General features: G+C 48.8%; 1 protein-coding gene across 1 annotated transcript; it reads right to left on the reverse strand.

Moving 5' to 3' along the window:
• Positions 1 to 20,499: 20,499 nt before the first annotated feature.
• LOC144770517 (GTPase KRas-like) lies at positions 20,500 to 234,653 on the reverse strand. The gene is made up of 5 exons (XM_078655099.1): positions 234,467 to 234,653; positions 183,746 to 183,879; positions 108,170 to 108,348; positions 96,369 to 96,528; positions 20,500 to 21,286 (listed from the first exon to the last, which is right to left on the reverse strand). Exons 2-5 carry the CDS (start codon positions 183,854 to 183,856, stop codon positions 21,173 to 21,175), a joined length of 564 nt encoding a protein of 187 aa, XP_078511225.1. The 5' UTR covers positions 183,857 to 183,879; positions 234,467 to 234,653; the 3' UTR covers positions 20,500 to 21,172.
• Between the last annotated feature and the right edge of the window lie 53,705 nt (positions 234,654 to 288,358).

The raw sequence follows: 288,358 nt of genomic DNA on the forward strand, positions 1-288,358 counted from the left end.
TCCGGACATGTCTCACACAGCAGGGCATGTCCTACCTTTCACATACACTGCACCCTGCCCACAGGTGTACCTTGGGCCTACCTGAGAGGTGACTGACATTTAAGAAAAGGGAAGGTTAGGGCCTGGGAAGTGGGTGCACTTGCCAAGTCGACATGGCAGTACCAGACTGCACACGGGATCTGCAATTGCAGGCCAGTTACCTTTTACAGGCTGTTTGTGTGGGTGGCACAATCTAGTGCTGCAGCCCACCAACAGCATTTGATTTACATGCCATGGCACACGCAGTGCACTTCACTAGAGACTGACACATAAATCAAACAGGCCAATCATGGAAACACCAATCCATAACACATTTTCCAGAGAGCATATGCACTTTAGCACTGATTAGCAGTGGTAAAGTGCCCAGAGTCCTAAAACCAACAGAAACAGGTCAGGAAAAAATAGGAGGAAGAAGCAAAAAGTTTGGGGATAACTGCAAAAAGGCCCATTTCCAACATGCACCTTATTGCTTTTCCTGCTGATCTGATTTCCCCGATCTCATACTTGAACACAAAGCCTGCAAGACTTGCTTCATCTGCAGCAAAATTACATTTATAAGTCTATTGCTTTTCAACTGCACCTCGGTGTGTCTGAAAAAAGTGGTTATTTAATGTGTGTCTATTGAAGACTTTCATAATAAATGCACTGACTGCAGTGATAGCAAATATGTAGTTTAGGTCTGAGAAAGGAGTCTGTGTGAAAGAGCACCTTAAATCAAGGGGGTCAGTATTTTAAGTGGTCAGTGTAGTGGCCAGGGTTACACATACATACTCTCCATCGAGAGTGTCTTTGGAAATGCTGAGATGTAAGACCATGCCTGATTCTGCAACCACGGCCTGTAATCTCCTCCCTGTGGTATTTCAGTGCCAGTGTATGTGAAGTAATATAAACACACAATATTGATTTCTCCATCAACATTTCCAGATGTACTCCGAGAATATCATTGGTTGCGGATACCTTGCCATGCCCCTAACCCCACCCAAAGTCCCGCCCATGTCCACAGCTCAATTTGATGAGTACCTGCTCTTATTTTTTCCCATTTAAAGCACTGGTTAAAGGGAATTATTTGGCTGATGAAGCCGCAAAGAGGGCAGTATGAACTGTGTCTGTAGCTGCAATCACTCGTTCGAAAAAGAGTATAGACGGACAGAAAATGGTAGCGGTCATTGCCTCATACAAAGACAACAAGGCACTGCCAAAAGGTTTGCCCCTCAAGTACTCCTAAAACGTTCCATTTGCTCTGATTCCAGGAGTGGGGGATAGAGTAATACCAAATATTGATTGCAAATTAGGCTTAATTTTAGCTGCACCCGGGGGGCTCGGTGCTGCACACGCAGGAGTAATGGAAACAGTTTCTTTACTGAAACAACGCTATAGTAACCAGGGTTAACAAAGTAGACCAAAGATTATGTCTTAAAGTATATCTCTCAACAGATGAAGGGGTCCACCATAACACGTCCAGCGCAGACACCTTTATTAATATCAGACAGACCACTTACGTGTCTATTTATTTGGACCACTGCTGCCCCTTACAATGTGCCCGTGCTTACAAGTACATCATGGTTGTAGTGGATTCCTGCTTGAGATTCCTATGGGTATGGCCTCAGCGCTCGGCTGACGCTCGAACTGTTATCAAAGATTTGCAAGTTTTTATAGGGACATACGCAGTTGGCACATTACATACGGACCATGGCACAGAGTTTAGTTCTAGGGCTTAAAAGGAAGCCATGGGAAGGGTGGGTGTTGCACTGCGATACCCCTCTCCGTACCATGCCGAGGGAAATTTGGTTCTGGAGAGGAAAAACCGGCACTTGAAGCAATCTTTAACAGCTAGAGAATTAGGTTGGGGTGGAAGTTGAGTCAATCACTTATATGGGGTACAGCAGGCCCTCAATATTATGCCAAGAAGTTCTCTTGCGGGTGTTGCTCCTTATGAGGTCCTATTTGGGACGAGAATGTGGGTACCTGATCTTGCTTGTGAAGGCACAGTGGCAGATGAGAAACCTTTTGACATCAATAAACGTTTGGCTGTTTTACAGGATCTGAATGAGCACTACAGAGCATTGTGCGGGTAAAACGGACCGCCACTGGGAAAGTCAAGTCAGTCACGGCAAAACCTGTCTGGGTTCCTAAAGTTGGGGATCTGGTCAGAGAAAAGATAACGGACAAAATGAAAATTGAACAATCATACAGAAAGCTCGTACCAGCCCTGGATGTTAAAGGAACAAGAACTGTACTTCTGCCACCTCTTGCCGGAAAAAAGGAGAAAAGATTTGTCCCCATTGATTTGATCAAATCACACTATGTGGCTGATACTGAATACTAGGCCTAGTGGACTCCTGAATAGCCAACACCCTCCTCTCGCTGCCATAGAGGAAGTTCAGATGGAAAGGCTCATCATGTTTGAAGAGTCTCCTGTACGGAATGATGGACTATGCAACAATGCCATGGAACTCGTTCCTCTGAAACAGAAATTCAAAATCAAAATGAAAGACAAATTTCAATTCGACCTAAGAGTGATGTCTACAAAAATACGCCTCAACACAAGTCATCTAAAAGTTCAACAAAACCTGCTGAGCAATCTAAAATAGATCGAACTGCATCTGGCTAGTTCATCAACTTTGGTACCTTTTCATTGGATCCAAGTTAACCTGAAACGTATCCATTCCCAAAATCTCGTCAACAAGTCAAAGACTTATTCATTTTTCTTAAAAAGACTTACCTGGTGTCGCTTTGGATAATCACCATATACAGTTCTTTCTTTTCTGGATAGGCTAAGTGACTGTTTTCTGCTTACTTATTTATGGAACTTATCTGCACCAAAGCTCTGCAGTATCAAAAGTGAATTTGATCCTGAAACCTCATGTTTTAACACATCGTGAACAAATAGACTTGTCTTCAGTGAACATTAGAGCAGTTCCTATACCTGAATGTATAGTATGGGACAAGGGTAAATATGATATATTTGGCTCGACCAAACTTTTAAAAATACCACATTCATGTAAAATTTGCTTGAATTATATGATTACCTCCAGTACATTTTCCGATGATTGGGATTTTAAAACTGTAAAAAATATGTTGTCGGATTCAGATTTCAACCATTTATTGTTATCAACATTATGGTCATCATTTTCTAAACAAATCCAGTACCCCTGGTAATGTTTTCACATATCACCAACTGGAACATTGCCCCACAGCATTGAAAAGTAGTTTGAAAACGTTTCTACAGAAATTTTCATATTTTTGAGGGTTTAACATTTCAGACCCGACCTCCTATTACTATAAGGTTGCACTGACATCAGCACGGAAAAATATGCTAACTAACACCAAACAGATTTACTCCGCTTCCTTTATTACCCAATTGTCTGAACAGGGTTTCGACTTATCGAAAGACACTATAGACTTAAAATCAGTCTGGGTTCTAGAGGTTAGCAAGTCCAGGGAACAGAAGCACTATTTAGAGGATGCCTCATCACTCAGCAGATGATATTTCTACATGACATCGTGCAACAGACTTCCTGCCTTGGAATAGCCAAGTACAAGGATTTGAACACACCTCGGATTCCAACACCATCACACACCGAGAAAGGTTTTACATCAGAAGGATGGGCTACAGGAGATGATATTTTACAATACAATAGATCGGACCCCAATTGGAAGGGATGGTTGGTTTGGCCCACAGACACTAACCAATGTCAGGAAAGATTCAGGGGTGCTACAGAAGGGTTCAGTATCCATAGGGCAAACCCACCCTATGTACAAAGAGAACATCCAGGGATAGTGACATCATACAGCGTTGGGAAGTTATGCCTCCATTGGCTAAAAACCTCAAGACTACCACAGGTGAGACAATACTTATCCTTACTTATAGAGGATGTGGACCTACGGGACTTTTGATTAGGTCTCAGAAAGCCACGTTAAAAACGTTTCTTATATGCTGTCTATAATGAAATTTGGAATATCTCCTAACAAGAAGCAGCGGAGAGACTACCAGAAATAGATAGAATTAACTTAGAAAAGGCGTTAGCCGTAGTTTACAGTGGTAGGACTACGTTAACATCCAGGATTGATTCACTGGGCAACATTGTATCTTCTGATATACTGGAACAAGATTCGTCCATACTCCAGCACGGGCAATCACAACTAGGTTCTAATATGTAATTAAGCTGGACGCTACAAACATTGCCGTGGCGTTTTATCAACAGTATGTTGTTTTCTGCATACAATCTAACAGAAAAACAGATGAAAATGGCACAGTGCAAAGTATACAATGCTGCGTATTGCAAAACTGGACAGATTACCTTTCAATGTGGCAGAATCACCGTCCAGAGTGATTAATCCATGGCCATATAACTTTACCGGTCACAACTATCCAGTTTCAGCATTGCCTAGAACAACAGGCAGGCAGATATGAACAGAAGGGTAGGGAATTCATCAAGGAATCTTGGAAAATCTCCTCTCCCCCTCGACCCCACCTCTACTGGTGCAGCCCTCGGCCACAAACCACACTGTAATTTTGGTCCTCAAAAGTTTGTGAGTACCCATGCTCTAGACAGTTCATTGTACAGAGTGATGCCTCTCAGCAAGGGGATTGGACCGGTCCAATCCCAAACCAACGATGATGGCTATGCCCAGCCTGTTCGTTTTATAAGCAGGAGGTTACTCCCCAAGGAACAGCACTGGATTGCCATTGAGAGGAAAGCATTTGTTGAGGTTTAGCTCCTGAAGAAGCCGTGACCTTCCCGGTTAGGGACTCCCTTCCTTACTCAAACCGACCACAGACTTCTCAGATGGCTTATGCAGATTAAAGGCGAAAACCAAAAACACGTGAGCTGGTCCATCTCGTTACTGGGAATGGGCTTTAAAGTGGATCGCCGTACTGGGACAGACCATGCATGCAACGCAGATGGCCTTTCCAGCTTCTTCCACTTCCACAATAAAGAATCTTGGGAAAGGTTAGTCGGGGGGAGGGTGGGGGGAGGTGAGGGGGTTGGAAAATGCTACTCTTTTACATGGTGAACCCCCTCTTTTTGCCTGGTATCTAGACACTTTATCAGTTGCACCAGAGTTCCTGATATCCAGTTCCCTAGCACCAGTGTTCTTTCCATATACTGTATGATTGTTCCACAGATGGCATCCCCTTGTAAGTGGTAACCCTGGTACCTAGGGCATAGGACCTAAAGCAGGTCCCTAAGGGCTGCATCATGAATTGTGCCACCCTATAGGACCCATCACCAAGCTCATGCAAACTGCCATTGTAGCCTGCTTCTCTTGGTGCAGAGAAAACTGAAGAGTCGACATGGCACACATCCCTGTGTGCCATGCCTCTCAGCACTACATGTGACTTAGGTAAGTCACCCCCTACAGCAGGCCTTACAGCCCTAAGACAGGGTGCACTATACTCATGCAAAGTCATATCTGTGAGTGACTACGTCCTGGTGATATCCAAGTTCACCCATCGATATTACCAGTGCACATGGAAGCCATAACAACTACATGAGCTAGGCACTGGTTAATTTGTTTTCCCCAGCTACATGATGGCTTCACTGTATCCCAAGGTGTTTGGTACCAAACACCTCTTCTTCATAAACTCACACTGATGCCAGTGCTGGATATATTCATAAAAGAACAAATAAACAACAGAAGAGTGAAGCTAGAAAGACAAAGGAGCTTTCAACTGGGATCACTCATGTTTGTTAGAAGGGCCCTCACTCACCAATCTAGTTGGTAACATGCTTCATCATTGAGCCCCCACCAGAGAGGCAGAGTGCCTCTCCGGTGTGCTACGATGCCTGATTACAGCAGAGCGGGTTTTTTTTTTGTCATGGGGTCTCATACTCCCTATGAGTTAATAGCTGGGAGTGGGATGGGAGTATGAAACCCCACGACAGTTCATCATCGAATGCGCCACTTTAGCTCTTAAAAATATTTCTTTTTAGTATGAGGGCAAACTGTTCCTACAAACCACGGGCACTTTGATGGGCAGTACTCTTGCCCCAAGCGTGGCAGGCTTGTACTTGTACGACTTTGAACAGAAACATATCTTGGATGGAGGCAACCCTTTCAGGTCTTGTATTTTGTGCTGGAAGAGATATATGGACGATGTCCTTGTCATTTGGCAAGGACCAGAGGACATCCTGAGAAAATTGTTTGAATGGATCAACACATGTGATCAGAACCTTAAATTCATGCATGTCCATGATACAAAGGAGATGGTCTTCCTGGATGTTACCATCAAAAGGGAGGGAGGCAGACTAACAACTAAAACTTACTATAAGCCCACAGCTAAAAACAATCTCTTATCCTTAACCAGTTTATTACCCGAGATCTCTCCGTGAGAACCTCCCCTATGGGCAATACTTGAGGATAAGTAGGAACTGTAGTAGCACTCACGACTACCGCTCCCAAGCTATTGACCTATCTAGGAAACTGCGTAATCGTGGCTACCCAGAACACATCCTCAACAAAAGTTACAAACTGGCCAGAAACCAGTCCGTGAAGCACTTTTGGAAGACAACACAAGGACTTAAGAAAGAACACCTCTGACATGCGTGACTACATATAGCACTGTCTCAAATGCAATCATGATGTCTATCAATAGAAACAGGAAGATCCTTGAAACTGGAAATGGGAGCAACCACTCTTTTCCTTCAAGAGAGCAAGAAGCATTGGAGATTGTCTGGTACACACTCGCCCAAAGAGACCCGAGGCTAATAGCAGCCCCACAGTACTGAAAAACTGGGGGCTACATAACTTAGTGGCCCATTTTCCGTTTGGCAATTGTAGTGTCTGCCACCTTACCTCTGCCTCAAAAACACTTGCACTCAAACCTAATAAGATCTGACGCAGAGAGCCCACTCGAACTGTAAGTCAAGCAACGTGATATATCTGATCACATGCCCATGTCGCTTAAGGTATCTTGGTATGACCACCAGGAAGATCAAGCAACGGATGTGTGAACATCGTAGCAACATCCACATCCACTGCAAAAGAAACACGACTAAGATGACAGACCACTTTATCCAGTTGAACCATACCACTAATAACATCTACTGGACAGTGATTGAACAATTGAAACAAGGCAAAAAAAAACACAAAGTGCCCTTTCTGAAGAACAGCGCTGGGTGTATCGTCTTGGTACCCACAAACAGAGTCTGAACGACATTCCATGGGGCAGAGTACTGAAGAGATAAAGCAGACAGTCACAACCTGCACAGGCACCCACTGTATGGTTGTGCCTACCGCCATGAGTAGAGTGGACCTAAGGCTATTTGGCCTCATACATAAGGGGCTCCTGAGCATAGTATGGGCACAGTTACACAGCGCACCAGTTTATAGGACGCACACTGAACCCTATGTCCCTTTACTAATTACCGTGCCTGGTAAAGTTAACTGGCTTACCACGCGACTACAAGCATCACATCAGAGCCTGCTGTAACAACAACCCTTGTTGAAGCAATGTATTGGCTCAGAGTAAATACCGGCAGACACACAAATTGTCACATTATCTGTTGCTTCTTTTATCTGTTTTGCTAGGCCCACAACAACATACTTTATATTCAGCCTTTATGTTAGTCGAGGGTTGTGTAGGAACACGTGCACTTTTCATCTTGTGGCACACCTACTCTTTCTTGAAGTTAGCCGTGCACTCACGATTACTCACATGTAGACGTGGTCAGGCGACAGCGTCATTACAACTGACGGTGCTCTGAGCGCATGCGGAGCCTTGTCTTCCGCATACCTAAACGCTCTTGAAGTTAGCGGTGTACTCACGTAGTTGCACACGTAGGACTCATCACGTTGTCACGTGATAACGTCAGCCCCACTACCGGCGCCAGTTACTTAAGAGCATCCACAAAGGTGAGGTGTGGAGCCACGGCCAGGACGACTGACGCTGGACATCACAGTTCGAACCCCTGCTCCAACGACAGGGGTCTGCCCAGCATCATGCAACTCTGGGCAATAGCTTGCTTAATCTTCCCAACGGCCCCCAGCGCCGAGATACCCCTTCGGGGGTGATTCATGCCTATCCAAGTTCTGGATTTACATTTTTTATGGATAAGTCTTATCTCGATCTTGGTAGCCGCAGTAGGCACAACACGCGTTATTGCCATGATATGGCCACAGGCACTGATTCGCATTTGGTTGTATTTAAATAAATAAAAAAAACCACCATGACCTACTGAAGGCATGATTTGGATTGCTCTACTTGAGGGCAGATAACCAGACAAAATGGTTTGTGTACTGTCACGTCTTATGTCTGTGTTTTTTCTCCGTTTCCCTCCCCCTTTTCTCTCCTTACAGGTTCGTAAGAGGCGTTCAATACTCTGGATGGTAATACACGTGGAACCGTGAGCAATTCGGTCCCATTTCAAGACCATAGGTTAGGGTGCATCTTAGCGGTACACACCGCCATGGTCTCCGGACCGGACGAAAGCCTGGAAAATAGCATCCAAAGGCTGAAATACGTAAACCTGACTTCTTAATCTTAGATGCACTTGACCAATCTCAACCACAGCATCCATCACATCTTTTAAACCTGGCCTTACTCTCCACCTGATTAAAATTTTCTTTGGGCAGTAGTAAGTCCATTTTAATCTCACCTTATGCACTAGCACTTGTCACCCAAATAAAACGCTCACCTGTAATCAGGCGTTGTAGCCCATCGGAGAGGCACTCGGCCTCTCTGGTGGGGGCCCAATGATGAAGCATGTCACCAACTAGGTTGGTGAGTGAGGGCCCGTCTAACAAACATGATTGATCCCAGTTGAAAGCTCCTTTGTCTTTCTATCTTCACTCTTCCGTTGTTTATTTGTTATTTCACTGGGGAATAAGAGTGGAAGCAGCGACTTCCCTTTCTCCTTTTTTGTTTATACATATATTAATAAAAGCACACAGAAAAAACCTACTGACTACTAGTATGTTGACTCACTGGTCTTGACCAGCCAGCCACCCTAGACAGTTTTCTGACGACCTGAGAGCCTTTGCTCTCAGAGGACAGGAACAAAGCCTGCTTTGGGCAGAGGTGTTCAAACCTCCTCCAAGCAGGATTGGCTTTCCAGGACTGAAAGCTTTACAGGCCTTCTGCCTTTGTTATGTTACCCCGAGCCTCTACAGATAGTAGAGTTGTGATCCCCCTGTCCTGTCCCCACTGTTTGGCGGCAAAACAGCCAGGACAATTTGCTAGATTAGGTGTGCCCACATTCAGCCAGCACTAACCCTAGGGCAGGCCGGTTGACGTGGACTCCACTTTTCAGATTCCTCCTTGTTTTGGATGGAATTAGCATTATAGGGTAAGGGCTCTGCCCACTTCCTACCGGAAGGTAGGTAGCCAATGGCTACCACTTGTCACTCCCTATAATGCTCCTAAACTGAGAATTTAGGTGGCACCCCTGAACTCAAAAATTGAGATTCGATGGATCAACATACGGACGAAGAGAGTCAATGCCTGGCGAGAACTGGAGCAGAACTTTGGTACGAAAACATGTGGTCCTCAGCCAGCTCTTGACAATCGCATCAGAGTGACACGGCCTATGAGCTGTAGAACTACCAAAACCGTAGGTAGCTTACCAGCACTTCGATGTCACAGAAATACTCCCTTGGTGTAGAGAAGCTACTCCCCTGCAGTCCGCAGGCACCGACATGCAGAGTCTGGTCCACTGCCTAGCAGCTCCCCGGCATGACAGACGCTGCATACAACCAGGAGAAGGTACGTATGCTCTGGAAGAGCAGATCTGCCTCCCCACCAAGTGTGAAGACAACAGGACTAATCAGAGCCGTTCAGCACAAACCCCCTGCACCAAACACCAACAGCGAGAGTGGAGTATGGATTCTCACTGCACCTGGACCAAGCAGCTGTTGAGGGACTTCAGCATCTCGGAGACCCACTTCAAGAGTGGCCCAGCTGCTTTGATATTCAGTTTCAGGCCTATCCTCCAGAGCGGGGAGTCCAGGATATTCAGGCTATGATACCCATGTTTCCGCCTCTATCCTGGATTTTGGTGAGAAAAACTGAGCCAGTTGAGCCTCAGGGCCTCCTGGTAGTAACATTCCAGGTGATGTATATGCAGGCTCAGCAGTGGGACTTGAAGTATTAATTTGCACAGCATCAAGGGAATCTCTCCAACATGGTTCAGATCTCGGAGAGATATGCGCGAGACCTGTGGTCACTAACAAACCGTGGTGGGTCAGAGGCAAACCCCTCCCCCTTCCCTAACACTACCCATAGTAGTAACAGATGTGTCACTCCTGGGATGGTGTGGCCATCTGGGAGAGGTGGAGATCAGAGGACTCTGATCTTTGGCGGAATACGGACTCCACATCCACACCCACATGCTGGAACACCGAGTGACACGATTGGCATTGAAATCCTTTCTTCCCTCCATCCATGGAAGGGTAGTTCAAGTGTTCATGGACAACATCACCGGCAAGTACTACTGCAACAAACAGGGCAGAGTGGCACTCGGGCACTGAGGCCAAACATAAGGACTGCATACCGTCCACAAGTACATGAGGTTTATTAACCTGGCAGGGAATGTTGTGGACTAACTATGAGTAATCTCTACACGGCTACTGGTGGCAGAAGATGAACATTACTTGGCAGAACCCGGCCATCTCAGTCCACCTGGAGTGTGTTTGGGCCACTGGCGAAACCCCGCGAGGAAGCATCCCAGATGAGTCCAGCCCAGTCTTGTCCAATTAATCGTATGACGTGGTCTAATGTCCGTTTAAGTAGGAATGGCTTTGGCTAGTTGTGGTTGCTGAAGTGAGGGGGGGGGTGATGTGGGGATGTTTTAGCACAGCTTACGTACACATGGAAGACACCTTCCCTAGGTTGTACACCTTTACCGCTATACAGCGCATGTCAAAGCACCACAGCATTGAAAAGTTAATGTGGCATCTGTGGGGGGATAATATACATTTCTTTACATAAACTATACGTGGGTTAAATAACCAAGTCAGAATGGTAGTCTAGTTCCTAGACAGACACAACATTCACTTGACCCTTTTACAAGAGACGCACAGGACTAAGCGTCAAGAGTGCAGAGTGGGGTGCCTGCTGGGCAACATATCGTATAACCTCCTCTAACTCTACATAGTTGTGTAGTGTGTTACTATTAATTAAACGAGGGACTCGCTTTGAATCCATAACTTGCCACAATGATGATCAGGGCAGAATGGTGCTGGTATGAGGGAAGTTGACAGGTCAAGATATTACACTGGTAAACACATACAAGCCAAATGTTGAGGACCCAGAATATTTTTTTAAGGTGTGTGGAGACACATACGCAATACTGCGCAAACATGTTGTTTGTGGCGGAGATCTGAATACCTATTTATACCCAGGGGTGGATCGATCGGCAGACACCCACTGGCAGGGCAAACATGCAGCTAAGGGCGGGATGGAAGATTATGGCCTGGTGGATGTCTGGAGATTGAGAAACCCCACAGAACGGGAGGGCACATTCATTTAATCTGTACACGGTACATGGTCTAGATTGGACTCTTGGGTCATTTCTTCAGAGGTGTGCCAATGGATAGACGATGTGCACCATCTTCCTAAGACACTATCTCATCATGCTTCAGTCCTGTTGAGGCTGAAGGTTCCAGATGTCGCCCGAGGCAATTTACATGGCGCTTCTGTCCGGCAGCTCTGCTGAATGTGGTCTTTTAGGAGGAATTGCGAGGTGCAATTGTGGAATACTTTAAGGTCAACAAGGGGTCAGTGGCTAGCAGGGGTTCCCTATGGAAGGCCGTTAAGGCAACACTTAGGGGAAAATGTTCAGGCGCCCAAGCTGAAGTACTAAAAAGTAATTACCTAAAACTGAGGATACCTTACACTCAGTGTCGTAACGAAACTTGAGTGGGCCCCCCTGCAAAGTACATGGAGGGGCCCCCAAGCTCTGAACCTTTCAGAAGCACTCAGGTCAGGGGCCAGCCACTCATGCACAATGCTGGAGTGGGCCCTCTGGAGCTTGCACCCCCGCACCACTGGGTGTGCGGGGGCTATTATGTTACTGGTGAGAGGATAAGTAAATGAGTGGGTCTGGTAGCTCAGTGGACTAATGCATCAAATGTAGGGGCTTGTGTTTGACCTCAGTCACATATTCAACTTCCGGCGGGTCCAGCCAGACTTTCATCCTTCTGGGGTCGATATAATGAATACCATTGAGTTGGGTAACAATAAACATCTGTTATTCATGCCAAGATACCCTTCTGCATGAACATGTGCTTTACAAATACATCTTTTATGTGAGAGGATAAGTAAGTGAGAGGATAGATACATGGGTGGATGACAGAGTAAAGGGAAATTTTAGAGGATGGATGGATGGCAGAGTAAATGGAAATCTGAGAAAGGGTGAAAATATGGTAGAGTAAATGAAAATCTTAGAGGATAAGTAAAATGGCCAATGGATGGAATGGTGAACGATTGAAAGTTGGATGAATTAATGAATAGATGACAGAATGTAAAGGTGAATTGATTGATAGCAGAAGGTGGGTGGGAGGGTGAAAGGATGAATGAATAGATGCTTGGATGAAAGAGTCAGAGGAGCACTTTTAGGGTGTTTTGGACTCACTTGTTGCGCTTGCTTGGTGCCATCAGAGCTTTGGTTAGAAGTGGTAGGATATTTAAATTTTCTGGTTACTCCGTTACACACAGGCATGCCTCTTACTCTGCATTCACCCAGCCCCTCCTCTTTCCATGCATTCAGACAGACGTGCCTCTCACCCTGCACTCACACAGTCACACGGAGGGCGCATGTCGTCACCTAGCGCTCGGAGTCCAGCACAGCTCGTGAGCCACATGCAGGCACGTTACAACTCACTCTGTTCGCTCACTCCCCCCACCCCGCCACCACCATCCATTGTCCATTGGTAGCGCCCGCAGTACCAGTAACGGTGCTGCACCTTTTCTGGGTGTTGAAAGAGCATCAGGAGCTGAACCCACCGAGCGGTGTTTACCGCTACTCCATCCTAGAGGAATACCCCTCCTTGTGCACTTACATGGGAACATCCTCCCCGTGCACTCACCAAGGTTTATCTCTCATTGTGCATTTACAAGGGCTCAAATATCCCCCTTCATTCTCCTTGGCTCCCATGCAGTTACAAGAGCTCAGATCTCACCATGCGCTCACATAGGTTCACCTCTCACCATGCACTGTGCACACTCACCTCTGACCCTGCACTCACAGTCACATCTCTCCGAGCGCTCACAGGCACACATGCCTCCACAGACGCTCTTTGGCGAAGGTTTGACCTTCCACGAGGAGCCGAGGCTTGGAGCAGCTGGTTTTGGTGGAAGGGAAGTATACTCGGGACATTATATCCATCGCGCTATATAAAACTGTATAAATACTTTAGCAGGATTCATAGCCTGGGATTTCTTCAGACAGCGCCGCCTTTGAGGCAGCAGCTGCCCAGATTGCTGCTCAGAAGAAAGCATTCCTGGGACTGGCTGGCACTTTCATTCTCTATCACTCTGCACATTCGGCACATAGAAAACAAAGGGCACGTCTGCAAAGAGGGCAAACAGTTTCCTTGGAGGGTGACAACGTAACGAGGGAGTCTACCTTATTAGAGGGACCCACGAGGAACCAGTTCTGCCACTGAAATTGAATTGCTCATCTAAGTGGCGAGGCGGACGTGTAGAGGAAATGTTTAAACCAAGCCTGTGATGACATATTTAAAATATTCAGGCCCCAGCCAGAGGCGTAACAAAACGTGAGAGGGCCCCCATGCACGATGTGCTGAAGGGGCTCCTCACACTCACATCAGTAGGGGCTCAGGACGGGGCCCCCTCCAGTATGGGTAAGTGTGTGGGCTCCCCGCACCGCGGGGGAGTTTGTTTTGCCCCTGCTTACACTCCCTTGAGAGGGAATATAAACAAAAGCCAACAGGGGCTACGTTGGCATCCATTAGAGAACACATGACAAATAGGGCTGAGTGAGGTTGTGGACCCTGTAAAGATGCCCCACATCTCTGCACATGGCTCGAACAGCAGCGCATTTCCTTCTGTACTCCCCTGGTGTTTTCTATTGCCCAGAGTAGCTACCAGAGGAGGGTGAGGAGGACTGGGAGGGGTCTGTGGACCCTGTCAGACCAGTTGAAAACACCGGACTGGAGAAGAGTTGGGTGAGGCCATTGGTCTGGACCACTTCTACAGACCTTGGCATGCTTTCGTCCCCTACGTGGCTACAGAGGAGGGTGCGTCCTATGCAGTGGTGTTGAGTAGGGCGGATGAGGCCCTAAACCTGAAACTTCCTACGGTGGCGGTCAGGACTATTCTCCTGACAGAGGTTCTTCAACCGGCAGCGGACTCTTTGGAACCCTGCTGCGGTTCAATGAGGCCCTCACCGACATCCTTTTGGGTACTTGGTCCAAGCCCAACACCGGGGTTCCTGTGGATAGGATTATTGCCCGACGCCATTACCCGGCCACTGGCGACCCCATTTTCCTCTCCCAACACCTCACCCCTGAGAGCTTGGTGGGCCAAGCCTCCACTTCTAAAGGCACAGTCCCTACCACGCCGCCTGATAGGGAATCCAAGAAGCTGGACCATGCTTTCTTCCTCCAGCTTAGGACAGCGGTCGGTGAACACCGCATGTCTTTTGGGCTGTTACTCCCATTCTGTGTGGGACTCGGTCACGCAGGTGCTGCCTCAGTGCCCGGAGGAGGCCCGGGCCGTGCTCTCCCGTGCAGGTACTGAAGGAAGAGACAGAGCAAAGTTCGCCATACGGTGTGGGCTGGACAACGCCAACTCGCTAGGCAGGACGATTTCAACGTCAGTAGCCCTACGACGATACGCCTGGTTGAGGTCCACTGGCTTTTCAGACAATGTCCAGGATACACTTTTGGACATGCCCTTTGATGGCCGTCGCTTGTTTGGCGATATAGCAGACCACGCGCTTGATCATTTTAAAGACTCCAGGGCTAAAGCCAGGTCCTTGGGCCTCGCTTCCACCTCTCGCCCCGCGCAGTCTGCTTTTCGCCCCTTTCGTGGCTATGGAAGGGGTGCCCCGCCACGTTCCGTCCAAAGCCACAGGCCTGCGCAAGCTGTCCAACCTCTGCGCGGCTGGGGACATGGGCCCCACTGTCGTGGGTCTGGGGCCAGCGGGCAGGCCAGTCCAACAGCGCCCCAGCTACAGCAGCCTCCAAGCCCTCCTAGTCTGACCTTTCAGGGCCACCATTCGCCAGTGGGCAGGATTTGCTATCACCTCCATCACAAGCTCACCATCACGTCGGACAGGTGGGTTTTGCAGATAGTCAGAAGGGGCTACTCCCTCCCCTTCGAGACTACCCCTCCATTCATGCCACCTTAATTTAATCGCATGTAGGATGATCACTTGGCCCTTCTCCAACAGGAAGTTATGGCTCTCTTGGCCAAGACAGCCATTGAGCGAGTTCCTGTACCAGAAGTAGGGCGTGGTTGCTATTCCCACTACTGTCTGGTGCCCAAGATGGACAAGGGCCTACGTCTTATCTAGGATCTCAGCAACATCAACATCTTCCTCTGGACGGAGAAGTTCAAAATGTCCTGCCGGCCCGCGACCCTGGGGACTGGATGGTAGCGTTGGACTTGCAGGACGCTTATTTTCATATCCTCGTCCTGCCAGCCCATCTGTTGTTACCAGCGGTTCACTGTAGGCCATGAGCACTTTCAGTTTACCGTGCTCCCATTTGGCCTTACCAGCGCCCCTCGGGTATTCACGAAAATGATGGCGTGGTCGCAGCTCATCTGCGCATATCAGAAGTTCGTCTTCCCCTATCTCGACTAACTGTTGAAGGTGTGCTCACCCCAGGCTGTCGTCTCCCACCTCCAGACTACGGCAGACTTCCTGCATTCGCTGGGGTTCACCATCAACGTGCCAATGTCACACCTGATCCCCTCTAAGAAGCTCCTTTTCATTAGAGCGGTTCTGTACACAGGGAAGTTTGGGCTTATCCTCTCAAGCAGAGAGTCTGGGATATGCGGGCTATGATTCCGATCTTTCAGCATCTATCCCAGGTTTTGGTCAGAATGACCCTGCGGCTACTGGGCCTCATGCATCCTGCTGGCGGACTATGCCAGGTGGCATATGCAGGCTCTGCAGTGGGACCTGAAGTTCCAGTGGGCACTGCATCAGGGGAATCTTTCTGATTGCCTCCCGATCTCAGAGGGAACTGCACACCAATTGCAGTGGTGGCTAACGAACCAGGATTGGGCCAATGGCAGATCCCTCTCCCTTACCCAACCAGAGTTCACAGTAGTGACAAATGCATCAATTCTGGGTTGAGGCGGCCACATGGGAGAGGCGGGGGATCAGAGGCCTCTGGTCTCCAGCAGAGTTCAGGCTCCACATCAACCTTGTGGAGCTTCAGGCAATCAGTTTTGCACTGAAGGCGTTCCTTCCTCTGTCAAAGGGAGAATGGTTCAGGTAATCACAGACAACACCACCGCCATGTGGTACTGCAACAAACAGGGCAGAGTAGGGTGGGGTGGGGTCATGGATCCCATGTCAGGATGAACTTCGTCTCTGGAAGTGACTGGAACATCAGGGCAGGTCCCTAGTGGTTCAACACCTAGCAGGTTCTCTGAACGCCAGGGCAGACAAACTCAGCCGCTGGTGCATGATGGATCACGAATGGCGTCTTCACTCTGAGGTGATGCAAGGTATCTTTCAGTGGTGTGGAGAGCCTTGGTTAGATCCATTTGCCACCGAAGAGAACACGCAATGTCAGCAGTTCTGCGCGTTGGAATTTCCAAGGCAGCACTCGATGTGTGACGCTTTCCCCGAGAGTGGAGTTGCCGTCTTCTATACGCCTTTCTGCCTATACCCAGAGTGCTGAAGAGCAAGCTCGACCGGGCCCACGCCGTTCATATGGCCCCGGACTGGGCACGAAGAGTAGGTTATCCCAAGCTCTTGAACATGGCCATTGACCATCCGATCAGACTGCCCTTTCTGGAGGATCTTGTGCCGCAGTAGCAGGGAACGGTCCTCCCCCCAAAACAGTCTAGTCTCCACCTTCTTGCGTAGAGATTGAGCGGCGACAGTTGACAGCTTTTGACCTTCCTCCCGAAGTCTGTAACGTTATCCTGGCAGCCAGGCGTTCCTCCACCAAAATGGTATATGCCTGTAGATGGAACAAGTTTGTGGCATGGTGCACATCGTAAGGCTGTGTATCCCCTTTCTGCTCCCCTTTCAGAGGTTCTCCTCTTTATTCTTTCTTTCTTTCTTTGGCCCAGCAGGACTCTGCTCTGGGCACTCTAAAAGGCCATTTCGGCCTTTGTTAGACTTCCTGACCAGCCTTCTCTTTTCAAGTCCCCTACTGTAAATCCCTTCCTTAAGGCCATTACTCACTTTTATCCTCCAATTCCCTTAGTAATGCCTCAGTGGGACTTGAACATGGCTCTGACCTATCTTATGTGCACTCTTTTCAAGCCACTACATAACTGTCCTCTCAGACTTCTGACAGTTAAAACTGCCTTCCTGGTCGCCATCACCTCTGCTCACAGGGTGAGTGAGCTTTAGGCCCTTTCCTCAAAACCTCCTTTCCTGGCTGTTCATCCGGACAAAGTTGTCCTTCATCCTAGGCCTTCTTTTATTCCCAAAGTGGTTATCTCTGTCCATATAGGAAAGACCATAACTATGCCCACCTTCTTCCGGCCCCCACATCCTTCTGAAGAGGAAGACAGGCTCCATCGTTTGGATCCAAAACACGCTTTCCTTCCATCTGGATCGCACAAAACAATTCCAGGTGGATGACCACCTCTTTATTGGGTATGTGGGCACCAAGAAAGGTCGGGCCATGCACAATCGAACTATCACTCGATGGGTCATTCTTTGCATCCAAATCTGCTATTTCTTAGTGATAAAGTAACCTCCAGTGGGGTTGCGAGCCGATTCCACCAGAGCAACGGCAGCCACTACTGCTTTGGGACGTCGGGTCCCCCTTCATGACACCTGCCAGACAGTTACATGGGCTTCTTTGCAAATGTTTACTAAACACTACTGCCTGGACATCCAAGTCCAGAGAGATGGCTTCTTTGGCCATACAGTTCTCCAGGACTTCCTGGTGTGAACTTGGTTCGCAGACCCACCTCCGGGGTCGGTATTGCTGGGGTATCTATTCCAAGTTGAGGAATCCATAACTAATTGTCTCTTTCAGATGAACAAGTTCCTTCAGTAACGATATATCGGTAAGACATATAGATTAGTTATGTATTCCTCACCGCCCCACTCATCCTCCCCGTTCTGCGAACTGACTTCTAGGGTAAGGGATTTCTCTTCAGGGCCCTAGTTTTGTGCAACAGGGGTCAGTGTCTTGCATGGCTCTGTGCTTCTGGTGTGGAATGCCGACGCCAACAACGAACACGGAGCCGACCGACGCCACCTACGGATGCGCAGGGGTACGGCTGAAGAAAAATTCTTTGGATCCAGTTGATGCCTGGGGTTAATTCTAAGGTGAGGAATCCTTAACTAAACTAGGTCTCTTACAGATATATCGTTACCAAAGGTAAGTAACTTGTTCTTCTAGAAATCCTCTGATCAGGCTGCACCTTCTGGAGGATCTTCTGTCGCAGTAGCAGGGGATTGTCCTCCACCCGAACCGGTCAACTTTACGCCTTCTTGAGTGGCGATTGAGCAGCAGCAGTTGATCACTTTCGACCTTCCACTGGAAGCTAGGCGGCCTTCTATCAAACCTGTATACACCTGCTGATGGATGGTATTTATAATCTATTGTACAGAAAAGTCTATTGACCATCATTCTTCTTCCTTTTCTGATGTTTTTATTTTGACCCTTTCCTAGCATGGCTCTGGGCACCCTGAAAGGGTATTTTTCTGCTTTGCTGAGGCTGCCAGACCACACCTCTTTATGTCACTCATTGCACATAGATTCGTGAAAGGCCTTGTACATATGTTTCAACCTTCCCCTTTCATTATGCCTCAGTTTGACCTTAATTTAGTTCTCACCCAGGAGGGTTGAGTGAGCAGCAGGCTATATAGTCCAAGCCTACTTTCTTGACAATATTCCCTGACAAGTTGGTGCTTTGCACTAGGATCTCTTTCCTCCTGAAAGTGGTAGCACTCTTCGATGTGGACAATCTGTCACATTGGCCACTTTCTATGCTCCCCCACATCCCTCTCAACAAGAGGAGCGACTCCATCGTATGGACCCAAAAAGAGTACTGTTGTTCTACCTGGACTGTATAAACGAGTTCCGGGCGGAAGACCAACTCTTCGTGAGGTTTCCTGGTGCGAAGAAATGTTGGGTGGTGCAGAAAAGGACCATCTAAGAAAGGGTTGTTCTCTGCATCAAGATTTGCAACGCTCTAGCAAAGAAGCAGACTTAAGGACTCATTCCAACAGAGCTAAAGCTGCTACCATTGTGTTAGCACGTGGACACAGAGTCCTGGATATCTGTCAAGTAGCAATGTGCGCATCCCTGCACATATTTACCAAGCATTACTGCCTGGACAGTCAAGTCTGTAGGTATAGCCATTTTGCTCATTCGGTCCCGCAGAACTTTTTAGTCTGAAATTTGTCCGTAGTCCCTTTTCCAGGAATGGTATAGGTTGGGTAACTATTCAAAGGTAAGGAACCTGTGGCTAGATGTCTATCAGATGAACAAGTTACTTACCTTTGGTAACACTGTATCTGGTAGCAACCATATCAAGCTGCAGACCCCTTACTGACCCACCTAGCCTCACCACACTGGGACAGGTTTCTAGAGTCAGGGCGGATCCCCTTTCAGGGCCCTGGTCTTCAAACACACAAATGTCAGTACATTTCATGGCTCTGCGCTTCTGGCATGTAAAGCCATGAAAAGTAACTGACATCAGCGCACCACGGTGGGGCCTATATAGGTGACGTGGACATCACTTCTGGTACGGACAACGCTACGTGGAGTCAACCAATGCCACCTACCGGCGTGCATGGGTACTGGTAAAAATAATCTGCCGGATCCAGTCTAACACCTGGGGAATTCAAACCTAAGGAATCTGCAGCTAAATATTTTCCCTACCAGATAAGATGCTAACGAAGGTAAGTCACTTGTTCTTTTAAATTAAGTAACTTCACTAAGCAGACACCTTTTGTCGGGCATTGGCAGCTGCCTTGGGCTTAGCTGGACTTTCTACAGTCTGAACATACCCTTTTCTAATCTTTAAAATGCTATGCTAACTCTCAACCAGACTGGATTATCAGTTTCACGAAATTGCTAGAGTTATTACGTCAAGGCTGAAACAAGCACATTTCCTCCTTAGAGGCATCATCACCTTTTCTAAATGACTTTTAAATGGGAGGGTTATAGCAGCAACGTAGACACCTGAAAACAAAAATCTTTTTTTAAATCCCCATGGTCCCTTACCAAACACAAAAAGAAAAGAAACTTCATGCATGGACTTAAAAATATAGTGACGTCTACCCTTTCGTCTTTCACTTGCACTGTAAATATAACTGCAGGAAGAAAAAACACAAATTGAGAGGTTTCGGGTTTATTTTCCTTTTAAAAGCAGGAAGGATTTTCAGTCATTTTTAGCCCATTTTGAGTTCTGGTTATTTAGTACAACCTTCACCACATTAACCATCTCCAGAACAAGCAACACTAGTTTAGGTTGAACTAGAAGGGATTGAGGGCAGAGCAAATTCATCTGGAAGCCTTAGTAAAATTCATCTTTGTTGCATTTTCATAACGGCAGTGTATAGAGAATAGGACAAGATAGAAGTTCTCATTTTATTCTGGATATAACGGGGCCTTGGGTGTATCCAGCAGACCTGTAAACATTTTCCCTTCCACCTGCTACGAAGGAGAACAAAGCAACAGTTCAAAGAAAAAAGAGCAGGAAAGAAGATAAAAATCGAGGTTTCAAAATTTCCAAGAAGCATCTTCAGGTTATTAAAATCTTTCTAGGCTTCTTATTACAACATACGTGGCAAGTTTATTTTAGGCTATGTGTGTAGTCTCTTTTGGCTTTGAGGTTTTTCCCCGGTTCATTCAATTACTCAGTTTCAGAGAACAAAAAGGAAAAGTCTCTGTGAGAATCGATTTGCATGCGTTTTAGAATTCCACATTTGCTGTTCGGACGAATGCCAGGAAAAACAGGCTCTCGGTGATTAGGGTTTAGGGGTCTGTATGACCAGCTCCACGTGTCTCATAGTAGGATACACTTCCTCTTGGAGGATTTCTTCTTCTTTTTTCCATTGCTGGCCTTTTCTTTGTGTTTATGGATCTCTCGGACCAGTGTATAAAAAGCATCTTCAACTCCCTTAGGGCAATCCACGAAGCAGCAGATAAAAGAGAAAGAAAAAAGAAATTAGTATTTCCAGTACTGGATTGTGACACTTATCTATCTAATGTGCTGTGCAATTTCAGGTACCTATCTCAAATATTAAAATCACGTACCTGTAACAACGTTCTCAACTGTGAGCATTGTGTATTTCATTAAGTTTTGATTTATTTCCCAACCCCTCTTATGGTCTGGGGAAAATCTTGCAATACTAAGGAACCGACACAAAAGTGCCAACTTCATCAAGATGCCAAGGTGTATTGGTTCCTGCATTCCGCACCAAATATGTAAACTAAATTTGTACACATTAATACAGGGCCGGCGCTAGGCATGGGCAGTGTGGGCAGCCGCCCAGGGCCTCGCGCTCAGGGGGCCTCGCGCCCCCGTGAAAGGTCACACGTTCACAGCTACAGGGCCCCCTGCCTCACCTGATCGCGCCCCCGTGAAAGACACACATTCACAGCTCACTACAGGGCCCCCTGCCTCGCCTGATCGCGCCCCCGTGAAAGGCACACATTCACAGCTCACTACAGGGCCCCCTGCCTCGCCTGATCGCGCCCCCGTGAAAGGCACACATTCACAGCTCACTACAGGGCCCCCTGCCTCGCCTGATCGCGCCCCCGTGAAAGGCACACATTCACAGCTCACTACAGGGCCCCCTGCCTCACCTGATCACATCACATTGCAGGTGGGGGAAGGTGCAAACGGATTGGGGGCGGCATAACAGCTGGGCCAGCAATTATGTTGGCTCACAATGTCAGGGGTGGGGCAGCGCCTCGGATAAGTACCGGCCATTCTAGGCTCTGTTTCTGCATTTTGTTTCCAGGCAACGGAGGCCCCTTTGTTTCTTGGCAGCACCAGCCGGACACAGGTAAGAGGAGGTGGGTGAAGGGAGGAGGGAGCAGCCAGATCAACTGGCGTTAAGTCATTTGTTATCCTTGACAGCAGGCATGGCTGTAATTTCCTTTTGTACAACAGGAAGAAAGGTCTCATCTTGCAGTTTGTTTCCGCGCATGTGGAATAAATGCCTGACATATTTAACAAGTCAAGAAGGTGGCACCCTGTTTACCCAGTAGCCCCACCATAAAAACGTTTATGTTGTAGATATCAACGTTTGCATTCTGAAACGTGTGTTTTGTTTTTGTATGTGTGCCAACAAATTCTGGCAAGCAAAAAGCTTTAATTTATAGAGAAATGTCTGGTTTAAGGAGTCCATACGGGTCGGGCAAAGCGCTTACGTTTCATAGGGCGAGACTTAAACCTCTTTCTACCCCATGAATTTGAAAAAAAATGTTACTTTATTTGTGAGGGCTTCACTTCAGAATGTGGAGATGGTCTCTGAATAGTTGCCACTCCCCCCTCCCAAAGTTCATACACACTCCTGCTCGCATCTGCTCGCTGTCCCACGGTTTTCCGCAAAGCCCTCAAGTTTCCCTAGTCAATGCGTTAAGTATCCCATCCACTCCAGATTTGTGCTCGGTATTACCGATTTAATGGCAAAGCCAACAGGTCTTGCATTTTGTGACTTATTTGTTATTGCCAATGGCTTTTAACCCGGCTCTACAGTGCAGCATAGCTAAAGAATATTAATAATAAAATTCCTATGACGGCTCCGTCATTTTGAATGTAGGTGCACCATGCTTTTGCACACCTACAAAATGACTCAGGAACATTTTTTTAATACTTTTATTTTGCAATCCGAGTTGGAACAGGGAGGGCATGGGTAATGGAAGGAGGAAAGCAAACATGCGAGAGAGAGAGGAACAGCGAGATGGGGAGAGAAGCACACGGCTGAAAAGCAACAAGGGAGGAGAAGAGCACAATTGTGAGTGCATCACAAAAGGATGAGGGAGAGAAGCAATTGGGATTGAAAGAGCAACATCGAGCATGACAGGGGAAGAGAAGCACACTAGGGAGACAGCTTGAAAACACATGCATTCTTTTGGAGGGCTTGAGAAAAAAGAAGAAAGAAATTCCTTAAAAGTAGAAGTGGAAGGGTAAAAGTAAATTGCATATGTTCCAGGGGAGTGATAGACATAAGATGGGCAAGGCAAGCCATTCAAACGGAAGCAGGTAAACAAGAGTGACAGTAAAGCTGGCCAATGGAAATAAATGGGTGGGCTGCAAGTCCTTCTATGCTCCTTGTAATCTCACAATAAGTCTTTCACAACCAGAGAGGAATCGCCCTAAAATGTGGATCAGGAATAGCTGCTTATTGCAAATCAGGCAGTTCTTACAATACATCACAAGATTGAGCAAAAAAAAGCCCCAATAGTGACAAGTGCCATAACTATTGATGTTGACCTCTTAAAGGTAAAGCTAGCATGGCTATGCTATATAACTAAAAAAGGAGTGGTAAGGACTGGTTTTGTGGAAGTAGGAGACTGTAAGATACTTTGTGTAGATTGGAGAAAGGTACCGAGCATGCCTCTGGAACACATTCACCTCTGCCAAGTGTTTGTCATAGCAAGCTCTGTTTTTTTACCCTCGCCCTGCCTTTCCTGGCCCATTGTTCATTGGAAGGGCTGAAACTCACAGGATAACTAGGGAGTACAGAGTGACTAGGGAGTGCTAGGGAGTGCAGAGTGACTGCAGAGTGCTAGGGGGAGCTAGGGAGTGCTAGGGAGTGCAGAGTGTCTAGGGAGTGCAGAGTGACTAGGGAGTACTAGGGAGTGCAGAGTGACTAGGGAGTGCTAGGGAGTGCAGAGTGACTAGGGAGTGCTAGGGAGGGCAGAGTGACTGCAGAGTGACTAGGGAGTGCAGAGTGGCTAGGGAGTGCTAGGGAGTGCAGAGGGACTAGGGAGTGCTAGGGAGTGCAGAGTGCAAGGGAGTGCAGAGTGCAAGGGAGGGCTAGGGAGTGCAGAGTGACTAGGGAGTGCAGAGTGACTAGGGAGTGCTATGGAGTGCTAGGGACTGCAGAGTGACTACAGATATTAAGCTAATGGCAATGTAAATGACGATGCCACTTTTTGTCAATGTTACTGATATCCACATTAGTTAGCTTCCGTGATGCCAAATAAGATCAATAGTACTACGATGTCGCTTTCTGTGATGTCACTTCTTGTGACGCAATATGCAATTAGGGGGGCCTCGCATCTTCCCTTTCGCCCGGGGCCTCAGAAGGCCTAGGACCGGCCCTGCATTAATAGATATACTTTCGCAGAAAGACTTCTAGCTTCTTTTCACTCTACAGTAAAAGTTACTCACCGTAACTGGTATCGTATTTCCTTGTTCTCACCCTATTTCCCTTTTCTCTTTCACATGTTCTGTCCTCCCCAATACAGGAGGTGGTCATTGCAATGCCACAAATCTTTTGGGTTCCTCCCAGACTTCTCCTTTCCTCTCTGGCTATCCAGATGTTATCAAAGTATATAAACGAGTCAACCTGCACTCAACGGATTGCATAACTTTGCATACTATTGACAATTTATTCATATAAATCAACAAACTCTACAATAATTCGTTGCATTTTTTTCACAATGTTCATGGTGCTTTCAACAGAAAAATGATTATGATCATCTATGTTAATGAACAATTTCCCATTACATAGATCAATGATGTAACTCCAAAATATAATCAAAGATATAATCAACAATTCCTTACTTTATCTTTGTGTGATAGCTCTGCCCAATGCATTTCGGGATTTTGACATCCCTTCTTCAGGGGCCTCGCGAAAACAACAAACCATCTCTTTGTAAGATATAGTATTCATAACCTGTACTTTAAAATCAGTGCGCAGGGACAAACACCCTTCTACCCATGGAACCAATTATGGCAAAAAGAGCTCAAAGTGAAGACAATTCTGTAAACTCCTGCCTGAAACCAAAAATTCAAGATGCTCACTCTAATACCAACCAAACTCACATCGTGAGTCAAGGTGTACGCAAGCCTCGTTGTGAAGTTGCTCCATGAAATATCCAGATGTTATGCCATATACACCTGAGAATTATGATAGAAGGTGGATTGTGTAGAAGGATACTTCTACACTCAAGTCCTGGAGTTCATTCTCAGCTGCTCTAAATTTTAAAAAATCCAATGCTTAGCCCACATAACTATATCCAGAGCAATACGCTATTGAAAAACTGCATATCATAGGGGGCATAAAAATCCTAGCATTAGCATTTCAGTCTAGAAGAAACCAGAAATAGAAGCTTCGACACCTCTTGGCCAGTGTTGAAGCCGCTATCTGAAAGAAAGTTAGTTATAGATTCCTTGCCTCAGAATTACCCCAGGCGTCAGAATGGATCCGGGAAGTTTTTCGCCCGTAGTACCTTAGCGCGTCGGAAGGTGGCGTCGGTCGGCTCTGCATCAGTCGTTGGCATCGTGGTCGCCGGGATGACGTCAGGGTAGCTAATTAGACGCCGCCCTAGCGTGCTGACATCAGTTCTTTCTTTTTCCTCGCCAGCCAGCGCAGATCAGACGAGAGCAGTACCTCCAGTCACTTTTTGACTGAACTTTTTGAGCGACTTTAGTTGACATCTTTTGGAGTCCCGACTCCTGGTGCATGTAGGGATGCCCGGATTCAACCTCCAAACCTTCCTAGTCTGACATTTCAGGCCCATTAATCACAATTGGGCAGCAGGATCCACCATCACCTCCCCCAATGGGTACACCATCACGTCAGACAGGTGGGTTTTGCAGACAGTCCAAAGGGGGTACTCCTACCCCTTCGAGGCTACCCCTTCAGCCATGCCACCCCAGTACCATCGTATGTCGGAGGATCAACTGGGCCTTCTCCAACAAGAAGTCACAGCTCTCCTGGCAAAGGGTGCCATTGAGCGCGTTCCTGCCTCAGAAGTAGGCCGTTATCTGCAGTTCACGGTATGCCACGAGCACTTTATTTACTGTGCTACCCTTTCGCCTAACCAGCACCCCTCGGTGGTTCATAAAAGTGATGGCACTTGTTGCAGCTCATCTGCGCAGATCAGGGGTTCCTGTCTTCCCGCATCTCAACAACTGCCTGTTGAAGGCAGGCTCGCCCCAGGCGGTCGTCTCCCACCTCCAGACTACGGCCGACCTCCAGCATTAGCTGGGGCTCTCCATCAATGTGCGGAAGTCACACCTGACCCCCTCTCAGAAGCTCCTCTTCATAGGAGCAGTTCTGGAGACGACACCGTTTCAGGTTTATCCTCCCGAGCAGAGAGTCTGGGATATTCGGGCTATGATTCCGATCTTTCAGCCTCTATCCCGGGTTTCATCTGGATGACCCTGAGGCTGCTGGGCCTCATGGCCTCCTGCTGGTCGATCGTGCCAGGTGGCATATGCAGGCTCTGCAGTGGGACCTGAAGTTCCAGTGAACGCAGTATCAGGGGATTCTGTCGATTATGTACAGATCTCAGAGGGCACTGCACGACAATTGCAGTGGTGGCTCATGAACCAGGATTAGGTCAACGGCAGATCCCTCTCCCTTCCCTATCCAGATCACACAGTGGTGACAGACGCAAACCTTCTGGGATGGAGCGGCCACATGGGAGAGGCGGAGATCAAAGACCTCTGGTCTCCGGCAGAGTTGGGGCTCCATATCAACCTTCTGGAGCTTCTAGCGATCAGTCTTGCATTCAAACCTTCCTTCCCACTGTTTGGGGGAAGGGTAGTGCAGGTGTTCATGGACAACACCACCACCATGTGGTACTGCAACAAACTGGGTGGGGTCGTGGACCCTATGTCAGGAGGCCCTCTGCCTCTGGACATGGCTGGAACATCAGGGCATATCCCTGGTGGTTCAACACCCGGCAGGTTCTCTGAAAGCCAGGGCAGACGAACTCAGCCGCAGGTGCATGATGGATCACGAATGGCGTTTTCACTCGGAGGTGGTGCAAGGTCTCTTTCAGCAGTGGGGAAGAGCCTTGGTAAGATTTATTCGCCACTGAAGAGAACGCGCAATGTCAGCAAATCTGCGCGTTAGAATTTCAAAAGGCGGCACTCGCTAGGCGACGCTTTTCGCCGCGAGTGGAGTTGTGGTCTTCTATACGCCTTTCCGCCTATACCACTTTTGCCCAGAGTGATGAAGATCAAGCGCGACCGGGCCCAAGTCATTCTTGTGGCTCCGGATAGAGCACGAAGAGTCTGGTATCCTGAGCTGCTCAACATGGCCATCGAACCTCCGATCAGGCTGCCTCTTCAGGAGGATTTCCTGTCACTGCAGCAGGGGAAGGTCCTCCACCTAGTCTGTCCAGTCTCCACCTCATTTGACTTGCCTCCTGAAGTCTGTGATGTACTCTTGGCAGTCAGGCGTCCCTCCACTAAGATGGTATACGCCTGCCGATGGAACAAATTTGTGGCATTATGCACAGCAAAGGCTGTGGATCCCCTTTGAGGTTCTCTTGTTCCTCCTTTCTTTGGCCCAGCAGGGCTCTTTTCTGGGCAGTATCAAGGGCTACCTTTCGACCATTTATGCCTTTCTAAGGCTTCCTGATTAGCCTTCTCTCATCAAGTCCCCGGTTGTAAATAGTTTCCTAAAAGGCATTACTCATCTCTTTCCTCCTATCCCCTTCGTAATGCCTCAGTGGGACTTGAATATGGTCTTGACAGATTTGATGTGCGCTCCCTTTGAGCCGCTTCACAACTGTCCTCTACAACTCTAACTCTTAAGACTGCATTTCTGGTAGCCATCACTTCTGCCAGAAGAGTGAGCGAGTTACAGGCTCTTACATCCAAGCCTCCTCTTGTGGCTGTATATCCGGCAAGGTTGTCCTAAGAACTTGTCCATCCTTTCGTTCCAAGGTGGTCACCTCCTTTTACATAGGGCAAACCATCACTTTGTCCACCTTTTTTCCGCCTCCTTCTAAAGAGGAAGATAGGTTCCGTCGTCTGAACCCAAAACTTGCACTTTCCTTCTATCTGGATCGCACCAAACAGTTCAGGGTGGATGACCACCTCTTTTTTGGCGGTGTGGGCACCAAGAAAGGTCAGGCCGTACACAAGTGGGCCATCGCTAGATGGGTCATTTTGTGTATTAAAGCCTGCTATTCGCTAGCAAAAAAGGAGCCTCCAGTGCGGCTAGGCACCCATTCCACCAGGGCGACGTCAGCCACTACTGCTTAGGAACGGGGAGTGCCTCTGAATAACATCTGTCAGGCAGCTACGTGGGCATCCCTGCACACGTTTACCAAACACAACTGCCTGGACAGCCAAGTCCGGAGAGACGGCTTCTTTGGCCGTTCTGTTATCCAGGACTTTCTGGTGTGAACTTGGTTGGCAGACCCACCTCCAGGGTTGGTATTGCTGGGGTATGAATTCTAAGTTAAGGAATCTATAACGAATAGTTTCTTACCTGTCGGTGCAGTTTTGCAGCATGATGATCTTTCTGGATTCACTATGCTGTGCATTATTAAGCTGTCTTGTGGTTGGGTCCGGATTCGTAGTCTTTTTTTTTTTGTAGCCCTGGTGGGCGTCGACGTCCCACCTTTTGGTGTATTTCCGGTGACGTCGGCACGCTTCCTGCGGAAGCTCCCACTCTTGGGCGCCATCTTCGGATTCTTTTTTCTTGTGTTTGTTTTGTTACCGAAGTTATGGCAATGTTCAACTAAAGTTTTTTAACCGCTTTAACCTTTAAGGCTTCTTTTCAAAGTATTTGTCCTTGTTTCAACCACCTTTTCTCTCCAGCCTCATCTTTCTGGCGGAGGTCGGTTGGGATTGCTAGTGAATCCAGAAAGATCATCAAGCTGCAAAACTACACCGACAGGTAAGAAACTATTCGTTTTGCAGCGTGAATCTTTCTGGATTCACTATGCTGTGCATAGACTTTGTAGCGGTTTTTCATGTTTGTGGCGGCTGGGTGGAAGATGAGCGTTGGTTATTGAATATGTGTTGAAGCACCTTTTGTCCGACTTGTGCTTCCTTGTTCATCTGTATATCTACACAGTAGTGCTTCGTGAACGTGTGCACTGAAGCCCATGTTGCCACCAGGCAGGTCCTGAATTGGTGTGGTAGCTAGGAAAGCTATTGTAGCTCCCTTTTTCCTGGTAGAGTGGGCACATGTCCCCTCTGCTAGTTCCTGTCCTGCTCGCTTGTGGCAGAACTGTATTGTTTGGGCGATCCATCGCACAATTGTTCCTTTAGTTACTGGTTTCCCCATGAAACGGTTAGCGAACGACACAAAGATCTGCTTTGTTTTTCTGTGTTCCTTCGTTCTCTCAATGTAGTGCATGAATGCCCTTCTGGCGTTCAGAGTGTGCAGCGCTCTTTCAGCTTTTGTTGCCGTTTTTTGGAAGAAACTCGGTATCTGTATAGTCTGGTTCATGTGGAACCTTGACACCACCTTTGGCATGAAGTGTGGGTCCGTTCTCATCACCACCCTATCGTTGTGTATCTGTATGTAGGGTTCTTGTAGCGTTAGTGCCTGCAGTTCGCTCACTATGCGCAGTGAAGTGATTGCTACCAGGAAGGCTGTTTTCATGGTCAGCGTTTCTAGGGAGGCCTTGTGAATTGGTTCGAAGGTTCCTTCACGAGTTCTGTTCCGTAAGGTTCCATGTAGGTGGTGGCACCCTCTTTGGTGGTGCGATCCTCTTTGCTCCCTCCAGGAATCTCTTAACAACTTGTGATGTGAAGAAACTCTTGCACGTTTCTCCTCTCGTGTAAGCGACTATCGCTACCAAGTGAACCCTCAGTGAGGATGAGCTTAGATTTTTGTCGAGCAGGTGCGTGAGGTACTTTACCACTGTCGAGTCCTTCTACATCTTGTTGTGTAGCTTTTCCCTCCTGCAAGACAGTGTAAATCTTTTCCATTTCGCTACGTAGCACTTCCATGTGCTGGGTCTTCGTGCCTCCCGAAGTACCCTTAGGGTGCTTTCTGGCAGTTTCAGATGCGCAAACTCTATGTCCTCAGGAGCCACGCTACGAGGCTCAGGCTCTCTGGCTCCGGGTGCAGCACTTCTCCGTTTTGCATGGAGAGTAGGTCTTTTCTTCTCCCGAATCTGGTAGATGTATGGCTAGCAGGTCTCTCTTGAGTGGGATGGCCCACCTCCATATCTCCTGCGCTAGCTTCGAAAACGGGGCTGATTGTGTCCCACCCTGCTTGTTGATGTAAAACATCGCTGTTGTGTTGTCTGTCTGGATCAACACCCTCTGGTTGTACAGTCTTGTTTGGAAGGCCTTTATGGCTAGGAAAACTGTCTTCAACTCCAGGTAATTGATGTGTCTGACCGCATCTGCTGGTGTCCACAGGCCTCTTACATTGAGTTCCTCCATGTGAGCGCCCCATCCCTTCTGGGATGCGTCTGTGGTGATGGTCACTGTTGGCGTTGGTGGCGTCAGAGGCTTCCCCCTTGTTATGTTCCCCATGTTCCACCATGCCATCTCTTTCTGCACGGAGTGTGTTACAACCACTAGATCATACCCAACGACCTGTAGCTTGTGACCATTGCTCCTGTAGCTATTCCTGTAAAGGTCTCATGTGGAGCCGTACATTTGGCATTAGGTGTATGCATGATGCCATCATGCCCATGATTTTGCTCGCTGTCCTCACTGTCCGAGCTTGCCCCTTCTAGTAGAGCTGTGTCTCCCTCGCGAGCGCTATTGTTCTCTTCTTGCTGGGGAACACCTTGCTCTGTAAGGTGTCGATCTGTGCTCCCAGGAAGATTTTTATTTGTTCTGGTTCTATGGATGATTTTCCCCAGTGGATGGAGAATCCTAGGTTCATCAGTGTGTTGATCACTCTCTGTGCGTGCTGCTTGCACGTTCTGTATGAGCTTGCTTTGATCAGCCAGTCGTTCAGTTAAGGGTATACATGTATCCCTTCTCTTCGTAGGTGTGCTGCGACTGTTGCGAGGCACTTTGTGAAAACCCTTGGTGCCGATTTGAGTCCGAACGCCAGAGTTGTGACCTGGTTGTGGTCTTCTCCGATGATGAACCTGAGGAGGTGCTTGTGCCCCCTGTTCAATGGGATGTGCAGGTAGGCATCCTTTAAGTCTATGGTGACCATGAAGTCCCCGCCTTGCAATTGAGGAAGCACCTCTTGCAGGGAGGTCATCTTGAACTTCTGCGTTCTTACGAACTGGTTTAAGAATCTTAGGTCCAGGATGGGTCTCATAGTTTCGTCCACCTTTGGTACCAGGAAGTATGTGGAGTATACGCCCTTGTTCCTTTCCCTGTAAGGTACTGGCTCTATGGCCTGCTTTTGCAGGAGCTATTTTGCTTCCTCCCGGAGGAGCTCTAGCTCTTTCCTTGCTAGTGGCCTTCTTTTTGGATTTCTGTCCGTTGGCTTTCCTTCCAACTCTATGCAGTACCCGAACTGTATGATGTGGAGTACCCATTTGTCTGATGTTATACTCTTCCACTCCCTGAAGAAGTGTTTCAGCCTTCCTCCCACTGGTCTTACATGGTCGCAGGTGTTTAATTCACGTAACTCCTGTCTGATGTGTTTGTGCTCCACCCTGGGAGTTTTTGCTCGGGTGGGCACATGTAGTTTTATTGAGTCACTTTGAGGCGGGTTGTTGTCCCCCTCTCTTCTGTCCACGTCCATTCCCTCTCCAGCGAAAGGACTGGCCTTTTGGTTGGTACTGCCAGGACTGTATTTGCTGCCCCTGCTGTGTCTGGGTGTCTGCTTGGTGGGCTTGTTGGAACGCCTGGTGTGATGTTCCTGGCTGGTTTCCACCCCTCCCGTTAGGTCTTCATGACGGGGTGCCCCTCTTAGTACCTCTGAACTGCAATGCCCCCATGGATCTTGCCGTTTCGTTATCCTTCTTCAGTTGGCGGAGTTTCTCGTCAACTGGGGCCCGAACAATGTTTCTCCGTTGAACAGTGTGTTGAGGATGCGGTGTTGCACTTCCGGCTTGAAGCCCGAAATTCTGAGCCAGGCTTCTTTCCGTGATGCCCATCATCATGAGCCTGCTGGAGGTGTCTGCTCCGTCCAGGGCAGTCTTGAGGCAAGAATTAGCCTCATTCTTCCCCTCCTCGACAAGGTTTTCAGCTCTTTGCTTGAATTCCTGTGGCATGTTCTTTAATAAATGGCCCAGCTCTTCCAGGATCTGGTATTGGTGCCTGGTGAGCAGTGCACTGGAATTCGCCATGCGCCAGTGCATTGCGGCATTCCGTTCAATTCTTCTCCCCCCAGGTCCATCCTTTTGCTTTCTTTGTCTGGGGGTGGCCCAGAAGTAGTAGGCACATTGGCCCTCTTCCTTGCCGTGGCTGCGATGATGGAGTCTGCTGAGACCGAGCCCTGAATGTAGAGTGGGTCCTTCGAGGCATGTTTATACTTCTTTTCCGTCCTGGGAGTGACGGCTTTGCATGTAGCTGGCTCTTTGAAAGCCTCTTTCCCCTGTGCCATGACACTGTCGAGCATGGGCAGGAACTGGCTCCTTGTTTGTGTGGGGAGCAGTGTCTCGAGAAGGAAGTCTGCCTTCTGGTTCTCTTCGTCGAGTTTTACTTTGAAAACTTCCGCTGCATTCCTGATGACTGTGTTGTAGACGCCGATGTCATCAGGCGGCGAGGGCCTCGAGGGATACGTGTCGACTGCTTCTTCTGGGCTCTCGGTGTTGAAGTCCTGCCAATCTATTTCCCCGAGTGTCCGAGGATGCAGACCTCGAGGAGTGTCCTGCGGTCGTCGTCTCCTTCATCCTCGTAGTAGGAGGCCTCCTCCTCTTCTTGGTCGTCGAAGGTCTCGACGCCCACCGACTGTCCTTCGACGTCGTAGTCCTCCTCCTCCATTGTCTCGACCACCTGTAGCCTAGGTTTCATCGGGATTATGTATTCCTTCATCCTGGCGTCGAAATGTTTTTTCCGCTGCAGGATGTTTTCCATCTCGGCCTCAAGCCGTCTTTTCTTTTTCTCCATTTCGGCCGCGTGGTCTGCGTCGAAAGGTTCGGCCGCTCTCTTCGGCGGCTAGGTCGGCCCGAGCCGACTTTCGGCGTCGAAGGTTTCGGTGCCGAGCTGGCTCTCGGGTCCTTCGTTGGCGCCGAAGTGCTCTTCGGGTCTTTTTCCCTCGGCGTCGAACGCTGCTTTTCAGGGGCGATTTTCGACGTCTTCTGCTGTTCTCCAGCTCTCGGCGCCTGAGAGTCCTCTGAGGATCCACTGTGCCTTGGTGTAGCCGTGGACGCCGACATTTTCGGCGTCTGCGCTTTCGAGGTTTTGCCCTCAATTTTTCGAGACTCGGGGTCTCTAGGTGCCTTAGGGGCCGTAGAGTCTCCTACCTTCTTTGGAGTCTTTGTAATATCGGTCTCTACGACCGTGTAGCCGTTGTGTTCTGCGGTGGCGTTGTCCCCCTCGTCTGATGATAGCCCCAGGTCTCGGAGGGACGGTGGCTGTCCCTTGCCCTGCATGTTGGCATTGGCTATCCTCTGTCTCTCTCTCACTCACTCGAAGAGTCTTCGGCGTGAAGGCGGAGCAGGCGTTGCAGTCCTCGCTCTCGTGGTCGACCGGTAGGCAAAGATTGCAGACCGGGTGCTGGTTCTTCTGCGCGTACTTGTGGTGGCAGTTACGGCAGAATTTGAATGGAGTGTTGTCCATCTCATGCGTTCAGGGGGCCCCCTGAGCTTGCATTCTTCGATGGACGTCGAAGTTCTTCTTCTCCTTAGTCGTCCTCTTCGATAATGTAGTCTCCTGTAGTCTTCTCAATCTCCTTTCTTGCAAAAATGCGTATTTTTCTTCTTCTTTCTCCAAAAATGTCTGGAGCACTTTCGGGAACTATCCAGACCCAACCGCGGAAAAACGAATCTGAAGATGGGGACCAAGAGTGGGAGCTTCCGCAGGAAGCGTACCGACGTCACCGGAAATACACCAAAAGGTGAGACGTCGAAGCCCACCTGTGCTACAAAAAAAAGTAAGAAAAGCCTACGAATCTGGACCCAACCACAAGACCGCAGAATAATGCACAGCATAGTGAATCCAGAAAGATTCACGCTGCAAAACTAACAGTTTCTTTCAGATGAATAAGTTACTTACCTTCGGTACGGATATATCTGTAAGAAACATAGGTTATGGATTCCTTACAGCTCCACCCATCCGCCCCGTACTGCAAACTGACTTGTAGAGTCGACTTCAGCACGCGAGGGCGGCGTCTAAGTAGCTACCGCGATGTCATCCCGCCAACAACGACTGACGCAGAGCAGACCGATGCCACCTTTCGACGAGCAGAGCTACTGCTGGCGAAAATCTTTCCGGATCCAGTTTGATGCCTGGGGGTATTTCTAAGGTAAGGAACCTATAACTAACCTGTTTCTTACAGCTATATCGTTACCGAATGTAAGTAACTTGTTCATCTGGCACAAATGACCAAGATGAGAGTAATTCAGTCCAATGAACTCAAAAACGCAGGCAACTTAATGTCAATGTTTTGAAAAGTTGTGGCAGAGTGTAGGTGTACCAGTGGAAGGTAGGTAAGAAGAGCTTGAGTGCCGTGTGAGTGGTGATAACGTCTAGATTGAAAAAAGCCACCTCTTATGTATCATAACAGGCCATTCTGAGCATACAGAAAAAAGCGGACTGTACAAGGATGGATGAATCACCACGTTCATTTCTTTTCACATTTTTGCAGTCACAATGATGGAGCACCTCACATAAAATGAGTCCCTAGCGGAAATTCATTTGATTACAGCAACCCAACATATGTTTCATACTTTTGTTCAATGACCAATAATGACTGTGACCCATCACCAATGGTTTTAGAAAAAAAGGTTTAAATGCATACATAAAAAATGTTATAAGAACACTAGTACATTAATGACAGTAGTATTTTTTTTGTGTCGTAATGGCAAATCAAGAGCATCTGTCTGCTGTTTTATTGATTTCAGAGTGAGAGCATCAATAAACATCTTCCAAAGCATATCATAACTCTACTATTGTAATGGTCAGTGCCACGGGTAAAGGTTTGAAAGTTGGTTCAAGTCCATTTCTCCAAGTCCACAGCAAGTTTTAGCTCACCACCACCAATTAGGGAAATTTGTTCTGAAGCCAACTTGGCTTCAAGGCTTCATTATTCTTTTGACCTACTCTAGCAAAAGCATGTTACACTTTATGGGGTTGAAGGCCCATAACTTGAACTCTCAAACCCAGAATCTTGAGTTACAATTTTGATGAGGTCATGTGATTCGTAAGCTTTTGCTGCTGCCCACTTACTCTTTACCATTGTATCTGTGTGGGGGTTTGGGTTCACCTCTGCGTTTTGCAGGGTGTACCTTAAAGGTTTTTTTTTAATGTATTTTTTTCATGGTTTTCTGTGGTCACCACTGTGTGTTGCTGGGTGTCTGTCTAGCTTCCTATGTGTGCCTACAGCTCTCTACGCTTACATTCGAAGTCTCTACCTGCTTATTTGTCTACAGTACCACTCCTGACTCTGGGAGAGTGCGAGTCTTCACGCTTGCCTTTTTCCTCAGCGGCAGAAAGGAGCCATTTTTCCTTCCCCTCTGGGATTCCCGCAAGATGTCATCTTGGGTGGGTTAGCAGTCTTGGTGTCTGCTTACCCCCACAGCGCCTACATCATGCACACTGCTTCGCGGACGAACGCAGTGGGCGTGCCAAAGGCAAGCCTGTTTGTGCCCGGATCGTGCAGAGCGACACCAGTTTCCCCTGCAAGCAACCCTGCCAGTTTCATCCCAGAAACCTCAAACCTAATCATCTTCTCAGGTAAGTAACTTACAGCTTTTAACAAGGGGAGTAAAACATTGTAACCACTTTAACATGACTTCGCTATGTCTAGATAACAGCTAAGGTTGTAAGAACTGTGGATTCCAGCTCACAGGAACTTTCTCTCAGTCTAGCTTCATGATCAGGGCCTTGGCGTCTTTTTCAAAAATCTTCCTACGACATTCACCTGCATCCTCGTGATCTCTCACTCCTTAGTAAAACACACCATAGAGATGGCAGAATTGACTGACTCCCATAATTCGGATATTACATTCATTACTGAAACCCGGGCTAATAATACATCAATGCCTGAACTTCTAACTGCGGCCCATGGAGGATATTGGTTGCACAGACAAGACCGCCCGCTAAAAGGAGGAGGAGGAGGAGGAGGAGGTCTGTGCATTTTATATCGGGACAATCTCAGTCAAATCTTCGACCAAACTGACCGAAGACTGTGAAGCTCTATTATTTAAAAGATTTTTTGGGTCATTTCAAAGTTAGAGGATCCCTTGTTTACCATCCCCTGGGGCCCAGAGACATATTTTAAATTCAATCAGCTCCCTCCTGGAGGACAACATCTGTAATACAGATTTTACGGTCCTCAGAGATTTTAATTTTCCCCTTGGAAACTCTGGTGGACAAAGACACCACCTTTCTACTCGAAATCATGAATGCTTTGGATCTTCCTCAAGTAATACAAGTACCTACCCACAGTGCTGGCCATACCTTGGACACTCTGTTCTCTGATAAAGCCAATTCCTTCCTCAAAGTGCTTCCATTATCCTGATCGGGTCATTCAGCCATTTAAGGATGTTGAAGTTAGCCAAGCTCCAAATAACAGACATAATTCATCCCAGTATAGGGCTTGGTCCAACATAGATTACAAAAAAAAACTGCAAGAAGTACTGATAAATTTATTCCCACCACTGGTGAGCAATCTGGAGTTAGCCGCTCAGGAGTACTCAGTTTGGCTAAACACAGCCTTCTTGCAGACTGTTCCTTTTAAGAAGGTTAATTGTAGTAGGAATAAACCATTTGCTCCTTGGTTTTCTGAAGCCCTTTGAATACGTTCTAGACGTATTCAAAGGGCTTTCTTGACGTTGTAGACGTCAAGAAAGGAAATGGAGAGCCCAATAGGACTCACACGAGAGAGGAATTTACAAACTATCCCTATCTAAATACAAAACCCTTCTAATTTAGGAAAACACAGCATAATACATGGCACAAATCGAATCCTCTAAAAACTCTACGAAAGAACTTTATCAGGTAAGAAACTAACCAGAGAAGGAGACTGGATTAGCCAGTCCTTTAGCTTTCTTATCACCCTGCACTTCAGAAACAAAATAGATCAAATTTTAAAGTGGTTTGCTCACTCCTGTAACAATAATCTGCCTGCTTTCAGTAGTGGCTTAGATGGCTACTCGGATAGCAATTCTTCACTGGCCATCTTCAATACCTTTTCCCCAGTCACAATAGTGCAAATGGTGGATCTTGTACATACCATCAAATCCAGTTCACCGGATGATCCATGCACTCCTTCAGTGCTTAAGTGTATCCCAATTACCATAGCCTTGAAACTAAAGAGGTCAGTGAGTTTAATGTTTATCTCCGGTAATTTCCCGGCTTCTTGAAAAAAGACATCCATTCTCCCACTCCTAAAAATCCTAAACTCCATCTGGGAGATCCAGTTAACTATCGGCCAATTTCCAGATTCCCCTTTCCCTCAAATAATCGTAAAGATTATGGACACCCAGCTGAATCAGTTAATCGAAGAAAATAACAGTCTCGATCCCACTCAATTTGGGTTCCGATCGGAGCACAGCACCGAGACTGAACTCATTAAGACCACTGATAAACTAAAGTTTACCCTGGATGAGGGCGGATCGGCAGCACTGATCCGGTTAGATCTATCGGCGGCCTTAGACACAGTGGACTATTCTATCTTGATCCACCGTCTGGAATAGGCATAAATAAGATAACCTTAAAACAACTTACATCCTTTCTCTCCGACAGGGAAAACACTGTCAAAGTGGACACATTCTTCTCCAAATCTTTTTCGTTGCCTTGTGGAGTTCCACAGGGTTCATCACTCAGTCCTACTCTTTTTAATATCTACGTAGCAGAACCTCCCCCTCTCATTCAATTCTTCTGCTTCTCGATTACCTCCTATGCGGGGACACACAAATCGTGCTTTCCACTGCTAATAAATCCAATAATACTAGCCAACGATTCCAGAATTATTGAGTCAAATCAATTCTTGGATGAGCAGGCATTGCTTAAGCTCAACTCTGAGAAGACTGAGGTGATCCTTCTTGGAAACAATCTTCTGGTCAGCATATTGTTAGCCAGCAGAAATGGGGTCACACCAACAAAGCCAAGAGTCTCGGGGTCATCTTGGATGATAAATCTATGAAAACAAATTAATGCAGTTATTTCATCCTCTTACTACACCCTTAGAAAAATATTACATTTCCTCCCAGTCAGTGACAGGAAGACTTCTCTCTACCTCAATACTGTCTAAAATGGACTACTGGGGGGCGTGTCCAAGATGGCAGCGTAGTAGGACGCTTTTCTCCGAGCTCCTGCCCGCTGTCCACCGAAATTAGCACCAAATAGTATTCCTGGGACAGTGGCCGCGCTGAGCTCTCTAGTGGAGTCCCGAACTGCCTTATCCTGCCGCCAGGAGCACTGTTGCCGTGTCTGGAATCCCGGACCCCACGGAATACAGAGCGCGGAGGCGGCCCGCGTTGGGACGGCTGAGGCCTAGACATCAGGGGAGGCGCCTTCGACGGACCTCCGAGGCCTGCTCCCAATTCCGTGGCCTCAGCTGTCCCTGCACCTCAGGCAGCGTGTGGGCTGCCGCCCTAGAGGAAGATTGACCCGGTGTTGCCTGGCAGATGAAAATCCCCCTGTGTGGAGCGGCCGAGAGTGCGGAGCCGGCGCAGAGGTACTGGTGAGGCCTGCGACAACTGTCGGGAGTGTCGGGGAGCTCCTTCCTGCGGCGGCCGGGACCTTGCACACGAGGCCTGACCGGCTCGCGTCCACATTCGCGCTACTCCCGCTGGGCCTGCGAGGTCATCAGGCAGCCCCCCCGGCCTGAGTCAGTTTCCGCCGCGGCAGCTGTCCGGCCTGCGAGGAGAGGCTCTGCCCAGGTGCCCGTGAGAGCAGGGGTTAGCCCAGACTGCGCCGGCTGGACGCCGCGGCGCTGCAGCAGCATGCCGGGGGGGGGTTCGAAGCCTGAGCAGCTACAACGGTGCTAGAAGGGCGCGAAGGGCGCGAAGAGAGCGATGGCCTGGTCGGAGCTGGATAGGACTGGCAGGTCACCCTTGGTGCGACGGTGCATACACTTGGGGCCAGAGACACTGCACAGCCAGAGGCGCCGTCGGGGAAGGTGAGTGGCGACATCTCCCGACCGCGCCCAGGGACAGCCTTCTCACCCCGAGGGCAGCGCCAGCAGAACCCCCACTGCACTGAAGCTGACCCCCCCCGGTCCCCGGAGAGGCTGTCTACTCGCACTGCATGGGGCCCGTGATCACCAGGGGCCTATTCCTAGGGACCGCACCATCTCTAACCCCTGCCACAGCAACGGCCCCGGGGCCCCACACCACGTATAGCCTTCAGTAGCCCGAGCACCCAGAGCGCAGCCATAAGGGGAGTGAGATAGGCCCTGACTATGTAACGCCGGCAGCACTACCTGGCCTCACGGACATGCGAAGAGAGGAGCAAGGAGACGTGTCCCTACCTAGTGCCCGTCTATAGTGATCCTTGGCGCCTGGGAGGTCCCCGGGTGTGGCCGTGCGGCGATCCTGGCCCAGTGAAGGGGGTCCTTTGCTCTGACTCATTGACGGCCCAGCCTTTTCTACAGTGTCAGTGTATCCTCCTAGAGCTTGCACCAGAACGGCTAACCCCACCTCGTTGCCACCTGCGGAGGTCTAGTGGCATGTCCAAGACAAGGAATAACAGATATCTTCGTACGGTCCCCATCAAACCCTGACATGGCAACTGCGGCCCGGAATATAGCGAAGGAGCGGAACGCCCCAACCTCTGGAGAAGAACAGATTACGAAGCCTTCCTGGAGTCTCTGATACTCACCCTCAGGGAAGACATCCAGTCGGTCAAGACAGAATTTGCCGCGGAGGTGAAGGAGTTGCGGTGAGACGTGGACAGACTTGGGGATAGAGTGGCCTCTAGAGGAGAGACACGATGCCCCGGTGTCGGATCAAACTACGCTGCAGCAAGAGGTGCTCAGACTTCAGGATCAAAATGTCGATCTCCAAACTCAACTGGAAGATCTAGAGAACTGCTCCCGGCGGCATAACATTCGGATCCGTGGGGTCAAGCTGGCTTAGAACACACGCGACGTCTTCGTGTTTTCACAGGGCCTTTTCCGTTCTATACTGGGAGAGTCGCAGGTGTCCGAAGTTGTCCTGGACAGGGCGCACAGAGTGGGTCCGCCCCGGGGTCCCCACGCCCCACCGGCGGACATACTGGTTTGTGTACAGGACTTCAGGACCAAAGAGTCCATACTTGCCAAAGCGAGGTCTCTCCATCCTATATCTTATCAAGGGCACTCCCCAGTGCTGTTCCAGGACCTAGCTCTGATCACATTACAGAGACATCGATAGTTTCGACCAGTTACGGAGCATCTGCGACAACTGGGAATGGCGTACTCCTGGGGTCGCCCCATTCACTTAATCTTTCAACACAATGGGAGACTCCATCAGATCCGCTCCTTCATAGAGGCTTGCCGCATACTGGGGTTGAGTGAAACCCCGGAGGAGGAGCAAGATCACTTCTCTACCCCAAAGCCGGAGACCTCCCCCATCAGGTTGGCAGCGCCAGACCAGGCGGCGACGCGCGCGGCGCCCACCTAAATCCGTGATCACCAAGAGCCAGCAGGAGGCCCTGTCCGTAGCCGCCCTGACAGGAGAGGACTCTACTGCCAAATGAACACTTGTAAACACCGGAACATTCCAATGCCCATCTCTGCAGTTCGGGGACGGCGGGTGGGGCGGACACCTTTGCTGGATTAATGGTCTTCACCCCAACACTACTTGACCAGCTACCCATGGGTGGCGGACAATTTTCTCTTAAACTTGTTATGCTGTTCCTTATTCTAGCTATTCTTTTGGGGTCTGCCCCACTTTGGATTCTATGGGTTCTTTTTCACCCCCTCTTGTGTTTTTTGTTGTTGGGTGGGTTCCCCTTGTCCACAGTTCTCCCCCTTTATTTATATGCCTCGCCACTGGGGTGATGTCTGGCCCACACCTCCGCAGAGCTCGTTTGCCTTCCCTGCCCAACTTCTGCTTGGATTCACATACGCCCATCCTTTAGATGGCGGGTAGCTCTCAAGGTTTTGACCCTGAATGTTCGGGCCTGAATAACCCTATCAAACGACATACAGTCCTTAATTACTTGGAGCACTCCACAGCTGACATTTGCCTTTTGGAGGAGACCCACCTCCTACACAAAGACCAGCACAGGATGAAATCCCGAGCATTCCCCACACAACGTTTTTCCTCACACTCTTCCAAAACAGTGGGGGTGGCCATACTTGTCTCTCGCTCCATTCCAGGTAGGGTGCTCCAGAGGGTGGCAGAGATCAAGGGTCGCATGCTCACATACCACTTCCAGGTTGCGGGGATATCCCTCATAATTGGCTCGTTCTACGCTCCCAACGAGAGCCAAGATAGATTCCTACACGAGGCACTCACTGAAGCGACAGCAAACACTGAACAGCACTTGCTCCTGGGGGTGGGGGGGGGGGACGGGACCTGAACCTAGTCTTTAACAACCTCGTCGACCGCTCATGCCAACGCACTAGCCAGGTGGGGGCCCTTCCTCAATCCGGCTTGACGCGACTCCGAGAGCTGGGTCTCATAGACCTAAGGCGTTCCCCCTATTACTCAGGATCCCATAAGACCTATGCCAGGCTTGACTATTTCCTGTGCTCCACCTCTCTGGAGGCCCAGGCTACCGAGACAGACATCCTCACGGCGTCGCTCTCTGACCACTTGCCGGTCTTAGCCTCCTTCCTCCTCCCAACTGCCACAGCGACACTGGCGCTTACGCGACTCCCTCTTACACCAGAAGGCGATCAGTGACAGGATTAAGGAAGCTATCTCTCAATATCTGTCTCTCAATGCTAACCAAGACACGCCTCTGTCGACACAGTGGTTGGCGCTCAAAGCGGTACTGAGAAGGGAATTTATAGCGATCTCTTCGGCCATTAATAAAGAGCAGAGCCATAAATGGGCGGAGCTCACAAAACGCGTGGCAGAGTTGGAGCAAATGCACCAACGCACTGGCACTGCCAGGGCCTGGCGCCAGCTCTGTACGGAGCGGAAGCAGCTAGCGGCTCGTGACCAGGACAGGGCAGAGTACGCAGCGCTCCGCCTACGACACTCCTACTACACAGGAGTGGAAAGATGTGGCCGCCTTCTGACTCACAACCTTCGAGAGGTGAGACAGCGGCAAGGGGTGCATTCCATCCGAGCATCCGGAGGAGACCTCACCTCCGATGTGGCCATAGCGGAGGCCTTCAGGTACTTCTACGCATCACTTTACTCGAGTGACTCCCTCAACATACAGCATGGCCACGACTACATAGCAGTGGCACACCTCCCGTCTCTGAACACCGCGCAGGCCACTTACCTTGATTGGGACATCGGCCTGGAGGAGGTTATTGCGCCTATTTCCCCGTCTTCGGCTTGTGAAGTCTCCTGATCCTGATGGGTATTCAGCAGCTTTTTATAAGACCTTTTGCAACCAAGTAACCCCACTGCTACGGGACCTGTCAACTCATTTGCTCAACCAGGCGCCATACCCGCAGAGATGCTGGAGGCATCGATCACTGTTATCCCGAAGCCTGGCAAAGAGGCCACTACCTGTGGCACGTATAGGCCAATTTCTCTCCTAAATATTGACTTCAAGCTCTACACTAGCCTCCTCGCGACGCAACTCGGCCCCTATATGCTCTAGTTAGTAGAGCCGGACCAAGCAGGTTACATCTCCAAGCGCCAGACGAGTGACAACACGAAACGGGTCCTGCACCTCATAGAGGTGGCGTCTCGTGTTAGGGGGGACTGCATGTTGTTAACGATTGATGCCGAGAAGGCCTTTGATAGAGTCCACTGGCCCTATCTAGAACAAGTCCAACAAGGGTTTGGCTTCGGGGATGTACTCTGCACCCGCATCTTGAATTGCTCCCGCTCACCGCAGGCTACTGTGCCAGTTAATGGCCAGACGTCGTCCCGCTTCCATATAGGGAGAGGCACTTGGCAGGGGTGTCCTCTCTACAATCCTTTTCGCACTCTACATGGAACCCCTCGCTCAGAGGGTCCGAACTCACCCGCTCATCACCGGGATCAAGTTTGGGGCGGACAAGGACAAGGTGAGCCTCTATGCTGATGACATATTGGTGTCCCTCTCGGACCCAATCCAATCTATGAGGGCGCTTTTCGTAGAGTTACACACCTTCGCGCTGGCCTCGGGCTTTAAGATAAACACGGATAAATCGATCGCCCTCAACGTCTCTCTGCCTGCACCAACAATAGCCCACCTGTAGGAAGAGCATCCAGTCCAGTGGTTCACCACAACGGTACCATATCTGGGAGTTCTCCTAGCCCCCACCCTACCGGACACTCCCGATGCAAACTATGGTCAACTACGGACCTCGATTCGCAGAGAGTTGGGCAGGTGGAAACACTACCCTCGCGAACACTTTACTACATTGACCAGAGTCCTTAGGGGCGACACCGCCGGTGTGTGAGTAGTGTGCGACCCCACCCCCATTTGTAACTTTAAAGCTCCCTTGAGCAGCGGGCTGACGAGCCTGGGATCCCGCACCTACGCGCCTGAGTGGTACCATACCTGGCAGATATTGGCAGCCATCGGCAACCCCAGTACACGGCCTATCCCTGCTGATGAGGGGTAATACCCTGAAACACGTGTCATGGGATGGCGAAGACAGCGAAGATAGCAGAAGATCGAAAGATGATGCATCGCGAACACTTTACTACATTGACCAGAGTCCTTAGGGGCGACACCGTACATAACATAACATGTGCATAAGCTGTTCTTTGAACTCATTCTGCTCAATATGTACGTGCAGAAGAACGAAGCACTCCCTCCATCAGATATGTACTCACTAACTATGGGTTCTATCTGAAGACCATCATTTAGCTTCCATTGTTAACAGCATAGACTGTACTATCCCACTTAAGCACAATATATGTAATCTGAGTGTAGTTCAGTAAAAACGCAATATTATGCTGAGCCTTACCCAGCATGATCTCGACTTTTATCTATGAAAATGTGATCAGTTCTAGTGCTTTATTTACAGAAGATTGAAAAACAGGCGTACTCTATTTCCACTGGGTGGGTGGCCCTCCACGAGCCCACCAGTGCCATGTCATCCAGTCACTGTGTTCTTGCCAACATAGGCAATACCCATATACATTCAATATTTTTGGCTTGAATGATCCTTGTTACTGATTTGGACCACAATCCCATCCTCTCCCAATACTGGGCCTGTGGGAAGTGTCTTCTGTAGGGTGAATTGGATTAGGATTTCCTGGCCCCAAGTTGTTTTTTTTATCAAGACTCAAGACCTTCCTCCTTAATTTACCAAGGAGAACCAGGCAACAATCCTTGTTCTCCGACAAGGATCCCCGTATCAAGAACCCCATATCCTTATTACTGTAGATGTGGACTTAGCAAATGGGGAAGTGCAGCCCAGACAACAAATTCAAAACCTATTTATGCTGAAGATGTGCGCCTTGAAGAAAGTAAATATTTGCTCCTAATCTGCACATTGATAACAAGAAATGAACCCTGGTGGCTGAGGCATTCAGGCTTCCGATGTTAAAAAATACTTGGAGTATACATGCCTTTGTGGACAGATCACCAAATTCCAACGCCATGTCTTTAGCTATTAAAGATGCCATGATAACCACTGATCACAGAAAGCAAATATGATGTGGCGTGCATCTCCTATGTCTTTGAAATGACTTGCCACCCAAGCAATTGTTAACTTGTGCACTAATGTAGCCTCGTGTACACATTAATACATCTTGAGCAAACACAGCCCCATCATTTCAAACAGTATAAAAAAATACCTTCACTTCTAATTTGAAAGGACATGAAGACCAAATCCTTCACTGAGCTAGTCATGTACAAGGTAATGTTTTGAGAACCTAGCCACTAGCTCACTTTTCATCTGAGCACAGTGACCCTACCCAACCTAGCCATCAAACCAGACACCATGTAGCCATCTCCACTCAGGTTCAGCCTTTATCCTCAGATGCACCTTGGACTGCATCAACACAGCTCTTTCTCCTTGCAACTAAATCATAGTTCACGTAGCTCTACCTTTCCTTCTTCCATCATTGTAGAGTTGGGTGTGGTCCTGCTGTGCTTTAGTGGCCTTTCTGCACAGTACTGCTGGAGCCACAACAGAGAATGCCTCAGATTCTTGTTAGTCGACATTTCACCTACATCATTCCTATGTAGGATCTTTCTTTCCTCGGTTATCATTTCAATTGTGATTGCTGGTCTATGCCACTGGAAAAAAAGCTTGTTTTCCTTCATTATAGTGGAGTGGTGTGGCTCACTGGTTAGAGGCGGCAGACCCGGAAGCAGAGGACGGCCCGGGAACAGGGTTCTATCCCCGACGCGGCAGGGTTGTGGACCAGGGTCAGCGGACTCGATAATTCTCGGCGCCTACTCTAACCAGGGATCACACTCTGCAACTCTGGGCATTAGCTTGCCTCATCCCCACAACAGCCCCCCACATACACCGGGGATGCCTGGTTTCACCTTAGAGATACCCAGTGGGGACCATCTCACAGGGAAAGCCAGAACGGGTTCCCCAGCGGTCTACAGCGCAGAGATACTCCTTCGGGAGTCGATTCTAGCGCTTTAGAAACCCACAATTAATTAATTAATTATGCCAGTCAGCTCTGTAAAGGTAACGACTCGGTTGTATCATCCATTGTCTTTTCCACAGTCTTTTTGACTGAAGGTCCCTCCAGAAAGTCCTCTCCTTGAGGCTGGGCTAATAGACCTTAGATGTTCTTTACTTCCCTTGCCTCACACCCTGTTATTATACCAGCTCTGCTCCGATAAATTAGATGATATGGAGTCAAAACAGCTCCAGGCAAGCAGATACTCTACTCACTTGTGCTGTTCTTTGCCTCCTAAGCCATGCCTTTACTAATATCCACACTCACTGGGACATAGGATAGACTGCAACCACAAATTACACACAATTGAGCATTTCCAAAGTGAGTAGGCCCTGGTTGTGGTAGATGTCCGCCTTAGGACTAGCATGGTAGATACCCAGTGATATGTGCCACATCAAGAATGAAGCCACTGCCTTCCCCTGTCCGTTACTCAGCAGAGGCAACCGGGCCCTTGCAAGCACAGGATAACACAAGGCAATGAATATGCTACTTACCAGTATGCATCTGTTCTTGGCATGTAGGGCTGCTAACATTCATATCTTAGCATTAGATCGCCGCCTAGTGTTGGGTCCGGATGATCGCACATTGTTGTCCTGGAAGAGTCTTCGAAGTATCCTGAGATAGGTGGCTCCTCCCCTGGACTACAGTGCGCATGGGCATCGGCTCCATCCCCAGATTGTTTTTCGCCATTGTGGCAGGAGATGGAGTGAAAAGTGTAAAGGATGTCCATGCTAATGAATAAATACAATAGTATATCTGCAGCTGCGACAGGCACCGGGGAGGAGGGCGGGCGATATGAATGTTAGCAGCCCTACATGCCAAGAACAGATGCATACTGGTAAGTAGCATATTCAGTTCGAGGCATGTGGGCTGCTAAATTCATATCTTAGCATAGAATACATAGCAGTCCCTCCATCAGCGGCGGTTGCCCGTGCCAGCTGCAGAAACCTGAAAAAGTGTTTTGAGAACAGCCTGTCCTACAGCAGCTTGCTGCTTGGAATGCACATCAACACAGTAGTGTTTTGTAAAGGTGTGTGGTGTAACCCACGTGGCTGCTCTGCAAATATCCTCTAAAGGAATGTTCCCTAGGAAAGCCATGGATGCCCCCAGTTTGCGTGTGGAGTGCGCCCTTGGGGGTATTGTTAAAGTGCGCTTGGCCTTTTGATAACATATCTGGATGCACTTAACAATCCATCTGGCTATCCCTGCTTTGGAAATAGGGTTGCCTTTGTGTTGTGGTGCGAAGGCAACAAAAAGTTGTTTTATCTTTCTAAAGGGTTGTGTTCTGTCTATGTAGTACATCAACGCCCTCCGTACATCTAAGGTATGGAGCATTCTTTCTGCCACCGTCTGCGGGTTTTGAAAGAATGCTGGCAAGTCAATAGTTTGGTTGAGATGAAACTGACACCACCTTCGGAAGGAATTTGGGGTTAGTGCGTAGCACTACCCTATTTGGATGAATTTGAATGAATGGCTCTTGGATTGTGAGCGCTTGCAGCTCACTGACACGCCTCAGAGACGTAATAGCTACCAGGAAAGCTACTTTCCACGTAAGGAACTGGAGTTCACACGAGTGCAGTGGCTCAAATGGCGGTCCCATCAGTCTGGTGAGAACGACATTGAGGTTCCACACCGGAGCTGGCGGTGTTCTTGGGGGAATGACTCGTTTCAGACCTTCAAGGAAGGCTTTAATGGCGGGCACTCTGAAGACAGAGAGATGCTGCCTGTTTTGAAGATAAGCCGCTATGGCGGATAGATGTATCCGAATGGAAGTGTACGCTAGATTGCACTTGTAAAGATGCAACAGATAGCAAATGATTTTGGGGATAGATGCATCTAGCGGGTTGATGTCATTGGCCGTACAGTAAATGACAAAACGCTTCCATTTTGCAGCATAGCATGCTCTGGTAGTTGGCTTCCTTGCCTCCTTGATGATGTTCATGCATTCTGGAGGTAGGTTAAGGTATCCAAACTCTAGGACTTCAGGAGCCAGATCGCCAGGTTGAGCTGTTGCGGATCTGGATGCTGAATTTCTCCATGGTTCTGCGTCAAAAGACTGGGCGTGAGGCGCAGTCTTTGATGCGGCACCACTGAGAGTTCGAGGAACGTGGTGTACCAAGCCTGGCGCGCCCACGTTGGAGCAACTAGGATGAGAGTCATCGCGTGCTGCCTTAGCTTTCTTGCGACCAGCGGTATCAGAGGGGCTGGCGGAAAAGCGTACGCAAATTTGCCTGACCAGTTCATCCATATCGCATTCCCCTGCGACTGTGGGTGAGGGAACCTGGCGGCAAAGTGTTGGCATTTTGCGTTTTCTTTTGTGGCAAACAGGTCTATCTCCGGATGACCCCACTGTTGGAAGTACGGGTGGAGGACAGATGGGTGTATCTCCCACTCGTGCATTTGATGGCTGTACCTGCTGAGCAGATCCGCCATCTGGTTGTCCTTCCCTGGGAGGCGTTCTGCCATGAGGAAAATGTTCCTCTGAATGGGCCACTTCCACATGCTCTGAGCCAGATGAGACAGCTGTGGCGAGTGGGTGCCTCCCTGCTTTTGAATTTAGTACATCGCAGTCATGTTGTCCGTCCGGACTAACACTACCTTGTTGCACAGATGTACAATGAAGGACTTGATCGCCATGAAGATTGCCATCAGTTCTAGATAGTTGATGTGCATCTTTTGCTGCTGCGTCGTCCATAGTCCCTGCACTGTGTAAGTGAGCAGATGAGCTCCCCATCCCTGGAGAGATGCGTCCGTCGTCAGGATAATCTGCGGCACAGGCTCTTGGAACAGTCGGCCTTTGCAAAGGTTGTGTGGAGTCCACCAATGCAGAGAGTCGTATGCCCGACTGGTAACCAACACTAGGTCTGTCAATTGCCCCTGAGCCTGTGTCCACTGATTCGCTAAGCACTCCTGGAGCGGGCGCATATGTAACCGTGCGTGAGGGACTATGAAGATGCAGGAGGCCATCATGCCTATCAACTGCATGAATACTCTCGCCGGAAGCGAGTGTTGTGGTCTGAACTTTTGGATCAGAGACTGCATGCTGTCTATCCTGACCTGGTTTGGCTGAGCCATGGCCGTCAGGGTGTTGATCGTCGCACCTAGGAACTGCCGGACATGTGCTGGTTGTAGATGCGACTTTGGGTAGTTCAGCGAGAAACCCAGATTGTGAAGAAGGTGAATTGTAGTCGACATGTCCGCGGCGCACTGTCGTTCCGACTTGGCTTGCACGAGCCAGTCGTCGAGGTAGGGGTAGACATGGATGTTCTGCCTCCTGAGGTGCGCTGCTACTGTCGCCAGACACTTGGTAAACACCCTTGGGGCTGTGGTGACTCCAAAGGGTAAGACCTTGAACTGGTAATGCTTGCCTTGAATAGTGAACCTGAGGTATTTCCTGTGGGACGGGTGTAGTGGAATGTGGAAATAAGCATCCTTGAGATCTAAGGTTGCCAAGAAGTCCCCTTGGTTTAGCAAGGGAAGAATCTGCTGCAGTGTAAGCATGTGGAAATGTTCTGACAGTATGTACAGGTTGAGGGGGCGTAGATCTAGAATGGGTCTGAGAGATCCGTCCTTCTTTGGAATAAGGAAGTACAGGGAATACACCCCTGTGCCTTCCTCTCTCACCGGCACGAGCTAGATTGCTCCTTTTTGCAGCATCACCACTACTTCCTGCTGCAATAAGAGCAAGTGCTCTGCGGACATAGGCCTTTGCCTTGGCGGGATGTTGGGTGGAGTGGATTTCAACTCTAGGCAATAACCATACTGGACTAGTTGTCGCACCCACCTGTCTGTGGTGATGTTTCTCCAGACGGGCAGGAACTGCTGCAGTCTCCCCCCGACAGGTGTTAAGTGGTCGGGGGGCAGTGACGGAGAGTCACTGTTTGCTTGGGGTAGAGGAGCGGGAGCTGTTGTTTCCTCTGCCGCGACCTCTGTTGCTGTTATTTCTGTAACCTCCCTTGTTCTGCTTTTGGAACGAGGATTGTGCTCCACCTTTTGAGAACTGAGATTGTTGACCCATTTGTCCTCTGGTGACTCCACGTGCACCTGAGCGACGAAAATTGTTGCCACGAAACTGTTGCGACTGGAGGGCCCCCATGGACTTAGCAGTTTCTGTGTCTTTTTTTATTTTTTCTAGGGTGGTGTCAACATCTGGACCAAACAGACTATCAGGATTGACTGGCTGATTAAGAATGGTTGTCTGAATATCTGGTTTAAACCCCGAGATGCGGAGCCACGCCTGTCGTCTCAGCATAACGCTAGTGTTGATAGCTCTAGCAGCTGTGTCTGTGGCGTCAAGTGCACACTTGATGGCTGCGTTTGAGATTAGCTTCCCCTCCTCAATAAGCAGTTTGGTGCCTTCTTGGAACTTTGGAGGCAGGTGTTGTATAACCTGTTCTAGGGTGTCGTAATGCGCCCTATCGTAACGTGCTAAGAGTGCCTGTGTATTGGCAATGCGCCAAAAGTTTGCGGCCTGCGCAGCTACTCTTTTGCCCCCTGCCTCTAGCACTTTGGACTCCTTATCCGGGGGAGGAGCTTCACCCGTTGTCTGGGAGTTGGCACGTTTCCTGGCATTGGCGACCACAAGAGAGTCCAGTGGCAACTGTCCCCGAATGTATGCGGGGTCCGCAGGTGCAGGTCTGTACTTTTTTTCAATGCGTGGATTGACCACTCGTGCCCTGGTAGGCTCCTTAAAGATATCCCCCGCATGCTTGAGGACTCCCTTAAGCATAGGCAGCGTTTTTACTGTCCTTTCAGAGACTGAGAATGTGTCGAAAAGGAAGTCTTCTTCTATCGGGTCAGCATGCATGTCCACATCATGATTGGCCGCTGCCCTCTCAAGTAGCGCATGAAAACCCGCTGAATCCTCAGTTGGGGATGCACGTGCATTAAAAAGCTGCGGGTCCTGCCCCACATTTTGGGTGCCCTGGTCACCAGTGTCATCATATGAATCCGGTTGTGCATCTGGTTCATTGATAGGGAAATTGTATTGCTCATCCTCATCATACCCCTCACCCGCAGAGTGTTCTGGTGAGGGAGTAGGGCTCCGTCTTGGAGGAGGCAGGATTGGTTCCGTGAGGCCTGAAGCATCAAGGGGCACCCGTTTCTTTTTCAGTGGGATGACATATGAGTCCACTGACTCTGAAGTTATTTTCCTCTTATAGAGGGTCAATTTGCCGGTGTCTGCGTCGATGAACTGCTCTGAATCATCCTCTGATTCGAGTACCCGACGTGGAAGTGGGCCAGCCGTTGAAGAAACCGTCTTTTTCGGTGCCGATTTGGTGGAAAAGGCTTTCGGCGCCTCCTTTGGCGGCAAAACAAAGAGAAGTTTGCCAGAAGGCTTCGCTGGATTGTCCGTTTGTGCCTTCGGCGACGAAATCGGAGCCGACGGAGCAGAGGCCTTCTCCCTAATTCGCTGTAGTGATGCGGCGACGAGGGACGCCTCACTCTCAGTTGGTTTTGGAGCCGACGAGGATGTTTTGACCTTTCCTTCGGATCCGACGTCTTTGTGGGCCTTGTGGGCTTTCGACGCGGAACCCGCTGTCACCGACCCAGAGTCCTGGGACCGGTGCGCAGACGTGCCAGTCTTCGATCCGTGCGCCTGCGTAGACTCCGTGGAGCCGGCCTTTGCGGGCTTGGACGGCGGCGCCGATGTTGATCCGTGCCGACCATCTTTTTTTAGAGGACCCCTCCTCCGGCGTCGATTTCGAATGAGCAGCAGCGGAATCGACGGACTTCTTCGACTTCTGCGGACCGGAGGTCGACGGAGTCGATGGATTAGCGGGTACAGTCGTTTTCGCTGGCACGGCAGCCATCTTAGGGACGCTCGAGTCCTTAAGTTTCGGTTTCGTTTTCGGGTCGGCCATTTTAGATGGAGTCGATCCCGATGCTTTCGGTTTCGGTTTCGATACAGGCTGCTCAGCAAGTAAGTCCGTGGCCGGGCCAGAAGGCGGGGCTGTGGCTTGCGGCATGGGGTCGTGGGTAAGGCCTACAGGCGATCCCGTGACCCGGTCGGTATCCTCGAAACCTTCGGGGCAGAGCTCGTCCCCTGAGCTATCTGCCGCGGCCCCATAAATCTCTTCGTCGTCTCCTACCTCGTCGACGTATTCAAGGCCTTGACCCACGACTCCGTCGTCGTCTACCGGATCCGCCTCGACCTCCGTCTCGGGTGGGGAGATCTGAAGATGATGACCCTGGTCCTCTTCATCTTGGTCGCCGAAGATGTTTTCCGGATCCGGGGCCGCTTGTCTAGCTTCCATGCGCACCGAAGCTTGAGAGTCTTCTTAGAGCGGAACTGTGCACAGGCCTTGCACTTGCCGTCGTCGTGGTCAGGCGAAAGGCATTTGTTACAAACGGGGTGTAGATCGATGTGTGGGTACTTGGACCCACAAAGCGGGCAGTATTTAAACGGGCTCCGCTCCATGTCTGAAAAGTTTTGCAGTCGAGTCGCGATGAGAAGGCCTCAAAGTTCGAAAAGCGAAACAAGACTGAGCTTATTCCGGCTCCAAGAGACGGAAGACTCGAGACCGTGCGCAGACAATACCGACGCAAAAAACGAGGCCTTTTGGCCGCTAAAAGTTAGGTTTTTCTCAGTTTCGACAGAGACGTCGAGACCACATCCGAACCCAATGGCGGAAAAAAACAATCTGGGGATGGAGCCGATGCCCATGCGCACTGTAGTCCAGGGGAGGAGCCACCTATCTCAGGATACTTCGAAGACTCTTCCAGGACAACAATGTGCGATCATCCGGACCCAACACTAGGCGGCGATCTAATGCTAAGATATGAATTTAGCAGCCCACATGCCTCGAACTTAAGCACACATGACACCCAAAGTCCATAGTCTGCCTTTTGGCCATTGAAGCACAGCACCTTCTCCCTGTGAGAAAGCTTCCTGCTTTCACCATTACAGTACGTCAACTAAGCAGTCTTCCCTTCTCGTTATGTATACTGCACCTGGTGAGGCTACTGTGCTCTGGGACGAGTCTTCACCCATAGCAGTCATGGCTCTTCTTGATGTTTAATGAGCTCGTATACCTAGACCTGCCCCCACCCCCACTTCCTCTGTAACCCACCTACAGACCCTAAAGGGAGTCAAAGACACATTTTGCCCATGCAAAGGACTGCCAGCCACCTACAGAAGGAATGGTCTTCAGTGGGCTCAGCCAGCAGACCAATCATATGGATATTCATCCACTCCATTAACTCTAGCTAACCAGCAGCACACCCTGGTCAGCTATGGTTTGGTCTTTTCTGGCGCCCAATCCATACTGGCACCGCAAGTCGAATCCTTCACCCTGAAAGGTCCCTATGGAGTAGCAGGCTTTCACAAATCAATCAGCCTTTCCCCACACCCTCCCTTCAGTGCACAGTATCACCTCAAATCCCAGCCCATCACTACCTCAAATCTCAGCCCATCCCCCAACCTCAGAGGCATCAAGTCTATGCTAGTGTCTGATGAGACCCAGTACAGACACCACCAGGCACTACATCATCCACCGTGGTTGGTAACCTTGTGCAGCGGAACCCTACTGCAGCACACACTAAAATAGCCAGTCTTTTGCCCTGCATTCCACATAGGTCTTTGCATTGCTCATGTCCAAGCCCTGCTGGAGTTTTGCTCAGTCTTGAACAGAGCCTCAATATATACTACTCATTCCAGCTGGGTCCTTTCATCAAAAAACTGCAGCCACTTTTCTTACAAGCTGAATACATACAGCACTCCATCACTGCAGTTAGTCATCTGAGAATGTCCGCACAGTGGAAGACTGCACTTTGTCCCCTGTAGCTCATTCACCAGCGATGGGATAGGCATAAGAAATCTGTTCTTCTGCATATTCGCTGTGTCTCTCATACTAAGCGTTGTCCTTTATTCCACATATGTGAGTGGTAAGATTTCGAGGACCAAACTGTCGTTATCATTTTGCCCTTTTACGTGCTGGCAAAGGCTTTTTTTTTTTTTAAAGTTATAGTAACAAGTCTAAGAATCACAATGAGACTGGTACTGTGGATTTTGAGATCAGGTTCTGTGTATTTATTAAGGGTATCCTGCTCTGCCAAATTATAAAGGAGCGCTTATGTCTAGTACTCTGGCTATATTGTATCCAAGTATTCCAGCGAATCACAACACAGCTGCAGTGGAAGTCCTTCCAACCTACCTGTTGGTGGCAACTGCTAAAAACCAGTGGCCTCCTATTTATCTACAGTGTGGAGATCAGGAAGGCAGGGCCACTGCCTCTGATCCCCTGCCCACCGAGGTCGGCGCAGACCGTGTCAAATGCAAAGACAGACCTCCTTGAACTTGATAAACCTGCGCATTAGGGAAAGTAAGGATTGCCAGCGTGAACTCTTGTTTAAAAGATGCAGTGAACTTACTCGTGGGTTATTGAACTTGATAGATACTCGTAGTCTAAAACAATAATTCTTACATTTGCCTGTTTGTCACCAACGACTTATTGCTGCTAGAACAGAACTGAGGTGGACACTATGGTAGGTGTAGGAATTGATGAATTTGGCTAGTGCCCCGTCATTGTGCTGTGAAACCGTGTTGCTGAAATCCATTATTGTGAATATGTAATTTTGTATTAGTGGTAAAGTACTCTTCTTTTTTTTTTTTAAATACTAGGGTGGACAGAAATGTACTGTTGAGTAAAGGAGCCTGGTCACCCCTCTTACTCTCCAACACTACCTCCCTAAAGCAGTCCTCGAGTGGTTTCCTTGCAACTCTTAGATTCAAATATAGAATTGGTGACTCCGTTTGCATAGCCATAGTAGGACAGTCATCCCCGGGACACTAAAAGAAAACATCCTCAGCTACCAGGGTGGGGTGCCCAGCAGCCATTACCTGCGCTTTGTCCTCCTGCCCCCACGGGATCTGACAAAAGATAATATATTAATAACTAGTAAGAGAATGGACTGACAGCTTCATGTATCAATATATTACCATTGTTCACAAGAGCCTTCGCTGCTATGGACTTCAAGCTAGATACATTAAGGATTATTTTGAGGACGCCAATATAGCAAGCATCAACAAATACTTTGGAAAGAGCTGCTTTCACTTTCGCATCATTTCGATTGGCCAAAGAGATCATAACCAGAAAGAGTTCTCCCAAAGCTGCAGCAGTCTCCCTGATCGAGAGGTAGGATTGGTTAAGAGCAAATGCTATTATACTGTCTAATTTAAGTGCATATCGGACATAAGCAATTCAGAATGATTGGGTTTGTACAGAGAAACTCAGCATGTATTTTACTCACCCTTGTAGCGGTTGTTTTGGCCCTAAAACAGGCAGGGCCGGCGCTAGGCATGGGCAGCATGGGCAGCTGCCCTGGGCCCCGAGCTCAGCCCACCAACATGGGGCCTCGCAAAATGTTTCTCCGTCTTAGGCCTCGCACATACGGTGCAGCACTGCGAGGCCCAGGGAAGGGATGTCTCTCTTCAGGGCCTTGCAGGCATGTGTAGCGCTGCGAGTAACAGGGGAAGATGCCCCCTTCCACTGTGGCTGCTAAACCCTGGGGAGGAGCCCCTTCTCCCCTGAACCTTGCAGCTACAGACGTAGCTGTGAGACCCGTCTGCATTTGGTGAGTTTGGCATGTGAATGCAGATCCAGGTCACTTTCTACTGAAAGGCAAACCGTGATGCCCATTAGCAAGCATTTTGGAGCCTGGCAGTTTTAACCTTTTAAAAAGACAAGCAACTCTCTTTCAGCCGCTGATGAGCTGTGAAAGAGATGCTTGTCAGTGGCAGATAGGAAAGCGTTGCAGCACAGGAGGGGGGTCATGCTCCTTGTGGGGTCAGGAGCACCTTCTGTTATTTAGATGCAAATAGCCTTGAACGAGTAAATGAAACCCATTTTTCCCCTGAAATTTTTATATAGATCAAACTCAACTCAAAAGTACTGGAGTGCTTTACATGAGCACTAATTACATTTCATAAGGACATATTCCTTATTTAGATAGGTAAAGATTAAGGGCCTTATTTATGAGGCATTGCGACAGTGAGACTTTGCAACAGTTTTGCGCTTTCGTTGCGTCACTTTTTGTGACGCATCGGTGGCGTAAAACATGCCTTCTGTTGCACCCTATTTACAAATTGACGCATCTAAGCAGATGCGTCACTTTGTAAACCCCTGCGCTACATTATACCTGCGTCAGGTATAATGTATGCGGGGGGAGGGGGGGGGGTTGCCACGTAAGTAAGCCTCGTAGAAATGATGCACTGAAACATACCAGATTTCACTGCGCCACTTTTAGGGTGCAAATGTGTCAATATCTTACACCTGCCTCACAGAAGGCGTAAGACTGATGCAAGCCCTTTCACATCGGGCTTGCCCCATGTGAAAGGACACATTGCTGGAGTTGCGTCACTTTTGCCACACACTACAGCAGGGCGTCACTTTTGCGCCATACAGATACGTCAGAAATACTGATGTATCTAACTCCTTGCGACATGATGCGTCATACAGTAAATAGGACGTATCAATAATGTCACAAGGAGGGCTCACTGCGAAGTGACACATCGCTGCTTTGACGCTGCAATGCGTCACTTCTCATAAATGAGGCCCTAAGTGATTTGCCCAGGATCACAGGATGTTCAGCCAAGACCAGACTCAAGTCCGATTCCTCAGTTCCAAAGTCGGCAGCTCTGACCTAAACCTCCATTTTCTACCCTCCTCTACCCATGCTCAGGACCGGTCCTGGGCTTACGCTCTTAATAACCATTTCATACATGAAGCCTGTTTCAAAGTGCTGCCATATTGTCACATCAGTGGATGAGGCACAGGGAAATAATTATTTGCAGAGGATAAAACAGTTGGTTACATTAGTAGACCCAGGACTGCATTGCACTCCAACTTGGGAAAAGACAATATATTTACCACTGTATTGCATTTACATGGACTATACCATGCGACTGGACACCCTCTATTGTCCTGTGAAGTGATAATGGAAAATTGGTCACCCTACTTAGCCTTCACAGCAATGTCTGGAGACCAAGGCTGCGGGTCCTAGGGAAGGGGACCCTCCTCTTCTGGGCCTTGAAGCACCAGACCATGGATTTAATACCCAGGGCAGTAGGCCACATCCAACAGGCCTTGCAGCACTAGGCCACAGCTGTTAAGCCAAGGGGTTGGGACCAACCTTCACTGCACTCTGCCACTCTGCATCATAGTGTAGTAGTTCAGAGGAGGGAACACCCATTCTCTGGGCTTACAGTGCTACACTATTGCTGCTAGGCACATGGAAGAGGACTCACCTATTTTGGTCTCATCCCCTTGATCTTGCCTCACTAGACTATGGTTGCGAGGCCTAAGGGATTGGAGGCCCCTACTACACATCTCATAGCTATGGTGGAGCAATGAAAGACCTTGCGGAGGGCCCCTTTTCCCTGGGCCAGACAGCCATGGCTCAGTGCTGCCAGACCCATAGGTAGTGGGCTCCCTCTCCTAATTCTCTCAATGCTACAGCATGACTGATAGGCCCAGGAAAGGGGGGTGGCTCATGTGGGACCCCACCTGTGTCAGTCAGTCAAACACAACTTTATTTGGTTGGTTACAACCATAAAAGTACATTTACCTCTTATCATGACATTAAAAGACAAATACAGCGGTCTCGTAAAAAGATATTGCACACCAAAACACATAGTTTAGCTTTCTCTTTAAAATCGGAGTGTTATAACATTCTAAATTATTACAATCAATTAATTCATACATATACATCAAATCCTTCATATATATGGCAGGTAATACTGTAATCCCTTGATAGTTCCACCTCGTGTAATCCTAAGGGGAGAACTTTTAGTGCTTACTCTGTGCACTTGAGGAACACCTTAACTTTATTCATATATTTCCCCATAGCACAGGCTATATCTAAAATCCCCATTTCCACCAAAAGGTTAACAGCTTGCATCCTATTCCTGATCTTATCATTTTTAAAAATTGGACATCAAATCTCCCTTTGTATGTCTAAAAACCTCATACAATCTAATAAAATATGTAAAATATCACAGGTGGTACCTAATATACAAGTGCATCTACCCTTGCAATCTATCATAAGGTTTCGAACCCCGTTATTCGCAGAACATGGGTTTTTCCCAATTCGCATTTTTAAAACTTCCCGCCTTAAACTGTAGCTAGGTAGCCGGTCCACATAGGGGAAATGTTGATCAATCTCCCAAGCCAATGTCATGTGGGCCACCGAGGTTTTTTGTGAGAGGTACTCCCGATCATATATACGGGACATATCAAATCCCTAAAACCTTAATTCTTTCTTGCCTATTGTCACGTGGTCTTGCGGCGAACATACCTTCAAATCAAGCACCCCATATGCATCGCTTATTGATGCTCTAGTCTCTTTCACCCAGGGCAGCTCGCTAGTGGCAATTTCCTCTTTGGCCCATTGGGAAACTTTAAGAGAATCCCCTGCTCCTAATTGCTGCCAGAAACGTACTAGGGCCATACAGGCAGTTATAGCACAGGAGGTAATTCCCAGCTCAAGTCTTGCTGCCTGTACCATTGATTATTTAGGCAGCAAGAACAAGCTTTTTAGTATATTTCCCTCCTCTTTATCCCAGGAGTTCTTACCACTTTTCTTACCACCTGTGGGCCCAATTGTATTTGTCTCACAGCATTTTACCCTGGCCCTGTGCATGGGTCTATGTGAGGGGTACAGAAATCAGTTGTGCAGTAGGTGCAGTGGCACCATGCGCAGGGATAGAAAAAGTCCAAATCTTCCCAAATTATGGCTTTACTGTACTGGGCAGTCAGTGGACGAGGGTGAAGGGACACTTACTTTTACTTTGCACCATGGCACCATTGTTGTGGTTCTTCCCTCTCTTTCATAGGCTTCACAGCCATGTTCCAGAGCTGTGAGACCTGGAAAAGACCCTCCATTCCCTAGTCCTCACAGCTATGGCTGTAAACTCAGGGGAGAGGAGGTACACACCCATGAGCTTAGCAGCAGTGGACACCATGGTTGTGAGGTCCATGGGTCCTCTATCAGCAGGTGTAGTTAACAATAGTGCAGCAGGTGCGGTTGCACCAGGGCTCACGGATGTTAGGGACATAATGCACACAAATTATGGCTTTGTTTTACTGCCTGGAATCATTTTCTTGCAGCAGGACTGATGGCTACATGACTACTATGCCACTGGTTCCTTCTTCCATGCACTGCACAGCCATGATCCAGAGCTGTGGAGTTCTGACAAGGCTGATCTCCCCTAGGTCTCACAACCATAGTCCAGTGCCTGGAGGCCCAAGTGAGGGAGTTTGCTGCCCAGGGCTTTGTAGCACAGTTTCTGGATTCCATGCCAAGGGCAAGAGGAGCCCTCTGAAGGGCGTCCCTAGCACAAGTGTATGATGTGCAATGGGACCATGGTCTAGAAGAGTTATGGGCCCACACAACATATGGCTGTATTTTACTGTCCAGTCAGTAACCAGAGGGTAGTGGAAAGATACAATTTACCTTGCTTGCCCAATGGTGCATGGCATTGCTACACCACTGTTCCAGCTCTCATGCGCCACGCAGCATGATGCAGTTCTGCAAGGCCCAAAAGAGTCCTCTCGCCTGGACATCACAGCCATGGTCCATTGCTCTGAGGCCTACCAAAGTAGAGTGGCACAGTGCAGGATTGTTCTTCTTCTTAGATATTTGTCCTGGATCCTACTGCAAGGTCTTGTGGATGCCAAATTTCCAACTTTTTTTGCTTGCCAAGGGATTGATGTAGGCAAGCAGGATAATCAATAGGTGGTGCAAAACAAATAGATTAGCTGGTAAGCATGGGGCAGCCCATCCCAGTGGTATGCCACAGCAATGACTCTGGAAACAACCACTATGCAGAGATGGCCAGCATTTGCCAACATGATAACTGGGAGGCAGGACTTGCACCACAGGACTAATAGAATGTATTTCCATGTATAGAACTTAAAAATATATGTATACTTGTTTTATTAGTTTTAATATTTATATCTTTTATTTTTTACTGTAATGCGCACTGTAATGCGCACCAAGAGCGACCGCTGAGCCTGGTTCAGGTGAGGTCGCCCCCACACCACTGCTACTGCCCGCTGCCTGCCTGCCAGCACCTGCACCCTGCGGCTGCCTTCCTCTGCCCGCAGCCCGCCGTCCGCCTGCCGTCGCTGTTTGTTGCTCTGTGTCCTTCTCCCCCCTGCTCCGCCGTTAGTGTGCCCCCCCCTCCCCCAGCCGCCGGACAACCCAGCCACCGCTGAGCCTCCCTCGGCCCTTTCCCGCCACTGCCCATTCTCATCACCGCCCCCCCACTGCCCATTGGCCCCGAGCTGACCCGCCCTCCCGGCTCCTCATTTAAGGGGGACCCTCGCAGGGCTAGGGAGCGACCGCTGAGCCTGGTTCAGGTGAGGTCGCCCCCACACCACTGCTACTGCCCGCTGCCTGCCTGCCAGCACCTGCACCCTGCGACTGCCTTCCTCTGCCCGCAGCCCGCCTGCCGTCGCTGTTTGTTGCTCTGTGTCCTTCTCCCCCCTGCTCCGCCGTTAGTGTGCCCCCCCCTCCCCCAGCCGCCGGACGACCCAGCCACCGCTGAGCCGCCCTCGGCCCTTTCCCGCCACTGCCCATTCTCGTCACCGCCCCCCCCCCCCCCACTGCCCATTGGCCCCGATCCCGCCACCCAGCTGACCCGCCCTCCCGGCTCCTCATTTAAGGGGGACCCTCGCAGGGCTAGGGAGCGACCGCTGAGCCTGGTTCAGGTGAGGTCGCCCCCACACCACTGCTACTGCCCGCTACCTGCCTGCCAGCACCTGCACCCTGCGACTGCCTTCCTCTGCCCGCAGCCCGCCTGCCGTCGCTGTTTGTTGCTCTGTGTCCTTCTCCCCCCTGCTCCGCCGTTAGTGTGCCCCCCCCTCCCCCAGCCGCCGGACGACCCAGCCACCGCTGAGCCGCCCTCGGCCCTTTCCCGCCACTGCCCATTCTCGTCACCGCCCCCCCACTGCCCATTGGCCCCGATCCCGCCACCCAGCTGACCCGCCCTCCCGGCTCCTCATTTATGACGCCCCCGGAGCGACCGCGCAGCAGACACGCGCAGCGGGAGCACCGATTGAGCGCCGAAGGTGCGCCAAAGGTAAGCCCGTCTGCGCCCGTCCGCGCCTGGACCGTGCCCGGACCCCTGGCCCTCGCAGACCCCAGCCCACCCGCCGGACCTACGACGCCGCCACCCTCAACGCACTCAACTCCGGCCGAATCCCGGGATGTTACCGAGCAACTCCGAGACGCACCCACGGACCCTTCAGCTGCCACGCCTGCAAGTTCACCTGCATCCGGACCTGCACTACACCAGCACCCGCCAAGCCGAACACCAGCAGCAACCACCTCAAGTGCATCCTGCTCAACACCCGCTCCGTCCACAGACACGCCGTTCAACTCTGGAACCTCCTCGACACCACAGCTCCTGACGTTGCCTTCCTCACGGAAACCTGGATGAACGACTCCTCAGCGCCCGACATCGCCATCGCCATCCCAAAGGGCTACAAGATCACCCGAAGAGACCGTGACAACCAGACGGGAGGAGGCATCGCCATCATCCACAGAGACACCATCCGCATCACGACCAACACCGACGACACCCTGACAACCGCCGAACACCTGCACTTCCAGATACACACCGACCCCAAGACCACCCTCAGAGGCACCCTGATCTACCGACCCCCGGGACCACGCACCCAATTCAGCGAAGACATCGCCGACTTAATCAGCCCGCACGCCCTCCCCTCTGCCGACTACATCCTCCTCAGGGACCTCAACTTCCACCTGGAGAACAACAACGACCGCAACACCACCTCCCTGCTTGACAACCTCGGACTCAAGCAGCTGGTGACCACCCCCACCCACCTCGCCGGACACACACTCGACGCCGTCTTCTCATCCAGCAAGGACATCGTCTTCAGCCACGCCACCGGACTCCACTGGACGGACCACAGCTGCATCCACTTCAGCTTCAGAAGGACCACAATCCACCACCACCACCAACAGGTTGCACGAAGAAGCTGGAACAAGATCACGGCCGACCAACTCGCCGCATCCCTGAGCCAGCACCCTCCTGCCAGCTCAGCGAGCCCCAGCCAGGCCGCCGACAACCTCACGAAGTGGATCAGCAGCTGCGCAGACGACCTCGCCCCACTGAGGACCCCGCCCAGCAGACCCGGCAGCAAGAAGGCCCCTTGGTTCACCGACGAACTCAAGAGCTCCAAGAAGAACTGCCGAGCCCTCGAGAAAGCCTGGAGAAAAGACCCAACACCGGACAACATGACCACCCTCAAGCTCGCCACCCGAAAGCACCATCAACTGATTCACGCCACCAAGAAAACAGCATTCAAGGAACGACTGGACAACAACGCACACAACAGCAAGGAACTCTTCAACATCGTGAAAGAGCTCTCCAACCCCAACGCCGGAAACAACAACATCACCCCATCGCAAGACCTCTGCAACTCCCTTGCCTCCTACTTCCACAACAAGATCGCTGACATACACAACAGCTTCAGCACACAACCAACGCTCCCCACGACCGCACCAACGCCCCCCACCACCACCCTCAGCACCTGGTCTCCAATCAACACCGAAGACACCATCCGCATGATGAACTCCATCCACTCCGGATCTCCAACCGACCCCTGCCCTCACCACGTCTTCAACAAGGCCGACTCAGTCATCGCACCCCACCTGCGGGACATCATCAACGCCTCCTTCGACACCACTACCTTCCCGGAGAGCTGGAAGCACGCCGAACTCAGCGCTCTACTAAAGAAACCAACAGCGGACCCCACCGTACTCAAGAACTACCGCCCCATCTCGCTCCTCCCGTTTCCAGCCAAAGTCATCGAGAAGACAGTCAACAAGCAACTGGCTGCCTTCCTCGAGACGAACGGATCCCTCGACCCCTCTCAGTCGGGCTTCAGGGCCAACCACAGCACCAAGACCGCCCTCATCGCGGCCACCGATGACATCCGGGCCCTGCTGGACAACGGAGAGACAGCAGCCCTCATCCTCCTGGACCTCTCCGCGGCATTCAACACCGTCTGCCACCGCACCCTAGTGCAGCGCCTTAGCAACGCCGGAATCCAGGAGAAGGCACTGGAATGGATCGTCTCCTTCCTCGCTGGAAGGACTCAGAGAGTCCGCCTACCACCGTTCAGTTCAGAGGCCACGGAAGTCATCTGCGGCGTTCCTCAGGGCTCCTCGCTCAGCCCCACCCTCTTCAATGTCTACATGAGCCCCCTGGCGGCCATCGCACGCCAACACAACCTCAACATCATCTCCTACGCCGACGACACAGCTGATCCTCTCCCTGACCAACGACCCCGCCACCGCCAGAGCCGACCTACACGAAGGGATGAAACACGTAGCCGAATGGATGATGACCAGCCGCCTGAAACTGAACTCAGAGAAGACGGAAGTTCTCATCCTGGGCCCTTCGCCCTTCGCCCTCCGCCTAGGACGACTCCTGGTGGCCACCCGCCCTGGGCACCGCACCCAAACCAACAGACCACGCACGCAACCTGGGCTTCATCCTGGACTCCTCCCTCTCCATGACCAGACAAGTCAACGCCGTCTCCTCGTCCTGTTTCAACATCCTGCGCATGCTACGCAAGATCTTCCGGTGGATCCCCACCGAGACCAGGAAGACGGTCACCCAGGCCCTCGTCACCAGCCGCCTGGACTACGGCAACGCCCTCTACGCCGGAACCACCGCCAAGCTCCAGAAGAGACTCCAGCGGATCCAGAACGCCTCAGCCAGACTCATCCTCGACCTCCCCCGACGCAGCCACATCTCCGGACATCTGAGAGACCTGCACTGGCTCCCCATCAACAAGAGAATCACCTTCCGTCTCCTCACCCACGCACACAAAGCCCTACACGACCAAGGCCCGAGCTACCTCAACAGCCGCCTCAACTTCTACGCTCCCACACGCCACCTCCCATCGACCAACCAGGCGCTCGCCACCGTCCCCCGCATCCGAAGAGCCACAACAGGAGGAAGATCCTTCCCCCACCTGGCCGCCAAGACTTGGAACTCCCTCCCGACCCACCTCCGCCTGACCCAAGACCACCTCGCCTTCAGGAAGCAGCTCAAGACCTGGCTGTTCGAGCAGTAGCGGACCCCCCTCCCGAAGCGCCTCGAGACCCTCCGGGTGAGTAGTGCGCGACATAAATGCAATGATTGATTGATTGATAATTGCTTCTTGCAAAGCCGCTGAGCGATCGATGGGACTTCCTGTAATGTCATTTCCAGTGATTTCACACAGTATGCAAATTAGAAGGGCCCCACACATTCCCTTTCTGCCCAGGGCCCCAAAATTCCTAGGACCAGCCCTGAAAACAGGCCCTCCCCTGGCATGCAAGGGCTCTAAAGTAGGCATCATAAAATGATAGGATTATGCTCACTTGCAAAGGAGAGGCGTGATTCTAATTGGTAGAGGTATAAGAACAAGCATTGGCAATGCCAATTGGTCTCGGCATACTAATGTAACGATATACTACTCTTAAACATGAGTGTCTTATTTATACATTTAGAACCAAAGAGTTTATCCATTCAAAAATGTGTTTGAGGTGAAAACGTAATAAGCCATCATTGAATAAAGCCATCTGATGGAGAGCACAGGGCAAATTCTTGTGGTCAGCCAAAAAGCACACGTTCTTTGTTTGCAGCAAGCGTATAAGATGGCTTTTTCTATTTTAAGGTTATGAACTGGAAAATTGCAAATTAGAGTTCTTAGATGAGCCCTATTCGTATTGATAGTCTACTGATCAGTGGTAAGTTTGAGCTCTCTGTGAAGAAGCAATGCTACAGCAACTGCAATAAGGTATGGCACCTTTTTCTCACTATGATATTAAGACCTCTGCTTGGGATTCTATTAGCCTGAATGCGTGGGATTAAAACAGTTTTACTTTTTAGGTCTGTCTTGACAGCGTCGCTATCTACATACCTAGAGGCAGATTTACAAGCCACATGCGCCATTTTGCGCCACTTTTAACATGGCAAAAGTGACGCAAAAGTGCCTCAATGGGCTTGTAAATATGCCCCCTATTGTTTTGTCAGGACTCAAAACGCAAGCCAGGCCTATTGGCGTTTTCAGTGCTTGTTTAATATATAGTCTTACAATTAAATGTAACTCATGTTAAACAGATGAAGTCAGTCGGAAGGCTAGGAGACATGAATAGAACATGTAACTGTCTATTTTCTTGTCGCAATGTATGCACGTAAAAGCAACTAAAAATCGCCAGTTATAGTAAATCGGCCTCCAAATGGACAGTTTGTGTGCTTCATAAATAATCGTTCCTTTTCTTTCGTTTAACTTGCAGAGGCCTAACGAATTGCATCAATTGCATACATTTATTGTAAAACAACATTCTAAACATTTAAGCAAAACCACTGTATGAAGCCTGAGTAGTTTTTGATAAGAATAAGAAAGACTAATGATTAAAGGACATTTCAAAACGGACTCCCTGGGATGACAAGACGTCGAACCACCCTCATGAAAACCCTTAGCTTTTAACAACGGAAGAAATGTTTGCAGTAAAAGAAGCATCCATCTTTAATGCGGCTCGAGCCATCCTGGTGAGCCGTATTATATGTAATCTCAACGCAAGACTAATTTTCTTTAATAGAGCTCTCTGCGCAGCGCTGTTCTTTGGCCCGTCTGAATCTCCTTCCCGGTTCCATATTATATATGTCCTCAGTGAGCATTATTGTTCGCAGGGCCTGTCATTTCTTAGCAGAATGAGAAAGGCTAAAGAGATAATATTTCAATACCATACTGGCCTGATCATAAAATAACTCAATGCAAATGTGCATCTGCCTGGGGCAGCGCAGCAGGATAGTCCGCAGTCAGACTATTTCGCTCCAGTTCCTGTATATCAGACATCCCCTCCGGTCTTAGTTATGCTTTTATTCTAAGACCAGAGCCACGGCACAAAGACCCACGGAACTTGTTATGATAGGTTACCGCAGGGGAGATAAAAAGTAGGTGCCACAGCAGCAATATTGAGGAGGACAGGCTCTACACATCCATTGACCTTTCGCCATCTCCTCTCGCGCGTTCGGGTTGCTAGGCAACCGGGTTACCACTCTTGAGGTCTTAAATGCGGAACCGAATAAATTGATGATGGGTGATATTATAAAGTAAAGCAGATGTTTGACAGTAGAAAATATTTATTAATAATCCACATAACTATTAGGCACCGGCGTTACCTTTATTTCTTTGCGTTGTGTTCCTGTGCGGCCGCGGCAATTCTCGATAACTTCTCAGTGATGTGAGGTTCGGCTGTAACTAAATTAGGCGCTGCACCGGTCGCATTAGATTTTTGATTTTCACATGGCAGCCCAGGCCCATTCGAGAAGTAGGCGGAGACAGCGCTGCAAGTGCTCAGCGCCATGATTAAAGAGCCACCCGCTTTCTGATTTTCCCATAACAAACTCCCAGTCTTCACCAGCAGGATGCGACGTCTTCCCCCACACGCGCGCAAAACATTTTAAGATAACAACTTAACCGGTCCCGCCCCCGCTGTGACGATAGTATCCATTGGGCCTGACAATGTAGTCTGCACCACGTGAAATAATGACTTACAATGCAGCAGGGAGCTGCATGCCAGCACCAGCCTTACCTCAGCTGCAACACTTCCGGAGCAAGCAACGTTTTCTTTCCCAGTGCCGTGGCCTGCCTCTAAATGACTGCGCACTACTTTCAGACAATTTCGCGGTACATATTGCATTACAAATAGGAATGCAGTACTTAAAAAAGGCACTAATGCAAGTGGGGGGGTTGAGGGTGTGGCGAAAAGTGATGAATTGTGCGAGGGTGCAGTGGGGAGGAAAAAGGACAGAAAATAGTGTTTGTGTAATGGGGCCAATAGCCTCGGAAGGAGCGAAATGACAAAGTAGGCGTCAGGAGGCGAGACTTCAAAGCCAAACACCAATCAGAGTGCAGATCTTATGAATAAAGCCAACCAAAAAGATGGGCAGAAAGTGGGTGTAGCTTCCCCCACAATAGTGTATACAGCATCTCTCTGACGAGACAGCGCATGCGCTGCCTAGTCCGAGACCTAAAGAGGACTCAGCAGTACATTGTTGCTAAGATTTCTGTGTAGATGTGTGACTAGTCCAGTTCTGTTTTTTCTTAAAATTCTGGGACTTGCAGTGCTGGTTATACACTGGTTTGAGTAAGAATCCAAGTCCCATAATTCTAAGAAAAAAACAGCACTGGTCTGACTGGTCACGCAAGGACCTGTGTAATTTAGCACATTGGGGATCTCGAGTGGTCAAAGGTTTAAGTCTACAGTGAAATATTTCCAAATCCTCATTATGTCCAAGAAAGAAAAAAACATGATTCGTGTTTTGATCCAGTTGATTCAAACGTAGTAATGTTTACCCCATATATATGGTAATGACAATGAATGAAGGGTCACGGTGTCTGATTCTTCAGCATCTTACCATTCCAAGGTGGCCACCCCTTTCTCACCCATCTGACTGACTATAGAACAACTGGCATCTCTTCCTTTCATTGAAAAGCATGTATTCCACTGTCTACCATCTTCTCCCTAAAATATACATACTCTTCTCAGACTACTCCAATAAAATTTGTAATCACCATATTTGTGCTATGAATCCGGTGTTATATTTTGTATATATACCACTTTTACATAAATGTGAAAGCCCGAAGTGCATGTTATAAATAAAATCGATAGTGACATGCAATTAGAAAACTTATTTTACACGGATAGTACTATTTCTGCATTGAACGCGGGGATCAAAGATGACCGCTGTGTATTCATCCTCTTGCCCATGCTATGAAGCCTGTCATTCAATGTGGTATTTCATTTATGCTTTATGGTGCTTCAACGTAAGTGACGCTGTAGGACAGCTCTAAAGGGAACTGTAATTAGCGGGCTACATAATTCCTTCCAAAGGGAGGAAAGTGGTTAAGCTGTGCGCTGCACGTCGCCCTTTGCCAATCAACACATGCTTACTGTGACTGTACCTAACAGGAAGAATGTGTTCTGCTGCCGCATATATGGTAAGGCGATGATGCTTTGAAGCCAGACGGCTGGTGATTTTAAAGATATGTATTTATTTATTTAATGCAGTGTTATATAGCGCGGACTTTACTCAAAGGTCAAGAGCGCTTTATTTGGAAGTCAGTTTGAGAAATCGACTCACCTGTTGAGTAGTTCTGAAGCGGAACCTCCATATTCTAGCACTACCTGAAGCTCTGTTGTGTCCAAAGTACTATCTGGCAGCATAAAGCTCCTTCACCACAGGGTGGCCTCATCAGCCCGTATAACAAGGAGAAAGTTACTCTGCACATACAGAAGTTCTGCTGGACTGGGATAGGATGTCATATTTTCCACATTTAATCTGGATTGTGCATGTAATTTGCCAGTTTTACAGATGTTGCTAGTATTTTATCAGTTTTACGTTTTGAACATTCTTAAAAATCATTTTAACCATTGCCACCCTATTGTTCTGTTATGGGTATTCAGATAGTGATTTCCGTACCAAGCATTGGCGGCCGCGAAATAAGGGAAAAAAACCCCACGTGTAACGCCCACACGCGTAAAAAAAAAAACGCGAATGTGACACGCATGGTGTGCACGCGCGTCACTGCAAGTGCTACCTTGTCGGCAATCAGCATGCTATGCGCGCTCTTGTGTGCGTTCTAGCAAGCTGATCACCGGCAAAGTAGCATTTTTCAGAGCCCTGCTAAATGTCTTGGCCGAGATCAGCACATGCCCTGGATCAGGCCGAGACCTAAAAATGGAGCATTTTCTGTGACTTGCTGGTTGTCAGACCCTGTTGAGTAGGGCAAAGGGGCAGACAAGGGATACTGGACCAAAGGGGCAGACAAGGGATACTGGACCACATCAGTGGTCTCTGAGGAGGTTTGCCTCCGATTTACCTGGCGTCTGCCCTACCATGGCTCTGCAAAATGGGCAAGCACTACCTTTCTGTACTGGACTCTCAATTTTGTGCCCTGCTGAACAAGGGACACCCAAAATAGATCCCATTGGCTTCAAGTCCTAGTCTTGCACGCTCTCGGCAAGTATGCAATGTCAGCACGAGGACTGACATTTCACAACAGAGGACCTTTACAGGTTTCAAGGATAGGGCCAAGCTTCTGAACACACCGTAGATTAGTGTGACGCGAGATCGAAAATATTTCAGAAACTACTTTCACATGCATTCAGCCACTCAGGAGGGGATGGCCATATACCGTGAAGGGGACATTCACATCCCAACAAAGTGTGTAGTGTAGACATGAGGACTGTTTGAAAATGTATATTTTTGTAAGTGTGATTGTAACACTTTGCTAAGCTTACCAGAATCATAATGTTTGAAATAATGTGTGAAGTTATTAAGATGGAATGGTATTTTACATTGTAGACATTTACCTCCTGTGAAAACTTGAGTAAACCATAACAAACATTTGATAAATAAGCAAAAGCTACTTTTGCTCTCTTTGAAAAAAACACCAAGGTTCAAATATAAATAGGATTTATACAGCGTGGCTAATCACCCACAAGGGTATCCAGGCGTTTGCAGGTCTCCGGGCTCATTCGCAAAGCTGGGTCTTGAGGACTCTACGGAATTCTGGAGTGAGGTGATGGTCCGAATATTCGTGAGGAGGATGTTCCAGGGTTTTACTGCTCTGTGTGATAAGGTTCATCCAAAGTTAAAGTAAGTGGTGGTTGACTGGGCTGTCAATGGTGGTTACAACCCAAATCATTAAAATGAATATGCTACTTACCAGTATGCATCTGTTCTTGGCATGTAGGGCTGCTGACATTCATATCTATAGCATAGATCGCCGCCTAGTGCTGGGACCGGATGATTGCACATTGTTGTCCTGGAAGAGTCTTCGAAGTATCACAAGATAGGTGGCTCCTCCCCTGGACTACAGTGCGCATGGGCATCGACTCTATCCCCAGATTGTTTTTAGCCATTGTGGCGAAGATGGAGTGTAACAGTGTGAGCGATGGCCATGCTAAGAGTAAGTTTAAATTCTGCAGCCGCTACAGGCGCCGGGGAGGAGGGCAGGCGATATGAATGTCAGCAGCCCTACATGCCAAGAACAGATGCATACTCGTAAGTAGCATATTCAGTTTGAGGCATGTGGGCTGCTGAATTCATATCTGTAGCATAGAATATATAGCAGTCCCTCCATTAGCGGCGGCCGCCTGTGCCAGCTGCAGACGTTTGAAAAAGTGTTTTTAGAACAGCCTGCCCTAAAGCTGCTTGCTGCTTTGAGTGCACATCTACACAGTAGTGTTTAGTAAATGTGTGTGGGGTAGACCATGTGGCTGCTCTACAAATGTCTTCCAAAGGGATATTACCAAGGAAAGCCATGGAGGCCCCCAACTTGCGGGTGGAGTGGGCTCTGGGGGGGACCGTTAAAGTGCGCTTAGCCTTGAGATAGCAAATTTGAATACACTTAACGATCCACCTGGCTATACCTGCTTTGGAAATGGGGTTGCCTGTGTGTTGGGCAGAAAAGGCAACAAAGAGTTGTTTCGTCTTCCTAAAATCTTTGGTCCTATCGATGTAGTACATCAAAGCTCGTTTGACGTCAAGAGTGTGGAGCATTCTTTCAGCCACTGTCTCTGGATTTTGAAAGAACACAGGCAGTTCAATAGTCTGATTGACATGGAACTGTGAAACCACCTTAGGAAGAAATTTAGGGTTAGTGCGCAGCACCACCCTGTTTGAGTGAATCTGTATGAATGGCTCTTGTACAGTGAGCGCCTGGTGCTCACTAACACGTCGCAGTGACGTTATGGCTATTAGGAAAGCCACTTTCCATGTTAAGAACTGAATCTCGCATGAATGCAGAGGCTCAAAAGGTGGGCCCATCAGTCTGGTGAGGACCACATTAAGGTTCCATACAGGAACCTTAATGTGGTGGGGTTCTGGGAGGAATGACCCGTTTCAGTTCTTCTAGAAAGGCTTTAATGGCAGGCACTCTGAAAACTGAGAGATGCTGCCTGTTTTGGAGATAAGCAGCTATGGCGGATAAGTGTATCCGAATAGAAGCATACGCTAGATTGCATTTGTAAAGATGTAACAAATAACAAATTATGTTGTGAGTAGATGCATCAAGCGGGTTGATGTTGTGTTCTGCACAGTAAATGACAAACCGCTTCCATTTGGCTGCATAGCATGCTCTGGTGGTGGGCTTTCTTGCCTCCCGTATGATATCCATGCAGTCGGGAGGTAAGTTAAGGTAGCCAAATTCTAAGACCTCAGAAGCCAGATCGCCAGGTTGAGCTGTTGCGGAACTGGGTGCTGAATGTCGCCATGGCTCTGCGTCAAAAGACTGGGTGTGAGGTGCAGCCTTTGATGCGGTACCACGGAGAGTTCTAGAAACGTGGTGTACCATGGTTTGCGTGCTCACGTTGGAGCAACCAGGATGAGTGTCATCGAGTGTTGCTTTAGCTTTCGTGCCACCAGCGGTATGAGAGGTGCTGGGGGAAAAGCGTACGCAAATCTGCCTGACCAGTTCATCCATATCGCATTGCCCTGCAACTGTGGGTGCGGGAACCTGGCGGCAAAGCTTTGGCATTTTGCGTTTTCCCTTGTGGCGAACAGGTCTATCTCTGGATGACCCCACTGCTGGAAGTACGGGTGGAGTACTGATGGATGCATCTCCCATTCGTGCATTTGGTGGCTGTACCTGCTGAGCAGATCCACCATCTGATTGTCCTTGCCCGGGAGGTGTTCCGCCATGAGGAAGATGTTCCTCTGAATGGCCCACTTCCACATGCTCTGAGCCAGATGAGACAACTGTGGAGAGTGTGTACCGCCCTGCTTTTGAATATAGTACATGGCTGTCATGTTGTCCGTCCGGATCAACACGACCTTGTTGCACAGATGTACCTTGAATGCCTTCATCGCCATGAAGATTGCCATCAGTTCTAGGTAGTGGATGTGCATCTTCTGTTGCTGCGTTGTCCATAGTCCCTGCACCGTGTAGTGGAGTACATGAGCTCCCCATCCCTGGAGAGATGCGTCCGTCAGGATAATCTGTGGCACAGGCTCCTGGAACGGTCGGCCCTTGCAAAGGTTGTGTGGATTCCACCAATGCAGAGAGTTGTATGCCCGACCGGTCACCAACACTAGGTCTTTCAACTGTCCATGAGCCTGAGTCCACTGGTGCGCCAAGCACTCTTGAAGCGGACGCATATGTAGTCTCGCGTGCGGGACTATGAAAATGCAGGAGGCCATCATGCCTATCAACTGCATGAACACTCGTGCCGGAAGCGAGTGTTGTGGCCTGAACTTCTGGATCAGCGACTGAATGCTGTCGATCCTCACAGAATTTGGCTGAGCCATGGCTGCCAGAGTATTTATCGTCGCGCCCAGACACTGCCGCACATGGGCTGGCTGAAGGTGCGACTTTGGATAATTTAGTGAGAATCCCAGATTGTGAAGAAGGTGAATGGTGTGGGACATGTTGGCGGCGCACTGCTGGGCTGACTTTGCTTGGACAAGCCAGTTGTCCAGATAAGGGTAGACGTGAACGTTTTGTCTCCTGAGGTGCGCAGCCACTGTCGCCAGGCATTTCGTGAACACCCTGGGCGCCGTGGTCACTCTGAAATGGAGGACCTTGAATTGATAATGCTGATTCTGAATGGTGAATCTGAGGTATTTTCTGTGTGATGGATGTAGTGGAATGTGAAAATATGCATCCTTGAGATCTAATGTTGCGAGGAAGTCTCCCTGATTGAGCAACGGAAGAACCTGCTGCAGCGTGAGCATGTGAAAGTGTTCTGAGAGAATGTACTGGTTGAGGGGCCTGAGATCCAGTATGGGTCTGAGGGACCCGTCCTTTTTCGGGATTAGGAAGTACAAGGAGTACACCCCTGAGCCTCTGTCCCCCACCGTCACGAGCTCTATTGCCCCTTTTTGCAGCATGACGAGCACCTCTTGCTGCAATAAGTGCAAATGCTCTGTTGACCTAGGACGGTGCCTTGGTGGGATGTCGGGTGGAGTGGATGTTAACTCCAGACAATAACCGTACTGTATAAGCTTTCTGACCCACCTGTCTGTGGTGATGGATTTCCAGACTGGCAGGAACTGCTGGAGTCTCCCCCCGACAGGTGTTGTATGGTCGGGGGCAGTGACAAGGCGTCACTGTTTGTTGGTGGCGGAGGATCGGGAGTTGTTGTTTCCACGACCTCTGCCCTTGGTGCTGTTGCCACGATAGCCGCCTCTACTCTGCTTGTTGTAAGAGGTCTGCGCCCCACTTTTAGTGTACTGTGTTTGCTGGGACATCTGGCCTCTGGAAACACCTCTATTGCCTCAGCGACGAAAAGTACTACCCCTGAACTGTTGGGACTGGAGAGCCCCCATGGACTTTGCAGTCTCGGTGTCTTTCTTTATTTTTTCCAGGGTGGTATCCACCTCAGGTCCAAATAAGTGATCAGGGTTTACAAGCTGATTGAGTATGGTGGTTTGTATCTCTGGTTTGAACCCAGAGATTCTGAGCCAGGCCTGATGCCGCAGCATCACACTTGTGTTAATTGCCCTGGCCGCGGTGTCTGCTGCGTCCAGTGCACATTTAATAGAAACATTTGAGATGAGCTTCCCCTCTTGAATGAGCATCTCCGCTGCCTCTCTATACTCATCGGGCAAGTGTTGTAACAGGGTTTCAAGTGTATCATAGTGTGCCCTGTCATATCTGGCCAGGAGTGCCTGAGTGTTTGAAATACGCCAGATATTGGCCGCTTGAGCTGCCACCCTCTTCCCTGATGCTTCTAGCACTTTCGATTCCTTGTCAGGGGGAGGAGCATCACCAGTGGTTTGAGAATTTGCCCTCTTCCGGGCATTAGAAACAACCAAAGAGTCCAACGGCAACTGGCCCTTGATGTAGGTAGGGTCGCCAGGTGCCGGCTTATACTTCTTCTCAATCCTGGGGTTTATAACCCTGGCACGTGTGGGTTCCTTAAAAATGTCTGCCAATGCTAAAGGGGGTTCTGAAACATGCTGCAGAGTCTTGACAGTCTTTTCAGAGGTGGAAAAGGTATCAAACAGGAAGTCCACGTCAAAAGGGTCAGCATGCAGCTGGACGTCGTGATTTTTAGCTGCCCTCTCAATGAGAGCATTGAATGCCGCAGAATCCTCAGTAGGGGAGGTTTTGACATTATACACTTGAGTGTCCTGGGCAGTGTGCGGATCCTCAGGGTCCCCTGCATCTGCCCATCAGTCCTGGTGATCCTCAGGATCAGTGTTGGCAGGGAAGTTGTACTCCTCATCATCCCCCTCCCCAGCCTCCACATCTGAATAGGTGGGTGAGGATGGAGCAACGGTCCGAGGCCGTGGATTAATCGGCTCAACCAGAACTGGGGAATCCGTAGAAGGCCTTTTGCATTTCAAGGGAATTGTGTAGGACTCCATGGGCTGTGCCGATGATCTTTCTCTTGTAGAGTGAAAGTTTACCGGTGTTGGCGTCGATAAATTGTTCCGACTGCTCCTTCATTAGGGGTTGTCGAGGCTTCGAGCTCACAACTGGCTGTGGAGGCTTCGACCCCGTGGACACCTTCATGGGCGCGTCGTCGACCGTCCTGGGTGCGAACGCCTTCGGCGCCACTTTCGGCGGCAGCGTGAACTGGATTGGCGCCGAGGATTTTGGCGTCTTGGCAGCGGGCTTCGGGGTGGAAGTATCCTGCGGATTGACCGCGGAAGCCTTGTTCCTGATGCGTTGCAATGAGTCCGACACCTGCTTTGTGAAGGAGGCGGACGGTTTCGTCAACCCGACTGGCGTTCTCGGTCTACCAGCATGTGCAGACTCGAGCGCAGAACTTTTGGCCTTCTCCGGCCGATGTGCAGGAACTGGCGCTCTTGGATCACAGTGTCCTCCGTCCGTGACGACGGCCTTCGGCGCCGACAGCCTTGACAATTGGTCTTGGTGCCCCAGTCTTCGGCTCAACGCCCTTGAGCGATTTGGGCTCGACGCCCTTGAGCGACGTAACCGGATCGACAACCTTCTTCGGCTTCGGCTGCCCGACAGGTCGGAAGACGAGGAGGCGGCCAGAGCTACAGACGTCTTCTGTTTCGACGGCGTCTCTATCACTTTCGGTTTCGCCGAGACCGAAGCTTTCACTTTCGGTTTCGATTTTACCAATGGCGGTCCGCAGAAGTGTTCGTAGTCGGGCCCGTAGGCGAGACCGTGGATCGAGGTGTAAGGTCTTGGGTAAGGCCATGTGGCGATCCCTCGACCTGAGCCTTAGTGATTGTTCGATCGGGGCATAGCTCTTCACCTGAGCTATCTTCCGTGGCCCCATAGGCCTCATTGTCGTCTCCTACCTCGTTGACGACTTCTTCTGCATCGAGCACTTCTACATCTGCGTCGTAGTTGTAGTCGATCTCCTCCGTCGGAGTAGAAAGCGGCTCTCGAACTTCTTGCTCGTCCGCCTCGAAAATGTCCACCGGTGCCGGGGCCGTCTGCCGGGCCTCCTGGCGCGCCACGTGCCGAAGTCGAATCGTCTTCTTTGAGCGAAAACGGGAACAAGCCATACATTTGACTTCATCGTGATCCGGCGAGAGGCACTTGTTGCACACCGGGTGGACGTCGATGTGGGGATACTTCGATCCGCACACGGGACATTTCTTGAACGGGCTCCGTTCCATGATGTGTCGTCGAACGTCTGGTTGCGTTGATTGGGCCTCGAGTACCGAAGAGCCGCGCGACTCCTCAGGATGTCCGACTCGGGAACAGAGCCGGAACAGAGCTGGGCACCGAACGCAAAACAATACCGACGCTATATGAAAGGCCTTCGGGCCTAAGGAAAGTCTCTATCGATTCCGATCTTGAGTGATCAAATATGCATCCGAACCCAATGGCGGAAAAAAACAATCTGGGGATGGAGTCGATGCCCATGCGCACTGTAGTCCAGGGGAGGAGCCACCTATCTCGTGATACTTCGAAGACTCTTCCAGGACAACAATGTGCAATCATCCGGACCCAACACTAGGCGGCGATCTATGCTATAGATATGAATTCAGCAGCCCACTAGCTTATAACCCAGTCACGGAATACATTTATTCGGCTCCCCCTCAGACGTGGAATAACAGAAAGACACATTGTGAAGATGCTTGAAGCAGATCTTATTCTGAAGGCAAACATCTCGAGATGGCTATGCTTTAAGCTAGTTTGTGAGCTTCTAAAGTATGAATATTTTTATGTATACGTACTTTGGTTCTGTTGTACTTCGGACCTTACTTTTGCCTTATTACTTGTATGATGTTCTACAAAGTAAGCATTCTGGATTTCTGCTTGGACATCCACTTGCCTGGTAGTCTCAATTCTAATAGTGTGCCATTCTACTTTCTAAAAAATGAATAGGGTAGCGTACACTTCAATTTCTCAGTCATACGAGTACTATTTTTAAGCCCACTATTTCTTGCTTTTCTTACGTCTATTTTCTCAAGAGAAAATATATATATATATATATCAAGCAAAAAAGATGTTAATAATGAATTATGGGACATGTAGTATTGTGTAACAAAGGGTAGGGGAGGACAAGGATCAACTGTGATCCAGTAGGGCGTTGATTACCATTCAGAGAGAAGAGAATGGAAGGTCCGGCCGCAGTCGTAGCCCCATATATCAAGACAACAAGAGAGATGACTGGGCTGTTCCTAGGGGGAGAAAGAAAGAAGGAGAAGGTCACTAAGGTATAAGGGCTAGTGCTCAATGGAGGACCACCCCTGGGTATCAAATTTGTTGGATATAATGGCCTCACACACCCTTGAGAGTGTCATGCTTCATCATAGGCAATGCTCCTCGTCGGGCAGGCGGTGCAATGCCCGACGGGCTCACCTCAAAGAGGGGCTCTTTATCGGAGATCTTTTATCCAACTGCCTATGGGTGAAGTGGGGGTGAGGGGCCAGGACAGAGTAGATAGTGCGGGTGAGGATAAAATGTGGTACAAGGTACCCGAAAACAATTTTATTCTGGTGGTCCTCTACCACAATTAAAATCAAGGGCAGCCTGTGTTCATGGGAACTTTGGTTTCCCAGATTGGACCGGGGCTAAAGTGCAAGTGGTGTGGTCAACATGTTTCTCGCTTCTAGTACATTGACTGCGATTCTTCAGGACCTAGTAAAAAACTACAATCTACAAAACATGACCTAATGATTAGTATCAGTGTTAAATACAGCACATAAGTTGTACTACCTGTTTGATCCTGCTCTTGCCTAAAGAGGGGGAGACAAAGGAGAACATTACCACAGGTAAGTAACAACATGTGACCCTGTAGTGACCGTGAACACACTGTGAAAAAGTGACATACTAGTGGAGATAGTGACTAGTATGTGGTTAAAAACAAGTTAAAAAACTGGTAGCAGCAGTATCCATTAAAACTTAATCGCAGACCCAGGGGATCGGAAATACTGTTACTCACCTAAAGGTTAGAGTTATGGGGTGTCAACAGTACCCGGTGGGTCTGACATCAAGGGAGAAGCCATAGGGGTTGAGGCTGAGGAGGGATGGATAAGGGTGGGCTGGTATTAAAGTAAGTAGTAACCCTAGATACATGTTTTTCCAGTAGTTAGAGCCCCACCGTTGGCGTTGTATAGATGGTACACTTACTTTCTACTGCTTGTGTCAGGGCCAGTAATGCCTACCCATCTCACCGGGTCCGGATAGTGGAGAGCCGGTCGTGTATCTCCTCATTAAGTAGCAACCCGGGTGTGGTCTAAGAATCCCAAACAGGAAGTAGAACTCCCCGGTAGGTCATGTGCTTAAGGTGGTTGATCGGGCGGCCATGGAGTGGAGGGTAGTGTATAAAAAGTAAGTAAATATAGCCTGGGTTTTATCGCTATGTGGCAACGTTGTTTAGTGGTAAGCGAATTAGCCATATTCTGTCTGGTTTCTTAATCTGGCATTTGTTCAGTGTTGTTAGACAGATATTGTCACAGGAATTAACCATAGTCTCAAATATTGGGGCAAACCAGAGGAAGTACATTGAACTAGGCATAGGTCGCTAGGCAGATAAGGGATGTATATGTAGAGATGTGTTCACAGAGCGCTCCATGGAATATCCTCATTCAATCCCCGGCTATCTGTGGATAATCGGTGTATCCACCTCTGTTCCTTCAGGAAAAGATTGTGCTTGGATCTGTCTGGGGAGGTTTCAAGAACTAGCCAGGACAATGAGTCAGCCGTGTGGTTCTGTTCTAAGTAGTGTCTGCACATCTTAGTGTTTGTTTTCTTGCAACGGAAGTTGCTTCTATATTCAGAGATTCGGATTTTCACGGGGAGGGAGGTCATGCCCACGTATTGGAGACCGCATGGGCATCTCAATAAGTAGATGCAGTTGGGAGTGTTGCACTTCGTGTGACCCCGTAATTCCCAGCGGAAGGTGTCCGTCAGGAGGATAGTTTTGTATGTGCTGGTGAAGGGGCACACACTGCAGGAGCCGCACTGGTAGTGTCCCCGTACAGGCGGTAGTTGCCACAGAGTGGTTTGTTTAGGTGGCTCAGCCTTCTTTGGTCTAGTATGCACCAGAATATCCTTAATATTCCTTGACCTTTTAAAGGCAAATCTGGGTGTGGTAAGATTAAGGTCGCCCGTGTTCAGAATTTGCCAGTGTCGTTTGATTATCTTTTTGATTTCGTTTGAGGCAGGCGAAAAGGTGGTGACACAAGTAAGGAAATCTGCCTCCTCTGTCGTCCGGGTATTGTAGTCAAGGAGGGCACCCCTATGGTTGTTTTGTGCACGTTTGCGTGCCCCAGATATCTCTCTGGTGGGGTACCCTCTATCCCTCAGGTTTCTGGATAGTAGGGTGGACTCAGTTTTGTAATCTGGCAGGTTGGAACAGTTGCGCCTGACCCGCAGGAATTGTCCGAAAGGCAGGTTCAGTCTCAGGGCCTTAGGGTGGTGGCTGGTAAAATGGAGCAAACTGTTGCGGTCTGTTGGTTTGCGATACATGGTGGTATTGATTTTACCCCCCTCCAGTCTGACAGTGAGATCCAAGAAGGCAATTTTAGGTGCAGACGCCGTTATGGTGAAGTGGAGGTATTCGTTCAGCGTGTTTAGCCAACTGAAGAACTCTTTGTATAGATGTTCAGTGCCTGTCCAAAGTACCAGGATATCATCAATGAACCTCCTCCATAGTTTGATGTTAAGATGGTAGGGGTTCGCTGGCCCATTGATGTGTCTTTCTTCGTAGTCTGCCATGTAGAGGCAGGCTACCGAGGGGGCAAAAGTGCTGCCCATGGAAGTCCCCTGGGTCTGATGGTAATGCTGCCCTTTAAACTCGAAGTAGTTCTCCGTAAGGGCAAGGGTAGCACATTCCATAATGAAGGAAGGTGGCGTAGGAGAGCTCCAGTCTTCAGCACTGAGGATTCTCTCTATCACCCCTAGTGAGGCCCTCTGAGGGATGTTGGTATAGAGGGCCTCCACGTCTAGGGTGATGAGAAAATCAACCTGGATATCCCCCTGTAGATTATCCAGCAGGCGTAGGACATCAGTGGTGTCCTGGACGTAGGAAGGTATTCGTTTTACCAGCGGCTGTAGAAAGTGGTCACAAAACTGTGATAAAGGCTCTAGGACAGAGTCAATGCCTGATACAATCGGGCGTCCTGGTACAGGGGTGGTCCCCTTATGTATTTTAGGGAGGATGAGAAATAGGGGACCTTGGGTTCTTTTTTGGATAGAAAGTCAGCCTCCTTTTTAGAGATCCACTCCTGACATTCAGCAGACTCAACCAGCCCAGTGATAGCAGTTTTCAGGCGCTCAGTGGGGTTGATGGGATGGGGGTATAGTATCGCCTATCCCCTAGTTGTCTAAGACATTCAGTGTCATAGTCAGTGGTATCCATTAGGACTGTAGCCCCACCCTTGTCTGCCTGTTTAATAGTGATGGTCTGATCGTTGGCTAAGGAATCTAGCATCTGTCTTTCAGAATTAGAGAGGTTGTGGTGTTTCTTGCTCGGTCTCATAGACCCAATGTCTTTGAGCACAGCCTGCTCATACGTGAGGATTTCATTTGGGACCATCCCACTATGTGGGGTGAAGTTCGAAGGGTTATGGAGACCTGAGTCAGTTGGAATCTCTTGTGGTCTCCCATCAAAGAAAGCTCTTAACCTTGGATCTCACTGTCAGACTGGAGGGGGTAAAATCGATACCACCATGTATCGCAAACCAACAGACCGCAACAGTTTGCTCCATTTTACCAGCCACCACCCTAAGGCCCTGAGACTGAACCTGCCTTTCGGACAATTCCTGCGGGTCAGGCGCAACTGTTCCAACCTGCCAGATTACAAAACTGAGTCCTCCCTACTATCCAGAAACCTGAGGGATAGAGGGTACCCCACCAGAGAGATATCTAGGGCATGCAAATGTGCACAAAACAACCATAGGGGTGCCCTCCTTGAATACAATACCCGGATGACAGAGGAGGCAGATTTCCTTACTTGTGTCACCACCTTTTCGCCTGCCTCAAACGAAATCAAAAAGATAATCAAACGACACTGGCAAATTCTGAACACGGGCGACCTTAATCTTACCACACCCAGATTTGCCTTTAAAATGTCAAGGAATATTAAGGATATTCTGGTGCATACTAGACCAAAGAAGGCTGAGCCACCTAAACAAACCACTCTGTGGCAACTACCGCCTGTACAGGGACACTTCCAGTGCGGCTCCTGCAGTGTGTGCCCCATCACCAGCACATACAAAACTATCCTCCTGACGGACACCTTCCGCTGGGAATTACAGGGTCACACGAAGTGCAACACTCCCAACCGCATCTACTTAGAGATGCCCATGCGGTCTCCAATACGTGGGCATGACCTTCCGCCCCGTGAAAATCCGAATCTCTGAACATAGAAGCAACTTCCGTTGCAAGAAAACAAACACTAAGATGTGCAGACACTACTAAGAACAGAACCACACGGCGGACTCATTGTCCTGGCTAGTTCTTGAAACCTCCCCAGACAGATCCAAGCACAATCTTTTCCTGAAGGAACAGAGGTGGATACACCGATTATCCACAGATAGCCAGGGATTGAATGAGGATATTCCATGGAGCGCTCTGTGAACACGTCTCTGCATATACATCTGCCTAGCGACCTATGCCTAGTTCAATGTACTTCCTCTGGTTTGCCCCAATATTTGAGACTATGGTTAATTCCTGTGACGATATCTGTCTAACAACACTGAACAAATGCCAGATTAAGAGACCAATATGGCTAATTCGCTTACCACTGAACAACGTTGCCACATAGCGATAAAACCCAGGCTATATTTACTTACTTTTTATACACTACCCTCCACTCCATCATGGCCGTCCGATCAACCACCTTAGGCACATGACCTACCGGGGAGTTCTACTTCCTGTTTGGGAATCTTAGACCACACCCGGGTTGCTACTTAATGAGGAGAAACACGACCGGCTCTCCACTATCTGGACCCGGTGAGATGGGTAGGCATTACTGGCCCTGACACAAGCAGTAGAAAGTAAGTGTCCCATCTATACAACGCCAACGGTGGGGCTCTAACTGCTGGACAAACATGTATCTAGGGTTACTACTTACCTTAATACCAGCCCACCCTTATCCTTCCCTCCTCAGCCTCAACCCCTATGGCTTCTCCCTTGATGTCAGACCCACCGGGTACTGTTGACCCCCCATAACTCTAACCTTTAGGTGAGTAACAGTATTTCCGATCCCCTGGGTCTGCGATTAAGTTTTAATGGATACTGCTGCTACCAGTTTTTTAACTTGTTTTTAACCACATACTAGTCACTATCTCCACTAGTATGTCACTTTTTCACAGTGTGTTCACGGTCACTACAGGATCACATGTTACTTACCTGTGGTAATGTTCTCCTTTGTCTCCCCTCTTTAGGCAAGAGCAGGGTCAAACAGGTAGTACAACTTATGTGCTGTATTTAACACTGATACTAATCATTAGGTCATGTTTTGTAGATTGTAGTTTTTTACTAGGTCCTGAAGAATCGCAGTCAATGTACTAGAAGCGAGAAACATGTTGACCACACCACTTGCACTTTAGCCCCGGTCCAATCTGGGAAACCAAAGTTCCCATGAACATCGGCTGCCCTGGATTTTAATTGTGGTAGAGGACCACCAGAATAAAATTGTTTTCCGGTACCTTGTACCACATTTTATCCTCACCCATATTATCTACTCTGTCCTGGCCCCTCACCCCCACTTCACCCATAGGCAGTTGGATAAAAGATCTCCGATAAAGAGCCCCTCTTTGAGATGAGCCCGTCGGGCATTGCACCGCCTGCCCGACGAGGAGCATTGCCTATGATGAAGCATGACACTCGAAAGGGTGTGTGAGGCCATTATATCCAACAAATTAGATACCCCGGGGTGGTCCTCCATTGAGCACCAGTCCTTATACCTTAGTGACCTTCTCCTTCGTTCTTTCTCCCCCTATGAACAGCCCAGTCATCTCTTGTTGTCTTGACATGTAGTATTGTACCATATAGTCATGTGACAATGAAGTTATAAGCACCAGCACCTTGTAAAGTGAATATTCACCTGTGATCAAGGCAATGTCGCCGAAACGCGCCAGGATTGAAAGATACTGGTGTGCAGCCACTGCTGAATTAAATGCTCGTTGTATCCAGAACTGGGTTTTGGCACTTCTTTTTTGCTGGATTAAATAACAGCATTCTCAGTCCCGGTCAAGCCAAGGCCATTCCTGCAGGGTCAGGGCCCCACCACCCAAATGATGGAGGTTGTTGTATGGTTATATGTATACACATTATATACATGCATATTAAAATAATTGTGTTTTTTTAATCCGTTTCCCCAAACAGATTTATTCCCAATGACATGAGTGGAACATTAGGTCCAACAGGGGTGCCAGCATTAGGGAAAAGGTTTAGCACGGATTGATGTAACTTCCCATCAAAATATGAAAACATTCTTACTTCGAACATACACTTCACTTAGCTCCCCTAAAGAAGAGATGTCTGGTTCACAGCTGCAATGGTAGGGAATGTAAAGCAACAAATGTGTCATATTATGGTAATGTGCTTCATGTAATCTTTTAAAGCCTTTACATTAATAGACTGACCATAGGTGAATTATTGATCCAGTTGATTTGCTACATTATTTTGATGAAACAACTGCAACTCTTTATACCAAAAACTGTGCATCATGAATTCCGCAATAGGCATTTGTTAGACCAGTCATACTTAAGGTGGTATCCCCCAAACTTATCACCTGCATTAGGACTGTGTACTTCACCACTGCAAACCAGTGCAATAGTGCTTGTGGGCTCTCCTATAAATATCGTAAAATTGGTTACACCCAATTGGCACATTTAATTTACTTTTATGCCCCTAGTAAATTGTTCCTACATGTACCCAGGGCTGTAAATTAAATTGTACTAGTGGGCCTGCAGCACTTATTGTGCCACTCACTTAATTAGCCTTGCCAAACTGGTCTCAGGCCTGCCATTGTCAGCCGGTGTGCACAGTTTCAAACAACCACTTCCACCCGACATAATAAACCTTTTGACAGTATAAACCTTCCTTTTTAATACATATCAGCCACCGTAGGGCAGCGTACAGTGTATTTAAAAGTTGGACATGTACTGTTAAGTTTTATATATCTTGGTAGTGAAAAGCCCTTCAATTTGCTTTTTGCTACAGCAAGGCCTGCTTCCCTAATAGAACAACCGTTGGTTACTTTATCACATTTCAATTGGGAGCAGGTAAAAATGGCAACTTGAGTGTCTAAAGAACTTTATTTTAAAACCTTCTTTAATGGTAAAGGTAAATTTTAAGTCACAATTCTGAAAATGCCAGTGGTCTAAAGTTGAAATGTTCCTGTCCTTGTGCCTGCATCACACTACTAGCTGGAGCTGGCAGTCTGTGTCAACGTCTGGGAGTAATATACAAAGACCAAGAGGGAATAGGTGTTGGCAGGATGGGCCATCTGGCTTTATAGGGGGCAGTGTTGTCACCTACCACACTTTCAGATCACAAAGGCTCTGCATCAGCACAATCAAATGTACCACCAAACAAGCTGGGGCTAGGGCAGGGAGGCACGAAGTTACAGATACCTCGGTAGGGAAGGACTCTAGAAGTTTCTCCCACTTCAAAGTGGCACCAGGTATAAAAAGTGGACACTCAGACCAAACTCTTCAGTACCTACCTGGACCGGTTTAAGACTCTGAAGGATTGCTGTGCTGGAAGATGGGTTGCTACTCTGCTGCCTCAGTGAGAAGGACTGGACCTATATCTTGAACCAGGACCACCAGAGAGAGGGACTGGCCTCCTGGGCAGGGCCTCTGGTACAGTAAAGGCTCCAACGACCTTAAACCTAGATGCTACCAGCTGAGTCTTACCCCCTCGCCAGCCCACCCTAAAGTGGTAGCACCCCAGTTCTGGCCCCTTGAAAATGGGCCTGAAGGTGCACTGCCAGCCTAGCACAGGTCTTTTGGGCAGAACCAAAGCAACTCATCCCAGCTTCACATCAGAACAACAACTGTGCTACACATCCTCAGCGCAGGACCCATGCTGCTATTCTGAATCGCCAAAGCGTTACTCATCTTCAACACAGGACCTCGCTTTGCAGCCCCTAGTAACTTCTGCTGCATGACAGTCCACGGAGGACCTCACATCGCAACCCCACAGCTCATAGGAACAATCACTGTGCGATGCATACTCATTGTATGATTTTGCTCCACAACCAGGATTTACGGTACTTTGTCAGCAGGCCTAACTTGGTCACTGGTCGACTCCATCACAGTGGACTGAAGATGTGACTTTGTCCAGGTCCAGTGCTACCAGATAACCAGTTGGCATTTTGGGCTTTTATTTTTACTTAAACCTTTAAAATTGTATATCTCCGGTTTTAGTCACTGGATCGTTGTGGTTTTGGTGTCAATTAATCTATTAGAAAAAAAACCAATGTTTAAACAATTTTTTCGAAACTGGTTTTTTTTTGCCGCTTTATTACTGTTTGCATGCTGCATTCATATTTTACATATTGCCTTTGAGGTAAGCTTCTGTGGCAGGGTATCACAGGGTTAGATTGGGGTTTGTGTTTCACCCTGACAGGATTTGCTGTTGGAGTAAAGTTTCACCTCCGTCCATCAGTAACCCAATTTCTCGCTGTATTACTTAAATTTTTTTTTTTTTTTAACAGCAACCAGAAATGATTTGCCAAAAAGCAAATAAAGGTAGCAGGGTAAAAGCAAAGTAGCTGCTGGTAGTTTCGAGCGAGTTGGCATTTCAGAGCAGCCAAAATGCTTGTTCGGCATGGTAAACAGAGGGAGTGCGGTTTAATAAAGGTAAAGTAAAAATAGATCATTCCAAATGTAAAGCCTGCAACACACCGTATGGCAGTTCTTTGACAAAGTTCACTAATGTCCAGAAATACATGCAGTGTTTTTGTTTGAGGGTTCATTCGGACCCAGCATGAATAACGTCAAATGTGTACCATGATAAAAGAGAGTTATATCAAAATTGCGTATTAAAATTCATGCATAAAACCATAGAGCGCTTGCACCATCAGGATTCAAGCAAGCCGGGCCGACGACGCCTGAAATGGCAGAAACCGGTCCCCGGAAGCTTGTTTCCTTCCCAGTACAAGAATTGGCTTGGTAGTTTGGTTTGCCCTGTTCCCATCATGCACTGGGACAGTGTGAGAAGTTGGCCTGATGTGCAGTGCTCACTGTTCTAGTGATCACTATATATCAGTCCAAACAACCCTTATTGATGATTGGTTGTAAGTCAACCTTATAGACCAGCTATCCTAGTAGCATGGATACGAGCAGTCTAAGGCTAAGACTCTAGAGGGCGTGTTAAGCCAGCTGTTTTACCATCACATTACCCCTTGAACACCCAGTGAAAGGACACCACACAAGTTGTTATGAAAATAAACAGTGTATTTATTTATAACAAGACTACCCTGGCTCTTTATGAGACAGGGAGCTAAGCACACAACAAAACTCTTATAAAAATACTTAAGTTAGCACAGTATACACAAATGCCCGAGGGGCACGAAAAACCATATACTCTGAAAGTGGAATGCGAAATTACTAGCAGGTAAGTACAGTACTAATAGGCTTTGGAATCGCTAGGACTTGACTATGGAATCGTTAGATTACTTCTAGGAGGCCCAGGGGACTCGGGTGCAGTGTGTGCACTCTCACGCGGGATGCGGGACAAAGTCTATGATAGCTAGTAAAGTTAAAGTTAGTGTTCACGGGCGAACCCGACCTGGTAGGGAGAAAACGACAGTGGATCCTGACCCTTGGATAGTGAGGCTATGCTGGGGCACCGAAATGCCGAAGTTACCTAGCCCAGGGGCTGCAGCTGCATAGGTCTCAAAAGACGTCGGGAATCCTCGTAGACGAACCAGGAGCCTGGAAGAAAGATGCTGGCAGGCGACCAGTGAAGAGAGTTCGAAGTGATCCAAGCCTGGATCTCAAAGATGGATGATACCTGAAAACAGAGGGGACCAAGTTCGTGACTACTAGCCAGTAGTCAGGTGGCACCAGGAGGGCACCGGATGGTAGTCACCTCGGCTAGGTGAGTGGGCGACGCTGTGCTCTGCAGATCTCACGGACCAGGAGGCGTTGTCGGCGACCAGGATGGAGGGGCGAGCTGTCCCACGATGGATGAAGCTGTCGGCGTCGAAGGACCCAGGATTGGGCAACAAAGCCTTGGCTAATTCAAGCCCACGCGGTGGACTCAAAATGGCGTCTTGAGTGGACCAGGAGGGTCCGGGGTGCTCCTCTTCTGGAAGGGAGCAAGAGCCAGTCTGGAGCAACCAGACCAGCAGCAGTGATGTCGTCGGGCGTCGTTCGGAAAGGCCACAAGCCAGCGGGCTAATAGCCAAACAACGCGGTGAGCAGCAAAAAGCAGAAGGGCCCCACGCCGATCGTGGAGATGCTGGGGGGCTGCTCTTCGGTGCTGGAGCTGCTCAGGGTTGGGGCTTCTCGGACCGCAAAGCACTCGCCAGGAGATTACTCGGCGGGCTTGCTGTGAAGAAGTCGTGCAGTCTTGGCAATAGTCGGTCCCTTGAGGTCTCGTCGCACTCACAGTTCTCAGCTTGGCTGTAGAGGTGAGTAGAGGTCGGAGATGCCAGGGAAGCCGGGTCTTGTCGAGCTGGGCAGTCGGATTCCGGAGGAAGGACTTACAGCAGACCGCAGTGTTCTTAGGATGGTGCCTGCGGATGCAGGGTGACTACTCCTTAGTCACAAGGGAGAATCTTGAAGAAGAAATCTTGAAGTCCTTTCGCAGAAAGTCGTGTCTTGATTCCAAAGATGATCTAATTTGGAAGGGGGCCTGCTCCTACCTTTATCTGGGAAAAGGGGGCTGGCACGCGACTAAGTCCTGCCCTATGGGTGGGACCAGGAGGGGGTGGTCACACCCCTCTCCTTTGGCGGGCTTTCCCCAGGCCAGGGGCTGGAGTGCCCCTGGAACTGGTTTCAGCCGGCCTATGCACAGTGAGCACCGGGGTGCCACTTGCAGTCACCTTCCTCTGTAGCCCTGCCTACCTGGAATACACAAAACCCTGTCTGGGACGGTGCTGGCACCGCCCCTGGCAGGAAACCCTTTGTCCTTGCCTCCTGCTCTGGGAGGACTCCCAGCAGCAGGAGGGCAGACTTGTGTCTCGGTGGCAGCATCCATTTTGTGGATGCTAAGGCTCTGTCTGACTTTAACCGGGGTTACAGGTTACATACATGTCGTGTCCCTCTAGAAGGGTGGAATGCTAACCCCGTCGCCAGAATTGGCGAGGGGTTAGTATTCCAATTCGTATGACACCTTACTCGACATGTTTTGATAAAGCGATACCAGAGTTGGCATATAACCGCGAGGATTATAATGCACTTAAGAGTATATGGTATGCGATATCATGGAAACGGCTAAGGGATGGATCCCGAAAGCCGCAGACAGGCTCAGCTCATGCCAGAGCACCATCTCACACGATTCCAAGCACTCTGCCTTCAGGATTGTTAAGGCCTGCCATAGGAGTGACTGATAGGAGATCTGTGTGTCCATTTTAGGGTTAGATATAGGTATACTATATCTAAAGCAAAGGGTGATTACACCACCTTGCCCCAGCTGTCGTGCAGCCAGTTGTGTCAGTTTAGTTAGTCAGTCCAGGGGTGGCATAATACATGCTTCAGCCCCTGGGAGACTTCTGGGTGCACCTCAGCCCTGGGTACAGGGACTTAGAGAGGGCCCAGTGCCAATTCAGTACCTGAGTACAATTTGGATAGAGAGAACAGCTAGGCTGTGGGTCTGATTAGCAGGCCCACAGCCAGGGAAAGTCGTAAACCAGTGCAGCAAAAAGCAAAAATCTGGGTGATCATAGGATTGCAGACCCTACTCTCCTACATGACCCCCCCCAAACTTTGGGACAATAAACTAACCTTGACCAGGTGAGTCTTCTTGCTCTAAGTGGAAATACCTGGAGAGCCCATCAGCATTGCTGTGATCAGTACCAGGTCTATGCTCCACTGTAAAATCCATCCCCTGTAGGGAAATGGACCACCTAAGCAGTTTGGGGTTTTCACCCTTCATCTGATTTAGCCACAAGAGGGGCTTATGGTCGGTCTGAATGGTGAAGTGAGTGCCAAACAAGTAGGCCCTCAGCTTCTTCAGGGCCCAAACCACAGCAAAGGCCTCCCTCTCAATAGCTGACCAATTTTTCTCTCTGGGGGTCAGCCTCCTACTAATGAAAGCAATAGGCTGATCATTACCATCAAAATTCAGTTGAGACAGAACAGCTCCCACACCCAACTCAGAAGCATCTGTTTGGACAATGAATGGCTTGGAGTAATCTGGACTCTTAAGGATAGGTGCTGTGCACATGGCCTGCTTTAGGTCATTGAATGCTTTCTGACAGCTTGCTGTCCACTGAACTTTCTTTGGCATCTTTTTGCTTGTCAGGTCATTAAGAGGGGTCACTATGGACCCATAATTTCTGACAAACTTCCTATAGTACCCAGTCAGGCCCAAGAAAGCTCGAACCCGAGTCTGGGTGATTGGAGGAGCCCAGTCCTGCATGGCCTGTATTTTACTCTCCAATGGCTGAACCTGGCCTCCACCTACAAGGTGGCCCAGGTATACAACCTGTGTCTGCCCTATCTGGCACTTAGTGGCCTTGATAGTGAGGCCTGCCTTTTGCAGAGCCTCTAACACTTTCCTCAGGTGGACCAGGTGATCCTCCCAGGTGGAGCTAAAGACAGCAATATCGTCAAGATATGCTGCACAGAAGTCATCCAGCCCAGTGAGGACTTGATTCACCAACCTTTGGAAGGTGGGAGGTGCATTTTTCAAACCAAAGGGCATTACCACAAACTGATAATGCCCACCAGGGGTAGAAAATGCTGTCTTGGGTTTGGCCTCCTCAGCTAACCTGATTTGCCAATACCCAGCTGTCAAATCAAATGTACTTAAGAATTTGGCAGAAGCCAATTTATCTATAAGTTCATCTGCTCTTGGTTTTGGGTGGGCATCAGTCTTAGTGACTGCATTGAGGCCTCTGTAGTCTACGCAAAACCTCATCTCTTTCTTACCACCCTGGGTGTGAGGCTTTGGCACTAGAACTACTGGGCTAGCCCAAGGGCTATCTGAGGGCTCAATGACTCCCAGTTCCAACATGTTCTGCACTTCAGTTTTGATGCGGTCTCTAACATGATCAGGCTGTCTGTAGATTTTACTCTTGACAGGCAGACTGTCCCCAGTGTCAACATCATGGGTACACCAATCAGTTTGGCTGGGTGTTAGAGAGAACATATGTCTGAAGGATTGCAGAACTTGCCTGCAATCCTGTTGCTGATGCTCAGTGAGGCTGCCACAAAAGACAACACCATCTACTGACCCATCATCAGGATTCTGAGTGAGCAGGTCTGGGAGAGGGTCACTCTCTTCCTCCTGTCCCTCATCTGTGGCCATGAGCAAGCTCATGTCCTTCCTGTCAACATATGCCTTGAGCCTGTTTACATGGAGCACTCTGAGAGGGCTCCTGGGAGTTCCAAGGTCCACCAAGTAGGTAACCTCTCCCTTTTGCTCAATGATGGTGTGGGGCCCAGACCATTTGTCTTTCAGAGCTGCTGGGGCCACTGGCTCCAGCACCCACACCTTCTGTCCTGGCTGGTACACAGTCAGAACAGCCTTTTGGTCATGCCAAGCTTTTTGGAGTTCTTGGCTGGCCTCAAGGTTTTTAGATGCCTTTTCCATATACTCAGCCATCCTGGAGCGGAGACCAAGTACATAGTCCACTATGTTGGTTGCAGGCTTTTTGAGAGGTCTCTCCCATCCTTCCTTCACCAAACACAGGGGTTCTCTTACAGGATGCCCATACAGAAGCTCAAAAGGGCTGTAGCCAACCCCCTTCTGTGGGACCTCTCTGTAAGCAAACAAGAGGCAGGGGATCAGGACATCCCATCTTCTCCTAAGAGTTTCAGGTAGCCCATGAATCATTCCTTTGAGGGTCCTGTTGAATCTCTCAACAAGCCCATTGCATTGTGGGTGGTAGGGTGTGGTGAACTTGTAGTTCACACCACACTCCTTCCACATTGCAGTCAGATATCCTGACATGAAGTTTGTACCTCTGTCAGAAACAACCTCCTTAGGGAAGCCCACTCTGGAGAACACTCCAACTAGGGCCCTTGCCACTACAGGTGCTGTAGTGGTCGTAAGTGGAATAGCTTCAGGATACCTGGTGGCATGATCCACCACCACCAGTATAAACTTGTGCCCTGATGCTGTCTGGGGTTCCATTGGACCAACAATGTCAATCCCCACTCTTTCAAAGGGGACCCCCACCACAGGTAGTGGTATGAGGGGGGCCTTTGTTGTGCCACCTGACTTACCACTGGCTTGGCAAGTGACACAGGAGCGACAAAACTCCTTGGTATTCTCATTCATGTGGGGCCAGTGAAAGTGTGAGACAAGTCTGTCCCAAGTCTTTGTCTGACCTAAATGACCTGCAAGGGGAATCTCATGGGCCAAGGTGAGAAGGAAACCTCTCAGAGACAAGGGGATGACCAGCCTCCTGGTTGCACCAGGCTTGGGGTCTCTTGACTCAGAGTACAGGAGTCCATCTTCCCAGTATACCCTGTGGGCACCTGTGGCATTCCCTGCAGCCTCAGCAGCAGCCTGCTGTCTGAGGGGTTCAAGGGAAGGGCAGTCTAACTGTGCCTTCCCCAGGTCTGCTCTGGAGGGTCCCCCTGAGCCCAGAAACTCAACTTGATCAAGTTCAAGCTCTTTAGGCTCAGTTTCCCTCAGCTCTCTCAGATCAGCCTCCTCAGAGACTTGATCCTCAACCTGGGGCAAGGGGGAAGGCAAAGCCTTAACCCTACTGCTCTTCTTGGAAGGTGTCTGGTCCATACTTTCAGGATCCAGCACCTGTTCAGTGGGGCATCTTCTGGCCTGTGACCTAGTCACAGCAAGCACATGTGCTGGCAAGCCTAACATCTCCATGTGAGTCCTCTGCTCCACTTCTGACCATAAGGATGACTCCAAATCATTGCCCAACAAACAATGAACTGGGAGGTCTGAACTGACTACAACTTTCTTTTGACCCTTCACTCCACCCCAGGAGAAAGCCACAATCGCCATACTATGACTGGTAGTGACGTTGCTGGCATTGGTCACCAGGAAATCTGTACCTGGCATGATCTGTCCAGGGTCCACAAAGTTAGGTGTCACCATGGTGACACTGGCACAAGTGTCCCTATAGGCCTGAGCCATCTTGCCATTAATCAAAGGTGTCTGCCTGTATTTGCCCAAAGTATTGGGACTTAGATCAGGGGACATATCCCCTGTACAGACAAGGACAGCCTGAGTGAGTGTGCCAACTAAGTTGTCAGACCCCTCAGTTCCCAAGGTTAACCCAACTAATGCCTTGGGAGGTACACTACCACTACTGACTGTACTAGGGGGTGCAGTTGCCTTAGGGGCTGTAGTGGCAGGAGTTTGTCCTCCTCTTTTGGTGCACTCACTAAACCAGTGAGACTTACTTTTGCAGTACTGGCACCACCTCTTTGACTGGCCTTCTTGAGTCTTCTTCTTCTGGGAAGCCTGACCCCCACCCTCTTTGGTTTGTTGGGGACCTGGTGAAGACTTCTGGTCATTTTGTTCACTCTTAACATTACCCTTCTGGTCTGCTTTCTTCTGACCACCCTGGTTCTGGTTCTGGTTCTGCTTGATCCTTGTCCTGACCCATTTGTCTGCCTTCTTTCCCAATTCTTGGGGAGAGGTCAGATCTGAATCAACAAGGTGCTGGTGCAACAACTGGTTCTGACAATTATTTAAAATGTGTTCTCTCATCATCAGATTATACAATCCTGTGTAATCAGTAACCTTGCTACCCAGCAACCAGCCCTCCAAAGCCTTAGTGGCACAATCCACAAAGTCAGACCAGTCCTGAGACTGAGTTTTCTGGGTGTCTCTGAACAGCAACCTGTACTGCTCAGTGGTTAAACCAAACCCATCAACCAGTGCATTTTTCAGGACCTAGTAATCATTAGCATCCTCCACTCTTGTAGTGAGGAGCTTATCTCTACCTTTACCATCAAAGGAGAGCCACAGTATAGCTGCCCACTGACTTCGGGGAATGCACTGCACAGTGCAGGCCCTCTCCAAAGCAGCCATCCATTTCTGGATGTCATCCCCTTGCTTAAAGGGGGGGCACTATCTTAGTCAGGTGTTTAGTATCTAAACCCTTCTCTCCATCTCTTGGGAGATTGCTGCCACCAGTGGGAGCTAACCCACTCATCTGCTGCTCTCTAGCCAAGGCAAGCTTCTCTTTGGCCAGGGCAATTTCTTCCCTTTCAATCCTCAGAGTAGCCTGTCTCATCCTAGCTTCATGCTCCATTCTCTGAGGGGAAGTCAATCTCCTCTGGGGAGAGTTCCTTCTCCTCTGAGAAGAGGCATTAGAGTGCAGAGATCTATTGGAGTCCCTAGAAAGAGATCCATCTCTCCTAACTCCAAGGTTAGGCCTACTTAGGGTCAGTACTGGGGGTCCCCCAGATCCTAGCCCAAGCAAGTCTAAGTTGGCCCTAGTTAGCCTTCTGACTACCTCAAGACCTTTGTCTACCTCGTCCCCAGAGAGTTCCTCTTGATCCTCCTCCTCAACTGCATTGGCAATGTTGGGGAGGTCTGGATCCCCAGAGGTACCCTCTAAGGCTGGCATATTCCCATCTAGCTGAGAAAGCTTTCTCGCATCATAAGTCTCTAAGAGACCTATTAAAAAGGGAATGGTGGGGTTAGACCCCTGTTTCAGTTTCCTGGAGGTACACACTTGTCTCATCTCCTGAAAACTGAGAGCTGCATATCTTGATTTGACCTGTGGAGGGTCAACATCCACAAGGGGAGTCTCAGTAGATTCTCCTTGGGTAGACATGCTTTTTCTAGTGAGGTGTAAGTGGTGCACTTACCTACACTATATGTTTGCCTACTGATCCCTTGCTAGAGTTGTAGTTTAGGGTGTGCTAGGCCCTAGGAGCTACAACAGCTGGTTCAGTAGAACTCAGAGTATTCTAAGCTAAGTTATATGTACCTTTAGTACCTATGTGATCTTTCACAAGATATTCTTAGGATATGTGTGGTAAAACAACAGCAAGCTCAAATCCCAACCGCTGCTCACCAATGTGAGAAGTTGGCCTGATGTGCAGTGCTCACTGTTCTAGTGATCACTATATATCAGTCCAAACAACCCTTATTGATGATTGGTTGTAAGTCAACCTTATAGACCAGCTATCCTAGCAGCATGGATACGAGCAGTCTAAGGCTAAGACTCTAGAGGGCGTGTTAAGCCAGCTGTTTTACCATCACATTACCCCTTGAACACCCAGTGAAAGGACACCACACAAGTTGTTATGAAAATAAACAGTGTATTTATTTATAACAAGACTACCCTGGCTCTTTATGAGACAGGGAGCTAAGCACACAACAAAACTCTTATAAAAATACTTAAGTTAGCACAGTATACACAAATGCCCGAGGGGCACGAAAAACCATATACTCTGAAAGTGGAATGCGAAATTACTAGCAGGTAAGTACAGTACTAATAGGCTTTGGAATCGCTAGGACTTGACTATGGAATCGTTAGATTACTTCTAGGAGGCCCAGGGGACTCGGGTGCAGAGTGTGCACTCTCACGCGGGATGCGGGACAAAGTCTATGATAGCTAGTAAAGTTAAAGTTAGTGTTCACGGGCGAACCCGACCTGGTAGGGAGAAAGCGACAGTGGATCCTGACCCTTGGATAGTGAGGCTATGCTGGGGCACCGAAATGCCGAAGTTACCTAGCCCAGGGGCTGCAGCTGCATAGGTCTCAAAAGACGTCGGGAATCCTCGTAGACGAACCAGGAGCCTGGAAGAAAGATGCTGGCAGGCGACCAGTGAAGAGAGTTCGAAGTGATCCAAGCCTGGATCTCGAAGATGGATGATACCTGAAAGCAGAGGGGACCAAGTTTGTGACTACTAGCCAGTAGTCAGGTGGCACCGGGAGGGCACCGGATGGTAGTCACCTCGGCTAGGTGAGTGGGCGACGCTGTGCTCTGCAGATCTCACGGACCAGGAGGCGTTGTCGGCGACCAGGATGGAGGGGCGAGCTGTCCCACGATGGATGAAGCCGTCGGCGTCGAAGGACCCAGGATTGGGCAACAAAGCCTTGGCTAATTCAAGCCCACGCAGTGGACTCAAAATGGCGTCTTGAGTGGACCAGGAGGGTCCGGGGTGCTCCTCTTCTGGAAGGGAGCAAGAGCCAGTCTGGAGCAACCAGACCAGCAGCAGTGATGTCGTCGGGCGTCGTTCAGAAGGCCACAAGCCAGCGGGCTAGTAGCCAAACAACGCGGTGAGCAGCAAAAAGCAGAAGGGCCCCACGCCGATCGTTGAGATGCTGGGGGGCTGCTCTTCGGTGCTGGAGCTGCTCAGGGTTGGGGCTTCTCGGACCCCAAAGCACTCGCCAGGAGATAACTCGGCGGGCTTGCTGTGAAGAAGTCGTGCAGTCTTGGCAATAGTCGGTCCCTTGAGGTCTCGTCGCACTCACAGTTCTCAGCTTGGCTGTAGAGGTGAGTAGAGGTCGGAGGTGCCAGGGAAGCCGGGTCTTGTCGAGCTGGGCAGTCGGATTCCGGAGGAAGGACTTACAGCAGACCGCAGTGTTCTTAGGATGGTGCCTGCGGATGCAGGGTGACTACTCCTTAGTCACAAGGGAGAATCTTGAAGAAGAAATCTTGAAGTCCTTTCGCAGAAAGTCGTGTCTTGATTCCAAAGATGATCTAATTTGGAAGGGGGCCTGCTCCTACCTTTATCTGGGAAAAGGGGGCTGGCACGCGACTAAGTCCTGCCCTATGGGTGGGACCAGGAGGGGGGTGGTTACACCCCTCTCCTTTGGCGGGCTTTTCCCTGGAGTGCCCCTGGAACTGGTTTCAGCCGGCCTATGCACAGTGAGCACCGGGGTGCCACTTGCAGTCACCTTCCTCTGTAGCCCTGCCTACCTGGAATACACAAAACCCTGTCTGGGACGGTGCTGGCACCGCCCCTGGCAGGAAACCCTTTGTCCTTGCCTCCTGCTCTGGGAGGACTCCCAGCAGCAGGAGGGCAGACTTGTGTCTCGGTGGCAGCATCCATTTTGTGGATGCTAAGGCTCTGTCTGACTTTAACCGGGGTTACAGGTTACATACATGTCGTGTCCCTCTAGAAGGGTGGAATGCTAACCCCGTCGCCAGAATTGGCGAGGGGTTAGTATTCCAATTCGTATGACACCTTACTCGACATGTTTTGATAAAGCGATACCAGAGTTGGCATATAACCGCGAGGATTATAATGCACTTAAGAGTATATGGTATGCGATATCATGGAAACGGCTAAGGGATGGATCCCGAAAGCCGCAGACAGGCTCAGCTCATGCCAGAGCACCATCTCACACGATTCCAAGCACTCTGCCTTCAGGATTGTTAAGGCCTGCCATAGGAGTGACTGATAGGAGATCTGTGTGTCCATTTTAGGGTTAGATATAGGTATACTATATCTAAAGCAAAGGGTGATTACACCACCTTGCCCCAGCTGTCGTGCAGCCAGTTGTGTCAGTTTAGTTAGTCAGTCCAGGGGTGGCATAATACATGCTTCAGCCCCTGGGAGACTTCTGGGTGCACCTCAGCCCTGGGTACAGGGACTTAGAGAGGGCCCAGTGCCAATTCAGTACCTGAGTACAATTTGGATAGAGAGAACAGCTAGGCTGTGGGTCTGATTAGCAGGCCCACAGCCAGGGAAAGTCGTAAACCAGTGCAGCAAAAAGCAAAAATCTGGGTGATCATAGGATTGCAGACCCTACTCTCCTACAGACAGGAACAGACTAATTTGCATATAGCCAAGTTCTGAGCTGGGATGGTGCAGTGAGCTAAAAAACGGTGATGGATCAAGCCCTGATCTTTGGACTGGGTAAGAGTGGTCTGCTTAATTCAGGCACTCTGTTCATCACCACCCCCTTTTCTGAAACATTTTTAACCACAAGCGCATTAGTGACCATGCTCATAAAGTATGGCAGTTACATTATGATACCCACTTGTCTTGTTTTGGCAGAGGTCTCAATGAAGGGAATTCCATAGCTCTTTGCCAGCTCCTGTGCCTGTTTTGTATCGACAGTCCTTGAGGGCAGGTCACATTTGTTGCCCACTAATACCATTGGGACATCATCAGAGTCCTTGACTCGATTGATCTGCTCCCTGAAGGAAGGAATAGACAGAAGAAAAAAGGCTGAAGACATTCTCTGATACAATGTACAAGGATTATGTGTTACAAGAGTCCGAAATTCAGTGTGCAAAGATGAACTTGAAAAATTTGACCAGGCTCTGAAAACTGTGGCACAAGGAGCGAAATCCACTAAAAGCCAGAATGAAATAAAGATACTGATCAAGTTCCTCCTCACAATGACTTGGGTGGTCCTGGAGACTCCATAAGCCATGTGACCATATATTAAAGTTTTTTTTTTTTTTATTGCAAAGAAGATTTCAGCAGCCTGTATACAGTCACTATTGAAGTTGCCCATAAACATACGTAACATTATTCACTGGAACAACTCCGAATACACCACAGTCCGTAACCTTACAAACCATCTTGAAAAAACTGCCTCAAAAAACTCTGCAACGAACTGACCCATAATAAAAAGACTCCACTCTAGGTGCGATAATGACGAAAAAATGAGCTTGTCTCACTTTCATACCTCACACCTATCGACAAGTCGGACCACCATTTCATAATCTTTAATATCAAGACACCTCAGATCCCACCCAGCCAACAAACCTACACACTGGGCTAGGAACATCAAACATCCCAATATCGAAATTGGAATCCAGGATATGTGCCCAACCACAGTATTAGCCTTTCTATCACACAGTTGAGGACGTCACCGCCCACTAAAGTACAGCGATGACTGATGTTACTGACCAAGTGCCACCACGCAAACTAAAACCCAATCCAAATCATGGTTCAACTCAGATCGTAATGAGGAGATAACTAAGAGTCAGAAAGGATATGGAAACGAAACCCCTCTACAGTGCACCTTTTACTCCTAAGAACTGCACGGTTTTCCTATAAGAAAGGCATCTTTAGAGAAAAAGCCACTTTCTTTTGCAACCCACTTGACCGTGCAAAGAACAGACCCAGGGAGCTCTTCAACATAATTAAACAAACTATTCGTACCTCTGAGTCGCCGGCTCCGTCCTGATGTCATCCACGGAATTGACACCAATGTAGCCATACAAGACCCCCTCAGCGTGTTTTTTTGGAAACATATTTTATTCGGTTTTTTATCATCATACAATTCAAAATACAATCCACACCCTTGTAGTCATCAAAAATGTCTCCATATTATCACCCAACTAACCCCGGATCCCTCCCTCTCCTGGCTGTTGGTGTGGGCACATTCCAAATGTATATATCAGCGCATAATATCAGTCATACAGGTAACGTTCAGTATACAATGCACATATGAAGTATCACATGTATTGTTCACATACATTAATCCTCATCATTCACTTGCGAATCCCGCCTCCCATGCCCTAGCCAATTCCAGAGCTTTTTCATTATCAGCTCGTTTGGCCTGTCGTAATCTAATGAAGCTCTCACTGCTGGCCCATTTTCAAAGTTCAGTTCTCCACCTCTTACTCGACGGTCCATCTCTTGATTTCCAGGGCCAGGTGATTTCCCGCTTAGCCAATAATAACCCCAGGTCAATATATTTGCCAGTTATTTTAGTTTTGGTTGTGTGTGGGAACCAGTGTAGCAGGCATACTGCCATATCATAATATAACTGTCTGTCAGTTATGTCATTTAGGAGTTCCCCAACCTCAGCCCAGTATTGTCCCAAAAACAGGCAGGAGACCCCCTCAGCGTGATGACGTCAGTTTTCTTCCTTTCCCCGTCCCAATGCGGATCAGGAGTTGAGTGGTTCTTCTGGCCTGTTTCCAGGCCCTTTTTATGCCTTTTCGCGTTTGGAACAGTGTGCAGATGCCTGCGGGCCTCAAATCGTGTGTGTCCTGTACGTGGCAGATGTCGGCGACAGATCCACATGAGATCTGTATGTGGTGCTTTGGTGAGCACCACAACTCCGTCGAATGCGATGCCTGCCGGCAGTTGAAGTCAACGTCCCTGCGGGAACAGCGGATGAAGCTGCCCGGATGTCCCGATTGGGGTCCTCGTGGCACCGGCTTCCTTCCCCAGTGGAAGGCTCCAAAAGATGCAGTTCTTCCTCCGACACCGAGGTCTCTGATCGACACAGGTCCTGGAGTCGGTCCCATGGACGTCGAAAGCCTGCCTCAGGTAAGCACCAGAAGAAGTCACGGAGGTAATCGACTTCGCACAAGCATGACAGAGGGCCGCCGCTCCCAGTCTTCACCAGACGCTAGCCCTCAGGAGGAGACCCCCCCCATATCAACCATTTCCTGGTGCTGGGGCGACTCGGACCCAGATGCAGGCCTATTATAGGGCTCTGCTTTCCATCTTTGGGTCAGCCCCGCTCCCTGGTGTGCCTTCGGGCCCCGCACAGGGAGTAGGGACTCAGGTCGGGGGTTCACACTTTGCGCCGACCAAGTGCCTCGACTCCGGTCCTAGAGTCGCTGCAACGTCGAGACATGGCCCGGATGGGCCTCCCACTTAGACGTCAAGCCCTCCTGACAAGTCTTCGCACAGTCCTGCTGGGCTCCCTGTGTCATCGCTGGATGTGGCTGCAGCGCGGAGTTCGACTCGACTTCGTTCCTGCCTGGAGGTTCTGGCCTTGGTGGAGGTCGAATCAACGCCGGCCCGGCACTGGGTGGACGAGCCTTTGCAGTGATCCGATGCAGTCTTGACATCGGTAGACGCCGGTTCAGGCCTCGGTTGTCCCTCTGTTGGAGGATGTGATCCCAGTGGGCTCCCCGCCAAAACAGGTGTTCCCAAGCGCCATGGAGCAAAATCCCATGGGGCACTGGCCGGCTCATTTCGTTGCGGGGTCTCAGAGGACTTGTTGTCTCCCCCTCGGATGGTCACGGAGGCCAGCGTTGACTTTGCGAGGGTGGTTAGCAGGGCTGCACATGTCTAACAAAAATGCAGCCTCCCTCTGTCTTCCCGCCTTCGGATCCTTTGTCGGATCTTCTTCACTGGGCTCAGTGGCTGTGGAGCATCTTTTGCCCTTTGGCAGGTCATTATATGATGTCCTTCTGGGGACTTGGGACAGATCCTCGTCTGGTGACCCCGTGGCTCGTGCTGTGAAGCACTGCCATCGACCAGCTCCAGATGACCCTGCCTGGGTGTTCCTTCATCCTAGGGCTCATGGACTTGTAGTCCAGGCTGCGCTTCCTTCCTCTCCTCCACCGTCGCTTCCTCTCACTCAGGAGTCTTGGTGGTCGGAGTCGTGTGGCTGCAATGTTTTTGCGTCCACCAGCTCTGGCCTTCGATCCCTAAACACGATCTGCATGTTTGCTCGGCTGCCCTTTGGGACTCAGTTGAGCTACTCCTTCACTCTTTGCCGGAGGGCCCTCGTGCGGACCTGCTCCAGCTTGTTCGGGATGGCTGCGACATGGCGCAGTTTACCATCCGGTCAGCCATGGACACCACTGATGCAGTGGATCGGGCTATGGCCAGCTCAGTTGTACTACGTCACCATGCTTGGCTACGCGATGGCGTTTTCCCCGAAAATATTCGGGAGCGTCTCAGAATTGTCCTTTGATGGGGCTCATTTGTTTGATGACCATGCCAAATCGGCAGTCCAGTGTCTCTTCAGGATTTCATTGACTTTCAGGGTTTTAGTCCCCTATGGTTGATCTGTGTTTTCACGACACAGGTGGTGTCACTGTTTTTCTGTTTAGGACTCTGGGTCCAAGAGGTTCATCACAGAAAGATTGTATGGCTGATCAGCCAGAGGTTTTTCACCCTTTACTGCAGCTGGGCCAGCTGTTCATGTGTTTCTTTTGACCTCTGCCTATGAGCATTGTCTCAAGAGGTGTCCTTTGCTTTTCTAGAGATGTGCCGTACCCTATGTGGGGTATTAGTTTGCTATTGTGTAGCTGCAGTTCCTTGCCAGGAAGGTTTGGAGGCTGCCGTGGAGCTCTCTTGCTATTTTCAGCCCCCCTGCGGATTTTCCCATGGGTTCTGCTGCGCCTATCCCTGTTCCTTGGTTCCTACTGTGGTGGTACATACTCTCGGTTAGGTCTCACGGACTGACGTGGCCAACTACTGAGGCCTGTGTAGTGCTGGCTACAGTTGTTCCGTGGCATTCTTAGGCGTATGTGGACGCAGTTGATTTCGGTGTTTTGTTGGGGCTCTGTCTTTCCAGACTTGCCCCGGAGGGTTTTTCCATCCTGCCGCCTGGCTTTGGCTCCTCTTTTTGCCTTCCTTCTGTCCTAAGCGGCGTTGGAGGTCTTGGACGTGGGCACGGGTCTCTGGGGGTGCCCTGGTCCGCTCCGGTTCTTTGTCGCCACTTGTGCTCCATACTGGGTTTATGTACGATTGTAGGGGACCCGTTGAGTTCCTTGAGCCAGTGTCTTTTAGGCGCACTTTTGCTATGGCCGCCTTCCTGGTGTTGAGACAGGCTTGGGACCTATGAGTGGTGCACTTTTTACCAAAGCAGTCCTCTGTTCCGTTTTGCATTGTGTCCCTGGCCTCCCTCGGAGGAGCCCTGTAAAAAAAGTGGCTCTATATATACTGTTCCAAAGTAAGGTGCAGTGTGAACAGAGTCTACAGTCCCCAGAGGATTGGCAGAGGCTAAAGTTAGATATAACCTTACTCTCTAAAGTGGTAGCCTGGTCGAGCAATAAGGCAGTATCAGAGGACAGTGTAAAGCATTTGTTGTACACAGTCAGCAATTGGTTTCACACACAAGAACTTAACTCTAGGCCAATTGTTTTGTATATAAAAAATATATGGTCTTATTTTAGAACCACAAGTCGGTATAAAAATACTTTCTCAGAAGGAAATGTTGCAATGAAATACTTTCAATTAGCAGTAGACTTTTAAATGCAAAAGATACAGTTGTTGCAATATGCAACACAAGCTAAACACAATCATAACATTGAGCTCAATGGGAAGTTTTAAGTAAATGCAATAAAACCACTTTACTAATGTTTTTCTTACCCCGCCCTGGTGCATTTCCTGTAAACAGTTGAAAGAAATAGTTTTAGTTACACCGGCGATTTTTAAGGAATATTTGTAGGTTTTGAAAATCGACACAGAAGAAATTTTGGTAAAAACCAAGCAATGTTATTCCATGGTGAGAAAATCAGATTATCGGAAAATCACAGTTGTAATTACTTTTTAGGGTCAGTGCTGTGCACAAAGATCCAGCACTGGGATCTCCCCTGGTAACAAGTGAGTAATTTCGTTTTCATTGATTGGATGATTTTTAAGGAATATTTCAAAGCTTCAAAACTTGACACTATGAAGAATTTCCAAATGAAAACCAGCCAATGTTACTCTATAGAGAAAATCAAGTTATCGGTCTATGGGTAAGTACTCGACTGGCAGAGCTAAGGTTCTGGGGTAAGACTCAGGGGTCTCCTGGGGTCAGGTAGGTACAGTGGTTACACCCTCAGCGGCACAGGGGCATCCGGGTGCAGAGTGAGTAGGCCCAATGTTAGCCTATGGAGGGCAGGGGGCCTTTGGTTGGTGGCTGTTAGCAGGCAGGCCACGAGGCTGTGGGAGCTGAGCTCCTGGTCACTTACACAGGGAAACTGGGGAAGTAGAATAGGACAGATGCTGCAATTCCAGTGGCACTCGGGCGGCTGGGTGCAGGGTGCTTTTGGGCCGTCGGGCGCCCAATTTATTTCAATGGGAAAGCTATAAGACGAACAAAGGCTGCAAACTCAGGGACGGAGATTCTTCAGATGCGACCACCACTTTGAGAGGTAAGTTGGGAAGCTGTAGGTTAGGTAGCCACCCAGGAGTTGGGCAAAGGGGGCAGTGGGGAGCCGGGTGCCTTTTGGTGTCGGGAAATCTTACCCTCAGCTGGTCGCGGTTGGAGGGGTCCCTGGTTGTGAGGCTGCAGGCGTCGCCAGGATTGTCGAGGAGGGTCCTTGTGTGCTGGATTCGCGGTTCCTGGCTGGCACCAGGGGTTGTTGCTGTTTGAGCAGAACCACTGCTCGAGGGAGTCCCAGTCTTTGGATGAGCAAGGTAGTCCTCCAGGGTTTTCGAGGTTGCTGACCATAGGAGCGCTGGGATTTAGCAGGAGCAGGTTCGAGGGTCGACAGGCCTGTAGGGTTGGGGCCAAGTCAGTTGGTGTCGTCTTCTTGTTAGCAGCTGCACTGCAGGCCTTCGTTCTTCTTCTTGTTTTGAAATCCGGATCTGAGGAAGGAAGGTTCAGGGTGCCCCTAAATACTAAATTTAGGGGCGTTACAGGTAGGGGAAGGTCAGGGACCAATGGGTCCCTTCCCTGGGGTGAGTACACCCCCTTTCCTGCCACTCTCCAGTAGGAGGGGGCAAGAGCCTGTCTCTGATGGGTAGGGCTCCCCATCCTCAAGATGGCCAGAGCCCGGAGTTGTGCTTCACCTCGCCTCCCCCCACCTGTGGGGTGGTGTTGGCAGAGGCTGGCACACCCCCTTTCTTCATTTAGGTGTTCCCGCCTGTCTTCCCGCTGAGTACAGCAAGTGGCCTGGAGAAGCTCACAAAAGCGGCATGCCTTTGAAGCTTCCCCTGCCCATCCTGGGGGCAGAGGCCTAGCATTTCGTCCCAGGATGTGCATTGCTGCAGGCCCACGAGAGCAGATGGCTCTCTACCCAGCGGTCCAGCAGCAGTTCTGCTGGGTGGCAGTCTAGGCAGCCTCTCAGTCCTGACACTGGTTGTGGGTTAGTTTCAGGGGGCAACTCCAAGTTGCCCTCTGTCGTGCATTGACCATTAAATCTCACACTGGCATCAGTGTGGATTTAATGTGCAGAGAAGTTTGATACTAAACTTCTCAGTCTTCAGTGTAGCCATCATGGTGCTTTAGAGTTCGTGATGACTACCTCCCAGCACCATATACTCTTACTGGCAGCACTGCGCTTACAGTGCCCAGGAATGGACCTGGGTACTGCAGGGGTACAGGGCTCATGCACCTGTACCCACACCACTGGCATAGGGCACCCAGCTAGAGGGGTGACTGAGGTATGCCAGGGCAGTGTGTTGTGGGCATGGCACACAGGGATGTGTGCCATGTCGACTGTTTTGTTCTGCACCAAGACACTCAGCCTGCAAAGGCAGTGTGTGGGTGTCAGGGTACAGGACTCCTAAGGGTGAAACAATAAGTGCTGCAGCCCTGGGTACCTACGGTACCATTTACCAGGGGCTGACCTGTGGCCGGAGATGCCAATTGGGTTTAGGTTTCAATACAGTTTTAGGGAAGGAACTTAGGCCCTGGGCACCTGATTGACAGGAGCCCAGGGCCCACTCAGTCAAAGTACATCAGCAAAAAGTGGGGGCATACCATGCAAGAAAGATGGCCCTTTCTCACAGGCCCGACCTGGGTTCAGATTTCTGTGGCCCAGGTGTTCTTCTACGGGCTCCGCTATGAGTTTCACCACATTCTCCGGCTGATATCTGGATTCATCCTGTATACATAGGTCACCCTTTTTCAGACTTTTTATGTCTGCATGTTACTGACTTCTTGAAGTGTGACAGTCAGTATTACCGCCTGTGAGGCGGGGGTTGGTTTTCCTTACTTATTGGGAGGTTGGACCGCCCTCTTTGCGGCTGGACTTTTGTTCCACTCCAGTTCACAGCCGGCGATTCCATTTCTACCTTTCCAAGACCTGGCTATTCTTTAAGGGTATTTTTCTGGTTTACCTTTGGCTGTCATTTCCTGACTTTGCCGGCATTTCTGTGTGCTATGTTCGCACACGAAGGGATAGGCGTGTGGGCTCCCTACCCTGGCTCCTGGAGATTGTTCCAGGTTCCCCATTTGTTTCTCTCCTTTCTCCGCTCTCTCCCACAGGGGAGCTAGTTTGGGCATGCTCGGCTTGTTGGTCGCCCTTGTTCCCAAGGGTATGATTGCCTGGTTGGCTACCTGGTGCTGTGCCGTCGCTTCCTTGAGTTCCCCCTTGTGTGGTTTAGTTCTCAAGGTACACACTACTTGGTTCTGTGTACTCTTGTCCTTCACATCTATGAGCCTCCTAGTAGTCAGGGTTGTGTGTTTCGGCATTAGGCCTCTGCCGGCCATGCCATTGGTTGGCATCCCTTAGCTGGACCTTTGTCTCTTTTGGACCCTTTAGTCCTCGCCTCAGTTTCCCTCTTTTTGTGGAATTCGGTCGTATTCTGTCGTTGTGCACCGACTTCTGTTTGGATGACTTAGTTTCATCCCTGTCTGGGAACAGTGGATTAGTGTTGTCCTTTGATGACTTGTGGTGCCTTGCTTCCCTTGCTCAGGCTCAACTTCAGGGTGTGTGTCAGTTGCTCCGCCCTGACCTTCAGGGTTTGGTGTAGAGTTATGCTGGCAATACTGAGCCTTATGGGTCTGGTGTCAGCTGTGCTGGCATTGCGGACCCCATCTTGTTTTCATCAGCATTCTGAACGGTCTGTTCCCTTCGGGGACATGGTGGGGTTTGGTTGCAGACCCTCCTCCCGTGGGGTATAGCTATCGTATCTATTCTAAGTTAAGGAATCTGCGGCTAGATGTCTATCAGTTGAACGAGTTACTTACCTTCGGTAACGGTATATCTGGTAGAGTCAGAGTGTAGCGGCAGATTCCTTAACACCCGCTCATCATCCTTGTTTTGGGACAACCTTTCCAGGTGGGTTTCTACCACCTTGCCTCCTTTTAGGAGGCCATGGTCTTCCTAAGGGGTTCTCTAGTTCACCCACCTCAGGGGCAGGGTGTCATTCTGCATTAGGCACGTTCGCTTTCCGCCCATCTAGTTTGGGGTGCCTAAGTTATGTGCTTTTTGGTACTACACTATACGGCATGGAGCTTATCATATGGTCTCCCCTCCCTCCACTCTAGTCTGTCTCCCCATGTCTTTGGGGTCTCAGTGTCTCTGCTACAGGCGCTTGGGTTGTGTTTCTATTGGACTATGCTTGGTGCATAGGTCATTCTGGGGGTGTGGTACCACTTCTATGTGGTGGTTTTATTCTGGTCACGGGCCATAAGTCACGGCTTACAGCCCTGTTCCCCCCCCCCCCTTTTCAGTTGCATACGTGCTTACAGACTGTCTGTCATTCAGTTCCATCCTGTTGTTGCGTATTAATTTCCTCTGCCGTTGCCTCTTTAGGGAGGGCACAGTTGTTTACTTGGTGAAATTTTATTGGGGCTGCTGCTTGTTCGCTTCTTTCGGTCCCTCCAAGTGTTGAGTACTTTCCAACATGGGATTGTTTCCTACAATTGTTGTTACAAAGGTTTTTGTTTCTTTTTGGCACACTGTTCCTATATACTCTCACTGCTTTTGTAGTGGCTCTGTGGTGTGGCGCGGAAAAGTTTCACTGCAGAAAACAGACGTCAGCACGCCAAGGGGGTCTTATATGGCTCCATTGACATTACTTCCATGGACGACGTCAAAACGGAGCCAGGCGACGCAGACCCCCGGCGTGCAGAGGTACTGCTGGGGAAAGGGTTTTCCAGATCCAGTCTGACGCCTGGGGATATTCTTAGTTAAGGAATCTGCGGCTAGACTGCGTCTCTACCAGATACATCATTACCCAAGGCAAGTAACTCTTTTATCAGGATATGTGAAAGGATGTAAAAACTGCTATGCTTAATATCTCAGATGACATTCACAGATCCTTAGATGAAGGGGACACATGTCTCCTAATCCTACTTGACTTATCTGCAGCTTTTGATACCCAGCATTACTCACAACACTTAAGACCAGCACTGCTATCAATGGCACAGTCTTAAGATGGTTCACATCTTACCTCCAACTTTGCCTGCAACAAATAAAAAAAAAACAACAACTGTCTCTCAAAACCTACAGTAGTTCCACATGGTGTACCCTAAGGCTCACTTCTCTTCCCATCCTTTTTCAATCTCTTCATGGAACCCCTTTCATCCTGTACCAAGCAGGGGTCAAATGTTGCCTATATGCTGAGGACACCCTACTCTACTACAAAATTAAATTGCCCGGTGACATCCTACATCTGAATGCCTCACTAATCAACCACTTAAAGTTGAACCCCTAAAAAAAATGATCTAATACTTTTCTCCCCAAAAAACAACAAGCCTCTACCAATCCAAAATTGGCTCAAGAATTTGGACGCCCTAAACTTCTCACACTATCCAACTCAGTCAAGTCCTTTGGCATCAACCTGAACAAAAACAGATCAAAGAAGGAACAAGTCAACAGAGGAGTGCATTACACACTAAAACATCAAGAAAATCAAACCGTTCATTCCCCCTGATGATTTTAAGACAGTAGTGCAATCTCTAGTCCTAAAAATTGAATTATTGCAACGCCATCTGCACAGGGACTCTGAAAAATCACCTTGCCCCCCCCTGAGAACAGTTCTCAACACCACTGCCCGGTTTCTAACAGGTTTTAAATGGTTTGAACACATCTCACCGGACCACAAAAACATTAGTGGGAATGAAGATGCATCTACAAGACTGCATACAACATTCACAAAGACCTTCATACACATTATCTCAACTATCTAGATACCAAACGTTTGAAAGCAGGAAGAGTCAGGACTTTGAGAAGCTCCACCTCCCAAACTAAAAAAGAAATCCTCACGGACACGCACATGCTCTGGAAATGTGCCCAGGATCTGGAACTCACTCCTTAATGATCTCCGCTGCAACCCCTCCTTTTCCTGCTTTGAACTGGACCTTAAATACCTACTGCTCAGCAAATATTTCAATATGCACACAAACTGTTAGGTTTCTAAAGCTCACACCCAAACAGACTAGACATGTTGCGGCAGTAGATTGATTCAGTTGTCTACTATGTCATTTACTCCATTAACTTATGCTGTTCTGATATCTGCAAATTGTAACTACCTTGACAGCCAACAATTGTCTTTGTGTATATGTATGCACTTCAATTAAAAGATCTTGAATTATATGTAAAGGTCTCCGATACCTTCAGGTCTAGCTAGGCTATATAAAACCTATAAATAAAGTACGCACTGATACGAGTAGTACCCTTGATCTTCGCAGTCGTACAAACTGGCGTACAAGTAGCTAAAAAGAAGCAGCTTTAGCAGGCGTTCAATGGAATGTATATCAAAATACGTTAATCAGTTTGTCACTGTTTTAGTGATATCTATGTGCGACAAAGTGTATTATCTACATAAAGAGGATGGAAACCTGGGGCAGAAGACTATAAAAGCTGGGAAGAATTTAGACAAATGTACAGTTAACTGCCTAGAACACTTGTGCAGGATGCTGCTCTTCTCTGGAGTACCCATGTTTTTCACAATGCAGTGCCTTTACTGTTTAAGACTGGGAAAATCACTTCAAATCCAGACCTGCTAAATCGGTCTTTCGATGTGAAGAGATAGAATGGGATATCATGAAGCGATGGCGATAATGAGGAGACCTGCCATCAGATCAAGGTTGCCACTGATGTAAAATGTTAAGATTTGTAGTGCCAAATCCTAGCTCAAAGACAACAGCATGATACTAGGATCTAGTCACAAATTTAGGGCAGTCTGGCATTCATAATTTCTCTTCCTTCTGGATTAATCCCTTCTTCCTCTTGGCGAATGCCAGATCAAGTATCATGCACGGTAGCTTATCTTCTTTTATTCTCAAAGGAATAACCTCAACAGTTGAAAGGAGCAAAGCTGAAAGGCGGTGGCAAGCGAAGGCTAATGCTACTGTCACAGTACATTTGCCACTCGACTGCAAGTCATGGTGTAATGCATTTTATTCAATTGTAGATGACTCAAATGGAACAGCTAAGAACATAGAGGAACATTGAATGTGCTGACCTGTAGTGATGGACATCTTCAAAAGACTTGGAGTTATTAATGGCAAAGACACATAAAAAGCCCTCTCCTGTACGCATGTACTGGTCCCTCATGGCACTGTACTCTTCTTGACCTGCAGTATCCAAGATGTCCAGGAGGCAAGTCTCTCCATCAATCACGACCTGCTTTCTGTAGGAGTCCTGTGAGGGGAAAAGCACTACAACATTACATAGAGTAGAGAAGCACATGGTACTGTCAGATGGTTATATAGCTGGTTTAAGTCTTCACAGTGGCTGCATAATCCAAAATGTTCTGGTAAAGGAACAAAAAACAGGTATGGAGGACATGAAAACCCAACACCTATTTAAGGCCATCTGAGGTAGGAGACTGACGCTGTATATAGTGTCCACCTATGGTGAGGCACTGTGCCCAGAGTCCAGGCAACCCTTAGTGACAGTGTTTAGGTCCCTGATAACCAAAGCTCTCAAGGAGTAGCTGTGGAAAGCAGCTAAGGTTTATTCAGGTGGGTGTAAAGCGGGTGCATTTACCAGATAGTCAGCAAGCTTTTGCACAAGAAAGAACCACACATATATTTACAAAAATACAGTAGTATTTATTATCACAATAAAAACTTAGTATATCTCCTACCCGGAGATACCAAATACACAAGAAACACCTAAAAACAAACAAACAGTTAAGTAGGCAAGTACCAAATTGAGACTGATACCGAAAGATAGAGATGCCATGGGGAAGCCAGGAACACCAAAAGGTGATTGCCACTGGGTGCCTTGGGGTCCCTAGCTAGAGTCATTACACCGGGTCACACGTCCATAGGATAAAACAGGGTAAGCTGCGGTTGGAATTTTCTTGTTTCAGGACCCTTCCATTAAGGAGCCTAAGGACACCAATTGGATCAGGGAAGGTTGGAGAGCCACCCCACTCGTGGATACCCAGGAAACCAGGGTAACTACACAAGGAAGCCCAGGTGCATAGGTGTCGGAAGCACACGTTTAAGCCAACGGAGGGTCTTGGAAGTCCGGAGGCTACAGCGACCAGTGGACCAGAGCCGAGGAACCGAAACGTGGATTGTAGACGAGAAGTACCTAAAAGCAGAGGGACAGAGTCCAAACCACCCGAAGTGTCTAGGAGGCACAGGCGCACAATGCCACCCCTTGTCAGAGTTACCTACTGAAGCACAGCAGTCTTGATGGAGCAGCCGTGGAGCCCAGGTGACGATGCAGGAGCACACGGGGTGTGCATTGGTTTTCGTCACAGCATCGAGGCCCCTATAGGCCACACAAAACTTAATTTCTTTACCACCCTGGGTATGAGGCTTGGGGACTAAGACAAGTGGGCTGGTCCAGAGGCTCTCGGATAGGTCTAGGACTCCAGCATCATGCGTATGTCGGCTTTGATCAACTCTTTCACATGATCAGATTGCCTGTATATTTTAATCTTGACAGGTAGGCTTTCACCAGTGGGTACACCAGGTAGTCTGACCAGGGGGCAAAGAGAAGAGATCAGCAAAAGGATTTAAGACTTGCGTGCAATCAGTCTGCTGGAGGGCAGTGAAGGTGTCCGACTCCTTCCAGTGACCAATCTTTTGGATTGTTGGTCAGGGAGAGGTTCACACTCTGCTTCCTGATCCTCATCTAGAAAGAACCATGAGCATGGTCACATCTTCCCTGTCATAATAGGATTTAAGGTGGTTGACATGGATGCCCCTCTTGGGGTTCCTACAAGATACAAGGTCCACCAGATAGGTGACCTCATTTTCTTTCCAGGAATGGAATAGGGTCCACTCCACTTGTTATTTGACAGCCCTATGAGCCAATGGCTCCAAATCCCACACCTTCTGCTCGGTTTGGAACCCAACCATAGCAGCCTTTTGGTAATACCATTGCTTCTGGAGCTCCTGGCTGGACTCAAGCTTTTTATTTGCCTTCTTTATGTTTTCAGCCATCCTGGAGCGGAGGTCAAGGCCATAGTACACTATATCTTGCTTAGGTTCAACTGACAGGAAGACCAACAAGAAGTTCACATGGGGAGAACCGCACTCCGTTCTGTGGCACTTTCCTGTAGGCAAAAAGCATGCATGGAAGCAAGACACCCCATTTTTGTTTTTCAGGGAGTCCACCAATCATGGCTTTTGAGGTCTTGTTGAATCTTTCAACAAGACCATTACACTGTGTATGGTAGGGGGTAGTGAATAGGTAGCCTCTACACACTCCTTCCACATGTATTTCAGGTAGACAGACATGAAGTTAGTGCCTCTGTCTGACACCCCCGCCTTAGAAAAGCCCACTCTGGTAAAGATACCAATAAGGGCCCTAGCCACTGTAGGGGCAGTGGAAGTCTTAAGGGGACTAGCCTCAGGATACCTGGTGACATGATCCACTACCACTGGAAAAATCTGTTTCCTGATGCTGTGGGAGGGTCAAGGGGGGCAAGAAAGGCAATCCCTACCCTCTCAAATGGAACCCCGACCACTAGGGTGGGATTAAGGGGTGCTTAGGGTGCCCACTTTTCTTGCCACTGGCTTGAAAGGTGGAAAAGGAGTTACAAAACACCTTCACTTTCTCGTGCATTCCTGGCCAGTAGAAGTGGCTGACTAGCCTACGCCAAGTTTTAGTCTGAACAAGGTGTCCAGCTAAGGAGATGTCATGGGCCAAAGTTGGAAGGAATTCCCTAAATGCCTGAGGCACTACCACTCTCCTAGGTGGAACCAGGTTTGGGGTATTTGGCCTAAGTGTAAAAAGATTCCCTCCTCCAAATAAGTCTTGTGGGAACCACTGACGTCACCTTCCTCTACAACAGCTTCCTATCGCAGGCTTTCAAGAGAGGGACAGGTTTTCAGCCCCAGGGACAGATCTTCCCTAGAGGGTACCCTGGGCCAAAAAGCTCAGCCTGGTAATGCTCCAGCTCCGAGGCGGTTTCCTCTGGGGCGGACTCTTCCTCCTGATGAGAAGGGTCTGATGGGAAGCTGGCTCCCAAGTCTTCCTGCCTTTTCTCTTGGATGTTTGGGCCATTCTTCCAGGCCCCTACACCCCTTTTTCACCCTGGTGTCTGCTCTGGTTTTTACACACAACCATTGTGGGATTCCAATAATTTCTGCATGGATTCTCAGTTCTGCCTCAACCCAGGCTGAGGACTCCTAATTACTGCCAGGCAAACAATCAACTTGTATGGATGAAGAGACTGCTACCTCTTTTTCCAGCAACCTCTCCCCAGTGAAAGGACACCATCATGGGATGGGTTCTTGTCAGATTGTCGGCATTGGTGACTTGATAGGTTCTTCCAGGCAGATACTGTTCAGAGAACACCAGCTGTTCAGTCACTATGGTGATGCTGGCACCATTGTCTCTCAAGGTTTCCATCCAAACCCCATTAATAACAGGATGCGGTCTGTATTTTTACATGTTAGTGGGCAAGACAACTAAGGTGGCTATGTCCACATCTCCTACTAGAGTCACCTCAGTGAGCTCATTCGCATGGCCAGTGCTTTCCTAAGATCCCCCCTAGAGATAAGCCCTTGTTTTTATGACCATAGTCTCCAGTTCGGTAAACTGTGTTTCAACAGTCATGGCAGCAAGCCTTCTTGGAATCACAGTTCTTTCCCTGGAACCCACCCTTTAGCTGTGAAGAGTCTCTGGATCCACCCCCTGAACAGATTTTGGGGGCCTGAAGAAGAGTTAGCACCTAATTACTAGTTTGGCGGTCCTTAGGAACTCCAAACCCACGGTTGAGGTGCGGTGACGGTAGGAGACCGTTGCACCGGCGGTCCGCAAGCTGTATTAAGACTAACGCGGTCAGACGACCATAGGATCACCGCAACTGCCGTGGATCCGCAGTATGAGGCTGCAATATGCCTGGTGGTGGCGCGGTGGTCTGAGGCTGCAATATGCCTGGCGGTGCCGCTGCGGCACTGCCAAGTATATTAAGAGTTTCCTCACCGCCAGCGGTTTCATGGCGGTGCTTATACCATGAAAAAGTTGGTGGTGAAGAAACTAAGGTGGCCCTGCAAGGCCCCCTGTGGTGTCTTGGCCTGGGGATACATGCAGGGGTGGGCACATGGTGTGCCCCCGTGTGCATGCATTTCCTTTCCTGCACTGCACAGTCCATGAGGTGCAGGAACAGGCTTTGGCGCTCCCATTGCAGTGCTTTTTTAATAGGCACCGCTGTGGGCCTGCCCGCCAAACCAAGTGGAAATTCGTAATCTGGCGCGTGGCAAAGTTTGGCAGTGCGGGATTGAGGCACTGGTGAGGCGGGCCACTTCCACACCGCCAAACTCTTAATCAAGCCCTTTGTTTTTAGGGTTACCATCTTTCCCTTGGAGAGCACTTTTTGGCCTGTTTCTTTTTGTCTCCTACACCTGTGGTAGTATGCCTTCTTCCCCAACTTGAAGAGAAAGTGGACCTAGGTCTACAAGGAATTGATATAACTTAGCTTGGTAACAATTACTTAAAAGATGCTCCTTTATCACATTGTTACCATCCAACCAACCGCCTTGTGATTTCACGGAGTAGTCTACAAAATCAGACCAGGTCTGGCTCTTTCGAGCCTGCTTGAAAGGGATTCTATACTTTAGTGGCAAATCCAAAGCCCTCAATTGGTGTACTCTTCATGAGGACATAGGATTCAGCCTCTCTCACTGTGTGTCAGGAGTCTATCCCTGTACAGTTCATACAGGATAGCACTCTACAGCTTCCTGAGGACCTGCCTGCCAAGACAGGCTTTCTGAAAAGCAATGAACCACTTGGTGATATCATCACCCTTGAAGTTTAAGACAATCAATTTGGGGATTCTAGTATCAAAATAATCACTTTTATCCCTATTTATTATTGTGCTGCCACCAGAAACGGGTCCTTCTCTTCTCACAGCCCAGTCTACCTCCCACCATCCCACTACCCTACAAACGACGCACCCTCCCTACATACCCTCGCTTCCAACGACCCCCGCGATGGCCGACTATCCCCGTTCGCAATAAATCCCACTGCCCCCGCCGTGTCCTCAACTCACTGTCTGACCGCGACCTATGCTCTCTCCTACGCTCTTATGGCCCAGGTCCGGTAAAACACATATCCAACACACACATCCCCATACCCACAATTCTCTCAAACCCTCTGAGGCTCCCATCCCATAGCAACAGAGGTTCCATCCCTAACAACCTCAGAAAAGTCCCCCTCTCTCTAGAAGGCTCGACCACCCTTCTCACTCCCAAACTCAAATGCATCCTACTCAATTGCAGATCGGCCCAGAAACACTCCTCCGACATCGCTGATCTCATCTCAGCAATGGATCTGGACCTAGCCATTCTGACTGAAACGTGGCTTACTGAAGCCTCTACCCCGATAATGGACATATTAGTCCCCCCCAATTATCACATCATTAGACTGGACAGGCCTGGCAAGACGGGCGGGGGAATTGCATGCATTTTTAGGAGCAACCTCTCCGTTACTAAAGCCACCTCCCCCTCCCTTACTTCCTGTGAACTCCTCTGCCTCGATATCACCAGCGAGGGCAAACAAGTTTGTGCTTTACATCTCATCTATCACCCGCCTGGTGACAACCTCATTCACCCAACAACTCATGGACACGATCACATCCAATGCCGGTCGGCAGATCACCCAAGTCTACCTGGGTGACTTTAATCTCCACTGGAATGATCAGAAAGACACAGCGGTGAATAGTCTCAAAACTTTCCTTAATGCGCTTGACCTCACCCAAATATGCGATAGACCAACACACGACAAAGGCTCGATAATCGATCTCATCATCGCCAAAGAGGACTCTACCCAACTGGAGGCGATCCAACCCTGCGACTGGTCAGATCACCACATTATCACCTTCTTTATCAACGAAAAAGTTAAACCTAACCCGGCTCAACCCACCAAATCCAAAACCTGGAAAAGGGACATAAAGAATCTTAACCCCACTACCCTGCCTCCCCACATCGGCAGTCTCCTCCTTCCCCCTTCAGGTGCCTCGGATGTTCAATCACTGACCGACCACTACCTTGACTCTATGAATTCAATAGTCAATGAAGTCGCCCCATTGCAACTGAAGAGAGTCTCCACCAAAATTTCGAACCCCTGGTATGACGGCAGACTCAATGACGACAGGCGTACTATGCGAATGGCAGAACGTACCTGGAGATCTGACCCCTCACCACTGCATCTAAAAACGCTTAAAAACAAGAGAAATGCCTACTTTAGGAAAATAAAGCGCACAAAGTCGGACTTCTTTAGCCGCCAGCTGGACCAAGCAAAAAACAGGCCAAGAAAACTGTTCGAACTAATCAAGACTCAAACAAAGACACAACCCTTACAATCAAACAGCGCAACAAGCGACACCCCACACTGTGAAGCCTTCTCTGCTTTCTTTAAGCTAAAGACCGACAACATAAGAAATGACCTCATCATGGATGTAAGCCGATTCCCCAACCACACCAGAATGTCTAACATTCAACCTAAAAACAAGGCATCCTGGCTGTACTTCGACACCTACTCGGAAGAAGCAATACACAAACTGCTCTGCACCTTCAAGCCCTCTAATCACCTCACAGACCCCCTACCTGCTAATGCAGTAAAAGACTTCATCCCCTTGCTCCTCCCTCTTTGGACCAAAATCATCAACAGCTCCCTTCAACAAGGTCTCATTCCAGACTCCCTCAAGGTGGGGCAAGTCACGCCTATACTCAAGAAACCCACAGCTGACCCGTCTGACCTGAACAATTACCGGCCTATCACCAATATCCCCACCCTGGCCAAACTGCTGGAGAAATGTGTCCAACTCCAACTAACAAAACACATTGACCAATTTGACCTCCTCAACCCTCACCAATCAGGCTTCCGAGCGAAACATAGCACGGAAACAGCTATGACACACATAATTGACGACGCCCTCCAAATCCTTGATCGCAATGAGTCCTGCCTCCTCATCCTTCTTGACCTCTCTTCAGCATTTGACACGGTCAAACATGAGAACTTACTGGAGCTGCTAAGCACTAGAATGGGTCTATCGGGAACTGTTCTCAAATGGTTTTCTTCCTTCCTTCATAACCGGTCTCAGAAGTTCAAGATCGACAATGTGCTATCTACACTGGTGCCTGCAGATCTAGGTGTTCCACAAGGATCCTCACTCTCCCCCACACTGTTCAACCTCGTCATGGAACCGCTCGCCACCTTGCTCCAAGCATCCAATGTTCAATTCCATATGTACGCCGATGACACACAACTTTACCTAAAGTACAATCCCCGGAAGATATCAAACTTCTGAATTCCACACTTAGTAACACTCAATCTTGGTTGGCCGATAATCACCTCAAACTAAATGCGCTGAAAACTGAGTTCCTACTCATCTCACCCCCGGCGAAAATTTCCACCACCCAAACCTGGCTCAATAACCTAACAGCACTCAATGTCCAACCTACCATCGTGGACTCGGCGAAATCCCTAGGCATCACAGTCGACGCCAAGCTCAACATGCAACAGCACGTTAGCAAAGCCACAAAAGGAGCTAATTTCCAAATCAACACACTGAGGAAACTTAAACCCTTCCTCCCTGCCAAAGACTTCCAAACTGCTGTACAAGCTTTAGTCATCCCTCGCATAGACTACGGAATTGTGGCCCTCAGCGGACTCCCGCTATCCACAACAGCACCCCTAAGAGCCTCCCTGAACACTGCCGCGAGACTCATTACTGGCTCAAGAAAACATTCGCATATATCCCCAGACTTAAAATCTCTAAAATGGCTGCCTTTTGAAGCCAGAATACAGCTAAAAATTGCAGTTATGACACACTCGGCCGTGCACCACAATGCACCCAACTACCTCGCTCAAAAGTTGTCTATATCAGGAGGGTCGAGATCCAATAGAAGTACAAAAAATCTACTCCTGAAACCTCGTAGATTCCGGAAAGAAAAAACATACAAGCGCTCCTTCTCAGGAATGGCACCCAGGATCTGGAATGCGCTCCCTCCGGAAACCAGGCTTATCTCCTCCACTGCACTCTTAAAGAAAGAGGTGAAAACAATCCTTCTGGCCAAGATCTCCTGAACTTTATAGGTACTGGATCTGAGACTCTGCATCGCTTTGTATCACTGATCACCTTGCTCTTTGGCACTATACTCCTACTTGATGGTGACACTACTACGCTACTCTCTTACTACCGACCAATATATGATACACTTTGGTTTATTGAATCACCCTCCCGATGCCCCCACCCAGTGCTTTCTCTATCCTAAGAAATTGGTATAAGCCATCCACACATCCAAGGTTTTACCTGAACCCTTCTGTAGTGGGATCAATGACTTGTGCCGTCTTATATTACTTGTTTACCTGATTGTATATTGATATGTTTCTGTACATTACTGTTATCCTATTATGTTAGTGATTACTATACTGCTCCCATTATCTTGTTCATTCCTGCTGCCCCTACCCCTGTCTCTGTGAAGCGCTCTGATATCTGTAAGGATCTTGTTCGCACTATATAAAACTTTGAATAAATAAATAAATAAACTCTTTTCTCTCTTTCTATATATGTAATGGCTGCCCTCCTGGCTAGTCTCTCTCGAGCAGATGTCTTCAATCTGTGGGGCGCGACCCCCAGGGGGGCCATGGAGTCCTGGGAAAGGTGTCACGCATTCCCCAGCCTCACTTGTGCCTGGATTCTAAAATTTTTGCTACGGTTTTGGTAAAAGACAGCCGTCCTGGGACAGCTTATTTCGATCATTTAAAATGCTTCAGCTGAGGATCCTGTGGTTTGAAACTTTCATGCCAGGGTGTCTGGTCGCCTGAATGAAATGCAAATGTGCCCTATTAGTTAATCTGCAAGTGTAAAGGGTGCTTGGGACCCGTGAATTGCTACAAGCTTTGTGATGACAAAGAGTTGTTTTTTTAATGGTAGTGGAGCGTGTTAACAACTGGGAGGTGAAGTACATGCTTTTAATTGTAACTGTATTTACACAGCCCTTAGTACCCCTAAGGAGGTGTCGAAGGGACAGTTATGTAAATAAATTGCAATACATACGCCCTGGTTTGACTAAAATCTACATTTTGGAAGCACAATCTTTATTTAAAAACTATTTACACATTTTGTATCAGTCTATATTTTACTGTGTGTAATGTAATGGAAGTATAAAATAATAACTTGAATACCCACAATGCTTTCTGTCACAGGCTGCGACCATGTAGCACTAAAAATACACTATTCTCCACTTCACCAACCAAGATTTAATTTAGTTTCTCTCTGGTTACACACAGACTTCTGCAGTGCAATAACTAATAGAGGTTTCATAATGTACTACAGTGCTTTCCCCACTGAGTAACATTTTTTTTTTTACACTTCCCATTATTTTATATGTAGGTACCAGATGATGAAAGACCTAAAAAACAAAGATTATTTTGGAGCGGATTTATGAGACGCTTGCGCCACCAGAGCATCAGTTTTTTTAATGCTACGGTGGCTCAAGCGTTTCAACCATACCTATGAGGCAGCGCAAAGTCACCCTGCATGACTTTGCAAGGTCTCATAGATATGGCGTAAGACCAAGCAGTGCAAGTCGCTGCCTTGTCTAACTCTGCATCAAGGAGATATTCCATGAGACCTGTGTGGGGGTTCCCACGCAACACCCAGGGATTTTGATGCTGCCCCATATTAACAAAACCACGTAAACCTGGAGCAGTACCAAAACCATAAGTCTTCCTAGTGAAAACATTTCTCCACGTTTTTCCCTATTCCCAGGCGTGCTCCATTTTACAGCTCACATAGGAAGAGGAAAATAATGCTCAGGATTATTTTTGTGAAGGAAGGTGCCCCTTCCTGCACAAAAACAATCCTGCCTATGTTGGTGCTAGGCATCAATTTGTGCGCCAACGAAAGGGGAAAGGACAGGAATGCACCAGATTTAAAAAATATGGTGCATTTCTGCCCTTTTACATTGGGGTAGGGCAGCACAGAAAGAAGACTTGGGGCGCTGCCCTAATCCAATTCCTCACAAATGAGGCCCTTAGTTTTTAGCTACACCCTTGACCATGCCCCAATGCTCACTGACCTTTGGTTTGCTAAACACTGTTTAATATTATTGTTGCAATCATCCTGTGCCCTGGGCACCCCCCAACATTTTGCTGACAGGAACTGGTGGTGACTGACTGACCGACCCTGGGCTCTGTTTGCCCAGTGCCAAGCTAAAAGGAACACATTAGAATACAGTTAAGACACCCAACATACACTAGGGTACACAATGGTAAGGTGGGGTACCCCTGTAATTGGCATTACCTACTCCATAAGCCCCTAGTATGTAATAGGGCAGGGGATTGAAACTACCTAGAAGTCTCCAGTATCCTGGGGCATGGCAGTTTAGAAGTTAGCAGATTTTCTGCACTAGCATGTGTGCAGTGCTGAAGCTTGATGTCAGTTTTGATGTGTGAAATAGTTACACACTAGTTTTCCACTGTGTTACAAATTGTGTGTTTTCTATACAAGGACATCTTTGCTTAATTCTACTTCGATATGTGCGTCCTTCTCTCTCTTTGCCTGAAAATAATTTTCCCTCTGTTATTTCTGTTTTTCCTTTGTATATTGGATACAGGACTGTATCCCACTGTATATGTGTGCTCAGATAATCCTTTTTATTCTGGACACTTTTTTTGCTTATAGTAAACATTGATGGCTATAATTCATTGAATTGTTTAACTTGATACGTTGAGGACCTATGTTATCATACAAAAATTGCTACCCCAGGTCCTTAACCACCTAGAGGGTTCCCTTGTTGTTTTATAACCATGAGGTCAGTTTAAAAGCATCCCTGGTGGCCAGGACAGCTTTTAAACCTTAAATTGGGCCCAAACTCCACTTTGGGGGTAGGGGCCCTTAAAAATGAAAAACCTACCATGTTTTTGCATATTAGGGACTCCCACGGTCACCCCTAGGTATCCCAGGGGTGGGGGGGGGGGGGGGGTCAGTTATCTAAAAGAAGCACTCTTATAAAATGAGGTTTTATATGCCTGGGTAAAGTGAAATTTTACATTTCACTCCCCACATTGTGTTTAAGAGCTGCTCAAATTCGACTCTGATGCTAGAAGAATTGGGTAAGGATAATGTGCATGATTTCTGCAGATTCAGAACCCCTGAAGTCTCCCCTAGGTGCACGTGGGGTGTAGGTCCTGTAGAAATTAGGGAAATACTTCTAAAATAGGGTTTTATAAGCCCTGGTGCTACAAGAGTGGCCCCAGTCATGTTCCCCATTGCAAACCCCATGGCCCATAGGTTAACATGGTAGGAAGTTATTGATTAATAAATATGGATAGGAGAGGACTAGCCGGACCATTCAAAGAGTTCCCAGAATGGTAGTAGTAAATCCAACAATATTATATTGTTGAATTACTCCTAAAGTGTACATACAAGAAGTTATAAGACTTTCTTGTTTGTAAGTCCAAATTCAGCCTTCCAGTGGTCTGCCCTGATTGGTCAGAGTTAAGTGGATTAGCCAAACTGCTTTGAAGAGTTGATAAGGAACCCCTCCGGTTAATCACTCTGCTGGGGGCGCAGTGGGCTGGTCTATAGGAATGCCAGGCCAGGAGGTGGCGTCGTAAACTATGCTCTTCAAAGGTAGAGGGGAGGCCTGGGTTTCAGTCCACTCGGACAGTCTTGACCCAGTCAGGGCTAGGCTTAAGGAAGGTATGTGCAGATGGTAGGGGAGAGTCCATGGAAATAAGCAATCCCAGGGGGTGTGTTTAGTCAGCTCTTACCTCCTTGCTGGAAAATCAGCCATCATGGATTTGGAAGAATGATGCACTCTGGGCCAAAATAATGCCACACTCTACAGGATGTGGTCATAACCATGAGGAGTTGCCCTGCTCTCATTGGTCAGCAGTGACCTGGTGCTTGACCCAGAGAATTTTGAATAAGTATCTGAGAGGACCAGAGCCCTCCAGATCTGCGGCTTGAAACTGAATGAAGCAAGAAGTGCCCTGCTGGAAAGGTTTTTTTTGCTGTGCAAGGAACTCTAAGGCCTGACCTATGAAGACTGCGCCATCTGAAACTACAGCCCTGTGGATAACTTGCTGCCAAAGGACTAAGAGTGGACTCCCTGCAAGCTACAGGTTAACAGAGCTCACCTTGACAGCCCTACAAAGAATTCAAAGCCTGGAGTACGAGTGGATTTGTAAGGGTTTTGTTCAAGTGGATTGCGGAATTGAAGTTTCACACTTTCAAGGACCCTCTTGGAGATTCCAGAACCTTGGATTGTGTGTTGGATACTTTGGGACCCGCAAGCAGAACGCCAGGAAGGTGTTCTAACTGGACCCTGCTTGCTGAAGAAGGCGGCCCACTACAGTGGTGAGAATTCTTCAGAACAATTTATAAAGGTGTGTCCCTGACAGAGAAAACAAAATGACTTAAAGGGGTGCTGTTGGTTTCTAAGCACTAGAAAGTGACTAATCTTAAACAATTCATATCTTTGGTTCCCTACAGTTTGTGTCATTTAAAAGATAAAAATGTTACCTATTTTTATAAATTGGTGTTGGATTTTTATTTTGTGTTGTGTCTTAATTATTTACTGAAAGGGTGTTTTTTTAATGCTTTACATACCTGTCTTTGAAGTTAAGGCTGTCTGCTCGCAGCCACGTTACCAAGGGTTGAGCAAAGGAATAATTTTCTAAGACCTATGCTGAGTCCTATCATGTGTTAGTGGCCTTATTGCCAGTGGCAGACCTATATTTGCCCCTACCAATAACCCACTTTCCAACATTTGGTGTTCAGCGGAGTGGATGAGGACTTGTGTTTAAAAAAGTACACCTTTCAGCGAATAATTTAAGATTATAAAAATCCTCTAAATTGCCTTAGAACAAAACTTTTGAGTTTGATTTTTCGAATTTGGACTAAACTGTTTTTAATCCATTGTTTTGATTTTTCCAAATTGTTCTAAGTCTATTGTGCCTAGTTTGTGACCCAAAACTAGGGAACCATGGAGCTGGACCTGGCTAAACTGTCCCAGTTTAAGATGCGGATCTTAGGGAACAGTGTAGGCTTAGCGGGCGGTGTCCTGCAAAGAAGATGAGGAAGGCAGGGTTGCTTGAGTCCCTAAAGGCCTGGGCAGCGGAGGAGAACCCAAGGGGGTGGGAAGATGTTCCCTCCAACCTCACCCGAGAGAGGGGTGAGGATGAGACCTTTCCCATTGTGACTAGTGTTAGCCAGGTGAATCACGGTGGTGGAGGGAGTGGGGAAGGGTCCCTTACTCCGGTACCACTACTGTCCCTTGCAGAGAGACAGCTTCAGGCTCAATTAGAGTTGATAGCCTTGGAGAAGGAGAAATTCGAATTGGCTCAGAGAAAATGGGATAGGGAGGAGGAGAAAAGGAATGATGGCAGCGAAAGTGAAGAAGATGCTGAGATGTCCAGGGGTGGTAGATGTGAACCTAAACTTCCAAAGGCATAGTACCCAAGTACACTGAGGGGGATGACATTGACAAGTGGCTAGCAGCTTTTGAGAGGGCCCTTAAAATGAGTAGGGTTCACTCTAGATATTGGGGTGCACTCCTGTGGGAGCTTATTCCAGTAGCTGGGAGGGATAGGCTCCTGACCCAGAAGGGAGAGGATGCAGAATCATACCAGCAGATGAAGGCATGCTTAGTCAAGAGATTTAGTCTGACTCCAGAACAGTACAGGGTGAAGTTTAGAGGCACGCAGAAATTGAGTTCAAAGTATTGGGTAGACTTTGTGGACGTTTCAGTAAAGGCACTGGAAGGCTGGATTGTTGGTAACAAAGTTGACACATATGAAGGATTGCTGGGGGAATTAGCTGATGAGTGGGTGAGAGCCCGGGTTTCCATTCAGCACCAGGGGGGTGACCAGAAGATAGGAGGACAGGTCCCTCCCCAGGGGAAAGCCAAGGGAAATGAAGGTCAAAAAACTAAGGAGTCCTCCAAAGAACCACAACAACCTGCACAAGGAGGGGGGGGCGAGCCAACCCAAATTCAAAGGTAGGGGGTTGCAGGGAATGCCTGGTAGGTTCTTTGATCCCTCAAAGGTGGGTAAGTGCTTTGACTGTAACCAGCCAGGGCATAAGCAGGGAGATGCTGTCTGCACCAAGAAGCTCCCCCCTAAGGGGCCATCCATAGGGATTGCCAGTGTCAGTGTAGGGGTGGCAGGTGGTGTACAGAACAGGCAGGTGGTGGAAGCAACCTTAGTGTCCCTGGGTGGGGTGAGTATTGCCACCCTTGCTGCCTTACCTCCAAACATGGACAAGTACAGGCAGAGGCCTAAAGTGAATGGGACTGAGGTGGAGGTTATCAGAGACACTGGGGCTAGTGCAACTATAGTCCTGGTTGAACTGGTGCCACCAGAGTGAATATGCTACTTACCAGTATGCATCTGTTCTTGGCATGTAGGGCTGCTAACATTCATATCTGTAGCATAGATCGCCGCCTAGTGTTGGGTCCGGATGATTGCACATTGTTGTCCTGGAAGAGTCTTCGAAATATCACGAGATAGGTGGCTCCTCCCCTGGACTACAGTGCGCATGGGCATCGACTCCATCCCCAGATTGTTTTTAGCCATTGTGGCAAAGATGGAGTTTAACAGTGAAAGTGATGGCCATGCTAGAGATTAAATGCAAGAAAAGTCTGCAGCCGCTACGGGCGCCGGGGAGGAGGGCGGGCGATAGGAATGTTAGCAGCCCTACATGCCAAGAACAGATGCATACTGGTAAGTAGCATATTCAGTTCGAGGCATGTGGGCTGCTAAATTCATATCTGTAGCATAGAATACATAGCAGTCCCTCCATTAACGGCGGCCGCCCGTGCCAGCTGCAGAAGTCTGAAAAAGTGTTTTAAGAACAGCCTGTCCCACAGCTGCCTGCTGTTTGGAATGCACATCTACACAGTAATGTTTGGTAAACGTATGTGGTGTAGACCATGTGGCTGCCCTACAAATGTCTTCTAAAGGAATGTTACCCAGGAATGCCATGGAGGCCCCCAACTTGCGTGTGGAGTGTGCTCTGGGGGGGGACCGTTAAAGTGCGCTTAGCCTTCTGATAGCAAATCTGAATACACTTAACGATCCACCTGGCTATTCCTGCTTTGGAAATGGGGTTGCCTTTATGCTGGGCTGCGAAGGCAACAAAGAGTTGCTGTGTCTTTCTAAAAGGTTGTGTTCTGTCAATGTAGTACATAAGCGCTCTTTTGACATCAAGTGTATGGAGCATCCTTTCTGCTACCGTTTCTGGGTTGGGAAAGAATGCGGGCAGTCCGATAGTTTGATTGACATGAAACTGCGACACCACCTTAGGGAGAAATTTGGGGTTAGTGCGCAGCACCACCCTGTTTGAATGAATTTGTATAAATGGCTCTTGAATGGTGAGCGCCTGTAGCTCACTAACACGTCTTAGAGACGTTATGGCAATGAGAAAAGCCACTTTCCATGTGAGGAACTGAAGCTCACATGAATGCAGAGTTTCAAATGGGGGACCCATCAATCTGGTGAGCACCACATTGAGGTTCCACACAGGAGCTGGCGGGGTCCTGGGAGGGATGACCCGCTTCAGCCCTTCCAGGAATGCTTTAATGGCAGGCACCCTGAAGACCGAGAGATGCTGCCTGTTTTGGAGATAAGCCGCTATGGCGGATAAGTGTATCCTAATGGAAGCGTATGCTAGATTGCATTTGTAAAGATGCAACAGATAGCAGATGATATTAGGAATGGATGCATCGAGCGGGTTGATAGCGTGCTCGGTACAGTAGATGACAAACCGCTTCCATTTTGCTGCATAGCAAGCTCTGGTAGTGGGCTTCCTCGCCTCCCGGATGATGTCCATGTATTCAGGGGGCAAATCAAGGTAGCCAAACTCTAAGACCTCAGGAGCCAGATCGCCAGATTGAGCTGCTGCGGATCTGGGTGCTGAATGTCGCCACGGTTCTGCGTTAAGAGCCGGGGTGTGAGGTGCAGTCTTTGATGCGGTACTACGGAGAGTTCGAGGAACGTGGTGTACCACGGTTGTCGCGCCCACGTTGGAGCAACTAGGATGAGCGTCAGCGAGTGTTGCTTTAGCTTTTTTGCCACCAGCGGAATGAGGCGCGCTGGGGGAAAAGCGTACGCAAATCTGCCTGACCAGTTCATCCATATTGCATTGCCCTGCGATAGTGGGTGAGGGAACCTGGCGGCAAAGCTTTGGCATTTTGCGTTTTCCTCTGTGGCAAACAGGTCTATCTCTGGATGACCCCACTGCTGGAAGTACGGGCGGAGTACTGATGGATGTAACTCCCACTCGTGCATTTGGTGGCTGTACCTGCTGAGCAGATCCGCCATCTGATTGTCCTTGCCCGGGAGGTGCTCCGCCATGAGGAAGATGTTCCTCTGAATGGCCCACTTCCACATGCTCTGAGCCAGATGAGACAACTGTGGAGAGTGCGTACCTCCTTGCTTTTAAATGTAGTACATGGCTGTCATGTTGTCCGTCCGGATCAACACGACTTTGTTGCACAGATGTACTTTGAAGGACTTGAGTGCCATGAAGATTGCCATCAGCTCCAAGTAGTTGATGTGCATTCTTCCTTTGTTGCGTCGTCCATAGTCCCTGCACCGTATAGTGGAGCACATGAGCCCCCCATCCCTGGAGAGATGCGTCCGTTGTTAAGAGTAATCTGTGGCACAGGCTCCTGGAACGGACGGCCCTTGCAAAGGTTGTGTGGATTCCACCAATGCAGAGAGCTGTATGCCCGACCCGTCACCAACACTAGGTCGTGTAGCTGTCCTTGAGCCTGAGTCCACTGATGCGCTAAGCATTCTTGGAGCGGACGCATATGGAGTCTCGCGTGCGGGACTATGAAGATGCAGGAGGCCATCATGCCTATCAACTGCATGAACACTCTCGCTGGGAGTGAGTGGTGCGGTCTGAACTTTTGGATCAGCGCCTGGATGTTGTCGATCCTCGCTGGGTTTGGCTGAGCTGTGGCAGCCAGGGTATTGATCGTCGCGCCTAAATACTGCCGCACATGGGCCGGCTGAAGGTGTGACTTCGGGTAGTTCAGTGTAAATCCTAGACTGTGAAGGAGGTGAATGGTGTGGGACATGTCTGCGGCGCACTGCTGGGCTGACTTTGCCTGCACGAGCCAGTCGTCCAGATAAGGGTAGACATGTATACCCTGTCTCCGGAGGTGTGCCGCCACTGTCGCCAGACATTTTGTGAACACTCTGGGAGCAGTGGTCACTCCGAAGGGGAGTACCTTGAACTGGTAATGCCTGTTTTGGATGGTGAACCTGAGGTACTTTCTGTGGGATGGGTGGAGTGGTATGTGAAAGTAAGCATCCTTGAGGTCCAAGGTTGCGAGGAAGTCTCCCTGTTGTAACAAGGGGAGAACCTGCTGCAGTGTCAACATGTGGAAGTGTTCTGAAAGTATGTACTGGTTCAAGGGGCGCAGGTCTAGAATCGGTCTGAGTGAGCCGTCCTTTTTTGGGATTAAGAAGTACAGGGAATAAACCCCTGTGCCTTCTTCCTCCACTGGCACGAGCTCTATTGCGCCCTTTTGCAGCATCACCAGAACCTCCTGCTGCAATAAGTGCAACTGCTCTGCTGACATAGGACGTGTTTTGGGGGCATGGGTGGTGGGGTGGATGTCCGTTCTAAACAATAGCCGAACTGGATAAGTTTCCTGACCCACCTGTCTGTGGTGATGGACTTCCAGACGGGCAGGAACTGTTGGAGTCTCCCCCCGACAGGTGTTGGATGGTCGGGGGGCAGTGACAGGGAGTCACTGTTTGTTGGCGGCAGAGGAACGGGAACTGTTGCCTCTGCCTCTACCCTTGGCACTGTTTCCTCTGTATCCACCTCTGCCCTGCTTGCTGTAGGAAGATTGCGTACCACTTTTATGGAATGGCGTCTGCTGCGACATGTGCCCTCTGTTAACACCTCGATTGCCTGAGCAACGAAAAGTGTTCCCTCTAAATTGTTGTGACTGGAGAGCTCCCATGGACTTGGCAGTCTCGGTATCTTTTTTGATCTTCTCCAGGGTGGTGTCCACCTCTGGGCCAAACAACCTGTCTGGATTAACAGGCTGGTTGAGGATAGTAGTCTGGATCTCTGGCTTGAATCCCGAGATGCGGAGCCATGCCTGACACCTCAACATCACACTAGTGTTGATCGCTCTCGCTGCCGTGTCCGCAACATCTAGCGCAAACTTTATAGCAGCGTTGGAGATGAGCTTCCCCTCCTGGATAAGCATTTCAGCTCCCTCTTTAAACTGGTCTGGGAGGTGTTGTAACAGCTGCTCTAGGGTGTCGTAGTGTGCCCTATCGTATCCGGCCAACAGAGCCTGCGTGTTTGAGATGCGCCATATGTTGGCCGCCTGAGCTGCCACCCTCTTCCCAGATGCCTCTAGCACCTTTGACTCTTTGTCTGGGGGAGGAGCTTCACCCGTGGTTTGGGAGTTTGCCCTCTTGCGGGCATTAGAGACCACCAAAGAGTCCAAAGGCAACTGGCCCCGTATGTAAGTGGGGTCGCCAGGTGCCGGTCTGTATTTCTTCTCAATGCGAGGGTTTACCACCCGGGATCTTGTGGGTTCCTTGAAAATGTCTGACGCATGCTTAAGGACCCCTTTCAACATTGGGAGTGTCTTGACAGTTTTTTCAGCAGTAGAGAAAGTGTCAAAAAGGAAGTCCACCTCCACGGGGTCAGCATGCATTTCCACTTTATGGTTTGTAGCTGCCCTTTCAATTAAGGCATTAAATGCCGCAGAGTCCTCAGTGGGAGACGGCTTTACGTTATAAACCTGTGGATCCTGGACCGTCTGCTGGTCTCCTTGATCACCAGTGTCCATCCATGAGTCCTGCTGCTCATCAGGCTCTGTATGAGCAGGAAAATTGTACTCCTCATCCTGCTCCCCTCCATCCCCATCAGAGTATGTGGGTGAAGGCGTTGCACTCCGCCCATGCTGAGGAAGAATTTGCTCCATAAGAACTGGTGCTTCTGCTGCAGGTTTTTTACGTTTCAGAGGAATGGTAAAGGACTGCACAGGTTGTGAAGTAATCTTCCTTTTGTATAGCGTGAGTTTCCCGGTGTCGGCATCGATGAAATGCTCTGACCGTTCAACCAAAGGGTGTCGATGACCCACAGTCCCAGCCGGTGGAGTGGACGTCGACACAGCGTCTTTAGGCACCGACCGCGGTGCAAAGGCCTTCGGCGCCACCTTAGGCGGCAACGTGTAGAGGAGTGGTGCCGATGTGGGCTTCGGAGTGTCTGCCGGCTTCGGTGTGGAAGGAGTCTTCAGTTCCGACGCCAAAGCCTTGTCCTTAAGGCGCTTAAGGGAGTCCGAGACCTGCTTCGTAAAGGAAGCGGACGGTTTCGTCGATCCGACCGATGTCCTCGGTCCGCCTCCCGGGGAAGACCCGAGCGTGGCTGACTTGTGTTTGTCCGGACGAGGTGCAGGAGCACTCTTGACTGGTGCGCTTCGATCCCTGTCCACTGCCGCAGACGTCGACACCGATGGCTTCGGATCGATAGGTTTTCCTTTAGGAGTCACGGCCCCAGACCTTTGTTCTGCGCCCTTCACCGACTTCGCGTCAACGGGCCCCTTGGTCTTCGGCGCGACAGATTGTCCCGATGTCGGCTCGACAGTCTTCTTGGGTGTCGGCTTGTCCTTGGTGGACACCGGCTCGACGGGCTTCTTCGAGCTTGGCTCCTTAACCACCTTCGGCACCTTAGCCTGGTCGGCAGCGTGCGTCTGTTTGGGGGTCCCCGAAGACGACGGCGTCGGCACCGGAGCAGACGTTTTCGGTTTCGATTGGGCGTCGGCCATCTTTGTTTTCATCGATACCGAGGGTTTCGGTTTAGATTTCAGTAATGGCGGCTCCGCGGAGGTGTCCGTAGGCGGGCCGGAAGGCGGGGCCGTGGATCGAGGTGTAAGGTCTTGGGTAAGGCCGCGTGGCGATCCCGTGACCTGAGCCTTTGTAAGAGTACGAACGGGGCATAGTTCTTCCTCCGAGCTATCTTCCATGGCCCCATATGCTTCGTCGTCGTCCCCTACCCTCGACGATTTCTTCAATGTCGGGACTGTGGACGTCCGCTCCGTCGTCGGACTCGACCTCCACCGGGGTAGGGGAAATCTGCAGGTGACGCGTCACTTGCTCGTCTTCCGCGGGGTCGTCAAAGATGTCCACCGGTGCTGGAGCCGATCGCTGGGCCTCAAGGCGCGCCACGCGCCGAAGCTTGATCGTCTTCTTCGATCGAAATCTGGAACAGGCCATACAGTTGGCCTCGTCGTGGTCCGGCGACAGGCACTTGTTGCACACAGGATGGACGTCAATGTGTGGGTACTTGGATCCACACACGGGACATTTCTTGAATGGACTCCGCTCCATGCCGTCGAAGTCTTGCTGCGTCGACTAGGCCCCCGATCACCGAAGAGTCTCACGACCCCCCGGATATCCGACTCCACGAGCTGGAAGATAGACGGGACCGAACGCGAACAATACCGACGGTGCAAAGAAGGCCTTTTGGCCTTGAAAAAGTTCTATCACGATTCCGAACAGGAGACGTCGAAATCACATCCGAACCCAATGGCGGAAAAAAACAATCTGGGGATGGAGTCGATGCCCATGCGCACTGTAGTCCAGGGGAGGAGCCACCTATCTCGTGATACTTCGAAGACTCTTCCAGGACAACAATGTGCAATATCCGGACCCAACACTAGGCGGCGATCTATGCTACAGATATGAATTTAGCAGCCCACATGCCTCGAACAGGTTACCTGGTGAGTTTCACCAGGTGACATATGCAGACAGCACTACCAAACTCCATCCCATGGCTGTGGTGGATTTGGAATGGGGAGGTGCGACAGGCCCTATGAAGGTAGCTGTGTCAAAGGTGCTCCCAGTCCAGTGTTTACTGGGCAATGATCTTGAAGCCTCTGCTTGGTCAGTGGTGGAGAGAGGACTCCATATGAAAATATTGGAGCTCCCCGAGTGGGTATGTGCTGTGACTAGGTCACTGACTAGCCAGAAGGGAGGGGCTGGACACTTGGACCCTGGAACAAAGGGCCAAGCATCCAAGGACAAGGCCACTGGGCCTGGTGAGCCAGCCCATGGAACTCCAGAGGTGCAGGAACAATCTAACCCTGATGGGGAGGATCTGGCCTCCGAGGGAGGGACTCCATCCCTGCCAGATTTGGCAGAACTGAAAGGAGCAGGTGGACCCTCCAGAGAGAAGTTCAGTCAGGGACAGCGTGACTGTCCCACCCTTGAGAGCTTGAGGCGGATTGCTTCTAAGCAAGAGGAGGGGGATGACAGTGGGTTTCACAAACTCTACTGGGAAGATGGACTGCTTTATACGGAGGCCAGAAACCTCAAGAAGGGGGCCACCAGGAGATTGGTGGTGCCCCAGAAGTACAGTAAGTTCATCCAGACTTTGGGTCATGATGTCCCCTTGGCAGGACATTTGGGACGGACAAAGACATGGAACCGGTTGGTGAATCATTTCTACTGGCCCAATATGTCTGAAAAGGTAAAGGAGTTTTGCAGCTCCTGTGTCACCTGTCAGGCAAGTGGCAAGGCAGGGGGGCAAGACAAAGGCTCCCCTATACCACAGCCAGTGGTTGGGGTTCCTTTTGAAAGGGTGGGTATGGACATTGTTGGTCCCCTGGACCCACCTACTGCATCAGGGAATAGGTATATCTTAGTGGTAGTTGACCATGCTACTAGATACCCTGAAGCCATACCTCTTAGAACCATTGATGCACCTGCAGTGGCTAGAGCACTGCTTGGTGTGTTCACCAGAGTGGGTTTTCCAAAAGAGGTGGTGTCAGATAGGGGCACAAACTTCCTGTCCAGCTATCTGACTGCTATGTGGGATGAGTGTGGTGTCAACTACAAGTTCACGACCCCCTATCACCCACAGTGCCCTCCAGTGGTTCCGGTCCTTCCTAGACGATCGTTTCTTTAGCGTTGCCGTGCCACCGTTCCAGTCCCAATTCCATCCTTTGAAACAGGGGGTGCCGCAAGGCTCCTCGCTGAGTCCCACGTTGTTTAATCTTTACGTGAGACCGCTGGCTGAGGTCGTCAAGCAATGGGACATGACTATGGTCTCATATGCCGACGACACTCAGCTAGCGGTTACGATCAGCGGGGATGCGGACCGGGATGCCCCCAGGTTTCAGAGTGGACTTAGGGTGGTGGCGAGCTGGATGAAGAACAACTGTCTCCAGCTCAACGCTAGGAAAACGGAGATCATGATCGTCGGTAGGAGGGCGGAACTATGGGGGGACAGGTGGTAGCCCGCTGAGCTGGGGTCGGCCCCCCTACCGGTCACTGAATTAAAGAACTTGGGAGTATGGATGGACCCCGCTCTCAGTTTTGTGGGCCATTCGAAGAAAACCGCGGCCTGTTGCTTTGGCATCCTACGGTCGCTGCGTCCCATCTTGAAGTTCTTTGACCATCGTACCAGGCAGCTGATAGTCCAGGCTACTGTGTTATCTCGCCTGGACTATGCAAGCTCTCTCCTGGCAGGGTCCAATCTGGCTGAGGTTACCCGCCTCCAACGCGTTCAGAATGCCGCGGCGAGAGCCATTGTTGGCTTACCCCGAACTAGTTCCGTCTCCGGCACATTGAGATCACTGCATTGGTTGCCTATCAGGGCAAGAATCCAGTTTAAAGTGCTGTGTCTGGCGTTCAGGATTTTGAGGGGAGGGGGTCCTCAAATTCTTGCGGACCTTCTGTCCTGGTATGTGCCTACCCGGTCCTTGAGATCTTTGGGCCAAGCACTTACTGTGATCCCCCGATACAGGCTGTGTCGGGTCGGTGGCCGATCCTTCCGGGTCAGAGCGGCCGAGCTTTGGAACTCTTCCTGTAGAGTTGCGGCTACTAGATGATCTTTTAGCTTTTCGTAAAGCTTTAAAAACCTTTTTGTTTTAATAGTCAAGCTCTTTGTCTCTCTTTCTGTTGTGTTCCCTGTAGGTGTTGCATATTACCTGCCATGCGCCAGGACGCCCCTTAGCTGGGGCAGCTGTGCGCAATACAAATGTATGTAACATAACAAGGAAATGGTCTTGTTGAGAGATTCAACAAAACCCTGAAGGGCATGATAAATGGTTTGTCAGAGAAACTCAGTAGGAGATGGGATGTTCTCCTCCCATGCTTACTGTTTGCCTACAGGGAGGTGCCACAGAAAGGGGTTGGTTTCAGTCCTTTTGAGTGGTGTTTGGACACCCTGTGAGGGGGCCATTGAGTCTGCTAAGAGTCTTTAGTGAAGCCTCTTAAAGAAGCCAAGGACAATGTGCTAGATTACGTGCTAGGCCTGAGATCTAGAATGGCGGAGTACATGTACAAGGCAAACAGGAAACTGGAGGCCAGCCAGGAGCTAATGAAGCACTGGTATGATCAAAAGGCTACTATGCCTGAGTATACTCCAGGACAGTTGCTGTGGATGTTGGAGCCCTCCATGACAAGTGGAGTGGGCCCTATCCAATCTTAGAAAAGAAGGGTGATGTTACCTATTTGGTTGACCTGGGCACCCCCAGGAACCCTCACAGGATCCTGCAAGTGAGTAGATTGAAACCCCACCATGACAGGGCAGACATGACCCTTTTACTGGTCACTGATGAGGGTGTAGAGGAGGAAACTGAGCCTTTGCCAGACATCTCCACTAATGTACAAGATGGGTCAGTGGAGGGAGTTGTACTCTCTCCCAAATTGACAGACCAGCAGCAGAGACTGTAAGCAGGTGCTGGAGCAGTTTGCTGGCCTGTTCTCTTTGACCCCAGGCATCACTGAGTGGTGTGTGCACCACATTGACACTGCTGACAGCCTACCTGTCAAAAATAAACTGTACAGGTCGTCTGACCAGGTCAGAGCCAGCATTAAAGCTGAGGTTGCTAAGATGCTGGAGCTGGGGGTAATTGAACCGTCTGAGAATCCATGGGCCAGTCCAGTGGTACTGGTACCTAAACCTAACCCTCAGGGGGGACCCAAGGAGTTAAGGTTCTGTGTAGACTACAGAGGTTTGAATGCAGTCATAAAAACTGACGCTCACTCTATACCTAGAGCTGATGAGCTCATTGATAGGTTAGGGGCTGCTAAGTACCAGAGTACTTTTGATTTGACTTCAGGTTACTGGCAGATTGCCCTCACGGATGGAGCAAAGGAGAGGTCAGCATTCTCCACACCAGAGGGACATTATCAGTTCAAGGTAATGCCCTTTGGATTAAAGAATGCACCTGCCACCTTCCAAAGGTTGGTGAACAGGGTCCTGTCTTGGTTGGAACAGTTCAGTGCAGCTTATCTGGATGATATAGCTGTATACAGTTCTACCTGAGGGATCACTTAAACCACCTAAGGGAAGTGCTTCAGGCCATGCAGCAGGCAGGCCTGACTATTAAGGCAAGCTAGTGTCAAATAGGGCAGAGTTCTCTAGTGTACCTGGGACACCTGGTAGGTGGGGGCCATGTACAGTCTCTCCAAGCTAAAATCCAAACTATTTTGGATTGGACAGCTCCTGTTATCCAGACTCAGGTCAGGGCATTCCTTGGACTGACCGGGTACTATAGAAGGTTTGTTCAAAATTATGGGACCATTGTGGGGCCCCTAACAGAACTGACTTCTAAAAAGAGGCCCAAAAAGGTGATTTGGACCCCAGAGTGTCAGAAGGCTTTTGACACTCTGAAAGCTGCTATGTGTTCAGCACCAGTGTTACTGGCCCCTGACTACACAAAATATTTTCTAGTTCAGACTGAAGCTTCAGAGCAAGGGATTGGGGCAGTCTTACCACAGCTACATGAAGGAGGCCTTGACCAGCCAGTTGCCTTTATTAGCAGGAGGCTTCTTCCCAGAGAGCAGAGGTGGAGTGCCATTGAGAGAGAGGCTTTTGCTGTGGTGTGGTCACTAAAAACGTTGAGACCATATTTGTTTGGGACTCACTTTCATGTTCAAACTGACCACAGGCCTCTCAGGTGGCTCATGCAGATGAGATGGGAGAATCCCAAGCTGTTAAGGTGCTCCATTTCCCTACAGGGAATGGACTTTACAGTGGAACACAGAGCTGGGGTTGCCCATGCCAATGCAGATGGACTTTCAAGGTTTTTCCACTTAGCCGATGAGGACTACCAGGGTGTAGGTTAGTAACCCATCACCTTTCGTTTGAGGGGGAGGGGGGGGTATGGGCTATGTTGCAAAGTCATCCTGTGTCCTGGGCACCCCCCAACTTTTTGCGGACTGGAACTGGTGGTAACTGACCCTGGGCTCTGTTTAACCAGACCCAGTGCCAAGCTAAAAAGAACACATTAGAATACAGTTAAGACACGCAACGTACACTATGGTGGGGTGGGGTACCCCTGTAATTGGCATGACCTACCCCATAAGCCCCTAGTATGTAATAGGGCAGGGGATTGAAACTACCTGGAAGTCTCCAGTATCCTGGGGCATGGCAGTTTAGAGGCCAGCAGATTTTCTGCACTAGCATGTGTGCAGTGCTGAAGCCGAGGTTAGTTTAAAAGCATCCCTGGTGGCCAGGACAGCTTTTAAACCTTATATTGTGCCCAAACTCGACTTTGGGGGTAGGGGCCCTTACAAATGAAAAACCTACCATGTTTTTGCATATTAGGGACCCCCAGGGTCACCCCTAGGTATCCCAGGGATGAGGGGTCAGTTATCTATAAGGAGCGCCTTTATAAAATGAGTTTGTATATGCCTAGGTAAAGTGAAATTTTACATTTCACTCCCCACATTGTGTTAAAGAGCTGCTCAAATTAGACTCTGATGCTAGAAGAATTGGGTAAGGATAATCTGCATGATTTCTGCAGATTCAGAACCCCTGAAGTCTCCCCTAGGTGCACAGGGGGTGTAGGTCCTGTAGAAATTAGGGAAATACTTATAAAATATGGTTTTATACGCCCTGGTGCTACAAAAGGGGCCCCAGTCATTTTCCCCATTGCAAACCCCATAGGTTAACATGGTAGGAAGTTATTGATGAATAAATATGGATAGGAGAGGACTAGCCGGACCATTCAAAGAGTTCCCAGAATGGTAGTAGTAAATCCAACAATATTATATTGTTGAATTTTTCCTAAAGTGTACATACAAGAAGTTAAGACTTTCTTGTTTGTAAGTTCAAATTCAGCCTTCCAGTGGTCTGCCCTGATTGGTCAGAGTTAAGTGGATTAGCCAGGCTGCTTTGAAGAGTTGATAAGGAACCCCTCCGGTTAATCCCTCTGCTGGGAGCGCAGTGGGCTGGTCTATAGGAATGCCAGGTCAGGAGGTGGAGTCGTAAACTATTATCTTCAAAGGTAGAGGGGAGGCCTGGGTTTCAGTCCACTCGGACAGTGTTGACCCAGAGTCAGGGCTAGGCTTAAGGAAGGTATGTGCAGATGGTAGGGGGAGAGTCCTTGGAAATAAGCAATCCCAGGGGGTGTGTTTAGTCAGCTCTTACCTCCTTGCTGGAAAATCAGCCATCATGGATTTGGAAGAATGATGCACTCTGGGACAAACTAATGCCACACTCTACAGAATGTGGTCATAACCATGAGGAGTTGCCCTGGTCTCATTGGTCAGCAGTGACCTGGGGATTGACTCAGAGAATTTTGAATAAGTATCTGAGAGGGCCAGAGCCCTCCAGATCTGCTGCTTGAAACTGAATGAAGCAAGAAGTGCCCTGCTGGAAAGTTTTTTTTTGCTGTGGAAGGAACTCTAAGGCCTGACCTATGAAGACTGCACCATCTGAAACTACAGCCCTGTGGATTATCTTGCTGCCAAAGGACTAAGAGTGGACTCCCTGCAAGCTACAGGTTAACAGAGCTCACTTGGACAGCCCCACAAAGAATTCAAAGCCTGGAGTACCAGTGGATTTGTAAGGGTTTTGTTCAAGTGAATTGCGGGATTGAAGTTTCACACTTTCAAGGACCCTCTTGGAGATTCCAGAACCTTGGATTGTTTGTTAGAAACTTTGGGACCCGCAAGCAGAACGCCAGGAAGGAGTTCTAACTTGACCCCTCTTGCTGAAGAAGGCGTCCCACTACAGTGGTGAGAATTCTTCAGAACAATTTATAAAGGTGTGTCCTTGACAGAGAAAACGAAATGACTTAAAGGGGCGCTGTTGGTTTCTAAGCACTAGAAAGTGACTAATCTTACAAAATTCATATCTCGGGTTCCCTACAGTGGATTATTTTCGTTTTAGTGTCATTTAAAGATAAAAATATTACCTATTTTTATAAACTTGGGTTGGATTTTTATTTTGTGTTGTGTCTTAATTATTTACTGAAATTGTGTTTTTGAATGCTTTACATACCTGTCTTTGAAGTTAAGCCGGTCTGCTCGCAGCCACATTATCAAGGGTTGAGCAAAGGAATAATTTTCTAAGACCTATTTATTTATTTTATTTATGGGCTTATTACGCGCCGGCATCACACCCGAAGGTGTATCTCCGCGCGGTGCTGTGAGGTGAACAGGTCGAAGAAACTCCTACTAGAATAGTACAGTCTTTAGGCGTTTCCTGAAAGCTGAGTGACTCGGGCATTCTCTGAGGGAGAGGGGGAGGTTGTTCCATAGACGCGGACCCATGATGGAGAGGGCGCGGCCTCCCTGTCTGGTCTTATAATGTCTGGGAACCTGAAGCAACTGTTGGTTGGTGGACCTGAGGATGCGGGATGGACGGTGATAAACAAATTTATCCGCCAAGTAATGGGGTCCCAGATTGTGTAAACTCTTGTGTATCACACAGCAGATCTTGAATTCTACCCGTTTCCGGATAGGAAGCCAGTGAAGGGCTTTGAGGAGGGGGAGGGACGGAGTTCTGGGGGGGGTGTTGGTCACCAGCCGTGCTGCGGTGTTCTGCACCACCTGTAGTTTATTGAGCACTCCCTCATTGGCAGCTAAGAGTAGGCCATTACAATAGTCCAGGCGGCTCAAAACGAGGGCCTGGACCAGGGTCTTCCGAGTATCATCGGGTAGAAGGGGGAACACCTTCCGAAGGAGGCCAATAATGTGGAAACAGGACCCTGCAGTGGTGCTGGCATGGTGAAAAAGGGTGAGGTCCTGGTCTAGACGAACCCCCAGGTTTTTTACTACCTGTTTAGGGAGCGGGGCCTGTCCCAGGCTTGAAGGCCACCAATCTGGGGTCCAGAGGATTTTCGCCTCCCCGAATAACATGACCTCAGACTTTCCCACGTTGCACTGTAGAAAATTCTTGGCCATCCAGCTGGCGATTGCAGTCATGCCGTTGGAGAAAGCTTGTCTTATCTCCGGGGTAAAGGTCTTAAAAGTGAACAGCAGCTGCGTGTCGTCAGCGTAGGAGATAGGCATAAACCCAAAGGACCTTGTCATGTTGGCCAGAGAGGAGACATATACGTTAAACAACGTGGGGCTAAGACAGGAGCCCTGCGGGACTCCTCTGATGATATTAGCCGAGGTGGAACTAAAGGAGCCCATGTTCACCTTCTGGGTGCGCTCTGAGAGAAAGCTGGTGAACCACGCCAGGGCAGATCTATCAATGCCTGTCTCCTTTAATCTGGTAAGGAGAATGGCGTGGGATATGGTGTCGAATGCTGCGGACAAGTCCAACAGCACCAACACCACAGACAGCCCTCTGTCCAGGGACAGGCGTATGGCATCCGTAACGGAGAGGAGGGCGGTCTCGGTACTATGCCTAGGCCTGAACCCGGACTGAGAATGGTCTAGGCTCCCAGTCTGTTCAATGAAGGCGGAGAGATGGTGATTGACGTGCTTCTCCGTCAGTTTGCCGATGAATGGCAGCAGGGAAATTGGCCGCAGATTGGTCATGTCCGACCAGGGGATGGCGGAGTTCTTCCTAATAGGCTTGACCATGGCCTCCTTCCACACCTGGGGGACCAGTCCCTCAGACAGGGAGCGATTGATCACCGTCCGAATGCAGGGGCTAAGGACACTCCCAATGAGGTGCATGACACGGGCAGGTACGGGGTCTACTGGGCTGCCTGACTTAATGGTCCCAATCAGGGAGTTGACCTGGTCTAAGGTGATCTCAGGGATGAATGATAGTGAGGCTGGGGCAGCGCAGGCTGTTCCAGACTGGAGACTGGAAGAGGGGACATTTTCATCCGCGGATGTGCTTGATTGGGAGATATTTCGGTAAATGGCATCAATTTTATCCGAAAAAAAACCGGCCGTGTCATCGCACAGTTTTTGGGTTAGCACTTCTGCACTGTCGCAAGCGACAGGCTTGGTGAATGTGCAGAGCACCTGGTACAACATTTTGGGGTCGTTGCCGGCCCCAGAGAGTTGGGAGATAATGTGGGACTTACGGGCAGCTCTGATGTTTTTATGATAGAGTCTCATTGCTGAGCTATACCTGTCTCTATCGATAGTGCTGCGCGAGAGTCTCCAAGATTTCTCCAACTTTCTGCAGGCTCTTTTCTCCGTGCGCAGTAAGTCTGAGTACCATAGTTCTTGTTTACGGTCCGACCGCTGATTGCAGCGTCTTAGGGGGGCGATCAAGTTGACCGCCGTACTCAAGGCATTATTGAATTTGGACAAGGCCAAATTGGGGGAGTCTGAGGGGAGAAAATCAGGAGGAATAAAGGCAGTTCTAAAGGAATTGGCGGACACCTTATGCCACTGCCTGCGCCATAGCGGCAGGGGGACAGGGTTGGGGCGTTCCTCCAAGAGAGTGGGGAGGGAGAAGTTGATTATGAAGTGGTCGGTCCATTCCACCTGTGATGGGGGGTGACAAGTCAGGGAGTGAGAGTTCGATAGAATTAAATCGAGAGTGTGACCGGCTTGGTGAGTCGGACCCCGGTTGCACCGTTTGAAGCCTAGGGCAGATAGGTCGGTCAATAGGTTGCGAGTTTCAGCGTTGTCAGATAGTTCGCTGTGGACATTGAAGTCCCCTAGGAGTACAAAATTAGTCCCTGATCTGATATGGGGGGCTAGTGTCTCCAGGAGGATGGTCGAAGCCTCAGTGTAGGGACCCGGAGGGCGGTACACCAATGCTCCCTTCCAGTAAGATAGGGGCGAGGAGCCAATTTTAAAAACCAGTATCTCAATGTCATCAGTACAGCATTGGTCAAGAAGAGTGACAGTAAAAGTATCTTTGTAGATTACCGCGACCCCACCGCCGGTTTTTACAGGGCGGTCAAGCCTAAGAATCTTGTACCCCGAAGGAACCGCCAAGGTGATAGCAGGGACCAGGTGGGGTTTAAGCCAGGTCTCAGTGCAGAAGCAGTAGTCGGGGCGGTTTGAGTGTATTAAGTCCCAAACCTCCGAATGGTGCTTCGGGAGAGATCTAACATTACATAGTATGCTATTACCCCTGGGGGGCAAGGGGTTGAGGTCCACAGGAGTTGGAGTGTCAGAGAGGGGGGGACCAGAGTGTGACTGAAAATGACAATGTTTGCAGGAGAACGGGCCCCCGGGACATGGGCCGTCATCCTGCACGCAACCTTTAAGGGGAGGGTGCCACCGGTTGCGTAAGTCACTAGGAGAATACCTTAATCTATCCACAACTCTGCAGGTGGAGGCTACAGAAGTAGGGGTCATGGCCCCTGGCCCCGTTCGGTCACGGACGGGCACAGACGGGCTCCTCTCTGGCTCGTCTCAGGCGCGACTAAGGCGCCCCCTGCGCGCAACCGCTGCGCGCTTGGGCGACGAGAGGGCTTAAATGCCCTGCCTGAAGTGATCTGCTAGAGCGCTAACAGCGCGAGAGTGTGGGTGGGGTCACTGGCTCTTCCTGTCCTGCCCTCCGCTCAAGCGGCACTGGTTGCCGTGTCGGAACGGGGCGGGGCAGGGGAAGAATCGAGCACAGGCCCAAGAAGTCAGCGCAGTCTTAGCTGAGTCCTATCATGTGTTAGTGGCCTTATTGCCAGTGGCAGACCTACATTTGCCCCTACCAATAACCCACTTTCCAACAATTATTTCCCCACTGTAAAAATTATTTTGGTGGGAATGAGGGAAGTTTATGGTTTTCGATGATGAGGAGTACCAGGTTCTAGAAATATTTTTGTCAGGAGGGGGTCCATAAGCTTAAAGTTTGACAAGGGGGTCTCAGCTTCCAAAAGTTTGAAGACCTCTGCTATAAAGCAAGCTCTTCGTCTGAAGGTGCTTCTTTGTCTTGGGGCGTTACACTGTCACTTCCATTGTCAGTGTTTGGATGCTTTGTCATACTCCGCCAAAAGCTCCTGGTGCTGGTATTTAGTAGGGTTTGAACCAGTCTTTTGGCCACAGGGTTTACACATACCTCTAAGCTATTTCAGGTTTAGAGACAGGTAAGGTGGGAAGTAGAGTTCCTCAACCTGTACCAGCTTGTGAGAAAGTGCCATCTTTCTTGCCTTGGTATGCCCCCACTTTTTTCTGAACTGCTGATGTGCTTTGACCGAGTGTGCCCTGGGTCCCTGCCAATCAGGTACCCAGGGCCTGTGTTCCTTCCCTAAAAAGAAAAGCTATGCTGAAACAAAATACCCAATTGGCATCTCTGCCCACCTGTCAGCCCCTAGTAAATGGTACCCTAGGTACCCAGGGCATGGTGACCAGAGAAGACCCCTGAGGGCTGCAGCACTTATTGTGCCACCCTTAGGGGACATGTACCCTGGCACCCACACACTGCCTTTGCAGGCTGAGTGCCTGAGTACAGAACTAAAACGAGAGTCGACATGTCCCACATCCTTGTGTGCCATGCCGACAGACCCCACTGCCCTGGTATACTTCAGTCACCCCTCTAGCTGGTTGCCCTATGCCAGAGGTGAGGGCACTGGTGAATGTGCCCTGTGCCCCTACAGTACCCAGGGCCATTCCTGGGCACTGTAAGTGCAGTGATGCCATTTAAGAGTATATGGTGCTGGGAGGTTGTCATTACGAACTAAACAGCACCATAATGGCTACACTGAAGACTGACACGTTTGGTACCAAACTTCTCAGCACATTAAACCCGCACTGAGGGTGTCCTCACCCCAGGACAGGGACCCATTGGTCCCTGCCCTTGCCCGACCTGTAACGCCTCTAAATTTAGTATTTAGGGGCTCCCTGAACCTTCCTTCCTCGGATCCGGATATCAAAAGAAGAAAGAAGAACAAGAAGAAGACCCGCCGTGCAGCTGCTAACAACAGGACAACAACAACTGACTTGGCCCCAGCCCTACCGGCCTGTTCATCATGGAACCTGCTCCTGCCTGACCCGGCGACCTCCGCGGACAGCAACCTTGTGACACCCAGAGGACCTGCCTGCCTTGACCCGCTCGAAGATTGGGACTCCCATCAGCAGAGATTCTGCTGCAACACCACACCTGGTGCTCACCAGGAAGCTCCGGACCAGCCCACTCTGCACCAGTCGAACCCGGGAGGGCCAACCCGAACCAAGACCACGAGGACGTCCCCCCGGTGACTGGGAACCTAAGTCCAGTGCCCAAAGACCCTCCTTGACAAACCAGCAGACGCCTGCGGACTCAGAACCAGGAGCCACCCCAAACGCGACCAGCCGAGGGTAGGCTTTTCCGACCCCCAAATACACCACTGCACCCGGCGGCCCGCGGCCCCCTGTGCCTCCCTTTGGGGTACCTACCTGTGCTCCATCATCCCAACTTACCTCTCGAAGTGCTGGTCGCCGCTGGAGAGTCACCGTCCCAGAGCCTTTGTTCCTTTTTCAAGATCCTCATTGGATAACATTGAGCGTCCGACGGCTCAAAAGCACCCTGCACCCAGCCGCCCAAGTGCCGCTGGCTGTGACCTCTCTGCCCTATCCTACTCCCCCCCTTGCCCAGAGCAAGTGACTAGGAGCCCATCTCCCAGAGCCGCGTGGCCTGGTAGCCAGCAGCCCTGAGTCTACACCCAGAACCCTAACTTCACCAACCAAGTACTCACCTGGAAAACGGTAATTCACTTGGATAACATTGACCCATTTTAAGGGTGAAGTTTTGAAAACTGAAAATATTCCTATAAAATCAGCCAAAGTCCGAATTCGAAAATACTCACCTGTGATCAGGAGCGAAGCCAGTACTGTACCATTCAGCCCAGTCCTGAACCGCAAAAATAATCCCTAGCTGGTTTATTAGTAACCTGTGTTTTCTCCATAGGAACCATTGTCTGCTTTTCTATGAAATTTCTTCTGTCTACTTTTGAAAACTGCAAATATTCTTTAAAAATCGTACGAAATACTAAAACGCAATTACCTACCTGTTTTTAGCTAAGCCCCCAATGCTGGCCCTAGGAGACTAGTGCTGGGTTATAAAAGTAACGCGATCGTACTATACCTGTAACCTGAATTTCCTCCCATTGGATAACATTGTCTGAATCACCTTGAAAAGTTTCTAAGTGTGAACTTTTAAAACTGCTTTATATTCAGGAAAATTCATCACAGTAACTAAAACGTTTTTGCTGACCTAGTTTCAGCTTAGACCCCAGGACTGAATCTAAGATCTAGTCCTGGAACTACCAAAGAAATCCATAAAGTAATCAACTGTACTTTCCTACGAAAAAACAATGGAGCTCAATGCTAGAGTGTGTTTCAAAACTGTATTGCTTATTAGCTACCCTGCAAGTATTGTGTGTACAAACTTATTGCTCCTCTGCAAAGTAATTACATGAGAGTACTCGTACTTCGAAAAGTATATTTTATTAACTGTTGATTCTAAAAATAAAACAACTATATCTGAGGATATAACAACAATTGGCCTGGAGTTCAGTTCTTGAGTGTGTGAAACCTTTTGCTTACTGAGTGTGTACAGCAAATGCTTCACACTGCCCTCTGGTACTGCCTTACTGCTCAACCAAGCTACCACTTTGGAGAGTAAGGTCAGTTCTGACTTTAACCTCTGTTATACCTTTGGGGTTTGTGGACTCTATACACACTGTACTGCCTTAGTGTCCAGTATATAGAGAGCCACTTTCTCACACAGCTCTTCTGAGTTACTACTTCTAGAACTTATTATTTTTACTAAGCTGGGAACCTTTTTGGAGAAAAAAACCTAAAACTGATTTTTCTAACAGCACGGTTTAGACTTTCAAAACAGTTGTACTAAAAGGCACCAAATAGTCAATTTGCAAAAATACAATTTAACTAAAGAATTTCTGGATTCGTTACTGTGGTCACAGAATGTCAGAGTGGTTCAACAAATGCAAAGTCGTATACCCCACCACTGACCCACCAATTTATAAAGCGGTCTCTCCATATACTAGAGCAAAAAGAGGTCAAGTGTGCAGAGTGCTGCGGATCCAGAGAGGTTGTACAGAAGCTAAAGTAGATGAAACTAATGCTCTCTTCTGTGGTAGTGTAGGTGAGCAGTTAGACTTATCAGAGGGCAGTGTTAAGCACTTGTACACAAAATGGCAATAAAAGAGGCACACACTAAATGTATGAATACAAGACATTTATAAAAATAATACTTGGTTATATTGTTTTTGTAGAACCACAGAACTTTCTCTAAGGTAAATACGTTTTGCAACAGAAATGCTTTTAATATCAAAAGTGGACACCGTGCAATTCTGAAGTCTCTCAATGTTCACCTATGAGACAAAGAAAACATTCAGCATACCAACAGGTAACATCGACATACAGAACCAGTTTTCAAGAGTTAAGGTCAGTACTGAGTAAGGTTCATATCAGCACCAGCAGTAGGGCACCATCAGCACAGGGGCAAGCAGGGTGCAATCTCAGTGTCAAGCGCCCAATACAAAACATGAAGAATGGGGCAATCGGGCAGATGCTGCTTACAGGCAAGTAACAACGTCTGAGGGGACCAGCCTGAGCTTGAAGCAAGCACTGGGCAGGGTCAAAGTCAGCAACTAGCGGCACAGGGCGGACGGGTGCAGGGTGCCAACACAGATTCGGGACCCACAGTTAAACAATGGAAAAAGGGCAAATCAGAAAAGGACTGCAGGCTCAGGCCAGGAGGCGTGTTGGAGGAAACCAACAGCTATAGAGGTAAGTTGCAATGCTCTGGGATGTAGGGACACCTTTGGTCCTCTTCACCAAGGCCCAGTACAGACGGGTGGGGGTGCCTTTTGGCGTTGAAAACTGCTTACTGGAGCAGGTCGCAGTTGAGGGAGTCTCCGTGCAGAAGCTACAGGCAACGTCCAGGAGTCAGGAGGGGCCAACCCATGAAAGATCTAGATCGCTGGGGAACCTCGCTGGAACTGATGAGTCACTTGGACTCTGGCTGGATACGCCTGGTGCAGAGGTGAAACCGGTAGCAGGGTTACGTGGCTCTTCAGGTCACTGAGGCCTTGCTTGAAGCTTGTTGCTGAACCCAGGAGATCTTTGTCGAAGGCAGGCAGTCCTTTCAGTGTTTTGGAGGTTGCTGGTCTGCAGGACGAATGGTCTTTGGTGCAGGATTGTCAAGGGCTTCAGACAGGCCAGTCGGGCTGGGGGCAAGTCATTAGTTTTCTGCAGTTTTCTCTACTTTTGCAGCTCAGTGGTGTACGGCTCTTCCTAGGTTGTCAGGAGCTGATGTTCAGTGTCTGGGGATGCCACCTAAATACTAGATTTAGGGGCTTTACTGGTAGTGGCCAATGGGCCCCATACCTGGGGTGTCTACACTTCTGCCCTGGAAAGGCATTTTCTCTAGACCTCTGAGCCCGCAGGCACTCACCCCATGAGGTCAGAACACTGTCTGGTGGTAGCAGGCTGGCTTAAGCCAGTTGGTGACCACAGAATTGGTAGGGTTTAGGGGACCCCCTCAAACGGGACTTGTGTGTAATTATTTTATAAATCTGACACTGGGATAAGTGCAGGTTTATTATGACGTGGTGTTTGGTACCAAACATCCCATACTTCAGTGAAGCCCTCATGGAGCTGGGTAATTTCTAAAGACGAGTGTCCAGCCCATGTACTTACTATGGCTTCCGTGGCCACTTACACTATCCAGGAATCGACATGGATATTGCAGGAGCATATCTGCTCGTGCAGATATGCCCTCATAGGAGATATAGTGCACTGTGCCTTAGAGCTAAGGCATGCTAGAGGGGTGTCTTACCTATATCTGGTAGTGCCTGGGGGCATGCCACACAGGGATGTGTGCCATATCGACTCTTCAGTTTTGTCTGCACCAAGGCATGCAGTATGCAATGGCAGAGTGCAGGGCCTTGGTGAGAGCTCCCTAGGGTGGCACAATTTGTGCTGCTAACCTTGGGGTCCCTCTTCAATGGCAATGCCCTAGGTACAAGTGGTACCATATACGAGGACTTTACAAGTGGTACTGAAGTGGTGTCTATTGAGAAACTAAATGTACAATTTAGGGAAGGAGCTCTGGAACAATGGATGTGGTTGGCAGGGACCCTGTGCCATTCCAGTCAAAATGACATAATTTTCCAGGTCACAAATGGGGGTTAATCATGTCCAAAAGAGGCATTTTCATACAGCATACAGTTTTCACAAAGGTACACATTTGTTGACCTAAATCTTGTGTGCCCTTAACGGTCACACTAAGAGCTTGACCCAGAGACAGCTCTCTGCTCTCCTAGGGAGACGTGCTAACATCTCCCAGGAAAGAACACAATAGAGGCCTCCACGGGAGAGAGGTGTTGCCTCCTTCCTGGTGGCAGCCACATGGGTGTGGGACCAAAATGTGAGCATCAAAGCTTAAGCCACCTTTGAACAGCAACCGGGGAACACTTGGGAGAAGAACAGTCGTATTGTTTAGGCAGACTAGGTAGCACCTGGGAAGGAGAGGGGGAAACCTGTAAACCAGTTTTCAGGGTCAAGCAGTCAACTTGGTAACCACACCTCTTGGTCGGGCTAGGGAACTTTGGATGCCGAGAGAGGGGTTTTGTAATGTTTGGAATGTCCAAAATAGTGCATCTTGGAATAGCCAGCTGCCACACTTTCCTGGAAGTGGTCATCAGGATGGAGGGAACATGGTAGCCTATCGGCTACCAACCCCATCTTACCCGAAAGTCATTGTTTTCTGGGCATAAATAGGGCAAACAAAACTCAGATGTTGACTGAACTGGGAGAAGGACCGAAGGAGGATTGCAATGCTGCACTGTGGAACCGGCAAAGAGGCTGCACTGGCGTGGACAATCATCTCCGGATCAAAATCAAAGCAAAGAGACTCCAAGGGTCAGTTCGCAGCACAGGGCAAGAGGAGAAGCATGCTGGGGCAAGTTGCTAGCCCAGAACTTCGGACAGCGCCAACCGCCACTGTGCAGCACCAGAGATCAGGACCAGCTCAAAGTTGCACCAGATTTCCCTGAGCGCCAGAGAGTGCAGCTTGGTTGCCCAGAAGCAGAGTTATCGCAGATGGAATGAATATGCTACTTACCAGTATGCATCTGTTCTTGGCATGTAGGGCTGCTGACATTCATATCTATAGCATAGATCGCCGCCTAGTGTTGGGTCCGGATGATTGCACATTGTTGTCCTGGAAGAGTCTTCGAAGTATCACGAGATAGGTGGCTCCTCCACTGGACTACAGTGCGCATGGGCATCGACTCCATCCCAGATTGTTTTTAGCCATTGTGGCGAACATGGAGTGTAACAGTGTGAGCGATGACCATGCTAAGAGTAAGTGTAAATTCTGCAGCCGCTACAGGCGCCGGGGAGGAGGGCGGGCGATATGAATGCAAGCAGCCCTACATGCCAAGAACAGATGCATACTGGTAAGTAGCATATTCAGTTCGAGGCATGTGGGCTTCTGAATTCCTATCTATAGCATAGAATACATAGCAGTCCCTCCATTATTGGCGGCTGCCTGTGCCAGCTGCAGATGTTTGAAAAAGTGTCTTTAGAACAGCCTGCCCTACAGCTGCTTGGAGTGCACATCTACACAGTAGTGTTTAGTAAATGTGTGTGGGGTAGACCATGTGGCTGCTCTACAAATGTCTTCCAAAGGGATATTACCAAGGAAAGCCATGGAGGCCCCCAACTTGCGGGTGAAGTGGGCTCTGGGGGGGACCGTTAAAGTGCGCTTAGCTTTTTGATAACAAATCGTCCTGACTCCATCAGAAGCGGTCGCTCCCCTCACCCCCTGGTCTCTCCTGGGTATCGTTATTGTCTGCTCGCACTGCTTTGCTGCCTTCATTAGAACTAGTGCCTGCTTGTGTTCTCATTTATGCATTGCTCGCATTGGGGTATTTTCGACTTCCTGTACATCGCTCGCATTACCTTAAAGAGTGTCTGGGCCAGTTTTGTATAGTAGCGTTCGCATTATATGATAGAATTGAAATAATTAATCGTGCCTGATTGTTCCAGTGCCACTGCCCACAGCGTAAATCATATTTGTGCCCCAACCTATTCCGGTTTCGCTTTTGCTGCCATGTTGTTGTGACTCGGAGCCCGTCCTCTCCACCCCGCTCCCGCCTCCCAGCTGCTCCTCCCTCGCTCCGCCCCCTCCAGTCCCCACTTATGCCAGATGCACTTGCGCGCAGCGTTCACGCGCCCTATGCGCGCCGTAGGCGTGCCAAAGGTAAGCCCGTCTACGCCCGTCCACGCCTAGCACCAGACCCCCCCTGTCCCCCGCAAAATCCACTCCACCCGCTTAACATACGACGCCACTACCCTCTCAGCACTTAACCCTGGCCGATTCCCCAAACTGCTACCAAGCCGCCCCAGGACACACACATGGACCCTTCACCTGCCGCTCTTGCAAGTTCGACAGCATCAAGACCCACACCAAATCCACTACCTCCAAACAGAGCTCCAACACTAATCACCTGAAATGCATCCTACTCAACACCCGTTCGGTCCACAGACACGCCATTGACCTCTGGAACCTATTCGACTCTACATCGCCAGACGTCGCCTTCCTTACAGAAACCTGGATGAACACCTCATCAGCTCCTGACATCGCCATAGCTATCCCGGACGGATACAAGATCATCCGAAAGGACCGCACCAACCAAACAGAAGGAGGCATCGCCATCGTCCATAAGGACACCATCCGCGTCACGACCAGCTCCGACAACAACCTCGCTAACGCCGAACATCTTCACTTCCAGATCCACACCGACCCCAAGACCACACTCAGAGGCACCCTCATCTACAGGCCACCGGGACCACGCACACAATTCAGCGAAGACATCACTGACTTCATCAGCCCACACGCCCTCCCCTCCGAGGACTACATCCTACTGGGATACCTCAACTTCCACCTGGAAAAGAAAAACGACAGCAACACCACCACCACCCTGCTGGACAACCTGGCCAACCTCGGACTTGAACAACTTGTTGATTCCCCCACCCACTATGCCGGACACACACGCGACACAATCTTCACCTCCAGCAAGCACATCTCCTTCAACCACACCACAACTCTCCATTGGACGGACCACAGCTGCGTTCACTTCAACTACAAAAAGACCACAACCCACAACCTCCCACAACCAGTTCCCTGAAGAAACTGGAACAAAATTACCACCGACCAGCTTTTCACATCGCTCCACCATAACCCTCCTACCAATTCATCGGACCCAAACCAAGCAGCCACCAACCTCACACAATGGATCACCCACAGCGCCTACGAACTAGCACCCTTGAAAAACCATCAAATCAAACAAGGTAGCAAAAAAGCCCCCTGGTTCAACGATGACCTTAAGAAATCCAAGAAGTTCTGTCGCACCCTCGAGAAAGCGTGGAGAAAAAACCCAACCGCTGACAACCTGACCACCTTCAAGAACGCCACCCGCAAACACCACCAACTAATCCGATCCACCAAGAAATCTGCATTCAAGGATCGTCTTGACAACAACGCCCATAACAGCAAGGAACTATTCAACATCGTCAAAGAATTTACCAACCCCACCGCCGGCACCAACGACATCACTCTCTCCCAAGACCTTTGCGACTCCCTAGCCTCATTCTTCCACAACAAAATTGCCGACATACATAGCAGCTTTGAAAACCAGTCCGGAGACCAGTCCGCTCCACCCACCTCCGAACCAAAACCCCCCTCTATCAACCTTTGCACCTGGAACCCAATCACCACTGAAGACACCATCCGCCTGATGAACTCCATCCACTCAGGCTCGCCAACCGACCCATGTCCCCACCACATCTTCCACAAAGCAGACTCCATCATCGCACCCCATCTCCGAGACGTCATCAACTGCTCCCTCAACTCCGCCACCTTCCCGGAAAGCTGGAAACATGCCGAACTTAGCGCCCTTCTGAAGAAACCCACAGCAGACCCCACTGAACTTAAGAACTACCACCCCTTCTCGCTCCTCCCATTCCCTGCCAAAGTCATTGAGAAAGCCGTCAACAATCAGCTCGCCGCCTTCCTCGAATCCAACAAATCCCTCGACCCCTCACAGTCAGGCTTCCGAGCCAAACACAGCACCGAAACCGCCCTCATCGCAGCAACAGACGACATTCGAACACTACTGGACAACGGAGAAACAGCTGCCCTCATTCTACTTGACCTCTCCGCAGCCTTCGACACAGTCTGTCACAGCACCCTCATACAACGTCTCAGCAACGTCGGAATACAAGAGAAAGCATTGGATTGGATCATCTCGTTCCTCGCCGGAATAACCCAAAGAGTCCGCCTCCCCCCTTTTAGATCAGAAGCCACCGAAGTCATCTGCGGCGTACCACAAGGATCATCACTCAGTCCCACCCTCTTCAACGTATACATGAGTCCCCTTGCATCCATCGCGCGCCAACACAACCTCAACATCTCCTACGCAGACGACACCCAGCTGATCCTCTCCCTCACCAAAGACCCAAACACCGCCAAAACCAACCTACACGAAGGGATGAAAGAAGTAGCCGAGTGGATGAAGAACAGCCGTTTAAAACTGAACTCGGACAAAACGGAAGTCCTCATCTTAGGATCATCCCCCTCCGCCTGGGACGACTCATGGTGGCCACCGGCCCTGGGAACCGCACCCATACCAACGGATCACGCACGTAACCTGGGCTTCATCCTGGACTCCTCCCTCTCGATGACCAGACAAGTCAACGCCGTCTCATCATCATGCTTCAACATCCTACGTATGCTCAAAAAAACCTTCCGTTGGATCCCCACCGAAACAAGAAAGACGGTCACCCATGCACTGATCACAAGCCGACTGGACTACGGAAACACCCTTTACGCCGGAACCACAGCTAAACTACAGAAAAAACTCCAACGCATCCAAAACGCATCAGCCAGACTCATACTAGACATCCCCCGCCATGATCACATTTCCGGTCACCTGAAAGACCTCCACTGGCTCCCAGTCAACAAGAGAATAACATTCCGTCTCCTCACCCACGCACACAAAGCCCTCTACGACCTAGGACCCGAATGCCTCAACACGCGCCTGTCCTTTTACACCCCCAGCCGACAACTACGATCGTCCAATCAAGCCCTCGCCGCAATTCCGCGCATCCACAGATCAACCATGGGGGGTAGATCCTTCTTCTTAGCGGCCAAAACTTGGAATTCTCTCCCCACCCACCTCCGCCTTACACAGAACCACCTCTCCTTCAGAAAGCAACTAAAAACGTGGATATTCGATAAGTAAAGTATCCCTCCCTCCCTCAAGCGCCTTGAGACCCTCTGGGTGAGTAGTGCGCTATACAAATTTCCGAACTCGAATACACTTAACGATCCACCTGGCTATACCTGCTTTGGAAATGGGATTGCCCTTGTGCTGGGCAGAAAAGGCAACAAAGAGTTGTTTCGTCTTCCTAAAATCTTTGGTCCTATCAATGTAGTACATCAAAGCTCGTTTGACGTCAAGAGTATGGACCATTCTTTCAGCCACAGTCTCTGGGTTTTGAAAGAACATAGGTAGTTCAATAGTCTGATTGACGTGGAACTGTGAAACTACTTTAGGATGGAATTTAGGGTTAGTGCGCAGCACCACCCTGTTGGAGTGAATCTGTATGAATGGCTCCTGTACAGTGAGCGCCTGGAGTTCACTTACACGTCGCAGCGACGTGACTGCTATTAGGAAAGCCACTTTCCATGTTAAGAACTGAACCTCGCAAGAATGCAAAGGCTCAAAAGGGGGGCCCATCAGCATGGTGAGGACCACATTAAGGTTCCATACAGGAGCTGGTGGGGTCCTGGGAGGAATAACTCGTTTCAACCCTTCCAGAAAAGCCTTAACGGCAGGCACTCTGAAAACCGAGAGACGCTGCCTGTTTTGGAGATAAGCCGCTATGGCGGATAAGTGTATCCGAATGGAAGCATATGCTAGATTGCATTTGTAAAGATGTAACAAATAACAAATGATGTCGTGAGTAGATGCATCTAGCGGGTTGATGTGTTCTGCACAGTAAATGACAAACCGCTTCCATTTTGCTGCATAGCAAGCTCTGGTGGTGGGCTTCCTCGCCTCCCGTATGATATCCATGCAGTCGGGAGGCAAGTTAAGGTAGCCAAATTCGAAGACTTCAGGAGCCAGAACGCCAGGTTGAGCTGTTGCGGATCTGGGTGCTGAATGTCGCCATGGCTCTGCGTCAAAAGCCTGGGTGTGAGGTGGAGCCTTTGATGCGGTACCACAGAGAGTTCTAGAAACGTGGTGTACAATGGTTGGCATGCCCACGTTGGAGCAACCAGGATGAGTGTCATCGAGTGTTGCTTTAGCTTTCGTGCCACCAGCGGTATGAGAGGTGCTGGGGGAAAAGCGTACGCAAATCTGCCTGACCAGATCATCCATATCGCATTGCCCTGCGACTGTGGATGCGGGAACCTGGCGGCAAAGCTTTGGCATTTTGCGTTTTCCCTTGTGGCGAACGGGTCCATCTCTGGATGACCCCACTGCTGGAAGTACGGGCGGAGTACCGATGGATGTCTCTCCCACTCATGCATTTGGTGGCTGTACCTGCTGAGCAGATCTGCCATCTGATTGTCCTTGCCCGGGAGGTGTTCCGCCATGAGGAGGATGTTCCTCTGAATGGCCCACTTCCACATGCTCTGAGCCAGATGAGACAACTGTGGAGAGTGCATACCTCCCTGCTTTTGAATGTAGTACATGGCCGTCATGTTGTCCGTCCGGATCAACACAACCTTGTTGTACATATGTACCTTGAATGCCTTCAGTGCCATGAAGATTGCCATCAGTTCCAGGTAGTTGATGTGCATCTTCTTTTGCTGCGTTGTCCATAGTCCCTGCACCATGTAGTGGAGTACATGAGCTCCCCATCCCTGGAGAGATGCGTCCGTCGTCAGGATAATCTGTGGCACAGGCTCCTGGAACGGTCGGCCCTTGCAAAGGTTGTGTGGATTCAACCAATGCAGAGAGCTGTATGCCCGACCGGTCACCAACACTAGGTCGTTCAACTGTCCTTGAGCCTGAGTCCACTGATGAGCCAAGCATTCTTGGAGAGGACGCATATGTAGCCTCGCGTGCGGGACTATGAAAATGCAGGAGGCCATCATGCCTATCAACTGCATGAACACTCTTGCTGGAAGCGAGTGTTGCGGTCTGAACTTCTGGATCAGTGACTGAATGCGGTCGATACTCACAGAATTTGGCTGAGCTGTGTCTGCCAGAGTATCTATGGTCGCGCCCAGATACTGCCGCACATGGGCTGGCTGAAGGTGCGACTTTGGATAATTTAGTGAGAATCTCAGATCGTGAAGAAGGTGAATGGTGTGGGACATGTTGGCGGCGCACTGCTGTGCAGACTTTGCTTGGACAAGCCAGTAGTCCAGATAAGGGTAGACGTGAACGTTCTGCCTCCTGAGGTGCGCAGCCACTGTCGCCAGGCATTTTGTGAACACCCTGGGCGCTGTGGTCACGGTGAGAAGTTGGCCTGATATATGATGCTCACTAGTTCTAGTGATCACCTTGTATCAGTCCAAACAACCCTTATGGTGATTGGTTGTAAGTCAACCTTATAGACCAGCTATCCTAATGGTAGCATGGACAAAGCAGTCTTAGGCTAAACTCTTTTGGCATGTGAAGCCAGCTGTTTTACCACAATATAACCCCTTGAATACCAGATGAAAGGACACCACACAGGTTGTTATGAAAATTAACAGTATATTTATTAATAACAACACCTCTGAACTCTTTATGAGGTCAGAGGGCTAAGCACATGACAATCTCTTACGAAAAATACTACAAGTTGCACAAAATTACAATGGTGCCATAGGGGCACGACAAACCATATACTAAGTAAGTGGAATGTGAGAGTCGATAATCGGAATGGAGCTGTCCAGAGGCTGTAGGATCGATGGGACCACGCTACACTGACTTCAGGTAAGTAATAGGAGGCCCACGGAACGCGTGTGCAGAGTGCGAACTCACACGCGAGATGCGTAACAACGTCTATGGACAGTACAGTTAAAAAAAAAGGTAAGTACGGACAATCCTGACTAGTTAGGACAACAACGACTGTGGAATTGGACACTAGGACAGTTAGACTACCCTTGAGCACCGAAATGCTCTCGTTACCTCACCCACGGGCTGCGGGTGCATAGGTGCCAAAGTGTGTCGGGTTCTCGCGTTGAAGTCAATGGAGCCTGAAAGAAAAGATGCTGCAGGCGACAAGGAGGAAGATATCCGGTGCAATCCAAGGGTGGATTGGTGAAGAAGAGGACCTGAAAGCAGAGGGGACAGTGTTCAAAGCCACTAGCCAGTGACCGGTGTGGAACCAGGTGCTGTCGTCGCGATCAGGTGAAGAGTGGACGCTTGACTCTGCAGCCACGTGGACCAGGAGGAGTCTTCGACGACCAGGATGGAGGCACGAGCTGTCCCACGCAGGCTCTCGCTGGTGTCGGATCCGGGATTTGAGTCAACAGGCCTTGGCAAAGGCAACCCACGCGGTGAAGAGAAAAGACATCCGGTGCGGACTAGGAGAGTCCGGGGTGCCCCTCTTTTGGAAAGGAGCAAGGGCCAGTCTGGAGCAACCAGACCAGCAGTGAAGATTCAAAGGTTCGTCATCTAGGAGGCCACTAGCCAGCCGGCAAGTGATCAGACAACGCGTCGAGCAGCAAACAAGCAGAAGGGCCCCACGCAGATCTCGTGGAAGCTGGAGGGCTGATCTTCGGTGCAGGGGCTGCTCGGGGCTGGGGCTTCTCAATCCCCAAAGCACTTGGTCGAGTTTACCTCGGGAGTCGTGCTGGAAGCGAAGTGCAGGTTCGTTCAAGATGGCCGGTCCCACGTGTCTCGTCGCACCCACGGGTCTCAGCTTTGCTGTAGATGTGAGTTGAGGTCGGAGAGGTCTGGGAATCCGGGTCTCGTCGGGCTCTGAAGTCTGGATCCTCGAGGGGAGACGACAAAGTGAAGCCGCTGAACGCTTGATGGTGCCTGCAGTTGCAGGGTGGACACTCCTTGTCCACAAGGGAGATTCTTCAGTCTTCTGTGGAGCAGAACGTCGAAGAACAGAGTTTCTTCTTGTAGAATTGTTCAGGATTAATCTAATTTGGAATGGGACCAGCTCCTACCTTTATTCTCCTAAAGGGGGCTGCACTACTGACTAGGTCCCTCCCCTGGGTGGGACCAGGAAGGGGGTGGCTACACCCCCTATCCTTTGTCCGGTTTCCCGCCAGAGCTGGGGCAGGGATGCCCCAGCAACTGGTTTGAACCGGTGTATGCACAGGGCACCTTTTGTGCCCCAGGCATGTCTCATTCCTTTCAGGCCTCCCTACCTCAATACACAAAATCCTGTCTGGGGTGGTGCTAGCACCTCCCAAGGAAGGAAACCCTTTGTCCAAGCCATCCTCGCTGGAAGGACTCCCAGCAGCAGGAGGTCAGACTTGTGTCTGTGGTGGCAGCATCCATTTTGTGATGCTGAGGCTCGATTTAACTTTAACCGGGGTTCACAGTTACATACATGTCGTGTCCCTCTAGAAGGGTGGAATGCTACCCCCGTCACCAGAATTGGCGAGGGGGTAGTATTCCAAATCATATGACACCTTACTCGACATGTTTTGATAATGTTATACCAGAGTTAGCATTTAACCGCGAGGTTGATAATGCACTTAAGAGTATATGGTATAGCGTTATCATGGAACAGCTATTAGGACTTGGTTCCGCAAGCTGCAAACGGGCTCAGCTCATGCCAGAGCACCATCTCACATAATTCCAAGCACTCTGCCTTCAGGATTGTTAAGCTCTTCCATAGGAGTGACTGATAGGAATATATGTGTCCATTTTAGGGTTAGATATAGGTATACTATACCTACAGCAAAGGGTGATTACACCACCTTGCCCCAGCTGTCATGCAGCCAGTTGTGTCAGATTTAGATGGCCAGCCAGGGGTGGCATAATACATGCTTCAGCTCCTGGTAGGCCCTGGGTACAGGGACTGATAAGGTGGCCCAGTACCAATTGGTAAATGCACCTAAAGTACATGGATGTCAATTTAGAGAGAGAACAGCTAGGCTGTGGGTCTGATTAGCAGGCCCACAGCCAGGGAAAGTCGTAAACCAGTGAAGCAAAAAGCAAACATCTGGGGTGACCATAGGATTGCAGACCCCACTCTCCTACATAATCCCCCCCCCCCAAACTTAGGGACATTAAACTAACCTTGACCAGGTGAGTCTTCCTGTTCTAAGTGGAAATACCTGGAGAGACCATCTGCATTGCCATGGTCAGTCCCTGGTCTGTGCTCCACTGTAAAGTCCATCCCCTGTAGGGAAATGGACCACCTAAGAAGTTTGGGGTTTTCACCCTTCATCTGATTTAGCCAAAAGAGGGGCTTATGGTCGGTCTGAATCTTGAACTGAGTTCCAAACAAGTATGGCCTCAACTTCTTCAGGGCCCAAACCACAGCAATGGCCTCCTTCTCAATAGCTGACCAAAATTTCTCTCTAGGGGTCAGCCTTCTGCTTATAAAAGCAATGGGCTGGTCATGACCATCAATATTCAGTTGAGAAAGAACAGCTCCCACACCCAACTCAGATGCATCTGTTTGGACAATGAAGGTTTAGGAGTAGTCAGGACTCTTGAGAATAGGTGCAGTACACATGGCCTGCTTTAGGTCATCAAATGCCTTCTGACAGCTAACTGTCCACTGAACTTTCTTTTGCATTTTCTTGCTTGTCAAGTCATTAAGTGGTGTCACAATGGACCCATAATTTTTGACAAACTTCCTATAGTAACCAGACAGGCCCAAGAAAGCTCTGACCTGTGTCTGGGTGGTTGGAGGAGCCCAGTCCTTTATGGCCTGTATCTTGCTCTCCAGTGGTTGAGCCTGGCCTCCACCCACAAGGTGGCCCAGGTACACAACCTGACTCTGCCCTATCTGGCACTTAGTAGCCTTGATAGGGAGGCCTGCCTTTTGCAGGGCCTCCAAAACTTTCCTCAGGTGGATCAGGTGATCCTCCCAGGTGGAGCTAAAGACAGCAATATCATCTAGATATGGTGCACAGAAGTCAACCAACCCAGTGAGAACTTGGTTCACCAACCTTTGAAAAGTGGCAGGTGCATTTTTCAAACCAAAGGGCATCACCACAAATTGGTAATGACCTCCTGGGGTAGAAAATGCTGTTTTGGCCTTGGCATCCTCAGCTAACCTGATCTGCCAATAACCAGCTGCTAGGTCAAATGTACTTAAGAAAGTTGCAGAAGCCAACTTGTCTATCAGTTCAACTGCCCTTGGTATTGGATGGTCATCAGTCTTAGTGAAAGCATTGAGACCCCTGTAGTCTACACAAAACCTCATCTCTCTCTTACCATCCTGGGTGTGAGGTTTAGGCACTAGAACTACAGGACTAGCCCAAGGGCTCTCTGAGGGTTCAATGACTGCCAATTCTAACGTCTTTTGGACTTCTTTCTTTATGCAGTCCCTGACGTGGTCAGGTTGCCTGTAGATTTTACTCTTGACAGGCAGACTGTCACCAGTGTCCACCTCATGGGTGCACCAGTTTGTCTGACTGGGGGTCAGTGAAAACATTTGCCTGAAGGATTAAAGAACCTGTTTACAATCCTCTTGTTGATGAGTAGAGAGGCTGTCAGAAAAGACTACACCATCCACTGACCCATCATCAGGGTTCTGAGTGAGCAGGTCTGGGAGAGGGTCACTCTTCCTCCTGCCCCTCATCTGTGGCCATGAGCAAGCCCATGTCCTCCCTGTTGACAAATGCTTTGAGCCTGTTTACATGAAGCACCCTGTGGGGGGTTCCTGGGAGTTCCCATATCCGCCAAGTAGGTGACTTCTCCCTTTTGCTCAATGATGGTATGGGGTCCAGACCACTTGTCTTGGAGAGCTGCTGGGGCCACTGGCTCCAACACCCACACCTTCTGTCCTGCATGATACACAGTTAGGACAGCCGTTTGGTCATGCCAAGCTTTTTGAAGTTCTTGGCTGGCCTCAAGGTTTTTAGATGCCTTCTCCATGTACTCTGCCATCCTGGAGCGGAGACCAAGTACATAGTCCACTATGTCAAGCTTAGGCTTTTTGAGAGGTAACTCCCATCCTTCCTTCACAAGACATAGGGGTCCTCTTACAGGATGCCCAAACAGAAGCTCAAAAGGACTGTAACCGACCCCCTTCTGTGGGACCTCTCTGTAAGCAAACAGGAGGCAGGGTAAAAGGATGTCCCATCTTCGCCTGAGCTTTTCAGGTAACCCTTTTATCATCCCTTTGAGGGTCTTGTTGAATCTCTCAACAAGCCCATTGCACTGTGGGTGATAGGGTGTGGTGAATTTATAATTGACACCACATTCCTTCCACATTGCAGTCAAGTATCCTGACATGAACTTTGCACCTCTGTCAGAGACAACCTCCTTAGGAAACCCCACTCTGGAGAAAACTCCAAGCAGGGCTCTGGCCACAACAGGAGCTGTAGTGGTCCTAAGGGGAATAGCTTCTGGATACCTGGTGGCATGATCCACTACCACCAGTATAAATCTGTGCCCAGATGCTGTTGGGGGGTCCATTGGTCCAACAATATCAATCCCCACTCTTTCAAAGGGAACCCCCACCACAGGTAGTGGTATAAGGGGGGCCTTTGTTGTGCCACCTGATTTGCCACTGTTTGACAGGTGACACATGACGGACAAAACTCTTTTGTGTCTTCAGACATATGAGGCCAGTGAAAGTGTGGGGCAAGCCTGTCCCAAGTCTTGTTCTGGCCTAAGTGACCTGCAAGGGGAATCTCATGGGCTAAGGTGAGAAGGAAACCTCTAAGAGACAAGGGGATGACCAGCCTCCTGGTAGCACCAGGCTTGGGGTATCTTGCCTCAGAGTATAGGAGTCCATCTTCCCAATATACCTTATGGGCACCTGTAGCATTCCCTGCAGCCTCAGCAGCAGCCTGCTGTCTGAGGGGTTCAAGAGAGGAACAATCTAATTGGGCCTGCCTCAAGTCTGCCCTGGAAGGTCCCCCTGTCCCAAGAAACTCAACCTGATCAGGCTCAAGCTCTTCTAGGACAGTTCCTTCTGGGGTCTCTGGGTCAGCCTCCTGAGAGGGCTGATCCTTAACCTGAGGCAGGGGGGAAGGCTCTGCCTTAACCCTACCATTCCTTCTCTTGGGTAGTGTCTGGTCCATTCTTCCAGGATCCAGCACTTGTTCAGCTGGGCATTTCTTGGCCTGTGACCTAGTCACAGCAAGGACATGTGAGGAGAGACCTACCATTTCTACATGAGTCCTGTACTCCACATCTGACCACAGTGAGGATTCCAAATCATTGCCCAAAAGACAATCTACTGGGAGGTCTGAACTAACTACAACCCTTTTGAGGTCAGTTACCCCTCCCCAGGAGAAATTAACAACTGCCATACTGTGATTGGTAGTGACATTGCTAGCATTGGTCACTAGGTAATCTGAACCTATCATGATCTGGTCAGGGTCCACAAATGTTGGTGTCACCATGGTGACACTGGCACATGTGTCCCTGTAGGCCTGAGCCATCTTTCCATTAATTAAAGGCGTTTGCCTGTACTTGCCCAGAGTACTAGGACTTACAGTAGGGGTCATATCAATGTCCCCAGTACAAACAAGAACTGCCCGAGTAGGAATTCTAACTAAGTCAGAACCCACCTCAGTTCCCAGGGTTAACCCAACTATAGCCTTGGGAGGTATACTACCACTACTAACTGTACTAGGGGGTGCAGGTGTCTTAGGGACAGTAGTGGTAGGAGTTTGGCCTTTCTTGGTGCACTCACTAAACCAGTGAGTCTTACTTTTACAGTATTGGCACCATGGTTTCTTAGGACCATCATTCTTCTTCTTTTGGGAAGTTTGGGACCCACCCTCCTTAGGTTGTTGGGGCCCTGTTGAAGACTTCTGGTCATTTTGCTTATTCTCATTACCCTTCTGGTCTGCTTTCTTCTGGCCACCACCCTAATTCTGGTTCTGCTGCTTGACCCTTGTCCTGACCCATCTGTCTGCCTTCTTTCCCAATTCTTGGGGAGAGGTCAGATCTGAGTCAATCAAGTGCTGATGCAACAACTGGTTCTGACAATTATTTAAGATTTGCTCTCTCATAATTAGATTATACAATCCTGTGTAATCAGTAACTTTACTTCCCAGTAACCAGCCCTCCAGAGCCTTAGTGGCACAATCAACAAAGTCAGTCCAATCTTGAGCCTGAGTTTTCTGGGTATCCCTAAACATCAACCTGTACTGTTCAGTGGTTAAGCCAAACCCATCAATCAGAGCAGTTTAAGACTTGGTAATCATTTGCATCCTCATCTCTAACAGTGAGGAGCTGGTCTCTACCTTTACCTTCAAAGGAGAGCCACAATATAGCTGCCCACTGACTCTGGGGTACCTGCCGTACTTTGCAGGCTCTCTCCAAAGCAGTTATCCACTTGTGGATATCATCTCCTGTCTTATAGGAGGGCACTATTTTACTCTGGTGTCTATTATCAAAACTCCTGTCTCTATCCCTAGGGATAGTGCTGCCACCAGTGGGGACTACCCCACTCAACTGTTGCTCTCTATCAAAGGCAAGCTTCTCTTTGGCAAGGGCAATTTCTTCCCTCTGGATCCTCAGATTAGCCTGTCTCATCCTTGCTTCATGCTCTCTCCTCTGAGGGGAAGTCATTCTCCTCCGAGCAGAGGCATGAGAGTGCACAGATCTATTGGAGTCCCTAGAATGAGACCTATCTCTTCTAGCTCCAAGGTTAGGCCTGCTCAGGGTCAGTACTGGGGGTCCCCCAGATCCTTCCCTATGTAGGTCTAAGTTGGCCCTTGTGAGTCTGCTGACTATCACAGAACCATTGTCTGCCTCATCCCCAGACTGTTCTTCTTCCTCCTCCTCCTCTACATTCTCTGTTTCAGGGAGGTCTGGATCTCCAAGAGTACCTTCTAAGGGGGGCATGCTCCTATCTGGATTAGAGGGGTCTATGTTGGCAGCCCTTCTGGCATCATATGTCTCTAAGAGACCTAACAGAAAATGAGTGGTAGGGTTAGAACCCTGTTTCAATTTCCTGGAGGTACACAATTGTCTCATCTCCTGGAAACTGAGAGCTGCATATCTGGAAAGGACCAGTGGAGGGTCACTAACCACTAGGGGAGTCTGTGGACTCTCCATGGGTAGACATGCTTTCTAGTGAGGTGCAAGTGATGCACTTACCTACACTATGGGTTTTCCTACTGATCCCTTGCTAAGAGTTGTAGTCAGGGTGTGCTAGGCCCTTTCTACTACAACAGCTGGTTCAGTAGAACTCAGTATTTCTAAGCTTGTTATATGTACCTAGGTACCTTATGTGATCTTTCAAATGATATTTCAAGATTATATGTGGTATAAACAACAGCAAGCTCAAATCCCAACCGCTGCACACCAATGTGAGCAGTTGGCCTGATATATGATGCTCACTAGTTTTAGTGATCACCTTGTATCAGTCCAAACAACCCTTATGGTGATTGGTTGTAAGTCAACCTTATAGACCAGCTATCCTAATGGTAGCATGGACAAAGCAGTCTTAGGCTAAACTCTTTTGGCATGTGAAGCCAGCTGTTTTACCACAATATAACCCCTTGAATACCAGATGAAAGGACACCACACAGGTTGTTATGAAAATAAACAGTATATTTATTAATAACTACACCTCTGAACTCTTTATGAGTTCAGAGGGCTAAGCACATGACAATCTCTTACGAAAAATACTACAAGTTGCACAAAATTACAATGGTGCCCTAGGGGCACGACAAACCATATACTAAGTAAGTGGAATGCGAGAGTCGATGATCGGAATGGAGCTGATCGGAATGGAGCTGTCCAGAGGCTGTAGGATCGATGGGACCACGCTACACTAACTTCAGGTAAGTAATAGGAGGCCCACGGAACGCGTGTGCAGAGTGTGAACTCACACGCGAGATGCGTAACAACGTCTATGGACAGTACAGTTCAGTAAAAGGTGAGTACGGACAAGCCTGACTAGTTAGGACAACAACGACTGTGGAATTGGACACTAGGACAGTTAGACTACCCTTGAGCACCGAAATGCTCTCGTTACCTCACCCACGGGCTGCGGGTGCATAGGTGCCAAAGTGTGTCGGGTTCTCGCGTTGAAGTCAATGGAGCCTGAAAGAAAAGATGCTGCAGGCGACCAGCAGGAAGATGTCCGGTGCAATCCAAGGGTGGATTGGTGAAGAAGAGGACCTGAAAGCAGAGGGGACAGTGTTCAAAGTCACTCGCCAGTGACCGGTGTGGAACCAGGAAGGAACGAGGTGCTGTCGTCGCGATCAGGTGAAGAGTGGACGCTTGACTCTGCAGCCACGTGGACCAGGAGGCGTCTTCGACGACCAGGATGGAGGCACGAGCTGTCCCACGCAGGCTCTCGCTGTCGGCGGTGTCGGACCCGGGATTGGACTCAACAGGCCTTGGCAAAGGCAACCCACGCGGTGAAGAGAAAAGACGTCTGGTGCGGACTAGGAGAGTCCGGGGTGCCCCTCTTTTGGAAGGGAGCATGGGCCAGTCTGGAGCAACCAGACCAGCAGTGAAGATTCAAAGGTTCGTCGTCTAGGAGGCCACTAGCCAGCCGGCAAGTGACCAGACAACGCGTCGAGCAGCAAACAAGCAGAAGGGCCCCACGCAGATCTCGTGGAAGCTGGAGGGCTGATGTTCGGTGCAGGGGCTGCGGCTTCTCAATCCCCAAAGCACTTGGTAGAGTTTACCTCGGGAGTCAAGCTGGAAGCGAAGTGCAGGTTCGTTCAAGATGGCCGGTCCCACGTGTCTCGTCGCACCCACGGGTCTCAGCTTTGCTGTAGATTTGAGTTGAGGTCGGAGAGGTCTGGGAATCCGGGTCTCGTCGGGCTTTGAAGTCTGGATCCTCGAGGGGAGACGACAAAGTGAAGCCGCTGGACGCTTGATGGTGCCTGCAGTTGCAGGGTGGACACTCCTTGTCCACAAGGGAGATTCTTCAGTCTTCTGTGGAGCAGAACGTCGAAGTCCAGAGTTTCTTCTTGTAGAATTGTTCAGGATTAATCTAATTTGGAATGGGGCCAGCTCCTACCTTTATTCTCCTAAAGGGGGCTGCACTACTGACTAGGTCCCTCCCCTGGGTGGGACCAGGAAGGGGGGTGGCTACACCCCCTATCCTTTGTCCGGTTTCCCGCCAGAGCTGGGACAGGGATGCCCCAGCAACTGGTTTGAACCGGTGTATGCACAGGGCACCTTGTGTGCCCCAGGCATGTCTCATTCCTTTCAGGCCTCCCTACCTCAATACACAAAATCCTGTCTGGGGTGGTGCTGGCACCTCCCAAGGCAGGAAACCCTTTGTCCAAGCCATCCTCGCTGGAAGGACTCCCAGCAGCAGGAGGTCAGACTTGTGTCTGTGGTGGCAGCATCCATTTTGTGATGCTGAGGCTCGATTTAACTTTAACCGGGGTTCACAGTTACATACATGTCGTGTCCCTCTAGAAGAGTGGAATGCTACCCCCGTCGCCAGAATTGGCGAGGGGGTAGTATTCCAAATCGTATGTCACCTTACTCGACATGTTTTGATAATGTTATACCAGAGTTAGCATTTAACCGCGAGGTTGATAATGCACTTAAGAGTATATGGTATAGCGTTATCATGGAACAGCTATTAGGACTTGGTTCCGCAAGCTGCAAACGGGCTCAGCTCATGCCAGAGCACCATCTCACATAATTCCAAGCACTCTGCCTTCAGGATTGTTAAGGCCTTCCATAGGAGTGACTGATAGGAATATATGTGTCCATTTTAGGGTTAGATATAGGTATACTATATCTACAGCAAAGGGTGATTACACCACCTTGCCCCAGCTGTCATGCAGCCAGTTGTGTCAGATGTAGATGGCCAGCCAGGGGTGGCATAATACATGCTTCAGTCCCTGGTAGGCCCTGGGTACACCTATGCCCTGGGTACAGGGACTGATAAGGTGGCCCAGTACCAATTGGTAAATGCACTTAAAGTACATGGATGTCAATTTAGAGAGAGAACAGCTAGGCTGTGGGTCTGATTAGCAGGCCCACAGCCAGGGAAAGTCGTAAACCAGTGAAGCAAAAATCTGGGGTGACCATAGGATTGCAGACCCCACTCTCCTACAGTCACCCCGAAATGGAGGACCATGAATTGATAATGCTGATCCTGAATGGTGAATCTGAGGTATTTTCTGTGTGATGGATGTAGTGGGATGTGAAAATATGCATCCTTGAGATCCAAGGTTGCGAGGAAGTCTCCCTGATTGAGCAACGGAAGAACCTGCTGCAGCGTCAGCATGTGAAAATTTTCTGAGAGAATATACTGGTTTAGGGGTCCGAGGTCCAGTATGGGTCTGAGGGACCCGTCCTTCTTCGGGATTAAGAAGTACAGGTAGTACACTCCTGTGCCTTCTTCCTCCACCGGCACGAGCTCGATCGCCCCTTTTTGCAGCATGACGAGTACCTCCTGCTGCAATAAGTGCAAATGCTCTGTGGACATAGGACGGTGTTTTGGTGCCAAGTTGGGTGGAGCGGAAGTTAACTCCAGACAATAACCGTACTGGATAAGTTTCCTGACCCACCTGTCTGTGGTGATGGATTTCCAGACCGGCAGGAACTGCTGCAGTCTCCCCCCGATAGGTGTTGTATGGTCGGGGGCAGTGACAGGGCGTCACTGTTTGTTGGTGGCGGAGGAGCGGGAGTTATTGTTTCCACGACCTCTGCCCTTGGTGCTGTTGCTCCGATAGTCGCCTCTACTCTGCTTGGTGTAAGAGGACTGCGCCCCACCTTTAGTGTATTGCGTTTGCTGGGACATCTGGCCTCTGGAAACACCTCTATTGCTTGAGCGACGAAAAGTATTGCCCCGAAACTGTTGGGACTGGAGAGTCCCCATGGACTTTGCAGTCTCGGTATCCTTCTTTATTTTTTCCAGGGTGGTATCCACCTCAGGACCAAATAGTCTATCAGGGTTTACAGGCTGATTGAGGATGGTGGTTTGTATCTCCGGCTTGAACCCGGAGATTCTGAGCCAGGCCTGACGTCGCAACATGACACTTGTGTTAATGGCCCTTGCCGCGGTGTCCGCCACGTCCAGTGCACATTTAATAGAAGCGTTGGAGATGAGCTTCCCTTCTTGAATGAGCATCTCCGCTGCCTCCTTATACTGATCTGGTAGATGTTGTAACAGGGTCTCTAGTGTATCATAGTGTCTCCTGTCATATCTGGCCAAGAGTGCCTGAGTGTTTGAAATGCGCCAGATATTGGCCGCTTGAGCCGCCACCCTCTTCCCTGATGCTTCTAGCACTTTAGATTCCTTGTCAGGGGGAGGAGCATCACCAGTGGTCTGTGAATTTGCCCTCTTCTGGGCATTAGAAACAACCAGAGAGTCCAATGGCAACTGGCCCTTGATGTAGGTAGGGTCGCCAGGTGCCGGCCTATACTTTTTTTCAATCCTAGGGTTGATAACCCTGGCACGTGTGGGTTCTTTAAAAATGTCCGCAGCATGTTTCAGAACCCCTTTCAGCATTGGGAGAGTCTTTTCTGCTGTGGAAAAGGTATCAAAGAGGAAGTCCACTTCAACAGGCTTAGCATGCAGCTGGACGTCGTGATTTTTAGCCGCCCTCTCAATTAGAGCATTAAATGCTGCAGAATCCTCAGTAGGAGAGGTTTTGACATTGTACACCTGAGTGTCCGGGGCAGTGTGCTGATCCCCTGGGTCCCCTGCATCTGCCCAAGAGTCCTGGTGATCCTCAGGATCAGTGTTGGCAGGGAAGTTATACTCCTCATCATCACCTTCCCCAGCCTCCACATCTGAATAAGTGGGGGAGGGTGTAGCAACTGTTCGAGTCCGTGGAGCAATTGGCTCAACCAGAACCGGGGAATCCGTAGAAGGCTTTTTGCGCTTCAAAGGAATCGTGTAGGACTCCATAGGCTGTGCCGCCGTGATCTTCCTTTTGTAGAGGGTAAGTTTACCGGTGTCGTCGTCGATAAAGTGTTCCGACTGCTCCTCCATCAGGGGTTGTCGATGCTTCGAGCTCCCAAGTGGCTGAGAAGGCTTCGACCTCGTAGGCACCTGCACGGGGGCGTCGTCGACCGGCTTCGGTGCGAACACCTTCGGTGGTAACGTGAACAGGAGTGGCGCCGAGGACTTTGGCGTTTTGGCAACCTGCTTTGGGGTGGAAGCATCCTTCGGATCGACCGCAGAAGCCTTGTTCCTGATGCGTTGCAATGAGTCCGACACCTGCTTTGTGAAGGATGCGGACGGTTTCGTCGACCCGACAGACGGCCTCGATCCACCAGCGTGTGCAGACTCGAGCGTCGATGTCTTGGCTTTTTCCGGCCGATGCGCGGGATCAGCCCTCTTAGGTGCGCCGTGTCCTTCGACTGTGTCAACGGCCTTCGGCGCCGACGGCTTCGGGTCGGCGGCCTGGACAATTGGTTTTGGCGCCCCAGTGTTCGGCTCGACGCCCTTGAGCGATTTGGGCTCGACACCCTTGACCGACTTCGGCTCGACGCCCTTGAACGACTTCACCGGGTCGACAGCCTTCTTCGGCTGTCCCAACATGTCGGAAGACGAGGAGGCGGCCAGAGGGACAGACGTCTTCTCTTTCGACGGCATCTCCATCACTTTCGTTTTTGTCGACACCGAAGCTTTCACTTTCGGTTTCGGTTTGACCAACGACTGCTCCGTAGAAGTGTCCGTAGCCGGGCCCGTAGGCGAGGCCGTGGATCTGGGTGTAAGGTCTTGGGTAAGGCCATGTGGCGATCCCTCGACCTGAGCCTTAGTGATTGTTCGATCGGGGCATAGCTCTTCACCTGAGCTATCTTCCGTGGCCCCATAGGCCTCATTGTCGTCTCCTACCTCATTGACGACTTCTTCAGTATCGAGCACTTCGACGTCTGCGTCGTAGTTGTAGTCTATCTCCTCCGCTGGAGTTGAAATCGGCTCTTGATCGTCTGGCTCGTCTGCTTCTTCCCTCTCGAAGATGTCCTCTGGTGCCGGGGCCGACTGCTGGGCCTCCAGGCGTGCCACACGCCGAAGTCGAATCGTCTTCTTGGATCGAAAACGGGAACAAGCCATACAGTTGGCTTCATCGTGATTTGGCGAGAGGCACTTGTTGCACACCGGGTGGACGTCGATGTGGGGATACTTCGATCCGCACACGGGACATTTCTTGAACGGGCTCCGTTCCATGATGAAAGTCTGGTTGCGTTGACTGGGCCTCGAGCACCGAAGAGCCACGCGGCTCCTCCGGATGTACGACTCGGGAACTGAGCCGGAACAGAGCTGGGCACCGAACGCAAGACAATACCGACGGTATAGGAAAAGGCCTAAAGAAAAGTTTCTATCGATTCCGATCTTGAGTGATCAAATATTCATCCAAACCCAATGGCAGAAAAAAACAATCTGGGGATGGAGTCGATGCCCATGCGCTCTGTAGTCCATGGGAGGAGCCACCTATCTCGTGATACTTCGAAGACTCTTCCAGGACAACAATGTGCAATCATCCGGACCCAACACTAGGCGGCGATCTATGCTACAGATATGAATTCAGCAGCCCACATTGTGAGAAGTTGGCCTGATATATGATGCTCACTAGTTCTAGTGATCACCTTGTATCAGTCCAAACAACCCTTATGGTGATTGGTTGCAAGTCAACCTTATAGACCAGCTATCCTAGCATGGACAAAGCAGTCTTAGGCTAAACTCTTTTGGCATGTGAAGCCAGCTGTTTTACCACAATATAACCCCTTGAATACCAGATGAAAGGACACCACACAGGTTGTTATGAAAATAAACAGTATATTTATTAATAACACCTCTGAACTCTTTATGAGGTCAGAGGGCTAAGCACATGACAATCTCTTACGAAAAATACTACAAGTTGCACAAAATTACAATGGTGCCCTAGGGGCACGACAAACCATATACTAAGTAAGAGGAATGTGAGAGTCGATAAAAGGAATGGAGCTGTCCAGAGGCTGTAGGATCGATGGGACCACGCTACACTAACTTCAGGTAAGTAATAGGAGGCCCACGGAACGCGTGTGCAGAGTGTGAACTCACACGCGAGATGCGTAACAACGTCTATGGACAGTACAGTTCAAGTAAAAGGTGAGTACGGACAAGCCTGACTAGTTAGGACAACAACGACTGTGGAATTGGACACTAGGACAGTTAGACTACCCTTGAGCACCGAAATGCTCTCGTTACCTCACCCACGGGCTGCGGGTGCATAGGTGCCAAAGTGTGTCGGGTTCTCGCGTTGAAGTCAATGGAGCCTGAAAGAAAAGATGCTGCAGGCGACCAGGAGGAAGATGTCTGGTGCGATCCAAGGGTGGATCGGTGAAGAAGAGGACCAGAAAGCAGAGGGGACAGTGTTCAAAGTCACTAGCCAGTGACCGGTGTGGAACCAGGTAGGAACCAGGTGCTGTCGTCGCGATCAGGTGAAGAGTGGACGCTTGACTCTGCAGCCACGTGGACCAGGAGGTGTCTTCGACGACCAGGATGGAGGCACGAGCTGTCCCACGCAGGCTCTCGCTGTCGGCGGTGTCGGATCCGGGATTGGAGTTAACAGGCCTTGGCAAAGGCAACCCACGCAGTGAAGGGAAAAGACGTCTGGTGCGGACTAGGAGAGTCCGGGGTGCCCCTCTTTTGGAAGGGAGCAAGGGCCAGTCTGGAGCAACCAGACCAGCAGTGAAGATTCAACGGTTCGTCGTCTAGGAGGCCACTAGCCAGCCGGCAAGTGACCAGACAACGCGTCGAGCAGCAAACAAGCAGAAGGGCCCCACGCAGATCTCGTGGATGCTGGAGGGCTGGTCTTCGGTGCAGCGGCTGCTCGGGGCTGGGGCTTCTCAGTCCCCAAAGCACTTGGTCGAGTTTACCTCGGGAGTCGTGCTGGTAGCGAAGTGCAGGTTCGTTCAAGATGGCCGGTCCCACGTGTCTCGTCGCACCCACGGGTCTCAGCTTTGCTGCAGATGTGAGTTGAGGTCGGAGAGGTCTGAGAATCCAGGTCTCGTCGGGCTCTGAAGTCTGGATCCTCGCGGGAAGACGACAAAGGGAAGCAGCTGGACGCTTGATGGTGCCTGCAGTTGCAGGGTGGACACTCCTTGTCCACAAGGGAGATTCTTCAGTCTTCTGTGGAGCAGAACGTCGAAGGCCAGAGTTTCTTCTTGTTGAATAGTTCAGGATAATCTAATTTGGAATGGGACCAGCTCCTACCTTTATTCTCCTAAAGGGGGCTGCACTACTGACTAGGTCCCTCCCCTGGGTGGGACCAGGAAGGGGGGTGGTTACACCCCCTATCCTTTGTCCGGTTTCCCGCTGGGGCTGGGATGCCCCAGCAACTGGTTTGAACCGGTGTATGCACAGGGCACCTTGTGTGCCCCAGGCATGTCTCATTCCTTTCAGGCCTATCCTCCCCAATACACAAAGTCCTGTCTGGGGTGGTGCTAGCACCTCCCAAGGCAGGAAACCCTTTGTCCAAGCCATCCTTGCTGGAAGGACTCCCAGCAGCAGGAGGTCAGACTTGTGTCTGTGGTGGCAGCATCCATTTTGTGATGCGGAGGCTCGAGTTAACTTTAACCGGGGGTTCACAGTTACATACATGTCGTGTCCCTCTAGAAGGGTGGAATGCTACCCCCCGTCGCCAGAATTGGCGAGGGGGGTAGTATTCCAAATCGTATGACACCTTACTCGACATGTTTTGATAATGTTATACCAGAGTTAGCATTTAACCGCGAGGTTGATAATGCACTTAAGAGTATATGGTATAGCGTTATCATGGAACAGCCATTAGGACTTGGTTCCGCAAGCTGCAAACGGGCTCAGCTCATGCCAGAGCACCATCTCACATAATTCCAAGCACTCTGCCTTCAGGATTGATAAGGCCTTCCATAGGAGTGACTGATAGGAATATATGTGTCCATTTTAGGGTTAGATATAGGTATACTATATCTACAGCAAAGGGTGTTTACACCACCTTGCCCCAGCTGTCATGCAGCCAGTTGTGTCAGATTTAGATGGCCAGCCAGGGGTGGCATAATACATGCTTCAGCCCCTGGTAGGCCCTGGATACACCTATGCCCTGGGTACAGGGACTGATAAGGTGGCCCAGTACCAATTGGTAAATACACCTAAAGTACATGGTTGTCAATTTAGAGAAAGAACAGCTAGGCTGTGGGTCTGATTAGCAGGCCCACAGCCAGGGAAAGTCGTAAACCAGTGAAGCAAAAAGCAAAAATCTGGGGTGACCATAGGATTGCAGACCCCACTCTCCTACATAACCCCCCTCAAACTTAGGGACATTAAACTAACCATGACCAGGTGAGTCTTCCTGTTCTAAGTGGAAATACCTGGAGAGACCATCTGCATTGCCATGGTCAGTCCCTGGTCTGTGCTCCACTGTAAAGTCCATCCCCTGTAGGGAAATGGACCACCTAAGAAGTTTGGGGTTTTCACCCTTCATCTGATTTAGCCATAAGAGGGGCTTATGGTCGGTCTGAATCTTGAAGTGAGTTCCAAACAAGTATGGCCTCAACTTCTTCAGGGCCCAAACCACAGCAAAGGCCTCCCTCTCAATAGCTGACCAACGTTTCTCTCTAGGGGTCAGCCTTCTGCTTATAAAAGCAATGGGCTGGTCATGACCATCAATATTCAGTTGAGATAGAAAAGCTCCCACACCCTACTCAGATGCATCTGTTTGGACAATGAAGGTTTTGGAGTAGTCAGGACTCTAGAGAATAGGTGCAGTACACATGGCCTGCTTTAGGTCATCAAATGCCTTCTGACAGCTAACTGTCCACTGAACTTTCTTTGGCATTTTCTTGCTTGTCAAGTCATTAAGGGGTGTCACAATGGACCCATAATTTTTGACATACTTCCTATAGTAACCCGACAGGCCCAAGAAAGCTCTGACCTGTGTCTGGGTGGTTGGAGGAGCCCAGTCCTTTATGGCCTGTATCTTGCTCTCCAATGGTTGAACCTGGCCTCCACCCACAAGGTGGCCCAGGTATACAACCTGACTGCCCTATCTGGCACTTAGTAGCCTTGATAGTGAGGCCTGCCTTTTGCAGGGCCTCCAAAACTTTCCTCAGGTGGATCAGGTGATCCTCCCAGGTGGAGCTAAAGACAGCAAAATCATCTAGATATGCTGCACAGAAGTCATCCAACCCAGTGAGGACTTGGTTCACCAACCGTTGAAAAGTGGCAGGTGCATTTTTCAAACCAAAGGGCATCACCACAAATTGGTAATGACCTCCTGGGGTAGAAAATGCTGTTTTGGCCTTGGCATCCTCAGCTAACCGGATCTGCCAATAACCAGCTGTTAGGTCAAATGTACTTAAGAAAGTTGCAGAAGCCAACTTGTCTATCAGTTCATCTGCCCTAGGTATTGGATGGTCATCTGTCTTAGTGACAGCATTGAGACCCCTGTAGTCTACACAAGACCCCATCTCTCTTACCATCCTGGGTGTGAGGTTTAGGCACTAGGAGCCAGATGTAGCAAAATCAGAAATACCGACTCTTAATTACCGAATTTTACCGATTCGGTAATTAAGAGTAGGTATTTCTAATGTAGGTAACAAATCGGTAAATTTTACCGAATCACTAAAAATCGGTATTTACCGATTCGGTAAATACCGAAATCGGTATTTGATATTGAATCCTAGGGGCCTTGAAGCCCATAGTATTCAATATCAAATACCGATTCGGTATTCACCGAATCGGTAAATACCGATTTTTGCAAGGGTGCAGGGGGTGTCACTTTGACACCCTCTGGCACCCCTGTTTTAGGCTTGTGTGCCATGTGGCACACATACATGCCCTAAGGGCATGTATGTGTGCCACATGGCACAGGTGTACATGCACAGATGTGCATGTACACCTGAATCGGTATTTTACCATGCAATTGTATTGCATGGTAAAATACCGATTTTCAAAGCCCTGTGTCAATGTTAAACTTGGCACCTACATACCAAAAATGCATTTTCGGTAATTTTACCGACCAGTATATTTACCGATTCGGTAAAATATACAGATTCGTTAATTTTACCGATTCTGTAATTTTACCGAAAATGCATGTTTTTTATCCCCCTACATCTCCATGGCCATGGCCATTTACCGGTCGGTAACGGCCGAATTCGGCCGTTACCGGCCGGTAAATGGCCAAAATCTTCCACCTACATCTGGCCCTAGAACTACAGGACTAGACCAAGGGCTCTCTGAGGGTTCAATGACTCCCAATTCCAACATCTTTTGGACTTCTTTCTTAATGCAGTCCCTGACGTGGTCAGGTTGCCTGTAGATTTTACTATTGACAGGCAGACTGTCACCAGTGTCCACCTCATGGGTGCACCAGTTTGTCTGACTGGGGGTCAGTGAAAACATTTGCCTGAAGAATTGAAGAACCTGTTTACAATCCTCTTGTTGATGAGCAGAGAGGCTGTCAGAAAAGACTACACCATCACTGACCCATCATCAGGGTTCTGAGTGAGCAGGTCTGGGAGAGGGTCACTCTCTTCCTCCTGCCCCTCATCTGTGGCCATGAGCAAGCCCATGTCCTCCCTGTTGACAAATGCCTTGAGCCTGTTTACATGAAGCACCCTGTGGGGGCTCCTGGGAGTTCCCATGTCCACCAAGTAGGTGACTTCTACCTTTTGCTCAATGATGGTATGGGGTCCAGACCATTTGTCTCGGAGAGCTGCTAGGGCCACTGGCTCCAACACCCACACCTTCTGTCCTGCATGATACACAGTTAGGACAGCCTTTTGGTCATGCCAAGCTTTTTGAAGTTCTTGGCTGGCCTCAAGGTTTTTAGATGCCTTCTCCATGTACTCTGCCATCCTGGAGCGGAGACCAAGTACATAGTCCACTATGTCAAGCTTAGGCTTTTTGAGAGGTAACTCCCATCCTTCCTTTACAAGACATAGGGGTCCTCTTACAGGATGCCCAAACAGAAGCTCAAAAGGGCTGTAACCAACCCCCTTCTGTGGGACCTCTCTGTAAGCAAACAGGAGGCAGGGTAAAAGGATGTCCCATCTTCGCCTGAGCTTTTCAGGTAACCTTGATCATCCCTTTGAGGGTCTTGTTGAATCTCAACAAGCCCATTGCATTGTGGGTGATAGGGTGTGGTGAATTTGTAATTTACTCCAGACTCCTTCCACATAGCAGTCAAGTATCCTGACATGAAGTTTGCACCTCTGTCAGAGACAATCTCCTTAGGAAACCCTACTCTGGAGAAAACTCCAAGTAGGGCCCTGGCCACAACAGGAGCTGTAGTGGTCCTAAGGGGAATAGCTTATGGATACCTGGTGGCATGATCCACTACCACCAGTATAAATCTGTGCCCAGATGCTGTTGGGGGGTCCATTGGTCCAACAATGTCAATCCCCACTCTTTCAAAGGGAACCCCCACCACAGGTAGAGGTATAAGGGGGGCCTTTGTTGTGCCACCTGATTTGCCACTGGCTTGACAGGTGACACATGAGCGACAAAACTCTTTTGTGTCTTCAGACATATGAGGCCAGTGAAAGTGTGGGGCAAGCCTGTCCCAAGTCTTGTTCTGGCCTAAGTGACCTGCAAGGGGAATCTCATGGGCTAAGGTGAGAAGGAGACCTCTAAGAGACAAGGGGATGACCAGTCTCCTGGTAGCACCAGGCTTGGGGTCTCTTGCCTCAGAGTATAGGAGTCCATCTTCCCAATATACTTTATGGGCACCTGTAGCATTCCCTGCAGCCTCAACAGCAGCCTGCTGTCTGAGGGGTTCAAGAGAGGAACAATCTAATTGGGCCTGCCTCAAGTCTGCCCTGGAAGGTCCCCCTGTCCCAAGAAACTCAACCTGATCAGGCTCAAGCTCTTCTAGGACAGTTCCTTCTGGGGCCTCTGGGTCAGCCTCCTGAGAGGGCTGATCCTCAACCTGAGGCAGGGGGGGGAAGGCTCTGCCTTAACCCTACCATTCCTTCTCTTGGGTAGTGTCTGGTCCATTCTTCCAGGATCCAGCACTTGTTCAGCTGGGCATTTCTTGGCCTGTGACCTAGTCACAGCAAGGACATGTGAGGAGAGACCTAGCATTTCTACACGAGTCCTGTACTCCACATCTGACCACAGTGAGGATTCCAAATCATTGCCCAAAAGACAATCTACTGGGAGGTCTGAACTAACTACAACTCTTTTGAGGCCAGTTACCCCTCCCCAGGAGAAATTAACAACTGCCATACTGTGATTGGTAGTGACATTGCTAGCATTGGTCACTAGGTAATCTGAACCTAGCATGATCTGGTCAGGGTCCACAAATGTTGGTGTCCCCATAGTGACATTAGCACATGTGTCCCTGTAGGCCTGAGCCATTTTTCCATTAATTAAAGGTGTTTGTCTGTATTTGCCCAGAGTACTAGGACTTACAGTAGGGGTCATATCCATGTCCCCAGTACAAACAAGAACTGCCTGAGTAGGAATTCTAACTAAGTCAGAACCCACCTCAGTTCCCAGGGTTAACCCAACTATAGCCTTGGGAGGTACACTTCCACTACTAACTGTACTAGGGGGTGCAGGTGTCTTAGGGACAGTAGTGGTAGGAGTTTGGCCTTTCTTGGTGCACTCACTAAACCAGTGAGTCTTACTTTTACATTATTGGCACCATGGTTTCTTAAGACCATCATTCTTCTTCTTTTGGGAAGTTTGGGGCCCACCCTCCGTAGGTTGTTGGGGCCCTGTTGAAGACTTCTGGTCATTTTGCTTATTCTCATTACCCTTCTGGTCTCCTTTCTTCTGGCCACCACCCTGGTTCTGGTTCTGCTGCATGACCCTTGTCCTGACCCATCTGTCTGCCTTCTTTCCCAATTGTTGGGGAGAGGTCAGATCTGAGTCAATCAACTGCTGATGCAACAACTGGTTCTGACAATTATTTAAGATTTGTTCTCTCATAATTAGATTATACAATCCTGTGTAATCAGTAACTTTACTTCCCAGTAACCAGCCCTCCAGAGCCTTAGTGGCACAATCAACAAAGTCAGTCCAATCTTGAGCCTGAGTTTTCTGGGTATCCCTGAACATCAACCTGTACTGTTCAGTGGTTAAGCCAAACCCATCAATCAGAGCAGTTTTCAAGACTTGGTAATCATTTGCATCCTCATCTCTAACAGTGAGGAGCTTGTCTCTACCTTTACCTTCAAAGGAGAGCCACAATATAGCCGCCCACTGACTCTGGGGTACCTGCTGTACTTTGCAGGCTCTCTCCAAAGCAGTTATCCACTTGTGGATATCATCTCCTGTCTTATAGGAGGGCACTATTTTACTAAGGTGTCTATTATCAAAACTCCTGTCTCTATCCCTAGGGATATTGCTGCCACCAGTGGGGACTACCCCACTCAACTGTTGCTCTCTAGCAAAGGCAAGCTTCTCTTTGGCCAGGGCAAGTTCTTCCCTCTGGATCCTCAGATTAGCCTGCCTCATCCTTGCTTCATGCTCTCTCCTCTGAGGGGAAGTCATCCTCCTCTGAGCAGATGCATGAGAGTGCACAGATCTATTGGAGTCCCTAGAATGAGACCTATCTCTTCTAACTCCAAGGTTAGGCCTGCTCAGGGTCAGTACTGGGGGTCCCCCAGATCCTTCCCTATGTAGGTCTAAGTTGGCCCTTGTGAGTCTGCTGACTATCACAGAACCATTGTCTGCCTCATCCCCAGAGGGTTCTTCTTCTTCCTCCTCCTGCTCTACATTCTCTGTTTCAGGGAGGTCTGGATCTCCAAGAGTACCTTCTAAGGCTGGCATACTCCTATCTGGATTAGAGGTGTCTGTGTTGGCAGCCCTTCTGGCATCATATGTCTCTAAGAGACCCAACAGAAAAGGAGTGGTAGGGTTAGAACCCTGTTTCAATTTCCTGGAGGTACACAATTGTCTCATCTCCTGGAAACTGAGAGCTGCATATCTGGAAAGGACCTGTGGAGGGTCACTAACCACTAGGGGAGTCTCTGAAGACTCTCCATGGGTAGACATGCTTTCTAGTGAGTTGCAAGTGATGCACTTACCTACACTATGGGTTTTCCTACTGATCCCTTGCTAATGTTAGGATTCATGCGTAGTCCTCTTTTTGTGGCCATGTTTGTGAAGCCCATGTGACCTGATGGGGGGGAGTTATAAGCTGCCTTCTCCCTGTCCTCAGTGCTTGATATCTAGTCGTGTGGTTCCTGGTTTTGGGGCTAGGGACATATTGTATTTTGAGACACTGTGGCGGTAGTTCACGGGCTCGTGAGCTAGTTAACTCGTTTATTGGGCTCTTTGCTTATCCCTTACTCTTCTTACCTTGCCCTTCGCCTATTTCCTGTTGTTCGTATTCCCTGGATGTGCTTTCCCTTCTACCTTGTTGTGTTCCCTTTTGATTTTGTTTAGTTTGAGCCTTTTAGCCCGGATGGGATTTGGGAGTAGCTGGGGCTCCGGCGCTCTCCTGAATTGAAGATAGTGGTCCGGCTGGTTTACTTACACAAACTTTGTGACTGGGCATCGCGGTATACGCATTTCCGCGTCTTTTCCGCCCTTTCCACATCGTTGTGCAGAGGTGGAGTGAAGTTCGGACGCTTCCGGGTCCAGCAGAATCCGCGTTGGAAGCCGGCGATTACAGCGTCTCCTCCCTGCACATATCCCCGTATTTCCCCTGAGTATGACCCCTGGACCTGGAAGGAGGTTTTTTCAGTCGTTATAACGACTTTTTCCTCCTATACTGTAGGCTCTGTGACTTCAATCAATCAATCAATCAAGTCATTTGTATAGCGCACTACTCACCCGTAGGGTCTCAAGGCGCTGGGAGGGGGGGGGGTGCCGTTACTGCTCGAACAGCCAGGTCTTGAGCTTCTTCCTGAAGGAGAGGTGGTCTTGGGTCAGGCGCAGGTCGGACGGGAGTGAGTTCCAGGTCTTTGCAGCCAGGTGGGAGAAGGACCTTCCTCCTGTTGTCGCTCTTCGGATGCGGGGGACGGCGGCGAGGGCGTGGCTGGTTGATCTGAGGGGGCGCGTGGGAGCGTAGAAGTTGATCCTGTTGTTGAGGTAGCTCGGGCCTTGGTCGTGTAGGGCTTTGTGCGCGTGGGTGAGGAGGCGGAAGGTGATCCTCTTCCAGAGCGTTTCTTTCGGGCCATCTTCCCCTCCCCTTTCCCTGCTTTGGCTGTCTTACCATCTTGACATTGAAGTTCTCCACAAGCCTTCGGATACAGCGCTTGCGGGTAAGGAGGTGTTGGGTTGTACTGGCATGGTCACATTGAGAGGCACTATGTTGTGTATGTAATACCATATGTGTTAGACTGTAACTATTCCTGTTATTGTAGGTGCAGTCACGTGGAGATAAGAACACTGGTCATTGCAGTAATCCTTAGAAGAACACCTGGGATCCCTTATTTGTCACTACCCTTTTCCCGCCCCCTGTCCGTTGCCCCTCTGCTGACTCATTGTATTATATTCAGTGGGTCGCTTATGGGCAAGGGTAGTGGATCAGGTTGATCATCGCTCCTGCATTGTATGGGCATAGCCGGAAGGAACCAACAGCTAAGAGTTGCAGTCAGGGTGTGCTAGGCCCTTTCTACTACAAAAGCTGGTTCAGTAGAACTCAGAGTATTTCTAAGCTTGTTATATGTACCTAGAGTACCTTATGTGATCTTTCAAATGATATTTCAAGATTATACGTGGTAAAAACAGCAGCAAGCTCAAATCCCAACCGCTGCACACCAATGTGAGAAGTTGGCCTGATATATGATGCTCACTAGTTCTAGTGATCACCTTGTATCAGTCCAAACAACCCTTATGGTGATTGGTTGTAAGTCAAACTTATAGACCAGCTATCCTAATGGTAGCATGGACAAAGCAGTCTTAGGCTAAACTCTTTTGGCATGTGAAGCCAGCTGTTTTACCACAATATAACCCCTTGAATACCAGATGAAAGGACACCACACAGGTTGTTATTAATAAATATACTGTTTATTTTCATAACAACACCTCTGAACTCTTTATGAGGTCAGAGGGCTAAGCACATGACAATCTCTTACGAAAAATACTACAAGTTGCACAAAATTACAATGGTGCCCTAGGGGCACGACAAACCATATACTAAGTAAGTGGAATGTGCGAGTCGATAAAAGGAATGGAGCTGTCCAGAGGCTGTAGGATCGATGGGACCACGCTACACTAACTTCAGGTAAGTAATAGGAGGCCCAGGAACGCGTGTGCAGAGTGTGAACTCACACGCGAGATGCGTAACAACGTCTATGGACAGTACAGTTCAAGTAAAAGGTGAGTACGGACAAGCCTGACTAGTTAGGACAACAACGACTGTGGAATTGGACACTAGGACAGTTAGACTACCCTTGAGCACTTAAGAGTATATGGTATAGCGTTATCATGGAACAGCTATTAGGTCTTGGTTCCGCAAGCTGCAAACGGGCTCAGCTCATGCCAGAGCACCATCTCACATAATTCCAAGCACTCTGCCTTCAGGATTGATAAGGCCTTCCATAGGAGTGACTGATAGGAATATATGTGTCCCTTTTAGTTAGATATAGGTATACTATATCTACAGCAAAGGGTGTTTACACCACCTTGCCCCAGCTGTCATGCAGCCAGTTGTGTCAGATTTAGATGGCCAGCCAGGGGTGGCATAATACATGCTTCAGCTCCTGGTAGGCCCTGGATACACCTATGCCCTGGGTACAGGGACTGATAAGGTGGCCCAGTACCAATTGGTAAATGCACCTAAAGTACATGGTTGTCAATTTAGAGAGAGAACAGCTAGGCTGTGGGTCTGATTAGCAGGGCCACAGCCAGGGAAAGTCGTGAAGCAAAAATCTGGGGTGACCATAGGATTGCAGACCCCACTCTCCTACACACATGCCTCGAACCAGTCTTTTACTCCAGCTGCACCCCAAATGTGGCTGCTAACGTTTCAACCAGGGTATTGTACGCTGCAGTGTCATTGAGGGAGTGAAGGTCGGGAGAGTAAGTGTCCATCACTTCTACAGGGGAGTCTTCAGAAGAGGGGTGGCAAGCTATAAAGACAGACTCTGTATCTTGGAGGAATTCACGATTGAATAGACCTTTTGGGGGTTCTCTTCTTCCTCCTGATACTCATAGAAAGTGGAACTGGAGTTTCCGACGAATAACTCCTGATCTTTCTCTGAGGCTTCAGTGTGTTGCGATATCCCTTGAGGAAGATGAACTGATGCGTGCAAGCGGTCAGTTAAGCTTAGTGCGCTAGCGGCTGTATGTATTTTGCCTATTTATCTTACAATTCTAACCGTTCTTGTACTGCCGCATTTTAACTTGTACTGTGCACTCTAAATCTTTAGACTCCAGATTCCTGCAGACGCGCACTAGCTGCTAATCAAGCCTAGTGTGCCAGCGCGCCGATTGCTCTCTGCTCACATTTTAAAATTGTATATTTATCTGTGCTGCTGTTTGAATTCACACTCACTTACCTTACTGCATGTTCTGCTCTCCGATCCACCACAGGTTTTACCCGCTTGAGTGGAGGGAGTACCCAGCGTTTCCTCTCGCACCACCCCACTTCCGGCTGGGAGACCGGAGGGGGCGGAGTTGTCTATATTACCGATGCCTGAACCTCCGCGCAGTGGGTGAGCTGAAGGCACGCCAAAGGCAAGCCCGTCTGCGCCAGTCCGAGGCCAAGGGCCACAACCCCTGCCAGTTTTCCCAACGACCTCATAACCTACAGCCCTTTAGACTTACACTCACTAATAAAGGAGATACATCTACACTGTGATCACTTTTTGAAGATCACGAATGGAGAATCATGCTGTCCCCATTACAAGTTTTTACTCCAAACGTTTAACAATGTCACAGCTCCTGTGACCCTCGCACCCCATCTCAGGATGTTCCTCCTGAACTGTAAATCACTCCCAAAACATTCTACTGAACTTGCCCTACTCTTGGACGAACACAATATGGATGCCCTCTTCATAACCGAGACATGGCTCCAAGCCGAAGTCGACCCAATTATTGTTCAAACTCTCCCCCCTGGTTATTCAATAGTTAGGGCAGATTGCAAGCTCTGTAGAGGAGAAGGAATAACAGTGGTGCACAAAGACATTTATATTTGTTGCATCACCGCTGTCCCATTGTCACCCTGCGAGAGTTTGGCTTTCTCCTTAGAATTCTCTTCAACGAGTACATTTTCGGGCCTTTTAATTTACCGTCCACCCGGGCCCCCATGCGAATTTCTCTCACCACTCCCTACCCTGCTCGGTAATCTGGCATTCGCCCCCTCCAACTTTACTGTACTTGGGGACTGTTGGGGTTCGGGAATGGTAGGGACCGTAGGGAGAGAGTCAGACACCTGCAGTAAGGATTTTAACGAAGGTTTTATTTTCAAGTAAGCCTTTCTTCTTCTACTAGACAGTCTCAACCGGGCGAACTCGTCCGGTTCCGTCTTGACGCCTCTGGGGAAGATGGGGTGTTCCAGGGTGCATATCCCACGCCGGGCAACGTATCCCGCCAGACTGATGTTCAGGAGCTGTCGTCGTGGTTAGGAGGTCCCTCTCAGGTCAGGATCGTCCCAGGAAAACAAAACACAAAAGGGAGGAACAATTACTCTTTCGTTCCGCTTTACTGTTTGTTGGGGCCGGGGAAGTGATAGAAACCAGGTGCTCTAGTGCTTTAACCACACGGCCGATCCGGTGCTCTAGGTGCTCGTGAGGGCAGGGGGTTGTGGAGACTTTACACTATATACACTGGTCCCTTTACACGTTCGGTTGGCTGCTACGTGTTACCCAGCCCGCCACTCTGCCCCGTACCTTTGGGAGCCACGCTCCTCCCGCGGGAACGTGGCTGGGCGGATCGCCTGTCCGTTGGCCTCCTGGCTTGTAGTCCTCAGCTGGGCTCGTCAGGGTCACTTCTCCGCCGTACTTAGTCTCGGATCTTCAGTCTCTCGCGCTTACTCCTCCTCCTGCTCCGGAACTGCTGTTCGTCGTCTTCCGGGTCGGACTACCTTTTGGCATCGTCACGAACCAGGTGGGCGGGGCTTCGTCCTCTGCGCCGGGAGTTTTAAAGGGTCCGTGTGCCTCCTCATCCCTGTTCTCCCAACGTGCGTTACTGTCCGTGGGAGGCCACTCCTCAGACCATGTGGATGTAGGCTGTGAGTCGGAAACAGACATAGGTGAACAAGGGGGAACAGCCGACCACCAGTCAATGTCAGTATCCTGGCGACCCACCCCGTGACAGGGACCTTAACCTGCATATGGATGACCCGAACGACAATGCGACTATGGAACTGATCGCCAGCTTGTCTGTTCTTCAGCTATTGCAAAAAGTTCCCTCCTCCACCCACGCCAAGGGCCACCTTCTCGATCCAGTCTTCAGCAACCTACCCGTACTCAGCGCAGGTACTCCACTGCCGTTTACGTGGGCAGATCATTACCTGGTCCCATTCACATGGGCAGCCCCCCCCAACCCTGTCCCCCCACAAAGCCATCCTGGTCCTGGAGTTGGCCCAAACTCCCCACGGACCATTGGATATCAGTCCTTGATGTTTCTAGACCAGAAACTGATCCCAATCCCACACTTGCGAATGACAAGTTCAACCATTAAATCACTAGTTCTCTTGATCTAGTCCTCCCCATAAGATCTACCCTCAAAAAATGCAGAACGAAATCAGCCCCTTGGTTCTCCCCCAAGTTAAGAGAATCCAAACAAGAATGGAGTAGACTAGAGCGTAGGTGGAGACAAAACTACTCTGAATCTCGGAAGCTGGATTACAGATTGTCAATTAGACGCTACAAATCGGAAATTAATGCTGCCCAAGCTTCCTTCTATGAGGAGAAAATCACCGCAGGGGCAAACTGCCCCAAAGTAATCTTCCAAATCATAAAAAGTCTCTCCAACACACCCCAAAAACAACCCACCTGAGAAGGGGCACTTACTCTTCTTGGAGGATCAAGGGGGTAATCCTCCCAAGGGTGCGACGTGGGATGTGGTCGTTTTATGAATGGTGGGAGTCAAAATGGCTTCTTTAGTTGGTCAGTGTGGTCAGATTGAGAAGAGAAATGTGGCGACAAAAGGTGAGGAGGAGTGCAAGACTGAGGAGTTGACGGTGGTGTTCAAGGCCTAAGGGTAGATGATTCTGGCAGTGGGCTGGTGGCCTGGTCTCTAACCCTCTTGTGAATTGGAAACAACTATATCTTCTCTATGTTCCTCAAAGGTAAGTTTCCTTTTCTTCGGGAGGTGAGTTGGGCTGCTCCTAGAGGGATGTTATATTCAAGGAATATGTAGAGGTTTACCCAAATTACCCTCCTGTACCTGGGTAAAGATTACAAGGATAAAGAAGAAAGGAAGGCAAGGAGGAAAAAAAAAAAAAATATATATATATATATATATATATATATATATATATATATACACATATATATATATATATATATATATATATATATATATATACACACATATATACACACACACACACATATATTAAAATAGGGAACTATATATTACTCTAATGACAGTACATAGTCCTGTTATTCATTGACATTCCTTCTTATCAACAAAAGATCACGTACCAAGGACACAAGATTACGTAAGGAAATACACTTAGAGGCTGTCTTATATGCACACCAGGTTCGTGTTACTCTTAAACCTTAATAGCAAAACTGTGCAATAGTCAAAAGATAAATCAATTCTCATCAGACTACTCTTTGTCAAAACAGGTCTACGCAGAAGCGTTTCAGCCCTCTTGTACTTGGCTTCCTCAGGACAAGGAAACATCAGGAACATAAATCCAGTCGCCACGCGGTCAGGGCCCAAATATGCGAAGTCCAAATGTGTCACTCCAATACTTGTTGCGTAAACTTCGATCCAAAAATATTTCTAGATATAAGAGCCCCTCTGGGCTTTCTACACCACTCCCTTTCTTTTTCCAAAGCCTTATTATACTTCTGAGCCTCCGTCTTCCTGACCTCCTGCAATTTAATCGGCACTTTAAATTGCATTTAATGCACAGTTTTGCAATTAAGGTTTGAGAATATTACGAACCTTGTGTGCATATAAAACAACCTCGGAGTGTATTTCCTTTAAGTTATGGGTTAACACTACTTTTTCTAACAAGTGGGTAGATGGAACCGATGAATTCTATGTGCTTTGTAGATATATAGGTTTAAGAAAAGAATTAAAAAAATTATGTTGAATCAAAATTGCGATAATTAAATTATGTAATCATGTGTCCTTGGTAAGTGATTTTTTTGTTGATAATAAGGAATGTGAATGAATAACAGGACTATGTCCTAGGGGGGTGTTAAGCCAATATTTTCCCTGTGGATTAGTAAATGAAAATATCTTGCTGCCCAAAGTTGGGCCCCTCAGCGAACTCTAAAGTGAAAGGTACTTCACTTGAGTCAGATTTCGGCATGAAGGATTGTTTCAGAGTCGGCCTCAGAGTTTGCTTTGAAGCAGACCAGATCAGAGAGTGGCTCCGAGGGATGGGGCATGTGCGGGTGTGAATGAATACAATGGCTGAGTGACCTTTGTTGGTGGTGGCTATCCGTGAAGGGGGCGGGGGCGGGGTGGGCGGGAAGGAGGGAGGGAGGGAGGGTGGGGAAGGAGGGGGTGTTTGGGGGCAGGGGTCTCTTCAGGGTTCAAGAGTCTGAATGCAAAGGTCAGTGCTTCTTTTGGACCGCCTGAAGGTTCTGTGCTGGACTCAGTCTAGAGCTGCGTTGTGCCTTGACGTATGGACACTTTTGGAGGGGGGTGGACGGGTAGTTGATCCTTGAGTAAACATGAGGGAATGAAGACTTACGTGGTGGGCTTTGCAACAGGGCATGAGCTGTGGTGCGAGGAGTGTTACTTCTCTGCAGCATTGGAGGACAAGGCGTCCAGGCTTAGTTCTCCCCCACACCAGCTGGCTATATAAGGGCCTGGTTTCTTTTTAATCATCCATAATGTACGGAGATCCAAATGGGTCTGGGGCTCTAGATGGGTTATGACATGTGGTGTGATTAGAGGTGGTTGCATTGGTAGAAGATTATCTTCTTGCACTTAAACACACCGAGCAGGTCAACTCGTCGAGCTCCCGGAAGAACCAGGGGTTACCTACCCAATGCTGAGTGGACCAGTGTAATTTCAAATTGCATTTAGGGCAAAACTGGAACAGTGTTTTCTTAACAACAACCACCCTCAAAAATCATTCTCAGTACAACATGAGACGTCTCAAGGAAGCGGTGCCAATGCCACTAGAAGTAGTCCTACACGAACATTGATCCACTGAAATGTTCTACCTTCGCTGGGGTCAGAATCTCTACGACTGCCACCAAATATCTCGGAAAAGGTGTTGGTGCTCCTACAGTTTGCACTAGAACATCTAAACCCAATGGTGGAAAAAGCCATCTGAGGTAGAGTCTTTGTCCTGGTGCACTGTGGGCTAAGAGGAAGAGTCACAAGTTATATTCTGCAAAGATGAACAACTTGCAAACATCACTAGACGACGGAAGTATGCAGAGCATGTAGATCTACAGCAACACATGCTGTGCGCTTAGAATTAGCTTATTTGAACGTTTGGGTCAGTCTGAGCGATAACCGACGTCTTGGCACTTGAGTTTGCATTCTAATTTGCAGGAGACCAACTGCCCCTGAATAATGGAATAAACTGCTCGTGGCGGATTCAGATGTTCACCTTTTGATTTGAAAATCTCTGTAGAAGAGATTAGTTAAAGGCGGTAACCAGAAGCGGACACCTCCACTGTCTCCCCTAGAGGGGTAAGGAATATATCTGAGGGCTGAGTAACTGACTTTTCTGCTGCAACCTAAGGAAGCATAAGAGAGCAGTAGCTTAGTGTGTAGGTCAGAATGAGAACTTGATAAAGACTGAAGGCCTGTGACCACTGGAAAGCCTGGCCTTCGAATACCCAGTGAGAGACACCGACAACCAGCAACAACACAGGTTTACCTCTAACTCTGCAGGTACATCTGCACATGTTGGTGAGAACAGATTGTGATGGCATGAGGCCTGTTTGACTCCAAAATGGTTGTAGTAACTTTCTTTGAGCAGCACCAGCATAGATGTATGGGCACATTTGCCTTAAACAGTCAACCTACATACAGAAAAGTTTCACTTTGGCTGCAGTAACCAGACTACATTTATCACTATACTTACCGTGAGCAGATCCTGATGGAACACTGAAGTATTTATAGAGGAAATGTGAAAATAACACAAGAGTATTAGCATTTGCCATTAGACTGGGGTTACTTTTCCCATTTCCTTCATTTAATTAAGGTCCTAGTTTTCAAAAATAGCACTGCTTGGACACTATATATCATGTGAGTTTCGAAGGCCCGGAGAACTGGCTTCAATCAACCACTTCCTTGTCTAAAACACCAATACCCTGAGCATACCAGGAAAGCATACCAGGAAATACCTGGATTACAAATTCCAAAAGGCTTAGGGTAGGGTTCAGAATAGGGCGAACACACTCACCTCTATGGTGGGATCATACTCATCTACAAAGTGATTCTGTATGAGCTGTATAGTCAGTGCACTCTTTCCCACGCCTCCAGCGCCTACCACCACCAGCTTGTATTCAGTCATTCCCAAACAACTGTCTGCACCAGCTGAAAAACAAAAGAAAGGAGGGGATAAATGCTCCAATTGGATTAGACATAAATACTGCAAACACCTAAGGGTGAAGACACCTTTTCCTGAATTTTCTTTATTACACTTTCAATGAAAACGTACAAGACGAAATACTCATCTGTATATAGCAAAGGCAAACGTTTCTCAGTACAGATCTTCCCACTGGTAAACCCACTCTGTTTTGCCAGGTTTCCTGTGGCTACCTCTCCAGCAAATCTCAAAGATATTTTAAATGTTCACATTAATTTTCATAGTTTCAATTCGGTCTTAGGTAAAGTTAATCCGACAAATTTCTAAGTAGGAAAACTGTAGACTGACAAACTAATTTGGAGAATGGGTGGTGGAAAAAATTGGGTTATTAGTGGAGGGACCAAGTACCCTTCTCAAGTAAGAACCACAATCCTTGTAAGGGTGGACCACTAAAGTTACTAAATAAACCGGAGTTCAATCTCTGGTAGCTATGCCACGGAGCAGATCGGCTTAATTTAGGACAATGTGTAAAGTATTTATTAAGTACTAAAACAGTAATAAAATTGAAATGAAAAACAATCCCACAAAAACTTTAGAATAAAGGCGAAAAAATGTAATGACATCAAAATGGCAAAAACGTAAAAAAGGGAACCAGAGAAATGACAACGCTCCTGTCTTGATGCCTAAGACAGCGAGGCATGGATCAATGATCCAGACATCATACTACTGCACTGACCAAGACAGCTGAGTAGCTTTCACAGAAAAAAGCACGCAGACTTCCTCACGAGTCAGATTCGGAGTACTTGAGAACCTATTAATCATCCAGGCCCACCTCTCCAGGGACCATTTCCAAGAGATTGTTAATGAAGGCTTTATGGCGTCAAACCAAGCTAGCAGCACAAGGCTACTGATATGCCCTGGCTCTTTAGAGCTTTTCGTGGCTGAGACCATGAGCTGTCAAGGAAGAAGTCCAAGCTTGACACTCAAGGAGGTCGGATTGGAAAAGTGAAGAGAATATAGAAGACATTCCTATAGGCCCTAGGACCAAAACCAGTTTCAAACCACTCATTGAACTACAGGACAGCAGCAACAATCGTCTCAGCCACTCTTGCAGGAATGATGTTATGCTTCCCCCACTGCCAGAGTAGGTAACACCCATTGTGTTTGTGGCTTGATCATATGGTTGCGGTCCTCTGCCTCAGCACCGTAAGTCAAGAGGCAGAGGACAGCAATCAGCTCAAGCCACGAACACAATGGGTGTTACCTACTCTGGCAGTGGGGGAAGCATAACATCATTCCTGCAAGAGAGGCAAAAGAAAACCACAGACAAACTGTTTCTGAATATTGTACAACATGGATACTGTCTCAGATTAGAGTGTCCACCACCGTCTATTCCACTGAAAAAACCTTCCATTTTCCAATGGGATAAGCGGAATTAAGAAGCATCCATCCTTTATCCAAAACATGCGGTGGAAAAGGTTCCATCCAAGAGACATCTAGCCACAGATTCCTTACCAGTAGTACCTCTGCGTATCAGCAGAGGGTGTCGTGCGACTCCGTAGTGATGTAGTCCACCGGACGTGATGTTGGAGTCCATATAAAAATAGGAACAGTGTGCCTCTTTTTAGGTCTCGCCTATGCAGTGCCTATGCCCTGCCTAGGCAAAAAGACCTTTAGCTATCGGTACGGCTTTTCAGCCAAAAACGTGCAAGCGTTCCATTGCCTTCAATGGCAAAGCGTGCAGAGATTCGCTTGCAGGAGCAAGCGGCTAGCACCCTATGTTATCAATTAGCACGGCGCCAGACGCTATCTCCTTTATTTAGCGCATGCTAAGAGTAAATGACCTGCAGGCTCCGTGAATTGTGCAATCAAGGGGTCTATAAAAAACATGGTCATTTCAAGAAGGCAAAGTGATTATTTTCCCGTGAACAAGACTCGAGAACAGAGTTAAAACGTGTTGGGACAGAGAATATTTGCAGGCAACTTATGAATTTTGTCTGTTTAAATAAAGCACCGAAACTCCATGGAATCAGGCTCAATGGCTTTTTTCTGCGTAAGAGAAAAGGTTTTGTTGGATTTATGAGCAGGAGGCTCTGTGCCTGCCACATTGAAGCCGCCTTATTTGAGTATGGGCCCCTTTCACGGAGCAACTTTGTGTGGTGATATTTTGTCAAAAGAGGCCCGACTCACTCGCAGCATGCTTTAGAAAAAGAGAGGAGATTTCCCAATAATAATACCAAAGAGCACGAGGCAAGGATGTGAGCTGGAATGCCCTTCAAACTCACGGATTCCAAATGAAGTAAGAGGAGATATGGACTATCATGTTATGTATGCCTGCAAATCTGATGAATTGTTATTTTATTCAATGACTTTGCGCACTGTATTGGCTTTTAAAAATGACACTCTGCAGTGGGTGCAAGAAGTTAAAACGCTGCATGAAAATACTAAGTGCCGATTTGTATTCACTGCGCATGCTAAGAGTAATGACCTGCAGGCTCCGTGAATTGTGCAATCAAGGGGTCTATAAAAAACATGGTCATTTCAAGAAGGCAAAGTGATTATTTTCCCGTGAACAAGACTCGAGAACAGAGTTGAAACGCGTTGGGACAGAGAATATTTGCAGGCAACTTATGAATTTTGTCTGTTTAAATAAAGCACTGAAACTCCATGGAATCAGGCTCAATGGCTTTTTTCTGCGTAAGAGAAAAGGTTTTGTTGGAAATATATATTGTGCTGTTCAGATTGCATTAACATTCAGTGGTAGTATTTTTTCACTGTTTACTTATCACATGATACATGATGTCACTGTGAGGGGGTGTCTCTAACACTGCATAAAAAGCATTTCGTCTATTTCCATGTTGCAGCGTGATCAAGGGCATAACTTGCCAGAAACGCGTAGCTGATCTCTGTGGATAAAATAAACTACTTATGCCGATTCGTTTGTGGTCCCTCTCCCTTGTTTGCTGGTGTGCGAGGCTGTGACCTGAGACACCTAGAAATTCGAGGAGGAGCTACATTGGTATATATATATATATATATATATATATATATATATATATATATATATATATATATATATATATATACACACATACACACACATATACATATACATACACACACACATATACATATAACATGCACTAAATAAGGAACAACCTGGTTCCGTGCCCATCTTTGGTAAGACGCTGACAAATAGAAAGGTTAAAACTACAAATGCCCGGCATAATTAAGATTAGAGAAATGTCGTTTTAACAGTACCAATGAAATATTGGATTCAATACTAAACCAACATTTATGAATTAGCAAGGCTTCATGGGTAATTTTGAATGATAAATATAAAACTAAAATAAAAAGTTAATTAGATAAACCGGCATTTTAGAATGTCACAGACATTTAAAAAAATGACATTTAAAATATGATTTAATAAATGAGACCGAAGTAGAGGGTTGATAAATATCTGTACAATTCTTAAAGTAATTGAGATGACTACGAGCACCATAATCCTTTGTGTTTTGAACATAATGTCAGAATGACATCACAAGTCACATGATAGGATGTGGGGTGATTTTAAAATTTGCAAATGTGGAACCGTGAACAAGTTATCAGGGGATAACGAAACGCGTTGGTTCTTTTAGCAGACCTGGGAGTTGCTTTGTATATGGAATAAGTAATAAAGAAGTTTTTTAGACACAATGTGAGACCTGCGAGTGCGGTATTTATTACTTTCTCCATGTGATGGAGTGTTTGGATATAGATATATATATATATATCTATCCATCTAAACACTCCCTCACATATATATCTATATCCAAACACTCCCTCACATGGAGAAAGTAATAAATACTGCACTCGCAGGTCTCACATTGTGTCCAAATAAACCACACACACACACACACACACCACACACAGAGAGAGAAGTGTTTCAGGTTAATACATTCACCTGTTTTCGTACAGTGCAAACCCTGAACTCGCATATTGAAAGATGCAGTTATACGTGATAATGAAGACAAGCATTGGCATAGCCAATAGGTCTCGCCTTTTTAAGTGTTTAAATATGCAGCACATAATCCTTGGTGCAACATTAACTGTTGCATGGCTAAACACTTATAATGTCCCAAAGGCGAGACCTATTGGCTATGCCAATGCTTGTTTTTTATTATCATGTCCCTGTGGTTCAAACCTTCTCGGTCCTGTGGAAGACAGATTGACGACTGACATGTAGGGAATTGTGGTATTCCCTCATCTGAGCTATCTTTTGGCCCCCACCTCCCTCCGTTGCGTTTGCGCTCCAAGGAGGCGAGAGCAGTCACAACTGAATCCACGCCAGCATGTTTCCCCACTGCGTCAGTTAGGTCCTCTGGATCCGTAGTCGGATCAGTGTGGACTCCGGTTCATAGCCCTTTGGGCTTCCCAGCTGTGACTCCAAAGTTCGATCAGCCGACGTGGACAGCGAAGTCGTGGACAGCGAAGTCGGGGGCACAGATTGACACTGTGCCGATCACCCTCTCCGATGCGGAGACAACACTGCACTGACACTGGACAGTCAGGTGCAGCAACAGTTGTGTGGTTCGGCTCGGACACCTGCCCTCCTCCTTCTAAACAGTCCTTAGTTGTTGGAGTTGGAAGTGTGGAGGGGGTAGATGACTGACGGAGCTGGTTGAGGCTAGTGGCCTTGAGTCCTCCCCACCTTCGGCCCTCCCCCACCCTTGCTACATGGGAGCTCCTACCTCGCTGAGGTAATGACTAGGGCAGCTGCGATCCCAAGCTTGCAGCTCTACTCTGTGGAAGTGATCACTGACCACTTGATAAAAGTGCTTCGAGGCAAAACAGAAGTGGAGCCTCTGCCACCCTGCAGGGAAGCACTGTATGATAAGGGGCTTGGGCTAGGCCCGCTACGGGGGCCCCTGTGGACCTGTCGATTGCCCATATACACCGGCCCGCCCTTGGGGACCCGGTCTGATTACATACATACATACATACATACATACATAATACACATCTTTGCACTTTTCTACACATAGTGTACTTAAAATAAACTAAAATTAACTACCCTACTGTTGTGGTGCCGTGACTTCCGTCATACAATCTGAGAACGCGGAGAATCAAGGAAATTATATATATATATATATATACATATATATACATATATACATATATATACATATATATATATATATATACATATATATATATATATATATACATATATATATATACACATATATATACATATATATACATATATATATATATATACATACATACATATATACATACATATACATATACATATACATATACATATATATATATATATATATACATACACACATATATATATACATAGATATAACTCCAAGAAGTGTTGTGTGCTAGGCCACTACGGTCTCCTTTACCCCAGTGGCCTCACTGAAGGTCCTCTGGACAATGGAGTCCAGAAGGCTGGAAACTTGTAGAAGAAACATATTCTCCGTCAGCTCAGCCTTATCAATTAACACTGCATGCGTTCTGGGCTGCTTTTCCCATGCATTGAGGGATTTAGTGGCATGCCTGCTGCCTTCGCTCCCGGAGGACACTCTGAGCAAACTCACCCAGACACTCCAGGATGGGCGAGAGCCGGCTAAGTTTGCAATAAGATGTGGTATGGATACCAGGGACGTAGAAGGCAGAGCCATGGCTCATTCAGTGGCACTTAGCAGTCATGCCAGGCTACACCACTCTGGCATTCCAGAGGCTGTCCAAGGCACTCTGGAGGACATGCTCTTCGATGGAGTCTGCCTGTTCGGCACATATAGCGATTCTGCATTGCAACGCTTCAGGGACAGTCGGGTGAAACACTCTTAAATAGCTCTACTGCTGTACGGTCTTGCTCCCTAGCTTACCACTTACTCGGACATTAAGGGGGGATGCTCATCTTGGATTCTTCTTACAGAAGGGTCCATACCAGAGTGGAGTTCTATACTTACAGAAGAGTTAGATTCAAACACCCCCCCCCCCCTATCCACGGCCCAACCCTGTAGGGTCCCCCCCTCCCCTCCCTTTTTGCTTCATCTGAATCATCCCACCTGGTGGCACACAGTGAGGTGTTAATGCTTTGTGCAGGTATTATTTCTTACGGCCTGTCAATAACTGTTTTTAGCTCCCGCTATCTAAGAGGTGTATTCTTTGTGGCCCCAAGTAGATGGAACACCTGATGGAGCAACGTTTTTTCCTTTCTCTCTGAAGATGGGACTCCTGCCCAAGAGATAGACATCTGGATGTTATGATCTCTGCTCTATGTAAAGCATCTTCTGTATGCCTTATAGACTTTACTAGGTACATTTGTGGTACTTTTAGTGTCCCTTATAGGGAGCTTATAATTATAATTCGCTGGGAGGCTTTCTGCATTGCTCAACACTTTTCCTATTTATGGTGAGTCTCTAGTTTGCCCTTGCTTCAATCTATGGGGCATTACTTTTACTACTTTTTCTGAGGTGATTCTACTTCTGAGAGACTCAATCAGTGTGTCCCTGCACTTCTTTGGGTAGCTGCTCTCGCTATACATAAGCAGGATGGGCTCTTGCGGCTGTTCTCTCAGGCACCGGTGGTACTTGGGTTCAAATTCTTTCTTGTGTTCTCTACAGCATATCATTTTTCCTTCATCCTTGTACCCGGATGGTCTTCCTTGCTGTGGCATCTTGCCTACAATCCTAGTCCGTGCGAGTCATGTTCAAGGCGTTCTTTTCTGGATCTTCCGGTCTGTTATTACACTGACTCTTAAATGCAAGGACATCTGTGATACTTACTCATCGCTTAGAGCAAGGTCTTGTACCTTTGGTGCCACAGGCACCATGTATACACCGCCCAGGGCATCAACATGACTAAATATTTAATCTCAAGGCGCCGTCATGTTGCCACCTTCTGTGTTGATGGCTATCTTCCATCTAACGGTGGATACCTTGTTTACACATGTTCCTTCAACATTATGGTTCTTTTTATTGGGATTAGTTTGTAATGGGGCTTGGTTGCTCCCTTCAAACAATCTCCCTGGTCGGTTCCTTTCACTCTATTCTACTGGGTGTTATCACATTTCTAGCCCTCTGGGGTTAGCTATAACACTTCTGCTTTATTGTTAGAGCTCCTTCTTCATAAGGGGCTATTCCCCTCTTGCTGTGTACCTCACGCCCTTCGGAAGATGCCCATATACATTAGCGCAATAAAGGCTATAGGCTTGCATAGCCTTATACCTTATGATGATTTTTCATGTCTCCTATTTCCTGCAGCGACATTATTAAAAGCGGAATCATCTGAAGGAGTTGCAACCTATAGAAGTGCAACTATTGTTGATTAGAGGAAATACACTGTTTATTTTTCGTACTTACTCTTTCGTGGGGTGGGTGGGGGTTGTACCTAGATGACTATGCATTTTTCTTTTCCCTCCATACTTCAGCCAGGTCCTGCACTGTCCGATATAACTTACAGTTCGAAGTGGATGCTGGATAATGGTTGTAGGTCTTGTGTGTTGGCCTTTATTTTACCTGGAATGTCTTCTAGGTCCAATTTGTTGCCTTGTTTTTTTCTTTACTAGCAAAGTTTTCACACCTGCTGTCTTCTTTCAGGATTATGATATCAGTGGCCTGATGGTAGGCTACTCAGTCAGTTCGCATTGGTTTAAATGCTTCAGTAGTCACTACTTCACTGGGGTCTGTGATGTCCTCCACACGTTCCACTTTCTTATCTTAGTTAGAACTTGCTGATTATTCTGGTCTGTCTTCATATTTATGACATTGTAGTGATTGCTTCTGATAGACATAAATATATATATCATCCAAAGGTTGCCCACAATTAGAGACGCACACATCAGCAAGCAAACTGGCTTTCGGTAGCACAGTCTTTTATTCAGCCAACGGCAACGCTCCCAGATATTACATGTGCCATTACCCGTACGCGATACGGAGCAGATTGCTCCTTGATCACGGGACGGCTTGCCTCCCATCGGATGCGTGTAAGGAACGTCTCGCAATGGGCTGCTTTATCGCCCTCAATGGGCTCCTACATTCAATAGCCTTCTGTAACTTGGGAGTCCTTAGGCGCTCAAACAATACCTCAATAGGTTCTGTATGGAGACAATTATCTTCAAGCCCTCCATAGAGCCTCCGGTCATGTTGCGGTATGTAATCCATGCATAAAACTTGCCACTCTGTCATAACGATGTCAGTGGATCTGACATCAACAGTCCATTCTCATGCAGAGGTGGTACTGTCTCCTCAGCCCGGACGGAATATATCATCCGAAGGTTGCCTACAAAATAAATACATATCTTCCCAATATATTTGGCACCGCTTGACGAATCTTCAAGAAATTCTCAAAATTAATGGCCCGCTCACTTCAGCTGTTTTGTTGAAAGTGTTGTGGTGATTCGTCAAGGGGGGCTGAGAAAAAGGGGGGGTCCCAAAACGCTTTTTATCCATGTTAATTTCCATAGGAAACTTTAGACACTGCTGCAGCCCGAACTGCTGAATGGAATTACACCACATTTGGCAAACAGGTAGCTCTTGGTTCAGGCAACACTCTTTGTTAAATGGTGTAAACCCGTTCAGCAGTTCCTGAGAAATGTAAACATTCCTCAGACATACAAATATGGCTGCGGAGGATCCGCAAACCCACTCAATCTAGAGCCTGCGATCTGATTGGCTGCCAACAGTTCCACCGAGGAAGTGTTGGCCGCCATCTTGGGACTTGGTTGAACCGAGTAACAGAGAAAAAAGGTTTAAAAATACATCAGAAATTAAGAAAAGGGGGAAGGGTAGAAACACCCTGACCCCCCCCCTAGGCCTTCACAGAGGGTACCAGGGCCAAAAAAGCTTTTTATAAAATATTTTCCGGGGGATTCGCATTATATATCAGTATTGAGGCCCGGGTAGGTGGTGGGCCAGGGGCAATGATCTAAATGCATGCTCCCCGGGGCTACCTTGAATAGATGCATGGGGGGGGGCTCTAGCCCCCCCCGCTCCCTACAGACCCCCGGGGACCGCCACATCCCCGGGGGCTATATTAGAAAATAAAGTGTGGGGGGGCCCTCTAAACCCTCACACCCCCGTGGCCCACCACCTACCCGGGCCTCAATACTGTGGGAGGGGGGCCACGTGGAGCTGTAAATGGCCCTGGGGGCCGGCTCCAGCAAACTCCCGGGGTGCCCACCTCCGTAGATTGCTATGCGATGGCGGGAGCCTCCCATAACAAACAAGCGGAGCACTTTGCTTTTTACCCCGAAGGAGCTGCATGTCTGCCTGCGAGAGCAAATATGTCACGGTGATATCAAAGTTCACCCATAGATATTACCAGTGCACAGGGAAACCATTACTAATAGATGGGCTGGACACTCGTCAATACGAATTCCCCAGCTACACCACAGCTTCACTGTACCCCAAGGTGTTCGATACCAGCACCTCTTCTTAATAAATTCACACAGATACAAGTACTGGATTTATTAATAAACTCACACAGAGGTGTCCCCTAAAACCCCTACAGAATACTATTGTGTTGACTGACTGGTCTCGGCCAGCCAGCCACCACAGACCGGTGTCTGACCTCCTGAGGGGCGAGCCTTCAAATTGGAGGACAGGAACAAAGGCCTGCTCTGGGAGAAGGTGTTCACAGCTCCCCCTAGCGGGATAGATATTCCAGGGCGGGAAGCTTCAAAGGCCCTACTGCGTTTGTTATGCAACCCTGGGCCTCTAAAGGAAGTGGAGGTACCTACCGACATGTCCTGACCCCACATTTTGGTGGTAAGACAGGATGGAAAAAGTAGTTAGATTAGGAGGTGCCCCCACACTCTGCCAGCACCACCCTTGGGGAAGGACAGCTGATGTGGACTCTGCTTTTCAGATTCCCCCATGTTGGTTTGGCAGGTATTAGCCTTCTAGGGTCAGTTATGCCCACTTCCCACAGGAAGATGTCATATAGAGGGTGTAAACAACCTAAACGGGTAGTAGCCAAAGGGCTACCTACCTGTCACTCCCCATAAACACCCCTAAATTAAGTATTCAGGTGCCACTCCTGAACCCAAGAACTCAGATTCAATGGATCAACAGAAGGACTAAGAAGAGTCACTGTTTGGCAAGATGTGCAGCAGCACTTTGTCAAAAGAGGGCTGAGGACGGCCGGGTTGCCAATCGCAAAAGTGTGACTCGTCCTGTGAGATGAAGCACTACCACAGCCTAGACAAGTCTATCAGCACTTCAACTAACACCGAAAGTCTCCCATAGAGGAGCTACTCCCCTGCATTCGGAAGGCACCCATAAGCAGAGTCCGGTCCACCGCCATGCAGGTCCTCTGCCCAACTGACACCGCAGACAACCAGGAGAAGGTACTAGCGCTATGGCTGGTCAGATAGGTCTCCCCACAGAGTGTGAAAACACTAGGACAAACCAGAGAAGTCCAGCACCTACCACTGGGGTAGCAGACGCCATGCACCAAACACAGACCGCAAGTATCCAGTCCGAACTCTCACTGCACCAGGACCAAGCAGCCGTTGAGGGATGTCCGCATCAGACCCACTTTGAGAGAGGCCCAGCTGCTTTGATTTTGCCCCTGCCAGCTGTTTGTCCCCGACCACAAGGTGCATTTTTGGGCACCCAGCGCAAAGACCCTCTTGCGGCCAAAGCCAGTGTGTGAGCCCTCGGACTAGCCCACAAGTCTCCCTGTGCAGCCTCTTTTCAGGCAGCCCTCCTTCTCCGTAGCACAGCAGCTACCAGCACCATGCTCCTAGTAGAATCCGGGCAGCTCCCGAGGAACTGCTGGCAGTACCTTGAACCTTGTCCCACTACGATCCCCGAAGGTGAACCCCTGAAATAGAATGCACCTACCTTTATGCATCTTGACTTTTCCTCCCATAGGATTGCATTGTGGGTAAAAGCACAGGTCAGGGCATGGATAACTAGCCAAGACGGAGGTCGCACTTTAAACTGCTCCGCATCATGGCCTGATTTTCCGTCCGAATACCATGACCACTGGTGCCATCTCACCTCCTGAACAAGCTTTCTGCACAGCTGGTGCGGGCAGGCAGCAGTGGCCTGCTTGGATGACTGCCAGGAAGAGGCTCTGGACGTTATGGGTGCCTTCCTCAACTACCACCTATACTGCAGACTGCGGGCTTACTAATAGAACAAAGCAAGCTGGCTGGATGATCGGGGCCATGCCCCGGGGACACACGGTAGGTGTGCTGTAGCAGCGAACGTATAGAGAAGATGCCGCCTTGCTGGGAGACCTGCTTGTGGCTGAGGTAGTGGCAGACGGGCCTGTGGCCTGGATAAGTGGTAAGCGCAGGCGCGAGAGCCAGTGAGCCACGCCACCCAAACTTACACAGCGCTATCGCACAAAAGAGCGCATTGCCTAGTGGCGGCTCGGACCATGGTAGGTTTGCCCCCTTTCTTTGCTAAGTGACCGGCAGGGCCCGGGGACTATCTCACGTATAGGCACACCGGCGTATGCTTGGCAGCAGCAGCGAACCAGCATGCCTCAGCATTGGGGGGGTGAATTGGGGATCCGAAGCCTGTGCAGTGGACACTTCCGGAACCTGTGCAGTGGACCTTTCCGGGGCACCGGCGGAACCCAGGGGCTGTCCGAGCCCAGATCCGCTTGCAAGAATCCTGCAGCGACTGCCTGAGATGAGCTATTCAAATCCGGCAGAAGGCGAATTCACAACTCTCACTGGCAACGGGAGTCAGGCAGCACAGGCAACACCAGGCCACTTTACACAAGCTAGACCACTAGATCAGCAAGAGCTTAGTTGGCGCAAAAATCCCGCCTGTGGAAATGAACTGGGGCACGCTGCTAGGGCCTGCTCCCGGAGACGGCGCCCGGATGAGAGTAGACCTGGTGCGCAGAGGGTTCGCTGCCACACCCAACAAGATTAGTGGACACAGCGGTGCCACCAAAGGTCTCTGCCCTCCAACGTGCATCATTTATGAAAGGCCTTTGTAGTGAGAGAGGACGCACCAGCCAGCCCAGAGGTTGTGCCCCATATCAAAGCTTGTGTTCCCAGCCGAGGCAAACAATAGTGGAAGGGCCTGCTGTCAGGGGCGAAAGAAGTAGACGGGCCTGGGCTTTTTGGGCCCAAAAAAAGTGCCGGAACAGAAGACCAGGGCTCATTTTAACGAAGCCACCATACAGCAAGCAGTGGGACTAGCCAAACTATTGCCCTAAAACCCTACCTGTAGAGGCGGTTTGACAGCGTTTTGTATATGCCTCACTAGGTACAACTGCCAATGCAGCGTCCAGTGATCACCAGAGCACGGGCTATGAACATTGACACCAAGCCACTAATCTGCGATTGAATAAAAGGAAAGAGACAACAGGATATGCAATCCAGAGTGATCTCATTCATCGCATCACTACAATCTGTCTAGAAGAGTAGACAGGCCGACCTGCGTTAGCCGCACACCAGCCAAGCATTGAGTGAGAGGCACCTCCCCGACAAAATACAAGGATGGGCTGACAGCGCATGGGGACTGGCATGGGAAATCCCCATCCAACTGCAACCGGAAAGCCACCAGGGTAAAATCATGAGGCATCCTAGCACCCGCATCCCCCATGTTGGAATAAAAAAAAAAAAATAGACTCCGTCCTTCAGGCGGTGGCACAAATTGGAGTCTCCCGGACGCAAACCCGCATGTCCCTGAAAGAGGGGCGCACAGATAAAATCACAACTGACATCACATTATTGCATGTGGATCACCACAGGGTACTCTTATGCCAGAAGGACCCCAATATGGGTCCTCCCAGGCACCCTATACACTCCTGAGGGGATAGAAATAGACCAACACGGCCGTTACGTGTTGACAAAAGGCTACCTGAACGGTCAGCAAATGGTGCTTGGCTCCATATAGGACACGAATATGGAAAAGACAGCATTCTAGCATGCCCTATCCGGCGTGGCATACTGATGGAGTGAAGTCCCCTGGCTGCTGGGGGTGACTTCAACGCGGTACTGGACACACACCTAGACAGGTCCTTCCCGTCGCTGCAACAAACTACGGACATGTCAAACGTCAGGGCCGTAGGGAACTGGATGAGGCATTGGAGACTGGTTGATATCTGGAGGTCATTGAACCCACTGAAGCGCCTTTATTCTTATTACTTTCACCCCCACAGGTTACGCGTCCGCATAGATCGCTTTGTGGTAAATTAATTTTATTTACCCAGAGTTTTATATAGCGCGATCTTGACCCGAATACCGTATCAGAGCGCTTTACATAGCACCAGTTGCATTACATGAGGACACATTAATTTTTTTTTTGATTTGCCCAGAATCACAGGATGTTCAGCGTCATTGACGAGACTCGAACCCAGCTCCCCAGATTCTAGGTCGACCGCCCTGGCTGTTAGGCCAACTCCTCTCCCCTCACCATATTTCTATCTAGATCTATATCTAGCTATCCATCCACTCGCCTCTTGGGCAGGGTATAGCTTTGAAACTTGTACTACAGGTGAAAATATGCAGTATCCGTCAGCAGAAAAAGTTACTTACCTGTGGTAACAAACTGTCTGGTGGATACTCATTTACCTGCAGGTTCCTGACCTGTAGAACAATTCCATGCATCAGACAGGATCCGTAAAACTTCAGAAGTTTTTCAGTCTGTCTACAAAGAAAAGATTTATTCAAAGATGTTCACCGACAAGTGTGCACACTGAGCCGATCTTTGAATGGTCCTGTATGGGTTAATAAAAACCAGGAGTATTGTAATGTATTCAGGCCCCACCCACCCCCCAACCCAAGGAAGACTCGCACCACAGAGCTTTGGAGGCACCTTCTTTATTCAGGCTCTGTCATCCTTCTACTGCCGTTTCCCTCTCCTATTTCCGGCCCCTCCCCTTCCACCTCCGCCTGCCCTGTCCCAACATCAGGGTCAGGCAGGGGCGACATGACACCTTCCCCTTTTGTACAATAAAGCTTACTGTCTCTCAGAGTTCTTCAATGAGTCGCACAGGTTGCTTGGCTGTTCGTCGTGGACGGCTGATTTGTGCTTGTTCAGAAGTGTGGCAATCCCTGGCATCTTCACGACTTACTGGGCTGGGACGTGTCCTTCACGGTTTCCTACTTGGCTCGACGAGTCCGTGCTAGTCCGGGACCAGAGTGTGAGCAGAGGGGTTGCATCTTTTGAAATGGGACACGTTTCGGGTTATGCGTTTGCCTTCAGACTCAGCCGTGATCATAGTTCCTTTCTGATTGGAGACTCGCAGTGGGTGTGCGCGGTATTGACTGTCCGCCTTTGTTCTACGGTCGCGGTTCACCAGCACCCAGACTCCTTCCTGAATGTCCGTCTGCCTCGCATGCCTGCGTTGATCAGCATAGTCCATCTTTGATTTCTTTTCCTGGTCCAGTTTCACCAGGGTATCATGATCAGTGGTCACAGTTCTAGATTGCATGACAGTGTTCGAAACTGGCAGCCGCGTGCGAGGGACTCGCCCGAGCATCAGGGCATTGGTTCGTAGTACTGTGCGGCGTGGTCTGATATGCCCTCAATACTTCATTCAATGCTTACTGGATGTCGCGGTGGGCGAGTTCTGCTTGCTGAACCGTCTTCTTGAGGGTCCCCATGAATCGTTCAACCATGCTGTTGGCCTGAGGCCATAAGGGAGTAATCTTCTGATGTTTAAAGTGGAGATGTTTTGCAAATTCGGCAAATTCATGACCGTTGAACGGTGGTCCATTATCTGTTTTTACTCCCGTAGGGATTCCCCATGCTGCAAACGTTTCATCAATGACGGGGATGACGGCCGTCGCTTTGGTGGAGGATACTTGATGCGCAATTGGAAACCGAGAGTATTCGTCCATGATGACGATGATATATCGGCCTGATTTCAAAGGACCAAAAAAGTCAATGGCCACTGGTTGCCACACCCAGTCTGGTAGTTCAGCCATCTGCAGAGGGGCTGGCGGTTCGTCTCGACTCACTAGCTGACATGAAGCACAGTCCTGAAGTGTGGCCTCCACCATTTGATCAAGCGAGTGGAACCAGACGCGTTATCGGAGTGCTTTCTTGGTGGCTACTACTCTTCTGTGTCCTTCGTGAGCTAGGTTGATGACCCCTTGTCGCAGTCGCTGAGGAATGACTATCCTCCCTCCTCTCAGCAATAACCCATCCGTGCTGATTGATAGCTCTTCTTGGACGTGCTTGAATGCCACGATTTCTTGAGTATCAGCAGCTGTATCTTGGTGACTGCCGTCCGGATGTCTCCATGAGCTGGTACGTATCCGGGCCATGATGGCCTGAATTCTGGGATCCTGGTTAGATGCTTCACGAATAGCTTCTAGTGGCACCGCCGGAGGACACGCATTGTCAATGACGAAGTGAATGTACTCTTCTGCTACGGAACATCGTTCTAGGGTGTGAGACTGCGGGTGCCGTGACATGTAGTCCGCTGGGTTTTCTGCCTTTCCAGGTTTATGGACTATGGTGTAGATATAGTCTTACAAGCCTAGACCCCATCTTTCTGGTCGAGGGGGCATCTTCGCCCGTGGATTACCAAAGATGGTGATGAGCGCTTTTGTGCTCTGTGATGAGTGTGAAGTGTTTCCCTTATACAAACAGGTGAAAATGTTCACAGGCCCACACAACCGCGAGGCTCTCTCTCGGGTTGTGAGTAAGCCTTCTCCGTGTCAGTGAGACTACGACTGGCATAAGGGACAACATGACGTTGGTCCGCTTAATGGTTGTACTGCGCCAGGATGGCGCCTAAACAGACAGGGCTGGCGTCCACAGTGATTTCAGTCTTTCTTTTGGTGTCAAAGTATGCCAAATTAATAGCAGTGCTCACGGCCTTCTTGATTTTATTGAACGCATGTTCACACGCAGGTGACCACAGGAATTGCTGACCTTGGCGGATGAGTTCTCTAACGGGTAGCTGATGGTAGCGTAGTCCTTAATGTAACTGGCACAATAGCTTGCCATCCCCAGGATTGACCGGAGGTCACTAATGTCTTGTGGCTGTGGAGTGTCTGCAAGGGCAGACACTTTCTCAGGGTCTGGTTTCATGCCATCTTTTGAAAAGATGTGTCCATAGAATTTTAGTGTGGACTTGTGGAACTCTCATTTATCCGGGTTGAGTGTGAGGTTAGCGCCGAGTAAGGCGTGACACACTCCAAGGCTTGGTCATGTTCTGCTTGATTTTCCCCGAAGACCAGGATATCGTCACTGTAGTTAAAGTCATTTGGGATGCCCTGGCTGACCCACTGAATAGCTTAGTGAAATATCTCAGCAGCTGAGGATATTACGAAGTTTAGACGTTTATAGCGGAACAGGCCTTGATGGGTGGTAAAGGTGGTAATGTAGCGGGATTTCTCATGTAGTTCCAGTTGGTGGTATCCCTTGTTGAGATCCAGCTTCGAGAAAACAGTTGCCCCATTGAGGCGAGCAATCATATCACTGATATGAGGTCCAGGATGTCGTTCCCTCTCAATAGCCGTATTCGGGGCACGCATGTCCACACACAGGCGCACTTTGTGGTCTTGTCCCTTATTGGGCACGGGCACTACTGGTGATGCCCAGGGTGTGGGTCCTGTGAATCGTTCAATGATATCTGTCCTCAACAAGTCCAGTAGCTCGTCATCTACTGCCTGTTGCAGATGAAACGGCACCTTCCTGTGATGTTGCGCGATCGGTGATATTTGTTCTTCTCAATAGCCGTATTCGGGGCACGCATGCCCACACACAGGCGCACTTTGTGGTCTTGTCCCTTATTGGGCACGGGCACTACTGGTGATGCCCAGGGTGTGGGTCCTGTGAATCGTTCAATGATATCTGTCCTCAACAAGTCCAGTAGCTCGTCATCTACTGCCTGTTGCAGATGAAACGGCACCTTCCTGTGATGTTGCGCGATCGGTGATATTTGTTCGTTGATGTGCAGTTTGACTTTGAACTGGTTGAGCTTCCCAAGGCCTTTGAAGAGATTCGGGAACTTGTTGACAATGTCTTGGGAGTCATCTACCGTGTATAAAAGTTCGACAAGTTTGAGGCGTTCTGCTGTCGGCAGACTGAGAAGGCAGTCCGCTGCGTCTGGGCCCTCGATCACATGGATGTGAGCTTGGATCGGTCGGTCCTTATAGGTCAGAGTCGTGCGGAATAGTCCCAGGCATGGTAGGGGTTTCCTGGACATCCAGGTGTAGACTCGAACAGCGGCCGGTTCCAGTTTCGGCTGAGGTTTCATGCTTTGGTATTCCATGGCACATATGTAGTTCAAGGACGCTCCTGAGTCTAGAACAAACTTGGCGGGGTGACTCCCTATTTGAATGTTCAATCTTGGGTATTTCTTCAATTTGTCGGGGTCGGACACCATACATAATGTAGTGTTCTGTCAGGTTTACCTTCTAGTCTTTTCAGAACCTTCCACACTCTGTGTTCTTTCCACTGAGTCTCTGATTCCGTTTAGAATGCTGTTTTGAATTACCTTTTGTATTACCAACTGTATTGATTATTCACTGGCTGAGTGAGCTGCTGCGCAGCACTTGTTCTAATAAACCAGCTTACAAATCAACCTGCCTGTGAGCTATTTACTACAAAATATTTGGCGACGATCCTTGAACAAGTGTCTGCTTACCACGCGTGTACTTATAGAACAACATTCGGCGAACCTGAAGCGTCGGCTGCACCTGATTGCCAATAGACGCTAAGTGCTAAAAGGCCATCTGACCGACTGACCCCTCGCGAGTACGTTGAGCTGTCATAAGTACCGACAAACCCGTGCCATTCATCTATGACCTCGCCGATTTGGAAGGAGAAGCACCCAGATGCAACAAGACGCTAAGTACCAAGAAATACCGATTGACCCCTCGAGAAATCGAGCAGTTAGAAGCACCAGCGAACTTATGCCATTCATCTAAGACCTCGCTGATATTAAAAGAAAAGGAAAATAAGGTACTGTACTTGTTTTTGTGTTCCTTCACAGAAGCGGCAGCAGTTTCCACTCAGTGCGAGCATCGGCCTGCTTGCTTACGTCAGTAACGCAAATTGCGCATTCTGACCTACGCTCTTGGCGTATTGAGTAACGCCCAGCCATCGGAGTGAATACGACTCCCCAACGCAACTAACGTAAGTTGAATCCGGAAACGTCACTGGAACGCTGCGTCCTGGTGTTGAAACGCAACGTTGGAGGCCATTTTGGAGATCATTTTTTTTTCGTTTTTTTTTCTAACAGTTTTAATGTTACACTACCGACGTGCAAACTAGTTTTCAGTGTGTAAACAAAAGCGCAATAGCGGAACTGTTCACGAGACGACCACCACTAGGTGAGTGGATTCAACCTGTTGTTGTTTCATGTAACGAGTAGTCAATGGAAACACGCAGTGAGGAAACAGTTTCAACTCTATAAAGGAGTCAATGTGCCTTCCCTGAGTTCTTTTATTATTACAAAACGAGGAGACAGTCTTGATTTACTTTGACTACAACCGCCTGAGTCACTTGTTTTCACGAGGTGGGAGACGTTTGCCATCAATAACATTGTGTTCTTGACTGTGTTTCCCTCCTGTGTTTTGAAAGAAATTTCAACATCTATACAAATATGAGTCTACAGGCTGTTTCTCCTCCTCCGCCACTCCTTGATCTTCCAGGTGAACCTCCCATTGTCTGGAAAAAGTGGTTTGACGCTTTCACCACTTACTTAGGGGCTATTGGTGCGTCCAGGTACAGGGCAGAAAGGAAAAAATACCTTTTGTTAAACAGTCTGGGGTTTGAAGGACGTTCAATTTTTAAACATTTACCCCCTTAGTACCTGCTCCTCAAGAGGAAGATTTAGATGATTACAATCAAACTGTGAAACTACTTGAACTACGTTTTGACATCAAACCTAGCCTTGTTGTTGTCAGGCACAAATTTTTCAAATCTGAGCAGAAACATGGTGAAAAAGTAGAAGATTTCATTTCTACCCTTAGGGTATTGAGTGCAGAATGCGAGTTTGAAAATTTTAGGGACCAAATGATAAGAGACCAATATATTTGCAAGTGTTTAGATAAAAATATTCAACAAAAATTGTTATCACTTGATAATCCCTCTCTCGAAGAGACTGTACGAGTTGCGAAAAGCATTGAATTTTCTAAGCTTTCTGTCAAAGAATTAGATATTAGATCTTCTTCGTCCATTACTAAGGATGAGACAGTTGTCAGTTCTGTGAAGGTTGTTGATAACAAGGCAGGTACTCAGGGTCGTGCCGACAACAAATTCTTTAAACAAACCAATGTGTGTTTCAAATGTGGAAATTTTCCCCATTCAAAGTCTGGTCATCCTTGCCCAGCCAGGAGTGTCACTTGTAGATTGTGCGGCAGAGTAGGTCATTTTGCTAAAGTGTGTCAAAGTGGAAGGAAAAATCCATCCTTCTCGCAACCTGGTAAACAGTGGAACAACAGTTATGCCCCCACTTCGGTTGCTTATGTATCTGATTCTCAGGATGAAACCAGTATACAAGATGATCTGAGAGACATGGTTGCTGTAGTTAGCATTGAAGATCCTGAGTCAGAGTGTGTGGATCCTTACTCCGATTTTGGTATTGGAGATAAGATAGTGTGTTTGTTGGTTGATTCCGGGGCCAGGATAACAATGTTAACTCAGGAACTCTTTGAGGAACTTTGGGGTAATCGCAAACTTTCTCCTCCAGATAGGCTACCCCTCAACTATGAGGGCAGGAAAATCGAACTGTTAGGTTATTTTGAGGATTCCATTGAATTTAGGGGGAGGAAAATTTTTGGCAAAGTGTATGTCTCAGTCAAAGGGTTGAACATCCTTGGCTGGTTCCACCAAGGTTTATTTAAGATGGTTCTCCGCCCAGAAACCAAAGATCCCATCTCCATAGCTGTTGTTCAATCTGACGACATTTCCCCTGCTGATGTTGTCCTTTCCACTCAAAATGATGATTTTATCTGCACTTTGACCAAAGATTTTCCTGGTGTATTTAGCAACAAATTGGGGGAAGTGAAAGGATTCATGCACACTATCCGTATCAAGGACAATACTATCCCAATTAAACACAAATTGAGAAATGTCCCATTCAGTGTACGAGAGCAGCTTGAGACAGAACTTTATGATCTTTGCAGCAGAGGAATAATTGAACCCATTGAATCCTCTCTATGGCTTTCTCCACTTGTAGTTGCTAAGAAAAAGACTGGGGAGCTTCGTGTCTGTGTCGACTTACGCAGCTTAAACAAAAACATCTGGGTCGGGGATCTTGGGCAGGGGAAAAGAATCGATGGATGGCCCAGGGAGAAAAATGTTCATGTTTCCCTTCAGACCTTTGTTAAAGTGTCTGATGAGCTTTCCATTGAGGGGGGTATTCTAATGCGTGGGGATAGATTGATTCCTCCTAGTGATCTTAGGATTAGAATTGTCAAAGGTGCACATGAGGGTCATCTTGGTAAAACGCTAACCAAAAGAAGGGTTAGAGAGCATTACTGGTGGCCCCAGATGGATCAAGATATAGACACTGTTGTTGCTGAGTGTGTGGTTTGCTCCAGTGCTGAGAAGTGTTTGAAAACACGTTCTCCTCCTCTTCAACCCATTCCTTTTCCTGATAGGCCGTGGGAAAAGATAGGTATAGACCTAGTTGGTCCGTTCTATTTGCTTCCCTCTACTTCCAGATTTGCTATTGTTGCAGTCGACTACTACTCTAAATGGCCTGAGGTCCGTTTTGTAAGTGAGGCCAACTCCAAGAATATTATCGATTTCTTGAAAGACCTGTTTTTGCGTGAAGGTATTCCTTCCTCCATTGTAAGTGACAATGGCACACAATTTGTTAGTCAGGAATTTTGCTCGTTTGTAGATTTGAGTGGAATCGTTCACTTGAGGAGTGCTCTTTATCACCCTCAGACGAACGGTCTTGTTGAGCGCATGAACAGAGTACTTAACAATTGCATTCAATGGGCTATTGCTCAACATTGCCATGTCCCGAACGCTGTCAGATCCATGTTATGGTTCTATCGTACCACTCCCCACACTTCCACCAAGGTTTCCCCATTTGAACTGATGCGTGGGAGGAAACCATGCTCGAAAGTTTGTCCTGGGTGGATGTCACGTTGGGTAAAAATGAATTCCATTGATAATGTTGATGAAGTTGTCAGGTCTAATGTCTCACATGCTCAGTCTAAACAAAAGAGTGTTTTCGACTCCAGGAAGAAAGTGATCTCTCAGTCATTTGTGGTGGGTGATAGAATCCGGATCAAGTTACCCAATCACTCTACCAAGGGGAGTCCCAAGTTTTCTGAACCTTTTGTTATTGACAAGGTATGTGGGAACTCTGTGAGAGTTAACATGAAGAACTGGTGGAATGCTGCCAGGGTGGTTAAAGTGGGAAAATCTGTGGTTCATCCTCAGTCTTCTCATGACATGTCTGCGTTACCTTTTGATGTTTCTATTTTGCCCTCTACTTCTTCTGCTCTTAATTTGCCTCGCAGATGTTCTCCTGTTCCATCTTCTCATGATGCTTCTGCATTACCTTCTACCTCTTCTACTACTGTCCTACCTCGTAGGGGTTCTCGTATTCGAGTCACTCCTGCCAGGTTTCGGTAATTTCTTTGGTTTTTCTGTTATTGGTTTATTGCTGTTCTTTTCTGCTTCTTCTTTTGTTTTGAAGGAGAGAGGATAATGTAGTGTTCTGTCAGGTTTACCTTCTAGTCTTTTCAGAACCTTCCACACTCTGTGTTCTTTCCACTGAGTCTCTGATTCCGTTTAGAATGCTGTTTTGAATTACCATTTGTATTACCAACTGTATTGATTATTCACTGGCTGAGTGAGCTGCTGCGCAACACTTGTTCTAATAAACCAGCTTACAAATCAACCTGCATGTGAGCTATTTACTACAAAAACGTATTCATCGCTGTCCTGCCAGGCAGGTGTGCGAGACGACGACTCCCGGGACGTCAACCTACGGGATCTGTACGAGTTAACTGACTGGGGGCTCGACCTTGATGAGCGGAATTTCCTTCCCCTCACTGCTCTTGCATGGTGGTGGGTTTCGGAGCTTGACTTGGCTGTCTTCATTTCCGACCTTCGCGTTTGACAGGCTACTTCGAAGTGGTTTTCTCTTCCACAACGGTGACACTGCTGTCCTATGGCAGGACACGGTCCTGAGTGTGGATAATCTTGTCCGCATCTGTAGCATTTTGAGGCTGGCCTGTTTGTCCGACTGCTTCTGGTTCCGGTGCGCGAGGAGGTTGCACGGAAGGTCTGTGTCGGTCTTCCCGAATTGCGGTAGTCGGACCGGCGCTTCGGGTCTGCGTGAGACTGCATTCGGAAGGCTTGCTCCTTTTTCTCGGTCTTGCTGGCTTCCATCTTCTTGGCATGATCTTCCGCTTGATCATTAATGCGAGTGAGTTCTTCTATCTCTTCAAGCGAGTAGTGTTTCTTTAGCAATCGGCGGCATAGTGATTTTGACTGGCACCCTTCAATAATGCGCAGTCGCAGCGCGTCTTCGGTGTTGAATGTGTCGAATTCGCAATATCGGGCTAAACGCTGAATGCGAGCAATGAAGTCACACATTGGTTCATCTTTTTCTTGTGACGCAAGGTTGAACGTATACCGCTCGTGGTCTAGGTTTCGTTTATGAAGAAACTTCCAATCTAGAGCTCCTTTCACATCTTCGTATGAGGCGGCACTGGCAGCAGGCAATTCTTTGATGATCTGTGCGATATCTTTCCCTATCAGATTTCGCAGCGCTATCAGTTTTTGCTTGGAGTCTTGCACGTGAGACCCCGTCATGAAGTCCTCAGCCCAGCTTTTCCATTTGGGCCCCATGCTGTTCCCGGATGTCAGCTCTAGGGGTTCTGGTGGGCGCAGATATGACACTCCTAGCAACATTGGATGCGGCTGCGGGGCTTGCTGGGCGGCTCACATGGCTGCTGGTGTCAGCTTCTACTGACGTTTTGAGCAAGGGTGCAAGTTCCCCAGGCCAGGCGAGGCTTTATTCGCTGGAATTCACCGTTTTTTAAAATGTTTTTATGGAACTGCTTGACTTCAAAATGGCCGCCGGGGGAGAGCCAGTGTTAGCCTATGGATGGTGCCTGACTCAAAGATGGCCGCCGGGGAGGACGTGGGTCTTTATTCTTAATATCTGCCTCAGTCTCTCTTTCTGCCTCTCGCAAGGGTAGTCGCTGCTCTGGACTCACCCTTTTCTCTTGTCTTCAGTCTGGCACAGCTCTCATGCAGCGCGCGACCCTCCACGCGATTCTGATCGCGTTTCGCGCTCTTTTGGCGCCGACGCGCTCAGCTGGCAGGTCTTCAGCTGCACGCTCGCAGCGAGGGGGCAGAAGTGGTGGGTTGTCAATATCCCACCCTCGTCGCCAGTGTAATGTATTCAGCCCCCCCCCCCCCCCCAATCCCCCTCCCCCCAAGGAAGACTCGCACCACAGAGCTTTGGAGGCACCTTCTTTATTTAGGCTCTGCCAGCCTTCTACGGCCGTTTCTCTCTCCTATTTCCGGCCCCTCCCCTTCCGCCTGCCCTGTCCCGACATCAGGGTCAGGCAGGGGCGACATGACACCATGTATGAAACATTTACATTTTAAAAGATAAACATTTAATTTCCAAAAGAGACTCAACAGTACAAGGGACTTCATTTTTCATTGTTTGAGTTCCCTTACAACTAGTGTCCATAATTATAAACTGTAATTGGCCAGATTAACAATAAAAATGTATTTATGAAGATTAAATGAGAAAGGTCAACACATTTAAGAAACCAGGGACATATAGGGCTTACCTACTGAGAAAGGTAGGGTAAGGAACTGGGCAATATAAAGGTGCATAGTCCGATAAAATGTATACAGTTGATAAGTATGATCACCGTTTCAAATCATAATGTGCTTCTTTGGACCATAAAGCATAGTCACAGATAAAGATGCCTACAGTTTAATTAAACTCAAGCTGGGTGACCTTACCAGCACACTTTATGCATTGAATGTAAAGTAGACCAGGTTCCCTTTCTGAAAGTTATCACTAACAGAAAATTCAAAAAACTCCAGCAGATTTCCGACAAAAAAATTACACGAGTTTAGAAACTGTGGGTCTATAAAGGAAACACATTATCCAAAAAGCAGCGTCTCCTTACCATTTCCTAAGTTTTTTTCACAACAGAACCTTAATGTTCACTGTTCAAATAAAGTCAAATCAAGAAAAGAGGTCAACCTTACTCAGCAGCAACAGCCTGCCAACTGATGGCAAAGCAAAGCTACTATAATCCTAAAAGCATTCTAGTAATTAATCATGCTTAGAAGTGTGTTGGCCACAGTGCCTAAAGTCAATTCTCATAAGAAACCTTGGAGTAATACATTATCCTATATGACTGTTATTACCCTAACATGCTATAATAAATTATTTTTATTTCCATCCACAAAAAAAATACTGTATCCAGAATATTGACTACCATTGTGTCAAAGTATATATGTACTATCAGATTTATCATCGACTCCACATCTAGATACCTTGACAACATAGTAGTGCGATATTTTAATACCTCAAAATAAAAATTGATGTTTAACCGTACAACCCGCCCAAACAGAGAAGTTTCTCCTTGTGACAGGCATTTGCCAAATATACAGTATAGTTTGCAAGTGACAGGGGTGCCTCTCAAACACAGAAGCACACCTTCGGGAGGATCAGATTTTCTCATTTGTTTAACAGACAATCTGCAGCAAACCTGCTCAGGAAGATTTCTCTGTATATGTGACAGGTGTGCCAGGGAAACTCTCACGCCCCATCATTTCTATACAGGGAGGAATGACCTAGATATTAAATTACAGTCTTGCATTTAAATAGGGATGGATTCAAAGCCAAGAATGCATTCTCTTGCTAGCCGTGAATTGTTGATGTCATTTGCCACTTGTTCTCAAGAATGCAGACATTCTCGTGCTAGGAAACCATACACGTCTAAGCGGTAGTCCTATTAGTATACAGTGTTTTCCAAGTCAATGATATTTCATTGATTGTGGAAAATATACAAGTAATATTGATTTTGCACTGCCGAATTTTAGAATGCTGATGTGCTGGTTAACTGCACTGCTGCAACATGTGCTCAACCTGCGGACATATCTTCTAGTTATCAGTCTACAGTGACGGACCAACCTTAACAGCGAATTAAACTTTGCTACACTACTGCAAAAAGCACAAACGGTAGAAGGCCGGATTTTCATACTGAAGTCTGGAACTATTCAGGGAAGATCTTTCTTTCATGTTAGGCTCTTAGATTACAGCAATAGCTTAATCACAAAGAAGCAAGACAAGGACTAGATTGCAAATGCCATCACACAACGATACAAGAAATGCATTCCTTGAGATCTTCTGAGACATGAGGCTCTTCCCAACCATGTCTGTACACACATAATGACACCATATAATATGTATGCACATAGGACAAGTCGTCATTGACCCTCTGTGTTACACCAGCCAGCGCACAGAACCCACTGGCTTAATTCAACAAAGTTTCACCCATCATGCCTAATTCTACACATTCAAAGCATAGACAAAACACAGAGGTTAACCATACATCACCGAAACTCAAAGATACCTTGATCTGACTTAAACACAAAATCTGTCCTCGCATCACTCATATTCAAAGTCTCTAAATTTCCCCATCATACTACTAAACTTTGCAGGTGACATACCACAAACTATCACTTTTTCAATCTTCAACCAGGAAAACACACAACCTCAGAAAGACAGCACATTCTAACCCACACACACGCCCAGCCCAGCACTGCAATACACTGCACTGCACTGCAATAAACCTAACAGTCAGTCACATGTAAAAAGCACCTAGTCTCACAGCCTCTGGAAGCTACACCAAAAAAGTCGGGACTTCTTTCAAACACAAGGACGACTGTCTCCAGTAGAAGTGTACTGAAAAGTTACTGGCACAGCACAACAATCAAATACTCGAGTAGTCCAGCTATACAACTACGGACTAGAATACATTAGCAGGCACAAAGCACTAGACTACAAAGCGCTAGAGCTACATCAAACACTACCATTCAAACTAAACACCGGCCAACTACATTACACGAAAATGGAATAGAAATACTTCAAACTCACAAATGAACTCCAACTCTTGTACGATACAACTGACAGATCTTAACATTTGTACAGAATGTGACTCAGACAAAAGTTGTGGTTATCACCAACAACATCAAGGGGTACAACACTTCCACATATTTTCACTCCACAGGGTGCTACACTTGCCATATCATAAGGTATTTCCCCATACAACTTCTAATGACAAGGTGCTGCTCTTTCCCCCAATTCACACAAAACCAACACCACACACCAACACAAGCGCAGTACAATCATCTCTCTAGATGAGGTGCTACTCTTCCAAACACCCGCAACATTTGGACACGCACAAGTATATGTCTCCACAACATGGAAATAGATACTACACTCTCTTCCACAAACTGCTAACTAGATACCATGTGGAGTCAGAGAAAGAGATTAACCTCCCCAACCCATCTTACAGTACTAAGCATTCAGCACACCACAAATATCAACCTTAACTGCAGTTCCCACACAGTAAGCGTCAACTTGCACGAAAACCACTGTTTCCCAACTTAATAAACCTCAGTTTGTGGGGAACAAGGTACATTTCTTAACAAAATCACATATACGGCAAACTCCATGAATGCAACATTAACCCCAATGATTAACTACATTTGGAATTTTAACTCTACAAATCAGCAAATGCCAGGAAGGTGATATTTTGACTTCAGGACACAGTATATCCTCAAACATCGGACCCATTTATTTCTGGTATGTCTTTGGACCAGTCATACTTCTCTCTCCAACTTTATCATCTCCTCTGGTCATTCTGCTCTGGGTGCATTAAAATAACTCAATTTCCAAAAGGTTTGGACTAGCATATGCCATGGTCATCTTAACTAAGGTATCCTACTGGGCAGTCACCAACACCACTCTGTCACCTCCGAATGCATTACTGCATGATGCCTCACCTCAGTTTAAAACTTCGCTCAGTTTGCACCTTGTCAAACCTCGCCCACCATCCGCACTGGGCTGCTGCTGTCTAGCAGCAAGTGCTGACATCATCTGGTGCCAAATAATGGTAAATTTGGGGGTGGGCATCCCCAGACTAGTCCTGCAGAGTCACAGGGACGTCTTCCTTCTCCTCTGCCAGTTATGGTTCCCAGCTGAAACCTGGGCCTTGCTGTATTTTCACATAGGTCCTTTAGGAAGCTTTGCCTAATGACGTAGTTAGAGGGAAGGCTCTTCATACAAGTGTCTGAAGGCATTCAGGTAGGAGACAAGTTATTTACAATAAACGGTAACACACAGGGCACTACAGAGTACAGCTAAAAATAAATAATCACATTTTCATTGTTCACCTCTGGTGATATGGGAACTCCCACAAGGAAAGGGCATACTGTCCTAAAGAGCTAGGGCTTGGCCCCTCCCAACAGAGCCATATTGGGTGCTATAAACAAAGAGGACCCTATTCGAATTCTATGGTTTTGCGTTTTATATTCTGTATGCTTATGCCTAAATTAGAATGGCCCTAGTTTGGCATACTCCAGCCTGCATATTATAAAGTGTGACAATGGCTGCTTTTATCAGCCACGGCTCAAGTCAACTTGCGCCACTGAGTCCTGCCTCAGCTGGCACAAAGCCAAAGTGAAATGAACTTCTGTGTTAAAGAATGACTGGCAGAAGGTTTGGTTAGATCCACTTTCCAAGCACACCTTACATGTCTTCCTTCTGCTAATCTCACCATCTCTCCGCAAAGATTCCGACCAGCCAGTAGCCAGGTTCTATGGAAAAGCTACTTGTGACTTTCTCTGATCCAATCCCAGGATATAGCATTGAGTGAGAAGAGGATGTCCCTTAAAGCTTGTACAAGTACTGGGCCTCAGTAAATCAGCCCTTGTTACTGAAAGATGTGCAGCACTGTAGCGGCCGAAAATCATAAAAAAGGCCACGACAACACCACTGGATCAAACAGCAGTTGCAGGAAGACTCTTGGATCCTCTTCAACTGGTATCTTGTTAAAAGGGCAACTGAAAGACAACTGAAAGACAGGGATTAAAACAATACAGTCCTACAAACAAGGATTAGCGTCTATTTTTTTAATTAAACCTTTATATAGGACTCTTAAACCACAGCCAATAACCAGTAATAAAACAAGTCGAAATCCATGCAATAAGAAGCAACAGAGTATTTTCTTTCTAGTCCTGCCCTCTTCACAAACTGTAAACACAACAAACTGTAGCACCTGCAGTAGGGCGTAGATTAAAGCTTTCTTGGAAAATCTGAAGCAAATAGTTGTTCCGTGAGGCTTTGGTCAAACTCCAAACAAGGGAAATTGCAAGCTTCATTTGTTTCTCTCACTTGAGAAAAGAACTAGGAAGTTTATTTCCAGAGCTCGACAGAGAGGACCATTCTGCCTTTTAACCAGCAGCAAACCTCTTAAACACTAAAACACTACCTGCTACATCAGAAACACCACCGCCCAAGGGAACACAGCAGTACTCAGAAGGCACGAGTTTCTACTTTAGGATACATTTTGAAATGGTTAGGTTGCAAGCTAAATAGGAGAGCATACACATTTTCTATGGATGTCTTGTGTAGCTTTTCGTACGAAATGAGTTGCCTGTCTGTATTAAGACTTCGTATCAAAACTCCAGACCAGTGCTTTAAGTGGGCCGGTACGGAGTACCGGCACTTTTTTATTTTGAACGGGACAGTACCGGCACTTCTCACAAGAGATGTAACACTTTTAATTGGAGAGTACCGGCACTTCTCACAAACATGCAGGTACTCTGGTACTGAGTACCTGCACTTCTATGTTTCCATTTCAAGCACTGCTCCAGACTACCACAGCCCAATCAAGCCCCTAGTCCATAACCTGCCGAGGTTGGTGATGAAAGGTCCTGGAAAAATAAATTAATTAACAAAGTATTTCTCCTGTCCGGTTTGTTGGCTAGAACCAGTTAATTTATGGCAACAGTGAAATCTGTTCCTTGGAAACAGACTGAAGGGTAGCAAGAAACCAGTTGATAGTAGTGCTGGTATCCCTCCATTACCATCAGCTAAAACCATCCACACAAAACAACTAACTAATATTGAGGACCAGTGAAAGCCCTTTCGGACCCAGCGCATCGCTGCACCAGCAACCGCTGCCTCCTCTCATCTTTGCCTGCTTCCTCTTTTTGCAACCTTTTTTGGCTCACTGTTTTTTGCCACTTTCACCTCCCGCCTCCTCCCCCAATACGTTCACCTTCCCCAGATACTTTTGCCTCCTATTTATACCCCCGATACTTTTGCCTATTTCACCCCGATACGTTTGCCTTCCACTTCACCCCGATACTTTGGCCTCCTATTTTTCTCCCCGATACTTTGGCCTCCTATTTTTCTCCCCGATACTTTGGCCTCCTAATTTTCTCCCCGATACTTTGGCCTCCTAATTTTCTCCCCGATACTTTGGCCTCCTAATTTTCTCCCCGATACTTTGGCCTCCTAATTTTCTCCCCGATACTTTGGCCTCCTAATTTTCTCCCCAGATACTTTGGCCTCCTATTTATACCCCCGATACTTTTGCCTATTTCACCCCGATACGTTTGCCTTCCACTTCACCCCGATACTTTGGCCTCCTAATTTTCTCCCCGATACTTTGGCCTCCTAATTTTCTCCCCGATACTTTGGCCTCCTAATTTTCTCCCCGATACTTTGGCCTCCTAATTTTCTCCCCGATACTTTGGCCTCCTATTTTTCTCCCCGATACTTTGGCCTCCTATTTTTCTCCCCGATACTTTGGCCTCCTATTTTTCTCCCCGATACTTTGGCCTCCTATTTTTCTCCCCGATACTTTGGCCTCCTATTTTTCTCCCCGATACTTTGGCCTCCTATTTTTCTCCCCGATACTTTGGCCTCCTATTTTTCTCCCCGATACTTTGGCCTCCTATTTTTCTCCCCGATACTTTGGCCTCCTATTTTTCTCCCCGATACTTTGGCCTCCTATTTTTCTCCCCGATACTTTGGCCTCCTATTTTTCTCCCCGATACTTTGGCCTCCTATTTTTCTCCCCGATACTTTGGCCTCCTGTTTTTCTCCCCGATACTTTGGCCTCCTGTTTCTCATCACTGTTGCCACCATTCTCCGAGTACTTTTGCTGCTTACTTTTGCCACCTTTGTTGCTCTCTAGACCGCCCCCCTAACACCCTCAGCCCTCTCCGACATTCACCCATTTCCCACCTCCCCGCTCCTTACCTATCTTACCAGCCCCAGACACGTAACAAACACTGCTACCACGCCGACCCATGCTTCATAGAAGGATCCTTCACCTGAACCCACTGCCACAGCACACATATACCAGCTGACCGACCTGGCCCACCCCAAACAAAAACACCAACTGGCATGTGCCCATCCTAACAAGACTGCAAGGATGACCGCACGGGGATCATGGGTAGCTAGGAGCATCTTAGTACGGTAACGTATATGGCTCTTGTGCGGCTCCCACAAACTGCCGCTTATAGGAAAGTAGGCAGACTGACTCGCTGCACATGGCACGTGCGCAAAGGGGGTGCTGCGAGCCTAATATATAGTAAAGTTGGGGAATGTGTAGAGTTTTCATACATATAGAATGTATGATTGTGATAAAGCATTTAATGAAGTGAAAGCTGGGATCCTTCATGCACCAACTTTAGGACATTTCAATGTCAAAGCAAAAACTTACATCACTGATGCGAGTGCAGTAGGGATTGGTGCAGTTTTAACCCAAATTAATGATGGAGAAGATTGAATTATTGGATTCGCTTTTAGGAGGCTTCAAGGATCTGAAACATCGTACTCGGTCATTGAGAAGGAAGCTTTGGCTTGCTGTTGGGGTATTAAACATTCCAAGTATTTTGTTTGGGGATTGCAGTTTAAAGTGCGAACTGATCATAAACCCTTAGTGCATTTGTTTAAGGGAGGTAGAGGTCTTGAGTGGAGCGTTACTCCTAGGATTTCTAGGTGGATTCTATTAGTGTTGGAATACAATTTTGAAATGGAGTATATGAAAGGAATAAAGAATGTTGTAACCGACTGCTTGTCAAGGTTGCCAGTGGAGGTTCCTAAGGAAGAATCTGAAGTCATTGTCGGTGTAATCAGCTGTAGTGAAGAACAAGCCTTTGATAAGGAGGAATGGTTGCTGCCATGTTACAAGATAATGTCTTACAGGATGTCATGAAAGGTGTGATTGAAGGCTGGAGGGGAAATCTTGTTCAAGATGCTCGCTTCAAGAACTATTGCAATGTAGAAAAGGAATTGAGTGCAAGTGAAGGGAAGTTGTGGAGAAGGAACCAATTAATACCACCAGAGAATCTGAGGTCAAAGATTATAAAAATAGCTTATTAAGGACACTTGGGAAGGAACATGACAGAGGCGTGTGCCGCAGTCATTTTGGTGGCCAAGCATGGATAAAGATATTGAAGGAATGGTTAAGGAATGCTATGCGTGTGCCATGAGTGACAAAACAAAGGTTGTGAGACAACCTCCTCTTGCTCGTGTTGATTTTCCTTAACATCCTTGGGAAAGAGTGGCTATTGATTTTCTTGGTCCTATCTCCAAACTTGGTTCACGTTGCAAGATTTAATGGTTCTGGTGGACTACCATTCAAAGTGGTTTGTCGTTGAAAGAACTGATAACATTACTTCTGAGAAAGTCATTGGTTTTAGGGAGAGGATTTTTATGAACGAAGGAATTCCTAAAATTCTGGTGTCTGATAATGGGGTTCAACTGGTATCTAAACTAATGCAAGATTTTCTTAGTAAGTTGAGTATAACCCATGAAAAAGTTGCCATGTTTAGACCTCAAGCTAATGGTCTTGTTGAGAGAATTAACAGATTGATTATGGAAAACATTCAACTCTCAATTGCTAATGGGTTATCATGGATGGAGGAACTTAAAAAATTGGTATGTGTCAAGGATGTGAACCAAGTTTGAAAGAAGTTCCAGGATGGTTGAAAAGTAAAGATTGTGTATGGGTTGATCGTGCTGCGACTGAGAATGAGGTTAATAAAGTAATGGGTGTTAAGTCTCCAGACATATAAATTGGAGACTGGGTTGTGGTTAAACATGGGGGAATAGTTCACAAGGGTGATAGTAAATTCTCCCAGCCTATACAAGTCAAAACGGTAAGAATTTTTAAAAAATAATTTGTCCGATGGATCTACTTGGAGTGTTGGCAATGTATCCAAGTGTTGTCCTCCTTGACCAATTATTTGTGATTAACCCCTTCCATGCTGGCCCGTTTCCGCCGCTGTGCGGTAAACAAAAGAACAGGGCGGGGCCGTGACGAACCCCAGCCGTCATCAGCACACGAGCGCCGCAGAGCGTGACGGCTGGGGTTCGTCACCAGCATGGAAGGGGTTAATGTTTATATTTTGAATTTCTTATTTTCCACATGGTGTCATTAAATTGTTATTGTGCAATGTGTAAGGGGGAGATGTGTAGAGTTTTCATACATATAGAATGTAGGCTTATTGCCATGGTAGAATGTTATCATTTGAAGTGGATAACTAGAGCTGTGAAGCTAGTGGAGGAAGCTGGAGGTACCCGTCTTCTTCTTCTACAATAAATCCTTATTTAATCACATCTAATGTGGAGATTATCTTTACAGAAAGGTTGTAGCCCAACGGCTAGGGCGGTAGATTTCAAATCTAGGGAACCGGCTTCGAGTCTTGGCAATGACGCTCAACATCCTGTGATTCTGGGCAAATCACATAATCGGCCCATGCCCAACAAAAATGAATGTGTCCTTGTGTATCTCAACAGGTGCACATGTTGAGCGCGCCAATACCCGAAATCTTCGCGTCAAGTTTGCTCTATATAAAACTACAGGGGGGAAAAAAAAACTCACCATGCAAAAACACCATCAAGATTTGGGAACTCCTCTGCACCCTCACACCCGACCTCCTTTTCCTCAGAGAGACCAGGCTCAACCCCACCTCAGCGCCAGATATTGCAGCTGCAAAATTCTAATGATACAAAATCACCCACAGTGACTACATCAACTAGCCTGGCGGAGGGAATCGCCATTACACACAAAGAATCCATCCAATGCACCACCACAAAGGACGACATCACCCCACTTATGGACACTTCAAACTTCTCTAAACAGATGGCAAAACCACCTTCAGGGGCATCCTCGCCTACCATCCTCCTGGACCACGTGCAGCCTTCAGCAACTTTAAAGCAAACTTTATCAACCCTCCACCCTCGCCAAAGACTCCAACAACTACATTTTCCTCAGCAACCTCAACTTCCATCTCGACGACCACAATGACAACACCAATCTCCTTGACCGCAAAAACAACATTGGACTTATCCAACTTGTCCACGACTCCAACTTCACCTCCAGAAACTGCATTAAGTACAGCCACACCATGGAGGTCACCTACACCGACCACTACACCATCACCAGCTCATGGACCGCAGACCCCATTTTGCCCAGCTCTGGCAAAGTCTCAAAATGGATGGATCAACACCCTCAACATCACCCACCCCATCTCCTCAAACAACGTAGATCAGGACGTCAAAAACGTCCACAATTGGAACGCCAATTGCACCAACAGCATTGCTCCGAAAAGCAGAAAACACCAACAGAAGGTCCATTGAGCAGCTGGTACACAGAGGACCTCAAACCTGCTAAACGACGCTGTAAACAGGAAAGGGGATGGCATAACAGCATTGAAACAACCAACAAGACCACCTTCAAAACAGCCCTCAACCTCTACCACAGTCAGTTGACAGAGTAAAAAAAAAGCTTTAGCATCAAGCATGGAATCAAGCTCCAATTACAGCAAAGAACTCATCATAGTCAAAGAATTCTTCAACTCCTCAGGACAACAATCATCGCTCCTCGCAGGAAATTTGCAACAACCTCTCAAACTTCTTCCACGACAAGATTGTAAACATCTACAGGAACTTTAAACCCCAGCCCAAGGCCACAGACTTCAAGCAACACAACTTTCCCACTACCGCCCAGACATCTATCTATCCGGATGGAGTCAATTGGCCCCACAAGACACTGCCTCAGTCATGAACTCTGTCCACTCGGGGACCCCAACGCACCCATGCCCCCACCACATCTTTCACCTAGACGAAACCAGAATTAGCCACACACTCACCACCTTGTTCAACATCTCTATTACCACAGCCAGCTACCTGAGGACTGGAAACACGCAGAAGTAGCAGACCCCAGCGAATTGGACAACCACCGACCAATCTCCCTGCCACAGTATTGGAAAAACCTATCAAACAATAGCACTCTTCGCTTCTGTAAAGGAATCTCCTACTCTACGCCTCCCAACCCGGGTTCCGCGTAACAGCACAGAGACAGCCTTCATCGCAGCCACAGATGACAATCTTTACTGAGGAGAGACAGCGGCGGTTTATCCTCTTCGACCTCTTGGCTGCCTTTGATGCGGTCTCCCACCACACACTCATCACAAGGTTGCACAACATGGGCATGCAAGGAGCCTCTCTTTGATGGAGCGCCTCTTTCCTCACAGGAAGAATGCAAAAAGGTCCACCACCACCCCCCTTCACCACTGAACCCAAAGAAATCATCTGTGGCGTACCCCAAGTATCCTCACAAAGTCCCACCCTCTGATACACTTACATGACACCTCTGGACAGCATCCTCAAAACACACAAAGTCAACACAATTTCCTACACCAACAGCAACTTCTCCTTCTCCGAAGACAACACAAAGACCAGCAACCACAACTACATGACTGACATTGCCAACTGGATGAAGGACAACTGCGTGAAGCTCAACTCAAGACAGGAGATAATTATCTTTGGAACCAAATTCTCCCTGTGGGAGTGGTGTCCCTCTGAACTCCTATCTACCCCTCATCTCAGGCAGACTGGACTAAAGCAACGTTCTCTACATAGGGACTCATCACCTCCTTGGACGGAGACCATACAGAGCACCGCAGCTAGACTCACACTGGATCTCCCTAGACAAACTCACCCCCCCCCCCCACCCCCCCCCCCTACCCCAGGGAACTCCAGTGGCTCCTGGTACAGACAAGATGAAAATCTGTGGCGCGTGTTGGTGATGGGACACAACTCATGTGTTGCGGTGCTTGGAGGACGACCATGACTCCATGTCCTGCTCGGACTACCTGAAAGAGACACGTTAGTGATAGATTCCTTACCTTAGAATATCCCCAGGCGTCAGACTGGATCCAGAAATGTTTGCGTAGCAGTACCCTTGCACGTCGGTAGGCGTCGTCTGCGGCGCCGTGATGACGTCGTCGGAATACTTAGACGCCGCCCCGCGTGCTGACGTCAGTTCTTTTTTCCACGCCAGCAGCGCAGATCCTGAAAAAGTGGTACCTTAGTCACTTTTTGATCATCCTTTTTCGAGTCTTTGACTCCGAACAGTGCCTGTAGGGATGCCTGGTTTTAAGCCCTGTGAGGATTGCGACCGGCTGATGTCGGTCACGGACCCTCACCGTCAGTGTCTCCACTGTCTCGGCGTCAAGACATGTTCCGACTGCCGGGCCCTGACTTCGAAGGCTAGACGGGAGCGGTCCCGTAAGCGACTCGAACTCCGGCAGTCGGCCCCCCCGCGCCAAAAGAGGTTCCGGTCCGGACGGAGGTCGAGGGACCGGTCGCGGGAGCGGAGCCATCATAGCTCCGGGAGTCGACATCACTCCTCAGGGTCGAAGTCGTCAGGTAAGCACAAGAAGTCGAAGAGACGTCTCGCTCTTCCGACCCCCTCCCCCCACGCTTAAGCAACGTGGCCAGGGGTTCAGGTAGCACCGCCCACGCGGCTCCGTCGGAGTCGCAGGCGCCGCGTCCGGCCTCATACCCTCCGGTCTCTGGGCCTATAACGGCACCGGAGGAGATCGAGCGGTTCCTCATGGCCATGAGGTCCCTCTCTCCTCAGACGGGCTCCGCGGCGCCTTCGGGCCCAGCGGACCAGTCTGTGGGTCCTAGCGGGTCGGGGGCTTCGGTCCCGACGTCGTCGGGTGCTTCGGTCCGATGCCGCCGGCGCCTTTGGGCCCGGCGCCTTCAGGCCCCGCTGGATCCTGTTCCGGATCGTCGCCGGTGGACTTAACGACCGTCCTCGGGCGGCGCCGTCCCAGACTCCTCCCTTTACCCGGTTCCGGCACCGCTTCAGACGCCGTTCGGAGAGTTCTCTTTCCATGAACCGGCCCCATCCTTTGCTAACCCTGAGTACCAGGAGATGGGTGATGAGGAGGATTGGGAGGGGTCTGAGGACCCTCTGGCACGTGAATGCCAGTCTCAAGAGGACTGGGCAGGTTACTTGGGGAGGCCAGTGGTATAGACACTTCGCCTGACACTGGCTTTGTCTCACCTCCTACCGTGGCTACGGAGGAGGGGGCAACCTATAGTGTGGTGTTGATGAGGGCGGCCAAGGCCTTGGGCCTTGAACTCCCCGTCGCGGCCGTGAGGACTAACCTCCTCACCGAGGTCTTTTAGCCGCAGTCATGCTTAGCCGAGCCTCTGCTGCCGTTTAACGAGGCCTTAACCGACGTTCTTTTGGGCACTTGATCCAAGCCCGCTACGGGCTCGTCCGTAGATAGGAACGTGGCCAGACGCCACCGCCCGGTCCCGGGCGACCCATGTTTCCTGTCCACCCACCCCACCCCCGAGAGCCTGGTCATCCAGGCCTCCAATTCCCAGACCGCATTCCCGTCGGCTCCGCCGGACAGGGAATTCAAGAGGTACGAGCAGTACGGTAAAAAGATCTTCTCCTCCCTTAGTCTGGGACTGCGGTCTTCCAACACCGCATGCCTCTTGGGCCGCTACACCAACTCTCTGTGGGATACGGTTGCGGAAGAGCTGCCAAGAGTGTCCGTTGGAGGTACGGGCCAAACTCGGCCAAGCCCTTGTGGAGTGCCGGGATGCAGCCAGATATTCTATCCGGTGTGGGCTGGATACCACCGACTCACTAGGTAGAGCGATGGCAACGACAGTGGCAGTCAGACGCCACGCCAGGTTGAGGTCCACTTTTCGGCCGATGTCCAGAATACACTCGTGGACATGCCGTTTGATGGCCGTCGCCTTTTTAGCGACAAGGCAGACCATGCGCGTTAAGGACTCCAGGGCTACGGCCAAGTCCTTGGGCCTCTCGGCCCCGCGCCAGCAATCGGCTGCCTTTCACTCCTTTCGTGGCCACGGAAGGGGTGAATCCACACGCGCTGCCAGCCACGCTCCGCAGGGTAATACCCAATGCGGTGGCGGCCGTGGAAACCGCCGTGGCGGCGGTCGGGACAACGGCGAGGTCAGTCCACACCTTCCCCCGCAGCATCCGCCTCAAAACCCTCCTAGTCCGTGCTTTCAGGCCCATGTGACGCCAGTGGGGGGCAGGGTTCGCCATCACCTTCTCCACTGGCGCACTGTCACGTCGGACAGGTGGGTGCTGCAGATCGTCCGAAGGGGCTACTCCCTCCCCTTCGAGGCGACTCCTCCAGCCATGCCACCGCAGAACCACCGCGTATCGGGGGATCATTTGCGACTTCTGCAGGAGGAAGTTATGGCCCTCTTGGCCAAGGGGGCCGTCGAGCGCGTCATTGGACCAGAAGTAGGGTGTGGTTGCTACTCCCACTACTTTCTGGTACCCAAGAAGGGCAAAGGGGGCCTACGCCCTATCTTGGACCTACGGAACGTCAACGGCTTCCTCCGGAAGGAGAAGTTCAAAATTCTGACACTGGCTCAGGTCTTAGCTGCCCTGGACCCAGGAGACTGGATGGTAGCGTTGGAGTTGCAGGACGCTTATTTCCACATCCCCGTCCTGCCGGCCCACCGGCGCTACCTGCGGTTCACGGTTGGCCACGAGCACTTTCAGTATACCGTGCTCCCCTTCGTCCTTACCAGCGCCCCACGGGTGTTCACAAAGGTGATGGTGGTGGTCGCAGCTCATCTGCGCAGGTTAGGGGTTTCAGTCTTCCCCCTACCTCGACGACTGGTTGTTGAAGGCGGGCTCGCCCCAGACAGTCGTCAGCCACCTCCAGACTACGGCAGATCTCCTGCACCAGCTGGGGTTCTCCATCAATGTGCCAAAGTCACACCTGTGCCCCTCTCAGAAGCTCCTCTTCATCGGAGCGGTTCTAGACTCGGCGCGGTTTCGGGTTTATCCACCCAAACAGCAGGTCCGGGATATTCAGGCTCCGATTCCCATCTTTCAGCCGTTATCCCGGGTCTCGGTCAGGTTGACGCTGCGGCTTCTGGGGCTGATTGCCTCCTGCATCCTACTGGTGCATCACGCCAGGTGGCGGATGTGGGCTCTGCAGTGGGACCTGAAGTTTCAGTGGGCCCAGCACCAGGGCAACCTGTCCGACCACGTCCTGATCTCGGAGGGCACTGCGAGACAGCTGCAGTGGTGGCTCACGGACCGCGATTGGGTCAGCGGCAGATCCCTCTCCCTTCCCCAACCGGAGCACGTAGTTGTGACGGACGCGTCCCTCCGGACTGGGGAGGCCACATGGGAGAGGCGGAGATCAGAGGCCTCTGGTCTCCAGCAGAGGTCCAGCTCCACATCAACCTGTTGGAGTTACGGGCGATTCGTCTAGCACTGAAGGCATTCCTCCCCTCTGTCCGGGGGAGTGTAGTGCAGGTGTTCACGGACAACACCACCGCCATGCGGTACTGCAACAAACAGGGCGGGGTGGGGTTGTGGACCCTTTGCCAGGAGGCTTTGCGCCTCTGGCAATGGCTGGAACGCCAGGGCGTGACCCTGGTGGCTCAACACCTGGCAGGTTCTCTGAACGCCAGGGCGGACGAGCTCAGCCGTCGGTGCATGATGGATCACGAATGGCGTCTAAACTCAGACATGGCTCAAGGCCTCTTTCAGCAATCGGGAGAGCATTGGTTAGATCTATTCGCCACCGAAGAGAACGCGCAATGTCATCTGTTCTGCGTGTTGGAATTTCCAAGGCGGCACTCGCTCGGAGACGCTTTTCGTCGCGAGTGGAGTTGCGGTCTATTGTACGCCTTTCCGCCTATACCACTTGTGCCCAGAGTGCTGAAGAAGATCAAGCGCGACCGGGCCCAAGTCATCCTTGTGGCTCCGGACTGGGCACGAAGGTACTGGTATCCAGAGCTACTCAGTATGTCAGTCGATCCCCCGGTTCGTCTGCCTCTTCGGGAGGACCTTCTGTCGCAGCAGCAGGGGACCGTCCTCCACCCGAACCTGTCCAGTCTCCACCTCCATGCTTGGAGATTGAGCGGCGACAGGTGAGACCATTTGACTTGCCTCCTGAAGTCTGTAATATCATTCTGGCAGCCAGGCGTCCCTCCACAAAGTCGGTATACGCCTGCAGGTGGAACAGATTTGTGGCATGGTGCACAGCAAAGGCTGTGGATCCCCTCTCTGCCCCTCTTTCTGAGGTTCTCCTCTTCCTTCTTTCTCTTGCCCAGCAGGGCTCTGCTCTGGGCACTATCAAGGGCTACCTTTCTGCCCTTTCAGCCTTTCTGAGGCTGCCTGATCAACCTTCTTTGTTCAAGTCCCCCATTGTAAATAGATTTCTGAAGGGCATTACACACATATTCCCTCCTGTTCCGTTTGTGATGCTTCAGTGGGACTTGAACCTTGTTCTTACGTTTCTGATGTGCGCTCCCTTTGAGCCACTTCACAACTATCCTCTCCGCCTTCTTACTCTGGAGACTGCTTTCCTGGTTGCCATCACCTCTGCCAGGAGAGTGAGTGAGCTCCAGGCCCTTTCTTGCACTCCTCCTTTCCTTTCTGTCCATCCGGACAAGGTTGTGTTGCGTACTAAGCCATCTTTCCTGCCCAAGGTTGTCACACTTCCACATCGGACAGTCCATCACTTTGCCAACCTTCTTTCCGCCACCGCACCCCTCTACAGAGGAAGAGCGGCTCCACCGTCTGGACCCAAAACGTGCGCTCTCATTCTATTTGGATCGCACACGCCAGTTCCGGGTGGATGACCAACTCTTTGTTGGCTACGTGGGCGCTAAGAAGGGGAAAGCGGTACACAAGCGGACCATCTCCCGGTGGATCATCTTGTGTATCCAGGCATGTTACTCCTTGGCTAGAAGGGAGCCCCCTGTTGGATTGCGGGCTCACTCCACCCGAGCCACGGCGACTACAACTGCCTGGGCCGGGGAGTGCCCTTACAAGACATCTGTCAGGCAGCTACGTGGGCATCGCTGCACACGTTTGCAAGACACTACTGCCTGGACAGCCAAGTCCGGAGGAATGGCTTCTTTGGCCGTTCTGTCCTCCAGGACTTTCTGGTGTGATTATTTGTTCGCAGACCCACCACCAGGGTTGGTATTGCTGGGGTATCTATTCTAAGGTAAGGAATCTATCACGAACGTGTCTCTTTCAGATGCACAAGTTACTACTTTTGTAACGATATATCTGTAAGAGACATTAGTTAGTGATAGATTCCTTACCGACCCACCCATCCTCCCCGTTCTGCGAACCGATATCTAGGGTTAGGGTTACCCCCTTTCAGGGCCCTAGTTTCAATGGCACCAGTGTTGGTTTTTAACATGGCTCAGCGCTTCTGGCGCGGAAAAGCTGTGTCTAAGAACTGACGTCAGCACGCGGAGGCGGCGTCCAAGTACTCCGACGATGTCATCACGGCGCAAACGACGCTGACGACGGACGCGGAGCCGCAGACGACGCCTACCGACGCGCAAGGGTACTGCTACACAAAAATTTCCAGATCCAGTCTGACGCCTGGGGATATTCTAAGGTAAGGATTCTATCACTAACTAATATCTCTTACAGATATATCGTTACACAAGTAGTAACTTGTGCGACAGGCCATGGCACCAAACGTTTGGAGGGAGCAGTCCCTAAATTTGCCAGTAGCCCGGCATACGACAGTGTCACGGTCTCCCTCAAGACTGTTCCAGAAGTCCACTCCAAATCGTCTAGCACTCAGGTAAGAGGCACAAAAACAATAAAAAACACAAATAAAAAAACACTAGAAGCCTAAGTGAACTTGAACTTTTCCTCATCCATCGCCGAAGCAATGAAGGAACATTGGCGTTCAAGGCCTGGTTCTGCGAAACCTTCACAGACTCGGCACCTAACCAGTTTTACGGGAGCTGGAGTGACCCCCACTCAAACCAGAGAGTTCTACGAGGCCATGTGCCTCATGTTTGGGGCAGCCAGACCCCTCTGGAGCCGCGGGAAGGGAGGGGGGGGTCCTCATCTGGTTCTGTGCTGGCAGTTCTGGCTCCAATGGATCTAGACCGGTGCCGGTCGTGCCATTACAGCCTTCCCTGACGCCAGCCCCATTCTGATCTCGGATGAAATGGACCCAGATGAGTTTCTACCGACATCTATTGCAGCACAGACAGGACCCACATATCCTAGGTCAGAGCCTGAGCCCTATTTTAGAGGGCCAGGCATCGGGGAGGAATAGTAGGGGGGTCACGGGACACTTTCGAATACCAGTAGGAACATGATATGGACTAGTGTGAGGAACTGAGTGATCCCAGATGACTGAACACATCTGCATATACCAGGATGCTTCCTCCTCCCCGCCCCCCTCTGTGGCTATGGAGGAGGGAACTACATATACAATGGTGAGCTTTGATACCTTCAGGTGCCCTCAGTGGCAGTCAGGACTAACTTCTAGACGGATGTGTTGCAACCAGGAGTCTCCTCCTCTGAACATCTACTCTAGTTCAGCAAAGCTCTCACTGACATCCTTCTGGGGACATGGGCCAAACCCAGCACAGGAGCTCAAATTCTCACCGAACACACGACCCAGGAGAGCTTAGTGGTCCAAGCCTCTACTTCCCATGCCGCAGTCCCTGCCACTCCTCCACACAGGGAATCCAAGAGGCTGCACGGCTTATGAAAGAAAAAAAATTGCTGTCAGCTTTGCATTTTGGTCAGTGAACACCTCATGCTTATTGGGCCATTATTCCCCCATGCTGTGGAAAACGTTAGCAAAAGGATGCCACAGGTACCGGAGGAGGCCCAAGCAATTCTCAAGCAGATAGAAACGGGAAGATGCAGTAAAGTTCACTATAAGCTGTGGCTTTGACATGACCGACTCACTGGGCAGAGCCGTTTTGTCAACGGTGGCCTAGCTGAGAACATTTGGTGTTTTTTTGGGGTGAGGGGGTGTATGTACAGGTTTCCTCTAGGACATGCCCTTTAGTGGCACCTGTCTCTTTGGAGACAAGGCAGACTTGACACTGGAGCACTTTAAGGACTCGCAGGTAAGTCAGCTGCCCCACGCCCCCCAATCTGTCTTTTTCTCCTTTCGTGGCCACAGAAGGAGCTTTCATCCGCACTGACCCTTTCGCAGCCACTAGACCTTGCAAGCTTCTCAGTTTCTACATGGATAAGAGAGTGGTTCCTACCAGCCTGGTGGTTCGGTTAGACAGTGGTCAAGTTCAGGCACCACCACAACCCCTCCCCCCAGCCTGGCAGTTGCAGCCTCCAAACCTTCCTAATCTTGCCCTTTTAGTTCATGGGCATCCAGATGGTGGCAGGATCCGCCATCACCTCCACCACTGGCAGCCCATAACATCGGACAGGTGTGCTCGGCAGATCGTCCCAAGGGGCTACTTCCTCCCCTTCAAAACTACCCGCTCACTCTATGCCTCTATCTTACCACCGGCTGACGGAGGATCATCTATACCTGCTCTGGGAGGAAATCGTGGCTCTCTTGGATGAGGGAGCCATAGAGATAGTTCGGTGCGAGAAGTAGGCTGTGGTTGCTATTACTGCTACTTTCTGGAAAGAAGAAAAAGGACAGAGGCCTTGGTCCAACCCTAGATCTCGGAGCCCTAAACTACTTACTGAAAAATGAGAAATTCCAAGGGCCCAGACTCGATATCACCCTCCATGTTGGAGGAGTCTATTGTAGTCATACTGAAACCAGGCAAAGATAAAATGTCAATTCGCCCCCTACTGGCTGATATCTCTACTCAATGTTGATATCAAGTTATTCACTGGCCTTTCGGCAGCGCGCTGAGGCCCCCTCCTACCAAATCTCACTGTCGCAGATCAGGCAGACTATGTGCCCCATCGTCAATGTAGCAAGAACACGAAAATAACTCTACACTCAACTGACAAGACCCTGTGCTCAGACAGAGAGCAAATGCTCTTGGCTATAGACCCAAGAAAGCATTTGATCAGATCCACTGGCCCTACCAGAAGCTACACTTAAACACTTCAGACTCAGTGAAAAAAAAAAACTTGAGTTCTCTGTAATTATGGCCAACTAGTTGCAACCATTCTGGTGAACGGGCAAACATCTGCCCCGCGACAAACCTGGCATTATGGGGTGCCCTTCTAGTGGGGAGAAGCATGCAATCAGTCTTTACGCTGTTGATGTCCTGATAGCCCAGGAAGAGCCAAGCACTTTCTTCTAGACTTTCTGAAAGAACTGGAGACCTTTGGACACGTGGTGGGATTCAGAGTAAATGTGCATATATTTCAAGCCCTCAACATTTCTCTTGCACCGGCCTCACAAATGTCCCCGTCCTGCAGCTATCCGTTACAATAGGTGACTACCTCAGGAAGAGCCAAGCACTTTCTTCTAGACTTTCTGAAAGAACTGGAGACCTTTGGACACGTGGTGGGATTCAGAGTAAATGTGCATATATTTCAAACCCTCAACATTTCTCTTGCACCGGCCTCACAAATGTCCCCGTCCTGCAGCTATCCGTTACAATAGGTGACTACCTCCACCCCATACCTAGGTAAACAACTGACCCCCTCAGCTAAGGCAACTCCATTCCTCAACTATAAGACTTTACACCAGCAGATTGAAACGATCTAACCAGATGGAGGCCATTCCGCCTCTACTGGCTTGTTCAAGTGGCCGCCCGAAAATGTCTGTCCAGCCTAAGATTTTATTCCTCTTTAAGGCCTTGCCCTTCGAACCCCCACCTGAACAATTCAAGCCTTACAGCATGATTTCAATTACTTTGTAAGGGCTGCATGTGGAAAGAGCAGAGCTACAGAACTGCTAATGAGGGAGGCCTGGTCATCCTGAATCTTTTACATTACCACCAGGCGGCACAACTTTGGTTTCTCCTTTAATGGTCTCAGGAGGAATCGGAAAAGCACTGGCATTTCATGGCTAAAGCAGTGGCGGGGCAGCACCTTTGGAAAATCCCCTTTTTACGTGAGAATGCCAGACAAAGTCTCTATTCATCCCGCAGTACTAAAAATCTTAAACATTCGGGATCTGGTGAGCGAATGAAGAGGCCGGACCTCATTCCCCTCCCAGTTGACACCGCTTGTAGGCAATGTAGATATCACCTGGGGTCTAAATCAAACAGCGTTTCATCAATGGCAACAAGTTGGATACTGTTCATAGGCCACTTGTTTGATAAAGGGGGTCCTTTGCCCTTTGAACAACTCCGCTCAGACAATGCAATACTTGAAACTGCGCAACTGCATAACCTCCAGGTACAGCACTAGTTGATGCACCTCACAGTTCGTCCTGGGGCACAACACCCTCTTGCAACCTTTGAAAAGTGGCTGGTGACTAAGATATCAGACAGACGCCTTATCACTGAACTACACAGCCTCTTGCATCGACCCACTCAGCAGGTTAAAAATCGACACGCAAATGGCATTGGGAATCGGTCGGAGCTTGGCTGCTCATTGAACTAACAGGAATGAGAGAAATTTTACTACCGCGTGCGACACATGGTTTGCAACTCACCCAGTATTGATACATCTACCAAAGCAGCTACATACTGGTACCTTGCGCTAAGCCACTTACATCGAAGTAACACCACGCATAAACCTATTTGCTTTAAGTTTCCCTGGAATCTTACTGCACTTATTTTGAAAATGCCCGAAACTCACTACTTATTGGACTCAATTACTGGACGACGTAGACACACCTCAGTACACAGCTTCCTCGATTTCCTGCCTATACAATTCTGGGGTGTCCAACGCACTCACCTTCCTGCTTAAATCACGCAAGGGACGACAGATTGGATTGGCCTTAGGGGCAGCCCTACAGAAGATCCTGACACATCGGGGTACAGGGCAGATTCTTACCTACCAGGGTTGGCTTCATCGGCTCTGGTACATACAAGGGATGGAAAGATTGACCTTAACTCTCAGTACAGGCCACTTCATACCCAGAGGTCTGGCGTCCTTTTATCGCTTTATTATCCTTGGAATACCATGAACTCACTTGCCCCCCCCGATATCTCCACCTCCTTTGTCTGACTGACACGACTGTTGATCCCCGGACAGAGTATACTAATTAGTATGACACGGTAAAACATGCGAGACCACATTACTCCCAATATTCCTCAGCACTGCGGTTCCAAGGGGGAGTTTGTGAACGGTTATGTGTATTCATGTTTGTGCTATGAAAGATGAGTGGTATGAGCACATGGTAACGCTATGTTTCCTTCGTTATGAAAACTATTAACCCGCCGCGGTGCGGGCGTTCTATAGCGAGGGCGGGGCCGCATCAGCCAATGGACGTGCGCAGCACTACCGAGGTAGTGCTCGCGACGGCCATTGGCCGATGAACACACTCAAGGGGTTAAAGAGATTTGAACTATAAAAGGAGAAATTCAAGATACTCACATTGGCTCAGGACTTGTCTGCCCTAGACACAGAAGACTTGCAGGACGCCTGTTTTCTCATTTCCGTCCTGCCTTCTCATCTGCGTTACTTGCTGTTTACAGTAGGCTATGCGCATTTTCAGTTCACTATGATGCCTTTTAGCCTTAACAGCGCCCCTCAGGTGTTCACCAAGGTGATGGTTAAAGCTCATCTGCGCAGATCAGGGGTACGAGTCTTCCTCTATCTCAACGAAAGGCTGCTGAAGACGGGCTCGCCCCAGGCTTTAGTCTTCCACCTCTAGGCTAAGGTAGACCTCCTTCTGTCGCTGGGGTTCACGATATTCAGGTTACGATACTGATATTTCAGCCGCTATCTTTAATTTTGGTTAGACAAACTGCCTCCGGCTAGTGACACGTGGGACCTGAAGTTCCAGAAGGCACAGCATAAGGGGAATCTCTCTAACATAGTACAGATCTAACATAGGGGGTTGTACTGGACTCCAAAGGACCTGCAGTGGCAGCTAACAAACCGCAATTGGGTCAGAGGCAGGCCCCTCTCCCTTCCTCAACCAGATCTCACAGTAATGACAGATGTGTCACTCCTTAAATGAGGATGCCACTGGGGAGAGGTGGAGATCAGAGGACTCACCTCTCTGGCGGAATTCAAAATCCACATCAACCTGTTGGAGCTCTGAGCGATCCAAATGGCAATAAAAGCTTTTTTTACCCTCCATCAAGTGAAGGCTAGTACATGTGTTCATGGACAATACCACTGCCGTGAAGGTACTGCAACCAACAGGGCGGGGTAGGGTTTTGGATTCTTTTTGTAAAGAAGCCCAGCGTCTCTTGATATGGCTGGAACAACAGGGCATTTCCCTGGTGGTTCAACATCAGGCAGGTTACCTGAATGCCAGAGCGTACAAACTCAGCTGTCAATACCTAGCAGATCACGAATGACCCCGAAGGTGGTGAAAGGTCTCTTTCAACAGTGGGGACAGCCTTGGTTAGATCTGTTCACCTCTGCACATACAACACAATGTCAGCAGTTTTCTTTTGGCTACCTGATCATTCCTCCTTATTTAAATCTCTGATTGCAAATTGATCTTGTACATATTTTCCTATCTTCCCATTTCATTATGCCTCAGTGGACCTTAATTTGATTCTCACATTTCTGATGTGTGCTCCCTTCAAGCCCTTACACAATTGCCCCTTGGGCTGCTCACCACCAAAACAGCCTTTTTTGTGGCCATTACATCAGCCAGAAAGGCGAGTGAGCTGCAGGTTCATCTTCCAAGCCTCGCTATCAGATTTTCCTGACAAACTTTGCACTAGGGCCTCTTTCCTACCAAAAGTGATTGTACCATTTCATGGGGGCCAATTTGTCATCTGGTCCACTTTCGACAGTCCTCCAACCCCCTCTAAAGAAGAGAAACTACTCCACCGTCTGGACCCAAAAAGGAGCGTTGGCATTTTACCTTGACGCACAAGAGCACTCCAGGGGTACAACCATCTCTTCGTGCGGTATGATGGCGCAAAGAAACGTTGGGAGGTGCAGAAACAGACAATCTCTTGATGGGTGGTTCCCTGCATCAAGATCTGCTATCTGATATGCACAGGCTTCCTGAAAGCTTAACAGTGCATCCCACCAGAGTCATGGCTGCGCCCAATTGCATTAGCCCCGGGAGTTCTAGTCCTGGACATCAGGCAGGCAGGAACATGGGTGTCCCTGTTCACATTTACCAAGCATTACTGCCTAGACAGTCCTGCAGGACTTCAGGTCGACATTTTTCCACAGAGCCACCTCCAGGGATGGAATTGCTTGGGTATTTATTCAAAAAGGTAAGGAATCTGCAGCTAGAAGTCTATCAGATGAACAAGTTAGTTACCTTCAGTAATGCCTTATCTAGTAAAGATCAATCCACATCACCTGCTGACCCATCCATCCTCCCCGGAAGGATTTCTAGAGTCGGACTGATCCCTTTCAGGGCCCTAGTTTTAACACACCAGTGCACTTCTAGGCTCTGCGCCCCTGGTGTGGAAAGTCGTGAAAAGTAATGGACGTCAACTCATCGAGGAGGCACCTATGTAGGTGACGCGTACGTTACTTCTAGCATTGACAACAACACGCGGAGCCGACCAACACCACTTACGAGTGCCCTGGGGTACTGCTCACGAAAAATCTTCTGGATCCAGTCTGACATTTGGAGAAATTCAAATGTAAGGTATCTGCAGCTACATATCATCTCTACCAGATAAAGCGTTACCGAAGGGAATTAGCTTGTTCATTCAAGCTACTGACCAACACATACAAGGTCCTAAACAGCTGCAGACCAGCCAACTTGAACCACTGCTGTACTTTTATCAGCCCACCAGGCACCTCCATCCCGCTTCCCTCTCTAACCCTCAACCCTGCATCAAACATAGCAGATACGGATGGCGCGCCTTCTCCTGCCCAGCAACGAGGACATGGAACGAGCTACCATTTTATCTCCAGACCTCATCTCTTGCAGAGTTCCAAAAGTCCCTGAAGACCTGGATATTCGGCTAATCAACTAGATCCTGCCAACGCCTAGATACCCTCAGAGGTGACAAACTGCTCTCTACAAATCTACTGATTTAACGCATGCACACATCTGAAGAATGGGAGGTCCAAGTGGCCTACTTCTGAGAAGAAATGAGCCTACAGGGATAGGCGAACTCTCTTCCAAGTAAGATTTGTCTGCAAAACGTCAAAGGAAAGTCCTGCAAACTGCAGGTGCGGGTCATGGAAGATACCAGGAAAAGAATCACTAATGGAAAGGGCCAACAGCATCCAAAAATCTAATACATTGCATCTGACTGTGAAAGGAACCTTCTCCCACCTTCTCCCAACTGTTCAGTGAAGGCATCTCCTGTGCAGTGTATCTGACCCCTTTAAAGAAGTGTCAGGCACAGGTTTTGGCTTGGTGTCATATGAACTATTTTTATCCACAAGGTGTTCTTGGTCTGAAAAACCAGTGCAGAAGCCCAGATGCAATTCGAAAATATATACAGTTGTAGGGGGTCTCTTGGTTCTAATATCCTACCTGAAGTTATCATTAATTTCCGATAATGGTAACAATGAGGACCCATTACAATTTTTCTTTATACAAAATAAATCTTTGCACTTCAATAGCTACGAATAAAAAGTAATAATTTCAGCTCTGAACTTTCTTCACTCAACCACAAAGGCCCTTAACTGAAAACATGTTCTTCGCAGAGCTTCAACTTAATGTCTTTTGGGGAACTTTGACCAGTGAAGAATAGCTTATTAACTTTGACTCCAGATTGCAAATATTGGATATTCTACTCCCAGTTCCAGGCACTTGCTTAGTTTGAATGTGTATCGAATACAGTGCATGGAAGCTATTATCACTATGAATTTTTGAGCAAGCCAGCGCCTGTTCAGGACTATAACAATTTAAAAAGTTACAATGGGCAGGGGTTGCCAGGAAGGAGAACATGTTTTATTCCCAAGTGGGCTACCGTTAGAATTAAAAATTATACCTGAAAAGAAACAAGAGCAAGTAGCTGATGAGACAACAGAAAGAGCGACAACTGACTTTACACCATTCTACCTTTGCTAACAATACGAAGGGGGTGATGTGGTTACTACTGAATGGAAAATGTCAGGTTATATACCTTTTAGTGTGTCATATTAAAAGGGTAACAGAACGCTGGACGGTGTCGGAATACAAATCATGGTAATAGACTAAGTATGGTCACTTAAGAGATGCAAACACTAACAGAGAGAACATCTTCAAATGGCCACTGTACTACAGATGACCAGCATATTGTGGCACATCGATACAAGGTAACAATGTGGATTTACACCTTTAAGAAGTTTCATACTAATCACAAGATGAACGGTTTTCTATTCTTTCAACAGTAAAGATTAACATTAAGTTGGGGAATGTGACCCTTTTATTTACAAAGCATAGATACAAAGGTACCCATGCAACCCACAAACCTAATGCTTACAAATAGATGAATTGCAATAATCCAAAAGAGAACGCATTCATGGTTTGAATCAATAAATGTTCTGGTACGGTGTGCCTTTAGTTAAGGGAGTTAAACGAATTTACTGTGCAAAGCTATTACAAGCATATCAGTCCCAGGTCCTACTTCTAGAGCAGTCAACACCAAGAAACATGCCAAAAGTTAATTTCCCACCATTTCCAATAAGCATAAAATGCGTATAAAAAGGTAGCAAAATTCTTCAGTCGCCTACCCATATAATTTGGCCCAGGAGTGGAAAGCACGCGAGGGGCCACTTAAAAAGTTATCTTCATGAACCACCACAAAAAAAGTTCGAGGCCCCTCGAAAATAGCAAGTTCCTTGGTGTCAGCGTGACGAACCAAAATAATGAATTTTAAAAAGACACACACACAATTAAAAAAAAAACAGTCCACTCAAGAAACCCTAAATGATGAATGAGAACAATAACAAGTCACCACCCCAAAACATCCCTCTATAATAAAGGTATGCCCCTACCAAAACAAATGCAATAGTGAAAACAATCATGTTGGCAGGAATATCTCCGTTAACCTCTCACCTCCCCCCCCCCAAAAAAAAATATACACGCATACATATCAACTATCAGACGCAAATAACGCATCCAAATTAAGAACCCATCCAAAGCCTGACAGCAATCAATTCAAGTCCCCCACAATATGCTTTGCAAAAAGGCCGCCATCTCTAAAGTAATAACTACACCAGCCTGAAAATAACCACGGGAAAATACCTCAACATTTTAAATTACAATGACAAAGTCGAAAGCCAATAACTTCTAAACATTACTGTCCAAAGCGACCGAACGTGGTTCAATTTCCCTTCACCCATAGAAGCTTAAGAATGGAAGAAAGTTTACCAACACTTTCCAAAGCAGTTTTGCTAAGGACATTAATTGTCCCAGTCAAAGAAAAGGAGTACGCGACATTGCTGGGTTTTTTTGGAGACACAAATCCCCAGCCACAATCACATGCTGCAAAATAGCACTGCTTTGGAGAGAAGAAAAACAACACAAACCAAAACCACCCCATCCCCGAACTAACCCAAATGGGCCGCTCCTCTCTTTTCTTATGGAGCCCCTGGAGGTACCATGTGCATGACAGAGGGGGGCAAACTCTGTGGTCACTGTCGTCCGCCGCTAGGAGCCTCCATCCTGCAGCATTCACGGATCCCTCCGGGAGCACAGGAAAGCGGAAGCGCCCCAGCCCTATTCAGCCGAGTGACCAGTCCAGTAAGCCAATAGGAGACCAGCAGAAACTCGTACTTGCAGCTCTACGAGTCGGCCAATTAGAGCAAAGGAAAGGGCGGGCGTAAGCCGAATATTGCTGTTTAAAACCCTACATGGAAATGAAAGAAAGACTCCTCTCTATGGAAGACAGCTTTCTTTCCTATAGAATCTGTAATCGTTACCAATCCATGTGACGGGTGGCGGTTGTGTTTTTTGCGTGCTGATCCTCAGAAAGAATACTGCTGAAGGAATTAATGGGCTGGTTACGAAAATTATGCAGTATGACAGAGGCACCCTTATCTGTCACACAAAGCTCAGATTCTGACGTGCTCTGGATATTTTTATTTTTTATTTTACGTTTTTGGATGAATGTATTGGAGCGCATTACACAAACTGGGACGTCTTAAGGATTTTGGGAGCCATGGACCAACCATATTTTGGGGGCCCTCCCGTTCTGAATATATTTGGATTTATGATCCAATTTCAGCTTTTGCCCTCTTTGGCCAGGCCACTGACACTGCTCAGGCTGACTGGTCCAAATTCTAAGTGTGTTTCCATGTAATCTTTAGGAATGTTTGTATTCAATATTGTAACACAGCAGCAGCTCACTAATGTTACTACAAATAATCTCTGTGATCCACTACCATTTCTCATATGAAAGGTCCTGTTTTACTTTTCTCTGTAAAATACCTGTAATAGACTCCCACTCATTATCCGTATTAAAAATAAATGAAAGGAAAATGGTATTTTAAGCAATCTATGTTTAAACATCGTTCAAGGTCATGAGGGCAAGACAGTGTGAAGAACAGAGCCTGATCTATGAGGGGTTTTAAACTACGTAAGGAAGGACACAGACAGATGTATGTCTCCGACCTACACTTGATTTGCCTTGAGTCGGGCCACAACCCCAATGCCTGCGCTGACTTCAGGTTGATTCATCTGAAGATGATTCATAGGCAGGCGATGAAGTTCCTGGCAGCTTAGCAGAAGAAGGCCCTGCGCCAATCTCGATCCGAGGGAGATCTTGGGCGCACTCTTGGAACTGATCCCATGGACGATCACCATTTCACCCCAAGTCATCCCAATCGATGTCAGGTTAGTCCAAGAAGCACCTTAATGCATGCAGATTGAGCTGCAGCAGTGGAATGCTTTTGATCTTTCTACCGAGATCTGTGATTTCTCCCTGGCAGCCAGGCAACCCTCAACAAAAACTGTATAACGCAGACTGTTGAGATAAATTTGTGGCTTGGCTTTCCTCCCATCCCTTTGATCCACTTTCTGCCTCCTTGTCAGAGGTGATGTTGTTTGGTCTGTTGTTGGCAAAAAGGAAAGCTTTTAGCTTTTTAGGCTTTCATGCAACTAAAGGGTCAGCCCTCAATGTTCAAGTCATTTGTTGTGACACATTTTCTTCTTAAGAGATAGCAACAATTGTTACCTCGTACCCCTTTTATCATGCTCCAATAGACGTCAATCTGGTTCTGATGACCTTATGTGCTCCCCATTCAAGCCCGTGAATAGCTGTCCTTTGTGCCGACTGACCCTTAAGACAGTATTCTTGGTGGCAATACCATTGGCCAGGAGGGTCAGTGAGCTTCAAGCTCTTTCAGTTATAACTCCATACACTAGCTTGTACCCAGACAAACTGACTCTTTGAACTTGTGCCTCCTTTCTAACATAGGTGGTGAACTTTTCCATGCTGGCCAGAGTATTGTGTTACTGGCTTTTTTCGCCCCTCCTGCCAAGTAGGAGAGACCCCAAAAGAGCCCTCTCTTTTTACACCAGTCGCACCAAAGAGCTGACCTAACAAACACCTGTGGGTTTGCGGGCCCATTCTACTGGGGATTAGGCCACTACTATTACGTTGACATGCAAGATGTATATTTTGGACATCTGCCAAGCTACCAGGTGGACATCACTCCACACGTTCACGAGGCACTGCTACTTTAACAATCAAATCCATTGGGACGGTCATTTTGTCCATTTGGGCTGAGCCGTTCGCAGACCCACCTTCAGCAAGGTATTAATTTGGTATCTATTCTAAGATGAGGAATCTGTGGTTAGAAGTCTATCAGAAGAACAAATTACTTACCTTCAATAGTGTTTTTTAGGTCTCGCCTGAGCCAACGCATGCGTTGCTCTGGCGAGACATTTTGGAGTGGACTTTTCAAAGTGCTACCACACTGGCGACAAGCTTGTGGTTACGCGCACAGCTGCCATCTGGCTTTCGAGCACAGGCGCCATTTCGCGGACACCCTTACAGCCCGTGTCACTTTTCACGGCCGAGCGGCCAATGCACCACTCACACTCACCAGTCCCCCTGGGGCACAAGCAGGCATCCACTTTGGCCTGCTGATCGCAAGCGCGCGCACCACTCGTTTTTTTTGGCGCAGGAATATTTTTTCACCAGAAGTCACATTCATGCCTGACACCCCCTGTTGGTTAAACTCATCATGTGCATTTTACACGCTCTGCTGACTGCTGGTGAAATACACTTTGAATAATTTGTCAGTGGAGAGAAAAACATATTATGTCTCCTCTCTTTGTTGTTTTATATTAAATGCGTTTGGCTGAGGGTTGAATCTGCTCCTAGCTGCTGTGTTTACAATAGTGCTTGCTTGCGTTGTAATGTAAAAATCGTAATGTAAAAATCACTTATATAGCGCAAAAACTGTCACCCTACGGGTATCCTGGCGCTTTTAGAAATGCTGATGGTCAGCACATTACCAGCCCGTAATAGGCAGTGAGAGAATTAGTCTTCCATCCTTGGAAACAACCAGGTTTTCAGATTCTTTCTGAAACCGGTCCATGAACTGGCCTGTCTGATGGTCTGGGGCAGATCATTCCATAATCGTGCAGCAGCCACCCCAAAGGCTCTGCCCCCCATTCTGGTTCTCCTAAACCTAGAGGTCTTGATCAGGTTTGCGTTTCAGGAGAAAAGCTGTCTTTTTGGATTATGCCATATAAACCTCTCCTGCAGTGGAATGGGGCCCTCCTCATGTGCCGCTTTATACACAATGCATAGAGATTTAAAGCAGATTCTCTCTTTGATGGGCAGCCAGTGTAGGTCCCTTAAGGCTAAACTAGTAGAAGACCTTCGTTGCCTATTTAGCGCCAACTTAGCTGCCATAGACTGAACTCTCTGCAGGCTCTGTAAGATGTATTGTGGGGCACCCAAATACAGAGCATTGCAGTAGTCCAGTCTGCTAAGTATTACGCTCCTCACTACCAGCGAGCGGGTTTCTATAGGTAGGAAAGGAAGAATCTCTCGCAGCATCCGCAACAGAGAGAAGCAGACGCTGACAGTTTTATTAGCCTGAGGTTCCATTTGGAGACTCCCATCCACTAATACCCCCAAGTTACGCACCGTTTTCGCGGGGACAAGGGGATCCTCTTCAGGGGTAAGCCTAAATTCTGGAATCGATCTTAGCTGTAAGCTAGAGGGAGTAGGGCAGAATATCACCTCTGTCTTCCCCCCATTAAATTGTAGGGAGTTACGTTGGAGCCAGCTTACTGTCTGGCACATGCACTCCTGGAACTTATCCATGGACACCGCCTGTTTCCCTTCTAGGGAAAACACCAGTTGGGTGTCGTCCGCGTAGTTGATCAATTCAATTCCGAAGGTAAGTAGAGGACGCAGGTAGATGTTGAACAAGATGGGACTTATTGCAGATCCCTGCGGCACCCCATGGTGTACTGGGGACTTACTAGACTCAAACGGCGGCATTGACACTTCCTGTTGTCTCCCTGATAGATAGGATTGCAGCCACTGCAGGGCTCGTCCTTTGACCCCTAGGCCATTCAGTCTTTCTGCCGGTATGGTATGGTTCACCGTATCAAACGCGGCTGACATATCTAACAACACTAGCACTGACCGGTCTCCATTGTCAGCCCGCATCCTTAAATTGTCCATAACGGTGACCAGGGCAGTCTCCGTGCTATGGCCCGGACGGAAGCCAAATTGATCCCTGTCTAGGAGATGGTTATCCTCTAAGTAGCCAGACAAAATCTTGCTGACTATTTTCTCCAAGATCTTAATTGGGTACGGTAGCAGAGAGATGGGTCTATAATTAGCCGGAACTCCAGGGTCCAGGGAAGGCTTTTTGAGTAAGGGAGTGACTATTGCCTGTTTCCAGGCCTCCGGTACCACGCCCGCTGCAAGGGACTCGTTACAAATTGTCCACAGCCAAGGGAGAGTTTCCGGTCCGAAAACCTTCCAGACTCTAGGTGGGAGGAGGGCCCGGAGGAGCCCGAAGTGATATTTTGCGCTACACTGATGAAATGCTCTTCAGAAGGAGCCTGGAAGAATTCCAGAGTGGAAGCTACTCCAGGCCCTTCCTCTGCTGACTCCAATGGATCACTCCTAGTATTAAGATTACCAGGCCCAAAGTTGCCCACAATTTTTGCGATTTTTTACTCGAAGTGTGCGGCAACCTTGTCACAGAGTTCCTGTGTGTTGACCACCTTGTTGCTGGTACATGCTGGCTGGGACAAGTCCTTGACGATTTTAAAGAGGGCTTTTGTGCTGTTTGGCACACGCAGAATAGAGTTAGCGTAAAAGTCTGCCTTGGCCTTTACTATCGACTCCTTATATTTGGTCTGAGCTATTTTCAACTCTATTCTGTCCCTCTCCAGATATGCCCTTCTCCATCTTCTCTCTGCCTTCTTGCAGGTCAGTCATAAGGCTCTCAGTTCCTCACTGTACCAGGGGGCAGAGCCTTTTTTCCTGTTTTTGATCTTCTTGATAGGGATTATCCCGTCCAGAGAGCTGGCTATATGGTCACAATATGCCTGATCATTTTCATCAACAGATCTATCCGAGACGGAAAGATCGTGATTCTGGAAAGTCAGGCATATCTTATTTTTGACTAATTTAGACCACTCCCTACCCTTTCTATAAGATGTTCCATGAGTGTTGTTGTCCCCCCACCGGGTTAATAGTATATGAAAGTTGATTAAGGAGTGGTCCGACCAACTTTGGGGTACTATCCCCACTAATTTAGTCCCATCCTGGTTGGCGAATAGGAGATCTAGGATATGTTCTAGGTGCGTGGGTCTATGAACCAGTTGGAAAAGATTGAGGTTTTCATACGTTTGCTTTAGGTCTCTCAGGTGATTGTCTAGAGTCCCATTTTCCCACAAATTGAAATCCCCTAATAGGATCGTCCTAGAGTGGGTTAGGGTCAGTTCGGTAATGGTGTCAAGTAGTGTTTGATACTGCGTATCCGACCCTGGGGGCCTATAGCAGACCATTCCCGTAATGAGCCTCCCTTTGTTCTCTTGGAGTGAGAAACCCAGCAATTCTATCCCGGTGACTGCCTCTATCTCGAAAGGCGCAAAGTCCAATTTTTCCTTATATAATACCCCAAGTCCTCCTCCTCTGCCAGTCTCCCTAGGTTTGTGTAACAGTTTATATCCCTCCGGGCAAGCAAAGCCTAGTTCCACCAGGCAACCTGGTCGAGTCCAGGTTTCCGTGAGAAAAAGAGCATGCAGGTCCAGATCCTCTACCATATTGGAAACCTCCAAATAGTGTTTAGTCAGGGACCTACAATTCATCAGTCCACAGTTTAGCGAGTTTGGACGCCCCCCCCTTCTGGGCTAGATGTTGGATGTTCCCCTCCTTCTCCCTCTCACCAATACTGAGCAACCTCTCCCTCGAGTACTTGATCTTACCGTGGGGGTGGTGTAATCTGGCAGCGTGGCTGGCGCTAGGCGCGACCGGAGCTCGGACGGGCGCAGAGGGGCTTGCCTCTGGTGCGCCTACGGCGCGCGCGCTGCGCACTTGCGTAGCCATATTTAAGTAGGCCGGCACCCTACACTAGCGCGCGATCCAAAATGGCGCTGCCAGATGAGTAGTGGCCCCCTAGTCCCTCACCCAAGATGGCGCCTGAAGAGCAAGAGAATCTAAGTTGCTCGCAAAGCAGCTGGCGGTGAATACAGATTTTTAAGGTGTGGGTATGCGGACCTAGTTCAGGTAATTTTACTACTCAACACAGGCTATTGAAAAACGATTCTACACTTTTTTAAATAAATTCATAAATTCGCTTCTAAAATACACGCAGCGTTTTGAAGGACCTTCCTCTCCCCAAGAAGGCTGTTAGCGCGCTATGGTTACCAATCTTGTGTCAGTGGATGTAAAACCGTGCCCTGCATGGCAACTCTTTCTAAAGATCCTTCAACACTCACCTGGTGCCAGCTAATACAAAGCGATATTTTGCACTTATTTTACACTGCACTTAGTTTAATGGGCATTCCTGGAACATAGGGTTGTGGTTGACTTTCGCTGTTATTGGTGTACACACACAAGCCTTATAACCGACCGATACATACATATACAGACACAAACACAGACTTAAATGGTCCCCCAAACACACACAGGCACACTATGAGTGGATGCACACGTACACAAACATACATGCACAAATACACATATGCAAATACCTTTACACAGACCAAAGCGCACTGCAGCGACAAACACACACACAAATGCACACACATAATACTCGAAACTGCAAAATTACCAATACTGTTTGATTTCTCTGCAGCGTTTTAATGCAGACTGTTAAACAAAAAGGCTAACTTTTTATTATGTTCATCCACCCCCCCCCCCCCCGCCCGATTTTTGCCAGTTCCACAATGAGAGAAATTAACAAAATATAACTGATACTTCCCTTTCTAAATAAGTCATTGCTTCCCAAAATCGTTTAAAACTAACATTTTGGTGCATATGTCCAAAAATGTGAACAACCAAATTAGTAACAGCTAAAGCAGCTAAAACAATCAACATTTTGGTTTTGGTTACACAAATATTGCACATTACCCAATTCATAAATAGACAATCTCAAATATCCTCAAAATTTATAACACACATTTAGATCAATTTCAAACACATAACTTAGGATAAGCCGTCTAAACACTTAAAATTCCAGACGCTAAAAGACAGCAAATGGTTGACAACAGATGCCAGTAGTTGTTCATGAACCCATGATTAAACAAGCCTTGGCATAGCCAATAGGTCTAGCTTTTGGGACCTAATAAGTATTTAGTTATGCAGCACAATATCTTTTGTGCAACAACATCAACTGTTGCATGGCTAAACACTTATAAGGTCCCAAAAGCGAGACCTATTGGCTATGCCAATGCTTGTTCTAGTAGAGAATCCTCACTGACCCTCTCATACTCTCTGTTCTGTGAACCTGGCTCTTCACCTGTAAGCCCTTCTTAGATCCTGCACACTGGTTCCCCATTTTTGGTGCGGAAATAGTCACGCAACAAATTGATGTCAGCGCTCTGGGGTGGTGCCTATACCAGCATTGCTCATGTCTCTTCCAACACGAACGTCATTGTAGTGGAGCCACCAAGCACCACCTACCAGTGTTCAGAGATACTGATGAATATTTTCCAGACCCAGTCTGACACCTGGGGAATATTGTAAGGTGAGGAATATGCGGTTAGATTGAGTCTCTACCAGTAAAAGTATTAGCAAAGGTAAGTAACTTGCTTGTTAGGTTTCTACTTATAGAGAGCACATGCGCTGTCTCTTGCAAGATGTATTGTCAGCTTATAGTGGACTTAGAGCCCACTCCATTGCTTGACTTTATGGTCTCTCTGAATTGCTTGTTTCTTATTAATCTGCTTGTGTGAGCTTAACTTCAACTTGTGTTTGTCTCTTCTCTTGAGCATGGACGCATTGCTAGTGTCCTTCCACTGCTTGCACTCCACAAGAATGCATGTGTTTTCCAGCTCTCTCGTTGGTGTACCTTTCGCCCCCTGCACTCCTTGTTGTGGTCTGTCGCTCATGTGCTTGCCCCTGTTTTACTTCGTGATATTCTTAGCCTTGTGTGCTTCTGCTACCCAGCTCAAAGTTGCTTTTGTCCACTCACCCTTGTTCCACAGTGTTCTCTCTACATCTCATTTGCTCTCTCCCACCCGCGCCTTCCATTTTGCTTACTCGTGCAGGAAAAGAAATCACGTATGCAGATTTGTCTCTTATTTGCTGATCCAACTTGAATCAGTAAATAAAAAGTAAAAAAAGCGACTTATCTTATGCTTTTTTTCTTAATTAGCTATGCCGCCCAGCTTCAGGGATGCTGTGCAGAAGGAGTTTCCAAACATTTCTGTTATAAGAGCTACTTATCTTCAGTGCAAATCATCCCCATGTACTAATACTATACGTGATGTAATAGTGACCAGATCAAACAAGATTACATCAGAAGCCTCTTTATGCAAGATTGTCAAAAGTGATCACCTGCATACATCAGGTTCAGTTGCCAGCAGTAATGTAAACATAATAATAATTGTATTAATAAGTCCCTCCAATGCTGCATGATTTATCTCTCAAATATCAGCAGTAAACATATTATGAAAATTCAGCCCTTATTCTCCAAACATCAGTTTGTGATTTTTGAAAATATACATTTTCATTGTGAATGCACACTTTTCAATGTCGGTCTACATATATTAATTCAACCAATCAAAAGCTTCTAATTTAGTAGACTGGCTTGCACACAGCAGAGCTACTTACAGGGAGCTGGAGGGAGAGCTATCAGTAGCTCACGAGCCACTCATTGGAGAAGCTTGGTATACAGCATGGATAAAGACTTTTGAAAAACCCAATAGGTCCCAAAGAAAAGCCCTTATTGTTTTGCCATTGCCTGTTAAAGTATATCTTGCAAAAACTCAGACAGCTGCCATGCCCAAAGTTCCTGCAGGTACTTCAGTAAGTGCCAAAAGAGTTCTTGAAGATGACAACAACAGCAAGACAAGAGCCCTTAAACATGATCTTATCAGTGTAGAAAGCTGGCTCTGTATATACTATGCCAAAGTAAGGTATAGTGTGCACAGAGTCCATTGCATCCCCAGAGACTTGACAGAGGTTAAAGTAGATAATACCTTACTCTGTTTTTTGGTAGTGTGTTTTTAGCCGTCAGGCCTATCAGAGGGCCGTGTCAAGCACTTGTTGTACACACTCAGGCAAGAAATGATTACACCCACTCAAAGAATGAATCTAAGACCAATTGTATTTGCATAAAATAACATTACTTTATTACGTTTATTTTAGAACCAAGAAAACGAATTTGCAGGTATCACTTTTGCCACTGTATTCAAGCTGGCCTGGCTGATGATGGGTGTTACCCCGAAACCGGTCCCAGGATGCTTTTTTCTGGTTCAGGGAAGACCTGGCTTGACAGTTTGAGCTGGACTGTGCCCACGAGGCATTGGGTCAAGACTGATTTGCATATAGCTGTGTTTGTACTGAGGGGGCAAAGTGAGCTAAAGAAGGATGATGGATTCAACCCCGATCTGTGATTGGGGGTGAGTGTCTAAAAAGTTTCAGCGCTCAGTCCATCATATCCTTGTGTTTGCTTTGTTCACCCTAAGTTGGCAGGGTATGCCCAGACGTGGGTCCCTTGCTCACTTTGCCACTGGATCCAAGCTAGCCTGGCTGATGAGGGGTGTTGCCCCAAAACCAGTCCCAGTGTGCTTGATTACGGTTCAGGGAAGACCTGGCTCGGCAGTTCAGGCTGGACTGTTCCCATGAGGCACAAGGTCAAGACTGATTTGCATCCAGTTGGGTCTGAACTGAGGTAGTGAAGTGAGCTAAAGAATGATGATGGATTCAACCGAGATCTGTGACTGGGGGTGAGTGTCTGAAAAGTTTCAGCGCTCCCTCTATCATCTCCCTGTGTTTGCTTTCTTCGCCCTAAGTTGGCAGGGTATGCCCAGACGTGGGTCACTTGCTCACTTTGTCACTGGATTCAAGCTAGCCTGGCTGACATGGGGTGTTGCCTGAAACCGGTACCATGATGCTTGTTTCCGGTTCAGGGAAGACCTGGCTTGGCAGTTAGGGCTGTAATGCTCCCATGAGGCCCAGGCTCAAGACTGATTTGCATATAGCTGGGTCTGAACTGACCTGACGAAGTGAGCTAAAGAATGAAGATGAGGAGGATGTGCCCACCTTGACCGATAATGACTAGGCCGATGCATTGGCCAGCCCTCGGTACTCCGCCATCACCACCCGGTATCGGTTTAATCAATTTAAGCACCTCCACAGGGCCTATTACACACGCTTACACCTCTACAGAATGAGTGCTATCCAGTCGCCCATGTGCCTCCGCTGTGGCTCAGTGGAGGGGTCGTTTTTTCACACGATCTGGAGCTGTGGCGTATTGCAACATTTCTAGACTGGTATTAGGTCTTGCCTGGGGCGGGTCCTTGGGTGGGACATCCCTGTGTATCCGTAACTGATTCTGCTCCATGGCACTGAGGACATTGGGGGGAACATATACAAAAGGCACCTGCTGTTCTTGGGTCTCACACTAGCCAAGCGGGACAGTGCACAACACTGGAAGGCGGAGTCCCCACCAAGTATAGGTAACTGGAAGAAAGCGATAGATAGATGTCTGTCGGCTGAAGTGGCGGTGTTTCAGGCATGGGGCTATCCGCAAAAACAAGGGAAAATCTGGTCGGGCTTAGCCACATATAGAGGAATAGACCTGTCGCTCTTAGGGTCCCCGGTTTCCAGGGACCCGGTGAATAGACTTGTAGTAAGCAACTCACCTGTTTAATGCAATGGGGAGGCGCATGTGCACAGAGAATGATTATGTAATGTCACTTTCTGATGATGGCTGGGTGTTTGGTGCGGGGTTGGGGGGGTGGGGGTTCTGGTCTGATGTTCTGCCGACCTCGGGGGTGTTAAAGGGTGCCGAAAATGTCTACGATATGCCTGTATCGCATATAATGCTTGCTGGTTTTGCTTCTTTGGTACCTCTGAAAACCAATAAAATTTGTTGTTAAAAAAAAAAATGAAGATGAATTCAACCCAAATCTGTGACTCGGGGTGAGTGTCTGAAAAGTTTTAGCGCTCCGTCCATCATATCCTTGTGTCTGATCAGTTTTAAAATAGCAATACTTTTCAGATACAGTAGGAATGTGTTTGTAAAAGCAATAGAAATGCTTTACAGTGAGACTGAAAGTACTTTGAGGTGTCAATCAAAAGTAGCAGTAGCTTAGCAATGTACAATATAGACACTTAGTGCAAATAGGAAAAAAAGCAATGCATTCCATTGGAAAGAAAACAGTTATGCACATTTACAGGGAAGTACTTGACTTACACATCCAGTCTTCCGGAACAGCAGCACTGGGGCGACTGGGTGCAGAGGTCACTGAGCCCAATGTTAGTCAATGAAGACTGGGGCAGGTACAAGAGGTGCTGGTTATTGGGCAGTACCAGTGTTTCAGGACACAGGCCTCAGGGGCTAAGGCAAGCAGAGGGGGCCACAAAGCAGCACCAACCATGGGCAGCGGGGTGTAGGGTGAAAATCGACGCTGGGCGCCCAATGCAAGCAAATGGGAATCTCGTTCGCACAAAGAGCCTGCAGTGTCAGGCCTGGAGATTGGACGAAGATGACCAACAGCTGGGTAGGTAAGTAGAGGTGTCAGTGGACGCCTGGGCACCATCGGCTGGGCTCCCCAAAGTTGGGGGTCTCAGAATGCAGGTGTGCCTGTAGGTGTTGAATTTTCTTTACCGGAGCCGGTCGCGGTCATGGGGACCGTTCGTGATGAGGCTACAGGCATCTTGGTGGGGTCCAGGAGAGGTCAGCCACTTATGGTGTCGAGGTCAGGATCGCTGGGGAGACTTTACTGGACATGTGAGCCACTCAGACTCGGGCCGTGGGTGTTGGGTGCAGAGTGGGCATGAGTCGTGGTTCTAGCTGGATCTGGAGTTCTTGTAGTTGGATTCATTATGACAGGGCTGCTGTACTTGCGAGATCCGGTCTTTGTTGAAGAGCAGGCAGTCCTGCAGGTTTCTGAAAGTCATTGGCCACAGGACAGCGGTTGTCTTCTATACAGAGTGTCGGAAAGTAGGATCTGCTTTCATGGTTACCTCCACTTTTTGCTTGATGTAATGCTGTTTCTGACTAGTCTGACTGGAATCCTGCTAATCAGGACCCCAGCCTCTGTGCTTTCTCCCCTAAATTGGTTTGGTAAGTACTTAGGTATGTTAGAAATGGGGGTCTCTAGTTGGCACTGGCTGGTGCCACTTTGCAAATAGGGACCCTTCCTCCTAAGTCAGGGCAAGTGGGTCACCCCTTTCGATAACCCCTGCTCAACCCTGTGGTAACGCAGCACGAGCAGTTAAATGGACAGTAGTGAGCGTACTCAAATTCCCACAAAGAGGTGGAGACATGTCGCTTCTGTTGAATAAGGAGGAATTAAAAATGATAATTCGCATGGACAGTATCAGAAATGGACTGAGGATTGGACATCCCTTCTCTGATACTAGATTAACTAATCAGTTGCTGTGATTCCTGCTCTTCTCCTTGAAAGTTCTCGTCAAGACAAAAACTTGTGATCATTATGAGCATTCATTATACCTCAATATGTTTCTAACTCTCTATTCTGCATTGCTTCTCGCTACATAACGTGCGATTGCAGATTCACTTAAAATGTAATGTATATATGTAAATAATTAGGTGCTAGCTAGCGCTATGACTTTTTTCAAGAAATCACCTTGTTCCTTCATTATATTTTTGTCCTCGAAGATTTAAAGGAACAATTTGTGCTCACTGTTACTTCCAACAACGTGATTTATTTATTTAATTTAATTTTTTAATTATTCCAACTATTGCAGTGTTTAATACATGACTCCTATCTGCATTACCCTATGCTTCCATCTATTGCTGCCCTGAGCGCGTTTCACAACCACCACTCACTCAAGATGGCCGCCACAATCCCACCTCACTTCCAACCCTACCTTTTTTAACAAAGTAATCGTGACCATCACCTGACTAATGCCATCGTGCAGTCAGAATCCTGGATACAGTCACTGTTGCAGGTCAAGGAGGTAAGAGCACCCCGCTTCCGTAGTTTCTGCGGTTGGAGTTCTTTCCAACTGACAATTCTTTTTAGATTCGCTTTCTCCACAGGTATTGCTATTTAGCACTGATCCCCCACCGCGAGTATTAAGGAATTCTCCAGCGGTTACCGGCATTGCGAATTCAGACCCGTGATCTTCACCTAAATAAATGCCCGGAGGCCCCACCGGAGCGTAGGTAATATATAATTTTTAGGTTAAGACCACTACCATCACTATTATTTTCAGAGTGGTTGCCGGTTTTAACTTTCAGGTTCCTCCACCTAGGACCCGTTATCGCTTCGATGATTCACCTGGCTACTCAGCTCTGCTCTTGAAAAATTGACAATCACGCCATATAGGTTTATCTCTTTCATTTGCGATGGTAATTTTCGCCCGGCCCACCATCACCGTAGCACGGTCCCTGCCTTTACTGCCGTGCAAGCTTTCCAACACCACCAAGACGATTCCCATTTAATGTGCGGTTGCTGAACCTCATTTACCACGGTAATTTTTCGCACGGCCTATAATCACTACAGAACGGTCCCTACAATTACTGCCGTGCACGTTTTCATACACCACTTAGTCAGTTTCCAATTAATGCGCGGTTGCTGAAACTTGACTTTAGCTTACGGCCACCTTCTTGTATCGTTTTGTTTCACTGTTAACTTGATAAATATCGGTACCTCCTTGATAGACCACGGCAATTAATTCCGAATGCCAAACTAAAATACGGCGGCGTACGTTTTTACGGCCCACCTTTTACTCACTCCTCCCTGTACTTGGGCATGCTTCACGACATGTCACACAATGTTTTTGCACCAATGTTTTACACCAATCCGCCGCACTGCATGGTCAGTTTTGAGCTCTGACAACCCAAACTAGCAAGATCCTTTTCTTACCTCCTTTCTTCTGCCTTTTTCCTTACTTTCTATCTCCACAGGTAGTGTTCTAATAATTCAGGCATGTCTATTACACAGTCTGGATGTATGACGTTACAACGCAGGCTATTACAACGCCTGCCTTTACAACGCGGTTTTTACATCGCAAACCTTTACAACGCATATCGCTTAGAGGTGCAGGATAGTGGTAAGTATAATTTTCTATTCCAACTCCAGTCCCCGTGGACACTAGGGAAGGTGTTGGATAGAAAATTAAACTTATTCCCTATCCTAGAGCGCCCCCCAGCACAATGCGTTGTAATGGTTTGCGTTGTAATGACCGCGTTGTAATGGTAGTGCGTTGTAATAGTTTCGTTGTAAAGGTTGTTCACCCACAGTCCTGATGATGATCCCGACAATCATAAAAGGGATCGAAACGCCGTCGACCTTTGGAAATAGTTTCATAGTCAACCGTTGCGTTTCATTATTGTGATGACTATTTAGGATAGCTTTTGCTTTATTCTCATTTATTCTGAAGCTTCTTTCCTTGTTTGACTGAAATTTCCAAAGTTATGTATGTTTTGTTTTTGTTTTTCATGTATTGGATGCAGGATTGTATCCCACTTTAATGTTGGTTGCTTTTGCAAATATTGAAAACATTTGACTAAATTAAACAATGTGTCCGGCTAGACACCATTGAATATAGTGATTATTACAGACTATATTTATTTAAATGTTCTAATTTATGTATTGAGGACCGTTGTTATAAAGTAAGTTAAAAGGGGGGACAGCACACAGCTTCTCAAAGAAGCGGAGGCGGGCCAGCGACCACAATACGGGACGGCAGAGGTCCGCAGCGCGCACCCACACTGACTCGGGCACTCGTGGACAGGCTGGCTCTCAGCAGCACGCAGAAGCCCGGGTTGGGGGAGGCAAGGAGTCTCGTCATGTCGCTCTGTGGTGGGTGCACAGCGGCAGCAGCTCTCTTTTCGCAGCGGCGGCCCACAGGACAATTCCGGAGGGGATACAAAGTCATCAAGGGGTCGGGCGGTCAGCGGCTACAGCGCTCTCTCAGCTGCAGCGGCCCGCAGGACAATTCCAAAGGGGGATGCAAAAGTGTCAAGGGTGCGGGCGGTCAGCGGCTACACTTCTCTCTCAGTTGCGGCGGCCCGCGGGACAATTCCAAAACGGGATGCAAAAGTGTGAAGGGTGCGGGCACTCAGTGGCTACAGCTCTCAGCTGTGGTGGCCCGCGGGTCAATTCCAAGAGGGAGATGAAAAGTAGTCAAATGTGTGGGCACTCAGCTGCTACAGCTCTCCTCCTGCTGTGGCAGCCCACACATCAAAGCACAATGATGCACATTATTAACGGGTGGTGGGCGCTCAGAAGCTACAGCTCTCCTCTGGCTGCGGCGGCCCATGGGACAGCTCACGGGGGTGCACAGTAGCAAGGGGTGTGGGCTCTCAGCGGCTACAGCTCTCCTCTGGCTGCCGTGGCCCATGGGACAGATCACGATGGTGCACAGTAGCAAAGGGTGTGGGCCCTCAGCGGCTGCAGTTCCCTCTCGGCTGCGGCGGCCCATGGGACAAATCATGATGGTGCACAGTAACAAAGGGTGTGGGCACAGAGCCGCTACAGCTCTCTGTTGGCTGCTGCAGAACACGGGACAAATCACGATGGTGCACAGTAGCAAAGGGTGTAGGCACTCAGTGGCTACAGCTCTCTCTCACTGCGGCGCCCCCACGAGACAAATCACGATGGTGCACAGTAGCAAAGGGTGTGGGCACTCAGTGGCTATAGTTCTCTCTCGGCTGCGGCGGCATACGTGGCAAATCATGATGATGCACAGAAGCAAAGTGTGTGGACACTCAGCGGCTACAGCTCTCTCTCGGCTGCGGCTGCCCACGGGACAAATCACGAGGTTGCAGGTTCCAGCGGCTCTCAGCGGCGGCAGCTCTCCCTCAGCTGCCCGTTATAAAGAAAGGTAAACCCAAAATCACTGGGACCTGGGTGGAGAACAGTATAGAAAATTATGGTACCACCGCTATAGGCAGGTTAGGCACTCACTCCAGACCAATATACCCCCAGGGACACAACTCCCGGAGTCCTCCCCTCCCGCTCGACACCGCATTCGACACCGATGGGAGATTTTTTTTTCTATGATCCGGCCCCATCATTTGACCCTGAGTACCAGGAATATAGGTGGCGAGGCGGATTTAGAGGGGTCTGAGGACCCTCTGGCACGTTAGTGCCAGTCTTATCAGGACTGGGCAGGTGAGCTAGGGGATACCAGTGGTTTGGACACTTCGCCAGACACTGGTTTTGTCTCCCCTCCTACCGTGGCTTCTGAAAAGGGGGCTGCCTATAGTGTGGTGTTGACGCGGGCGGCCAAGGCCTTATCCCTTGAACTCCTCGTCGCGGCCGTGAGGACTAACCTCCTCACGGAGGTCCTTAAACTGCAAGCAAGCTCTTCGGAGCCTCTGTTGCCGTTTAATGAGGCCTTGTCTGACGTTCTTTTGGGCACCTTGTCCAGGCCCGCTACAGGTCTCCCTGTAGATAGGAACGTGGCCAGACGCCACCGTCCGGCTCCGGGCGACCCTTGCTTCCTGTCCAGCCACCCCACTCCCAAGAGCCTAGTCATACAGGGCTCTAACTCCCAGACCGTATTCCCGATGGCTCCCCCCGATCGGGAGTCCAAGAGGTACGAACAGTATGGTAAAAAGATGTTCTCCTCACTGAGTTTGGGGTTGCGGTCTGTTAACACCGCGTGCCCCTTGGCCCGTTATACCCACTCTCTGTGGGACACGGTCGCGGACGTGCTGCCACAATGTCCGGAGGAGGCCCGGACTAAACTCGCCCAAGCCCTTGCGGAGGGTCGAGATGCGGCACGGTACTCCATCCGATGTGAGCTGAATACAACAGACTCGATGGGTAGAGCGATGGCAACGACGGTGGCGATTCATCGCCACGCCTGGCTGAGGTCCACCAACTTTTCGGCTGATGTCCAAAACACCCTTATGGACATGCCGTTTGATGGCCGTCACCTCTTTGGCAACAAGGCAGACAGTGCGCTTGAGCACTTTAAGGACTCCAGGTCTACGGCCAAGTCCTTGGGCCTGTCGGCTCCGCGCCAGCAATCTGCTGCCTTTCGTCCCTTTCGTGGCCAAGAAAGGGGCGCCCCCACACGTCCTGCCAGCCATGGGCCGCAGACTAACATCCAGCGCGGTGGCGGTCGTGGTAACCGCCGTGGCGGTTCCCGGGGACAACGGCAAGGCCAGTCCACATCCACCCCCGCAGCATCCGCCTCAAAGCCCTCCTAATCCGAGCTTTCAGGCCCACGTGACGCCAGTGGGGGGCAGGGTTCACCATCACCTCCTCCACTGGCGCAACATCAGATCGGACAGGTGGGCGCTGCAAATCGTCCGAAGGGGCTACTCCCTCCCCTTCGAGGCGACCCCTCCAACCATGCCACCGCAGTACCACCGCGTGTCGGGGGATCACTTGAATCTTCTGCAAGAGGTAGTTACGGCCCTCTTGGCCAAGGGGGCCATCGAGCGCGTTCCTCTGCCAGAAGTAGGGTGTGGTTGTTACTCCCACTACTTTCTGGTTCCCAAGAAGGGCAAAGGGGGCCTACACCCTATCTTGGACCTGCGGAACGTCAAACGGGTTCCTCCGGAAGGAAAGGTTCAAGATGCTGACACTGGCTCAGGTCTTAGCTGCCCTGGACCCGGGAGACTGGATGGTAGCGTTGGACTTGCAGGACGCTTATTTCCACATCCCCGTCCTGCCGGCCCACCGGCGCTACCTGCGGTTCACGTATGCCACAAGCACTTTCAGTTTACTGTGCTCCCCTTCGGCCTTACCAGCGCCCCACGGGTGTTCACGAAAGTGATGGCGGTGGTCGCAGCTCATCTGCGCAGGTTAGGGGTTTCAGTCTTCCCCTACCTCGACGACTGGTTCTTGAAGGCGGGCTCGCCCCCGACAGACGTCAGCCACCTCCAGACTACGGCCGACCTCCTGCACCTGCTGGGGTTCTCCATCAATGTGCCAAAGTCACACCTGTGTCCCCCTCAGAAGCTCCTCTTCATCGGAGCGGTTCTAGACTCGGCGCAGTTTCGGGGTTATCCTCCCGAACAGCGGGTTTGAGATATTCAGGCTCTGATTCCAATCTTTCAGCCGTTATCCTGAGTCTCGGTCAGGTTGGCGCTGCGGCTCCTGGGGCTGATGGCCTCCTGCATCTTTCTGGTGCATCATGCCAGGTGGCGGATGCGGGCTCTGCAGTGGGACCAGAAGTTTCAGTGGGCCCAGCATCAGGGCAACTTGTCCGACCATGTCTTGATCTCGGAGGGCACTGCAAGACAGTTGCAGTGGTGGCTCATGGACCGCGATTGGGTCAGCGGCAGATCCTCTCTCTACCCCAACCGGAGCACGTAGTGGTGACGGAAGCATCCCTCCAGGGCTGGGGAGGCCTCTGGTTTCCGGCGGAGTCCCAGCTCCATAGCAACCTTCTGGAGCTGCGGGCGATCCGGCTTGCACTGGAGGCATTCCTCCCCTCTGTCCAGGGGAGTGTAGTGCAGGTGTTCATGGACAACACCACCACCATGTGGTACTGCAACAAACAGGGCGGGTGGGGTCGTGGGCCCTATGCCAGGAGGTTCTGCGCCTCAGGCAGTGGCTGGAACACCAGGGCGTGGCCCTGGTGGTTCAACACCTGGCAGGTTCCCTGAACGCCAGGGCGGACAAACTCAGCCGTTGGTGCATGATGGATCATGAATGGCGTCTGAACTCGGATGTGACGCAAGGCCTCTTTCAGCAGTGGGGAGAGCCTTAGTTAGATCTATTCGCCACAGAAGAGAACGCGCAATGTCATCAGTTCTGCGCGTTGGAATTTCCAAGGCGGCACTCGCTCGGAGACGCTTTTCGTCGCGAGTGGAGTTGCGGTCTGTTGTACGCCTTTCCGCCTATACCACTTCTGCCCAGATTGCTGAAGAAGATCAGACGCGACCGGTCCCAAGTCATCCTTGTGGCTCCGGACTGGGCACGGAGGTTCTGGTATCCCGAGCTACTCGGCATGTCTGTCGATCCCCCGATTCGTCTGCCCCTTCAGGAGGACCTTCTGTCACAGCAGCAGGGGACGGTCCTCCACCCGAACCTGTCCAGTCTCCACTTACATGCGTGGAGATTGAGCCGCGGCAGTTGAGGCTATTTGACTTGCCTCCTGAAGTCTGAAATGTCATTCTGGCAGCCAGGCGTCCCTCCACAAAATTGGTATACGCCTGCAGGTGGAACAAATTTGTGGCATGGTGCACGGCAAAGGCTGTGAATCCCCTTTCTGCCCCTCTTTCAGAGATTCTTCTCTTTCTTCTTTCTCTTGCCCAGCAGGGCTCTGCTCTGGGCACACTCAAGGGCTACCTCTCGGCCATTTCCGCCTTCTTAAGGCTACCTGATCAGCCCTCTTTGTTCGAGTCCACTGTTGTAAATAGGTTTTTGAAGGGCATCACTCATATGTTTCCTCCAGTTCCTTTTGTGATGCCTCATTGGGACTTGAACCTTGTTCTAACCTTTCTGATGTGTGCTCCCTTTGAGCCACTTCATAACTGTCCTCTTCGCCTCCTTACTCTGAAGGCAGCTTTCCTGGTTGCCATCACCTCTGCCAGGAGAGTGAGTGAGCCCCAGGCCCTTTCTTCTAAGCCTCCTTTCCTCTCAGTCCATCCGGACAAAGTTGTGTTGCGGACGCGACCCTCTTTCCTGCCCAAGGTAGTCACAGCCTTCCACATCGGGCAGTCCATCACTTTGCCCACCTTCTTTCCGCCTCCGCATCCCTTGAAAGAGGAAGAGAGGCTCCACTGTCTGGACCCAAAACGTTCGATCTCATTCTATCTGGATCGCACACGCCAGTTCCGGGTGGATGACCAACTCTTTGTTGGTTACGTGGGCGCCAAGAAGGGACGGGCGGTGCACAAACGAACTATTTCCCGATGGGTCATCTTCTGCATCAAGGCTTGTTACTCTTTGGCTCGAAAGGAACCTCCTGTGGGGCTTCATGCCCATTCCACACGGGCCACGGCGACTACTACTGCCCAGGGCCGGGGAGTCCCCTTGCAGGACATCTGTCAGGCAGCTACGTTGACCTCGCTGCACACGTTCGCAAGACACTACTGCCTGGACAGCCAAGTCCGGAAAGATGGCTTTTTCGGCCGTTCCGTTCTCCAGGACTTTCTGGTGTGATCATTGGTTCGCAGACCCACCATCGGGGTTGGTATTGATGGGGTATCTGTTCTAAGGTAAGGAATCTAATACTAACCTGTTTCTTTCAGATGCACAAGTTACTTACCTTCGGTAACTATATATCTGTCGATCCCCCGATTCGTCTGCCCCTTCAGGAGGACCTTCTGTCACAGCAGCAGGGGACGGTCCTCCACCCGAACCTGTCCAGTCTCCACTTACATGCATGGAGATTGAGCGGCGGCAGTTGAGGCTATTTGACTTGCCTCCTGAAATGTGGAAGTGTGGAATGGGCATGAAGTCCCACAGTAGTTAGTATTAGATTCCTTACCGCCCCACCAATCCTCCCCGTTTTTCGAACTGATATCTAGGGTTAAGGTCATCCCCTTTCAGGGCCCTAGTTTCATGGCACCAGTGTTGGTCGTTATCATGGCTCTGCGTTTCTGGCACGGAAAAGCTGTGTATAAGAACTGATGTCAGCGTGCGAGGGCGGCGTCTAAGTACTCCGGTGACGTCATCCCGGCGCCACTGACTCAGACGACAGACGCGGGGCCGCAGACGACGCCTACCTACCCACAAGGGTACTGCTACGCAAAAGTTACCAGATCCAGTCTGACGCCTGGGGATATTCTAAGGTAAGGAATCTAATACTAACTACTGTTTCTTACAGATATATCGTTACCGAAGGTAAGTAACTTGTGCGACGCCTGTGTTTCTCCACTGCATATTGTGTAACGAATGTATCTGTATTTGTGACGACCACCTTACTTTGTACTTTTTGCAATACAATGATTTAAAAAAAAAAAGAAAATTATGGACCCAGCACAATTACATCAAAACAGTATAAAGTTGTATTGTAGAAAATAAATTCAAACTAAGAAACCAAACGGTGCTAGAGTGTTATTTAATCACACGAAACACCTAATGCTCATTAATTAGAACAAGTTTTTAACAAACATGAAAATTATCACGTTGGTGTGCCCAACTGAGTGGGGGGGGAAGGGGTGGTGACTTGTGTGAGGTAGTGAGACCAGCAGTGACTAAACGTATACAAATGGTGTCACAAACAAATTGTTCAGCTTGCTACTCAATGCCACATAATCATAATGTACTTCATAACAGAATACGATACACTCATTTACATAGCCATATACAACAGAGAGTCACAGTGCAACAATGCACTGTTGGTGATACTGGCATCAATGGTGTGTCGACGTTTCGACCCCTGAGATGATGTAGGTTGATTCTAATCCTTACTAATGGGGTCTTCTTCAGGACAAGAGTGAGGGTGAGAGCAGAGGGGCACCTATGGATAGAATAAGGGGTATGTCAGGGCCACTAATTATATTAAGGACAATCACAAATGTATGTGAAAGTCATCATATTTACCGTAACTGATTAGAAAGGGATGTATGACGTTACAACGCATACTTTTACCACGCATACCTTTACAACGCGGTTTTTACATTGCATACCACTACAACGCATAGCGCTTTTGGGTGTTGGATAGTGAATAGTTTAAATTACTATTGCAACTCCAGTCCCCGTGGACACTAGGGAAGGTTATTGGATAGTAAATTAACCTATTCCCTATCCTAGAGCGCCTCCCAGCGCAATGCGTTGTAATAGTTTGCGTTGTAATGACCACGTTGTAATGGTAGTGCGTTGTAAAAGTTTAGTTGTAAAGGTTGTTTACCATTAGAAAGATAGCCTGATGGGCACCATGTCTCGTCAAGGACGATAAGGATTCGTGAGCTCCAAAGAGTGTGGGCGAGAGTGATAAACACCTGCAAAAATAAGGTGTCTGTCAAAAGGCAGCCTAGTGAAAGGTCACTGGATTAAAGTGTCCAAAAGGAACTCAAACTTACCCAGGATTGGGGGAAGAAATCCATATAAATTCTTAGAAGCAGTATGTATGCTGCTACAATAGCCGTGGTCAAACAATCGGTCGGGCTGTGAAGTTAATCACAATGATTTCAAGAGATTTGATTCGGTCAATCTAGAAAGAGATAGGAGGAGGAAAATTAAGTAAGGACCCAGGTTTGTGCATCTGAAGTTATTGGTGTGAATATATACAGTGCCCAGTAAAAAACAATAGATTTACACAGGGGCAACGTCCGATATAAAACTCAATCCACGTGTGAACCCTAATAAACTCGACAAAGGAAGATACTTAAATAGAGTTAATTATCGGAAAGACTCGAGCTTGACTACGAAGACAATGTGCAATTTATGGCTAAGCCTCCGCTGGGCGCCGTGTTGTTCATGCACCTAAGAACAAGCAGTGTGTTACAAATAACTCGCTGGGGCCACCCGGTGAAGGACTCCGCGGCTACACACTCCATCTGTCCTACTATACTGTGAAAAATTAAATAAAACTTAAGCACGCTAAACTTTCTAAGAACGCCTGAATTTTCTTATGAACCTATATTGACATTTGTGAGGGCACAATCCTCTACCTTTCTTCATACTTACCTTCATAATCAGCCTTACCACTAGCTAATACGCTCCTCGTCCCATCTGCACTATCACGATACTCCAATCTCCTATCCTCCCCCATACTTCTTCCTATCACCCGCCTCTTTAGTCCACCTCTCCTCCAACCCTCTCCCCCAATTAACTTTCTCTATGTTCCCCTTATCTCTCCTTCCATCCCTCCTCTCCACCCCTTCATCCCCTCGTCATTCATCCCGTTTTCGCCACATTCCCACTGCATCTCTCTCCTCCCTCCTACTCCTCCAGTACTGAAGCACTACCCCCTTTCCCCTCCTAGTAACCCCTTCCATCTCCCTCCCTCGGGCCCAGCAGGACCACTTCCTTTCCTCAACTTCCCTTTCTCTCAACCCCCCTCACCCTGCCAGATGACCGTTCCCTCACTGCCACCTCTCCTAACTGACAGGACCTCCACAACCACTGCACCTCTTTTCCTCCCAAACCTCCTACATTCCCATGACGCCATTCAGGCCTCCCCACTCCTACTTCCCTACCGCCGTGTTCCGCACCTCTCTCCCTCTAATTGTTTCCCTAATTCCTCTCCCTCTTGCAACACCAACAATGACAACTCTCCCTTAACGCCCAATTCACCTACTCCACCTGTGAACCCCACACCCCAACTTACCTCCTGTCCCCCCACCTCTCCCCAACGTACCTCCTGTCCCCCCACCTCTCCTTGCCTTCCACCACCAATTCTACCCCCCCCCCCTGTCTCAATAGAGCCACCCAACCTTCCATGCTCTGCCTCATTCCCACTGGAAAATACGCTAGGCTCTCTGATCACCTCCATCTCCCAGCTTACAGCTGCCATTTCACTTCTATGCTCTAAGATCTCCACCCATCTATGCACCTCTACTCCCTCCCAACTTCCAATGAGATGCTCCTCGCCCCCTCACTCCATTACAGCCAAGCTCAACCTATCGTCTACAAACGTCGTTAACTCACACAAGCCCTTGAACGCCACCCTTCTTCAACAGACATACCCTAGCAACCCCCCTAGCAACCCCACTATCTACACTATTCCGATCATCACCTCTGTCAGAACAAAGCACCTACCTAAACCTTCCCGAGCACCCCCACATAAGTACAACATCCCGATCACCCTTCAGAGCCCAAGTGCCCCCGTCACCAAAACAGTCTTGACAGAGCTGCGCTGTATGCTTCACAACTGCAGATCTGCAGTAAAACATAAACTTGAAATCTCCGATACCATCACCCTTCACAAACTTGACATGCTCTTCCTCACAGAGACCTGGTTCAAAGATACCTCTCACTCTATGTTTGACCTCCTATTACCCACAGGTTATTCCATATTTAGGAATGACAGAACTGAAAACACGGGGGGAGGTGTTGCAGTCATCTTTAGAAACGCCCTCCAACTTAAGGCTTCTCCAAGCAGTTCCTCCCTCACCTTTGAATGCCTTTCTCTGGAGCTTCAATTGAAACACCGTTCACCGCTCAGATTCCATATCATCTACCGCCCGCCTCGTAGTGGCCCTTCGTTCATAGAAGATCTCACTGACTTCATCAGCGACCAATACACACAAAGTGACAATCAGACCTTCGTGGGTGACTACAATCTCCACTGGGGCGTACAGCAAGACTCCTCTGCGAGCTCTCTGGCCACCTTCCTCTCCACAAACGATCTTATCCAACACTGCATTGAACCAACCCACTCTAAGGGCGCAATCCTGGACCTTGTTATTTCTAAAGCAGGCATACTGTCTACCACTACCCCAATTCATGTAGATTGGTCTGACCACCACCTCATCCCATTCTCTCTCCAACTTTCACACTCTATAACTCTTGGCCAACCCAAGAAGGCCATCTCCTGGTTCCGTGATGCCAAAAATATTGATGTCGGTCCCCTCTGTGAATCAGCTTTGCTATCACTCCCAAAGCTAGACCCGAACATAGCTGTTGACGATCTCACCTCCCAATGCCTCACAGTTCTTGCAGCTGAAATCAATAACGTCGCTCCACTCAAAAGCAAAAGGATCAGGCCCACTCCCTCAGCACCTTGGTTCAACAAATCCCTTTATGAGGAAAGGAAGCAGCTAAGATTCCTGGAGAAGCAATGGAGACAAGTGCCCTCCACAGACAATTTAGCCATGCTTCGCACAGCAAGATCAAAGTACCACAAGCATATCTTTCTTGAGAAAGCGGCGCATTTCAAAGCCCTCCTTGACTCCGCCAAAAATAGACCCAAAAAACTATTCGATCTCATCAAGATTCCGAGCTGCTCTCCCACATCCTCCGAGGTGGAGGATTCTACTAAGAGAGCAGCGGATTTCGCTACTTTCTTCGATGAAAAAGTGAAATCACTTGTGGATCAGGTCGCTCATCCTACACCTCCAGAGGAGCGCAAATCCTTAGCCATTTGGCAGAGCTTTGACCCCATATCTGAAGATGCCCTTCTCAAGTGCATACGCGAAACAAAGCCCTCCAACCATTCTCTTGACCCTATCCCCAGTGCCATTGCCGTTGACTTCTATACCCATTCCCTTTCCTATTGGACCACTCTGATCAACCTCTCCCTATGGCAAGGCTCCCTTCCTGTCGCCTTCAAAACTGGGCAGGTCACCCCTCTGCTTAAAAAGCCCACTGCTGATGCGAAGGACCTCAACAACTTCCGCCCCATCACTAACCTTCCCTTTCTTGCGAAGATCACAGAAAGATGTGTAGCAAAACAACTCTCTCGTCATATCAAGGACAATGATCTTCTTGACAATTGTCAGTCCGGCTTCATCCAAAACTGCAGCACTGAAACAGCCCTACTGCAAGTGGTTGATTATGCACTGAGGATACTCGACTCAGGGGGGTCCTGTCTGCTAATTCTCCTTGACCTCTCTGCAGCCTTTGACACTGTCAATCACAACACCCTCCTCAATATCCTTCAACAGAGAATGGGCATGGAGGGCACTGTGCTTAAATCGTTTGCATCCTTCCTCTCTGACAGATCTCAAATGATCAAAATAGTGAATAGTCTCTCTTCTCCTGTGGCGGTGGGTCAAGGTGTTCCCCAAGGCTCTATACTTGCACCCACATTGTTCAATCTCTACTTAGAACCACTGGGAAACCTGCTAAGCAAATCCGGGATTCACTATCATCTCTATGCAGACGACACCCAACTCTACCTCAAGGTTACCTCCACTCATGATCTCTCCATCTTAAGCTCCACTCTCGACTCCATCCAAAACTGGATGTCAACTCATCAATTGATTCTGAATCCCTCCAAAACTGAATTCCTCCTCTTCTCCTCCTCACTCTCTCCTCCCCCGGTTCAATCATGGATGGATGAGATGAATCTACTAAACAATAAACCCATCATTGTCGACAGCGCAAAATCCCTTGGTGTCATTCTCGACAAAAAACTCATTCTAACTCCCCACATCAATTCTACTGCAAAATCTGCGCGTTACCAACTGCGCCTTCTTTGGGGAATACAACGCTTCTTCCCGGAGCAGGACCTTATAACTCTGGTGCAATCACTGGTCCTCTCCAGACTAGACTACTGCAATGCTCTTCTTACTGGCCTCCCCAAATCTCACCTGTCCCCACTTAAGTCTGTTTTCCATTCAGCAGCTCGTTTAATTTATGGGGCCAAAAGAAGCGATCACATCACACCGTTGTTATCTACCCTCCGCTGGCTTCCCTTCGAGGCTAGAGCTATCTATAAGACCGCTTGTATCACCCACAAAGCCTTGCACTCCTCCTCTCCTCGCTACCTGGCGAATAAACTAAAACTCTCTGGAGGCTCTAGACCCTCACGCAATGCGGAAAATCTACTGCTTGAACCTCCCACTTTCAAGAAGGAGAGAACAATGGCCCAATCCTTTTCAGGCAACGCAGTGAGAATCTGGAACTCTTTTCCGCCTCAGCTCCGGACCACCACCTCCTCCCAGGCCTTCAAAAGGGACCTCAAAGTTCTCCTCCTCCAGAGACACCTCCAAAAGTAATTCACGTCCTCATGTTATTTGGAGGAAGACTTCCCATTACTGAAAATTTCTACCTCACATGACCATGGAAGTGCCTTCCCAGTGTATTCTTGTGTTTGGTGTGTCTGCCTGTTTGTAGTGTTCTCCATGTACTTGTGTTTGGTGCCCTTTTGTAACATGCACACACCACTTTGCCCTGGTAACACACGGTTTGCTACCTCTCACATGTTCTACCTTTGTTACCTGCACAAGTGCCACCTTTGCCTACGTAACGCTTTTTGTGCATGAGTGTCTAGCACCTTTTGCAGTATTATACCTCAAATGATACTTTGTTTTCTCTTGTAACCGCACACTTGTCACTTTTCCTCTTGTGCACTTTTTACTACCTCATGTATTTTTGGTTGCTCACAATTTTTACTACCTCATATTTTTTGTTTGCTCACAATTGTCACTATTACCTTATGTAACGTAACGTATGCTTTTGTAATCTGTTAATGTGTAATGTTTCTCATTATGTTTCATTTCTGTTCCTATTGTGAAGCGCTCTGACGCCTTCGGGTAAAGTCCGCGCTATATAAAAATGCATAAATAAATAAATAAATAAATAAATAAATAAATAAATAATGGCTCTTGGGTGAAGCCTTTTGCGAGGAATATGCCACAACATATTTGGGCCATAACAATTGTAGCACGAAAACCCAGAAACCTCTACCCAAACAACTATCCAGTCAGAACCAGATCTGTGGGGTCGAGGAGCACTTAGTTTATGAGGCGACATCCTGCCCTTTCAGAATGAGGGGGTCTGCTATCAGACACCCAGTGGGAGGTGGAGGTGGAGACATCATTCACCTTGCCAGGCACGTCCCTGCTTGGATCAAAGAGCCACCCCTCCCCACGCTTGGAATACCGATCTCTCTCTTCAGTCAGGTCTGACGCAGCTGGCCCTGTTGCTCCAAAACCAGACAGCCAATACGCATACTCCCAACAGCCCGCAGTAAAGCTTTAAACAAAAAACGAGTGCGTTTTCAGGATAGGCATTTCACAACATATACTACCTAAACGGTCCTTACTAAAAGGTGGCCCTCGCCAGCCTGATCATAAACAGATAGGGTGATAGAAAGTAATCCTTAACAAACAGGCTATACTAATGTAAGCATCAGCGTTATCCTCATTCACACAGTCATTTATATACATGGGGCATTCGCGCTGTGGCACTGAGTAGCAGTGGTACGGCGCCCAGAACATCTATATCCAGCCAACATACAAGACAGGAAGAGTCGCAGGGGAAGGAGACCTACGCCAATGATGCCAGGTCTAACAAGGTACATCCCAGATTGGACACTGGTGTACACTTATCAGTCCCTACGATATAGTACTAAAGGACCCAGGGCATAGGTACACCAGGGGTTCCCCATGGGCTGAAGCATGCATTATGCCACCCATGGGAGACCACTCAATTGGCAACTACAAGCCTGCCATTGCAGCCTGTGTACGCTGGTACAAGAACCACTTACTAAAGATATTGGGTTACCTACATCTAGGGTCACTACACTTAAAAACTATAAGTCACCCCTAAGGCAGGCCTTACAATCCTTAAGGCAGGGTGCTTGGTTCTAAGTAGGAGGGTGCTCCTGCATGAGCAGGACACCCCTAAAGCCCATGGAGTCAATTCTTCCGGGTTGTAAGTGATGCAGCCATATGACATATAGACGTGCCATGTCATTACGCAGTGACCATCTCGAAACTGGCTGCAACGAATCCTATCATGTTTGGTATCTAACATGTTGGAATCATACCCCCACACCGTAAACAGTGTGAGAGGTATGATTCCATTCACTGTAAAGCTCCTCAGGGAGGCCATTGGTGCTCCCGGTAGCAGTCTTCCAGACCCGGACAGCAAGCTGAGGCTGCTGCCAGACAGAGACATGTTTCTGCTCTCCTGCTGCAGAGCCAAGCTAAGGCAGGGGAAGGCAGTACAATAGGTATCCTGTCACAGGGAGGTATGGCCACCTCCCAGACAGGATTTAGTGTATTGAGGCAGGGTGGGAGCGCTTGCCAGCACCACAAAGTCTGTGTGCAGGGCACACTTGGTACCCTCCATGCATAGTCCAGTTCAAACCAGTTCAGGGAGCCGTTGGCTCCCGCTCTGGCGTGAAATGGGACAAAGGATAGGGGAATATCCCCAGCCCCTCCTTAAGGAGGGACCCCTGTATCGTCCCAACCATTTCCTTAAGGTACTTAAGGGCTTCCCCTATGGGTGGGTCCCAAGATTCGTCGTGGAACAAGATACAATTCCGACACCATTTCTTCAGTCTGGGCACTCTGCACTTCCCTGGACTTCGCTCTGGACATGAAGGCTGCAACCAGGAAGACTCCTGCTGCTCCTGATCTCTTCGCCCTGCTCGTCTGCTGCAACGTCCGTGCCTGTGCACCATACAGGAACCTTCCAAGGCCTGTGGGCTTCCAAGACACCTGAAGGAATCTCCCTTGACGGGAAGGAGTCACTTTCCTGCATCTGCAGGTACCGTACCTAAGCTGACCGGTCTGCTGATCCTGAGCACCCACAGACTCCGAAAGGCACAGCAACACAGGTGGTGGTTCTTCACATCCCTCGAGGCCTGCCCTGTCCTCTCATCAAGTTTGAGGCCAATATCCCCATCGGAGCTGCAGGAACCAAACCCCTGTGCACCACAGCGACTTGCAGTTGCAAAGCCTTGTTTGCTTCATTCAACCAAGATCTTCGGGCTTAAAGTAGCCCCAACCTCAAGCATCTCCAGTGACCAAAACCTTTATCCTCACCACATCTTCTTGTTCGTGGGCTTGCATCTTTGGTGAGCTGCTTGAGGTCCTCTTGTGACTCCAGTGCCTCCGGCCTGTGGGTCCTCTTGAGGGTCATCTTCATATTCTTTGGGCTCCCCTGATTTTTTGGGACCTGCTCTGACTCCCCTGTTTGTGGTGAGTCACCTGGACCTTGCTGGTCCCCACACTGCACCTTCTTCGCTTTCCCTATTGTTTGCAGTTGCCAAGGCTTGTTGGTGCTCCCAACGGACACCAACCCCTCAACTCTCTACATCTGACGTGGGACAGCTTGTGAATGGCTCCTGTCTTCCACAGCGTCGCCTGGTCCTCACTGCTGCAGCTCCAAGGTCATCGTCAACTCGCCTGCAGCACCTGACATTGGTGGACATTCATCTTCCGTGCCTCCTGGTCACTTCCAAGGGACATAGACTCTGTTCCCTCTGCTTTCAGGTACTTGTCGACTTGAATCCACCTTTGGGCTCCACCGGACACTTTCTCCTTCTCCAGCAGTGGCATCTCCTGAAGTCCTCCATTAAGTTCGACGGCGGTTTCCGATGCCACTTCACACCAACGCAACCGGCTTCCCTGGGGCAGGTATACTAGTTCCTAATGTATCCACAGGTGGGTTGGCTCTCCAACCTTCTGTCTTTAACAGGGTTTCTTCAGGGTCTTCTTTCAAATCGTAAATGTGACTTACTCATTGGCTTGCATTGATTTTGCGGTTGTGTTCCCGGCTAGGAGATACCCGTATGTGTTAGCGAGTGTTATTTAATAAATACATACTTTATAAATACACTGTGTGGTTCTTTTTCACTTAATCTATTTCAACAAGATTATGTTCTGGTGAAACAAGCTGCTTTACACTCCTTCTGGACTAAGCCTGAAGGCTGCTCTCCACAGCTACCACTTATAGAGCTTTCTAAGGTTGTCTAAGACCACTAAAATCACCATCAGGGTTGTCTGGATTGGTGCAGGGTGCCCACTTACATAAGTGCACACCATATACCAAGCCAGTTTATCACATTGATGGCTGTTATGGGATTCAAGCCTGCATTGTTTTACGAGATAATCTTGATATGAATTAATTGAAAACCCATCACTAATATTAGGCACATATATTAATGTTTAGAAAAAATAAGTTCTACTGAACTTAGGAATGGTTAGTTAAGGACCTAACAGAACCCTTTGTCCAACCTCAGAGAGTTTAGTTTTCACTAGGTAAGTGGAACACCTCACTACACCTAGAGCCATGTCTTTAGTTGGGGATACTAGTGTACCCCAGGCTGCTATGTACTGTGGTCTATAGTTCCAGGAACTAAGGACCTTGTGTAGCGTTAGGAAGAAAAAGACTGGTGGCAACCTCACCATTAAACCGCTCTTAGAGCTGTTATACAAGGATGATAGTCATCCTGCGAGGGCATAAGAACAGGCAAATATGGGTGGGGATACACCTGAAGAGGGAGCATGAGGAACTCTTCCTGAGGATCCCAATTCTGAGTATGGGCAGGAGGAGTCAAATGATTCCAACGTGCCCCACTCGGATCCCTCAGGGCACAGTGCAGATGGAACAGAGGGGATACCCTTTGTTCCTCCTGGAAGGGTGCAGATGTTCTACGTCTTCTGGGTATAGTCTTGACTCGAGTCATGGTTTGATTCTACTATTTTGGTATATGGTTTTGTTCCCCCCTGGTGACCACTGTGTATTAAGTGTTACTTACCTGCTTCTATTGAAAAGTAGTCTGTATATCTTCGATTAGGAGACCCCTTTATGTGTTAGTGAGTGTTATATAATAAATACATCTTTTTATAAATACACTGTGTGGTTCTTTTTCACTTAATCTATATCAATAAGATTATGTTGTGGTAAATCAAGCTGATTTACACTCCTTCTGGACTAAGCCTGAAGGCTGCTCTCCACAGCTACAACTTCGAGAGCTTTCTAAGGTTGTCTAGGACCACTAAAATCTACATAAGGGTTGTCTGGATTGGTGCAGGGTGCCCACTTACATAAGTGTACATCCTATACAAAGCCAGTGTCTCACAGAGAGTCTTTAAAGCTGGATGCAGGTTGGTAGGGCTGGGGTCAAGTCAGTAGTCATCTTCAACCTTTGCTGCACAGCTTCTTCTTTGTCCTTCTTCGTAGGTTGCAGGAATCAGAGGATCATGGTTCAGGGGTGCCCTTAAATATTGAATTTAGGGGCGTTACTGGTAGTGGCAGGTAGTGGCCAATGGCTACTTACCTTTAGGGTGACTACATCCTTTGTATGTCCCCACCATTTTGCGAGGGGCATCCCCTAACCTGATTGGCTATGATCCTTCCATCCAACATGGAGGATTTTCCAAGAAGAGAGTCACAACAGCTCAGGACTCCTTAGGGGTGATCTTGGCAGAGAGGAGACACACCTCGCCTGACTACTAGTTTTCCAGCCAACCCTGCAGCCAAAAATGGGGCTTAATCAAGGCAGTGGGCATCTCCACTGGCTGGAGAGGCCCTGGCTAGTATAACAAAGAGCAGGAAGCCTTCCAGGCTTGCCGCCCTGAATGCTGTTCCGGCTTGGGGGTAGGTGAGCCTTCAGAGCCGAGAATCACAAGACCAAAAAGGTGTATCTGATGAGTAGGACCCTTGATGCAAGTGTGACTACAGGGCGAACCCCTCAGCTGCGATATCTTGTGGAAAAAGAGGCCCAACACCAACGGATTGGACCAACAAAAAAGAACATAACAAAATAAAGGGCAAGTATACACTTGGCCCTCGGATGCAGTCAGGTACTTGCATCCAACCTGTATAATTTTGAAAGTTTCTTGAGCTTACATACCAGGGAGGTGAGATTGATCACTCTGATGAAAATCCTGGACTCACTAGGGCCATGGAGTAGGGCTGAAATATGTTGGTTTAGGGTCATAGGACCATTGTATCCTCTACACCCACATATTAATTTGTAACATCCCTAACTACTCTATCAATAAAGGTATGCTGTGGAGTAGGTTGGAGGATTCCTAATCTTTATGCCCCATAGTCTTCTTCTTTTAAGTGCTCCCTGAAATACGGCCGAGCCCACCCTGACCTTTAGGAGTCAGGGTGAACCCGCTGATGAAGCATGATGCTATTAGAGTGTGTGAGGGTTATTTAAAGGAAAGGAATCCTTTCCTTCCCCGCCTCTAGCAAGGTGGAGCTCCACCTGAAGAAACTAGCACCCAGCGTGTTAGACATTTACGAGGTGGGATGTGTTTTTGTTTATAGGTAAGTGAGACGCACCTTCACCCCAAACAGGTGATGTTCCTGGCCCAGGTGAGCACAAGGGCTCCCACCGCAGTGGGTCAGAAACATGTCATGTGCTAGGCTGGTGTAGACCAGTCTGCTGTACACTAGGGAGTTGGTCATTTTTAAGATGCCCTTTGAGTCATTTTATAATAAATCCAACACTGGCATCAGTGTGGGTTTATTGTACTGCGAAGTTTGATTCCAAACTTCTTAGCATTTAATAAAGCCATCATGGAGTTGTGGAGTTCGTAATGACAAACTCCCAGCCCATGTACTCAATATGGGTCTTACAATGCTTACAATGTCTAAGAATGAACTTAGACACTGTAGCGGCATATTGCTCATTCAGCTATGCCCTCACCTGTGGTATAATGCACCCTGCCTTAGGACTGTGAGGCCTATTAGAGGAGTTACTTACCTATGCCACAGGCAGTGTTTCTGGGCATAGCACACAGGGATTTGTGCCATGTCAACTTTTAGGTTTTGGCGTTCCCATAACACACAGTCTGCAATGGCAGTGTATATGTGTTAGGTGAGGGGTCTCTAATGGTGGCACAATGCATGCCACAGACCCTCGCTGCTTACAAAGGACTTATATATGGGCCAGAAGTGTGCAATTGTGGAAACAAAGGGACCGTTTTGGGAAAACAAACAGGCACTGAGAACCTGATTAGAAAGGACTTCATGCACATTCGGTCAAAGGTAATCAGATATGTTGCCAAAAGTGGGAGGTAACCATGCAAAAAGGGGCACTTTCCAACAGTCAGCACATAAGCTCTAGTTTAATAACTTCTGGACCTGCCTGGAAAACAAGAACTTTTGGTAAGGACGTGCATGATATAAAAGATGTTTGGGATGGTGCAGGTCTTCTTTTTCCGATTGCTCCGATTGTTTTCAATTTGTAGGTTTTTAGGGATACTGTTTATTAGACCACAATGTACAATAGCTATATGAGAAAAACACAATCCCTCACTGGTCGGTGGATTTGATGAGCTATTTCTCGATATCTATGAAAAGAATAATAAAGAGATATAAACTTAAAAATGAAATTATAGCAAAAATATGAACATTATTCACAAACATAAGCTAACAATATAACATAGCACTATTTAAAGGAAATGCAGCAGTGGGGCTCTCATTTCTAGCAAAGGAGGTTTAAAGTGCATGGGGAGCTATTTAATGTGAAACCGAGGACAGGCTGAGTGGAATTTAAGTACTTTCATAGCAGGTGGTGTTAAAATGAAGGCAGGTTAAGGGTTTCTGTTGGTGTGTAAAGATGGATCTGTTAGAGACTACCAGCCGCATTGCAGATTCCTTACCTTAGGATAATCCCCAGGCATCAGGCTGGATCTGGAAATATTTTGTGAGCAGTACCCCTTTGCGTCAGTTGAGACATTGTTCGGTTCTGTGTGGCGCTGTCTGCCTTGTCAGCACTGAAAGTGACGTACGCAGTGCCTACTTAGGGGCTACATCAGCACACGGACGTCAGTTCTTTTCTTTCCAAGCCAGTCAGCACAGATCATTTTTTGACAAACATTTTTTCAACGGGTTTTTAACCGCATGCGCGCTAGCGGTTTTCCCGCTGCGCTCTGCGATTTTAAAAAAACCCGCGTTACGTGACGAGCTCAGCTCGTCATCAGCGTAGGGCAGGTTACGCCCATGACGAGCTGAGCTCGTCATCAGCCCCGAAGGGGTTAATGAAATTTATCTCTTGGTGCTGCAGGGATATCCACGAGGCAGGATGGATTCAAGCCATTCAGCACCTGTCACCAGCAAATGTTGGTGATAGACTTGCACCTCGTGTGGCTGTTTGTGCCTTGAGCATGACCGCATTGCCAAGATCTGCGTCGATTGACATGTAATACACCCCAATGCTTTGAAGGAGAGATCCCTCAAGCTACTTGCTGCTCAACGTGCGACACCTAGACGGTCACGATTCCGGTTGAGAGGAAGGTCCCAGAATCAGTTGCGGAGCCATTGATCCTCATGCAAGTCATTCCACACAGGTTAAGTCCCACAAGAAGAAAAAGAGCAAGAAGTCGAAGAAGCCTTTGACTTCCCCCGTCTGTCAAAGTCATCGGTGAGAAGAGAAAGTGTCATCATTCCCTCCCTAGCTCCGTGGTTGAGCCCGTGCCAGGCCATCTCCGCGCCTCCCTGAGTTTCCAGGAGCCTGAGCGACCCCTGCCCAACTCTAAGAATTCTGAGATGCCATGCACCTCATGTTTGGATGGATCATCCCTACTGAAGTGCCTTTGGGCCCAGCAGGTTCGGGATGGGCCCCTACTAGTTTATAGCTGGCATTGTGCCCTTTGTACCAGTTGGGCCCCTTGGATTTTCAGATGGATCTGGACCAGAGCTGGTCATACCACCTCAACCTTCCTCAGTCCAGTCCCCCTGTTGGTGATTGCAGCTCCGTTGCTGTCCCCATTCTTATCCCGACTCCAATGAGCGTTGTCTGACACCAACTCTGGCACTAACTGGACCCATTCCCTTCAGACCAGGGCTTGGTCCCTATTTCTATTAGGTAGGACTTGGGGAAGATTGGGATGGGCCACTGCACCTAAAGAATAACAGCCCCTAGACCCGAATATCGATTTGTTTGAGGAATTGGCATATGTTAATGTCTTGACAGAGGTGCTTCAACCGGGAGTCACCCCTTCAGAACCGCTTCTCCCATTTAATGAAGCCCTTATGGACTTTCTACTCCGGGCCTGGTACACCCCCTGCGCAGGGACTCCTGTGGACAGGACAATTGCCTGTTGTCATCGCCCGTCCCAGGAAAATACTCTATCCACACCCAGCACCCTACCCGGGTGAACTTGGAAGTCCAAACCTCCACTTCCATAGCAATTCCTGGCACATTCTCTACAGCTACACCGGATAGGGAATCTAGAATGTAAGAAAATGTTTTCTTCTACCAGGCTAGCATTAAGGTCTTTAAATACAGCATGCCTTTTGGCCATTACTCCCATTCCCTTTGGGATTCATTTGAGCAGGTGCTGCCTATGGTGCCAGAGGAGGCCTGGGCCATCCTGTCCCAAGCTATGGCTGATAGGAGAGACACAGCGAAGTTCACAATCAAATGGGAGCTAGACAAGACCGACCCGCTTGACAGAGCAGTTTCTTCATATGTGTCCTTACGACACAACGCCTGGCTGAGGTCTGGCTTTTCAGGGGATCTCCGAGCTTCGCTTATGGACATGCCCTTTGATGGCTCCTTTCTCTTCAGAGGCAAGGCAGACTCAACACTGCAGTGCTTCAAGGACAGCAGAGCTACATCCAGATCCTTGGGGTTTTCCATAGGCCCCGTCAACCCCACTCCGCATATCACTCCTTTTGTGGCCACGGAAGGGGCTTCCCACTGCTATGGCCTGCAAACTTCCCAGCTGCTGCAAGGATGTAGCACCCACAGATGTAATGGGTCAGGTAGACAGAGGCCAGGCCAGTCCACCACCACTCCAGCAGCCAGAGCCTCCAGGCCTCTTCAGTTTACCCCCCGACCATCATGTGTCACCAGTGGGCGGCAGGATATGCAATCACCTGCACACTAAAGGTCAATAATATCAGATCACTTGGTTCTCTAGACTGTCTGAAGAGACTACTCCCTCCCCTTCGTGACTACCCCTCCACCCATTCCACCCACTTACAACAACCTGACCGAGGACCATCTGTCTTTGCGCCTCTAGGAAGTAGCAGCTCTCTTGGCCAATGGAGCCATAGACAGGGTGCCAGCATTAGAGGTAGGTCATGGTTGCTATTCCCGCTACTTTCTGGAGCCCAAGAAGGATGGAGGCCTTTGTCATATCCTAGACTTGCACTATCTCAATTTCTTCTTGAAGATGGAGAAATTCAAAATGCTCACGCTTGCACAGGTATTGTCTGCCCTGGACCAGGGGACTCTATGGTAGCATTGAAGTTGCAGGACGCTTATTTCCACATCCCCATCCTGCCTATCCACAGACATTCCCTGCGGTTCATGGTAGTCCACTCCGTGCTACACTTTGGCCTTACCATCCCCCTTGGGGGTTCACCAAGGTGATCCCGGTGGTTGCAGCTCATCTGCGGAGATTAGGAGTGTCAATCTTCACCTATCTCGACAACAGTTGAAAGCGGACTCGTCCCAGACAGTCATCTCCCACCTCCAGACTATGGCAGACCTCCTGCACTCATGGGGTTCATTATCAATGTGCCAAAGTCGCACCTGAACCCTTCTCAGGTGCTCCTTTTTATCAGAGCGGTTCTGGACACAATGCAGTTTCAGGCTTATCCTCCCAAACGACAATTTCAGAATACTCAGGCTATGATACCAATGTTTCAGCCTCTATCCTGGGTTTCAGTGAGACTGACTCTGAGACTACTGGGCCGGGGCTCATGGTCTACTGCATCCTGCTTGTGACACATGCCTGTTGGCATATGCAGGTTGTGCAGTGGGACCTGAAGTTCCAGTGGGCAGTTGCATCCAGGGAATCTCTCCTACATGATCCTAATCTTGGAGGGCACTGCAAAAGATCAGCAGTGGTGGTTAACAAACAATGATTGGGTCAGCGGCAGACCCCTCTCCTTTCCCCAACCAGTTATGACAGTAGTGATAAAGTAGGGATAGTCAGAATTTCAAACTTGAACTTATACTCTTACCTCAAGGACGACCTTCATAAGATCAATAATTTGAGCAGTCTTAATATGGGGTATTGAGGACGCTCACGTAGAAAATGTATAACTTTCTCAGACACTTCATCAGATTCCGAAGAAAAAGCTCACAGCAGTCATAATCCAAACTTTCAATATATAGGGGCCCAACCTTTTCAAGTCAGAGGTGGCCGCAGAGGTAGAGGGGGCGGAGTATGGAGAGGCCAATTTCAGGAGCAAGGAGAGTTCAGGACCAGGAGTAGAGTGTACAGAGGTAGCTAATTATGTGAAGGACTAGAATAAGCTCATCCCAATTAATAATTTGTCGACAAATCAATTTACAGACATCGAAATACAAGTGTTAAGCAAAGGGTTATCTTTTGATCCACTGAGAATACAAGACATGGTAGAGACTAAAACCGAGGTCCTATAGTTTCTAAGAAAGGTTAGACTAAAAGTATTCTTTGCTGAAATCGACGAAATATCAGAAAACGACACTAGTGGCCTTAAAAACAACTCTACATTCTGCCCTGAGAAGAAAAGCAGGCCATCAGAGATACTTGTCTTTAAAGACAATGTAACTCATGAAATAGATAATCTGAATTACAAAAAAATATTTTTCCATCAGAACAGCTATATGGCCGAGTCTGCAGCTATTAGAAACCTGGTTAGCAATAAAAACTATGTGGTGAAATCTGCAGATAAAGGCGGAGGAATAATTGTGATGGACAATCAATTCTATGAGGCGGAAGTAATGTGACATTTAGACAACCCCACCCAGGTTTTAGCTGCAAAGGTTAGAGAACTCACCACTGAGGGCCTGAGAAGGGGCTGGATATGTAGGAAAGAATTTGAGTTCTTGAATAGAAAGGAGAACAGGATACTGTTGTAATCAAATGAAAGTCCACTTGTCCAGGTGTAGATTAGGTAAGATGATTTATTTAGATGGTAAGATCTAGAGATATAATGAAGAGCCCCACCAGGAGCTGCATTCCTGCTGCTCAGCCCATTCTTCAACGGACTCACATCCAACATTCCACAGTATTAGCACACACCAACATTCCACACCCAGTTATACTGGCCGAGCAGCAGGTGCAACAGATACGTTTGATATATATTTTACCTAAAGGTCAAAAAGATCCAGTGAATCCCCCAGGACGTCCCATCATCTCTTCCCGTGGTTCTATGTTAGAACCATTAGCTCAGTATATAAATGTTTTTTTGAAACCGTTTGTGGCAAAGATTCAAGCGTTTGTACGAGATACAATGAACATCATTAATACGCTAGAGGGCTCTCCTTTCGATGAAAATAGACAACTATTAGTCACTGATATTGAAGCCCTCTATACCAATATCCCTCAGGATGAAGCATAAGAGGTGATCAGCGACATACTAGACACAAGACCTAGACCACACGCTGTACCAACAGATTTTTTAACATCAATTGCCTGCTTGGATGTATGACGTTACTCCGCATACCGTTACAACGACCTACCATTACAACGCGACCATTACAACGCATACCATTACAACGCATAGCGCTTTGGGGTGCTGGATAGTGGTAAGTATAATTTACTATTCTAACTCCAGTCCCCGTGGACCCTAGGGAAGGTGTTGGATAGTAAATTATACCATTCCCTATCCTATAGCGCCCCCCAGCGCAATGCGTTGTAATGGTATGCGTTATAAAAGTCGCGTTGTAATGGTAGTGCGGAGTAACGAATGCGTTGTAACAGGTGCATACCGCCTGCTTATGTCTTAAAAATATTTTTTCAGTTTAAAGAGCAATTTTATTTACAAACCAAGGGAGTAGCAATGGGGAACAACTTTGCACCGTAAATAGCTACTATAGCCTTGTCATACTTTGAGAAAAAAATGGGTGTATTCTAACGATGACCCTTTTAGGATCCACATCACACAAAAGTACTGGTACATTGACAATGTTTTAATGGTGCGGTAAGGTGACAGTTCTAGTTTAACTACATTCCAAACTTGGCTAAAAAGAAGAACGCCTGATCTAAAATTCAACATGTCTAGTGATAGGAATAAAATAAATTTTTTTGACATTTGGATTCAGGATGCAGCAGGTATAATAGAGGTGAACCTTTAAACCAAAGCACAAAATGAACCCTGAACCAGAGATGCACAATCTATTTGTAAAGGCAATAGTGCATCATATTTCAGCAGATCAGCAAAGAAGATTTAGTATATGGTGAATCGTGTTCCTGACGTTACTATTGCATCTATATGCACCAGAGGCATCGACAAGGCGCCCTTTGCAACTTTGAGGGAACCGGACGACCGCATATATGCGGAGGGATCTACATATTCCCAAACCATTACATTGAAATGCTTGATCACATGGCGCCATGTCGATGCCTCTGGTGCATATAGATGCAATAGTAACATTCACCATATACTAAATCTTCTTTGCTGATCTAAATTTCATATTTGAACTTTCAAAAAATCGTTAGCAGATACAGCCCTGAAGAAGTCCCATGTGGGACGAAATGTGTTGTCAAGCATGTATTTTAAAGAATGAAGTGTTTGGAATAAAGAGGACAACATCTTCTACAATCAAAGAATATTGGTGTTTTCATTTGGGAAGCTACCTACTTATATTCTGTTCTGTTTTTGAAATATGATGCACTATTGCCTTTACGAATAAATTGTTTGTGCTTTTCTGGTGCAGGGTTAATTTTGTGCTTATGTTAGTGGTGGCATTCATACTACCTTTTAGGATGTATGGGGGTCACATCTTAGACCCGATGCACCGAGTTTTTGTAAGGATGTAAAGGTCATTACACGTAGCAACGTCTGGTGCTGGATCTTCAAGCTCTGACTCTTTTCTTTGTTTGTGAACCTTTAAACCAAATCTACAGACCGCAATACTTTATTGCATTTTTCTAGTGCCCATCCCAGCACATTGAAGGATAACTTACCGCATGGTCAGTTTTTTCCCTATCTGGAGAAACTGCTCAAAGAAAGAAGACTACTTTCAAAACGCTGATAAATTAATTGATCGAAACGAAATACTATTAAGGAACACATCGCCAAGCAGATAAAATCTGCAGATAACTCCACCATGGACATTTGTAAAATTGTGCAGAGTTTCCTTAAACCTGCAGCCTTAAAAAGTAATATCAGCCCTTCTGCCACACTCTGTGAGAATCTTTCGGTCTTCTTTCAAGAGTAGATCGAAAATATCTATGCAGCCTTTCCAGGAAAGGAATCAGCCATCTCGCTTTCACCTCGCTCCTGCCCAATAATAACATGGTCTGAATTCAGCCCGATTGATTTGGCCACATCCCTCAAGCCGATGGAAAAAACTAAATCTGGGTTCCCGCTCGACCCCTGCCCACCCAGGCTTTTCAAACTTTTAGCATCACTACTTAATCCTGCCTTAAACCAGCTCTGGAACGCCTCACTAGAAACTGGCATCTAACCTAGCAGCTGGAAAACGGCCATTGTTCAACCTATTCTTTAAAAAGAAAATGCAGACCCTACAATTTTGAAAAACTTTAGACCTATTTCCCTGTTGCCAGCGATTCTTGAAAAGGAAGTACAAAATCAACTATCTACATTCCTTGAGGCTAATAAACTACTCCACAACACCCAATCGGGTTTCAGAGCTGGGTTCAGCACTGAGACAGCATTACTTGAGGTAATAGAAAATATCAGGGAAACTATGCATAATGGAAACTGTGCAATGTTGGTGTTACTTGACCTCTCGGCAGCATTCGACACTGTCTCCCATAATATTCTTTTAGACCGACTTCAACAGTTAGGAGTAACAAGGACAGTTCTAAGGTGGTTTAGCTCTTTTCTGGAAGACCGCTCCCAGAGAACTTGGCTTTACCCCCACACTTATGAATTGTGCCCTCTGATATGTGGAGTACCTCAGGGCTCGGCGCTCAGCCCAACCCCTTTTGATGTCTATTTCGCCCCTCTTGCTTCTCTGGTACAACAATGCGGTGTTGATGTTATCTCGTATGCTGATGGCACACAGCTTGTGTTTTCTTTCCAAGATAATTCTGAGGCCGTATTCTCTAATTTAAGGCAGTGTCTTATGGATATCTCAGCATGGATGACAGCTAACTGCCTAAAGTTGAACACAGAAAAACACTGAGGTGTTATTTTTTAATCAGCTCTCACCTCCACCATCAGATCTTTGGTGGCCCTCAGAATTAAATCCCCTCTCCTATTCCTATCACGTCTGCCAGGAATCTAGGTTTTAAAATTGACACTTCCTTGTCATGTAAGACTCAAATAGGTAATCTTCCTCTTGTTTCTGGCCTTCTTCTCCTTTTGGCCCTCAGGAGATTTCTTTACTACCTACCAATGGACTGCAGGCAAACAATAGCCCATGCGGTAATCACCTCACAACTTGACTATGCAAATAGTCTGTACCTGGGGCTACCAGCCAACCTGCTTAGAAAACTGCAAATAATGCAGAACGCGGCGACCAGGCTTATTAGGAACATCCCATTAAGACATCACATATCGGCTCATTTGTGTAGTTTTCACTGGCTGCCTATTAAGAGAAGAACCGAATTCAAGGCACTCACTCTTGCATATAGAGCACTTAATAATGCCGGCCCACAATACCTAAAGAAGAGAGTCCGCAAATATCAGCAGTCTAGGACCCTAAGATCCAATCATCGCGAGTGTCTTGTCATCCCCTGTTTCTCTAAATCCAGAATTGGAGGACGGTCGTTCTCCGTCAAAACTGCCACCTTGTGGAATTTCATGCCTGATCACATCCGGAAATCAAAATCGGAACTCCTTTTCTGAAAGTCTCTATAGACTTGGCTCTTCTGCCTCCCTTAGCATATTAGGGATTGGCTATTTTATCTCGTCCTCATCTTTTGCAGTTTCCGCAAGCGATGGGACACCCCCGTTGGGGGTAGCTGAGCGCTATACAAGCCTTAAGAATACCCTAAAAATTGGTGAAAGGGACATCCAAGAGAGCCCTCCTTACACCAAAAACACATCAAGACACTAATCCATTGACATGCGTGATGACATATAATCCCAAATCTAATAAGGTTAAAAACATCATTCAGAAAAACTGGATAATTCTGACACCTTTGCAAATACCAAAGCCTTTTTTTAAGAGAGCCAATAATATTTCTAACTATTAAGTGAAGGCTTCCCATTCCGAAAGAAAAAAGAGAAATCCACGTGAAATGCTAGAATTACCACCTGTGACGAGCCATTACAGATGTCAGAATTACATGGCATGTGATTTCACTTCTGATGCTAAGACAATTATAATAAACTAGCAGCCCGCCCCGATGTTGTCCGGGAGCAAAAGGCTTGTGAGCAATCAGTGTTCATGGCCCCTGCCCGCCCGACGTTTGCCAATGACTGTGTGGAAGGGGAGCGCCACTCACCTTGACCGGGCGGCGCCCGAGTAGGGAACCCATGTACGCTAACCCTCCTGCGTCCCTGACGACCAGGACTCCTCCTTTCTTTTTCTCCCTGCAGGTAACCGACAGACCGGCAGGACAGCACACGAACACGGATGCGGCTTCCCGTGACCACAGAGACCCCGGAAGTCCCGCCCCGGAAGCGACCTCCAGTGAATCCGGTAGTCCCGCCCCCGTCATCCGCTCGAGGAGCAGAAAAGCCAGCGACTAAGAGAGGAGAGCGTTCCAGGTAGCAGACTCGTGGCAGGAGACAGCGCGTAGTGGACCAGAGACGGAGAGCGGAAGGAGTGTGAGGAGCGACGACGAGGAAGCGGAGGACGTCTGGACCGAGGAGTGGTGGAGTCCTCAGGAGGTGGCTGGAGAGCGGCCGCGACTCGCTGGAGAGTTGCGGCGGGGCACGTGAGTACACTGTCACCTTTCTCTGTGCCCCTCTGTAGTTAACTGTAAATATCTGTATAGAACTCTTGAGCACAGAGAATTCACCCTTTCACTGTAAATATATATTTAGTTGTGACACTCCACCCATACCGTGTACCATAGCCCCCCCCTTTTCACTCACTTTGACACGCTCTTCCCGTTCCCTTCTCTGCCCCATCTCTTCTGAGCCTACCTTTTTCCGTCCCCATCCTCACAGTCGTCTAGGTCCCCTCACGACCCGGGTGTTGGTGAGAGTACTCCGACGGTCCTAGCCAAAAAGGACTAACCGCCCTGTCTCTCTGTTTTCCCTCCGAGGCTACACCGGACCCCTCCCTGACGACCAGAAGACGCCCGAAGACCCCATTGTCCTGTAGAGAGACTGGAGAGACCCTACGGATTGCAGTCACCTACCCTCTTCAGCATCCCATCTTTGTTTGCACTCAATAAAAACAGCTACCATAGCCAAATATATACGGCCTCCACGCCTGTTATTCCGGTCCGCACCAACCCCCAGTCCACACTTGGTGTCAGAAGTGGGATCCGGAAGCATGGAGGCCGCGGTTAAACAGCTAGCTGAAAGCCAGGAGCTTCTGGGGAAGATGATGGAGCGCTTCCTGAAAACGGCCGAAGACGATCGAGGCCAGCTCCACGACGTCCTAAAGGACCAAGGTGCCGTGCAGGACCGGGCAATTGGGAAGCTAGCCAACGTCATGGGACAGCAGAGACCAGCGACTTCCTTACCCTCCGTGGTCCTACAAAAGTACGTCCCAGGGGAAGACCCGGATTTCTTCTTTACAAATTTTGAGTGTCTGGCACAAGCAGCGGCCTGGCCAGCTGATCGCTGGGGTCACTACCTAGGGCCTCTACTAACGGGAGAACTGCAGGCGGCTTACCAACAGGCCAACGTACAGGGCCAGACCCCGTATCAAGACATAAAAACATGTATCTTGGAGAGGCTAGGTATTGACGATGAGACCTACCGAGTGCGACTGCGGCAGGCTCGCGAAGGGCCCCAAGAAACTCCCCGAGCCTTATCATTCCGCATTCAAGATCTGACCAACCGCTGGCTGAAGCCTGCCACGGCCTCTAAAGAAGAAATCCTTTCCAAAATCTATTTGGAACAGTTCCTGGCCTCGCTCCACCCCGCCACCCAGAAGTGGGTACGTCAACACGCCCGTCTAACACTGGACACCGCTGTGGAGATAGCAAGTACGTACAGCCGAGCCCAAGACTTCCAGAAGAAAGATGAACACCCTACCCGGATGCCCCATGGAAGTCATCCTCGGCCCCAAAGACCTGCCGTACCCCGCAAACCGGAACCCGTTCCCCTGTTTCCATACCCGGTGTTACCAAGACCCAATCTCCCTGGTCCCCAATGCTACCACTGTGGAGGGCATGGACATATCGCCCGCTTCTGTCCACAGAAGGAAGAACCCATGGAGGTAGGACTGGCAAGGAACTACGTATGTCTTACCACGGATGCCAGTCCTCCTCCTTTCCGGTGTCCGGTGCGGATAGACGGTCACCCTATGATGGCCCTTGCTGATTCCGGTTGCAGACAAAGCGTTCTAAGACCACAGGAGATGCCCAGCCCTATAGGGCCGGTGACCGGCATCGTGGACATACAATGCGTCCACGGCGATACCAAGAGGTATCCCACCACATGCGTCCAAGTACAGCACACCTCGGAAGAAGGAAGCCCTCTTACTGTTGGACTGGTGCCAAACCTACCGGAACAGGTGATCCTGGGTAGTGACTACAGTGGTCTCCCACGTCTGCTACAAGACGCAACGGACTCCCTGGAAAGATGGTGGTCTGAGGCTCCTTTTTCTCGAAACCCTCCCTCCTAGAACCAACAACCAAAACGATGAAGACAAGAGGCCAAAAGAAGAAAGAAAAAAGGACTCATACCACCGCCTATCCTGTCCAGGTGGACAACCATCCATGGGAATCCGACCGCGAATTCCGTGCTGCGCAACAAGAGGACCCGGTTCTACAGGACGTCTGGGGGCGTGCACTGGATAACGAAGACCCTTTACACGTATGTCCTTATTTCTTCAAAAGGAACGGTCTGTTGTACAGGAAAGGCGGACCCCAACAAGACCCTCAGCTGATCGTTCCGGGTCCCTTTCGCGAGAAAGTATTGTTCCTGGCTCATAGCCATTTGTTAGGGGGTCATTTTGGGGATGATAAAACTGGACAGACCATTCTGAACAAGTTCTACTGGCCGGGGGTCCACAAACAAGTGAGCCAATACTGCCGTGAGTGCCCGGTATGTCAAAAGAACAGTCGGTACCGGCCCCCAAGAGTACCCCTCCAACCCCTCACTCTCATTGATGTCCCTTTCAGTCGGGTTGGGATGGACCTTATAGGCCCCATGTTACCCTCTAGGAGTGGGTGTAGATATGCCCTCGTCCTCGTGGATTATGCCACCCGTTTCCCTGAGGCCATTCCCTTACGCCACCCGACCACCCAGAACATAGCAAAAGCCCTCATCTCCATCTTCACTAGGGTGGGGTTTCCTCGTGAGATTCTGACAGACCAGGGCACACCGTTTGTTTCTTCCCTCATGCGCCAGGTGTGTTCCCAATTGGGCATCAAACAAATAAGAACCTCTGCCTACCACCCCCAGACCGACGGGCTGGTCGAGCGTTATAACGCCACCCTGAAAACCACCCTCAAGAAGCTGCTGGGGTTAGAGAGCCGTCGCTGGGAGGAAATGTTGCCCTTAGCCCTATTTGCCATTCGATGCAAGGTCCAGAGCAGTACCGGTTATTCCCCTTACGAACTCCTATACGGGAGGGCCAACAGGACCCTCTTGGATATGGCCCGGGAGGCTTGGGAGGCCGAACCTGATCGTACTCGACCCCTACCAGAATATGTTGCCAATCTTAAAACCCACCTGGGTCAAATCCGTGAAATAGTGAGGCAAAACATGCTGACCGCCCAAGCAACCCAAAAACGCCAGTACGACCGAGGGGCCAAGGCGAGATCCTTTGTTCCCGGTGACCTAGTACTGCTCCTTATTCCCTCTTCCGAACACAAGTTACTAGGCCAGTGGCAAGGGCCGTATCCGGTAACAAGACAAGTGACGCCAGTCACCTACGAAATCGAACTAGACCACACCCGCAACCAAACCCAAATCTACCACATTAACCTATTAAAGAGGTGGGAGGGCCCCCAACCGGTACTAGCCAGCGTACCTTGCCCGGCAACCCTGCAGTTCGAGGGGTGTGTGGACCCGGCACTACCCGAACCCAAGCGACAGGAGCTGCGGACCACCCTGTCACCGGTACAGGCGGTGTTTTCCTCTCTACCTGGGCACACAACGGTCATAGAACATGCAATACACACAGAACCCGGAAAGACCGTGAGACAACGGCCCTACCGGATCCCCGAAGCCCGCCAAACCGTCATTCGGGAAGAGACCAAACAAATGTTGCAAATGGGCATCATAGAGCCATCAATTAGTAGTTGGAACTCGCCCATCGTCCTCGTCCCCAAACCCGATGGCTCCACGAGATTTTGTATAGACTTTCGAGAGGTAAACAAGGTCTCAAGCTTTGACACTTATCCGTTACCCAGAGTAGACGAGATGATAGAGCGGATAGGCAGAGCCAGCTACATTAGCACCTTGGATCTCTGCAAGGGATACTGGCAGATCCCCCTGAAAAGCGAGGATAAGAAAAAAACAGCGTTCTCCACACCGGACGGCCTGTTCCAGTTCAGAGTCATGCCCTTTGGGCTTCATGGGGCCCCTGCGACATTCCAACGGGCCATGAACATAGTCCTACAACCCCATGCCCAATACGCGGGAGCCTACCTGGACGACATCGTCATTTATAGCAATGACTGGCAAGAACATCTGTCCCACCTAAAACAAGTCATCACCTCCCTGGGGGAATACGGGTTCACCATCAATCCCGCTAAGACCACTCTAGCTGCCCGTACCGTGCAATACCTAGGGTATTTACTTGGGGAGGGTGTAATTCGACCTCAAGACAACAAAATAAAAGCCATACAATCCATCCCCTTCCCACAAACCAAAAAGGACCTCCGTGCCTTCGTTGGACTATTAGGGTATTACTGGAGGTTCATCCCCAACTTTTCCCAAACAGCCGTTCCCTTGACTGACCTCCTGAAGAAAAATACCCGAACAGAGGCCATGTTACAACACCCCTCTCCGCAAATGTGGCAGGCCTTTCAAGACCTTAAGCAATCCCTGGTGTCAGAGTCAGTCCTGGTCAGCCCCGACTACACCCAACCCTTTATTCTTCAAACAGACGCCTCAGATCAGGGACTAGGAGCTGTTCTGTCCCAAAAAGACCAAGAAGGACTAGAGAGGCCTATCCTCTACCTCAGCAGAAAGCTCTTTCCGCTGGAAATGAATTATGCGGTAGTGGAAAAAGAAGCACTGGCCATTAAATGGGCGATAGAGAGCCTCCGATATTACCTAGAGGGGCGCGAGTTTCTCCTATATACAGATCACGCCCCCCTTGAGTGGATGGCACGAAACCGGGGACAAAATGACCGGGTACTTCGGTGGTTCCTCTCCCTGCAACCTTACAGATTCAGGACATTACGCCGGAAGGGGGTTGAACAGGGCAACGCTGACTACCTCTCTCGATATCCCCCACCTGCCTCCCCCACAAGAAAGACAGCTAGGGAAAGGGGATGTGGAAGGGGAGCGCCACTCACCTTGACCGGGCGGCGCCCGAGTAGGGAACCCATGAACGCTAACCCTCCTGCATCCCTGATGACCAGGACTCCTCCTTTCTTTTTCTCCCTGCAGGTAACCGACAGACCGGCAGGACAGCACACGAACACGGATGCGGCTTCCCGTGACCACAGAGACCCCGGAAGTCCCGCCCCGGAAGCGACCTCCAGTGAACTCGGAAGTCCCGCCCCCGTCATCGGCTCGAGGAGCAGAAAAGCCAGCGACGAAGAAAGGAAAGCGTTCCAGGTAGCAGACTCGTGGCAGGAGACAGCGCGTAGTGGACCAGAGGCGGAGAGCGGAAGGAGTGTGAGGAGCGACGAGGAGGAAGCGGAGGACGTCTGGACCGAGGAGTGGTGGAGTCCTCAGGAGGTGGCTGGAGAGCGGCCGCGACTCGCTGGAGAGTTGCGGCGGGGCACGTGAGTACACTGTCACCTTTCTCCGTGCCCCTCTGTAGTTAACTGTAAATATCTGTATAGAACTCTTGAGCACAGAGAATTCACCCTTTCACTGTAAATATATATTTAGTTGTGACACTCCACCCATACCGTGTACCATAGCCCCCCCCTTTTCACTCACTTTGACACGCTCTTCCCGTTCCCTTCTCTTCCCCATCTCTTCTGAGCCTACCTTTTTCCGTCCCCATCCTCAGTCGTCTAGGTCCCCTCACGACCCGGGTGTTGGTGAGAGTACTCCGACGGTCCTAGCCAAAAAGGACTAACCGCCCTGTCTCTCTGTTTTCCCTCCGAGGCTACACCGGACCCCTCCCTGACGACCAGAAGATGCCCGAAGACCCCATTGTCCAGTAGAGAGACTGGAGAGACCCTACGGATTGCAGTCACCTACCCTCTTCAGCATCCCATCTTTGTTTGCACTCAATAAAAACAGCTACCATAGCCAAATATATACGGCCTCCACGCCTGTTATTCCGGTCCGCACCAACCCCCAGTCCACAGACTGTTTTTACTAAATCCCACTTGACATTCTGTCTCTAAAGCCTTTTTTTATCAACTTTGCTGACTGTGTCAATCAATCGCATTACTTAATGCAGAGTGTTGCGCTGCTCGGGCCTCCCGTTTTAACCTTACATCACGTTAGCATAGAGATGGGGCTTGCATCAGCAGCCCAACACACAGCGATGATTTGATTCTGTGGAGACATTTCAATATTACTCACCGCTTGTCCGCCTCACCGCTTGTCCTACGCTCACCGCTCCTCCCTTTTGATTCTGTCTCTCCGCTTGTCCGCGTCACCGCTTGTCCGACGCTCACCGCTCCTCCCTTTTGATTCTTTGGAGACATTTCAGGGCCGCTCCGCCTCACCGCTTGTCCGACGCTCACCGCTCCTCCCTTTTCATTCTGTGTAGACATTTCAGCGCCGCACCTCCCCGCGCTCATGTCCACCTCTGTTCCTCGGGCTCCTGTACGCCGCTCCTCCCCGCGCTGCTGATGTCAGCACGCACGTCGCGGCCGGCCGGCGCTACTTCCAAGGTACTACTTTTTTTTTAATCGTAAATTTTTTAAATAAGGTATATATATATTTTTTTATATAGCCTATGTCCTTCTGCTTCTCCTGACGTTTTCAAACATGTATTGGGTGTTTGGATTGGTGGTGTAGGTTTCGAGTTCACCTGGCTCAAAGGTCACAGTTCTCTCTTTATAATAGTAGTATAGATGACAAAGCACATAGACAAATGAGATTTTAGAACTGTAATACAAGAAATGTCTGTTGTATACAGTGTCCATGCTATCTCGCATATATAGGACAGACTACCAAATCAGTGAAAACTGGAATGATCCAACATGTCGAGAACAAGATGCAGATTTACAGGGGCCCCTCTATTGGACCACCATTAAAAACTGAACCACACTGAGAATGAGATAAGATGGTCAATCCTCCTCGTTGTACAGGGGACACAGGGTGGTAGGGCCATTGCTACATTCCTCAATAAAACAGAAACCAATGGCGTGGCCAAGATTGTGGAGTGAGCAAACGCGTTTGCTGATCGCTCCACTTCAACCCTGAACAAAAGCCTGAAATAGCGTGTCCTTAGGGGTGATCTTGGCAGAGAGGAGACACACCTCGCCTGACTACTAATTTTCCAGCCAACCCTGCAGCCAAAAATGGGGCTTAATCAAGGCAGTGGGCATCTCCACTGGCTGGAGAGGCCCTGGCTAGTATAACAAAGAGCAGGAAGCCTTCCAGGCTTGCCGCCCTGAATGCTGTTCTGGCTTGGGGGTAGGTGAGCCTTCAGAGCCGAGAATCACAAGACCAAAAAGGTGTATCTGATGAGTAGGACCCTTGATGCAAGTGTGACTACAGGCCGAACCCCTCAGCTGCGATAACTTGTGGAAAAAGAGGCCCAACACCAACGGATTGGACCGACAAAAAAGAACATAACAAAATAAAGGGCAAGTATACACTTGGCCCTCGGATTCAGTCAGGTACTTGCATCCAACCTGTATAATTTTGAAATTTTCTTGAGCTTACATACCAGGGAGGTGAGATTGATCACTCTGATGAAAATCCTGGACTCGCTAGGGCCATGGAGTAGGGCTGAAATATGTTGGTTTAGGGTCATAGGACCATTGTATCCTCTACACCCACATATTAATTTGTAACATCCCTAACTACTCCATCAATTAAGGTATGCTTTGGAGTAGGTTGGAGGATTCTTAATCTTTATGCCCCATAGTCTTCTTCTTTTAAGTGCTCCCTGAAATACGGCCGAGCCCACCCTGACCTTTAGGAGTCAGGGTGAACCCGCTGATGAAGCATGATGCTATTAGAGTGTGTGAGGGTTATTTAAAGGAAAAGAATCCTTTCCTTCCCCGCCTCTAGCAAGGTGGAGCTCCACCTGAAGAAACTAGCACCCAGCGTGTTAGACATTTACGAGGTGGGATGTGTTTTTGTTTATAGGTAAGTGAGACGCACCTTCACCCCAAACAGGTGATGTTCCTGGCCCAGGTGAGCACAAGGGCTCCCACCGCAGTGGGTCAGAAACATGTCATGTGCTAGGCTGGTGTAGACCAGTCTGCTATACACTAGGGAGTTGGTCATTTTTAAGATGCCCTTTGAGTCATTTTATAATAAATCCAACACTGGCATCAGTGTGGGTTTATTGTACTGCGAAGTTTGATTCCAAACTTCTTAGCATTTAATAAAGCCATCATGGAGTTGTGGAGTTCGTAATGACAAACTCCCAGCCCATGTACTCAATATGGGTCTTACAATGCTTACAATGTCTAAGAATGAACTTAGACACTGTAGCGGCATATTGCTCATTCAGCTATGCCCTCACCTGTGGTATAATGCACCCTGCCTTAGGACTGTGAGGCCTATTAGAGGAGTTACTTACCTATGCCACAGGCAGTGTTTCTGGGCATAGCACACAGGGATTTGTGCCATGTCAACTTTTAGGTTTTGGCGTTCCCATAACACACAGTCTGCAATGGCAGTGTATATGTGTTAGGTGAGGGGTCTCTAATGGTGGCACAATGCATGCTACAGACCCTCGCTGCTTACAAAGGACTTATATATGGGCCAGAAGTGTGCAATTGTGGAAACAAAGGGACCGTTTTGGGAAAACAAACAGGCACTGAGAACCTGATTAGAAAGGACTTCATGCACATTCGGTCAAAGGTAATCAGATATGTTGCCAAAAGTGGGAGGTAACCATGCAAAAAGGGGCACTTTCCAACAGTCAGCACATAAGCTCTAGTTTAATAACTTCTGGACCTGCCTGGAAAACAAGAACTTTTGGTAAGGACGTGCATGATAAAAAAAGTTGTTTGGGATGGTGCAGGTCTTCTTTTTACGATTGCTCCGATTGTTTTCACTTTGTAGGTTTTTAGGGATACTGTTGACTAGACCTCAATGTACAATAGCTATATGAGCAAAACACAATCCCTCACTGGTCGGTGGATTTGATGAGCTATTTCTCGATATCTATGAAAAGAATAATAAAGAGATATAAACTTAAAAATGAAATTATAGCAAAAATATGAACATTATTCACAAACATATGCTAACAACATAACATAGAACTATTTAAAGGAAATGCAGCAGTGGGGCTCTCATTTCTAGCAAAGGAGGTTTAAAGTGCATGGGGAGCTATTTAATGTGAAACCGAGGACAGGCAGAGTGGAATTTAAGTACTTTCATAGCAGGTGGTGTTAAAATGAAGGCAGGTTAAGGGTTTCTGTTGGTGTGTAAAGATAGATCTGTTAGAGACTACCAGCCGCATCGCAGATTCCTTACCTTAGGATAATCCCCAGGCATCAGGCCGGATCTGGAAATATTTTGTGAGCAGTACCCCTTTGCGTCAGTTGAGACGTTGTTCGGTTCTGTGTGGCGTCGTCTGCCTTGTCAGCACTGAAAGTGACATACGCAGTGCCTACTTAGGGGCTACATCAGCACACGGACGTCAGTTCTTTTCTTTCCAAGCCAGTCAGCACAGATAATTTTTGACAAACATTTTTTCAACGGGTTTTTAATGAAACTTATCTCTTGGTGCTGCAGGGATATCCACGAGGCAGGATGGATTCAAGCCATTCAGCACGTGTCACCAGCAAATGTTGGTGATAGACTTGCACCTCGTGTGTCTGTTTGTGCCTTGAGCATGACCGCATTGCCAAGATCTGCGTCGATTGACATGTAATGCACCCCAAGGCTTTTAAGGAGAGATCCCTCAAGCTACTTGCTGCTCAACGTGCGACACCTGGACGGTCACGATTCCGGTTGAGAGGAAGGTCCCAGAATCAGTTGCGGAGCCATAGATCCTCATGCAAGTCATTCCACACAGGTTAAGTCCCACAAGAAGAAAAAGAGCAAGAAGTCGAAGAAGCCTTTGACTTTCCCCGTCTGTCAAAGTCATCCGGTGAGACGAGAAAGTGTCATCATTCACTCCCTAGCTCCGTGGTTGAGCCCGTGCCAGGCCATCTCCTCGCCTCCCTGAGTTTCCAGGAGCCTGAGCGACCCCTGCCCAACTCTAAGAATTCTGAGATGCCATGCACCTCATGTTTGGATGGATCATCCCTACTGAAGTGCCTTTGGGCCCAGCAGGTTCGGGAAGGGCCCCTACTAGTTTATAGCTGGCATTCTGCCCTTTGCACCAGTTGGGCCCCTTGGATTTTCAGATGGATCCGGACCAGAGCTGGTCATACCACCTCAACCTTCCTCAGTCCAGTCCCACTGTTGGTGATTCCAGCTCCGTTGCTGTCCCCATTCTTATCCCGACTCCAATGAGCGTTGTCTGACACCAACTCTGGCACTAACTGGACCCATTCCCTTCAGACCAGAGCTTGGTCCCTATTTCTATTAGGTAGGACTTGGGGAAGATTGGGATGGGCCACTGCACCTAAAGAATAACAGCCCCTAGACCCGAATATCGATTTGTTTGAGGAATTGGCATATGTTAATGTCTTGACAGAGGTGCTTCAACCGGGAGTCACCCCTTCAGAACCGCTTCTCCCATTTAATGAAGCCCTAACGGACTTTCTACTCCGGGCCTGGTACACCCCTTGCGCAGGGACTCCTGTGGACAGGACAATTGCCTGTTGCCATCGCCCGTCCCAGGAAAATACTCTATCCACACCCAGCACCCTACCCGGGTGAACTTGGAAGTCCAAACCTCCACTTCCATAGCAATTCCTGGCACATTCTCTACAGCTACACCGGATCCAGAATGTAAGAAAATGTTTTCTTCTACCAGGCTAGCATTAAGGTCTTTAACACTTTGGATGCTAAGGCAATTCCCGCTGGGTGCTGATTTTTGGGGAACCCCATTGTTCATGACAAGGTCAGCTCGTCATAAGCACAGCTCCAGTGTACTGCATGACGAGCTGACCTTGTCATTAGCATGGAAGTGGTTAAATACAGCATGCCTTTTGGCCATTACTCCCATTCCCTTTGGGATTCATTTGAGCAGGTGCTGCCTATGGTGCCAGAGGAGGCCTGGGCCATCCTGTCCCAAGCTATGGCTGATAGGAGAGACACAGCGAAGTTCACAATCAAATGGGAGCTAGACAAGACCGACCCGCTTGACAGAGCAGTTTCTTCATATGTG

Source organism: Lissotriton helveticus, chromosome 7 (genome assembly GCF_964261635.1).
Source record: "Lissotriton helveticus chromosome 7, aLisHel1.1, whole genome shotgun sequence".
Classification (NCBI taxonomy): domain Eukaryota; kingdom Metazoa; phylum Chordata; class Amphibia; order Caudata; family Salamandridae; genus Lissotriton; species Lissotriton helveticus.

Bases quoted from the DNA above. Each gene is read 5' to 3' on its own strand.
- LOC144770517 (XM_078655099.1), bottom strand. From the start codon at position 183,856: ATGACTGAATACAAGCTGGTGGTGGTAGGCGCTGGAGGCGTGGGAAAG. The intron at 108,349-183,745 runs GTGAGTGTGTTC...TTCCCCTCACAG, and splicing joins AGTATGATCCCACCATAGAG to GACTCCTACAGAAAGCAGGT. The intron at 96,529-108,169 runs GTCAGCACATTC...TCCTTCCTTCAG, and splicing joins GAAGATGTCCATCACTACAG to GGAGCAGATCAATCGAGTCA.